Source organism: Protomyctophum parallelum, assembly GCF_964188405.1.
Source record: "Protomyctophum parallelum genome assembly, chromosome: 4".
In the NCBI taxonomy this organism is placed as follows: Eukaryota; Metazoa; Chordata; class Actinopteri; order Myctophiformes; family Myctophidae; genus Protomyctophum; species Protomyctophum parallelum.
This window is the reverse complement of record NC_139700.1, coordinates 37,626,860-37,915,217: the sequence shown is the minus strand read 5'-3', so window position 1 is coordinate 37,915,217 and position 288,358 is coordinate 37,626,860. Positions and strand designations below refer to the sequence as shown.

Below are 288,358 nucleotides of genomic sequence, written 5' to 3'. Positions count from 1 at the left end.
CACAGCTGCATTCAACTGCATACCCAGTATAGGAGGCACATTTTTTAATTGGTTCATTTTCTGTATAGCCCTGGGTGTCTTCACATCATCCTCTGCCCCTCTCCTTTGTTGAGTCCCGCAGGGCTCAATTCTTGGCCCCATCCAAGAATTTGATTTTTTTAAAGCATAGTATTCCCTTCCACTTTTATGCAGATGACTCGCAGATCTACTCCACCACCTCCCTGCAACACAATGCTAGATTGTCTGAAAGACATAAAAGCATGGATGGCCCTGAACTTTCTAAACTTTAATGAAAGTAAAACAGAGGTCATGGTGTTCAGACCCAGCACTGTCTGTGACACCTCCTCTCTGGATTTGGGCCCCCTGCAACCGTTTTTAAAACCAGTGGTCACAAACCTTCTGTTGTTAAATCGAGTTTTTATCAGTCTGCTGTAACATTTTATGAACGTCTTATACATGCTTTTATCTCAACACGCCTTGACTACTGTAATGCACTTTATGTTGGGGTTACCCAAGCCTGTCTGTCACGACTACAGTTAGTCCAAAACGCGGCCGTTCGCCTCCTAACAGGGGCACGGAGGTATGACCACATCTCCCCGATTCTCTCTGCCCTACAGCTTACACTGGCTCCCTGTGCGCTACAGGATCCAGTTTAAGATTTTAATGTTTGTGTTTAAGTCTGTAAATGGGTTGACACCATTCTACATATTGGAACTAGTAGCTCCCAAAGAATCGACAAGGGCCCTGAGGTCGACTGATCAGTCACTTCTCAAGATCCCTAAATCAAAGCTGAAATCCCGGGGGATAGGTCATTTTCCGTTGTAGCGCCCACACTGTGGAATGAACTTCCACCTCATGTCAGAGCTTCTCAAACCTTGCCTGTGTTTAAATCACATCTGAAAACTCACTTGTGCTCCTTGGCGTTTGAACATACTGATTAAGAGTTGCTGCTTCCACTGCATTATGTCATTGTGTTGCCCTGTTTATATATTGTTTGCTTTCCCTTGGTATTTATTTTGTGTACATCTTTGTTTTTCAACTCTGTTGTGTTAAATGTGCTTTATAAATAAAGTGGATTGGTGTTTACACAAACCCGGAAAGCTGGGCATTTTGATTGCCCCTCAAAAATAAAAATATATTTGCTGCCTCCTTTGGTCAGCCGAAACATCTTCGCCAGAGCAGTAAAATATTCAAATTTTATTTAGATCCATTTTTGGCATCGCTACCCCAGGTAGACACACACTGCCCATGCTCATCTGACCTTTCACCTTGGACTCATCCATGTCACCCCATTTAGTTTCCATGACCTGGTCACTATGACCTTCCATGATGAGGCAGCTGAACAAATGAGCTACTTCATTGATCTTGACATGCACCTATAATCACACAAACGCTAACTAACACTCGTGCGTGTGCGCACATGTGACACCTGCATGCAGGCGCGCGCGTGCACACACACACACACACACACACACACACACGCATGCACACACGAGCGCGCACGCACACACACACGCACACACACACACACACACACACACACACAGAGTCACACACACACACACACGCACGCGTGCACACAATGAGTCGATGATGCTGCATGTGAAGAGCACTGTAACAAAAATATTTACTCTATCTAGGGATGATGTGTCTTGCGTGGAGCATGTTGGTGATGAGAGCATACGCCAGACATTTACATAACTCGTCAACAGATTGACCAGCAGTCATTAGATGGAGTGAATCGTGTTTCAGAATCCTTGCTCTGCAAATGGAGGCCATGGATTTTGGATCCACAGTAAAATGTTATTTCAAGTATAATTTCCATTTGTTCCATTTGTACACTCTCATTGTTAACATTTCACAGTATAGGCTAACTAAAACTGTGATCATTAGGTGAAATTCTAAGAAATGAGTATGCGTCATGTTGAGAATATTAAGAATAATGCATAGCGTTTCCAAAGCTTATTCTTCCTGCCTGCATGTACTGTACAAAAGGATGAAGCTATATTCAGCATTCCATTGGCAGTGGCCTTGTGGCTCCTATCTTGGATGGAGCTACGTTATCATCCACTGAATGAGTGGTGCACTTTCACAAGTTTTATCAGTATATATATCATTTGACTATAGCCTATGACAGTCAATTGGACAATGACATTTAAAATGTGATTTATGTGTAATCACTGTAAATGTTACACGGCTAAACTACAGCTTAACTGTGTGTGTGTGTGTGTGTGTGTGCCATTTGCAGATAAACTATATTGAATGCATGAAAAAGGAGGCAGCCTTCTTGACAAGACCACCATTTCTCTCTCTTACACACAAACAAACACACGCACACTCACGCATGCACACTCACACGCACACACGAACACGCGCACGCACGCACGCACGCATGCACGCACGCACACACACACACACACACACACACACACACGCAAGCACATAATAGCCAGTCATTAATTTAAATTAAATAAATGAGGTATTATTTATACAGTATGACATGAGGATGACAGCTACTTCTAGCAGAGATTCAAGCTTACAAAGAAATACTGATGTATCACCTCAAGTGTGCATGCGTGCATGCGTGTATAAACTGGGACCATGTTTGACACCGGATACTGTATAGGTGAGGTTTCAATCATGGCACTAGCTGTGGATCAAAGTGTCTGTGGATGATCCGTCAGGAGGAGCTGACCGCTGGAAGCCGGCGACATGTGATCCCTTCTCTATTTCTGCTGTGCAGGCACTCAATGGCTCACTGCTGAGCCATTGAGTCATCTCCTCTGTATATGGTTTACTGATCAATACTCACAAAGCCTCCAAGCCTTCACCGAGCTCCCAAACACAATGAGTCATTCACCTGCTTCACACACACTGGAAACAACAGATAAGAGTTGTTTCTCGAATACCACACATTATGAGTAATCATTTGAAGAATGAATGAGCACTGATGAGTTCACTGCATGGTATCAAGGAAAACTAACCAATGTGACCAAGGCCAACACATGTACAGTTCTGTCTCCATATATCTCTCCAGCCCACTTGGGAAGTTCTGTTTCTCTCAGACTAAACTCTGACAAGAGATCTTGTACAGCCCATCTGGAAGCTTTGACCAGAGGTGGCAACTATCCAAGTAATTGGTTACTATTCAATGCATAAACATGCTGCTTAATCTAGCATTCACATGCTTTCTTGGGCAATCGTCGGCTGATTATTTGATTTTCCTTGCCAGACAGCTCCTAAATTAATGATTAATGGGGCCTGGAACAATTGAACCACCACTGCTATGCCCTATACTCCTTAATTGCATCTCTGGGGTTGACCATGATGTCACAATGTCATGTCCAACTGTGTGTACGCACTGTACTGTGCTCTGTAGCAGAAACACCTTAAACACATGTGACAAGAAATGTGCTGTGTCATCAAAATGTTTTACTGATGTAAAACTGCAGAGTAAGTTCTAGTTCTGCTTAGCATACGGTCAGCACACAGTATACTGTGTGTGTGTGTGTGTGTGTGTGTGTGTGTGTGTGTGTGTGTGTGTGCGTGCGTGCGTGCGTGCCTGCCTGCGTGCGTGCGTGCGTGCGTGCGTGCATGCGTGCGTGCGTGCGACCCGTGCGTGCGTCCATCAGACCTTTTCTGTCAGGAAAAGGTCTGATGGAATCTCTCTTTCTCTCGATGGTAATTTCACACGCACGCACGCACGCACGCACACACACACACACAGCCTGATGTCGCAGCTCTCTTTGATAGTTGCCATGGTGATTTCACAAACTGTAGGCTACAGGAGAGACAGGGGAAATAAAACCTGTAACACAGCTCACCATAACAACCCCTGTCAGTCATCGTGGTCACCATAACAATGCCCATCAACTATCCCGGTTGGCCTTGCTCAGGACAGGGGATATATTGAATTATTACCTTCGGGCAGTATATATACCACCTGTCTCCCAATAGAGGCAAATGTCTCAGTAGAAGAGCAAGTAGATCAAATACAACCACCATCACATACTCTGATTGCCATATTGATTGGTTAAAATAAAAGTTACATGATGTAGCTTTAAGTACCATCATGTGACTGTTCCAGTATGTACTTGCGTGAGAGGTGTCTAAAAGAATGCAAGGGGGAAGATAAAATATGTATTTGGGACAAACATACTGTCAATAATAGCATGCATCTGCAGACTCACAGACTGGCTCATTTAATTGTCTGCTCCGGTCGCAGCTCTATCTCTCTCTTTTTGTCCCACTCCCTAGGCGCACAATGTGCTGAAATGAGTTTTGTATTAATTTTGTAGAACTCCCATCATAGTTGGCAGCATAGTTCTACACCATCACATACAGTAGTTTTTGAACAATTTGTTCATAGAACTAATGTCTCTTATGTAGGCACCGTCATGAGACGCCAGACTTTTCATTCACACTACAGCTGTGGGAGACCATAGTGGTAACTAGTATAGACAATATAGGGAGTTGTGAGATTGGGGGATAGCGGCATTCAAAATCAAGCTCCGCCCCCGGGCCGAATGGAATTCCATACAAGATCTACAAAAGATGCCCTCAAGTCCTGGAAGAGCTATGGAAACTGATGAGGCTGATTTGGAAACAACGGAGGGTCCCGGTTGAGTGGCGTAGAGCTGTGGCCATCCTGATTCCAAAAGAACAGGATTCGTCCACCATTGGCCAATTCCGAAGCATTGCTCTCCTCAACGTAGAAGGAAAGATCTTCTTCTCTGTCATTGCCAAAAGATTGACCAAGTTCCTACTACAAAACAACTACATCGACACAAGCTGTCAAAAAGCTGGAGTCCCAGGGTTCTCAGGGTGTTCAGAACACGCAACGATAATCTGGGATCAGATCCAGTTTGCCAAGAGAGAAAAGAAGGACCTCCATTTGGTTTGGTTGGACCTGGAGAACGCATATGGGTCTGTCCCACATCAGCTGATTAGTTTTGCCCTTGACTTTTTCCATGTGCCGGTATGGGTCAAGAACATCATAGAGAGCTACTATGCAGATGTGAAGATTTGCCATTCGCTGCAGAACTATACGACTGACTGGCAGCAACTGGGAAGGGGAATAGCTATGGGGTGCGCAATCTCACCCATCCTCTTCACAGCCTCTTTTGAGGTCATCCTGATTGGAGCGAGGACAATGGTCAGAGGAGTGCGCAATAGTGCAGGCCTACGATTGCCACCACTTCGCTGCTTCATGGATGATGTCACAAGCCTACTGCAAACAGCTGCATGTACAGCACGGCTCCTCAAGAGGTTTGAAGAGTTGCTGTCCTGGGCCAGGATGAGGATAAAATCCAGTAAGTCTCGCAGCCTCTCAATCCGCAAGGGTAGGCAAATGGACTCAGTCTCTTTTCAAGTGGCAGGAGAGAGAATTCCTGTGCTTGCAGAACAACCACTCAGAAGCTTGGGCAGAGAATACACAGCTGATCTCACAGACAAGCACATGGCAGCTGCAGTCACAGACCAACTGAAAGAGGGTTTGAAAAGGATCGACCAGAGCTACCTTCCTGGCAAGTTCAAAGTCTGGTGCTATCAACACACACTCTACCAGCGTGTGATGTGGCCACTAAAGATGTGCGAGATAACAACAACAACAGTCACAAAGCTGGATGCCAAGGCCAACAACTACATCCGAAAGTGGCTTGGACTCCCAAGATGCCTCTCTGATGCTGCACTGTTTGGAACAAATGCACTACAGCTACCACTGAAGAACATCACAACGGGTTACAGGCTGGAGAAGTCCAGGCTAGTGCTGGAACTCAGACAGTCTAGTGACCACCTGGTCAGAAATGCTGGTGCTAAGATCCGGACAGGCAGAGCATGGAAGGCAGAGGAGTGTGTGGACGATGCAATCTCCAGATTGAAACACCAAGAGCTTGTCGGAAGAACACAGCAGGGAAGGCGCGGCCTTGGCTGGGGAGAGTCACAGAAGCTGTGGTCAAAAGCATCCTTGAAAGAAAGGAAAAATCTGGTGGTCACAGAGGTGACAAGGATGGAGGAAGACAGGTTCTTTGCCAAGTCCATTGGCCAATGTCAGCAAGGCCAGTGGACAAAGTGGGAGGGATTCCTACCACGGTCAGTAAAATGGTGTGACCTGTGGAGGATGCCTCAGGCAAGACTAAGTTTTCTGATCAGAGCCACGTATGACACCCTTCCTACTCCAACAAACCTGGCACGGTGGTACGGCTCTGAGGACAACTGTGGCCTCTGTGAAACAGGCAAGGGAAGCCTCCGCCATATCCTGTGTGGCTGCCAGACAGCCTTGGCCCAGGGTCGTTACAGGTGGCGTCATGACCAGGTATTAAGGAAGCTGGCGGAACACACAGAGAACATGAGAGTCCTGGCCAATGAGAAGTCAACATCCCAACAGAGGCAACTGGTTCAGTTCGTAACAGAGGGACAACCCAAGAGAAACTGCCCTAAAGCAGGCAGAACAGCGGTCCTGACTCCAGGCAAAGACTGGTCAATGAGAGCAGACCTTGACAAACAGCTACGCTTCCCCTTTGACATCACCATCACCACACTGAGACCCGACATCGTCCTGTGGTCATCAACCGAGAAGCGAGTCCTGTTAGTCGAGTTGACAGTCCCTTGGGAGCAGAACATTCAGGAAGCGTACGAGAGGAAAAAGGCCCGGTATGCAGATCTAGTGGCAGAATGCCAAGAGAAAGGCTGGAGAGCAACAACCTATCCAGTGGAAGTCGGATGCCGCGGCTATGCCGGCCTCTCAACAAACCGCTTCTTGAGGGATATCGGCTTCACGGCAGCAAAGGCCAAGAAGGTCCTAAAGGATCTCTCGGAGGAAGCGGAAAAGGGAAGTTTCTGGCTCTGGCTGAGAAGAAAGGACAGGAGTTGGGGGAAACGAGATGCCACACAGTGAAAAACCTGATTATCGTAATCCAGCTGCAGGGAGCGGCGGGGAGACGTCCCTGACCGCTGCCCCACCATCCTGAGATGTTCTGGTGTTTAATGGGGCGAAACATCAGTGAAGGATGGCTCCCAGCTGATGACCCTGCAGCTGGTACTTAGGCACTGGCTGAAGTGGGCCTGACGGAAGCGGCCCGTGAGGTTCCAACAGCAACCTACGCTTCCAAACCATCAGGTATGCGGTCAGGTGAAAGCCTGGCTCAGGGAGGAGGGCGTCCCTGCCATGCAGAGTCTAGGGTCACTACCTGTGAGCAAGGGGCAAGGCCAGGATGGCTCTCATCTGAAACCCTACAGCTGGCGCTTAGGCACCGTCGGAGGTGCGTCAGGCAGAAATGCCCTGCAGGTACCAACAACTGCCTGTCATGTAAAATTTACACCATCACATACAGTAGTTTTTACGAAGCAATTATTTTTCACAATTTGTTCATAGAACTAATGTCTCTTATGTAGGCACCGTCATGAGACGCCAGACTTTTCATTCACACTACAGCTGTGGGAGACCATAGTGGTAACTAGTATAGACAATATAGGGAGTTGTGAGATTGGGGGATAGCGGCATTCAAAATCAGCACCTATTCCCATAGGACGCCAAATACCAGTGGATTAGTGATTGGGAAAGGGCTCAATAAGTAATTCAGTGTACATCAACAAATAATGGCGTGTGCATGTGTGCGTGTGTGCGTGCGTGTGTGCGAGCGTGTGTCCATGTGCGTGCGTGAGTGCGTGAGTGTGTGCGTGCACGCGTGTTGCTGGTCATTGAACATTCATTGTTTTTCATTATGGACTGACCTCTGACCTCGGTGGAGAAGTGTGCGGAGTGTCGTGTTATGAACAACTGTAGTTCCTGGTCCAGGTCACATGACCTGAGGTCCACGTCCCAGGAACGAATCCCTGCACGAGGATGGAGAAAAGATAAGAAAAATGTTATATATATATATATATATATTTTTTAAGTATTTAGATTCTCAAATATAAACTCAAATATAAACTAAATATAAAGCTGACACCATCTCCATCAACCTAGGAATAATTGTTAATTGTTATCTTACTATCTATCAAGTGGGAGAAGTCGTACTGTAATAACAACCTATAGAATCCATTATACAGAGTCAGTCAGTCAGCAACTAGTTTCATGTAGACTGACAACTATTCCACTATCTCTGAATGCTATATGGAGTCTGGAACTACACCTCCCGAAGGAAGCTGCCTCTGATCTGTTCTTCATTCCGTTCACGAACATATATTCGAAACGATTTTCTTTTTTCTGCATTTGCATGACTGTAAAGACGAACGGAAGCATCTTCACATTTTTTAAACGCACGTACGTAAGCACACACACACACACACACACACACACACACACACACACACACACACACACACACACACACACACACACACACACACACACACACACACACACACACACACACACACACATCCACACAACACATTTTTCGACATTATTCTGAAATCCTGTGCTGCACGTATATCTCTCCTGTCCTTCAGAAGAGCCTGTTGGACTGCAGGCTGTCTACTTAGCCTTGCTGAGTCACAGGCCAGATTCATGTAGGTGTTTAACGTTTAACCATACAAAACCATAACAATTTCAATTCATACATGGTGGGATGATTGTACAATGAGCATAAAATTCATATCAGATATTTGGGCAGAGACATATGGAAAAATAAAGTCAATTGTAAATTCATTCATACAATGGAGGGTATGCATAAAATGAGTGTCAAAGTGAGTTCAATGTCGTTTAACGTTTAATGCAATCAGATTGAAGAACACTTTTCTGTTTGGATGTATGGTCAAGGCCAGAAAGTAGTTTTTTGCCACTCGTTTCCGCATAACGTCCAGGCATGATGTCACGCGCATACCCACATAGAGGTAAATTCTTGTTATTTTCAATAATACAGTAGGCTACAGTAAATGTAAAAAGGTAAATCATTGTTATTCTTCTTATAACTATTATGTTCTTAATCTTAGTTGTATTCATGCTGAAGGAAGTCAAGGACATCAAGTATGCTATAGGCTCATGGGTCAACTCAACCGAGCAAGACCTGAAAGTGAGGAAGGCACTTGCATGGAGGGCCCTGAATGGCATGACCAGTGTATGGAACTCCAATCTCCCCCGTCCAAAAAAACCTCAGCTTCTTCTACGCAACGGTGGACCTATACGGCAGTATACAGTGAATGCTGGACCCTGAAGCCAACCGTGCAGAAGCAAGAGTGTACAAGGGTGAGCCAGAAAATAGCAGCCAGGAGAATGAGACTATAGCAGGACACTGCCAAAGACATCAAGAACTGCCAGTCAGCAAACTGGTGCTCTGCATGGGAACCAACACACGGGCATCGATCACAAGGACGTCCCAGGAGCGCAAAGTACCAAAGAACTGGCCAGATATATGGAGAACTGGGATGACTGTAAGCAACGATGTAGGGCTCGTCTGAGGACAACATAGAGAGATTCATAACTCAGATGTATGGCATTGCGCCCAGATTTGCGTTACTTTAAGAAAATGAAGGAACCAACTTTATTAAAAAAACAAGCAAAAACAATAAAAAGATGAGTGCTAGATTAAAACCGATAAAAGGTTAAGCGTGCTGAAGATCTTAAACCTCAGCTGAGAAAAGCTATACCCGGAAGCGGGCAATATTCTTGAGGTGAAAAGGGGGCAATTTTGGTCGATTCTGACATCAATCTACGAGAGTCTAATGGCTTCGGCACCTGGTGCCTCCGAATAGCTCTGAACATGTACAAATGCAATATCTAAGGTGCTTACCCTGCTGCTGCAACTGTTTGATTTCTTTGTGGAAAGCGTTTGAAACCTGTAGGTCTGTAGTTTTCAATAAGAGTGTTTTTAATCCATTCTGTCTCTGAATCTCTATTATTTTTCCTGTTTTCAACTGCGAAACAGCATCCCCTTTGGCTGTCTGTCTATTAGCTTAAACGGTGGAAGAGAAAATGTGCATTTTTTAATGAATGAATGAAAAACGTAAATGCGTATTAGAAGGACACTATCAGTCACCAGATCCAAGGACGGGTGTTTTCGATTAATCTAACATGGGTAAAATGGAGTTTGAAGTTACAATGGGTTGGTAACTTGGTATAGGAAGGGGGCGGGGCAGCTAAAATGAATATCAAATAGAGCACCAAAGTCTGACGTCAATATCGCTAGAGGGCGCTAATTCCACGGGTTTGTGTATGTATTATAATCCCCATAGTGGCTCTTAGATCGCCTCATATAAGAACTGTGTTTGAACAATAAACAAATCATCCCGGCAGTTTCATGAAGAATCAACTGACTGCGAGAAAACGCTAATGTTACTGCTGCCGAATTAGTTGCATTTTCGCTAAAATGTATGTAAACGATACAGAGACACCTCCCCGACAATATCGCTGAGACAGGTTGTTTATTTTTGGACCACAATTCTTATTATGAGATGATTCTAAGATGACACAAAGTTACTTCTCCATAGAGAAATGACTTCCGCAAACCAGGGGATGAGCGATGAGCATCAGGACTTTGATGCTCTATATCTAAATACTGAATGGAGCTTAAAAACTGTCTGGGGTGTTCACATAAATCTGAGTAGATGATAAAATGGGAAGAGCAATTGGTATTTCAGAGTCAAAATGACACTGTAATAAAGTTATAAAACAGAAACCAGTAGTATTTTGGTTTTGGTATTAAAATAGCTGGTGCAACAATATGTGTGTCAACAGGAGGTGCATGTTTGGGTTTGGCTCAGAGAAGCAAGGCTGGCATCATGACTCTATACTGCTGACCAGCACAACTGCTGCCTCCACAAAACATTAACACTGTCACACAGCTCAGACTCTGAGCAAGCACAGTAGCTCTGAAACTGATGGAGGGAGGGGGGGGACTTTTAATGTTAGAAGAATAGGCTGAGAATGAGAGTTTACTCTCATATCACATCAACAAGAAACCATGAGGCTATACTACAAGAGATTCATTGGGCAAAATGCCATTGTTGTTTTCTAATGTAGGCTAATTGTTTTCTTCTGTGGCTTGTTGACACACACACACACACACACACACACACACACACACACACACACACACACACACACACACACACACACACGTGTGCATCGGAGCTTGCAGACACATGTTATAGCCTAGCCCTATAGCCTATAGTCTAACTTCTCTTTAGGCATATAAGGAAAATAAACCGTGTGACTTTAACAGTGAACTTGATGGCCTCGACCACCCTATACACGTCCAATGCGGCAAAACTCTCTCCTCAGATAACCCGGGCCGGTGGTCTGTGTTTCAAAATAAATGCACGTGACTTAATTGGTATTGGTTTCCTACATCAATATAGCGTGCAGGCTAAATCTTAAAAACATGGACAAACAATAATAATAATAATAATAATAATAAATAAATAAAGTTATGCTGTTGTGTTAACTCGTCAGTCGACAACACGCACTTCTGTCCGGTAAAGGTAATTACCCTTCTCCAGCGGTCAGCTAGTGTTCAATAGTCACAGAAATCATCAATAAAAAGAGTATAGTTTTGTCCGGTATAACGATCAGTTTGGTCCTGTGTGAAAGTCACTCACGACTCGGACTCACCCCTCTCTATGTGCTGCTTGGCGGCGTGCAGCTGGTGCTCTGTGGCGATCTCTCCGATCACCACCAGCATGTAGCAGCTCTTCTGGCTGAACGGTGGCGGCGGCCCGTGCAGGCTCGTCCTGGGCCGGCGAGGGAACGGGAGCTCTCCGCGGTGCTGAAGGGGGAACTCTTCCTCCGACCCCTCGTCCTCTGCCACCGCCGCCAGCGCACCTCCGCGGACGGGCATCTCCATCTCCATGGCAACAGTCCCGGCACGGGCTACGGCGAACGACGACGACGTCGGGGCTGACGATTTCAGCATCGCCATGACAACTTCCAGGTGTGTGCGTGTGCGGGCGAGGTGGGGGTACGGTGGTGGTGCGGTGGTACCATGGATGGAGTGGAGGTGTGAAATAGGCACAGCAGAGGTGGTGGTGGTGGTGGTGGTGGTGGGGGGGGGGGGTTCTTTCAGCTTGTTCTCTGGGATGTCATAGCCCCCCGCCCCCCCCCCCCCCCCCCTGAGTCCTGCACGTCACGTTACACGTGCACGTATATCAGTAGGTCTGGTCTTCAAGTTTTGGAAATTGTGCCAATGACAATTAATCCAACTGTTTTGTTTGTTTGTTTGTGTTTTTTTCCGAACCCTTTTAAGTCTTATATAGTAGTCTATCACCAGCCAAAAGCAAATGTGTGCACTATGTGCACCAACATTTTTTTTTTTTTTTAAGATTTTTTTTTTTGCGGCTTACGCCTTTTATTGATTTTTGAAGGGATAGAAAGTAGGCTGACAGGAAACGGGAGAGAGATGGGGGGATGACATGCGGTAAAGGCCGTGTCGGGTCCGGGAGTCGAACCCGCGGCACACCGCGACTGGATCACCAGTCCGGTGCCCAGACCGTTACGCTACGGCCTGGGCCGTGCACCAACATTTTAACTAAAATACCTTTTAACATTACTGTTATATATACACTATGTATGCTATACCTATATACTCAGTCTCTCAACCTCATTGCTTATCTCTTATCTGCATAATGGGGGCCAACAAGATCTGTCTCCTTGAATATCATATCCAAGGATCTGTGTCAATTAGTAGCCTATTGTTGGTGAGTGGTGACACAGTTGGTTTAATATTATTTATGGCCCCCATCAGCCAATAACACATTTAAATTGCATATTCAAACTAATGTTCTAATTCCAATGTATGCACACTAAAATCCTACTCACAAACATTATTATAAAGCATCCCCCTGTGGCAGTTCACCCTGCCACTGAGACTGAAGTTCACAAACAGGGTTTGAATTATTTGTTGCCGAGAAATAGATTTGTTTGACTTCATATATTGTGTGTTGATTGATTGACTGATTGTTGACTCCATTGTAGGGAGCAACTAAACTGGGTGTGGTAGGGAACATGCCAACTTTGGATTTGTGTAACATGGGAAAGTGAATACTAATTATTATGTTTTATGTGGATATTTTTGATGAATAATGCGTGACACTAAAATGTGTATTGAGAAATGTATTGTCTCTGGACAATGAACTGGTGTAATTGTGGATTCAGTTAGGATTTGGTATGGTCCAGTCCAGTGGGAGGGGCTTAGCCTATAAGTATAGGGAGATCTGCCACTGCCAGGTATCAGTCAAGGGAGGTCTGTGAAGGTGTGAGACCGAGGCCAATCGTGCCAGTTCATGCTGTAAATACTTTTGGTTTGTTTTGATCCTTGGATGTATGCTTGTAAAAGGTGAATAAAGCAACCACCTGTCGTTGTAGCAAGAACTCTCTGGCCATCTTCAATCATTTTCCAGTGTTTTTTTTACTGTTTTCATCATTTTCCAGTGTTTTTACTGTTTTCATCAGTGCCTTCCGGCCTAACATACTACCCACACTAGGCAAAGTGTGACACCCCCTCAGCCCAGAATACAGTGAGTGTACTATTCCAGCTTACTGCGAAACAGCGAGTGAAGCAGTTTGATGAGCTGTGTGTAAACTGAAAACTATCTGACACACTGGAAAGTGGCAACACAAAAGCAGAGTAAACTAGAATGCTATCTGGCCCTAAACAGAGAATACACAGTGGCAGAATACCTGAGCACTGTGACCGACCCAAAACAAAGAAAAATCTTAACTAGGTACAGACTCAGTGAGAACAGTCTCGGGATCGAGAAAGGCCGTCATAGGCAGACCTGTATCCCGAGGGAAGACAGACTATGCACCCACTGCGCACTAAATGAAGTGGAAACCGAGCTACACTTCCTAACCATCTGTCCATTGTACCAAGACATCAGAGACACATACTTCCCACAGATTACAACCACACACGGAGATTTTGAAAACATGACCAATGACAAAAAACTCCCATATCTGCTGGGCGAAGTACAACAATGTGCAAACACAGCAGCAAGATTTGTGAGTTGCTGTGATAGGAGAAGGATATCAAATGGAACACAACCACCGTAAAGACTAATCATTGTGTATATGCCTGCACTATACCTGCATCGAGTGATCTTGGTACATAGAAGTTGATCTATTGAAGAATCTGACAAAGTACATAATTTTTGTTTTTGTTTTGATTGTATTGCTGTATTGTTGTACTGTTCTTTCTGCTTTGGCAATGTAAACGTATGTTTTCTCATGCCAATAAAGCCCTTTGAATTGAATTGAATTGAATTGTGTAAACATAAGCACTGTTGAATAGGCACACTCGTGGACAGTTTTATAAAAAAATTAAATGGAGCTATTTGAGTGGGGCAGAAAAAACAAAAAGGCATGGAGGAAAGTAATAATCAACTTCAGGTCAGGCAAACGAAATCTTAAAGACAATTGACAGATCATATATTTTATTCATTGTGTTTACTGACAGTGGATGGTGCCTGCCCTTATGTTGTCTTCTTTGTTAAACGTATACTGTGTGAGATAAAAATAGAGGATCACTCAATTATAAAATGGAGGAAACAGCCTTTATTAAAAGAAAGCAGACGTCAATATGTTGCAACCTCAAGCGGTCTTCATCGGGGGGAAATGAATACAAACAGACATAGGCTACTATCATTCAATAGTGCTGGAACAAGTCCTCCCTTTACAATTGAGTGCCCAGATCCTCTGTTTTTATCTCATGGTAGATCCAGGAGCACATTTGATATTTTTAACTATTTTTAACCACTTGTGTCTCCGGTGAGCATCTGCGGTTGTATCGTTTTCTCTGAGTGCATATACTGTATTCCTATTCTTTATAAATAGAGCAGTGGTTTTCTGCCTTGACCCCCCAGAGTTGGGGCAATACATTTAGTCGGTTCTACAGATAAATATTGTGAAATAGACGGTCTACAAGCTCACAACACCTCGCAATGCAATGCTCTGAGCTCTTTCTTAAATTATTTAATAATTGGCCAATAATTTGGCCAATATTTCACTAGTTTTTGAGGGGCGCTAGCCCCTCCTATATTCAGCTATAGTGTAGATTTTTGTCCTAACACAAACATTAAATGCCATTGACAATAATTGAATGACTATTTTGTCCCTTCACCAAAGATTAAATTCCCATCGACAATGAATGGATGATGTACGATGATAAGAGTGCCCCTCACTTCACAGAGGTGTGATTTTTATATATTGTTTGTTGATTACCTTTGATGCAGTAATGGTATTTTTTATTTTTTATTTGAAGGTATTGAAAAGATCTTAAAACGTCTTTAAAATTACACACTCCCACCCTCGCGTGGCCAGACTATATATAATCTTTTTTGTTTTTTTTGCATCAGCAGATATTTTCTTTCTTTCTCCATTGCTCTGTAAAGCACTTTGAGCTGCAATTCATGTCATGAAAAAGTTGTATTATTATTATTATATTTATTATTATTATTATTACTTGCACAAGCAGAGTGCGCAAGTACTAGTTTCGCCCGGGACTCGTATGCACCGTCCCAGCCGTCCCGCCACTTTTGATGCATATGCACCGTCCCAGCAAATTGTGCCTGATACGGCAGTGGTGCCAGATTACATGGTGTGTATATGTATAACTAGCTCTCAATGATGACGTAAAAAATATGTGGATTAAAGGACCCAATGCCAGAGTGTAATTGGTTTTCGATGGTGACGTAATGACGATATGTTTTAGTGTTGGGAGGATTAAAGGTAATGCTCCTATGTATACATGTATGTAATCTGGCACCACTGCCGTATCAGGCAAAAGTAGTCATTACTGAGATTTGACAGTTTGTAGCGGTCGAAAGTACTTGCGCGCTCTGCTTGCGCACTAGTAGGCCATTTATGGCCTACTAGTGTGCAACAAGCAAGTATGCACTCGACAGAGTGCAGTTCTAGTTACTTGCACAAGCAGAGCGCGCAAGTAATGTTTTCGCCCGGTCTCTTCCGCCGTGACAGCTGTCCCGCCATTCGATGTTTATGCAGAAAAACATCAAATCTGTGCCTGTTTTGCTGGGACCAAATGACCACAAATGACCATATTTCTTACGTCATCATTTAGAGCTAGTCATACGTATACTATATACATAATCAGTAAAAATAAAATAGCAAATTGTGCCTGATCTGCTGGGACCAGAGTACGTGGTGTGTATATGTATGACTAGCTCTTAATGATGACGTAAGAAATATGGTCATTTGTGGTCATTTGGTCCCAGCAAACCAGGCACAGATTTGCTGTTTTCTTGCATAAACATCAAATGGCGGGACAGCTGTCACGGTTTTTGGCGCAAAGTAACCACAGTATACCGCTAATCAACTTACAACTACACACTTTATACAGTATATAGAGTATAGAGTATATATGTATACGTATATAGTATATGCCTATATACTATATATATACTATATATATTTCTTACGTCATCATTTAGAGCTAGTCATACGTATACTATATACATAATCAGTAAAAATAAAATAGCTAATTGTGCCTGATCTGCTGGGACCAGAGTACGTGGTGTGTATATGTATGACTAGCTCTTAATGATGACGTAAGAAATATGGTCATTTGTGGTCGTTTGGTCCCAGCAAACCAGGCACAGATTTGCTGTTTTCTTGCATAAACATCAAATGGCGGGACAGCTGTCACAGTTTTTGGCGCAAAGTAACCACAGTATACCGCTAATCAACTTACAACTACACACTCTATATAGTATATATGTATACGTATATAGTATATGCCTATATACTATATATATACTATATATATTTCTTACGTCATCATTTACAGCTAGTCATACGTATACTATATACATAATCAGTAAAAATAAAATAGCAAGTTGTGCCAGATCTGCTGGGACCAGAGTACGTGGTGTGTATATGTATGACTAGCTCTTCACCCAAACTTATATAGATAGAAACTTGAATCATACTTAATAATACTAGGTGTTTATATGCATAAAGTAGGTAGGTAGCAAATAGTTACATCTAAAAATTATACATTTCAAACGTTCCTTCACAGAGATACTGAGATTTGACAGTTTACAGCGGTCGAAAGGACTTGCGCGCTCTGCTTGCACACTAGTTGGCCATTTATGGCCATTTCAGATGTCAATGTGCGCCCCACCCACCCATCACCTTCCGGCACCCCCACTTGGGTTCCCAACCCATAGTTTGAGAACCTCTGCTTTAAAAGGATACACGTTCAGAAAAGAAGCATTAAAGAGTTTTTTTTCCTCCTTCCCTGTAGATAACAGTCTCAAAGAGACTGGTTGGACTCAGGCTAAGCAACATGAAGCTAACAGCCCTCTTGTTTTATCCCACCACAGTTACAAGACAGCTGGGGTCTGAGAGGTGAGTCAGACCTCTGCACAGTGACTCATTCACAATTATCTGGGGGAAATTGAAGAGCAATTCTCCTCAGAGAGAGAGAGAGATACAGAGTGAATGAGAGGGAATGAGGTTAAGTAATACAGGGGTCGCTGACAGAGTCGGAGAGAAGAAAGGAGCAAGTCTGAAGAGAGTCGTCCTTTGTGAACTCATGCATCTTTCCTGCCGGCTAACCTTGATGTTTGAAACATTGGAGCAGTCACAGAAAGGCTCGACTCAGCAGCACCAGCCACCCATGAGCGATCAGCCTCACACTGGGAGGATAATGAGAGGTTAACACACATAGAATAGTCCTCAGAGTCAATATATCTCAGACTCAGAGTGACATAAATGGACCATAATGAGTCCATTTTTAAACTCAAGTCATTTTGGATTGAAATGTATCAGAAAACTCTTTAGAACAGTGGTTTAGAACAGTGCATGGTTCTCAAACATAGCATATACAAGCTCACAACTTATCTCACAGCTCACTTCACACAAGTGTTTTTATTTTTACACTTTTGAAAAGATTTGAAAGTTTTTAATATTTTAGGTTTTTGAGGGGTGCTAGCCCCTCCTATGCACAGCTTTGTGTGTTTGTAGCACGGAATGTGATGATTTGATTGGCTGATGATAAGAACGGAGAACGCTCCTCACTTCAAACGAGGGTGATTATTTCTTTCTTTTTTTTTACATAAAAAAACAGTTTGAGAACTAATTTACAAGGCATTTTGTAGAATCTGCTTCAGGTCTTGATGGGTTAAATTGTCAGTGAGGATGTTGCTGCGTGGGCCCAGTACAGATCAGCTATATTCAGCGTCGGCATCACAACTGCTTCATGCTGACCTCCATTCTGACATGGTTTGGACACATGCTGTAGCTTATTATAGCCTGTGTGTACATCAGCATTTGAAAGATACAGGAGAGGAAGGTAAAAAGGCAGTGAGAAGCAGAGGTGTAAAGTACTTACTCAAGTACTGTATACTTAACACAAAGTAGACAGCCATTTTGGGGTCAACATGACTTGATCTCAAGGGGCCCTGTGGGGAATACTGGACAACTCACCCCGGTGCTTGCCCGTTTTTCATCCCGGAATTTTCACCAGTGAGGGGGATAACTTTGTAATATGCTATTGGCTGTTTGTATTCTTTTTGGAAAAATCTAAAAAGATACTCCTGTGGAAAGGCTATATTATTTTACTTATATTGACCCTATAAACAATTTAGTATTATTTAGTATATGTAAGGTTTTGCCCACTCAAATGGTACCTCGTCAGATAATCCCCACTTATCCTACAACAACTTCTGTTAACAGACTTCACTGTAGTAGCTTTTCATAAATTATATTTGTACTTATAGGCTGTCTGCTGTCATGAAAGTTTATGGTTAGAGAAATTCAAAGTCCAGCCGTCTGCTGTCCAGCCCCTCCCACCCCTCACTGGGGAAAATTCTGGGAGGAAAACAGAAACGGGGTGAGTTGTCTTGTTACCCTGTGGGTGCTATATGAAATTCCCCGTCAAGTATACTTAAAGTACAATTTCGAGGTATTGTTTTTTACTTTACTGGACTATTTCCAATTTTCAGTACTTTTACTCCACTACATACCAGAGGCAAAGATTATACTTTTACTCCACTACAATTATTTGAACATAACTTACTTTGTAGATTTGGACTCTTATTACAAAACATAGCCTACATTAAACACTTCAGCCCTATACCGTATATACATTACTATTTGAAAATAGTCGATCTACAGCTTGTAAATCGACTATTTTCAAAAGATTTGAATACTTTTTGTATATGCTACCTTCTACCTTCTTTTTGTACATTCTGCATAGTGAGCACTTTCTATTTTTGGTACTTTAAGCACATTTTGATAGCAATGATTTTGTACTTTGACTTTATCTAGCATAGGCTACTATTTCTACATTGTGTGATACTTTTACTTAAAAAAAAACATGAGTACTTTTCCGACCACTGGAGAGAAGCAAAAAAAGAGCAAGGGGAAGTGGGAATTTTATTCAATACTGAATAACTGTCTCATTTGAGTGTGTGTGTGTGTGTGTGTGTGTGTGTGTGTGTGTGTGTGTGTGTGTGTGTGTGTGTGTGTGGGTGTGGGTGTGGGTGTGGGTGTGAATACACTGTCAGGCGTGAAGGCGTCAGTTGGACGTCGCGTCAGGTCTCACTTTAAATCCTTTGCTTTTGGGCGGTTCCTAGAGGAGACGCACACGGAAGCCTATTTAAAGGCCTGTAGTCCTCTATTTCTTGGTGGGCGTGAGAGGGACGTTTGAGTGACAAGATGTTGACACAGACAAAGGCGCATTCTAATGTAGGCTATAAGTTGCTCTGTTGCTACTTCGCTATTGAGTCATGGCTGTTTAGTCGACTGGTTAACGTACGTGCCTTTGGAACGGGGGACCCGGGTACGCCTCCCGGCCGAGGAGTTTTAAAACTAGTTTTGTTTTCGCCGACGACTTGCGCGACGGCCAGCTTACATCTGACGCTGTCCTCCGCGTCAGATGTAAGCTGCCGACAAGCATAAAAATGAAGTGTGTCACCCGGCGGTGAGAAGGAGATTTTTGATTGATTGATTTAAATATTTATTAACAGTTTGCAGAATTACAATACATTTCAAGCACAAACTCAATACAAAGACTGTTAACTGTGAGTGGACGACCCAATTAAGCATTACACTTGTTTACAACAGGGTCCACATTGTTCAATTCATCAAAACATTAAAGACGTACAAATAGACACTTCTATATAGTTAAAGAACAGAACAGGAATTCATCATAAACAGTGTTCCCTGACCGGGAATCGAACCCAGGCCGTGGCGGTGAGAGCGCCGCACCCTAACCACTAGACTACCACGGAGATGATGATGATGTTGATGAGAAGGGCTGTGGAGGCTGAAGAGAACGGGCTATTTTATAAAGTATAAAGTTATTTTCAATGTCATCATGGATCAGGGTTACAGTAAATGACAATATAATTCAGCCAGGGGTGCCATGGATGAAAATATTACAGGGGTGATCTGAAGCAAACATGAGAACCAATGCTTTACTTTATTTCTTCAGACGATTTTTCAATGTTTTGTTAACAATTTGGACATAATGTTACTTCGAGGTGCCCAATGCCCAGTCTGCCTGTATTCCTCGACATGGCTTTACAAATCCCTCCCAGGGGCGTTTGTTTGGGTCTGTGAAGAAGAAAACTACAAGTGAATAACCGCCCAGTGGATGGGCTGCAGGCTGCATCTGTTCCATTGGCTAGTGCCTATCACTGCCGGGTGACGCGCTTCATTTTCACGCTTGTGCGCGGCTTCCATTTGAGTCTGTCCGTCGCGTCCATTTGAGTCTGTCCGTCGCGTCCGTCGGGCGCGGAGGTGGAGCTTATTTTCCATCCACCAGCTGTCTAAAAACCCCACGAAGAAGAAAACTTCAGCTTCAACTTCACGCTCCTGACGCTTAGATGTGCTCACAGGGTGTGTGTGTGTGTGTGTGTGTGTGTGTGTGTGTGTGTGTCCGTGCACACTGCAGGGCTCATTCCACACAGCAGTGAGTCAGCACTTCAATAGCGATTACTGCCATTATGCCCTCTAGTGGTTCTTATGTAACTCAAAATATCTAAATAGAACTAACAAGAGTCTATAATAACCAGTGATCAATCATTTAATTTAAATCAATAAGATCAATAATCTATCTCTTCATAACAATTTTTTCATACATAACAGAAAAATACACAGAAACATATCTGAACTCATTCAGAATCATGATGTATAGGACTAGTACAATGCCAACGTTTGTGCTATTGCCATTGAGAATGCATTGGGCGTTTAAGTTAAATAACTCAGAAACTACAAAAAGTAAAAAGGTTCATCTTTCTGTTTGCCTGAAAAGGAATCTTTGAAATGTTTCATAGTTTTAGAAATATAGTGCTTTCAAATTTGAGAAATGTATAATGGCAGATAGTGGCACGTCAAAAATCACTTTCACCTAGAAACTAGAAACTCCATTCACACTTTGTATAATTCAGCTTCCTGTGGAGACACATGCTGGAACTTTTTACTTTGAAATCTTTTGTAGTTTCTGAGTTCTTTAACTTAAACGCCCAATGCATTCTCAATGGCAATAGCACAAAAAATGTGTAAAAAGTTCCAGCATGTGTCTCCACAGTAAGCTGAATTATAAAAAGTGTGAATGGAGTTTCTAGGTGAAAGTGATTTTTTAACCTGCCACTATCTGCCATTGAGCCCCATTATACATTTCTCAAATTTGAAAGCACTGTGGAGTAGGAAACAACGAGACAGGAAACCCAAATTGCGTAGAGTTGTTTACTGATGTTCCACATAAATATAATACAGATACTCTATAGTGAGAATAACAACAACAACACATTAACCCGGAACCTGAAGCACTGAGTCCTCCATCTTTTCTCCGTGCTCTTAAAGGCACAATACCCCTGGGGTGAATGTCTCTCACAGTCTCCAGATGTGGGTCACCACACAGGCCCCCCCAGAATTCACCCACATAAAAGTGCACAGAACAGCATAAAGCCACACCCAAAAACAATCGCTCCCAGTCCGTGAACAGTCCAAAAGAGAACAGTCAACGCGGTGGGGGACGGATTAACCGCCCAAAATGGCTGCGCCTCGCAGGAGGGGGATCAATATCAGGAGGAGGGGGCAGGGCCGGTTTGGGGCGCACAATCGGGGGATGCCCACGACGCGGCGGTACGGCCAACTGGACCGGCACCTCAGCATCCAAGTGAGCAGGCTTAAGACGGTCTATAGCAACCCGCTCAGGCCTGCCTCCCATGTCCACCACAAAGTTCTTCGCACCGTGCTCCAGAACCCGGTAGGGCCCGTCGTAGGGGGGCTGCAGCGGAGTCCGATGTCCATCGTGTCGGATGAACACGTATCTGGCCGCTGGTAGGTCCCTAGGGACATAGGACTGGGGGAGGCAGTGGTGAGACGTTGGGATGGGAATATGGGTGTCGGCCACGCCCTTGGACACAGTCCGATGAGCGGCCGCCGACCAGGGGGCTGTGGCGTCTGGAAGAAACTCCCCCGGGACACGCAGCGGCTGGCCATAGACCAGCTCGGCGGATGAGGCCTGAACTGGGGACCCCGGTCACTGGTGATGTCCCCTGGCGTTCCGAAGCGGGCCACCCAGCACCCGATGAAAGCCCTGGCCACCTCCGCTGCTGTAGTGGAGGACAGAGGAACCGCCTCCGGCCACCTGGTGGTCCTGTCCACCATGGTGAGGAGGTGCGTATATCCCCGGGAGGCGGGCAGGGGGCCCACAAGGTCCACATTCACGTGGTCGAAACGCCTCTCTGGCACTTTAAACGGTGCCAAGGGGGCCTTGGTATGCCGGTGGACCTTGGCACGCTGGCACGCCACACACGAGCCCGCCCAGGCCTTAACGTCTCTGCAGGCCAAACAAACTTGGCCCCCACCAGCTTGGTAGAGGCCTTCACACCCGGGTGGGAAAGTCAGTGGATGGTTTCGAACACCCGGCGCCGCCAGGCAGCAGGCACCATGGGCCGTGGTTGACCGGTGGAAACGTCGCAGAGGAGAGTGGCGTCGGCTGCGTCGAACACCACGTCCTCCAGCCGCAGCGCAGTAGGAGCCGACCGGTAGTCCTGAAGCTCTTTGTCTGCGGCCTGATCCACCGCCATTGCGGCATAGTCAACTCCCAAGTGGACGGACGCCGCCACTGCCCGAGAGAGGCAGTTATCCTTGCCTGCTACATGCTGGATATCTGTGGTGAACTCGGAGATCGCCGAGAGATGACGCTGCTGATGCCCAGACCACGGCTCCGACGTCTTCGCCATGGAGAAGGTCAGCGGCTTTTGGTCCACGAAGGCTGTGAACTGGCGCCCCTCCAACAGGAACCTGAAGTGCCTGGTGGCGAGGAACAGACCCAGCAGTTCCCTGTCGAAGGTCCTGTATTTGCGCTCTGCGTCACGGAGCTGCCTGCTGAAGAACGCCAGCGGCTGCCAGGCACCGCCCACCCACTGTTCGCACACTGCCCCAACCGCGTAGTCCGATGCGTCCGTTGTAAGTGCGACCGGGGCAGAAGGAGACGGGTGCGCGAGCAGAGCTGCGTTGGCCAGTGTGGTCTTTGCAGCCTCGAAAGCTGTGCTCCTCTCTGGGGAGTGGGGACCAGTCCAAGTTGTCCTTGGGCGCTTTGCCCCTCAGGGCCTCATACAAGGGACGCATTAGGCGGGCAGCATGGGGCAGGAAACGGTTGTAGAAATTCACCATCCCTAAAAACTCTTGTAGCGCCTGCACCGTGCGGGGACGAGGAAAACGGGCGACGGCCTCCACCCTGGCGGGCAGAGGGGCAGCTCCTCGTGGAGTGACGTAGTGTCCCAGGAAGGTGATTTATGACTGCCCGAACTGGCATTTGGCCGGGTTGATGATGAGGCCGTGCTCACTGAGCCGTTCGAACAGCTGGCGGAGGTGGTTCATGTGCTCGTCGACGGAAGTGCTGGCTATGAGGATGTCATCGAGAAAAACAAACAAAAACGGCATGTCGCGGAGCACAGAGTCCATAAGACGTTGAAACGTCTGCGCCGCCCCCCTAAGGCCAAAGGGCATTCGCAAGAATTCAAAAAGGCCAAAGGGGGTGATGACCGCCGTCTTTGGTACATCCTGTGGATGCACTGGCACCTGGTGATATCCGCGCACCAGGTCCACTTTGGAGAAAACGACAGCCCCCGCCAGGTGAGCAGAGAAGTCCTGAATGTGCGGGACAGGGTACCGGTCAGGGGTCGTGGCGTCATTCAGGCGACGGAAATCGCCAGAGGGGCGCCAACCCCCGCCAGCCTTCGTAACCATATGCAGGGGAGAAGCCCACGGGCTGTCCGAGCGGCGCACTATACCGAGGCGCTCCATAGTCGAGAACTCCTCTCTGGCAATGGCGAGCTTGGCTGAGTCAAGGCGCCGGGCCCGGGCGTAGACTGGCGGGCCCACGGTGGTCATATGGTGTTCCACACCATGCTTAGCCACCGCGGACGAGAACGTTTTCCTGTCGAGCAAATGTTCACACTTTTTATTATTCAGCTTACTGTGGAGATGTTTTACTTTTAAATGTTTTGTAGTTTCTGAGTTATTTAACTTAAACGCCCAATGCATTCTCTATGGCAATAGCACAAACTTTGGCATACTACTAGTCCTACATACTTACACCTAGCAACTCCATTCTAGCCTACTTAGGTTCATCTTACGGTGGACATGTTTGCCTGAAAAGGAATCTTTGAAATGTTTCATAGTTTTAGAAATATAGAAATATAAAATTTGAGAATTTTAACCAAAAAATAAATATCTAAAATTCAAAAAACGATGGGCTATAACCCATCGTTTTTTTCATTTTTTCATTTTTTTCAAATCCTCAAAAATGATGAAAAACAGCGTGTTATAGTATGCCGTACGATATGGGCTATAGCCCATGGTCCAAAATGATGGGGAAAAAAAGGATATATATATTTTCTTTAATAAAAAAAACATGGGCTATAACCCATCGTTTTTTCCATTTTTTTTTTTTTTCAAATCCTCAAAAATGATGAAAAACGGCGTGCTATAGTATGCCGTACGATATGGGCTACAGCCCATGGTCCAAAATGATGAAAAACAAGGATACATTTTTTTTTCAAAAATTCAAAAAACATGGGCTATAAGCCATCGTTTTTTTCATTTTTTCATATTTTTCAAATCCTCAAAAATGATGAAAAACGGCGTGCTATAGTATGCCGTACGATATGGGCTATAGCCCATGGACCAAAATTATGGAAAACGAGGATAAAAATAATTCTAAAATTCAAAAAACATGGGCTATAACCCATCGTTTAAAAAAAAAAATCAAATCCTCAAAAATGATGAAAAACGGCGTGCTATAGTATGCCGTACGATATGCGCTATAACCCATGCTCCAAAATGATGAAAAACGAGGATATTTTTTTTCTTCCAAAAATTCAAAAAACATGGGCCCATCGTTTTTTTAATTTTTAATTTTTTTTCAAATCCTCAAAAATTATGAAAAACTGCGTGCTATAGTATGCCGTACGATATGGGCTATAGCCCATGGTCCAAAATGATGAAAAACGAGGATAAAAAAAAAAAGAAAAAGAAAAAACATGGGCTATAACCCATCGTTTTTTTCATTTTTTCATTTTTTTCAAATCCTCAAAAATGATGAAAAACGGCGTGCTAGAGTATTATAGTGTTATAGTATGCCGTACGATATGGGCTATAACCCATGGTCCAAAATGATGAAAAACGAGGATAAAAATAATAATAATAAAAAAAACATGGGCTATAACCCATCGTTTTTTTTTCATTTTTTCATTTTTTTTAAATCCTCAAAAATGATGAAAAACGGCGTGCTATAGTATGCCGTACGATATGGGCTATAGCCCATGGTCCAAAATGATGAAAAACGAGGATAAAAAAAAAATTCAAAAATTCAAAAAACATGGGCTATAACCCATCGTTTTTTTTTATTTTTTTATTTTTTTCAAATCCTCAAAAATGATGAAAAACGGCGTGCTATAGTATGCCGTACGATATGGGCTATAGCCCATGGACCAAAATGATGAAAAACGAGGATAAAAAAAAAATCAACATTTCAAAAAACATGGGCTATAACCCATCGTTTTTTTTCATTTTTTCATTTTTTTCAAATCCTCAAAAATGATGAAAAACGGCGTGCTATAGTATGCCGTACGATATGGGCTATAGCCCATGGACCAAAATGATGAAAAACGAGGATAAAAAAAAATCAAAATTTCAAAAAACATGGGCTATAACCCATCGTTTTTTTTTCATTTTTTCATTTTTCCCAAATCCTCAAAAATGATGAAAAACGGCGTGTTATAGTATGCCGTACGATATGGGCTATAGCCCATGGTCCAAAATTATGAAAAACGAGGATAAAAAAAAATCAAGAATTCAAAAAACATGGGCTATAACCCATCGTTTTTTTCATTTTTTCATTTTTTTAAAATCCTCAAAAATTATGAAAAACGGCATGTTATAGTATGCCGTACGATATGGGCTATAGCCCATGGTCCAAAATGATGAAAAACAAGGATAATTTTTTTTTTCAAAAATTCAAAAAACATGGGCTATAAGCCATCGTTTTTTTCATTTTTTTAAATCCTCAAAAATGATGAAAAACGGCGTGCTATAGTATGCCGTACGATATGGGCTATAGCCCATGGTCCAAAATGATGAAAAACGAGGATTAATTTTTTTTTCAAAATTTCAAAAAACATGGGCTATAAATGGTCCAAAATGATGGAAAGAAAAGGATAAAAAAATTAATTAAAATAAAAAAAACATGGGCTATAACCCATCGTTGTTTTCATTTTTTCATTTTTTTCAAATCCTCAAAAATGATGAAAAACGGCGTGTTATAGTATGCCGTACGATATGGGCTATAGCCCATGGTCCAAAATTATGAAAAACGAGGATAAAAAAAAATCAAGAATTCAAAAAACATGGGCTATAACCCATCGATTTTTTCATTTTTTCATTTTTTAAAAATCCTCAAAAATGATGAAAAACGGCGTGTTATAGTATGCCGTACGATATGGGCTATAGCCCATGGTCCAAAATGATGGGAAAAAAGGGATAAAAAAAAAAAAAAAAAAAAAAAAAACATGGGCTATAACCCATCGTTGTTTTCATTTTTTTATTTTTTTCAAATCCTCAAAAATGATGAAAAACGGCGTGCTATAGTATGCCGTACGATATGGGCTATAGCCCATGTTCCAAAATGATGAAAAACGAGGATATTTTTTTTTTCAAAAATTCAAATAACATGGGCTATAACCCATCGTTTTTTTCATTTTTTCATTTTTTTCAAATCCTCAAAAATTATGAAAAACGGCATGTTATAGTATGCCGTACGATATGGGCTATAGCCCATGGTCCAAAATGATGAAAAACGAGGATAAAAAAAGAATTCAAAAATTCAAAAAACATGGGCTATAAGCCATCGTTTTTTTCATTTTTTCAAATCCTCAAAAATGATGAAAAACGGCGTGCTATAGTATGCCGTACGATATGGGCTATAGCCCATGTTCCAAAATGATGAAAAACGAGGATATTTTTTTTTTCAAAAATTCAAATAACATGGGCTATAACCCATCGTTTTTTTCATTTTTTCATTTTTTTCAAATCCTCAAAAATTATGAAAAACGGCATGTTATAGTATGCCGTACGATATGGGCTATAGCCCATGGTCCAAAATGATGAAAAACGAGGATAAAAAAAGAATTCAAAAATTCAAAAAACATGGGCTATAAGCCATCGTTTTTTTCATTTTTTCAAATCCTCAAAAATGATGAAAAACGGCGTGCTATAGTATGCCGTACGATATGGGCTATAGCCCATGGTCCAAAATGATGAAAAACGAGGATAAAAAAAAATCAAGAATTCAAAAAACATGGGCTATAACCCATCGTTTTTTTCATTTTTTCATTTTTTTCAAATCCTCAAAAATGATGAAAAACGGCGTGCTATAGTATGCCGTACGATATGGGCTATAGCCCATGGTCCAAAATGATGAAAAACGAGGATAATTTTTTTTCAAAAATTCAAAAAACATGGGCTATAACCCATCGTTTTTTTTTTTTTTTCATTTTTTTCAAATCCTCAAAAATTATGAAAAACGGCATGCTATAGTATGCCGTACGATATGGGCTATAGCCCATGGTCCAAAATGATGAAAAACGAGGATAAAAAAAAATCTAAAATTCAAAAAACATGGGCTATAACCCATCGTTTTTTTCATTTCTTCATTTTTTTCAAATCCTCAAAAATTATGAAAAACGGCATGCTATAGTATGCCGTACGATATGGGCTATAGCCCATGGTCCAAAATGATGAAAAACGAGGATTAAAAAAAATTCAAAAAACATGGGCTATAACCCATCGTTTTTTTCATTTTTTCATTTTTTTCAAATCCTCAAAAATTATGAAAAACGGCATGCTATAGTATGCCGTACGATATGGGCTATAGCCCATGGTCCAAAATGATGAAAAACGAGGAAAAAAAAAAATCAAAAATTCAAAAAACATGGGCTATAACCCATCGTTTTTTTTCATTTTTTCATTTTTTTCAAATCCTCAAAAATGATGAAAAACGGCGTGCTATAGTATGCCGTACGATATGGGCTATAGCCCATGGACCAAAATGATGAAAAACGAGGATAAAAAAAAAATCAAAATTTCAAAAAACATGGGCTATAACCCATCGTTTTTTTTTTCATTTTTTCATTTTTCCCAAATCCTCAAAAATGATGAAAAACGGCGTGTTATAGTATGCCGTACGATATGGGCTATAGCCCATGGTCCAAAATTATGAAAAACGAGGATAAAAAAAAATCAAGAATTCAAAAAACATGGGCTATAACCCATCGTTTTTTTCATTTTTTCATTTTTTTAAAATCCTCAAAAATTATGAAAAACGGCATGTTATAGTATGCCGTACGATATGGGCTATAGCCCATGGTCCAAAATGATGAAAAACAAGGATAATTTTTTTTTTCAAAAATTCAAAAAACATGGGCTATAAGCCATCGTTTTTTTCATTTTTTTAAATCCTCAAAAATGATGAAAAACGGCGTGCTATAGTATGCCGTACGATATGGGCTATAGCCCATGGTCCAAAATGATGAAAAACGAGGATTAATTTTTTTTTCAAAATTTCAAAAAACATGGGCTATAAATGGTCCAAAATGATGGAAAGAAAAGGATAAAAAAATTAATTAAAATAAAAAAAACATGGGCTATAACCCATCGTTGTTTTCATTTTTTCATTTTTTTCAAATCCTCAAAAATGATGAAAAACGGCGTGTTATAGTATGCCGTACGATATGGGCTATAGCCCATGGTCCAAAATTATGAAAAACGAGGATAAAAAAAAATCAAGAATTCAAAAAACATGGGCTATAACCCATCGATTTTTTCATTTTTTCATTTTTTTAAAATCCTCAAAAATGATGAAAAACGGCGTGTTATAGTATGCCGTACGATATGGGCTATAGCCCATGGTCCAAAATGATGGGAAAAAAGGGATAAAAAAAATTAAAAAAAATAAAAAAACATGGGCTATAACCCATCGTTGTTTTCATTTTTTTATTTTTTTCAAATCCTCAAAAATGATGAAAAACGGCGTGCTATAGTATGCCGTACGATATGGGCTATAGCCCATGTTCCAAAATGATGAAAAACGAGGATATTTTTTTTTTCAAAAATTCAAATAACATGGGCTATAACCCATAGTTTTTTTCATTTTTTCATTTTTTTCAAATCCTCAAAAATTATGAAAAACGGCATGTTATAGTATGCCGTACGATATGGGCTATAGCCCATGGTCCAAAATGATGAAAAACGAGGATAAAAAAAAAATTCAAAAATTCAAAAAACATGGGCTATAAGCCATCGTTTTTTTCATTTTTTCAAATCCTCAAAAATGATGAAAAACGGCGTGCTATAGTATGCCGTACGATATGGGCTATAGCCCATGGTCCAAAATGATGAAAAACGAGGATAAAAAAAAATCAAGAATTCAAAAAACATGGGCTATAACCCATCGTTTTTTTCATTTTTTCATTTTTTTCAAATCCTCAAAAATGATGAAAAACGGCGTGCTATAGTATGCCGTACGATATGGGCTATAGCCCATGGTCCAAAATGATGAAAAACGAGGATAATTTTTTTTTCAAAAATTCAAAAAACATGGGCTATAACCCATCGTTTTTTTTTTTTTTTCATTTTTTTCAAATCCTCAAAAATTATGAAAAACGGCATGCTATAGTATGCCGTACGATATGGGCTATAGCCCATGGTCCAAAATGATGAAAAACGAGGATAAAAAAAAATCTAAAATTCAAAAAACATGGGCTATAACCCATCGTTTTTTTCATTTCTTCATTTTTTTCAAATCCTCAAAAATTATGAAAAACGGCATGCTATAGTATGCCGTACGATATGGGCTATAGCCCATGGTCCAAAATGATGAAAAACGAGGATTAAAAAAAATTCAAAAAACATGGGCTATAACCCATCGTTTTTTTCATTTTTTCATTTTTTTCAAATCCTCAAAAATTATGAAAAACGGCATGCTATAGTATGCCGTACGATATGGGCTATAGCCCATGGTCCAAAATGATGAAAAACGAGGAAAAAAAAAAATTCAAAAAACATGGGCTATAAGCCATCGTTTTTTTCATTTTTTCATATTTTTCAAATCCTCAAAAATGATGAAAAACGGCGTGCTATAGTATGCCGTACGATATGGGCTATAGCCCATGGTCCAAAATGATGAAAAACGAGGATAAAACAAAATCAAGAATTCAAAAAACATGGGCTATAACCCATCGTTTTTTTTCATTTTTTTATTTTTTTCAAATCCTCAAAAATGATGAAAAACGGCGTGCTATAGTATGCCGTACGATATGGGCTATAGCCCATGTTCCAAAATGATGAAAAACGAGGATAATTTTTTTTTCAAAAATTCAAAAAACATGGGCTATAACCCATCGTTTTTTTTTTTTTTTCATTTTTTTCAAATCCTCAAAAATTATGAAAAACGGCATGCTATAGTATGCCGTACGATATGGGCTATAGCCCATGGTCCAAAATGATGAAAAACGAGGATAAAAAAAAATCTAAAATTCAAAAAACATGGGCTATAACCCATCGTTTTTTTCATTTCTTCATTTTTTTCAAATCCTCAAAAATTATGAAAAACGGCATGCTATAGTATGCCGTACGATATGGGCTATAGCCCATGGTCCAAAATGATGAAAAACGAGGATTAAAAAAAATTCAAAAAACATGGGCTATAACCCATCGTTTTTTTCATTTTTTCATTTTTTTCAAATCCTCAAAAATTATGAAAAACGGCATGCTATAGTATGCCGTACGATATGGGCTATAGCCCATGGTCCAAAATGATGAAAAACGAGGAAAAAAAAAAAATCAAAAATTCAAAAAACATGGGCTATAAGCCATCGTTTTTTTCATTTTTTCATATTTTTCAAATCCTCAAAAATGATGAAAAACGGCGTGCTATAGTATGCCGTACGATATGGGCTATAGCCCATGGTCCAAAATGATGAAAAACGAGGATAAAACAAAATCAAGAATTCAAAAAACATGGGCTATAACCCATCGTTTTTTTCATTTTTTTATTTTTTTCAAATCCTCAAAAATGATGAAAAACGGCGTGCTATAGTATGCCGTACGATATGGGCTATAGCCCATGTTCCAAAATGATGAAAAACGAGGATAATTTTTTTTTCAAAAATTCAAAAAACATGGGCTATAACCCATCGTTTTTTTAATTTTTTTTTAAATCCTCAAAAATGATGAAAAACGGCGTGCTATAGTATGCCGTACGATATGGGCTATAACCCATGGTCCAAAATGATGAAAAACGAGGATTAAAAAAAATCAAAAATTCAAAAAACATGGGCTATAACCCATCGTTTTTTTCATTTTTTCATTTTTTTCAAATCCTCAAAAATTATGAAAAACGGCATGCTATAGTATGCCGTACGATATGGGCTATAGCCCATGGTCCAAAATGATGAAAAACGAGGATAATTTTTTTTTTTTTAATTCAAAAAACATGGGCTATAACCCATCGTTTTTTTCATTTTTTCATTTTTTTCAAATCCTCAAAAATTATGAAAAACGGCATGCTATAGTATGCCGTACGATATGGGCTATAGCCCATGGTCCAAAATGATTAAAAACGAGGATAAAAAAAAATCAAGAATTCAAAAAACATGGGCTATAACCCATCGTTTTTTTCATTTTTTCATTTTTTTCAAATCCTCAAAAATTATGAAAAACGGCATGCTATAGTATGCCGTACGATATGGGCTATAGCCCATGGTCCAAAATGATGAAAAACGAGGATAATTTTTTTTTTTTTATTCAAAAAACATGGGCTATAACCCATCGTTTTTTTCATTTTTTCATTTTTTTCAAATCCTCAAAAATTATGAAAAACGGCATGCTATAGTATGCCGTACGATATGGGCTATAGCCCATGGTCCAAAATGATGAAAAACGAGGATAATTTTTTTTTTTTATTCAAAAAACATGGGCTATAACCCATCGTTTTTTTCATTTTTTCATTTTTTTCAAATCCTCAAAAATTATGAAAAACGGCATGCTATAGTATGCCGTACGATATGGGCTATAGCCCATGGTCCAAAATGATGAAAAACGAGGATAAAAAAAAATCAAGAAATCAAAAAACATGGGCTATAACCCATCGTTTTTTTTATTTTTTCATTTTTTTCAAATCCTCAAAAATGATGAAAAACGGCGTGCTATAGTATGCCGCACGATATGGGCTATAACCCATGTTCCAAAATGATGAAAAACAAGGATATTTATTTTCTTCCAAAAATTCAAAAAACATGGGCTATAACCCATCGTTGTTTTCATTTTTTCATTTTTTTCAAATCCTCAAAAATGATGAAAAACGGCGTGTTATAGTATGCCGTACGATATGGGCTATAGCCCATGGTCCAAAATGATGGGAAAAAAAGGATAACAAAAAACAAAACAAAAACAAAAAACATGGGCTATAACCCATCGTTGTTTTCATTTTTTAATTTTTTTCAAATCCTCAAAAATAATGAAAAACGGCGTGCTATAGTATGCCGTACGATATGGGCTATAGCCCATGGTCCAAAATGATGAAAAACGAGGATAAAAAAAAATCAAGAATTCAAAAAACATGGGCTATAACCCATCGTTTTTTTCATTTTTTCATTTTTTTCAAATCCTCAAAAATGATGAAAAACGGCATGCTATAGTATGCCGTACGATATGGGCTATAGCCCATGGTCCAAAATGATGAAAAACGAGGATAATTTTTTTTTTTTTAATTCAAAAAACATGGGCTATAACCCATCGTTTTTTTCATTTTTTCATTTTTTTCAAATCCTCAAAAATTATGAAAAACGGCATGCTATAGTATGCCGTACGATATGGGCTATAGCCCATGGTCCAAAATGATGAAAAACGAGGATAATTTTTTTTTTATTATTCAAAAAACATGGGCTATAACCCATCGTTTTTTTCATTTTTTCATTTTTTTCAAATCCTCAAAAATTATGAAAAACGGCATGCTATAGTATGCCGTACGATATGGGCTATAGCCCATGGTACAAAATGATGAAAAACGAGGATAAAAAAAAATCAAGAATTCAAAAAACATGGGCTATAACCCATCGTTTTTTTCATTTTTTCATTTTTTTCAAATCCTCAAAAATGATGAAAAACGGCGTGCTATAGTATGCCGCACGATATGGGCTATAACCCATGTTCCAAAATGATGAAAAACAAGGATATTTATTTTCTTCCAAAAATTCAAAAAACATGGGCTATAACCCATCGTTGTTTTCATTTTTTCATTTTTTTCAAATCCTCAAAAATGATGAAAAACGGCGTGTTATAGTATGCCGTACGATATGGGCTATAGCCCATGGTCCAAAATGATGGGAAAAAAAGGATAAAAAAAAACAAACAAAAAAAAAAACATGGGCTATAACCCATCGTTGTTTTAATTTTTTAATTTTTTTCAAATCCTCAAAAATGATGAAAAACGGCGTGCTATAGTATGCCGTACGATATGGGCTATAGCCCATGGTCCAAAATAATGAAAAACGACGATAAAAAAAAATCAAGAATTCAAAAAACATGGGCTATAACCCATCGTTTTTTTTATTTTTTCATTTTTTTCAAATCCTCAAAAATGATGAAAAACGGCGTGCTATAGTATGCCGTACGATATGGGCTATAGCCCATGGTCCAAAATGATGAAAAACAAGGATAATTTTTTTTTCAAAAATTCAAAAAACATGGGCTATAACCCATCGTTTTTTTCATTTTTTCATTTTTTTCAAATCCTCAAAAATTATGAAAAACGGCATGCTATAGTATGCCGTACGATATGGGCTATAGCCCATGGTCCAAAATGATGAAAAACGAGGATAAAAAAAAATCTAAAATTCAAAAAACATGGGCTATAACCCATCGTTTTTTTCATTTCTTAATTTTTTTCAAATCCTCAAAAATTATGAAAAACGGCATGCTATAGTATGCCGTACGATATGGGCTATAGCCCATGGTCCAAAATGATGGAAAAAATTAAATAATAAAAAAATAAAAAAACATGGGCTATAACCCATCGTTGTTTTCATTTTTTCATTTTTTTCAAATCTTCAAAAATGATGAAAAACGGCGTGCTATAGTATGCCGTACGATATGGGCTATAGCCCATGGTCCAAAATGATGAAAAACGAGGATAAAAAAAAATTCAAAAAACATGGGCTATAACCCATCGTTTTTTTCATTTTTTCATTTTTTTCAAATCCTCAAAAATTATGAAAAACGGCATGCTATAGTATGCCGTACGATATGGGCTATAGCCCATGGTCCAAAATGATGAAAAACGAGGAAAAAAAAATAATCAAAAATTCAAAAAACATGGGCTATAAGCCATCGTTTTTTTTATTTTTTCATATTTTTCAAATCCTCAAAAATGATGAAAAACGGCGTGCTATAGTATGCCGTACGATATGGGCTATAGCCCATGGTCCAAAATGATGAAAAACGAGGATAAAACAAAATCAAGAATTCAAAAAACATGGGCTATAACCCATCGTTTTTTTCATTTTTTTATTTTTTTCAAATCCTCAAAAATGATGAAAAACGGCGTGCTATAGTATGCCGTACGATATGGGCTATAGCCCATGTTCCAAAATGATGAAAAACGAGGATAATTTTTTTTTCAAAAATTCAAAAAACATGGGCTATAACCCATCGTTTTTTTCATTTTTTTTAAATCCTCAAAAATGATGAAAAACGGCGTGCTATAGTATGCCGTACGATATGGGCTATAACCCATGGTCCAAAATGATGAAAAACGAGGATTAAAAAAAATCAAAAATTCAAAAAACATGGGCTATAACCCATCGTTTTTTTCATTTTTTCATTTTTTTCAAATCCTCAAAAATTATGAAAAACGGCATGCTATAGTATGCCGTACGATATGGGCTATAGCCCATGGTCCAAAATGATGAAAAACGAGGATAATTTTTTTTTTTTTATTCAAAAAACATGGGCTATAACCCATCGTTTTTTTCATTTTTTCATTTTTTTCAAATCCTCAAAACTTATGAAAAACGGCATGCTATAGTATGCCGTACGATATGGGCTATAGCCCATGGTCCAAAATGATGAAAAACGAGGATATTTTTTTTTTTTAATTCAAAAAACATGGGCTATAACCCATCGTTTTTTTCATTTTTTCATTTTTTTCAAATCCTCAAAAATTATAAAAAACGGCATGCTATAGTATGCCGTACGATATGGGCTATAGCCCATGGTCCAAAATGATGAAAAACGAGGATAAAAAAAATCAAGAATTCAAAAAACATGGGCTATAACCCATCGTTTTTTTCATTTTTTCATTTTTTTCAAATCCTCAAAAATGATGAAAAACGGCGTGCTATAGTATGCCGCACGATATGGGCTATAACCCATGTTCCAAAATGATGAAAAACAAGGATATTTATTTTCTTCCAAAAATTCAAAAAACATGGGCTATAACCCATCGTTGTTTTCATTTTTTCATTTTTTTCAAATCCTCAAAAATGATGAAAAACGGCGTGTTATAGTATGCCGTACGATATGGGCTATAGCCCATGGTCCAAAATGATGGGAAAAAAAGGATAACAAAAAACAAAACAAAAACAAAAAACATGGGCTATAACCCATCGTTGTTTTCATTTTTTAATTTTTTTCAAATCCTCAAAAATAATGAAAAACGGCGTGCTATAGTATGCCATACGATATGGGCTATAGCCCATGGTCCAAAATGATGAAAAACGAGGATAAAAAAAAATCAAGAATTCAAAAAACATGGGCTATAACCCATCGTTTTTTTCATTTTTTCATTTTTTTCAAATCCTCAAAAATTATGAAAAACGGCATGTTATAGTATGCCGTACGATATGGGCTATAGCCCATGGTCCAAAATGATGAAAAACGAGGATAAAAAAAAAATTCAAAAATTCAAAAAACATGGGCTATAAGCCATCGTTTTTTTCATTTTTTCAAATCCTCAAAAATGATGAAAAACGGCGTGCTATAGTATGCCGTACGATATGGGCTATAGCCCATGGTCCAAAATGATGAAAAACGAGGATAAAAAAAAATCAAGAATTCAAAAAACATGGGCTATAACCCATCGTTTTTTTCATTTTTTCATTTTTTTCAAATCCTCAAAAATGATGAAAAACGGCGTGCTATAGTATGCCGTACGATATGGGCTATAGCCCATGGTCCAAAATGATGAAAAACGAGGATAATTTTTTTTTCAAAAATTCAAAAAACATGGGCTATAACCCATCGTTTTTTTTTTTTTTTCATTTTTTTCAAATCCTCAAAAATTATGAAAAACGGCATGCTATAGTATGCCGTACGATATGGGCTATAGCCCATGGTCCAAAATGATGAAAAACGAGGATAAAATAAAATCTAAAATTCAAAAAACATGGGCTATAACCCATCGTTTTTTTCATTTCTTCATTTTTTTCAAATCCTCAAAAATTATGAAAAACGGCATGCTATAGTATGCCGTACGATATGGGCTATAGCCCATGGTCCAAAATGATGAAAAACGAGGATTAAAAAAAATTCAAAAAACATGGGCTATAACCCATCGTTTTTTTCATTTTTTCATTTTTTTCAAATCCTCAAAAATTATGAAAAACGGCATGCTATAGTATGCCGTACGATATGGGCTATAGCCCATGGTCCAAAATGATGAAAAACGAGGAAAAAAAAAAATCAAAAATTCAAAAAACATGGGCTATAAGCCATCGTTTTTTTCATTTTTTCATATTTTTCAAATCCTCAAAAATGATGAAAAACGGCGTGCTATAGTATGCCGTACGATATGGGCTATAGCCCATGGTCCAAAATGATGAAAAACGAGGATAAAACAAAATCAAGAATTCAAAAAACATGGGCTATAACCCATCGTTTTTTTCATTTTTTTATTTTTTTCAAATCCTCAAAAATGATGAAAAACGGCGTGCTATAGTATGCCGTACGATATGGGCTATAGCCCATGTTCCAAAATGATGAAAAACGAGGATAATTTTTTTTTCAAAAATTCAAAAAACATGGGCTATAACCCATCGTTTTTTTCATTTTTTTTTAAATCCTCAAAAATGATGAAAAACGGCGTGCTATAGTATGCCGTACGATATGGGCTATAACCCATGGTCCAAAATGATGAAAAACGAGGATTAAAAAAAATCAAAAATTCAAAAAACATGGGCTATAACCCATCGTTTTTTTCATTTTTTCATTTTTTTCAAATCCTCAAAAATTATGAAAAACGGCATGCTATAGTATGCCGTACGATATGGGCTATAGCCCATGGTCCAAAATGATGAAAAACGAGGATAATTTTTTTTTTTTAATTAAAAAAACATGGGCTATAACCCATCGTTTTTTTCATTTTTTCATTTTTTTCAAATCCTCAAAAATTATGAAAAACGGCATGCTATCGTATGCCGTACGATATGGGCTATAGCCCATGGTCCAAAATGATGAAAAACGAGGATAATTTTTTTTTTTATTCAAAAAACATGGGCTATAACCCATCGTTTTTTTCATTTTTTCATTTTTTTCAAATCCTCAAAAATTATGAAAAACGGCATGCTATAGTATGCCGTACGATATGGGCTATAGCCCATGGTCCAAAATGATTAAAAACGAGGATAAAAAAAAATCAAGAATTCAAAAAACATGGGCTATAACCCATCGTTTTTTTCATTTTTTCATTTTTTTCAAATCCTCAAAAATTATGAAAAACGGCATGCTATAGTATGCCGTACGATATGGGCTATAGCCCATGGTCCAAAATGATGAAAAACGAGGAAAAAAAAAAATCAAAAATTCAAAAAACATGGGCTATAAGCCATCGTTTTTTTCATTTTTTCATATTTTTCAAATCCTCAAAAATGATGAAAAACGGCGTGCTATAGTATGCCGTACGATATGGGCTATAGCCCATGGTCCAAAATGATGAAAAACGAGGATAAAACAAAATCAAGAATTCAAAAAACATGGGCTATAACCCATCGTTTTTTTCATTTTTTTATTTTTTTCAAATCCTCAAAAATGATGAAAAACGGCGTGCTATAGTATGCCGTACGATATGGGCTATAGCCCATGTTCCAAAATGATGAAAAACGAGGATAATTTTTTTTTCAAAAATTCAAAAAACATGGGCTATAACCCATCGTTTTTTTCATTTTTTTTTAAATCCTCAAAAATGATGAAAAACGGCGTGCTATAGTATGCCGTACGATATGGGCTATAACCCATGGTCCAAAATGATGAAAAACGAGGATTAAAAAAAATCAAAAATTCAAAAAACATGGGCTATAACCCATCGTTTTTTTCATTTTTTCATTTTTTTCAAATCCTCAAAAATTATGAAAAACGGCATGCTATAGTATGCCGTACGATATGGGCTATAGCCCATGGTCCAAAATGATGAAAAACGAGGATAATTTTTTTTTTTTAATTAAAAAAACATGGGCTATAACCCATCGTTTTTTTCATTTTTTCATTTTTTTCAAATCCTCAAAAATTATGAAAAACGGCATGCTATCGTATGCCGTACGATATGGGCTATAGCCCATGGTCCAAAATGATGAAAAACGAGGATAATTTTTTTTTTTTATTCAAAAAACATGGGCTATAACCCATCGTTTTTTTCATTTTTTCATTTTTTTCAAATCCTCAAAAATTATGAAAAACGGCATGCTATAGTATGCCGTACGATATGGGCTATAGCCCATGGTCCAAAATGATTAAAAACGAGGATAAAAAAAAATCAAGAATTCAAAAAACATGGGCTATAACCCATCGTTTTTTTCATTTTTTCATTTTTTTCAAATCCTCAAAAATTATGAAAAACGGCATGCTATAGTATGCCGTACGATATGGGCTATAGCCCATGGTCCAAAATGATGAAAAACGAGGATAATTTTTTTTTTTTTATTCAAAAAACATGGGCTATAACCCATCGTTTTTTTCATTTTTTCATTTTTTTCAAATCCTCAAAAATTATGAAAAACGGCATGCTATAGTATGCCGTACGATATGGGCTATAGCCCATGGTCCAAAATGATGAAAAACGAGGATAATTTTTTTTTTTAATTCAAAAAACATGGGCTATAACCCATCGTTTTTTTCATTTTTTCATTTTTTTCAAATCCTCAAAAATTATGAAAAACGGCATGCTATAGTATGCCGTACGATATGGGCTATAGCCCATGGTCCAAAATGATGAAAAACGAGGATAAAAAAAAATCAAGAATTCAAAAAACATGGGCTATAACCCATCGTTTTTTTCATTTTTTCATTTTTTTCAAATCCTCAAAAATGATGAAAAACGGCGTGCTATAGTATGCCGCACGATATGGGCTATAACCCATGTTCCAAAATGATGAAAAACAAGGATATTTATTTTCTTCCAAAAATTCAAAAAACATGGGCTATAACCCATCGTTGTTTTCATTTTTTAATTTTTTTCAAATCCTCAAAAATGATGAAAAACGGCGTGTTATAGTATGCCGTACGATATGGGCTATAGCCCATGGTCCAAAATGATGGGAAAAAAAGGATAACAAAAAACAAAACAAAAACAAAAAACATGGGCTATAACCCATCGTTGTTTTCATTTTTTAATTTTTTTCAAATCCTCAAAAATAATGAAAAACGGCGTGCTATAGTATGCCGTACGATATGGGCTATAGCCCATGGTCCAAAATGATGAAAAACGAGGATAAAAAAAAATCAAGAATTCAAAAAACATGGGCTATAACCCATCGTTTTTTTCATTTTTTCATTTTTTTCAAATCCTCAAAAATGATGAAAAACCGCGTGCTATAGTATGCCGTACGATATGGGCTATAGCCCATGGTCCAAAATGATGAAAAACGAGGATAAAAAAAAATCTAAAATTCAAAAAACATGGGCTATAACCCATCGTTTTTTTCATTTCTTAATTTTTTTCAAATCCTCAAAAATTATGAAAAACGGCATGCTATAGTATGCCGTACGATATGGGCTATAGCCCATGGTCCAAAATGATGGAAAAAATTAAATAATAAAAAAATAAAAAAACATGGGCTATAACCCATCGTTGTTTTCATTTTTTCATTTTTTTCAAATCTTCAAAAATGATGAAAAACGGCGTGCTATAGTATGCCGTACGATATGGGCTATAGCCCATGGTCCAAAATGATGAAAAACGAGGAAAAAAAAAAATCAAAAATTCAAAAAACATGGGCTATAAGCCATCGTTTTTTTCATTTTTTCATATTTTTCAAATCCTCAAAAATGATGAAAAACGGCGTGCTATAGTATGCCGTACGATATGGGCTATAGCCCATGGTCCAAAATGATGAAAAACGAGGATAAAACAAAATCAAGAATTCAAAAAACATGGGCTATAACCCATCGTTTTTTTCATTTTTTTATTTTTTTCAAATCCTCAAAAATGATGAAAAACGGCGTGCTATAGTATGCCGTACGATATGGGCTATAGCCCATGTTCCAAAATGATGAAAAACGAGGATAATTTTTTTTTCAAAAATTCAAAAAACATGGGCTATAACCCATCGTTTTTTTCATTTTTTTTAAATCCTCAAAAATGATGAAAAACGGCGTGCTATAGTATGCCGTACGATATGGGCTATAACCCATGGTCCAAAATGATGAAAAACGAGGATTAAAAAAAATCAAAAATTCAAAAAACATGGGCTATAACCCATCGTTTTTTTCATTTTTTCATTTTTTTCAAATCCTCAAAAATGATGAAAAACGGCATGCTATAGTATGCCGTACGATATGGGCTATAGCCCATGGTCCAAAATGATGAAAAACGAGGATAATTTTTTTTTTTAATTAAAAAAACATGGGCTATAACCCATCGTTTTTTTCATTTTTTCATTTTTTTCAAATCCTCAAAAATTATGAAAAACGGCATGCTATAGTATGCCGTACAATATGGGCTATAGCCCATGGTCCAAAATGATGAAAAACGAGGATAAAAAAAAATCAAGAATTCAAAAAACATGGGCTATAACCCATCGTTTTTTTCATTTTTTCATTTTTTTCAAATCCTCAAAAATTATGAAAAACGGCATGCTATAGTATGCCGTATGATATGGGCTATAGCCCATGGTCCAAAATGATGAAAAACGAGGATAATTTTTTTTTTTTTATTCAAAAAACATGGGCTATAACCCATCGTTTTTTTCATTTTTTCATTTTTTTCAAATCCTCAAAAATTATGAAAAACGGCATGCTATAGTATGCCGTACGATATGGGCTATAGCCCATGGTCCAAAATGATGAAAAACGAGGATAATTTTTTTTTTTAATTCAAAAAACATGGGCTATAACCCATCGTTTTTTTCATTTTTTCATTTTTTTCAAATCCTCAAAAATTATGAAAAACGGCATGCTATAGTATGCCGTACGATATGGGCTATAGCCCATGGTCCAAAATGATGAAAAACGAGGATAAAAAAAAATCAAGAATTCAAAAAACATGGGCTATAACCCATCGTTTTTTTCATTTTTTCATTTTTTTCAAATCCTCAAAAATGATGAAAAACGGCGTGCTATAGTATGCCGCACGATATGGGCTATAACCCATGTTCCAAAATGATGAAAAACAAGGATATTTATTTTCTTCCAAAAATTCAAAAAACATGGGCTATAACCCATCGTTGTTTTCATTTTTTCATTTTTTTCAAATCCTCAAAAATGATGAAAAACGGCGTGTTATAGTATGCCGTACGATATGGGCTATAGCCCATGGTCCAAAATGATGGGAAAAAAAGGATAACAAAAAACAAAACAAAAACAAAAAACATGGGCTATAACCCATCGTTGTTTTCATTTTTTAATTTTTTTCAAATCCTCAAAAATAATGAAAAACGGCGTGCTATAGTATGCCGTACGATATGGGCTATAGCCCATGGTCCAAAATGATGAAAAACGAGGATAAAAAAAAATCAAGAATTCAAAAAACATGGGCTATAACCCATCGTTTTTTTCATTTTTTCATTTTTTTCAAATCCTCAAAAATGATGAAAAACGGCATGCTATAGTATGCCGTACGATATGGGCTATAGCCCATGGTCCAAAATGATGAAAAACGAGGATAATTTTTTTTTTTTTAATTCAAAAAACATGGGCTATAACCCATCGTTTTTTTCATTTTTTCATTTTTTTCAAATCCTCAAAAATTATGAAAAACGGCATGCTATAGTATGCCGTACGATATGGGCTATAGCCCATGGTCCAAAATGATGAAAAACGAGGATAATTTTTTTTTTTTTTTCAAAAAACATGGGCTATAACCCATCGTTGTTTTAATTTTTTAATTTTTTTCAAATCCTCAAAAATGATGAAAAACGGCGTGCTATAGTATGCCGTACGATATGGGCTATAGCCCATGGTCCAAAATGATGAAAAACGAGGATAAAAAAAAATCAAGAATTCAAAAAACATGGGCTATAACCCATCGTTTTTTTTATTTTTTCATTTTTTTCAAATCCTCAAAAATGATGAAAAATGGCGTGCTATAGTATGCCGTACGATATGGGCTATAGCCCATGGTCCAAAATGATGAAAAACAAGGATAATTTTTTTTTCAAAAATTAAAAAAACATGGGCTATAACCCATCGTTTTTTTCATTTTTTCATTTTTTTCAAATCCTCAAAAATTATGAAAAACGGCATGCTATAGTATGCCGTACGATATGGGCTATAGCCCATGGTCCAAAATGATGAAAAACGAGGATAAAAAAAAATCTAAAATTCAAAAAACATGGGCTATAACCCATCGTTTTTTTCATTTCTTAATTTTTTTCAAATCCTCAAAAATTATGAAAAACGGCATGCTATAGTATGCCGTACGATATGGGCTATAGCCCATGGTCCAAAATGATGAAAAACGAGGAAAAAAAAATAATCAAAAATTCAAAAAACATGGGCTATAAGCCATCGTTTTTTTCATTTTTTCATTTTTTTCAAATCCTCAAAAATTATGAAAAACGGCATGCTATAGTATGCCGTACGATATGGGCTATAGCCCATGGTCCAAAATGATGAAAAACGAGGAAAAAAAAAAATTCAAAAAACATGGGCTATAACCCATCGTTTTTTTCATTTTTTCATTTTTTTTAAATCCTCAAAAATTATGAAAAACGGCATGCTATAGTATGCCGTACGATATGGGCTATAGCCCATGGTCCAAAATGATGAAAAACGAGGAAAAAAAAATAATCAAAAATTCAAAAAACATGGGCTATAAGCCATCGTTTTTTTAATTTTTTCATATTTTTCAAATCCTCAAAAATGATGAAAAACGGCGTGCTATAGTATGCCGTACGATATGGGCTATAGCCCATGGTCCAAAATGATGAAAAACGAGGATAAAACAAAATCAAGAATTCAAAAAACATGGGCTATAACCCATCGTTTTTTTCATTTTTTTATTTTTTTCAAATCCTCAAAAATGATGAAAAACGGCGTGCTATAGTATGCCGTACGATATGGGCTATAGCCCATGTTCCAAAATGATGAAAAACGAGGATAATTTTTTTTTCAAAAATTCAAAAAACATGGGCTATAACCCATCGTTTTTTTCATTTTTTTTAAATCCTCAAAAATGATGAAAAACGGCGTGCTATAGTATGCCGTACGATATGGGCTATAACCCATGGTCCAAAATGATGAAAAACGAGGATTAAAAAAAATCAAAAATTCAAAAAACATGGGCTATAACCCATCGTTTTTTTCATTTTTTCATTTTTTTCAAATCCTCAAAAATTATGAAAAACGGCATGCTATAGTATGCCGTACGATATGGGCTATAGCCCATGGTCCAAAATGATGAAAAACGAGGATAATTTTTTTTTTTTTAATTCAAAAAACATGGGCTATAACCCATCGCTTTTTTCATTTTTTCATTTTTTTCAAATCCTCAAAAATTATGAAAAACGGCATGCTATAGTATGCCGTACGATATGGGCTATAGCCCATGGTCCAAAATGATGAAAAACGAGGATAATTTTTTTTTTTTAATTCAAAAAACATGGGCTATAACCCATCGTTTTTTTTCATTTTTTCATTTTTTTCAAATCCTCAAAAATTATGAAAAACGGCATGCTATAGTATGCCGTACGATATGGGCTATAGCCCATGGTCCAAAATGATGAAAAACGAGGATAAAAAAAAATCAAGAATTCAAAAAACATGGGCTATAACCCATCGTTTTTTTCATTTTTTCATTTTTTTCAAATCCTCAAAAATGATGAAAAACGGCGTGCTATAGTATGCCGCACGATATGGGCTATAACCCATGTTCCAAAATGATGAAAAACAAGGATATTTATTTTCTTCCAAAAATTCAAAAAACATGGGCTATAACCCATCATTGTTTTCATTTTTTCATTTTTTTCAAATCCTCAAAAATGATGAAAAACGGAGTGTTATAGTATGCCGTACGATATGGGCTATAGCCCATGGTCCAAAATGATGGGAAAAAAAGGATAACAAAAAACAAAACAAAAACAAAAAACATGGGCTATAACCCATCGTTGTTTTAATTTTTTAATTTTTTTCAAATCCTCAAAAATAATGAAAAACGGCGTGCTATAGTATGCCGTACGATATGGGCTATAGCCCATGGTCCAAAATGATGAAAAACGAGGATAAAAAAAAATTCAAAAATTCAAAAAACATGGGCTATAACCCATCGTTTTTTTCATTTTTTCATTTTTTTCAAATCCTCAAAAATTATGAAAAACGGTATGCTATAGTATGCCGCACGATATGGGCTATAGCCGATGGACCAAAATGATGAAAAAAAAAAAAAAAAAAAAAAAAAAACATGGGCTATAACCCATCGTTGTTTTCATTTTTCCATTTTTTTCAAATCCTCAAAAATGATGAAAAACGGCGTGCTATAGTATGCCGTACGATATGGGCTATAGCCCATGGTCCAAAATGATGAAAAACGAGGATAAAAAAAAAATCAAAAATTCAAAAAACATGGGCTATAACCCATCGTTTTTTTCATTTTTTCATTTTTTTCAAATCGTCAAAAATGATGAAAAACGGCGTGCTATAGTATGCCGTACGATATGGGCTATAGCCCATGGTCCAAAATGATGAAAAACGAGGATAAAAAAAAAATCAAAAATTAAAAAAACATAAAACATAAGCCATCGTTTTTTTCATTTTTTCATTTTTTTCAAATCCTCAAAAATGATGAAAAACGGAGTGTTATAGTATGCCGTACGATATGGGCTATAGCCCATGGTCCAAAATGATGAAAAACGAGGATAAAAAAAAAATCAAAAATTCAAAAAACATGGGCTATAACCCATCGTTTTTTTCATTTTTTCATTTTTTTCAAATCGTCAAAAATGATGAAAAACGGCGTGCTATAGTATGCCGTACGATATGGGCTATAGCCCATGGTCCAAAATGATGAAAAACGAGGATAAAAAAAAAATCAAAAATTAAAAAAACATAAAACATAAGCCATCGTTTTTTTCATTTTTTCATTTTTTTCAAATCCTCAAAAATGATGGAAAACGGCGTGCTATAGTATGCCGTACGATATGGGCTATAGCCCATGGTCCAAAATGATGAAAAACGAGGATAAAAAAAAATCAAGAATTCAAAAAACATGGGCTATAACCCATCGTTTTTTTCATTTTTTCATTTTTTTCAAATCGTCAAAAATGATGAAAAACGGCGTGCTATAGTATGCCGTACGATATGGGCTATAGCCCATGGTCCAAAATGATGAAAAACGAGGATAAAAAAAAAATCAAAAATTAAAAAAACATAAAACATAAGCCATCGTTTTTTTCATTTTTTCATTTTTTTCAAATCCTCAAAAATGATGAAAAACGGAGTGTTATAGTATGCCGTACGATATGGGCTATAGCCCATGGTCCAAAATGATGAAAAACGAGGATAAAAAAAAAATCAAAAATTCAAAAAACATGGGCTATAACCCATCGTTTTTTTCATTTTTTCATTTTTTTCAAATCGTCAAAAATGATGAAAAACGGCGTGCTATAGTATGCCGTACGATATGGGCTATAGCCCATGGTCCAAAATGATGAAAAACGAGGATAAAAAAAAAATCAAAAATTAAAAAAACATAAAACATAAGCCATCGTTTTTTTCATTTTTTCATTTTTTTCAAATCCTCAAAAATGATGGAAAACGGCGTGCTATAGTATGCCGTACGATATGGGCTATAGCCCATGGTCCAAAATGATGAAAAACGAGGATAAAAAAAAATCAAGAATTCAAAAAACATGGGCTATAACCCATCGTTTTTTTCATTTTTTCATTTTTTTCAAATCCTCAAAAATTATGAAAAACGGCATGCTATAGTATGCCGCACGATATGGGCTATAGCCCATGGACCAAAATGATGGAAAAAAAAATAATAATAACAAAAAAAAAAACATGGGCTATAACCCATCGTTGTTTTCATTTTTTCATTTTTTTCAAATCCTCAAAAATGATGAAAAACCGCGTGCTATAGTATGCCGTACGATATGGGCTATAGCCCATGGTCCAAAATGATGAAAAACGAGGATAAAAAAAAATCTAAAATTCAAAAAACATGGGCTATAACCCATCGTTTTTTTCATTTCTTAATTTTTTTCAAATCCTCAAAAATTATGAAAAACGGCATGCTATAGTATGCCGTACGATATGGGCTATAGCCCATGGTCCAAAATGATGGAAAAAATTAAATAATAAAAAAATAATAAAACATGGGCTATAACCCATCGTTGTTTTCATTTTTTCATTTTTTTCAAATCTTCAAAAATGATGAAAAACGGCGTGCTATAGTATGCCGTACGATATGGGCTATAGCCCATGGTCCAAAATGATGAAAAACGAGGATAAAAAAAAATTCAAAAAACATGAGCTATAACCCATCGTTTTTTTCATTTTTTCATTTTTTTCAAATCCTCAAAAATTATGAAAAACGGCATGCTATAGTATGCCGTACGATATGGGCTATAGCCCATAGTCCAAAATGATGAAAAACGAGGAAAAAAAAAAATCAAAATTTCAAAAAACATGGGCTATAAGCCATCGTTTTTTTAATTTTTTCATATTTTTCAAATCCTCAAAAATGATGAAAAACGGCGTGCTATAGTATGCCGTACGATATGGGCTATAGCCCATGGTCCAAAATGATGAAAAACGAGGATAAAACAAAATCAAGAATTCAAAAAACATGGGCTATAACCAATCGTTTTTTTCATTTTTTAATTTTTTTCAAATCCTCAAAAATGATGAAAAACGGCGTGCTATAGTATGCCGTACGATATGGGCTATAGCCCATGTTCCAAAATGATGAAAAACAAGGATAATTTTTTTTTCAAAAATTCAAAAAACATGGGCTATAACCCATCGTTTTTTTCATTTTTTTTAAATCCTCAAAAATGATGAAAAACGGCGTGCTATAGTATGCCGTACGATATGGGCTATAGCCCATGGTCCAAAATGATGAAAAACGAGGATAAAAAAAAATCAAGAATTCAAAAAACATGGGCTATAACCCATCGTTTTTTTCATTTTTTCATTTTTTTCAAATCCTCAAAAATTATGAAAAACGGCATGCTATAGTATGCCGCACGATATGGGCTATAGCCCATGGACCAAAATGATGGAAAAAAAAAAAAATAATAACAAAAAAAAAACATGGGCTATAACCCATCGTTGTTTTCATTTTTTCATTTTTTTCAAATCCTCAAAAATGATGAAAAACCGCGTGCTATAGTATGCCGTACGATATGGGCTATAGCCCATGGTCCAAAATGATGAAAAACGAGGATAAAAAAAAATCTAAAATTCAAAAAACATGGGCTATAACCCATCGTTTTTTTCATTTCTTAATTTTTTTCAAATCCTCAAAAATTATGAAAAACGGCATGCTATAGTATGCCGTACGATATGGGCTATAGCCCATGGTCCAAAATGATGGAAAAAATTAAATAATAAAAAAATAAAAAAACATGGGCTATAACCCATCGTTGTTTTCATTTTTTCATTTTTTTCAAATCTTCAAAAATGATGAAAAACGGCGTGCTATAGTATGCCGTACGATATGGGCTATAGCCCATGGTCCAAAATGATGAAAAACGAGGATAAAAAAAATTTCAAAAAACATGAGCTATAACCCATCGTTTTTTTCATTTTTTCATTTTTTTCAAATCCTCAAAAATTATGAAAAACGGCATGCTATAGTATGCCGTACGATATGGGCTATAGCCCATAGTCCAAAATGATGAAAAACGAGGAAAAAAAAATAATCAAAATTTCAAAAAACATGGGCTATAAGCCATCGTTTTTTTAATTTTTTCATATTTTTCAAATCCTCAAAAATGATGAAAAACGGCGTGCTATAGTATGCCGTACGATATGGGCTATAGCCCATGGTCCAAAATGATGAAAAACGAGGATAAAACAAAATCAAGAATTCAAAAAACATGGGCTATAACCCATCGTTTTTTTCATTTTTTTATTTTTTTCAAATCCTCAAAAATGATGAAAAACGGCGTGCTATAGTATGCCGTACGATATGGGCTATAGCCCATGTTCCAAAATGATGAAAAACAAGGATAATTTTTTTTTCAAAAATTCAAAAAACATGGGCTATAACCCATCGTTTTTTTCATTTTTTTTAAATCCTCAAAAATGATGAAAAACGGCGTGCTATAGTATGCCGTACGATATGGGCTATAACCCATGGTCCAAAATGATGAAAAACGAGGATTAAAAAAAATCAAAAATTCAAAAAACATGGGCTATAACCCATCGTTTTTTTCATTTTTTCATTTTTTTCAAATCCTCAAAAATTATGAAAAACGGCATGCTATAGTATGCCGTACGATATTATGGGCTATAGCCCATGGTCCAAAATGATGAAAAACGAGGATAATTTTTTTTTTTAATTCAAAAAACATGGGCTATAACCCATCGTTTTTTTTCATTTTTTCATTTTTTTCAAATCCTCAAAAATTATGAAAAACGGCATGCCGTACGATATGGGCTATAGCCCATGGTCCAAAATGATGAAAAACGAGGATAAAAAAAAATCAAGAATTCAAAAAACATGGGCTATAACCCATCGTTTTTTTCATTTTTTCATTTTTTTCAAATCCTCAAAAATGATGAAAAACGGCGTGCTATAGTATGCCGCACGATATGGGCTATAACCCATGTTCCAAAATGATGAAAAACAAGGATATTTATTTTCTTCCAAAAATTCAAAAAAACATGGGCTATAACCCATCGTTGTTTTCATTTTTTCATTTTTTTCAAATCCTCAAAAATGATGAAAAACGGCGTGTTATAGTATGCCGTACGATATGGGCTATAGCCCATGGTCCAAAATGATGGGAAAAAAAGGATGACAAAAAACAAAACAAAAACAAAAAACATGGGCTATAACCCATCGTTGTTTTCATTTTTTAATTTTTTTCAAATCCTCAAAAATAATGAAAAACGGCGTGCTATAGTATGCCGTACGATATGGGCTATAGCCCATGGTCCAAAATGATGAAAAACGAGGATAAAAAAAAATTCAAAAATTCAAAAAACATGGGCTATAACCCATCGTTTTTTTCATTTTTTCATTTTTTTCAAATCCTCAAAAATTATGAAAAATGGCGTGCTATAGTATGCCGTACGATATGGGCTATAGCCCATGGTCCAAAATGATGAAAAACGAGGATAAAAAAATAAAAAAAAATTCAAAAAACATGAGCTATAACCCATCGTTTTTTTCATTTTTTCATTTTTTTCAAATCGTCAAAAATGATGAAAAACGGCGTGCTATAGTATGCCGTACGATATGGGCTATAGCCCATGGTCCAAAATGATGAAAAACGAGGATAAAAAAAAAATCAAAAATTCAAAAAACATAAAACATAAGCCATCGTTTTTTTCATTTTTTCATTTTTTTCAAATCCTCAAAAATGATGGAAAACGGCGTGCTATAGTATGCCGTACGATATGGGCTATAGCCCATGGTCCAAAATGATGAAAAACGAGGATAAAAAAAAATCAAGAATTCAAAAAACATGGGCTATAACCCATCGTTTTTTTCATTTTTTCATTTTTTTCAAATCCTCAAAAATTATGAAAAACGGCATGCTATAGTATGCCGCACGATATGGGCTATAGCCCATGGACCAAAATGATGGAAAAAAAAAAAACATGGGCTATAACCCATCGTTGTTTTCATTTTTTCATTTTTTTCAAATCCTCAAAAATGATGAAAAACGGCGTGCTATAGTATGCCGTACGATATGGGCTATAACCCATGGTCCAAAATGATGAAAAACGAGGATAAAAGAAAATCTAAAATTCAAAAAACATGGGCCCATCGTTGGTTTCATTTTTTCATTTTTTTCAAATCCTCAAAAATGATGAAAAACGGCGTGTTATAGTATGCCGTACGATATGGGCTATAGCCCATGGTCAAAAATTAGGAAAAACCAGGATAAAAAAATCTAAAATTCTAAAATCCCATTTTTAGACGCTCGTCTAATAGCCCATATCGTACGGCATACTGTAGCACGCCGTTTTTCATCATTTTTTAGGATTTGAAAAGAATGAAAAAAAAAAAAAACGATGGGTTATAGCCCATCATTTTTAGATTTTTAGATTTTTTTTTTGAATCCTCGTTTTTCATCATTTTTGACCATCCCACAAAGCAATAGCCGGCTATTAGACTTGCGTCTAAAAATGGGATAAAAAAACGTGTAAAAATAGACATCTAAAAAAAGTCTAAAAATAGACGTCTAAAACACGTCTATTTTTAGACGTGTTTTAGACGTCTATTTTTAGACGTTTTTTATCCCATTTTTAGACGCTCGTCTAATAGCCCATATCGTACGGCATACTGTAGCACGCCGTTTTTCATCATTTTTTAGGATTTGAAAAGAATGAAAAAAAAAAAAACGATGGGTTATAGCCCATCATTTTTAGATTTTTTTTTTAATCCTCGTTTTTCATCATTTTTGACCATCCCACAAAGCAATAGCCGGCTATTAGACTTGCGTCTAAAAATGGGATAAAAAAACGTGTAAAAATAGACGTCTAAAAAAAGTCTAAAAATAGACGTCTAAAACACGTCTATTTTTAGACGTGTTTTAGACGTCTATTTTTAGACGTTTTTTATCCCATTTTTAGACGCTCGTCTAATAGCCCATATCGTACGGCATACTGTAGCACGCCGTTTTTCATCATTTTTTAGGATTTGAAAAGAATGAAAAAAAAAAAACGATGGGTTATAGCCCATCATTTTTAGATTTTTAGATTTTTTTTTGAATCCTCGTTTTTCATCATTTTTGACCATCCCACAAAGCAATAGCCGGCTATTAGACTTGCGTCTAAAAATGGGATAAAAAAACCTGTAAAAATAGACGTCTAAAAAAAGTCTAAAAATAGACGTCTAAAACACGTCTATTTTTAGACGTGTTTTAGACGTCTATTTTTAGACGTTTTTTATCCCATTTTTAGACGCTCGTCTAATAGCCCATATCGTACGGCATACTGTAGCACGCCGTTTTTCATCATTTTTTAGGATTTGAAAAGAATGAAAAAAAAAAAAAGATGGGTTATAGCCCATCATTTTTAGATTTTTTTTTGAATCCTCGTTTTTCATCATTTTTGACCATTAAAGCAATAGCCGGCTATTAGACTTGCGTCTAAAAATGGGATAAAAAAACGTGTAAAAATAGACGTCTAAAAAACGTCTAAAAATAGACGTCTAAAACACGTCTAAAAATAGACGTGTTTTAGACGTCTATTTTTAGCTATAACCCATCGTTTTTATTTTTTTCATTCTTTTCAAATCCTAAAAAATGATGAAAAACGGCGTGCTACAGTATGCCGTACGATATGGGCTATTAGACGAGCGTCTAAAAATGGGATAAAAAACGTGTAAAAATAGACGTCTAAAACACGTCTAAAAATAGACGTGTTTTAGACGTCTATTTTTAGACTTTTTTTAGACGTCTATTTTTACACGTTTTTTTATCCCATTTTTAGACGCAAGTCTAATAGCCGGCTATTGCTCAGTGGGATGGTCAAAAATGATGAAAAACGAGGATTAAAAAAAAAAATCTAAAAATCTAAAAATGATGGGCTATAACCCATCGTTTTTTTTTTTTTCATTTTTTTTAAATCCTCAAAAATGATGAAAAACGGCGTGCTATAGTATGCCGTACGATATGGGCTATAACCCATGGTCCAAAATGATGAAAAACGAGGATATTTCTTTTTTCAAAAATTCAAAAAACATGGGCTATAACCCATCGTTTTTTTCATTTTTTTTTAATCCTCAAAAATGATGAAAAACGGCGTGCTATAGTATGCCGTACGATATGGGCTATAACCCATGGTCCAAAATGATGAAAAACGAGGATAAAAGAAAATCAAAAATTCAAAAAACATGGGCTATAACCCATCGTTTTTTTTTTCATTTTTTCATTTTTTTCAAATCCTCAAAAATTATGAAAAACGGCGTGCTATAGTATGCCGTACGATATGGGCTATAGCCCATGGTCCAAAATGATGAAAAACGAGGATAAAAAAAAATCAAGAATTCAAAAAACATGGGCTATAACGCATCGTTTTTTTCATTTTTTCATTTTTTTCAAATCCTCAAAAATGATGAAAAACGGCGTGCTATAGTATGCCGCACGATATGGGCTATAACCCATGTTCCAAAATGATGAAAAACGAGGATATTTATTTTCTTCCAAAAATTCAAAAAACATGGGCTATAACCCATCGGTTTTTTTTTTTAAATTTTTTTCAAATCCTCAAAAATGATGAAAAACGGCGTGCTATAGTATGCCGTACGATATGGGCTATAACCCATGGTCCAAAATGATGAAAAACAAGGATAAAAAAAAGAATTAAAAAACATGGGCTACAACCCATCGTTTTTTTCATTTTTTCATTTTTTTCAAATCCTCAAAAATGATGAAAAACGGCGTGCTATAGTATGCCGTACGATATGGGCTATAGCCCATGTTCCAAAATGATGAAAAACGAGGATATTTTTTTTTTCAAAAATTCAAAAAACATGGGCTATAACCCATCGTTTTTTTCTTTTTTTTTAAATCCTCAAAAATGATGAAAAACGGCGTGCTATAGTATGCCGTACGATATGGGCTATAACCCATGGTCCAAAATGATGAAAAACGAGGATAAAAGAAAATCAAAAATTCAAAAAACATGGGCTATAACCCATCGTTTTTTTTTCATTTTTTCATTTTTTTCAAATCCTCAAAAATTATGAAAAACGGCGTGCTATAGTATGCCGTACGATATGGGCTATAGCCCATGGTCCAAAATGATGAAAAACGAGGATAAAAAAAAATCAAGAATTCAAAAAACATGGGCTATAACGCATCGTTTTTTTCATTTTTTCATTTTTTTCAAATCCTCAAAAATGATGAAAAACGGCGTGCTATAGTATGCCGCACGATATGGGCTATAACCCATGTTCCAAAATGATGAAAAACGAGGATATTTATTTTCTTCCAAAAATTCAAAAAACATGGGCTATAACCCATCGTTGTTTTCATTTTTTTAAATCCTCAAAAATGATGAAAAACGGCGTGCTATAGTATGCCGTACGATATGGGCTATAGCCCATGGTCCAAAATGATGAAAAACGAGGATAAAAAAAAATCAAGAATTCAAAAAACATGGGCTATAACCCATCGTTTTTTTCATTTTTTCATTTTTTTCAAATCCTCAAAAATGATGAAAAACGGCGTGCTATAGTATGCCGCACGATATGGGCTATAACCCATGTTCCAAAATGATGAAAAACGAGGATATTTATTTTCTTCCAAAAATTCAAAAAACATGGGCTATAACCCATCGTTGTTTTCATTTTTTTAAATCCTCAAAAATGATGAAAAACGGCGTGCTATAGTATGCCGTACGATATGGGCTATAGCCCATGGTCCAAAATGATGAAAAACGAGGATAAAAAAAAATCAAGAATTCAAAAAACATGGCCTATAACCCATCGTTTTTTTCATTTTTTCATTTTTTTCAAATCCTCAAAAATGATGAAAAACGGCGTGCTATAGTATGCCGTACGATATGGGCTATAGCCCATGGTCCAAAATGATGGGAAAAAAGGGATAAAAAAAATAAAAAGAAATAAAAAAACATGGGCTAAAACCCACCGTTGTTTTCATTTTTTTATTTTTTTCAAATCCTCAAAAATGATGAAAAACGGCGTGCTATAGTATGCCGTACGATATGGGCTATAGCCCATGGTCCAAAATTATGAAAAACGAGGATAAAAAAAAATCAAAATTTCAAAAAACATGGGCTATAACCCATCGTTTTTTTTTTCATTTTTTCATTTTTTTCAAATCCTCAAAAATGATGAAAAACGGCGTGCTATAGTATGCCGTACGATATGGGCTATAGCCCATGGTCCAAAATGATGAAAAACGAGGATTAATTTTTTTTTCAAAATTTCAAAAAACATGGGCTATAAATGGTCCAAAATGATGGAAAAAAAAGGATAAAAAAATTAATTAAAATAAAAAAAACATGGGCTATAACCCATCGTTGTTTTCATTTTTTCATTTTTTTCAAATCCTCAAAAATGATGAAAAACGGCGTGTTATAGTATGCCGTACGATATGGGCTATAGCCCATGGTCCAAAATTATGAAAAACGAGGATAAAAAAAAATCAAGAATTCAAAAAACATGGGCTATAACCCATCGTTTTTTTCATTTTTTCATTTTTTTAAAATCCTCAAAAATTATGAAAAACGGCATGTTATAGTATGCCGTACGATATGGGCTATAGCCCATGGTCCAAAATGATGAAAAACAAGGATAATTTTTTTTTTCAAAAATTCAAAAAACATGGGCTATAAGCTATCGTTTTTTTCATTTTTTTAAATCCTCAAAAATGATGAAAAACGGCGTGCTATAGTATGCCGTACGATATGGGCTATAGCCCATGGTCCAAAATGATGAAAAACGAGGATAAAAAAAAATCAAGAATTCAAAAAACATGGCCTATAACCCATCGTTTTTTTCATTTTTTCATTTTTTTCAAATCCTCAAAAATGATGAAAAACGGCGTGCTATAGTATGCCGTACGATATGGGCTATAGCCCATGGTCCAAAATGATGGGAAAAAAGGGATAAAAAAAATAAAAAGAAATAAAAAAACATGGGCTAAAACCCACCGTTGTTTTCATTTTTTTATTTTTTTCAAATCCTCAAAAATGATGAAAAACGGCGTGCTATAGTATGCCGTACGATATGGGCTATAGCCCATGGTCCAAAATTATGAAAAACGAGGATAAAAAAAAATCAAAATTTCAAAAAACATGGGCTATAACCCATCGTTTTTTTTTTCATTTTTTCATTTTTTTCAAATCCTCAAAAATGATGAAAAACGGCGTGCTATAGTATGCCGTACGATATGGGCTATAGCCCATGGTCCAAAATGATGAAAAACGAGGATTAATTTTTTTTTCAAAATTTCAAAAAACATGGGCTATAAATGGTCCAAAATGATGGAAAAAAAAGGATAAAAAAATTAATTAAAATAAAAAAAACATGGGCTATAACCCATCGTTGTTTTCATTTTTTCATTTTTTTCAAATCCTCAAAAATGATGAAAAACGGCGTGTTATAGTATGCCGTACGATATGGGCTATAGCCCATGGTCCAAAATTATGAAAAACGAGGATAAAAAAAAATCAAGAATTCAAAAAACATGGGCTATAACCCATCGTTTTTTTCATTTTTTCATTTTTTTAAAATCCTCAAAAATTATGAAAAACGGCATGTTATAGTATGCCGTACGATATGGGCTATAGCCCATGGTCCAAAATGATGAAAAACAAGGATAATTTTTTTTTTCAAAAATTCAAAAAACATGGGCTATAAGCTATCGTTTTTTTCATTTTTTTAAATCCTCAAAAATGATGAAAAACGGCGTGCTATAGTATGCCGTACGATATGGGCTATAGCCCATGGTCCAAAATGATGAAAAACGAGGATAAAAAAAAATCAAGAATTCAAAAAACATGGGCTATAACGCATCGTTTTTTTCATTTTTTCATTTTTTTCAAATCCTCAAAAATGATGAAAAACGGCGTGCTATAGTATGCCGCACGATATGGGCTATAACCCATGTTCCAAAATGATGAAAAACGAGGATATTTATTTTCTTCCAAAAATTCAAAAAACATGGGCTATAACCCATCGTTGTTTTCATTTTTTTAAATCCTCAAAAATGATGAAAAACGGCGTGCTATAGTATGCCGTACGATATGGGCTATAGCCCATGGTCCAAAATGATGAAAAACGAGGATAAAAAAAAATCAAGAATTCAAAAAACATGGCCTATAACCCATCGTTTTTTTCATTTTTTCATTTTTTTCAAATCCTCAAAAATGATGAAAAACGGCGTGCTATAGTATGCCGTACGATATGGGCTATAGCCCATGGTCCAAAATGATGGGAAAAAAGGGATAAAAAAAATAAAAATAAATAAAAAAACATGGGCTAAAACCCACCGTTGTTTTCATTTTTTTATTTTTTTCAAATCCTCAAAAATGATGAAAAACGGCGTGCTATAGTATGCCGCACGATATGGGCTATAACCCATGTTCCAAAATGATGAAAAACGAGGATATTTATTTTCTTCCAAAAATTCAAAAAACATGGGCTATAACCCATCGTTGTTTTCATTTTTTTAAATCCTCAAAAATGATGAAAAACGGCGTGCTATAGTATGCCGTACGATATGGGCTATAGCCCATGGTCCAAAATGATGAAAAACGAGGATAAAAAAAAATCAAGAATTCAAAAAACATGGGCTATAACCCATCGTTTTTTTCATTTTTTCATTTTTTTCAAATCCTCAAAAATGATGAAAAACGGCGTGCTATAGTATGCCGCACGATATGGGCTATAACCCATGTTCCAAAATGATGAAAAACGAGGATATTTATTTTCTTCCAAAAATTCAAAAAACATGGGCTATAACCCATCGTTGTTTTCATTTTTTTAAATCCTCAAAAATGATGAAAAACGGCGTGCTATAGTATGCCGTACGATATGGGCTATAGCCCATGGTCCAAAATGATGAAAAACGAGGATAAAAAAAAATCAAGAATTCAAAAAACATGGCCTATAACCCATCGTTTTTTTCATTTTTTCATTTTTTTCAAATCCTCAAAAATGATGAAAAACGGCGTGCTATAGTATGCCGTACGATATGGGCTATAGCCCATGGTCCAAAATGATGGGAAAAAAGGGATAAAAAAAAATAAAAATAAATAAAAAAACATGGGCTAAAACCCACCGTTGTTTTCATTTTTTTATTTTTTTCAAATCCTCAAAAATGATGAAAAACGGCGTGCTATAGTATGCCGTACGATATGGGCTATAGCCCATGGTCCAAAATTATGAAAAACGAGGATAAAAAAAAATCAAAATTTCAAAAAACATGGGCTATAACCCATCGTTTTTTTTTTCATTTTTTCATTTTTTTCAAATCCTCAAAAATGATGAAAAACGGCGTGCTATAGTATGCCGTACGATATGGGCTATAGCCCATGGTCCAAAATGATGAAAAACGAGGATTAATTTTTTTTTCAAAATTTCAAAAAACATGGGCTATAAATGGTCCAAAATGATGGAAAAAAAAGGATAAAAAAATTAATTAAAATAAAAAAAACATGGGCTATAACCCATCGTTGTTTTCATTTTTTCATTTTTTTCAAATCCTCAAAAATGATGAAAAACGGCGTGTTATAGTATGCCGTACGATATGGGCTATAGCCCATGGTCCAAAATTATGAAAAACGAGGATAAAAAAAAATCAAGAATTCAAAAAACATGGGCTATAACCCATCGTTTTTTTCATTTTTTCATTTTTTTAAAATCCTCAAAAATTATGAAAAACGGCATGTTATAGTATGCCGTACGATATGGGCTATAGCCCATGGTCCAAAATGATGAAAAACAAGGATAATTTTTTTTTTCAAAAATTCAAAAAACATGGGCTATAAGCTATCGTTTTTTTCATTTTTTTAAATCCTCAAAAATGATGAAAAACGGCGTGCTATAGTATGCCGTACGATATGGGCTATAGCCCATGGTCCAAAATGATGAAAAACGAGGATAAAAAAAAATCAAGAATTCAAAAAACATGGGCTATAACGCATCGTTTTTTTCATTTTTTCATTTTTTTCAAATCCTCAAAAATGATGAAAAACGGCGTGCTATAGTATGCCGCACGATATGGGCTATAACCCATGTTCCAAAATGATGAAAAACGAGGATATTTATTTTCTTCCAAAAATTCAAAAAACATGGGCTATAACCCATCGTTGTTTTCATTTTTTTAAATCCTCAAAAATGATGAAAAACGGCGTGCTATAGTATGCCGTACGATATGGGCTATAGCCCATGGTCCAAAATGATGAAAAACGAGGATAAAAAAAAATCAAGAATTCAAAAAACATGGCCTATAACCCATCGTTTTTTTCATTTTTTCATTTTTTTCAAATCCTCAAAAATGATGAAAAACGGCGTGCTATAGTATGCCGTACGATATGGGCTATAGCCCATGGTCCAAAATGATGGGAAAAAAGGGATAAAAAAAAAAAATAAAAATAAAAAAACATGGGCTAAAACCCACCGTTGTTTTCATTTTTTTATTTTTTTCAAATCCTCAAAAATGATGAAAAACGGCGTGCTATAGTATGCCGTACGATATGGGCTATAGCCCATGGTCCAAAATTATGAAAAACGAGGATAAAAAAAAATCAAAATTTCAAAAAACATGGGCTATAACCCATCGTTTTTTTTTCTTCATTTTTTCATTTTTTTCAAATCCTCAAAAATGATGAAAAACGGCGTGCTATAGTATGCCGTACGATATGGGCTATAGCCCATGGTCCAAAATGATGAAAAACGAGGATTAATTTTTTTTTCAAAATTTCAAAAAACATGGGCTATAAATGGTCCAAAATGATGGAAAAAAAAGGATAAAAAAATTAATTAAAATAAAAAAAACATGGGCTATAACCCATCGTTGTTTTCATTTTTTTATTTTTTTCAAATCCTCAAAAATGATGAAAAACGGCGTGTTATAGTATGCCGTACGATATGGGCTATAGCCCATGGTCCAAAATTATGAAAAACGAGGATAAAAAAAAATCAAGAATTCAAAAAACATGGGCTATAACCCATCGTTTTTTTCATTTTTTCATTTTTTTCAAATCCTCAAAAATGATGAAAAACGGCGTGCTATAGTATGCCGTACGATATGGGCTATAGCCCATGGTCCAAAATGATGGGAAAAAAGGGATAAAAAAAATAAAAAAAAATAAAAAAACATGGGCTAAAACCCACCGTTGTTTTCATTTTTTTATTTTTTTCAAATCCTCAAAAATGATGAAAAACGGCGTGCTATAGTATGCCGTACGATATGGGCTATAGCCCATGGTCCAAAATTATGAAAAACGAGGATAAAAAAAAATCAAAATTTCAAAAAACATGGGCTATAACCCATCGTTTTTTTTTTTCATTTTTTCATTTTTTTCAAATCCTCAAAAATGATGAAAAACGGCGTGCTATAGTATGCCGTACGATATGGGCTATAGCCCATGGTCCAAAATGATGAAAAACGAGGATTAATTTTTTTTTCAAAATTTCAAAAAACATGGGCTATAAATGGTCCAAAATGATGGAAAAAAAAGGATAAAAAAATTAATTAAAATAAAAAAAACATGGGCTATAACCCATCGTTGTTTTCATTTTTTTATTTTTTTCAAATCCTCAAAAATGATGAAAAACGGCGTGTTATAGTATGCCGTACGATATGGGCTATAGCCCATGGTCCAAAATTATGAAAAACGAGGATAAAAAAAAATCAAGAATTCAAAAAACATGGGCTATAACCCATCGTTTTTTTCATTTTTTCATTTTTTTAAAATCCTCAAAAATTATGAAAAACGGCATGTTATAGTATGCCGTACGATATGGGCTATAGCCCATGGTCCAAAATGATGAAAAACAAGGATAATTTTTTTTTCCAAAAATTCAAAAAACATGGGCTATAAGCTATCGTTTTTTTCATTTTTTTAAATCCTCAAAAATGATGAAAAACGGCGTGCTATAGTATGCCGTACGATATGGGCTATAGCCCATGGTCCAAAATGATGAAAAACGAGGATTAATTTTTTTTTCAAAATTTCAAAAAACATGGGCTATAAATGGTCCAAAATGATGGAAAGAAAAGGATAAAAAAATTAATTAAAATAAAAAAAATGGGCTATAGCCCATGGTCCAAAATTATGAAAAACGAGGATAAAAAAAAATCAAGAATTCAAAAAACATGGGCTATAACCCATCGATTTTTTCATTTTTTCATTTTTTTAAAATCCTCAAAAATGATGAAAAACGGCGTGTTATAGTATGCCGTACGATATGGGCTATAGCCCATGGTCCAAAATTATGAAAAACGAGGATAAAAAAAAATCAAAATTTCAAAAAACATGGGCTATAACCCATCGTTTTTTTTTTCATTTTTTCATTTTTTTCAAATCCTCAAAAATGATGAAAAACGGCGTGCTATAGTATGCCGTACGATATGGGCTATAGCCCATGGTCCAAAATGATGAAAAACGAGGATTAATTTTTTTTTCAAAATTTCAAAAAACATGGGCTATAAATGGTCCAAAATGATGGAAAAAAAAGGATAAAAAATTTAATTAAAATAAAAAAAACATGGGCTATAACCCATCGTTGTTTTCATTTTTTCATTTTTTTCAAATCCTCAAAAATGATGAAAAACGGCGTGTTATAGTATGCCGTACGATATGGGCTATAGCCCATGGTCCAAAATTATGAAAAACGAGGATAAAAAAAAATCAAGAATTCAAAAAACATGGGCTATAACCCATCGTTTTTTTCATTTTTTCATTTTTTTAAAATCCTCAAAAATTATGAAAAACGGCATGTTATAGTATGCCGTACGATATGGGCTATAGCCCATGGTCCAAAATGATGAAAAACAAGGATATTTTTTTTTTTCAAAAATTCAAAAAACATGGGCTATAAGCTATCGTTTTTTTCATTTTTTTAAATCCTCAAAAATGATGAAAAACGGCGTGCTATAGTATGCCGTACGATATGGGCTATAGCCCATGGTCCAAAATGATGAAAAACGAGGATTAATTTTTTTTTCAAAATTTCAAAAAACATGGGCTATAAATGGTCCAAAATGATGGAAAGAAAAGGATAAAAAAATTAATTAAAATAAAAAAAATGGGCTATAGCCCATGGTCCAAAATTATGAAAAACGAGGATAAAAAAAAATCAAGAATTCAAAAAACATGGGCTATAACCCATCGATTTTTTCATTTTTTCATTTTTTTAAAATCCTCAAAAATGATGAAAAACGGCGTGTTATAGTATGCCGTACGATATGGGCTATAGCCCATGGTCCAAAATGATGGGAAAAAAGGGATAAAAAAAATAAAAAAAAATAAAAAAAACATGGGCTATAACCCATCGTTGTTTTCATTTTTTTATTTTTTTCAAATCCTCAAAAATGATGAAAAACGGCGTGCTATAGTATGCCGTACGATATGGGCTATAGCCCATGTTCCAAAATGATGAAAAACGAGGATATTCTTTTTTTTCAAAAATTCAAATAACATGGGCTATAACCCATCGTTTTTTGTATTTTTTCATTTTTTTCAAATCCTCAAAAATTATGAAAAACGGCATGTTATAGTATGCCGTACGATATGGGCTATAGCCCATGGTCCAAAATGATGAAAAACGAGGATAAAAAAAAAATTCAAAAATTCAAAAAACATGGGCTATAAGCCATCGTTTTTTTCATTTTTTCAAATCCTCAAAAATGATGAAAAACGGCGTGCTATAGTATGCCGTACGATATGGGCTATAGCCCATGGTCCAAAATGATGAAAAACGAGGATAAAAAAATCAAGAATTCAAAAAACATGGGCTATAACCCATCGTTTTTTTCATTTTTTCATTTTTTTCAAATCCTCAAAAATGATGAAAAACGGCGTGCTATAGTATGCCGTACGATATGGGCTATAGCCCATGGTCCAAAATGATGAAAAACGAGGATAATCTTTTTTTCAAAAATTCAAAAAACATGGGCTATAACCCATCGTTTTTTTTATTTTTTCATTTTTTTCAAATCCTCAAAAATTATGAAAAACGGCATGCTATAGTATGCCGTACGATATGGGCTATAGCCCATGGTCCAAAATGATGAAAAACGAGGATAAAAAAAAATCTAAAATTCAAAAAACATGGGCTATAACCCATCGTTTTTTTCATTTCTTCATTTTTTTCAAATCCTCAAAAATTATGAAAAACGGCATGCTATAGTATGCCGTACGATATGGGCTATAGCCCATGGTCCAAAATGATGGAAAAAATTAAATAATAAAAAAATAAAAAAACATGGGCTATAACCCATCGTTGTTTTCATTTTTTCATTTTTTTCAAATCTTCAAAAATGATGAAAAACGGCGTGCTATAGTATGCCGTACGATATGGGCTATAGCCCATGGTCCAAAATGATGAAAAACGAGGATAAAAAAAAATCTAAAATTCAAAAAACATGGGCTATAACCCATCGTTTTTTTCATTTCTTCATTTTTTTCAAATCCTCAAAAATTATGAAAAACGGCATGCTATAGTATGCCGTACGATATGGGCTATAGCCCATGGTCCAAAATGATGGAAAAAATTAAATAATAAAAAAATAAAAAAACATGGGCTATAACCCATCGTTGTTTTCATTTTTTCATTTTTTTCAAATCTTCAAAAATGATGAAAAACGGCGTGCTATAGTATGCCGTACGATATGGGCTATAGCCCATGGTCCAAAATGATGAAAAACGAGGATAAAAAAAATTTAAAAAAACATGGGCTATAACCCATCGTTTTTTTCATTTTTTCATTTTTTTCAAATCCTCAAAAATTATGAAAAACGGCATGCTATAGTATGCCGTACGATATGGGCTATAGCCCATGGTCCAAAATGATGAAAAACGAGGGGAAAAAAAATCAAAAATTCAAAAAACATGGGCTATAAGCCATCGTTTTTTTCCTTTTTTCATATTTTTCAAATCCTCAAAAATGATGAAAAACGGCGTGCTATAGTATGCCGTACGATATGGGCTATAGCCCATGGTCCAAAATGATGAAAAACGAGGATAAAACAAAATCAAGAATTCAAAAAACATGGGCTATAACCCATCGTTTTTTTCATTTTTTTCAAATCCTCAAAAATGATGAAAAACGGCGTGCTATAGTATGCCGTACGATATGGGCTATAGCCCATGTTCCAAAATGATGAAAAACGAGGATAATTTTTTTTTCAAAAATTCAAAAAACATGGGCTATAACCCATCGTTTTTTTCATTTTTTTTAAATCCTCAAAAATGATGAAAAACGAGGATTAAAAAAAATCAAAAATTCAAAAAACATGGGCTATAACCCATCGTTTTTTTTATTTTTTCATTTTTTTCAAATCCTCAAAAATTATGAAAAACGGCATGCTATAGTATGCCGTACGATATGGGCTATAGCCCATGGTCCAAAATGATGGAAAAAAATAATAATAAAAAAACATGGGCTATAACCCATCGTTGTTTTCATTTTTTCATTTTTTTCAAATCCTCAAAAATGATGAAAAACGGCATGCTATAGTATGCCGTACGATATGGGCTATAGCCCATGGTCCAAAATGATGAAAAACGAGGATAATTTATTTTTTTTAATTCAAAAAACATGGGCTATAACCCATCGTTTTTTTCATTTTTTCATTTTTTTCAAATCCTCAAAAATTATGAAAAACGGCATGCTATAGTATGCCGTACGATATGGGCTATAGCCCATGGTCCAAAATGATGAAAAACGAGGATAAAAAAAAATCAAGAATTCAAAAAACATGGGCTATAACCCATCGTTTTTTTCATTTTTTCATTTTTTTCAAATCCTCAAAAATGATGAAAAACGGCGTGCTATAGTATGCCGCACGATATGGGCTATAACCCATGTTCCAAAATGATGAAAAACAAGGATATTTATTTTCTTCCAAAAATTCAAAAAACATGGGCTATAACCCATCGTTGTTTTCATTTTTTCATTTTTTTCAAATCCTCAAAAATGATGAAAAACGGCATGCTATAGTATGCCGTACGATATGGGCTATAGCCCATGGTCCAAAATGATGAAAAACGAGGATAAAAAAAAATCTAAAATTCAAAAAACATGGGCTATAACCCATCGTTTTTTTCATTTCTTCATTTTTTTCAAATCCTCAAAAATTATGAAAAACGGCATGCTATAGTATGCCGTACGATATGGGCTATAGCCCATGGTCCAAAATGATGGAAAAAATTAAATAATAAAAAAATAAAAAAACATGGGCTATAACCCATCGTTGTTTTCATTTTTTCATTTTTTTCAAATCTTCAAAAATGATGAAAAACGGCGTGCTATAGTATGCCGTACGATATGGGCTATAGCCCATGGTCCAAAATGATGAAAAACGAGGATAAAAAAAAATTCAAAAAACATGGGCTATAACCCATCGTTTTTTTCATTTTTTCATTTTTTTCAAATCCTCAAAAATTATGAAAAACGGCATGCTATAGTATGCCGTACGATATGGGCTATAGCCCATGGTCCAAAATGATGAAAAATGAGGGAAAAAAAAAAAAAAAAAAATCAAAAAACATGGGCTATAAGCCATCGTTTTTTTCATTTTTTCATATTTTTCAAATCCTCAAAAATGATGAAAAACGGCGTGCTATAGTATGCCGTACGATATGGGCTATAGCCCATGGTCCAAAATGATGAAAAACGAGGATAAAACAAAATCAAGAATTCAAAAAACATGGGCTATAACCCATCGTTTTTTTCATTTTTTTATTTTTTTCAAATCCTCAAAAATGATGAAAAACGGCGTGCTATAGTATGCCGTACGATATGGGCTATAGCCCATGTTCCAAAATGATGAAAAACGAGGATAATCTTTTTTTCTAAAATTCAAAAAACATGGGCTATAACCCATCGTTTTTTTCATTTTTTTTAAATCCTCAAAAATGATGAAAAACGGCGTGCTATAGTATGCCGTACGATATGGGCTATAACCCATGGTCCAAAATGATGAAAAACGAGGATTAAAAAAAATCAAAAATTCAAAAAACATGGGCTATAACCCATCGTTTTTTTCATTTTTTCATTTTTTTCAAATCCTCAAAAATTATGAAAAACGGCATGCTATAGTATGCCGTACGATATGGGCTATAGCCCATGGTCCAAAATGATGGAAAAAAATAATAATAAAAAAACATGGGCTATAACCCATCGTTGTTTTCATTTTTTCATTTTTTTCAAATCCTCAAAAATGATGAAAAACGGCATGCTATAGTATGCCGTACGATATGGGCTATAGCCCATGGTCCAAAATGATGAAAAACGAGGATAATTTTTTTTTTTTTTTTCAAAAAACATGGGCTATAACCCATCGTTTTTTTCATTTTTTCATTTTTTTCAAATCCTCAAAAATTATGAAAAACGGCATGCTATAGTATGCCGTACGATATGGGCTATAGCCCATGGTCCAAAATGATGAAAAACGAGGATAAAAAAAAATCAAGAATTCAAAAAACATGGGCTATAACCCATCGTTTTTTTCATTTTTTCATTTTTTTCAAATCCTCAAAAATGATGAAAAACGGCGTGCTATAGTATGCCGCACGATATGGGCTATAACCCATGTTCCAAAATGATGAAAAACAAGGATATTTATTTTCTTCCAAAAATTAAAAAAACATGGGCTATAACCCATCGTTGTTTTCATTTTTTCATTTTTTTCAAATCCTCAAAAATGATGAAAAACGGCGTGTTATAGTATGCCGTACGATATGGGCTATAGCCCATGGTCCAAAATGATGGGAAAAAAAGGATAACAAAAAACAAAACAAAAACAAAAAACATGGGCTATAACCCATCGTTTTTTTCATTTTTTCATTTTTTTCAAATCCTCAAAAATTATGAAAAATGGCGTGCTATAGTATGCCGTACGATATGGGCTATAGCCCATGGTCCAAAATGATGAAAAACGAGGATAAAAAAAAATCAAAAATTCAAAAAACATGGGCTATAACCCATCGTTTTTTTTATTTTTTCATTTTTTTCAAATCCTCAAAAATTATGAAAAACGGTATGCTATAGTATGCCGCACGATATGGGCTATAGCCCATGGACCAAAATGATAAAAAAAAAACAAAAAAAACATGGGCTATAACCCATCGTTGTTTTCATTTTTCCATTTTTTTCAAATCCTCAAAAATGATGAAAAACGGCGTGTTATAGTATGCCGTACGATATGGGCTATAGCCCATGGTCAAAAATTAGGAAAAACCAGGATAAAAAAATCTAAAATTCTAAAATCCCATTTTTAGACGCTCGTCTAATAGCCCATATCGTACGGCATACTGTAGCACGCCGTTTTTCATCATTTTTTAGGATTTGAAAAGAATGAAAAAAAAAAAAAACGATGGGTTATAGCCCATCATTTTTAGATTTTTAGATTTTTTTTTGAATCCTCGTTTTTCATCATTTTTGACCATCCCACAAAGCAATAGCCGGCTATTAGACTTGCGTCTAAAAATGGGATAAAAAAACGTGTAAAAATAGACGTCTAAAAAAAGTCTAAAAATAGACGTCTAAAACACGTCTATTTTTAGACGTGTTTTAGACGTCTATTTTTAGACGTTTTTTATCCCATTTTTAGACGCTCGTCTAATAGCCCATATCGTACGGCATACTGTAGCACGCCGTTTTTCATCATTTTTTAGGATTTGAAAAGAATGAAAAAAAAAAAAACGATGGGTTATAGCCCATCATTTTTAGATTTTTTTTTAAATCCTCGTTTTTCATCATTTTTGACCATCCCACAAAGCAATAGCCGGCTATTAGACTTGCGTCTAAAAATGGGATAAAAAAACGTGTAAAAATAGACGTCTAAAAAAAGTCTAAAAATAGACGTCTAAAACACGTCTATTTTTAGACGTGTTTTAGACGTCTATTTTTAGACGTTTTTTATCCCATTTTTAGACGCTCGTCTAATAGCCCATATCGTACGGCATACTGTAGCACGCCGTTTTTCATCATTTTTTAGGATTTGAAAAGAATGAAAAAAAAAAACGATGGGTTATAGCCCATCATTTTTAGATTTTTAGATTTTTTTTTTAATCCTCGTTTTTCATCATTTTTGACCATCCCACAAAGCAATAGCCGGCTATTAGACTTGCGTCTAAAAATGGGATAAAAAAACGTGTAAAAATAGACGTCTAAAAAAAGTCTAAAAATAGACGTCTAAAACACGTCTATTTTTAGACGTTTTTTATCCCATTTTTAGACGCTCGTCTAATAGCCCATATCGTACGGCATACTGTAGCACGCCGTTTTTCATCATTTTTTAGGATTTGAAAAGAATGAAAAAAAAAAAAAACGATGGGTTATAGCCCATCATTTTTAGATTTTTAGATTTTTTTTTTGAATCCTCGTTTTTCATCATTTTTGACCATCCCACAAAGCAATAGCCGGCTATTAGACTTGCGTCTAAAAATGGGATAAAAAAACGTGTAAAAATAGACGTCTAAAAAAAGTCTAAAAATAGACGTCTAAAACACGTCTATTTTTAGACGTGTTTTAGACGTCTATTTTTAGACGTTTTTTATCCCATTTTTAGACGCTCGTCTAATAGCCCATATCGTACGGCATACTGTAGCACGCCGTTTTTCATCATTTTTTAGGATTTGAAAAGAATGAAAAAAAAAAAAACGATGGGTTATAGCCCATCATTTTTAGATTTTTTTTTTAATCCTCGTTTTTCATCATTTTTGACCATCCCACAAAGCAATAGCCGGCTATTAGACTTGCGTCTAAAAATGGGATAAAAAAACGTGTAAAAATAGACGTCTAAAAAAAGTCTAAAAATAGACGTCTAAAACACGTCTATTTTTAGACGTGTTTTAGACGTCTATTTTTAGACGTTTTTTATCCCATTTTTTGACGCTCGTCTAATAGCCCATATCGTACGGCATACTGTAGCACGCCGTTTTTCATCATTTTTTAGGATTTGAAAAGAATGAAAAAAAAAAAAACGATGGGTTATAGCCCATCATTTTTAGATTTTTTGATTTTTTTTTTAATCCTCGTTTTTCATCATTTTTGACCATCCCACAAAGCAATAGCCGGCTATTAGACTTGCGTCTAAAAATGGGATAAAAAAACGTGTAAAAATAGACGTCTAAAAAAAGTCTAAAAATAGACGTCTAAAACACGTCTATTTTTAGACGTGTTTTAGACGTCTATTTTTAGACGTTTTTTATCCCATTTTTAGACGCTCGTCTAATAGCCCATATCGTACGGCATACTGTAGCACGCCGTTTTTCATCATTTTTTAGGATTTGAAAAGAATGAAAAAAAAAAACGATGGGTTATAGCCCATCATTTTTAGATTTTTAGATTTTTTTTTTAATCCTCGTTTTTCATCATTTTTGACCATCCCACAAAGCAATAGCCGGCTATTAGACTTGCGTCTAAAAATGGGATAAAAAAACGTGTAAAAATAGACGTCTAAAAAAAGTCTAAAAATAGACGTCTAAAACACGTCTATTTTTAGACGTTTTTTATCCCATTTTTAGACGCTCGTCTAATAGCCCATATCGTACGGCATACTGTAGCACGCCGTTTTTCATCATTTTTTAGGATTTGAAAAGAATGGAAAAAAAAAAAAACGATGGGTTATAGCCCATCATTTTTAGATTTTTAGATTTTTTTTTTGAATCCTCGTTTTTCATCATTTTTGACCATCCCACAAAGCAATAGCCGGCTATTAGACTTGCGTCTAAAAATGGGATAAAAAAACGTGTAAAAATAGACGTCTAAAAAAAGTCTAAAAATAGACGTCTAAAACACGTCTATTTTTAGACGTGTTTTAGACGTCTATTTTTAGACGTTTTTTATCCCATTTTTAGACGCTCGTCTAATAGCCCATATCGTACGGCATACTGTAGCACGCCGTTTTTCATCATTTTTTAGGATTTGAAAAGAATGAAAAAAAAAAAAACGATGGGTTATAGCCCATCATTTTTAGATTTTTTTTTTAATCCTCGTTTTTCATCATTTTTGACCATCCCACAAAGCAATAGCCGGCTATTAGACTTGCGTCTAAAAATGGGATAAAAAAACGTGTAAAAATAGACGTCTAAAAAAAGTCTAAAAATAGACGTCTAAAACACGTCTATTTTTAGACGTGTTTTAGACGTCTATTTTTAGACGTTTTTTTATCCCATTTTTTGACGCTCGTCTAATAGCCCATATCGTACGGCATACTGTAGCACGCCGTTTTTCATCATTTTTTAGGATTTGAAAAGAATGAAAAAAAAAAAACGATGGGTTATAGCCCATCATTTTTAGATTTTTTGATTTTTTTTTTAATCCTCGTTTTTCATCATTTTTGACCATCCCACAAAGCAATAGCCGGCTATTAGACTTGCGTCTAAAAATGGGATAAAAAAACGTGTAAAAATAGACGTCTAAAAAAAGTCTAAAAATAGACGTCTAAAACACGTCTATTTTTAGACGTTTTTTATCCCATTTTTAGACGCTCGTCTAATAGCCCATATCGTACGGCATACTGTAGCACGCCGTTTTTCATCATTTTTTAGGATTTGAAAAGAATGAAAAAAAAAACAACGATGGGTTATAGCCCATCATTTTTAGATTTTTAGATTTTTTTTTTGAATCCTCGTTTTTCATCATTTTTGACCATCCCACAAAGCAATAGCCGGCTATTAGACTTGCGTCTAAAAATGGGATAAAAAAACGTGTAAAAATAGACGTCTAAAAAACGTCTAAAAATAGACGTCTAAAACACGTCTATTTTTAGACGTTTTTTATCCCATTTTTAGACGCTCGTCTAATAGCCCATATCGTACGGCATACTGTAGCACGCCGTTTTTCATCATTTTTTAGGATTTGAAAAGAATGAAAAAAAAAAAAAACGATGGGTTATAGCCCATCATTTTTAGATTTTTAGATTTTTTTTTTGAATCCTCGTTTTTCATCATTTTTGACCATCCCACAAAGCAATAGCCGGCTATTAGACTTGCGTCTAAAAATGGGATAAAAAAACGTGTAAAAATAGACGTCTAAAAAAAGTCTAAAAATAGACGTCTAAAACACGTCTATTTTTAGACGTGTTTTAGACGTCTATTTTTAGACGTTTTTTATCCCATTTTTTGATGCTCGTCTAATAGCCCATATCGTACGGCATACTGTAGCACGCCGTTTTTCATCATTTTTTAGGATTTGAAAAGAATGAAAAAAAAAAAACGATGGGTTATAGCCCATCATTTTTAGATTTTTTGATTTTTTTTTTAATCCTCGTTTTTCATCATTTTTGACCATCCCACAAAGCAATAGCCGGCTATTAGACTTGCGTCTAAAAATGGGATAAAAAAACGTGTAAAAATAGACGTCTAAAAAAAGTCTAAAAATAGACGTCTAAAACACGTCTATTTTTAGACGTTTTTTATCCCATTTTTAGACGCTCGTCTAATAGCCCATATCGTACGGCATACTGTAGCACGCCGTTTTTCATCATTTTTTAGGATTTGAAAAGAATGAAAAAAAAAACAACGATGGGTTATAGCCCATCATTTTTAGATTTTTAGATTTTTTTTTTGAATCCTCGTTTTTCATCATTTTTGACCATCCCACAAAGCAATAGCCGGCTATTAGACTTGCGTCTAAAAATGGGATAAAAAAACGTGTAAAAATAGACGTCTAAAAAACGTCTAAAAATAGACGTCTAAAACACGTCTAAAAATAGACGTGTTTTAGACGTCTATTTTTAGCTATAACCCATCGTTTTTTTTTTTTTCATTCTTTTCAAATCCTAAAAAATGATGAAAAACGGCGTGCTACAGTATGCCGTACGATATGGGGTATTAGACGAGCGTCTAAAAATGGGATAAAAAACGTCTAAAAATAGACGTCTAAAACACGTCTAAAAATAGACGTGTTTTAGACGTCCATTTTTAGACTTTTTTTAGACGTCTATTTTTACACGTTTTTTTATCCCATTTTTAGACGCAAGTCTAATAGCCGACTATTGCTCAGTGGGATGGTCAAAAATGATGAAAAACGAGGATTCAAAAAACAAATCTAAAAATCTAAAAATGATGGGCTATAACCCATCGGTTTTTTTTTTTTCATTTTTTTCAAATCCTCAAAAATGATGAAAAACGGCGTGCTATAGTATGCCGTACGATATGGGCTATAGCCCATGTTCCAAAATGATGAAAAACAAGGATATTTTTTTTTTCAAAAATTCAAAAAACATGGGCTATAACCCATCGTTTTTTTCATTTTTTTTAAATCCTCAAAAATGATGAAAAACGGCGTGCTATAGTATGCCGTACGATATGGGCTATAGCCCATGGTCCAAAATGATGAAAAACGAGGATAAAAAAAAATCAAGAATTCAAAAAACATGGGCTATAACGCATCGTTTTTTTCATTTTTTCATTTTTTTCAAATCCTCAAAAATGATGAAAAACGGCGTGCTATAGTATGCCGCACGATATGGGCTATAACCCATGTTCCAAAATGATGAAAAACGAGGATATTTATTTTCTTCCAAAAATTCAAAAAACATGGGATAGGCCTATAACCCATCGTTGTTTTTTTTTTATGAAAAAAAAAAAAACGATAGGTTATAGCCCATCATTTTTAGATTTTTTTTTTGAATCCTCGTTTTTCATCATTTTTGACCATCCCACAAAGCAATAGCCGGCTATTAGACTTGCGTCTAAAAATGGGATAAAAAAACGTGTAAAAATAGACGTCTAAAAAACGTCTAAAAATAGACGTCTAAAACACGTCTAAAAATAGACGTGTTTTAGACGTCTATTTTTAGCTATAACCCATCGTTGTTTTTTTTTTCATTCTTTTCAAATCCTAAAAAATGATGAAAAACAGCGTGCTACAGTATGCCGTACGATATGGGCTATTAGACGAGCGTCTAAAAATGGGATAAAAAACGTCTAAAAATAGACGTCTAAAACACGTCCAAAAATAGACGTGTTTTAGACGTCTATTTTGAGACTTTTTTTAGACGTCTATTTTTACACGTTTTTTTATCCCATTTTTAGACGCAAGTCTAATAGCCGGCTATTGCTCAGTGGGATGGTCAAAAATGATGAAAAACGAGGATTCAAAAAAAAAATCTAAAAATCTAAAAATGATGGTCTATAACCCATCGTTTTTTTTTTTTTCATTTTTTTTAAATCCTCAAAAATGATGAAAAACGGCGTGCTATAGTATGCCGTACGATATGGGCTATAACCCATGGTCCAAAATGATGAAAAACAAGGATAAAAAAAATAATTAAAAAAACATGGGCTACAACCCATCGTTTTGTTCATTTTTTCATTTTTTTCAAATCCTCAAAAATGATGAAAAACGGCGTGCTATAGTATGCCGTACGATATGGGCTATAGCCCATGTTCCAAAATGATGAAAAACGAGGATATTCTTTTTTTCAAAAATTCAAAAAACATGGGCTATAACCCATCGTTTTTTTCATTTTTTTTAAATCCTCAAAAATGATGAAAAACGGCGTGCTATAGTATGCCGTACGATATGGGCTATAACCCATGGTCCAAAATGATGAAAAACGAGGATAAAAGAAAATCAAAAATTCAAAAAACATGGGCTATAACCCATCGTTTTTTTTTTCATTTTTTCATTTTTTTCAAATCCTCAAAAATTATGAAAAACGGCGTGCTATAGTATGCCGTACGATATGGGCTATAGCCCATGGTCCAAAATGATGAAAAACGAGGATAAAAAAAAATCAAGAATTCAAAAAACATGGGCTATAACGCATCGTTTTTTTCATTTTTTCATTTTTTTCAAATCCTCAAAAATGATGAAAAACGGCGTGCTATAGTATGCCGCACGATATGGGCTATAACCCATGTTCCAAAATGATGAAAAACGAGGATATTTATTTTCTTCCAAAAATTCAAAAAACATGGGCTATAACCCATCGTTTTTTTTTTTTTCATTTTTTTCAAATCCTCAAAAATGATGAAAAATGGCGTGCTATAGTATGCCGTACGATATGGGCTATAACCCATGGTCCAAAATGATGAAAAACAAGGATAAAAAAAAGAATTAAAAAACATGGGCTACAACCCATCGTTTTTTTCATTTTTTCATTTTTTTCAAATCCTCAAAAATGATGAAAAACGGCGTGCTATAGTATGCCGTACGATATGGGCTATAGCCCATGTTCCAAAATGATGAAAAACGAGGATATTTTTTTTTTCAAAAATTCAAAAAACATGGGCTATAACCCATCGTTTTTTTCATTTTTTTTAAATCCTCAAAAATGATGAAAAACGGCGTGCTATAGTATGCCGTACGATATGGGCTATAACCCATGGTCCAAAATGATGAAAAACGAGGATAAAAGAAAATCAAAAATTCAAAAAACATGGGCTATAACCCATCGTTTTTTTTCATTTTTTCATTTTTTTCAAATCCTCAAAAATTATGAAAAACGGCGTGCTATAGTATGCCGTACGATATGGGCTATAGCCCATGGTCCAAAATGATGAAAAACGAGGATAAAAAAAAATCAAGAATTCAAAAAACATGGGCTATAACGCATCGTTTTTTTCATTTTTTCATTTTTTTCAAATCCTCAAAAATGATGAAAAACGGCGTGCTATAGTATGCCGCACGATATGGGCTATAACCCATGTTCCAAAATGATGAAAAACGAGGATATTTATTTTCTTCCAAAAATTCAAAAAACATGGGCTATAACCCATCGTTGTTTTCATTTTTTCATTTTTTTCAAATCCTCAAAAATGATGAAAAACGGCGTGCTATAGTATGCCGTACGATATGGGCTATAACCCATGGTCCAAAATGATGAAAAACGAGGATAAAAGAAAATCAAAAATTCAAAAAACATGGGCTATAACCCATAGTTTTTTTTCATTTTTTCATTTTTTTCAAATCCTCAAAAATTATGAAAAACGGCATGCTATAGTATGCCGTACGATATGGGCTATAGCCCATGGTCCAAAATGATGAAAAACGAGGATAAAAAAAAAATTCTAAAATTCTAAAAACATAAGCCATGGTCCAAAATGATGGGAAAAAAAGGATAAATAATTAAAAAAAAAAAAAAAAACATGGGCTATAACCCATCGTTGTTTTCATTTTTTTATTTTTTTCAAATCCTCAAAAATGATGAAAAACGGCGTGCTATAGTATGCCGTACGATATGGGCTATAGCCCATGTTCCAAAATGATGAAAAACGAGGATAATTTTTTTTTTCAAAAATTCTAAAAACATGGGCTATAACCCATCGTTTTTTTTCATTTTTTCATTTTTTTCAAATCCTCAAAAATTATGAAAAACGGCATGCTATAGTATGCCGTACGATATGGGCTATAGCCCATGGTCCAAAATGATGAAAAAAAAAACAAAAAAAAAACATGGGCTATAGCCCATGGTCCAAAATGATGGGAAAAAAAGGATAAAAAGAATAAAGAAAAACATGGGCTATAACCCATCGTTTTTTTCATTTTTTCCAAATCCTCAAAAATGATGAAAAACTGCGTGCTATAGTATGCCGCACGATATGGGCTATAACCCATGTTCCAAAATGATGAAAAACGAGGATATTTATTTTCTTCCAAAAATTCAAAAAACATGGGCTATAACCCATCGTTGTTTTAATTTTTTCATTTTTTTCAAATCCTCAAAAATGATGAAAAACGGCGTGTTATAGTATGCCGTACGATATGGGCTATAGCCCATGGTCCAAAATGATGGGAAAAAAAGGATTAAAAAAATAAAATAAAATAAAAAAAACATGGGCTATAACCCATAGTTTTTTTTCATTTTTTCATTTTTTTCAAATCCTAAAAAATTATGAAAAACGGCATGCTATAGTATTCCGTACGGTATGGGCTATAGCCCATGGTCAAAAATTATGAAAAACCAGGATAAAAAAAATCTAAAATTCAAAAAACGATGGGCTATAACCCATCTTTTTTTTTCATTCTTTTCAAATCCTCAAAAATGATGAAAAACGGTGTGCTACAGTATGCCGTACGATATGGGCTATTAGACGAGCGTCTAAAAATGGGATAAAAAACGTCTAAAAATAGACGTCTAAAACACGTCTAAAAATAGACGTGTTTTAGACGTCTATTTTTAGACTTTTTTTAGACGTCTATTTTTACACGTTTTTTTATCCCATTTTTAGACGCAAGTCTAATAGCCGGCTATTGCTCAGTGGGATGGTCAAAAATGATGAAAAACGAGGATTCAAAAAATAAATCTAAAAATCTAAAAATGATGGGCTATAACCCATCGTTTTTTTTCTTTTTCATTCTTTTCAAATCCTAAAAAATGATGAAAAACGGCGTGCTACAGTATGCCGTACGATATGGGCTATTAGACGAGCGTCTAAAAATGCGATAAAAAACGTCTAAAAATAGACGTCTAAAACATGTCTAAAAATAGACGTGTTTTAGACGTCTATTTTTAGACTTTTTTTAGACGTCTATTTTTACACGTTTTTTTATCCCATTTTTAGACGGCTATTGCTCAGTGGGATGGTCAAAAATGATGAAAAACGAGGATTCCAAAAAAAAAATCTAAAAATCTAAAAATGATGGGCTATAACCCATCGTTTTTTTTTTTTTTTTTTTTAATCTTTAAAAATGTAGAAAAACGGCGTGCTATAGTATGCCGTACGATATGGGCTATAACCCATGGTCCAAAATGATGAAAAACAAGGATAAAAAAAAGAATAAAAAAAACATGGGCTACAACCCATCGTTTTTTTCATTTTTTCATTTTTTTCAAATCCTCAAAAATGATGAAAAACAGCGTGCTCTAGTATGCCGTACGATATGGGCTATAACCCATGGTCCAAAATGATGTAAAACGAGGATAATTATTTTTTCAAAAATTCAAAAAACATGGGCTATAACCCATCGTTTTTTTCATTTTTTCATTTTTTTCAAATCCTAAAAAATTATGAAAAACGGCATGCTATAATATTCCGTACGGTATGGGCTATAGCCCCATGGTCAAAAATTATGAAAAACCAGGATAAAAAAAATCTAAAATTCAAAAAACGATGGACTATAACCCATCTTTTTTTTTTTTCATTATTTTCAAATCCTCAAAAATGATGAAAAACGGTGTGCTACAGTATGCCGTACGATATGGGCTATAACCCATGGTCCAAAATGATGAAAAACGAGGATAAAAGAAAATCAAAAATTCAAAAAACATGGGCTATAAGCCATCGTTTTTTTCATTTTTTCATATTTTTCAAATCCTCAAAAATGATGAAAAACTGCGTGCTATAGTATGCCGTACGATATGGGCTATAACCCATGGTCCAAAATGATGTAAAACGAGGATAATTATTTTTTCAAAAATTAAAAAAACATGGGCTACAACCCATCGTTTTTTTCATTTTTTTCAAATCCTCAAAAATGATGAAAAACGGCATGCTATAGTATTCCGTACGGTATGGGCTATAGCCCATGGTCAAAAATTATGAAAAACCAGGATAAAAAAAATCTAAAATTCAAAAAACGATGGGCTATAACCCATCTTTTTTTTTTCATTCTTTTCAAATCCTCAAAAATGATGAAAAACGGTGTGCTACAGTATGCCGTACGATATGGGCTATTAGACGAGCGTCTAAAAATGGGATAAAAAACGTCTAAAAATAGACGTCTAAAACACGTCTAAAAATAGACGTGTTTTAGACGTCTATTTTTTGACTTTTTTAGACGTCTATTTTTACACGTTTTTTTATCCCATTTTTAGACGCAAGTCTAATAGCCGGCTATTGCTTTGTGGGATGGTCAAAAATGATGAAAAACGAGGATTCAAAAAAAAAATCTAAAAATCTAAAAATGATGGGCTATAACCCATCGTTTTTTTTTTTTCATTCTTTTCAAATCCTAAAAAATGATGAAAAACGGCGTGCTACAGTATGCCGTACGATATGGGCTATTAGACGAGCTTCTAAAAATAGACGTCTAAAACACGTCAAAAAATAGACGTCTAAAACACGTCTAAAAATAGACGTGTTTTAGACGTCTATTTTTAGACTTTTTTTAGACGTCTATTTTTACACGTTTTTTTATCCCATTTTTAGACGCAAGTCTAATAGCCGGCTATTGCTCAGTGGGATGGTCAAAAATGATGAAAAACGAGGATTCAAAAAAAAATCTAAAAATCTAAAAATGATGGGCTATAACCCATCGTTTTTTTTTTTTCATTTTTTTCAAATCCTCAAAAATGATGAAAAACGGCGTGCTATAGTATGCCGTACGATATGGGCTATAACCCATGGTCCAAAATGATGAAAAACAAGGATAAAAAAAATAATTAAAAAAACATGGGCTACAACCCATCGTTTTTTTTATTTTTTCATTTTTTTCAAATCCTCAAAAATGATGAAAAACGGCGTGCTATAGTATGCCGTACGATATGGGCTATAGCCCATGTTCCAAAATGATGAAAAACGAGGATATTTTTTTTTTCAAAAATTCAAAAAACATGGGCTATAACCCATCGTTTTTTTCATTTTTTTCAAATCCTCAAAAATGATGAAAAACGGCGTGCTATAGTATGCCGTACGATATGGGCTATAACCCATGGTCCAAAATGATGTAAAACGAGGATAATTCTTTTTTAAAAAATTCAAAAAACATGGGCTATAACCCATCGTTTTTTTTATTTTTTTATTTTTTTCAAATCCTCAAAAATGATGAAAAACGGCATGCTATAGTATTCCGTACGGTATGGGCTATAGCCCATGGTCAAAAATTATGAAAAACCAGGATAAAAAAAATCTAAAATTCAAAAAACGATGGGCTATAACCCATCTTTTTTTTTCATTCTTTTCAAATCCTCAAAAATGATGAAAAACGGTGTGCTACAGTATGCCGTACGATATGGGCTATTAGACGAGCGTCTAAAAATGGGATAAAAAACGTCTAAAAATAGACGTCTAAAACACGTCAAAAAATAGACGTGTTTTAGACGTCTATTTTTAGACTTTTTTTAGACGTCTATTTTTACACGTTTTTTTATCCCATTTTTAGACGCAAGTTTAATAGCCGGCTATTGCTCAGTGGGATGGTCAAAAATGATGAAAAACGAGGATTCAAAAAAAAAAATCTAAAAATCTAAAAATGATGGGCTATAACCCATCGTTTTTTTTTTTTCATTCTTTTCAAATCCTAAAAAATGATGAAAAACGGCGTGCTACAGTATGCCGTACGATATGGGCTATTAGACGAGCGTCTAAAAATGGGATAAAAAACGTCTAAAAATAGACGTCTAAAACACGTCTAAAAATAGACGTGTTTTAGACGTCTATTTTTAGACTTTTTTTAGACGTCTATTTTTACACGTTTTTTTATCCCACTTTTTAGACGCAAGTTTAATAGCCGGCTATTGCTCAGTGGGATGGTCAAAAATGATGAAAAACGAGGATTCAAAAAAAAAAATCTAAAAATCTAAAAATGATGGGCTATAACCCATCGTTTTTGTTTTTTTTTCATTCTTTTCAAATCCTAAAAAATTATGAAAAACGGCGTGCTACAGTATGCCGTACGATATGGGCTATTAGACGAGCGTCTAAAAATGGGATAAAAAACGTCTAAAAATAGACGTCTAAAACACGTCTAAAAATAGACGTGTTTTAGACGTCTATTTTTAGACTTTTTTTAGACGTCTATTTTTACACGTTTTTTTATCCCATTTTTAGACGCAAGTCTAATAGCCGGCTATTGCTCAGTGGGATGGTCAAAAATGATGAAAAACGAGGATTCAAAAAAAAAAATCTAAAAATCTAAAAATGATGGGCTATAACCCATCTTTTTTTTTTTTTTCATTCTTTTCAAATCCTAAAAAATGATGAAAAACGGCGTGCTATAGTATTCCGTACGGTATGGGCTAGCCCATGGTCAAAAATTATGAAAAACCAGGATAAAGAAAATCTAAAATTCAAAAAACGATGGGCTATAACCCATCGTTTTTTAAATCCTCAAAAATGATGAAAAACGTCGTGCTATAGTATGCCGTACGATATGAGCTATTAGACGAGCGTCTAAAAATGGGATAAAAAACGTCTAAAAATAGACGTCTAAAAATAGACATGTTTTAGACGTCTATTTTTCGACGTTTTACGACGTCTATTTTCGACGTTTTTTATCCCATTTTTAGACGCACGTCTATTGCTCAGTGGGATCAATGGCAGACATTGGCACGTCAAAAAAGCACTTTCACCTAGAAACTACTTTTAAATGTTTTGTAGTTTCTGAATTATTTAACTTAAACGCCCAATGCATTCTCTATGGCAATAGCACAAACTTTGGCATACTACTAGTCCTACATACTTTCACCTAGCAACTCCATTCTAGCCTACTTAGGTTCATCTTACGGTGGACATGTTTGCCTGAAAAGGAATCTTTGAAATGTTTCATAGTTTTAGAAATATAGTGCTTTCAAATTTGAGAATTTTAACATGGGGCTCAATGGCAGACATTGGCACGTCAAAAAAGCACTTTCACCTAGAAACTCCATTCACACTTTTTATTATTCAGCTTACTGTGGAGACACATGCTGGAACGTTTTACTTTGAAATGTTTTGTAGTTTCTGAGTTATTTAACTTAAACGCCCAATGCATTCTCTATGGCAATAGCACAAACTTTGGCATGCTACTAGTCCTAGAAACTTAAACCTACCAGCCCCATTCTAGCCTACTTAGGTTCATCTTACGGTGGACATGTTTGCCTGAAAAGGAATCTTTGAAAGGTGTCATAGTTTTAGAAATATAGTGCTTTCAAATTTGAGACTTTTAACATGGGGCTCAATGGCAGATTTTGGCACGTCAAAAAATCACTTTCATCTAGAAACTCCATTCACACTTTTTATTATTCAGCTTACTGTGGAGACACATGCTGGAACATTTTACTTGGAAATGTTTTGTAGTTTCTGAATATTTTAACTTAAACGCCCAATGCATTCTCTATGGCAATAGCACAAACTTTGGCATGCTACTAGTCCTACATACTTACACCTAGAAACCCCATTCTAGCCTACTTAGGTTCATCTTACGGTGGACATGTTTGCCTGAAAAGGAATCTTTGAAATGTTTCATAGTTTTAGAAATATAGTGCTTTCAAATTTGAGAATTTTACAATGGGGCTCAATGGCAGACATTGGCACGTCAAAAAAGCACTTTCACCTAGAAACTCCATTCACACTTTTTATTATTCAGCTTACTGTGGAGACACATGCTGGAACTTTTTACTTTGAAATGTTTTGTAGTTTCTGAGTTATTTAACTTAAACGCCCAATGCATTCTCTATGGCAATAGAACAAACTTTGGCACGCTACTAGTCCTACATACTTACACCTAGCAACCCCATTCTAGCCTACTTATGTTCATCTTACGGTTGACATGTTTGCCTGAAAAGGAATCTTTGAAATGTTTCATAGTTTTAGAAATATAGTGCTTTCAAATTTGAGAATTTTAACATGGGGCTCAATGGCAGACATTGGCACGTCAAAAAAGCACTTTCACCTAGAAACTCCATTCACACTTTTTATTATTCAGCTTACTGTGGAGACACATGCTGGAACGTTTTACTTTGAAATGTTTTGTAGTTTCTGAGTTATTTAACTTAAACGCCCAATGCATTCTCTATGGCAATAGCACAAACTTTGGCATGCTACTAGTCCTAGAAACTTAAACCTACCAGCCCCATTCTAGCCTACTTAGGTTCATCTTACGGTGGACATGTTTGCCTGAAAAGGAATCTTTGAAAGGTGTCATAGTTTTAGAAATATAGTGCTTTCAAATTTGAGACTTTTAACATGGGGCTCAATGGCAGATTTTGGCACGTCAAAAAATCACTTTCATCTAGAAACTCCATTCACACTTTTTATTATTCAGCTTACTGTGGAGACACATGCTGGAACATTTTACTTGGAAATGTTTTGTAGTTTCTGAATATTTTAACTTAAACGCCCAATGCATTCTCTATGGCAATAGCACAAACTTTGGCATGCTACTAGTCCTACATACTTACACCTAGCAACCCCATTCTAGCCTACTTAGGTTCATCTTACGGTGGACATGTTTGCCTGAAAAGGAATCTTTGAAATGTTTCATAGTTTTAGAAATATAGTGCTTTCAAATTTGAGAATTTTACAATGGGGCTCAATGGCAGACATTGGCACGTCAAAAAAGCACTTTCACCTAGAAACTCCATTCACACTTTTTATTATTCAGCTTACTGTGGAGACACATGCTGGAACTTTTTACTTTGAAATGTTTTGTAGTTTCTGAGTTATTTAACTTAAACGCCCAATGCATTCTCTATGGCAATAGAACAAACTTTGGCACGCTACTAGTCCTACATACTTACACCTAGCAACCCCATTCTAGCCTACTTATGTTCATCTTACGGTTGACATGTTTGCCTGAAAAGGATTTTTTTAAATGTTTCATAGTTTTAGAAATATAGTGCTTTCAAATTTGAGAAATAACTCAGAAACTACAAAACATTTCAAAGTAAAAAGTTCCAGTATGTGTCTCCACAGGAAGCTGAATTATACAAAGTGTGAATGGAGTTTCTAGGTGAAAGTGATTTTTGACGTGCCACTATCTGCCATTATAAATTTCTCAAATTTGAAAGCACTATATTTCTAAAAATATGAAACATTTCAAAGATTCCTTGTACATGTCCACCGTAAGATGAACCTAAATAGGTTTGAATGGGGTTTCTAGGTGTAAGTATGTAGGACTATTAGCATGCCAAAGTTATACATTTCTCATATTTGTGTCGGACGGCATACTATTTTTCGTGATTTTGGACTATTTGAAAAAAAAGATGAAAATCATGAAAAAAATGTATAGTTCATGGTTTCGGACGGCATACTATAGTATGTCATATTTTCATGATTTTGGGACACTATGTCAGAGCCAGGACATGAACTTGTGGCCTCCTGATTCCAAGGCAGGCTCTGTAACCAGTGAGCCACTGTGCATTACTTACTTACTTACGCCTATCGCCCAACCTTGGGCATACGTAGGCCACGAACATGAGCTCTCCAGGCATCTCGGTCCAGGTCTAGGTCACGCCGCCAGGTGTTTCTTGGTCTGCCCCTTTTCCTTTTCCCTTGTGGGTTCCAGAACAGGGCGTATCTTGTGATACTAGCTGCAGGCTTGTGAAGGGTGTTGCCAATCCATCGCCATCGTCTTTGTAGTACAGTATGTCTTCTTCCACAGGGTGTTGGCCTGATTGCTGCCACAGTTCCAGGTTGCTGATTGTGTTAGGCCAGTGGATTCGGAGGATTCTTCTCAGGCAGGTGTTTATGAAAGTCTGGATTTTCTTCATGGTATTATGATGAGCCACTGTGCATGCTGTTCTCAAAAGGCCGAATAGATAATGACGAAGAGTCAGAGACTTGTTTCCATTGTGGTTCATAAACATTCAAATGTCTAGAGATAAACAGCGAAATAAACAAATCTCCTGTTATTTTATTTTTGTATCAATGTTGTTACTCAAAGGGAGCGGCAGACTGCATTGTGGCAGGTAGCAAGTAGGTCAGTGACTTAGCACACTGGCTTCATGATCTGGAGGTTGTGGGTTCAAACCACACTCAAATTGTTACTTGCCAAAATCTGCCATTGACCCCCATTCTGAATCTCTCAAATGTAAAAGCACTATATTTCTAAAACTATGAAACATTTCAAAGATTCCACCGTAAGATGAACCTAAATAGGTTTGAATGGGGTTTCTAGGTGTAAGTATGTAGGACTAGTAGCATGCCAAAGTTTGTGCTATTGCCATTGAGAATGCATTGGGCGTTTAAGTTAAATAAATCCGAAACGACAAAACATTTCAAAGTTAAAAGTTCCAGCATTTGTCTCCACAGTAAGCTGAATTATTAAGTGTGAATGGAGTTTCTACTATCTGCCATTGAGCCCCATTATACATTTCTCAAATTTAGGTTTCTAGGTGTAAGTATGTAGGACTAGTAGCATTCCAAAGTTTGTGCTATTGCCATTGAGAATGCTTTGGGCATTTGATTCATGACTGTCTAATTTGCAAGTCATGTGGTTATTGATGGTTCATGGTGGGGTTGTGGTGTGGCATTCAACTGGTAACCCACCAGCAGAACTGCTACAGTATGTATTTTGAATGCCATTAACTGATATGTAGCCTACTGTAAAGTTGAGGTAAAAAAATTATAATGAAACGAAACAATATTGCATTTTATTTGGAGTAACTATATTCCTCTTACATTAAACATAAACAAAAAACTATAGATGTAGGCTACTTCATAAGTCTTTCATCCTAAGCTACTCCACAACAACCAGGACCAATATAATAGCCTATTCTATAGAAATTAGGCAGGCTATTTATATGCATCACACTAAAAAAGGACCAAGATAATATGCTATTTACAGAAATAAGTCATCCGTGAGGCAAATGATCTTACCATTTAAACTGTCACTTATCTCCCAAGACAGATTCTGCAGCTTTTATTTTTTTTAATATAGGTTTCCAGATTAACTGTCACTTGATAAAAATGTAGACAGTGAAAAATTGATTGAACTAAGTAAACCTCAGTTGGACCACAGTGCCACCTAGCTGCTCTGCAGTGGAATCTCAACTTCACAAGACACCAAAACTGCTTTTTCTTTAACAAAATTATAAAACCACAGAAAGCACTGAGAGTGTCATTTAATAATTGTATTAGTCAATGAATGCAAAACAGTTTTATTAGATGCCATATTAAAATTTGAAATATAAAAAGGCACTGAATTATGTTCTACCAACACAAAACATAAAACAAATGCGTGAATTAAGACAACAAAAGAAAATAAACATTTAAATAGGATTTAACTGAATTTTACATTATACCATCATTTGCAGATATGTTACATGCGTCATTACAGTACAGCAATTATTTTTGTTACATTCTAACAGACGTTTTCAAAAAACACAATATACTGTACATCCGCATGCCTGTCAATAGAAGGAAGCACAGGGCGAAAGCCAAAGCAATCAATGCAGGAAACGTGCATTGATCGAAGTGTGCAGAACTTCTCCTTTCATGTTATATACCGTTTAGGTTTTCTAGCCTTGGCCAGTCTTGATTGCAGTAGCTGTTCTTACTGCTTAAGAACAAAAAATGTCATCATATGCAAACGGTTATTGTAGAAACCCCACATAAAAAAAACAACTGTGAACCTTGGATTACCGGCACCAATATCCACAAGAACCTGCAATTTCTGGAAAATTTGAGTTGAAACTGTATTGATTTAAACTGTATCTAAATCTCTGTAATCTCCAGGGCAAAAGGTACTGTAGCCAATCAAAGTATGAATGCAGTTCATTTCAGAATTCATAGGTTCTAGTGAATCATTACAAAAAAAAAAGTTTTCATTCCAAAGCCTGCAATACAGCATATATTCACATAGCTCTGTTGTCGGGGAGAAACCACCTAACTCCAAAATGATAATTATTCAAGAAACATACATATTTGTTTTTTTTAAATATAAGCAATACTGCCTCATAAAAGTTGGTATTGTGACTTTATGTTGTCAGATGATACTTGCATGAGAGGGGGAGAGGTTATAGCTGCTTTAGCAGACAGTTTTAGGGGCCAATGGAGTTAGGTGGTTTTGTCTGAAGCACTTTTTAATACTGTGGGGGGTTACTGAAAAATTGACAATATACACAATAATAAAGACTTTAATTGATCTATACATCTATTGGCAAATCAACAAAAAAAAGCATTGGCTGTACGGTCACCAAATGAAAGACAGTTTAAATGGCATTGTTGATTATAATTTTTTTCCAATCTTCTATACTGTGTTGGTTACCTTAGGAACCAATGACCACGGTAGCATACATAAGAACAAACTCAAGGCACTTTTCAAAGTTTTGGTCAAAGCTGCATCATCAGCCACACAAGATCTACCGCCGATTCAAGAAAACCTCCACCGTTGAAGCTAAATTCATTTTCTACAATCTTTTTTCTGAATTGAGACCTTAGTTTACAGCATTTACATACAGTATATTATAGTTATTAAACCTTAACACAAAGCGTGCTCAACTCACTAATAAATCGTCTTTTTTAGTACATGGGAATACCGTATACAATAAAAGAAAAACGGCCTCGGCACATACCAGGACTCTTAATAGCTGTAATGCAGTGGTCACTGATGTTTGAATACTACAGAAGGCCATCTTGGCTGAAAGTGCATCTACTATAATATCAAGGACTTGTGGCATTCAATCTATCGAAGTTTCCTTCCTGCGTGTGTTGGCCAATTCATTTTGTATTTAGACCTTTACATACAATGACTGATGATGATAATAGTTAACGTTTGATTTTCTTTGCCAACAAAGAGAGACCAATGTTTGAAAACTGGCTATTTGAACTTTACACTACTAGGGGGTCATGTTTCTCTTGATTGAATAGAACACAAAGTATGCAGGCAGGAGATTCATGGAGAACATTCTACTAAATCCATCAATACATCTATATTTCTAGAAATAAGAGCATACTGTAAAAAAAACGAAACAATACTTAAACATGTTTGTGACAGAACAACAATACAAAATTCTATAAATGTGGCACCTTTGAAGCTGAAGCTTACGTGATTCTTCGGGTTAATAATCATAGTAACACTATGGAGACTGTGATTAACTTCATTAATTCTCTAAAATCGGGGTCTTTCCATTCCAGTTATTTATGCAATTACACACACTGCTCTACTTATAAACTTTGAACTCCCTGAGCCAACAGATTGCTTTAGAGCACCACTAGGATGCTGAAGGAAAATTCAGGTGATAAGCACAATGCCCCATCTCGTCATGCAACAGAGTAGAAATAAGCCTTTACTCTGCTTGCCATGCAATGGCGCAGGTTCATCATAAGTAGAGGAACTTCTCCTCTTCTGCACATTGAAATTAAAAGACAAAGGGCTATGAAACAAGACAAACACCATAGAGGACAGAGGAGGAACAAAACCTTCATCTTATTTATATCACACACACACACACACACACACACACACACACACACACACACACACACACACACACACACACACACACACACACACACACACACACACACACACACACACACACACACACACACACACACACACACACACACACACACACACACTTAAAAAGACATTATAAAGACATTATAAAGACAGGAACGCCTTGGAGAAAGTCCACAAAAGGTGCATCATACTGTAGAGCTTAGCCAAAAGTGCACACACAATACACCAAGCGTAGACACTTTAAAATGGCAATCACACAACATGCTTTCCTTCCCAGAATGCATTTGATGGGAGAACTTCCCTTTAACCGTCTCTTAAACTGCTGTTGGAGCTGAATTTAGCAGAGCCAGGGGACCTTGCTGTCTCTGTGGGAGACAGACTAATAGGAAACCACACTTAACATGGAGGTATAGAAGGGAAGATGCATAGATATTGAGAGTGAAATGAGGGAGCATAGTTTAACAAGGTTGAGCGCTCAGCTTGAGTTAGCTGAATGAGATTTAGCCTGTAGTCAAGCAATCACCAAGTTTAGTCTAGCCTCACCTACACAAGACTAGCCTGGATATGCCAAATTTAGCCCACATCAGACTTGCCTTGAACTGTGAAAGCAGACTAGCCAAGTTCAGCCGAGCTCAGCCTTGCCTAGCCTAGCATTAGTTGTTGCTCTGGAAGGCTCCCTGGGCAGCAGTGGAGGCTGCTGTGGTAGCAGCAGTCTGGAATGTCTTGTTGGTGAGAACTCCCTGGGAGAACTCCTGCTGAGCCTTATGGAAACTGGCTCCAGTCCGCCGATAATGACTGTGAACCTGCAGAGGGACAGACAGTGATCAGCCTAAAGATAAGCAGATCGCATCTCAAGCATGAAACACAAGGGGTGACGGAGTGAAGAGAGGCCTACTTGAGAATGATGCAACTTGGGACCCTAATAATGTCAACTTGTCATAGCACCCGTTTTAACTATCTGTCTGTGTCCCTTTAGTGCCCATACTGTATATGGAGATGTCTGTAGTATGCAATACCCGTTGTCATAGCACCCATTTTATCTGTCTGTCTGTGTCCCACATGGAGGTGCCCTGTCTTGTCTGCCTGTGGTAAATGGTAAATGGTGCATTTATATAGCGCCTTTATCCAAGGCGCTTTACAGAGATTGTGCATTACATTCACCCATTCACACACACATTCATACACCGATGGCAGCGGAAACCATGCAAGGCACCAACTAGCACATCGGGAGCAATTAGGGGTTCAGTGTCTTGCTCAAGGACACTTCGACAGTAACTCTGGGGGAGCCCGGGTTCGAACTGGCAACCTTACGGTTACCATCCAGGCACTCTACCCCTGAGCCACCGCCGCCCCTGTGTCTGAAGAGTGCAAACTGACTGAAAAGTGGACTGGTTACGTAATAAATTGGCAGGTGTGGGGTTGCCATGGCGATCAATTGGCTGAGGCAGAGGCTTGAAATTGCACAGGTGAGGGGACTTTCTGGACAACGGTGTATGCCACCGACTCGATACCGGGCACTGCACTCCCTGTGGGGGTGTGGAACGTGTGTGTCGATTTGAAGTCGGTGGGGCAAACGGTTCTCGAGTTACGTGCATTACAACCGTGCACACAGACACGCACACAGACAGACGTGGCGCATTTATAGTTGGACTAGACCTGTACGTGCCCGTTGGCCACCGGCCTACTTGGGAACGATGTAACTTGGGAACCTAATAATATCCGTTGTCATAGCATCTGTTTTAGCTATCTGTCTGTGTCCCTTTTGTGCCCATACTGTATATGGATATCTCTGTAGTATGCAATACCCATTGCCATAGCACCCATTTTAACTTTGTCGAATTTGAAGTCGGTGGGGCAAACGATTCTCGAGTTATGCGCATTTATAGTAGGATAGTTCTCCGGTTCAAAACAAATCAACAGATGTGTTTTCCACCCTCACGAATAAATACATTGGAGGGAAAGTGAGAGCTAGGGAGATGTATCGAGAGAGAGAGAGACAGAATGAGACCGATAGACGGAGACAAGACAATTCCTCACCATTTTCAGCAGGATGACAGAGAGCACAGCACAGATGGTGAAGAAACAGGCGACCAGCATCATGATGGCTCCCACCGCCGTGTTATGACCAATGGCAGTGAATGCGGAAATCCAGCCACTGAATCAGAGCAAAGAGAATGCAAGTGGTCGTAAGGCCAAAATCATACTCACAACAAGTGTAGTTATAAGAGTTACCAGGTACCCCCACCCAAAAATGGAGGAATCTAAATCAATACAATTCTATATCCTAACCATTTAACGGTCCAAAATGATTTTCCTATAAGTAAAGCATACAAGCTGCAACTGCTTTCCATTGTGTTGACAATATATTTCTTAAAGTTGACAATTATTGTGGTAAAATTAGTTTACAGGGACAATTATGTTTGGTTCATTTAAATACAGTACCAGTATTTTCAGGACAAAAAGTTTCATTATGTTGATGTGGTCTATCTCACTAATATACATAGTTTGTACTAGTAACAGTAAATATTATATTATAATAGTGTTTCCCCTAGAATGGAGTTGATGTAATTAATGTATAGAACTACAAGTTGGCATGGGAAAACAGCAGAAAACAATAAACTGGAGACTTTTAGACTGACAAGACAGCGCAGAGCAAGGTGACATGCAATACAAGTTTTGATTTATCATCATCATATCATTATCATTGCAGGCAAATCTGTTCTATGTTACATAGATAATAACTAATGTTGAGAGCCAGTGGCAAGAGATAATTTTGATCAGGAAAGGCGTATGAGTCATCATATAACATTATTTTCAAAAGATTAACTTGTGTTTGCTAAGAAGCAGTAATAAAGTACAGTAAGAAATGCACCTGCAGGCCCCTTGGACTTAACCTTTGGTAAAACGGTCAATGATCTGCATTTCTATTGCGCCTTTATCCTGTGTGTTACATTCACTCATTCAGACGCACATTCACAACGACGGTGGAAGCAGCCATGCTACGTACCACAGTCGACCACACTCATCGGGAGCAGTTAGGGATTCAGTATCTTGCTCACGAACCCTGGCACAAAGCCAAGACGAGCCGGAGATCAAACCGGAAACACTCTGGTTCTCAAATGGCCACTCCACCTCTACTTCTGAGCCATAGCTTCCTCATGATCCAAGACCATTCAGAGGTACTGTGGTTAAAGACGGGGCAGTCTAAAACGGAAGGCTGTGTGCTTCTGAACTAATCAGAGCGTTGCATCCCTTCAGGCTATGGGTCATATAGGGTATGTTTGGAAATGCGCATCGGGAGCGCACTCGCCTATTAGTTTGCATTGCACAGCGCGCTCAGTGCGCTATTTCCGAACGCGCCCATAGCATTGCGAGAAGTGCAGGACTCGACACGTCATTCATGATTTCCTTTTTCACACAGGTTATTATTATTTTAATAGTTCTTAAGAAGGTTTGCAATGAAAACAAACAGAGGCTCTATGACAGCCAGAGGTTGGTTCAAAAATGTTGTTTAAAAAAAGAAGAAGAAAAAAACCATTTCACAAAGTGGATAAATGTTTTGCATGTGAACAAATCTGTGTGAACATTTCCTTTTTTAATGTGTTGGTTTGTAAGCTTCTGCCCTTCTTGTATTATTCAGCTTAGTCAGCTGACTGGAAAACATTTTGATTTGGACAAGAGTGCAAACTTATTTATGCCTGGATTTTCTAAGCGTTTACATCGTTCCTATTCTTAATTTATGGTATATAATGCAAGTGTGGTTTTAAAAGTGCAATAGAAATAAAGGTTTAGTACCGTATTGTCATGCATACGGTATAAAGGCAAATAGGGAGTTAGTGTGGTCAGGGTAAGTAGCAGAGACTTACAGAAGTCATCAGGAAGCAGAGACAGGCAGTGAAGCATTGAAGGATGGATAGTATCTGATAGTAAAAATGGAGGCAAGACAAAGATGTAGGAGAGAGTAGTTTAGGCCTGAAACACTGGACATACAGCAGGATCATGCTACCACGTGTGCACACTGCATGCAGATGCAATTTAAGTTAATCTGTCACCTGTACCATTATAGAGGCACCCCGTCATCAGACCAGACTCTAGTTTGTAATAATATCACACAGTTTTTTGTACTTGTTGAAGGATTTATGGTTTTAACCGGTTTGTCGGACTGGGCGTGACTCACCTGTTGCCCCACTTGGGGATTCCCACCGACTGGATGATCAAGAAGGCCACTTGGCAGAAGAACACGAAGAAGAAAAAGAAGAAGCTGAATGAGCTGTCAGACCTGGAGATGAGACAGACAACGGCATCAGTCCATCAGAGTCAACACCAATATTATCAAACCCGCACAATGTACTCTACAGAAGTTATACCAATCACAACTCATGCCTCATACATGGTGTCAAGGGTGGTGTAACTCACTGAATGCAGAACTAGACCCCACAAAACAGCACTGAAGCTGAGGGTTTGTTGAATCGAAGGAACGTAGAGACTCACTTGAAAGCCTTGTAGACTGGCCTGTACCAGCAGAGGAAGGAGCAGGGAGCAAACAGAATGAGCCACAGGATGGAGAGGCCAAAGTCCACGCCATATGACGAATCGGTCGTGAAGAAGGCCAGACACGCCAACAGGTTGAGGAACAGAGTCACACAATAAACTGGGAGGGACAAAAGGGACAGATACCATTATAGAATCAACTCAACAGGAATAGAGAGAGACAGAATGGAGGGACACAGTTCGACAATGACCAGAAGACACAAGGACAGAATTGCAGGAAGAAGTAAACAGAGACCGAAACAAACAATGGAGTGCTGAAAGAGCACTGATAACACTGTATGCCTGTATTGACCAGGGACATGTTGAAATGACTAGGAGTGACATGTTTTACCATACATGGTGGCATAATAATAATAAAAGAACATAATAAAGTGTATTCTTTAAAAGGTAAATAAATGAAGTATCGAAATTGTACACATCAATATGTACAGTAATGATACTAGTACTGATACTAATGAGTATGAGTAGTATACTGTATGGTTTGTATTGTACTGTACTTACACATCCAGAGGTAGTATATCATCTTTGCTACTCTCTGGTATTCCACGGGAATCTCCTCAGAGAAGTCCTGGTAGAAGCATGGCTTGATGGGGAAGCTCTTAGGGAGAGGAGGCCAGTTGTTCACTTTACCTTCCAAAGTAAACAGCAGAAACATCAAGTTTGTACATATACTTGCAATGTACTTCAAACAATTGAGTAGATCAGGCCGGTTCCCAACCTTTCTAATACCACGGACCGTTCATAAAATGGCGACAGTTCATAAAATGTTTGTGGACTGGCATGGTGGAGTAGTGTTCGGATTTCTGGAGATTAGCAGAGCATCCAACAGGCAAACTTTTACTAAAGATTAACACACATAGACTAAACTAAACGTTCCAACACTACACATGTTATTAAAGCGCCACCTGGTGGTCACCAGTTTAGGCTCTGAGTGCCAATTCTCCCATTATAAAGAAAGAAAGAATTTGTCATTCTATTATGCATGTAATGTGCATGTCATCACCTGTACACCAGATTAGAGGAATTTTTAAAATATGGATTAAAAATAAATCCCAAGGGAGAGATGTCTTGACGCCCGTAGCATCCATTACAAAGACGTCAATTAGACGTCTTGACGTAAATGGCTACTGCACATTTATATATATATGTTTGTTTTATGGCTTTTTGCCCGGACAAAGGTTTAGATAATGTCTAAGTAAACACCTCCCCCCCCTCAAAATAAGATTGAGGAAGAAGGATCACACAACCTGTTTAGCATTTTGTTACTCAAAATGCTCAATTTGCTAATTGTGTTTGCGACAGACATTGCATTTCAACTTATTTGGTGTACTTTAACTTAGAAAGCACACAGACACCACACAGAGAAAGCAATCATTACTTCACGAAATAAATAAATTTACTTGCACTTGCTTGTAAAGTACAAATAGATGAACCAAAATACAAATCACAATTATATGCCCAGGTCAAACACACATCTTTTTGTGAGAGTGTGTGTGTGTGTGTGTGTGTGTGTGTGTGTGTGTGTGTGTGTGTGTGTGCGCTGAGACATCTGAAGCCCCCAATTGCTCCATGCTGTGCAGGAACAATGGTTGTGAGCATGTCACCTTGGCTGACTTTCTAAAAGTGCCTCTCCATTTCCACTTCGCCTTATTTTTCTTTACATCAGGATCGGAAAATGAAGGCATTTTTCTGGCCTTAGATTTGCCACCTGGCAATCCCGCGAGCATGCTATCAAGCATTTGCGTTGGCACCATGACTCTCTTTGTGAGATTGACCCACCAGGAATGGAGGCGTGAACCTCTCTTCTCCTGTGAAATCTGACAGTGCGTCTAAAAACAGCCGGTATTTCGGTCATCTTCTCTTTTGCAGGTTGACCAGCCGGAACTTTCTGCGTTTAACGTGCAGAAGCGCTCCAACTCCCCGCACTCCTCGTGGGTTGTTGGTTAAACAAAACCTGGCCTTGCTTCTCCGTGCAAGGCTGGTAGTAACGTCCTTTATGTGTACCTTCAGCACACTTTTAACCTCCCTTATGCTAATTGACAGGCATAACTATTTTGTATGCAGAGAAACCTCATAATCCTCTGTCAACACCTTCACCAAATAAATCTATTTTGTACGCAGAGAAACCCCATAATCCTCTGTCAATACCTTCACCAAATAAATCTGTCTGTCGGTTTTTTTAACCGTCCACGTCCGTTTAAACATAATTCTGTTTTAATGTGTCATGCCAGATGTCACATGAAGGAGGGAGAGATAATACAAATAGAGTGAGACAATAACATAACACCAAGGAGGGTGTGACGAAGAATTAAGTAAAATATAACAAATTGGTTTCCCTAATCACCAGTGTCCACTTGCACGATGCCTCAAAATGAAGACTGGCAATGAGAAAATACTACAAGAAGTTTGATATGTACAATGTGATTTATGATTGATTTGATTTTCATAAGTGACTCAATGTACTTTTATTCGTATGATTGACCTGATTATTAATTGTCATCATTTTAATTTTTTATCTTTTGGAATTCAATGTCTGATTACCACTAACCCTTGAATGTAGTGTTTTACAGTCCCTAATTGGTGTGCCCCTCGTACCGATAGTATTAGGTTAAAATTGCATACTTAAATTTTGTCTGGTAATTGAATTAATCATTACCAAGGAGGGCTGATGGGGGAAAGTAGTCCCTTTAAGCAGTTACCATTACTTTAAGAGTGTTCACCCGAGCTGTGCTCATGCAAGGTCACTGAGTGACAAGAAAAGATTCCTATATAGTGTCTGGAAAAGTAGAGACACGTCAGAATTCTCCAGGACAGACCAACCTCTGGCCTGTGCTTCGAGGGGCGCCCCGATCAACGGGCTGATATGATCGAATCTGATTTGTGATGTAACGGGTCGTATTTGCTTTCATATGCGTCTTTGCTGTTCATATGACCATTCAAGTTTGGATAAATATGGGCAATCATTAAATGCCTGATCTTGTGAATCCATGAGTTAAGTGTACAGCCTGTTTATTGGACTATTAGATAACCCTCTCACAGAATGGCGCATCAGTTGGGAACCTCTGGAGTAGATGATACAGATGTGTGGAGTAGCAGCAGTAGTAGAGGTCAGTATAGTAGTAGTCTAGCAGTAGAGGTCAGTATAGTTCTACCTGTGGGTCCTCTGTTCTGTAACTCCTGTTCTCTGCGATCAAGCTCCACTGCCTTCCGCTCCAGTTCTTCCTGCTGTCGCAGCAGGTTAGCCTGGGCTGCAACTACTGTTGCCTACACACACAGAACACATGGGGGAAGCAGATCCTAGGTAAGTGTTACAGTACTGTTTACACGGAATGCACGGGGGGAAGCAGATCCTAGGTCAGTGTTACAGTACTGTTTGCACGGAATGCATGGGGGAAGCACATCCTAGGTCAGTGTTACAGTACTGTTTACACGGAATGAATGGGGGGAAGCAGATCCTAGGTAAGTGTTACAGTACTGTTTGCACGGAATGCACAGGGGAAGCAGATCCTAGGTCAGTGTTACCGTACTGTTTGCACGGAATGCATGGGGGAAGCACATCCTAGGTCAGTGTTACAGTACTGTTTGCACGGAATGCATGGGGGGAAGCAGATGCTAGGTCAATGTTACAGTACTGTTTGCACGGAATGCATGGGGGAAGCAGATCCTAGGTCAGTGTTACAGTACTGTTTGCACGGAATGCATGGGGGAAGCAGATCCTAGGTCAGTGTTACAGTACTGTTTGCACGGAATGCACGGGGGAAGCAGATCCTAGGTCAGTGTTACAGTACTGTTTGCACGGAATGCATGGGGGAAGCAGATCCTAGGTCAGTGTTACAGTACTGTTTGCACGGAATGCATGGGGGAAGCAGATGCTAGGTCAATGTTACAGTACTGTTTGCACGGAATGCATGGGGGAAGCAGATCCTAGGTCAGTGTTACAGTACTGTTTGCACGGAATGCATGGGGGAAGCAGATCCTAGGTCAGTGTTACAGTACTGTTTGCACGGAATGCACGGGGGAAGCAGATCCTAGGTCAGTGTTACAGTACTGTTTGCACGGAATGCATGGGGGAAGCAGATCCTAGGTCAGTGTTACAGTACTGTTTGCACGGAATGCATGGGGGAAGCAGATCCTAGGTCAGTGTTACAGTACTGTTTGCACGGAATGCATGGGGGAAGCAGATGCTAGGTCAGTGTTACAGTACTGTTCGCACGGAATGCATGGGGGAAGCAGATCCTAGGTCAGTGTTACAGTACTGTTTGCACGGAATGCATGGGGGAAGCAGATCCTAGGTCAGTGTTACAGTACTGTTTGCACGGAATGCATGGGGGAAGCAGATCCTAGGTGCACGGAATGCATGGGGGAAGCAGATGCTAGGTCAGTGTTACAGTACTGTTTGCACGGAATGCATGGGGGAAGCAGATCCTAGGTCAGTGTTACAGTACTGTTTGCACGGAATGCATGGGGGAAGCAGATCCTAGGTGCATGGAATGCATGGGGGAAGCAGATCCTAGGTCAGTGTTACAGTACTGTTTGCACGGAATGCATGGGGGAAGCAGATCCTAGGTCAGTGTTACAGTACTGTTTGCACGGAATGCATGGGGGAAGCAGATGCTAGGTCAGTGTTACAGTACTGTTCGCACGGAATGCATGGGGGAAGCAGATCCTAGGTCAGTGTTACAGTACTGTTTGCACGGAATGCATGGGGGAAGCAGATCCTAGGTGCACGGAATGCATGGGGGAAGCAGATGCTAGGTCAGTGTTACAGTACTGTTTGCACGGAATGCATGGGGGAAGCAGATCCTAGGTCAGTGTTACAGTACTGTTTGCACGGAATGCATGGGGGAAGCAGATCCTAGGTGCATGGAATGCATGGGGGAAGCAGATCCTAGGTCAGTGTTACAGTACTGTTTGCACGGAATGCATGGAGGAAGCAGATCCTAGGTCAGTGTTACAGTACTGTTTGCACGGAATGCATGGAGGAAGCAGATCCTAGGTCAGTGCTGTGTGGAGGTGAAGTGACTGACCTGAGGGCTAGGTTCCATGGAGGGCTGCAGGACAGCTGGCTGGTACGCAGTGGTGGAGGCAGGAGTGGTGTTGATAGTTACATCATCCTGGAGGGAGGGAGGGAGGGAGGGAGGGAGGGAGGGAGGGAGGGAAGAAACATAAAATACTTTTTTAATACTGGTGCAACTTCTATTATACCTAGTGATACTACTTCTATGACTCCTTTAACAAGAGCAGCAATTCTGGTGTCTTACAGTGGGATGTGAAGGAAAAGGGTTGAACTGGTCCACAGGTTCTACAGTGGAGTTGGTCGCCTGTGTGACCGACGGGTCCTGAAACACACATAAAACATCACTGTCAACAAACACTTAACTGAAAATGTATCAAAACTGATATTTAGATTATAACCAATAAATAACAGACTGGCTCAGGTTAATCGATTAATCAAGAAGCATTTTTTTTGATATATCAATGAATCGGCACAAAATAATTTTACTATATTGATTAGTCAGATGAACCACTTAAACCTGTGTTATACAATGTCTTTTTTTATTTTATTTTTGTATTATTATTTTTACAAATGGCCAAACTATAAGCTCTGCATTGTGAGCTTGTAGATCTGCTATTTTCATCTGTGTGTGTGTGTGTGTGTGTGTGTGTGTGTGTGTGTGTGTGCGTGCGCGTGTGCGTGTGTGTGTGTTGCTTGTTGTATCATGATACAACATGATATTATGCCTCGACTTGGTGGATGTATACTTGCTGCATCGTAATATTTGAGTGTACATACATACACATAAATACATTGTTAAAATGTGTGTGTGAGTGCTACTGTACGATGACAACACAACTTTATTACATATAACATATTCTTGTTCAACTAGGGGCAGCCAGTGTTCATTTAACAGCTGTGTAACAAGCAGCAGAGTGACCTTCAAACATTGTTTAGATAACCTCATTCAATCATTACCTCCTACTGTGTACAGACATCACTAATACACAGCACATGGTGAAGAAAGCAACATCTGTCAAAAAACGCTACTGCTACAATGATGACTTTCATTTAGTTATTTAGATTTAGCACTTTTAATTGTGTTAAGAGTACAAGATTATATACTCTTAACACTGATTTAAACTTCAGCCCGAGCGTCCGTCATAAAACGTATACATTAAGCAGTAGCATTTATTTTCTGTTGAATTATACCTCATTTCAATAATGCTTTTATTTCTACATCCTTGTGTCAGAGTGTTTATCTACTTTACTGTGCTCTGTTTGTTTGTAAACTATGAATTATGTATGTATTGTTGTTATTTTTGCATGTCATTATAGACATAGTTCATAGGTACATAATTAAAAAAGAATCAGGTCAACTGATCTTAGAACAGTTTATAGCCGATAGAAGAGGCCAGAAGAGACAAGACTGTGGTACATGTCTAGTCAGAAAAGCATTAACTGGCCTAATGTATGTCTCTGTAATACAGTATGCATGAGAACCAAACTAACACACATGGCCAGCAAGACCTCACTCACATAAAATAGATGAACTTACTCATTAAATAGAAAACCAGCAATAGCGATGGATGGGATGATATGAAAATTCCATGTGAAGTAAAATGGCAAGTAATGCTATTATCACTACAAAAAAAATCAAACTTCTTAAAATGACTACTTGCACCCCAGCAATCCATATTCAGGGGGGGTTTGGGGGGAATATTAGCCAAAAATAGCAGATCTACAAGCTCAATACGCATGGCGAGCTTGTAGATCAACTATTTTTGGTGAAGAAAGAGATTAGGTGTAGACAGAAAAAGCACGTAACATATAAATCCAACACCGTTTCCTGGCTCATAGAGTATTAAACACATACAGTCACATTAGCCAAAATTGCCACACCTAGTATTACATTAAACATAATAGTCTGTTTACTTAATCCATTGCCTACAGCAGATTGCAGGCCCTTCCCAAGGATCACACAGACTGTGTGCTCATATAGGACTAAGAAGGCTGCATTCCATCAAACAGTACCAAGTTCAGTAAAACATTTGCCAAATCCCCCTTAGTCAAGAGCAACACTCTACAGGGCAGTTAGAAAGAAAGGCCTGGTCAGGCCCCATGTTGCAGCTGCTAGCTGAAGGCCATTTAATGTATTCAGCCACACCCAGCAGACAGCAAACAGTGATGTCATCTTATTGTGCAGTGTGCACCTGACAGGTCTAGTGACTGCAGCGCTGTAAACAAATGGCTTATCTTGCATTGTAAAATTGGTCATAATAGGACATTATTGGCAAGTTTGATAACTTGCAGTATGATAAATATTGAAAATTGACTAGGGGTGCTATCATCCTACTTTGACTCCCAAAACAATTGTAAGAACTTTATGAACATTAAAACTACACATTTTAACAAATGTAGGTCCTGTTTTACAGTAAGACAATGTTATGGTGAGGTAAGTGGTTAATCAAACAAATGTATTTAATCGATTTTAAAAACAATTAGACAGTTTGTGTCGATTCACTGATACTACTGATAAGGATATATATGCCTATATTTACATTTGTTTATGGGTTCTAAATATCGGTAATATTGATATATGTTTGGTTAATTGCCCAGCCATAATTGATATACACATCTTGAAAGATTCAAAATAATCAGTATAAAAAGTTTGAGGTCATTTGTCTTATTCTCATTGTCGCCTTTGTTGCTTCTCCTGTGTATCCTGTGTTATTCACAAGTCTTATTTCAGGAAATAAAGTCATAAAACATGGAGCCGCCTACAGTGCCTAGCTCTGGTACTGCTTCCGATTCTGCCCTGCAGTAAGGCTCTGCTACTTTCTCTTTTAAATCTCACATGGAACTCAGACCAGCCTCTCCTCTTTAGTGGAAATCTCAAGAACGTTTTACCTACTCACCAATACAAAGACGGGTTGCGTCATTAGAAAGCCTACTTCCCTTAGTGGACGCACTCTCTGAGCCCCCCACCACACGTATAAACGGTACTTTTTGGCCAGAAAGGGACATTGGAGTAACTAAAAGTTAAAAAACATTGGTGGAAACAAAATCCCCTTTTGGCCAAAAAGTACCGTTTATACGTGTGGTGGGGGGCTCAGAGTGCTTCCACTAAGGAAAGTAGGCTTTCTAATGACACAACCCGCCTTTGTTACGCTAAAGAGGAGAGGCTGGTCTGAGTTCCATGTGAGATTTAAAAGCGAAAGTAGCAGAACCTTACTGCAGGGCAGAATCAGAAGCAGTAAGGCTATGGACCAGAGCTAGAAGCTGCCCTACATTTATTATGTGTCCTTTAAGGAAGTTTTGAAAATAGCTGTCCTCCCAGATCTTAATCTGCACTTGTGCACATGCTGGGGGATCCCGTAATATTTGCACTGTTTTGAAATTTGTATATTGTACTATTTGTATTATGTTGTGTATTCACTTGTTACCTTCAGAGAGTCAGTCAAGACACATTCCTGTCTCTGTTGAAACGATAGTTAACTAGTCTACTGAACTTGAACTGTAGTGAATCACAATACTGAAATAATTACATTTTCCACACATCTGTGTGTTTACTTTCAGACATTAACTTTCACATACCGTAACACCGCACGACACAACCTATTATGTCCTATAAGACGGTAATAAAAATGAGAATACATGTGCCATCTCTAATAGATACCCCAATGTGTTGATAATGACATCCATCTTAAAGGCTCATTTATACTACAGTACATTGCCATTAGCTTTCGTCACGTATCGCCGTTTGAGAAAGTATTAAGGAAGGCCTATTCATACTCCAGTTTTAGGTGATATGGTGACCACCGACACAGTGGTTTAGTAAAAATAGAGAGATGTGTTTGGGTCAGTGGTGAAGCGCTTACTACCGCGGCGTGACGTCATGTTGTAGTTTTCGGTGAAGTGTAGTTTTGTATGAAACTGTATGAATAGGCCTTTAGCCTTATCATAGTTTGGATGAGCCAATGATTTATTATAATCCATCATGTTGTGCAATACATTTAGCCTGGCTGTCTGTTTCCTTTCCAACTTCCCCTAGCTGCCCGTACAGTCGTACACATGCCAAGATATCTCACATAGGTCATTATTTGAACAGTAGACACAGTAGAGTCTACTGTCTAATCATGTGTCTACTATGTAGACAAGTGGTTCTCAACCTTTTCAGGCTGCGAGTCTGTGACCCCCGAAAATAATGATATTTTCACAACATTTGCCTCTAATATTTGACAATTTGGCCAATGTCTGACCATTTTTTCCTAGTTGATTGTTTTAATGTTTTTGACGCATTAATGGTCAATGGTCTGGCCATCTGGGCCCCCCAAAAAAATATTTGGGGACCCCCCTGGGGTTGAGAACCACTGATGTGTACACAGTGGAGAAACAGCGTTAGATATAACCTGTTTCTGAACATTTCACCACTAACCATGTGTTTAATGTGTACGGGAGGTAGTTGTTGAGGTCCACATTTACAAAGTACATTTGAGCCCTGCCAGTAGCTCTTTCTATGGTATTATAGGGAATAGAGATGTGTCATTTAAATCAGGTAGTTTCATAATGCCACGATACCAAATGTTGGTTTTGGTATATTTATTTTACAATTAACTCAGGGCCCAATATATTGAATGACAATAATATATCTAGTAGATTGTACTTTTTTCCCCCCATCCACATCTCCTGGTAACATACATACCATCCGGTTAATGGTTTACACAGGGCTGAAAACCAAACCACACTGACACTAGCAACAACAAATACTTTCAGAGAAAATATTCTAGTTAGTCAGTAGAATCAATCCACTAAACAATAAGGGGAAACTGACATAGGCGTCATGTGTCAGTGTGTGAACTGTGAAGCTGTGAACCTGCAGTAGTTTGATTCTAAAAGTTTGTTGCATTTGTAACTTCCTTTGGAATCTGGTTGAAGAGCTGGCTAACCCCGCCCGCGACACAGATATGGCTCGTTGACTGGCTTAAAGTTTGTCAATCACTTGGGATTAGCCTATGACAGTCAGGAGAGCTCCGATGGTCCTACCCAGTGCATTTCCTGGCATGCAACATCATTATTACGAATGATAAGCCAGTCATCAACATTTGAGTGGGACCTTCAACTTGCTAGATACTAGTAAATGGTGTAAAAGTGGTTCTTACGTGAAAAGGGTTGTCATTCCCCGGGTCTGCGAACGGGTTGTTGTCAAATCCAGACATTTTGGACGCGGTGTAGGCTGTTTTTTGTCTTCGCCAACTTGGAGGAAATCAACAATACACTTTTCTGTCGCTTTGATATGCCTCTCCTCCTCTCAGTTCCACTTCCTCGAATAGTTTACGGCGCATGCGCAGACAACATCCTGCCAAGTGTACTACAAGTGTAGTCTAGAAAGCTGGTTGGCTGATTAACGTCTGATTTATCAATAAACTAATTCTATTGGAATTGTATCGTTTTCTTCCCACCATTTCAATTTTTTTTTTTAACTATTCTTTACAAGAAAAGATAATTGATAATATCAAAAATTCATAAAACAAATAGGTTCAAGTGTAATGCTGGTGTCGTCCACTCATGTACTGTAATTCTGCAAACTGTTAATAAATAAATCAATCAATCCTTTGTTTATCCAAAAGAACACTGGATAGAATTTGCTAAACGTGTTTAAATCAGCGAATTTATATATATATTTCTCGACTACTAGTAGTACTGAAGAGATGTGTACTCTCATCGTGACGTCACGTACGCTGTGACCAATGACCATACAGGCATACTCGGATAGATACACAGAGCAGCAATGGAGGAAGTCAGAGGTGAGAGACAATTTATCCCTTTATTATTTTATTATCTATCCTCTCGGTGCTTTACCAAAAAAAATCGTACGGTATGGTAAGAATTCATGCAATCTACGTTGAAAATAATGTCAATCTCTTTATATATGACTTAACGAGAGTCATTGATCATGTATTACGACTTGTGTAACGTTACGTTGGAATCAATAAAATACACATTCAGTCATCATCACGGTTCCGATCATTGTGGTACATAACGGTATCTAGACTGGATCAATTAAAGCCGAGTTGTTGAGCACGTTCAGTGGTTGTAACAAAGTAGCTGATGTTTTGCTTTCAAGGAACGACGCATAATCAGCTGGGGAGAGTCAGGGACCGTCGCAAAAGTGTGTTTTATTTTATTGCTGTGTGGACTGTAAATCTGCATCATGGGATATAAAGTTTTATCTTGTCTTCTGTTAGTAATACTGTAAGTAAGTCTGGTGTCGAATGTGTGATGATGAGGTATTTATATTTCTGAACTGAACCTACTAGATGTGCATGTTGTGATTATTCTCCACAGTATTTCCACTGACCTGTGCCGTGCAGAACTACGCATGGGGCAAGGTGGGGCTCAGCAGTGAAGTAGCCAAACTGGTTGTTGGTGGAGACCCCCTGGCTGTCATTGACGATGGCAAACCGTATGCAGAGGTACCTTGGCCTTGATTGTCACCATAACGCCCTTGGGCAAGACAGCTATAACCCTATTAACTGCTTATTGCAGCTGTGTTATGGGCATAGCAGTTGTGAATGCAGAGTCGGAATGTGATAACAGTAACATGGCTGAACGGTGGGTCTGAAAAACAGTAAGCATACTACCCAGTGAAATCATCCCTGGATAGAGAAAGTTTAAATTCAGGCTTAATTTGTCAAAGCCTTTATGGTTTTGCTTTTAATCAACCATAAAGGCTACCATTAATGCACCATTATTAAATGGTCAATGGTGCATTTACAATATATAGTGCCTTTATCCAAAGCACTTGAATATGCACACCATTAGATCCATTCCCATTTACACACTGACAACAGCAGAAACCTGCTCATCTGGAGCAGTTAAGGGTTCAGTGGTTTGCTCACTCCGACACTAACACAGACAGGGGGACAGAGATCGAACCGGAAACCTTCCGTTTTCCAAGTGGCCACTCACCTCCTGAGCCACTACAGATATTCAACGAATTTTGACTGCTGAATTCAAATTGGAATATTCCCAAAGCTCAAAAGTGTAGGACTATTTGAAGAAGACGAATAGAATAGCTAGCTTCACACAAACATTGTCTCACGTCAGGATCTTGACAGCTACGGTATTTTCTTGCCTGTCATGCCAGACTGCCAGTCATCTATTCTTAGCCTCAAGGGGCTCTGTCATAAAGGTCAACAAACCTAGTTTTGGCAGTGTGACCTTATCACGTACATTAACAGTGGAATAATGGTTGAGTAACATGCTGTGGTTGGTGTTATTGATTTGCATTCTTATCTGCTGCCTGGGGTTGTGATGGCACAATGGCAGCGAGTTATATGGATATGGTAGCATACCGTAAGCATATTGTTAGAATGTCTTCTCTGTGTCAACTGACAATTTCTTTTTGTAAGCTTACATGTAAGCAGTTACTAAACATAATTTACTCATATTCACACTTTGGAGCTAATGCAGTCTCTGCCAGTTGGTTTGCTACACTGAACTGAAGCAAATGACACAGTGCCTTGCTCAAGGATACTTTTTCAAGTGGAGCGGAGAGTATTACTTATTAGCTTTACTGACCCAGATTTCCCCAGCTATTCTCACTCATGGGCCTCAAAATGTGCATCCTTATAGTCACGCATCAGACCCTAATGTCAAATTTGGCAGCTATTTAGTTTAGTTTCTAATCTATAGTATAGCCTGGGGGGGTCAAATCCTTTATTTCACACACTGAATTATGAACAAAGGTTACAAATAAGGTACCATTTCAATTTACAAACTTTAATAATACATATGATTTTAATATAACCCTTTTCTAGGTACTCAAAGTCACAATACATAGAATAACTAGAAAAAGTGCCCTTCCGGGGACAGGTCTCCACCAGGTTATCCACAGATCCGTGCAGTTAGAGGTAAAAACACTTTTTGGCCAGTTATAGCGCCACCTTGAGGCTGAGTTGAAATTGTTCATGTGGCATTTCGTCCTCGGCCTAGTGGGAATGTGGGTGCACAATTTCACGGAAATCACGCGATGTGTTCATGATTTGCAGCATTTGGTTTGAAACTGAGCACTCCTGTGAACTTTGGAAGCCAATCTTAACCAATCAGGATGGAGTCTGATAAATCTGAAAGACCCGTTTCGTTGAATGGCTCTAGAGAGACTGTGTACCAATTTGCGTGATGTTTGGACAAAATCTGTAGGTGTACTGTGCAAAAACTTGTTTTGCACAAAGCGGCCTCCTGGTGGCGCTATAACAGGCCGTTCTGGAAAGTTTGGGGCAGAGGTTCATGGTTGGCATCCAGGGAGTGTGTGTGCAAAATATGGCATCGAAAAACTTGTTTTGCACAAAGCGGCCTCCTGGTGGCGCTATAACAGGCCGTTCTGGAAAGTTTGGGGCAGAGGTTCATGGTTGGCATCCAGGGAGTGTGTGTGCAAAATATGGCATCGACCGGGTTAACGGTGGCCGAGATTAGCTGTTCACGGACACACGGACACACACACACGCGGACGGACGGAGTGCAAAACATACTCTCCCCACATGCCTTCGGCCTGGTGGAGACAAAAACAACTTCATTAGGATTTATTATTTAACATCGTATTTATAATGAAACATTTTAAATGAATGTGTTTTTGTTTTGAACTACCCATTTAGAAGATTTTATCCAGATTAAAGATTGGATTTGATTTCCTGATCTGATCTTATATTTTTGGTTTTGAACTACCCAAAATCCAAATCTGATCTGATGAAACGTTGTGAACTATGTGGATGGGTGCTCACCCTAAAGGTGACCTCTCTGTCTCTCCCATAGCTTTGGATGGGTGCTCACCCTAAAGGTGATGCCGAAATCAAAGACAACAGAATATCGCAGAGGACCCTAGGAGAGTGGATTGCCCATAACCCTGCCAGTCTGGGGTCAAAGGTCAAAGACACCTTCCAGGGCCAGCTTCCCTTCCTCTTCAAGGTGCTGTCCGTCAACACAGCCCTGTCTATACAGGCACATCCCAATAGGGTGAGTACACTGTGTGCACACAAACAAATACTGCAGTGCACATGCATACATGGGTAAGACCACACCTACAGTATGCACTGTCTAATACTGGCACGTATCCATATGTACTAATGTACACGTAACACATGTGTAGTACAAAAGAACACACATGCACTCTATACAAATGGTATGCGCAGGAATTGGTTCTGGACAAGGTCCAACACGAAACAGTTTACAGGTCTAACAAGAATACAAAAGTCACACCCGTGTGAAGTGAGGGGCGCTCTTATACATCATCCATTCATTGTCAATGAAATTGAATCCATTTGCTCGTCTACATATTATGACGTAAACTCTCCATTCATTGTCAATGGGAATTTGATCTTTCTGTTGGACAAAAATACAGATTTCTCAGACACATATGATGTAAATTCTCCATTCATTGTCAATGGCATTCAATGTTTGTTAGGACAAAATCTACACTATAGCTGAAAAATGACGAAGCATTGTTGAGATTAAGGCCTGAATTATACTTAAAGTAAGTGTGCAAACGTAAATGACAGCGCTCGGCCCACATGCTGCAAAAGCACGGCCCAGTTATATAGACCAGGTCATTGTGGAGGTACTAAACAGAGTTACATTTAAAACTACAACCTACTACATTGTTAAAGAAGCAGAAGTGAACACATGTAAAAGAAGAAGCTTCATCCTGTCGCTGAACCACGCTACAACACAGGATCTTCTGCTGTTTCGGCAGGTCGTGTGCTTGTTTTGTGTAAGAGTCAGAGGTGACATAATTTAGAAGAACCAAGTCAGTTGCCTTGTGGTTAGAGTGTCAGCCGGTAGGTACCCTCACAAAAAACATGCAGTAATCCTGGTCTCTAAACTGCCTCCCCCTGGCCAGCCGGGGCGCCTGATGGAGGGGAAAGGAACTGGTTGGAATAACGTGTTCCTTCCACACGCTACGTCCAACCAGGGAAACTCCCCCCTGTCAGGTGTAAAGGAGCAACTTGGACACTAATGCATGAAGGAAGCATGAGTTCAAGTCCGTTGCTCTCCCCAGGTTGGCGGAGGGTGTGTAGAGCCCAGGATCACATTAGATAATTGACACAGGGGTGAAAAATGGGTTACAAAATCGTGGGATAAAAAAATTATAAAAAAAAAAAAGAAAAGAGTGTCAGCCGTGAGACTGGATGTATCAGTGTCATGCAGACAGCAACTGTCACCTAATTTAATATCCTTTGCGATCATTAGAGGTAGCACTATCTCTGTTCAATCACTCTCTTGTCAGTGTTGTTTGTGGGCCGGCATAAAGGAATTGTAAACAATTATTTATACTGTTCTACTGATGGTATTTGTTAATTATTAATTGAGTTTTTGAACAAGCTGCTGAGATGTGGGCATTCAGCATCACTAATCATTGTCTCGTCTTCGTCATTATGTTGTTTGGTCAGGAGCTGGCTGCCAAGCTTCATGCTCAGTTTCCGGAACATTACCCAGACAACAACCACAAGCCAGAGATGGCCATCGCTCTCACCCGCTTCCAGGGGCTCTGTGGCTTCAGGCCTGTAGAGGAGATCCTGGGCTTCCTGACATGTGAGTACCCACAATCCCTTGAGCTTCGTGGGACTGTAAAGATGGTTTGGAGTTGTTGAGATTATTATTGTCATTATTATTATTGTTGTAGAAGTGAGATGAGTGCTTTATATTTGGTGGCCGTGCATACCTATTTTAAAGTTCAACTGAACACTAAAACAAGAATTTAAAGTAAGAATATAGCTGCAAGCAGCGATAAGACAGGACCAAGCAATAAGCCCCTTTAGGCTGTATTGCAGCTGTTCGTAACCCAAACATACAGACAGAAAGATGAGGCATGAGTTATGGCTGTTCAAAGTGCCTGTTATCGCTGCTTGCAGCTATATTATTTTGTACAAATGTTCATGTAGGGATTTCAGATACATTGTGTACACGACATGTCACGCAAATTGCTCAAAACTCCCGGCAGAAAATCAGGTTCATCAAGGTTTTTCAAACCGCTCAAAATGGCGGAAACTCTGAAGGTGGAGCTTACTGGTCAAAGTGACAGATATGTTCTGCATGAGTCAAGGCACACATGTAAACAAGATCCATGGCTTTTGGCCAAACGAGGCATGAGTTGCTGACGGTCAAACATTTCATAAGCTATGCCTGTTAAACAATGAATTGCTATAGTGCCACCCTTTAGCCAAAGGTCATGGGCTTCGCATAGCCCTCTACCATATTGTCAGGTTTCGCAAAAACAGACGGCACAGTTAAGCCAGAATTGCTATTTTGTGGTGGAAGAAGAAGAAAAACAAAACAGACAAATTCTGTTCGGGCTTGGTCCCTTAAAAATGATGTGTAGGGCCAACTGATAATGCTAGCAATTGATTGTTTATTGCAATGAAGTTTGTTTGTTGCGAAGGCACAGGTCTTCCAACACAACTCACACTGACAGAAATTTGCCTTCTAGATGTTGAAAAACTTAGACAAAGCTTGTTTTAAATTGAGTTTGCACTCAATTTAAAAAGAGCATTACCTGCAGCAGTCCCAATCTGTGGCGACACGTGCTCTTTTCAATCAAATCAAGGATCAGTCAAACTGATAAACAGAGATAGGTCTGTTTTGCCACCACTTATGGACCAAAGATGGGAACTCACCAAGCCCGGAACTTCTCCAGTTCATTTGAAGGCGTGTTCAAGCAAAAACAGGGTATTAAGTTGCTCATTAATAAATTACAAAGTAAATATCAAAACAAGTTTATTAAACTGATGTAATGTATGATTGCTTGATGCCTCTCGCCAAGGATTGATCCTCAGAGAAAGTTGTTTCACTGTGTGTGTGTGTGTGTGTGTGTGTGTGTGTGTGTGTGTGTGTGTGTGTGTGTGTGTGTGCGTGCGTGTGCGTGTGCGTGTGTGTGTGTGTGTGTGTGCGCGCGCGTCAGTTGTCCCAGAGTTCCGTGCGCTGGTGGGGAACGCCGCGGCGGAGGAGCTGCAGTGCAGCGTGGGAGATGCGGTCCGTGTGGGCGGAGCCCTTAAGAAGTGCTTCACTAGGATGATGAACTGTGAGAAGAAAGTGTTTGTGGACAAACTCAACATGTTGGTGAAGAGAGTCACTGAGGAAGGTGAGGACGGTGCAAAAGTCTGAACGAATTGTTGAAGCCCTATAATTAGACTGTACTACAGTACTGTAGTAGCGAGGAGTTAACACATTGACAAATTATTTGACAAATTGTCAAATAATATAAGAAAGATGTAAAATATACATATATTTATCTGTGGCACCAAGTCAAACTAAATGTAATGCCTCAACTCCTACATTACAAAGTGCTTATCAGGGTCAGGGTGGTTATTTCGGGGGTTTATGGCCTAAAACGGTTGAGAACCACTGGTGTAATTGTTTGAATGGAAGGTGTGTGTTGTTGACCTACCTATCATTGATTGACGGATGAATGTCGCTCTCCTTCCAGCTGCCGCAGGACGCGATACATCCAGCAGCCATGGCGAGCTGTTGCTCCGCCTCCATTCCCAGTATCCCGGTGACATCGGATGTTTCTCCATCTACTTCCTGAATCACATGGTGCTAGAACCCGGCGAGGCAATGTTCCTCGGAGCCAACGAACCCCATGCTTACCTGTCTGGTGGTCAGTTTGATGATTTAGCATACCATCCTATATTATTATTATTATTATTATTTGGGGGCGGGGGGGGGGGTCAGGTCCTCCACCGCTGACCTGCTCGATGTGCCCTACAATGCCTTATAAAAACACGTTGAAGCAGCATTCTGCTTCTATGGCCCGACGGCTTGGAATAAACTCCCATTACACCTAAAGCTGCGTTCAGATGTGAAATTATGTATATTCGCCTCGTCTCCCGTTTGTACCGCGCCAGGTCGCACAATTCTCGTCTTTGCATTGACTTTGTATGTAATTGCGACACACGCGTTCCACACCCCCACAGTGTGTGCTCGGTGTCGAGTCGGTCGGACCCACGGTTGACCAGAACCGCCACAAAAGGCCTCTGCCACAAAGGGCCCCTGCTCATATTTGGGCATGCCTGACACAGAACTCCATATAAATAAAGGGACAGAAATCTCCATATATGGGCATACAAGGGACACAGGCAGATGGGTGGAACGGGTACTCTGACACAGGTATTGCATAGCCGGGTGGGGCATGGATTTTCAACTTCCATCGTTACCGACTCTAGGTCTAGTTATTTCAATGTTGTTTTATGCCTTTGCTTTTCTTTTCTTTATTGCTCTGTATACACGTTGAGCTGCATTTTCATTCTCACTTCGTACAAATAAAAGTTTTATTATTATTATTAATATTAATGCCTCCCCCACCCAACCTGTCTTGCTCAGATTGCATGGAGTGCATGGCGTGTTCAGACAACACAGTCCGAGCTGGCTTGACGCCCAAATATATTGACGTCAACACGCTGTGCGAGATGCTGAACTACAGTCCTGCTCCGGCCAGCGCCAAGATCTTCCCCTCCGCCCCAGACCCCTCTGATCCCTTTGTGACCCTCTACGACCCTCCCATACCAGACTTCACCGTCATGAAGATACAGGTAAAACAAATTGGACATTTCTTCTCGTTATCAGGCAGGGTTAATTTTGACAGCAAATTTTGATGTAGTCATATTTTTATATCATATCTGAAAGGTTTTACTTTTAGTCTTGTAGTAGTTTTAGGTGAATAAAATCTACAGTTGAGGACTTGATGGCTTTGTAATGGCTGATTTTACACTTGGTTGCATGCTGAATTTAATTTAATTTAATTTTCAGGGCGCAACACCTGAGTGCAACCAAACATAAAATGACTTGTCTTTTAGTTCTACTGGATCTCTTCCACTAGTCCCTCCCTAACTTTTTGGTCTTGTTTTTATTTGTTGACGAAATTGTCAATGTATTTAGTCTCAGTTTTTGGCGTCGTGTTTATTTAGTTTTTGTCAGTGAAAAAAGGTAGTCGACAAACATTTTTGGTCATTGTTTCTGTCGACAAAGCTAAAGCTAAACATAAGCTGCCCTAATCATCTCACCTGGTCCCTCTCAGGTTCCAGCGTCGGTAAAGCAGTACACCGTGGCCCCACTGGACTGCGCCGGGATCCTCCTGGTCGTCGAGGGTGACGCCACCGCCACCTCTCCCGCCGCCCACTCCGACATCGCTCTCTGCCGGGGCACCGTCCTCTTTGTGTCGGCCAATGAGAGCGTCTCCCTGCATGTCACGTCCAAGGCGGGTATGACCATGTACCGAGCCTGCTGCCTGCTGTAGGCATTCTGTTCTGTGAGTCTATCAACCTGCAATGTGAGAGTGGAGAAGGCACACCGTTCCCTGGGGTTTGGAAGAACTTTTATTTTGTAGTACAGAGTTGACACAGAGTTTGGGTTCTTCCTGGTTCTACACACATTTATTTATCCAGTCCTGAGTTTTACAGAGAGCTGTTGCAAAAAAAGAAATAGAAAAGAAAATAGAACCTTGTTGAAATTTGAAGAATAAACTATGCCTTAGTGATCCAGCACAAAGCCATGATGAATCCACACTTCCTGAACCAGAGAAGATGACTTCTCTGTTGTGTCATCAACCAATCACATTCTGTGGAGAACCCTGTAACCTCCATGCCAACAGGCTGTCCTGAGTCAAGTAGTTGACGAATGGATGCAGTGGTAGACAGAAGGGGTTCCCAAAGTCGGGGTCGCAAATGTATTTTTGGTCATCAAAGATATTTTACACACCTCAATTTCCTTCAATATAATGAGGGAAATACAATGTAAAAATTATTAATACATTTAACCCTAAGTGTTACAAAACCTCTACATAGCCCTAGGCTTAATACAGTACATGTGCAGATAAATGCGCAACAAATGTGCACATTTATGTGCATAAAATTACCTCCAGGTTTGGGTTTGGGTCGAGAGTCAATGGCAGCAATATTTAGGGGCCGGGGGCTGAAAAGTTAGTCTACAGGTACAACTACGACCCCCAGGTCAACATAACATGAACACACACAACCTAAGTCTGCACAAAGTGCACAATGTTGCATAATGGGTGAAGTGGAAAACCTATGTTTAATTTTTGTTTCGTTTGAATATGATCAAATGTTTTTTTTGGGGGTTTTTTTGGGGGGGGACAGCACATCATGTCACCTATTTTCTCTTTTATTTTATTAATATGATCATATGTGATCGTATTCTGTTCTGTGACATCTACTTTGAATTGACAGGCCAGAATATCCTGTTTAAGTCTGTCTCTAGCACTTTTGTTTGAAAATGTGGAAAGTTTAGTCATAGTACTCACCGTTTTCCAATCAACTGTGTAGCCCTAAAATATGTGGCCTCTGGGTTACCTTGCGACATATTCAATTAAACGTTCAGGGTCACCACTGTGGAAGTTAAGGAATTAGATGAACAAACGGAGTGTGGAGTCTCTGATCTTTACTTCCAAACATTTGCATCACCAAACACAGGTACAGTCAGCTTCCTATATCCCTTCCTAACCTCCCATTACCACCCGTCCAAACCATTCTGAGGTGAGACACCTCCATCTAGTGTCCACCACAACATAAAATAAAAATCAACAGATCCAGAGATCTGTCATTTTACTTACCACCACTGACTGAGCATGTCTGAGACATTGGGTCTCTTTTCCCATGGCCACAATGGTGAACTGGTGAGATGTCTGTCCATGTGCAGAGTCATCACATCATAGAAGTCTTCTTTATTGTTACATTATTGTTGAGTGCATAGACCATCAACATTAAAATAAGCTCTAATCCCAACAAAATACTTGGGATATCAAAAAAGGGATAACAATGCATGTGTACCATCTAACAAGTTGTATTCTTAATTTCTTAGTCATGTACATATTTAAGAACAGAAGAATGATCACTATATAGATCTGTGTCATGGATACTGTTAGCATAATGAATAATTTTTTCCATGCAGCACGGCTATGGTGAGTATGGTTTGAATGCTGCTTTGACAAATCAGATTGCTTGGCCGAAACATATATTATACGAGACTGAAATAACGGTAAGTCTACTCAAATACAATTCAGTACATAATATTGTACGGTACTGTACACCTGTGTATAGTACAACATATTTCTGTTGTAGCAAAGCCCATCACAGTATTACAAGAACAGCTTCCAGAGAGACTTTATTTTGTTTTATGCTTAACACTTTAGCGAATTGCTTTGAGAAAATGGTATGTGTTTACTGTGACCTCAACTACTGTAGTAGTAAGTACTATACGGTACAGCACAACCCTGGTGTAGTGAAAACTATGATAAATATGATACAATCCAGTATACCAAGGCCAGATAAATAATGTGTTTCTTTGTTTAACATATCCAGGGTTGTGCAACAGAACCAACTTTATGGCTGGGAAGTTGGTGTACAGTACCAACAGAAACCACTTGTCAATTTGAAGTTTTTCTTCTTAAATCGTTAAAAGGTTCTTTTTTAAGGGGTGGGCCATAGTGGATGATGACGGAAAACGTTTGTTGAAAGTCTAAATTAACCCCGTCCCATCCAAAATCCCTGGGCTGAAAGGGGCTCATAGACCACAGATTATACATTCTATTGTTTAAAAAATATTGGGGGTCCATTGTGTAATGTTCCCATAAAGGCCATAAATCTGTTACTTTCCTGCATCCTGTGTACTTAACACTACTTCCTGTATATGGGGTGCTTTGATGTTTTACTGTGTATCTCTGGTCCTGCTGTCTTCCTGATGAAGTAACAGTACCGGTACATGATGCTGGTTTGTTTGTTGCTAATATGAAGTCTATCAATTGACAAATTTACAAGTGGATTTTTAAGGATTTAACCAAGCAGGCACTTTGTTACTGAACTTATTTGCACTAAAGTGTTTTACTTTTGGATTTATTTTAATACATTTGTGCATCTTGAGAGCACACAGATCTGAAGGCTGTGGTGGTGGTATGACGCAAGGTTTAAAATAGAACTACTGTATGAGAATGTTTTCTTATATTAAAGTCTGCGATGAGGGCATGTTTTAGCATTTTGTAACAAGATGGTGTTTCCCACTGCATGGAGCAGTTGTGTGGAGAAAGTATCTTAAACTGGATTAATAAAGACCTGTTCTGTTAAGTGTTTCTCTTTGCTTGTGTCTATATCCTTCATTAATTAGTGCTTCATTGTACTTCATAGAATGCAACAGAAATACCTCATTAGAAACTGCCCCATATCATTTAACAAAAATTATGGTCTGTTAAAAGAAGCAACAGCAGCAGCCAATAATATCCTTGATAAACAGGGCTGGATCCATAGATCTCTGGTTCTAAACTCTTCAGACAAACTATTTTTATATTCCGATTCATTTACATCCGTTCTCTGGCCTACCTAATGACATTACCAAAAGCTTTCAACTCATGAAAATGTCATGTAACTAACGCCAGTATCTAAATTATGACCATAACATACCGGTACACACATAATGTACAGGTTTATCTCTGTACAACTCAACCCATAATGACCACTAGCTTCCTAAAACAATGTAAATTGATTTCTGCTGAAAGTTAGAGCTCATCTCTCGACTCCCAGTCTCTGAAGGCTAAGTCAATCCAGAAATAATATTGGAATAATTATGGATTCAATTCAAGATTAATGAATTGAATAGCGACATGAAGTCAATTTCATATATTACTATTGTCATCTTAAAAATACAGAAAGAATGAGATGATCCACGACCATGTCCAAATAAGACTTAGGTCTCCCCAGTTAATCAAGTATAAAATAAAGCTATGCACATTTTCTCATAAACACCAAGTACAGTACTTTCTCTATACATAGTCTAGGTTTAGATAGTTGGATATGCTTTATAAAATGTTGAAAGTACAAATTCATTTCCCAATAACTACTTTTGCCAATATAGTTACATAATGGACTATTATTTCCTATGGATATTTCCGTGTAACTATATTTGATTACATCTGCTTTCCTAGTAAATAACTGGAGATCAGGGGACTGTAAAATAAAGGGTTACCAAAAGTTCACTTTACACACGTTTCTTTATGTATAATGAGGTGAATTTTAAAGTGTGCATTGCTCATTCTGATGGAGGACTGACATGCACTATAATGCTCCCATTGTATCTGTATGAGAAGAAAATACACGCCGACCTATATCTCTCTAAATCCCCATCTCATGTTATTATGTAAAGCACGTTGAATTAGCCTTTTGTGTATATAAAATCTGCCATAAAAATAAACTTGGCTTGGTGTACCAGGTTACCAATTAGACAACTAAAATGAAAACGAGCAGAACGAACACACACGGATCACACATGGCCTTGGCCTTTTTTTTCCTGTTCCAGTGTGTGTTCAACTCACACCACCCATTTTTAACAAGCAAATATACACAACATACATGCATACCGGTTACCAGTACAAATACAGCGAGCGAAATGTAAAATTCAAGACATTTATTAGCAAAACCATCACACCTTATAAGAATTAAGTGCATTAAATACAATTATCTTAGATCATTATTATAAGTCACAATTAAATGTATTTGGTTGATCACACACACAAATGGACATCAGCCAATCGGAAAGCAGCTTAGCAGACTCAGTTGACATCACTGTCCTGTGTCTTTCAACTGGTATAAAAGAATCGATGAACAAGTTAAATGTGAACTGCGAAAGTAACGAGGATTGACTAACCCCTTCAGCAACAGCAGCCATTGAAACAGCCTTAAAGGAGAAGTTCACCCTTTATAAATTACACACCCCATGAAGCCTTGAATTCATGGAGATTTATTTGTTTTTGTCGCATTCCTAAGCCAATAATTTGACGACCAGCTGTCAAATTATTGGCTCAGGTATGAGACAAAACAAAGAAGATCTGTGAATTCATGGCTTCATGCGGTGTGTGTAATTGATTGTAAGTGAACTACTACTTTTTAAGTAATCCATCCGTGTAATAATCAGCGTCAGTGTACTATACTGTTCATTGGCCACAAATAGAAGAAAGTGGTTGTGCCGGGCAGGTCAAACTGTTCAGAAGACCCCTTTCACAGCAGTTATTTTGGCATAAAGAACTGCTGCAGAGAAAGCCCCGGGGGAAGGTAATAACATTCATTGAGGCCACATGGTGTGTTAGCTGGTACTGTGTGCCAGCATGGATGGATGGATGCTGGCACATGGAAATATGAAGCACACCCACAATTTAACATTACTTATTGTTCAGGTAATGAGCGAGAGGCCACAGATGCACCAGATGTGGGCTGCTGCTTTGATCCCGTCCGTTTCACAGATTCCATAGAGAAAGCATGTTTGTGCATGAGTGTCAAGTCGGGCTGAAGTCCCCGTCCGTAGAGCATCTGCAGGGCACGCACGTCCTCCAAAGCATCGTGGGCCTTGTACTCCATCCCCAACACCTCCCTGAGCAGATTCACCTGTCGGAAACTGCTGAGGCCGCGGTCTTTGAGCACGTCGCGAGCCAGAGGCAGGGTGTCCAGGCAGCCCGAGACCGAAGACTCGAACTCGGCTCTGAGCGTCAGTTCGTCGAGCGCCCTAGCCAAGACCGGGCAGTCGAAACGTTTGATGTTGTGGCCAACAAGCAGCGGCTGCCCCAGCATGCGGAGGAAAGCGATGAAAGCCACCAGAAGCTCCTGGAGGGAGTTGGTGGCCACGGGCTGGCGGTGGAGGTAGAGCCGGTGTCTGCGCACCCTGAAGCCGGTGACTCTGGCAGCGCCGCGCTGCATGGGACAGCGCGGTACGGTGTAAAGGTTGAGAGAGTGACCGCCACTCACCGCCGCCAGCTGGATGATTTCACAGCTGTCTCCTGGACGGGATGACGAACATGTGACATGGGGTGAAGCGATTATTAATCAACAACAGTCACAGGAACTTCATTTATTTACGTATTTAGTAATCGTTTTAGTGATGCATCTTGTAAATATTTCTCATATGTGATTGTAACCTAAATTATTTATTATTATTATTATTATGTCTTTGTTTCATATAAGAAAATAATTTACATTTGTAAACTACAACTGCATATGTCTGTGTCCCTGACCTAGACCTAAAGCCCCAACCACACCGGCAGGGGCTCCTTGGGACAAAACCGTTTTAAGGTCAACCACACCAATGCAACTCATTGCAATCCAGTCATGAGTTGCATTGGTGTGGTTGACCTTAAAAACTGTCTCGTCCCAACCTTTCTACATTCTATGGTCCCAACCTGACCCTTTGGTTAGCCGCAATTTGCAACTCTAGATTTTTTTACAATGGGTTGAATCTAGAGTTGCAACAAGCTCCATCCACTTCCTATTCATCATTTTTGGTTTGTGATCTGCTTGTCTTAAATGACGTTAAACTCACCAACATTGCAGCTGCAGTCCAAGCTTGAATTATCCTCTTTCAATCTGCCGAGCTTGTTTTTCATAAAAATCCACCGTAGAGATGTTATGAGCTACTTTCTGTCAAGACATCCTCTGCAAATGATTATTTTTTTAAGTGTTGTAGTTTGGAAGCACTCGTTTCTGTTAACGGGTCGCGCTGCTGCCTCCTGCATTATGTGCAAATTCGAAACAGGTTGAGCGCAGGGCCGTTCAGTGACGTACGACGAGTGCTTCCAAACTCCAGCACTTAGAAAAAGAATCACTTGCAGAGGATGTCTTGACAGAAAGTAGCTCATAACATCTCTACGGTGGATTTTTATGAAAAACAAGCTCGGCAGATTGAAAGAGGATAATTCAAGCTTGGACTACAGCTGCAATGTTGGTGAGTTTAACGTCGTTTAAGACAAGCAGATCGCAAACCAAAAATGATGAATAGGAAGTGGATGGAGCTTGTTGCAACTCTAGATTCAACCCATTGTAAAAAAATCTAGAGTTGCAAATTGCGGCTACCCTTTGGTGTGGTTTTGGTCCATATTATTATACCATTTAATTTCAAATCATAGCCAGGACGGCAGGACGCTTGTGCCAAATATCTTCCTGTTTGTTATATATTTTTTATTATTATTTCTAGCTTTTAAGACTTTGTAAAATAATTACAAAGTGCGGTTAAGTGCTTGTAAAATAAAAATGTGACCGTTTTGGTATGAAAACGATTAATTTACTGAGAAGTACAGCCAGGGGGCGACATTTCCAGTGTGTTACATGGCAGACTGGGGTTCCACTTCCATGTTGCACTGACGGACGCTACTTCACAGCAGCAACAAATAAATATAAAGAGCGCGCAAGCATTGTGCTAATGTGCTAGTCAAGTTACTAGTAGACCTTCTCTCTACCCCCTATGAAACAGGGACACCAGAAAACACGAGACACACACTCAACTTCTGGGTATTATAATCACCTCACCGAGTCCAGTTGTCTCCAAGTCAAAGAAAACCAGCGGTTGACAAGGATCTAAATTAGTCTTCATCACGCTTTAGGACGACGGATTTTTCTGCTCCTAAACTAGCCGACGGCTGACCGGTGAATCGGTGGTCTTCATAGATAATGAATACCAGAGTTATTATGGATAGTGTTGGTAATACTATTAGGCTACTGAGTAGTGAGTGAAGTTTCCGAGACAACAATGCTACTCGACTACTTCTCGAATCCCACCTCCCGTATTCAAAAACAGATTGACGGCTGACGCTGTCGGCTCAGACGCTGCGACGCATGCGCATTATTCTCAACGGTCGAAACAACTCTATGGATCCGATCAAATGCATTGTTTTTTTTTATGATAACTTAATTATTACCAGGTCCAGGCAGTGACTCACACTCTGGTGAAATCTGGATCAGGTTTGGACATCAGTTTTACTACCCAACAGTTTTCGCCTTTTTTTGGTCTTGTTTTTCTTCAGTATACTGTTGCGTGCTGCCACTTGCCAGAGCCATATAGTTAAGACAGTTACGACAACTCCGTTCACTTCATGGGGCCTTTTATTGGCGAATAGGGACACCGGAAGTTGGGCTCGCGCGAGTTAAGTACATGAACCACGTGACGGGGCTGGTTTCTGCCCCCTCATTGTCGCAACTCTGTCTATACAGTATACACTATACTCTATGGCAGTTGTAACGTGTTAGTGTTATATTTAATCCTGTAGACTTTATATCAGTGTAATTCATAATTATTCAAATATATGAATTATAAGTTAAAAAATTAAGAGTCAAAATCAATCTGAATTATAGAAGGGGCACCAGTGAAATGAGCTTAGGAATAAGCACCAGATTGATTTGTATTTAACCCTTAAGTTAAACCACTAATAAAACAATTAAAAGATTATAAAATAATCAATTATTGTTTTATCTTAATACATCTATGGAATCTGAAGGTAAGAGATCTTTTCCATTACATAGCCTTTCTTACTTTGCATGTGTCAAAAACCAGTAAGTTCAACTTCTTGAGCAAATAATAGACTTGTTTAAAAATGAATCAATTTATTTTCACACCTAAGCTAATAGACAAACTCAGTAGAACAATAATCAAATTAATTCTTAAACAGTTCTCTTTGTTGGGCTCAGTTACCATGTATGTCACTCTCTTTGCAAGATGGAGACATTGAGATGTCTTGTCTTGTGACATTCCCAGACGTTGTCAACATGTTGCTGTCATTATGCCACATGGGCAGGATTTGAGACCATTCTTGAGGGTCAAAAGGTCAGCAGACCCCTCTGCAGGGCTATAACTGTCCGGCTCCTTTACTTACATGTACTGCATGTACATGTGACGTCAGTATGGGAGAGAGAAATCACTTCAACATGTTCATTAGATATCATCCAATGCTGTATGTGGTATAGCTGGATGCGATAGCTTAATTGTGCCTTTATACCCCTTGTCTACTTACTACACAGTGGTTTTCAACCAGTGGTCCTTGAGGAGGGTTCCAGGTGGTCCCCAGCTAAATGATGGAGAGCAGGTAAACAAATGGACCCCTATAGATCTTTAACTATTGACAGTTTAAAATTAAATGGACCCGCAAGTGTCCATTTGGTTCAATAGTTCAATTTCTGTTAAACATCTGCATTACTTAATTGACAAGAAGTCTACAATTGTTATTTTGATCAACGTTTGCTGTTATCTCTCCTAATGGTGCCAACATCAATACAACAAAATCTTATCCAACGACAGCAAAACAATTTTAGTTTGGGGTCCGAGAGGCTAAATGTCATCAAATGGTGGTCCGTGGCTCACATGCCGAATAAATATGGGCCTTGTTTTGAAAAAGGTTGAAAACCACTGCTCTATGGCTCTGACTGTTGCTACATTTCGCATAACCATGCATAGATGTCAAGGACAAGGTCAGCTAAATATCAGCTCATGGTTAGGTGACCAATAGCATGCATACTGAAATTCTTGAGATATCTGATGTTGACCTAGGCCTGTTTATGCAAACACAGTATCCTTTGAGTCTTAACCTTTGAAATCTTGACAGAATCTAGCAGTACTGGTACTGTAGGTTTAAGTGTTGTTTATGAGAGCGCAGGCAACGTGCATAGATAAAGATCTTTTCAGGTTGCTCCGTTCCGATTCCAGTGAAGGGGGCCCGCGCGTCCTGCCATAGCCATAGAGGGGACAGGAAACTTCCACCTCCCACCCCCACCTCTTGGCCTCCGTCTCACCTTCCAGCTCACTGAGACCTAACGAACTTTAAACCACAGAAATTGTACATTTTGTCAATCTTATGTATTTCTCAGAAATACCCATGTGACATACGACCACTGGGCGGGGGGTTGTACCTCTCTAGAGATTTTGTATATAATGCACAGAAAATGTAATAAACATCAGTGTCATTATTTGAACCACTTCATCGTGTGGCCTTGATTCAAATGGTGTCCTCAGGCGCGTCACTTTACTCTCTCATCTATCCTAACTGCTGCTGAGACTGGTCAACAATTTATATTCTCTATTGGTCGGCTTCCACTCATACCACAGCCAGGTGACATCTGACCAGGCTGAGATTGACAGTTTAAATACTGCTATATTGATTAAAAATAAATCAGCTTTAATACATGTGAAAAGAAAGAACCTGCTAAAGCAAAGAAAACATTGGAAAGGCAGCATGGTCTCAACCACTCTTAAAAAAACCTATAGGCCTAACTTTCTTTTGCATGTTGTCAGTCATGTATACAGCATTACAGCCTATGTTTTATTTTTGTGAAACTTATTTTTAGTTGTAGCCATATTAGTGGAACCAACGGTCCGGAACGGGAAGATGGGTTTGAGGAAGGGGTGAGAGGACAGCTCTGTGTTGAAGAAAAAGAAAGGGAGAGATAAGTGACAGGATGTGTAGGTGGGGGATTGTGTACACCTTAACATGTTTGTCCTATGGGGACATTGTTGTGTGGGTTGCTCTCAATGTAAAATAAAAAATGAATAAAAACGTGGTCACAAAAAACCTTTATTAATCAGGAAGTGTACTTATACCTACTTATAAGTCTACAGCATACACACAGTACACTACACAGCTTCACTGCCTTCACACAGTTCCACACACATCCCAGAGCTACAGCAATCTGAGATCCCATCAGCAAAAAAATTAAGGAAAAACAGCACCCTCTTTAGCTACAGTGACTACCATAGGCCACTGGGCTGCTCCACTAGAGCAGTGGTTTTCAGCATGTAGGTCGGGACCCCCAGGGGGGTCCTCACATGACTTTACAGGAGTCCCAAATTACAGTGAGGTCACAAGTTACTTTTAAGACATTTGTTATACCAAAAAGAATATATGAAATTAAAAAGGACCATTACTGCATCAAACTATAGGCTACTATAGGCTTATAAAAATAGATCAAACATTGGCCAAATTGTCAAATAATATAATAGGCAAAAAAGAAAATAGCCAAGCTTATAGATCTGCTATTTTCACAATATCTATAGAACTGTGTCAAACTAAATGTAACGCCTCAACTCCTACAATAATTCCAAGTGCTTGCTTATGAGCGTGGGGGTCTCCAGTTCAAATAGGATTATGTTCAGGGGTCACGGCCTGGAAAGGTTGAGAACCACTATTTGGTTTTGAGTCATTTGCTCAAAGGCACATTGTCAGGAAGCTGTTGCAGGAGCAGAGAGCATTGGGCAAATTGCATTATCTTTGCTTACCTGAAGAAAAAATAATTAACTAATCATGTGTGGAACAAAACCAAAATAATAAAAAAAAAATGCTGGCTTTAAAACAACATATACGCTATATTGTTAATACAAAGGCATTTATACATTTATTTTTGTCAACATGTTAAACATGTTGAGACTTTAACCGAAACCAAAATCACAAGCTAATAACACTAAATAGAAATGGGTTTCCAAAAACTAAAATTGGCCAGCTACAAACTGAAATATGAAAGAAAACTGTAAATAGACCAGAAACAAACATTAATCAAAGAAAGTGCAAGAATTTACAGCGTACGTGAACTGCAACTCATCTATTTCCCACATTCTCCAGTGCTTGTACAGCTCCTGCAGAACCCTGACATCTTCCTCTGCATCATGTGCGTTGTAGGACACGTTAAGGAATAAGCTCACCAGATCCTTCAGCTTGTGGCTGCTAACAGACCACAGCTCCCTGCTGAGCTTGAGTGTGTCCAGAAACCCACCATTGGCCACATCTAGGAATTCTTCTACCAGGGAGCACCTTTGCAGACTATTGATCAACACCCTATGGTCGAAGCCCTCAGCGTTGTGGGCTGCCAGCACCAGAGGAGCCTCGAAGGAGCTCAGGAAGTCGATGAAGTCAGAGAGGGCATGCATGAGAGGGATGGTGGCTACGGGCTGTCCATGGAGCCGGAGTGAGCGCCGGTGAAAGCCACGCCGTCTGTGGGTAGTGAAGCCGTTGACGAGAGAGGCATCGGCATCGATGTCACGGCACGGGGAGATGAACACGTTAAACTCTCTGTCACCACTGATGGCAGCCAGCTGCAAAATGTGACACCGTGCCTTGTCTGAGGTAGGGCAGAGAAACACGAGAGAGAGAGATAACAATTTAAGTATGTGCATGGAGTGAGAGTGAGGTGAAGAACAATTCAACCTTCATTTGAAACGGACAACAGAGAACTGCATACACCACTGAAACTGAGCAGTCTTTACTTATTGCTTATCAGTTTATGATACAACCTTGAGCAGACATTAACAAACAGGATCAACTGTTATTATCATCAACAGCATAATAACATATCACATGCAGCTATAGCTCTGGTCCATAGCCCTCTACTGCTTCTATGATTCTGCCCTGTGCAGTATAAGGCTATGGGACTTTCAGTTTTAAATCTCAAATCGAAATCAGACCAGCCTCTCCTCTTTAGTGTAAATAAAAATAACGTTTTTTGCTACTCACCAAAACAAAGGCGGGTTGTGTCATTAGAAAGCCTACTTTCCTTAGTGGACGCACTCTGAGCCCCCACTCTTGGCCAGAAAGGGATTTCTTTTCACCGGGGCAATATCGGTAGAGGGCGCATTGGAGTAACTAAACGTTTTTTTTCCCCGGTGGAAACAAAATCCCCTTTTGGCCAAAAAGTACCGTTTATACGTGTGGTGGGGGGCTCAGAGTGCTTTCTAATGACACAACCCGCCTTATACTGCGCAGGGCAGAATCGCAGAAGCAGTAGAAGGCTATGGACCAGAGCTAATGCAGCTAATATAATTATAAAGAAAGAAATTCCTCTGCTGAAAATAATTTAGACTTGCGTTACCTAAGCCTGTTGTCTCCATGTCAAAGAACACAACAACGAAGTCATCAATCATCTCAGGCTCAGCTTCAGGATCAAACTGCAAAGACATACCTCCATTATTCACAAACTAGTCATTTACTGATGTCACAATCATTAAACATGTAGAACATGCATTATTTGTCAATGGGACCCGGCAACTACCGGTACTGGCGATAGCAGGCGAACAGGCGATGGTCGAAAAGTGGGCGGAGGAACGTCGGCCGAAAATATAAAAATAATTCATCTTTGGGCGACGTCACCCGGCGATACTGGGCGATTGGTCGATAGCCAATGAAATTCAAGCAATGCTCGCCGTTGGTCTCCCGCTGTAAAACGTACTGCAAGGTGTCCGATAAGAAATAAAAACAAACTCACTTTGTTTCTATGATTTATGTCTTTTTAACTATGTAGCACTCTGGGGTTCCTTGTGAATGAAAAGCGCGAAACAAATTTATTATTGGCTCCATCCAGGCCGAAGGCATGGGGAGAGAGTATGTTTTGCACTCCGTCAGTGTGTGTGTGTCCGTGTGTGACTGTGTCCGTCCGTCCGTCTGTGTACAACTAATCTTCGGCACCATTAACCCGATCAATGCCAAATTTTGCACACACACTCCCTATATGCCAACGATGAACCTCTGCTCCAAATTTTCCAGAACGGCCTGTTATAGCGCCACCAGGAGGCCGACCTTTGAAAAACTCAAATCTCTATAGTCATGTGTTCAAGCCGGATCTATTGCAGGATTGGCCTGTTTTGAACAAAAAGCAGCGTGCAATTTACGTGAAATCTTTCACAGACTTTCCTACTAGGCTGAGGAATATATCCCACCCTTTTCACATTGGCCTGTTATAGCGCCACCAACAGGTGGATTTTTGCAAAACACATTTATGGAACAAAATGCCTCAAATCATCCAATTGCCATCCAAGGCGTATTAAAGAAGAAATGGCACCCCTTGGCCTATTATAGCGCCACCAGGAGGCCACAACCTGACCTGCCCTTGTGGAGACCTGTGCCTGACCTGTGGGGCACTTTATCTAGTTCCCCTCGTAAAAAAAACAAGAATGTACTGTGGAATCTCAGAACCATACCCCCCCCCACACCCACACACACACACACACACACACACACACAGAGAACATAATATACAATTTACTCCTCCGCATATTTCACACGCACGTCACAAGCACGCGAAGACCACTATAGGCCTTCCCTAATATGTATAATTTTGGGCCAACGCAGACTGTTGGGTATCTTGTTTGAACGCACACACCACTGGGGTACATACACACACTGGGGGTACGTGCACATACTGTACATTTACCCTTTTCCCCCCCGATCCTTTCTCCTGTAACACACTGCCCTTTCCCTATTCCTCCATGTATTCAATTCTACAATAAATGTACCTATGTTAAGCTTGAACCTTGTGTCGGACTGTATTGAGTCTCCCAGTTCATTCCGGCTGTACATTTCCTGTCATTTCCCTGGACACGACAGTACATTTCATGTTCAATAAGAAAGAATCAGATCCCTTTCTGTGCCATTGGGTGGATAATGCACTCACATCACGAAGGTCACTGGAGGCCTTGTGGACATTATTCGGAGGAGAGAGCAAGGTCAATACCATACACAAAAAGCTGTCCAACAAGAAAACTGGTGATGACTTTGGTTATGTTGATGTTTATGTGGAAAGTGGGGTGTTGATGGCCATTAATATTATCTCCCATCTTCCATGAAGGAGACCAAATGGAAAAGATGGCCCTCACTTATCATGTGGAAGACAGGACACCTATGGGAAATTGTCAGGAAAAATAAGTTCCTATCAAGTACCAGCACCAAATATGAGCTGAAAGTTTATCAGCAAACCCTCCAACACTTTCAAGGGAAAACCCAGGTTTTTATGGTAACAGCTAAGCATGTAACGATGCAAAAGTAGCATTAGGGTGGTTGCACACCGGCCGCGTTTTTCGTAAAACCGATGGAGAAACGCAGCTAAAAATCTGAATTCGCATCCGATTCGCGCCCGGTGTGTGGAGACCTTTACTTTTCATGTAAAATTACTTAATTTCTGTGCAACAACTGTAAACAAGCTTTCTTGTTTAAACCTAGCTGAACTGATGTGGCATCTTAGGATAGATGTAGACCTATTTGACAGTGCAGAAACATAATTGCCTTCCTTGATGTATTAATGAGCTTCAATTAACGACCATCACCACCTGGGCACAGTCAGTCAGACACGTACAGCTCCCCTCTGCAGGCCTCTACTACTGAAAGTGACTGCATGGAGTATCATTTCTCTCCAAAAGCATGTGAATATGATGGAATATGATTACAGCTCAAATTTCATATCACACACTAGCCCCGCCTTTTAATAAATCGATACATATCGTCGGGATATAATATTGATATATTGCGCTATACGATATATCGTTACATGCCTAGTAACAGCACAGCAAGGCAAGATATCCACTGAAATTGTATCTCAACAGCATGTCAAGAGACTGACATGGATATTACTGCACAGCCTGGATGCTGTCGGAAGTGGTACAAAACTCTAGCTCAAGTCCACTGATTGCAACCGTTACAGGTCGCAGATTATTATGAATACCTACAAAACCCTTCCGTCGCTCCATCAGTCACGCCTCCATATATGATTGTCAGTCCATCACGCCTTGTGACATCACACCATCATATATGGCCGTCAGTCCCTCACACCTCATGACACGTGATACGTCACGCCAACATATATGGCCGTCAGGTCTTGTGACACGCTCCATATATGGCCGTGTATATATTTATATATATATATATATGGAGCCTCAAACACTCAGATCTCCATATGGAGCTGACCTGATATCTACCGACTACCTGTCCATTCAATCTCTAGACGGTCCGCTTTAAAGTTATTAGTGCAGCAGTGCCCAGCAGCCGGCGAAAACTAGAGTTCTCAACAGGAATGAAAATTAAGGCCCTCATCAAACCCTGGGCCTGTACACTCAAGACACGCTCCATATATGGCCAGACCTCATCAAACCCTAAAGACTCAAGACACTGCCCCCGCTGCCACCCTTTAGATCTATATGGAGCTGACCCATTCTGACATTCCATTATATTTATCTGACCTCATCAATCCATGTACACTCAATACACGCTCCATGTATGGCCAGTAGCCTACAGAATGTATTCCATATGTTGAGCTGACCCCCCATGCCCCTGCAATCTGAAATTCATAGTCAACTGATATGGATGACATATCTTATTCTTAGGAAGATGAAGTGAAACTGATTGATCATGTGGTGATAATGATGAAGACGATGAATATTGATATGACAGTGATGATTATGATGATGATCATTGATTAAAGTGAGTGAAAGACCGATCATTCTTCATTTTTTCCTCTGTAGCCTATAAAACATTTCATTCTGTGAATCTATGGTTGGCGTCTTTGAAGGCTGATAACTGCAACTAAGCTAGCCACCACTTGGGAAGGGCTATCATGTTGAAATATTACCCGGGATATAGACCTTTTATTGGTCCTTAAATTAAGTGTCCCTGATTAGTGAAAATTCTGGTCTGGGCCTGGCGAACATTAAAATAATAGCAGTAGGCCTGTCAGGACATGATTAACAACAAGGATTTTAAAAGCTCAACTAAAAGCAAGGGTTAGTAATATTAGGTCTTGAGCTGTGCTTTAAAAATGTCTAGGCTAGTAGGCCTACCTATGTCGAAGGTATAGTGGGAGTTTGTTCCACGCCGAGTCGCCGACGCCTCGTGTTGCAAAAAAGTTGAGCCTTTACATTCAATTAGTATTATTAATCAAAGCAACGTTTAGAATAGTAACAGTTTAACTATAACATTTTATGAACAATTGTCTTACCATGGCCATTACGACGTGGTCAGCAAATCCCTGAGAAGGTTAGAGTAGCTCAGTAGCTGTGAACCGTCCGTGTTCAAAGAGCGTCTGAGGCAGCGGACAACAGAGTTCAGATGCAGATTGCAGACGCAGGAACTGGAAGGGGGCGGTTAGAGACTAGATAGTGCATGGCACATGGCATTGCTGTTGATATAATAGTCTATGAAACTTCAAACATGCGTTTCACTTCAAACGGGGAAGAAATACACAAACCTAGACAAACATTGCTATTGACCACATCATTATGTGCTATTTACTATCTTTGCATTGGTTTTTTTGTGTGTGGGGAGATTATTATTATTATTATTAATTAATATTGTTATTATTATCATGGATGCATGCATGTTGCATTTTGTCAAAGGAGAAAGTCAAATAAACCCTTTGATTTGAAATAAAACACTGATTATTTAAGGTTTTTGTGGAAAATTGGTCAGGTAGCTTTTGCACCTTGTGAATTTGCATGTTGAATCTGTTGTTGTAGCGCCACCTATTGGTGGATTGTGGATTGCAGGGCCTGTGCAGAAGCCCTTGGTGCAAGAACCCAGCAATTTTCATTGAAATTGGACAAGTAGTTTGTGAATAGTCATGAATTTTAGTCGAAATGTGTGGGGTCTTCTAGAGCACATCATACACTCCTGGACCAAATTTGGTCTAAATCGGCCTGGCAGAGGAGAAATTACACAAATACAGACAGACACAAAATATTGCTACACATAGCCATGTATTGCCATGGTGATAAAATATTGTTTTTTTGTGTCCTCTAGGGTCCATAGAAGAAAAAACATGGTTTACAAGAATCTTCACGAAACGTTCATTAAAGTGGATTCTGCTACATAACTACATACACTAAGAGTAGACCTATACCCACTTTATTTGGTACTGGCTGCTAATAGTTTATTATATTGTTTTTAAGTGGTGCAACCACTACATTAACAACAACTGGGTAACAAGCCATTGAAGTACCGGTTGAAACTAGTCGCTTGACTGGCCCATTGATAGATGTATAGCAATGTCGCGACCTTATCAAGGTAAACCCTGAGAAAGTAAGGGAGTTGCTGAGTGAGGAATTATTTACACCCAGCATCTATGCCCGTACTTCTCAAAAGGCCTCTTGACATTGTTTCCTTGACAAAGGTGCTCTATAGAGACCTATCAGTTATTAGCATTGGAATTTGAGAACATGTTAAACAGATTAAAAGGTGAAAAAATAAAGGGAATTGTATCTCTGTCATTTCTCGACCGTTTCGGACGCTGGGCAGCTAGCCGGAACAAGGCCGGCACCCTGGGCGCGTTCTGGGTCTGGACGTTCCAGGGACCCCCACGTGGAGTTGCACCACTTACTTCATACGGGTGTGATTTATATTTTTCATTTGATTCTCATCCTAATTGCCACCAAGTGACTTTGACTTTGTGTAAAATCTGGTGGATTGGATTGGTTGGACATATATTATTAGTATTATCTTTATTATTATTATTATTATTATTATTATTATTGGCATCTTCTTTGACTCCATTGTCTGGAAGCACCCTGTCTGGAAGTAGTGTAACACTGTTTCCACACCTAGGCGTCTAGGCGCGGCAGAAATCCGCTCGTGGCAAGCATCTCTTCCTGGTTTTTAGACAGCTGGTGGATGGAAATTAAGCTCCACCCACGCGGCAGAATGGCGTGTCGGCCAGATTCCCGGAAACACTTGCCCCCGTCCCGCAAGCTTCATTTTCCATCCACCAGCTGTCTAAAAACCAGGAAGAGACGCCTGCCGCACCTAGACGCCTAAGTGTGGAGTGGATAAGTGTGTCTGTATGAGCACGGAAGTACCACATGTCGGCAAGCCTGATACATTTGTATCAGGGGGACTATTCAAAGTTGTCGACAGGCCGGCAGTATGTTGTGAAGTTGGCTGGGATCAAGGGTCAGGGGCCGGTGATTTATCAGGGCAATCCTCATTTAAGGAGGGGCCGCCCCCAGCAGATGACGCAGTCTTCAAAGTATGAGGAAAAGGTCCTCAGAATGCGGACCGGGCGGCCCCAGAAGAATGAATATGGGCATTGGGGTCGCAAGAGATATAATGTTTACCCAAGGCGTTATGAGTTTCTTTCAAGAGAGCATGTCCAGAAGATTGAATATGGGCATGTTTACATTCAAGAGAGCATGTGCAGAACAATGACGTTCTGGCCAGGGACACAGATCTGATAGCTGACCACATGTCAAAACGACCAGTACTTCACCCCAGGAGAAGATCCGAAGGCGGCGAAGCCAGGGTGGACTGCAGGAATCGCCAAAGTGTTTTTGTACTATAAATATATTGTAAAGTTTGTATGGTCAAGTTTATATGGGTACTGTGAGAAGATATTTTATACCCCATAGGATAAAAAGAAAGGAAGCAGCTGACTTGCATGTTGTCCTCCTTATCAGGAGTTTAGAGAACTGTCTGGCTGACCTAGTGACCTCCCCTGGTTTCCCTCTAAGTCTCTAGGAGAGATTTACACCCCCCACCCCTAGTTTCACCCCATGTTGGCAGACACTATGAGTTCATTTTATTGTGTGTTGTTTTTGTTTTCACCTCCGAAACTGATATAATGATTATTAACTGTTTTTTTTTAAATAGTTTACAAGTTGAATTGAAAAAAGGGATGTTTGTTTTCGCCTCCCTATTAACTAAGTAGAAGTTTGATTCCAGGTTGCTCATGTGTTCATATGACAACATATGGTGAAAACCTAAGCAGGTTAAGTAAAAATACAAGTTTTAATATAAAATAGGGAAGATGTTATTTTAGCCTCCCTGGATTCTTACAGACAGTATTGTGTTTTGAATTAGTTTTAATGCTAAAATGTAATGTTTGTAGGAGGTGTGTTTGTAGAGGACAGGGTAAAAGGTCCTTAGATCTCTTTAGTTGATAAGTAAAGGTCCATAAATAAATAGGAGTTGGCATAAAAATGTGTGTCTGTTTTCCCCTCACTAAGCCATAGTGAGTTATTGGCCTTCTTCAAAAAATATCAAAGCATGGTAAAAAAAAACAAAAAACAAACAAAGGTTACCTCCCCCTCAGGGACATACAATATAAAGCCCCTCAGGGCAGAGGGTTTTGGGTTCCAGTCTTCAGTCCGGAGGGGAGAGGAGAGGTACCAGATCACAGAGGATGCTCTAAGCTTCAGAAAGAGTGACCGACCGAACTTGAACCTACAAAAGGGGGCAGGAGTGTCAAGTACACTCAGACTGTCTAACAAAAGTATAGGCGGAATTAGCCCTAGTCAGTGTTGTAGTGTTACTTTTAGAAGTGGGGGGACATTAAATAATGTGAAAGCTTCAAAAGCAAGATGGAAAGGCAGCATTATGGTCTCTCTCTCTTTAAAAAAAACATTATTAATCGGGAAGGTATAAATGATCACACAGGTATAAATGATCACACACATACTACAGCTTAATTAGAGTTCACACACTCACAACCCAGAGCTCTATGGTGACAGTCTTCTAATCTACTGTAGGCCACTTGGGCTGCTCCACTAGACTAGACGCTAGACAGCACTGGTCACATGACTTTGGGGGGGATACCAGGTGACAGCAAATTGACAAAAAACTTTCAAGACATTTTTAATACCAAAAAGAAAAATAAATTCAATTAAAAAGGACCATTTCTGCATCAAACGTGATCAACAAACTATAGGCTACTATAAAAACTGATCAAACAGAGGCAAAATTGTGAAAATAGCCAAGCTTATAGATCTGCTATTTTCACAATATGTCTGGAACAATGAATGAACTAAATGCAATGCCTCAACTCCACAATAATTAATAAAAAACGTACTCAGGGTGGGTCCCCAGTTCAAATAGGATGGTCAAACTAAATGTAATAATGCCTCAACTCCACAATAATTCCAAGTACTCAGGGTGGGTCCCCAGTTCAAATAGGATGGTCAAACTAAATGTAATAATGCCTCAACTCCACAATAATTCCAAGTACTCAGGGTGGGTCCCCAGTTCAAATGGTTGCAACATTATCATGTTGCAACCATTTAGCATGCAGAGTAGTGTGGGATGACAAAGGAAGCAGTTGAATGAGTCATCATTCTTTACCTGATTTTAAAATTAAAACTAATCATGTGTGTGAAACAAAACTGAAATAAAACAAATAGTTTTTAAAACACAACAGAAATATTAATACAAAGGCAAAATTGCATTTGTTTAAAAAAAACTTAAATTTCTTCTCTTTTTTTCACTTAACTCTTGTGCCACAATGGTCCAATGCCCAATAAATGGTAATGTTCTGATGATTTCTGATTACAGTAAGTGGCTTAAGGCATGATTTTACAAAAATAATGTAAAAAAATGTATACATACTGTATATGTGCGTGCGTGCGTGTGCGTGCATGCGTCTTTTCGTCAATGATCATTAACACTAAAATCACAAACTAATTACACTATAAAATACAAAAATTGGCCAGTTACAAACTGAAATATGAAAGAAAACTGGAAATAGACCAGAAATAAAAACTGATAAAAAATGTCTTAACGGCCTGGACTAAAAGTGCAACTCTGTACAACGGCCTGGTTTGGCCTCCACCTCACGTACAGCTCCTGCAGAACCCTGACATCTTCCTGGGCATCATGTGCGTTGAAGGGCATGTCAAGAAAGTGGCTCACCAGATCCTTCAGCTTGTGGCTTTTTAAAGAACACAGCTCCCTGCTGAGCTGGAGAGTGTCCAGAAACCAACCCCCACTGGACACTTCCAGGAATCTCGGCACGAGGGAGCACCGTTGCAGACTCCTGGTCAACACCACCTGGTCGAAAACCCTGGCGTTGTGGGCTGCCAGCAGCAGAGGAGCCTGGAAGGAGCTCAGGAAGTCGATGAAGTCAGCGAGGGCACGCATGAGGGGCACGGCGTCCACGGACTGTCCATGGAGCCGGAGTGAGCGTGGGTCAGAGCCGTGGCCATGGGTAGTGAAGCCGTTGACGCGAGAGGCACCTTCATCGATGTCACGGCACGGGGAGATGAACACGTTAAACCTTCTGGCATCACTGATAGCAGCCAGCTGCAAAATTTCACACTGTGACGTGTCTGATTGGGTAGGATGGAGAAACAAGAAAGAGACAGAGACAGAGACAGAGAGAGAGAGAGAGAGAGAGAGAGAGAGAGAGAGAGCACATTAGGAACATGGGATGAGAGGTAGGTGCACAATTCACCAGTTTGATCCTTAAAGCAATTGGCTTGGCAAACAATGAACATACAGAGATTAAAGATTTGTGGGCTTCAATTGAACAGACAATACAGAACTGCATACACCACTGAAATGGATCAAAATGGATGAACCACTAATTAAAATCCAAGACTAATGTAATCCAGTATAAACTAATGACAAGAAAGTATTAAACAAATTTGATTCCATGTCCTCTGTGTCTGTGTATTTCAAAATTAGACATCCAATTGGCAGAAAAAATATTTTTTCATCTCTAGTATATAAAATTCACACCCGTGTGAGGTGAGGGGAGCTCTTATCAATGAGTTCAATCAATGAGGCGATGTTCAAGATTCAAGATTCAATAATTTATTTGCCATGTCAACAAGTTGATAGGAATTTGTCTTGGTTCATACTCATATACAGAAAACCATAGATACACAAACAAGAAGGACAATACAATACAAAAACCAGCAGCATAGGAAATTACTGTGTGCTATAAAGTGCTATATGCATATTTCTACGAGTTCAGACGTCTAATGGCTACGGGATAAGTGCTATCTCTGAAGCGAGATGTTGAGCTCTTGATGCTTCTATATCTCCTGCCTGATGGGAGGAGATTGAAGAGGTGATGTGCAGGATGGGAGTTGCCTTCCTAATTATTCTGATGGAATAGAGTGAGGAAAGTGTAGGGAGGCTACATCCAATGTTTTTTGATGCGCGACGTACTACTCTTTACAGCTTTGATTTGTCTTGAGAGGTTGTGTGACCAAACCAGACAAGCATGGAGAAGGTAAGAAGTACTAAGAACACTTTCAATAGTGGCCCTATAGAAGTGAGTCATGGCTGCTTGGCTGACATTAAACTTCTTAAGCTGCCGCAGGAAATAGAGACGCTGGTGTGATTTACTTATTATGAGACTGGTGTTAAGATCCCATGATAAGGATTCATGGATGGTGGTCCCGACTCCCGAGGAACCACCATGTATGAGGATGTAGGAGTGGAGCCATCAAGTCACCCGGTACTTGAAACCCTAACAGTACTGCCAGACTGTCAAAAGAGCTGCGGACGTCCTCGGCTGTCCGCAGCCGAAAAACCGGGTTTTTAAACAGCTGGTGGATGGGAAAAAAGCTCCACTTCCGCAGACGACTTGCGCGACGGCTTGCGGACGACCGCGGCCGACTTGCGCTGAGGAGAGCGCAAGATGTCCGCGGAGGTGGAGCTTAATTCCCATCCACCAGCTGTCTAAAAACAGCTGCGCACACGCCGTCACAGTTTATTCTGTCCGCAGCGCAAAACCGTTTTCAACTTAGGTCTGGAAACAGGGTGTGGAACCTAGTGTGTGTGTGTGTGTGTGTGTGTGTGTGTGTGTGCGTGCGTGCGTGCGTGCGTGCGTGCGTTTGTCTCTCCCTTGTATGCGTTAGAGAGGAGTGAGGACGAGGATGATGTGAACGAAAATAAGGGTATAGAGTCACAACCTGAACTTCACTAAATGTGTAATGTATTGAGAAACCAATCCCTTGTACCTCCTTGATTTGTGTTGATTATGCAGGTTTGAATTATCAACAAACATTTTTTTATTTCTTGTATGACTGTTGCGACTGTGGTCGTATTTGTTATTTGTTGTATTATTATTTGGTCCTGGAAGGAGTGCCAGATATAGATGATGATTCCTCCTCCCCCACCACTCCTGTTATTGTCTGTTATTTATGAGTTATAGTTACTTTGCTATTCTGTTGATTTAAGAGACACATACAGGTGAATAAGGTAAAAAAAAAGTTAACTAATAGACATCACAATGAAACTTCTCCAGTTGATTACTTACATTAATTACAACTAAGAATATTTGTATTCGTTTTCTGAAATGATATGTTTAAAGGTATATTCAGTGATTTCACTCAAAAAACCTTAGGTTTCGTTTTTGACTGGGACCTAAGCCTTTCATCCAATCAGGATAGAGAGTCAAAAACGAAACCTAAGGTTTTTTGACCCGCAGGGGTTAACTGGGGACAGGGAGGAACTCCTTATATGGTCAGCACACTCTATAGTAGAGAGGATTATCACAACAAAACAAAAAAATAAGTGATATTTGAATTAAGTGAAATCACTGAATATACCTTTAAATATGCAAATTAGGGTATTTTATACCCTAATTTGTGCTAATTTGCATACATTTTGGGACGATAAATCTGAAGATCGGATAAATCCAGGGTATTTTAGATAGCTCTAATTATCATTCCATAAATCAGAAAATACTGCCAACAGCCATAACAGCCATTTTCATGTGTCTCAGGCCCCCAAGCCTCACACACTGGCCTGTGAGGAAATGCAGATTCACCGTCTACTTTTCCACTGCCTGCATGTGGCCGGCAGCGGCTACTTTAGTACTTCAGTACTTTATTTGTACAATGTACAAATACAATAGTTACAAATCCATACAAACAGAATAAACTGTGTTATCAACACGGTGGACCCTGTCATAAACAAGTGTATGCTTTATCATGGTGTTGTCCACATTTAACTTTTTTTTTTTTTGAGTTGTGCTTTCGTTGAAATGTACCTGCATGCTGTTAATAAATAAATCAATCAAACACCAACAGCATAATCAAATATATAATATAATTGTATTAAGCAATTCCTATGCTGAAATCCTTTGCCACAATAAATGAGAGATTCAATTTCAAACACACGTTACCTAAGCCAGTTGTCTCCAAGTCAAAGAACACAACAACACGATCCATCTGTAGAGAAAGAGGACAAAACATGTAATGCCATAGGCATCTTAGTTATCACATAGTCGACTGTTTCACAAACTGGCCATTTGCTGGTGCCATGCATGCAATCATTAAATCTGTAGAACAGCTGTTTAAGAGAGCTTATAAGCTATACGGTGTTTGATAAAAAATAAAATAAAATGTTGAGCTTTTAAAGGTGTTTGTTTACAAATGTTGCACTAAAGGCCCTAACCGTATACTCCACTGCGCAATATAGCCCGCATTTTAATGACAATTGAAACAGTGGTTGAAAAATAACCAGACTTGCAATCACTTATAGTTTTATAGCCAATTCTAAATGAGGTTTTCTTATAACTGTTATTTATATTATGAATGTATGCCTCTTTGTTGGGTGTTGTTAACACAAATTCAAGCTTTATTATGACGCTATGTTTTTGGGGACTACAGGCCTATACAGATGCATTCGCCATGTTTGTTCTAACGAAATCTGTCTTCCTTTTTATAGCCTATCCTACAGTAAATTATTATTAATAATCACAGCAAAGTTAGGAATAGTATTAGTTTAAGTTAAACAATTTAAGTTATACTGCATGGTTTACCATTATAAGCAATTTTCTTACCATGGCCATTACGACGTGGTCAGTCAGAGAATCCCTGAGGGCTGAGGAGGTTTTAGAGTATAATGTCTCAAACCAGATTCAGAGCTAAAAGAAATGGACCGATGGCCGGGTTCCAATTTCCCAATGTTCGCAGATTGGAGTTAGATCAGCTCTTCAGCTGTGAATAATGGGCGTTCCGGTTTACCATGTGTTCAAAGATCAAAGCGCATCTGCGGATATAGACTGATGATGATGAAGCTTCAATCTCTAAATGAATTAGTCAGAACGAAACTTAATTAGTCCCTCCCTACGATATTTAACAGAAAGCAGAATAGAAACTATAAACAGGAAGGAGTGTGTGGCTGATATTATGAGTGAGCAAAGTTCTGGCGTTAAAGAAGATTAGGCCTATATTCTCTCACCGTTATACAAAAGATTTTTATGTCAAAGGTCGAACGTTCCTCACGCTTCGGCCAGGTTCTCTTTTGTCTCTGTCGGATAGAAACAGCACCTTTCTATGTTTTGTAAACGTTCCTTTAGAAGCGTCATCGGTCATCCTCTTTTCACATTTTACTGCATGTTTAAATGTGTTGGTCACTTATATGCGGCAATTTATGCATTATAAACATACTGATTAACACCATACAATTACAGTTATATGAAACTCATAACAATAATCATAACACATAACACAAACAGCATATGGTTAATGACTTATAATAAGGTTAAGTATTAATGCATTGTATATGCTTATGCTTATTGCTTAAAAAACACTGGTTTGGAATATGGTTAGGTTTATCATGCTATAGCCCTGAATGTCTCTGACTGTTGTTACATACAGTTGGTAGGCTACAGTATTCCACATACAACAAGAGCCATAGATCGGTTGCACCCGCTCCTGGAAAAAACAAACAAACATGCGCAGCATAAATGTGATAAATGTTTTATCTTATGCTTCGTTTGTACTCACACATTAAATAATTCCAAAGACGTGAAGTGAAATATTGTCCTCTATAGTTTCATATCCATGTGAGCTGCACACAGTCACAGATGACTTTCTCTCCAGGCGAGAGGCCCGGAATGACAGCTGGACTGAAAGACCTTGCCTCTCTTTCCAAAAAGAGTACGTGGGTTGTATGGGGAAATATATTTGTATAACTTGTATAACCCTTTTAAATCTAATAACTCAGATGCTTAATGTTCCATACGTCATGACTATGCACATGTGAGAGTCTGAGACCCAATGGAAACAGACAGGATATACTGTTCATTCATTCATTGTAAGAACAAGGACTAAATTACCATGAAGCTTATCCCTTCAGAGTCCACAGACTATGGGGGAGTATTAGGCACCATGCAGGAACGTCTCAAGGTTGTTTCTGACAGTCTCACTTTTTATCTGCAAGAATTGTAGCATGCTTCACTATGGGGCATGTATTTCCACCCATTTAACTTTTTGTTCATGCAACAGAAAATAATAAGTGTTGGTTTAATAATTGTTGTGTATGCTGTAGCCTACTTGATTGCCCTTTTAACCCTCTGTCTAATCACTGCACTGAACATGAATGTTCCACTCAACTCTAACTCAGTCTGACCTTTGTACACTGTATGTCACTGGGAGAATAGCCTCGGAAACCCAGACGTTTTTATTTCCAGGGAGCATAACACATGTTAAATGCCTAAATGGAATAATAGTAATTCTACAATAATCACAGAACTCAACCTTATTTGGCTCCAGTTTCTCTTTTTTTAATAAGCAGATGATTTCCCCCATAAATTCTTTTTTTTCTCTCATCTTAAAAAAAGAAAGAAAACAAATATTACACAAATTGCACCTTTACATACTGTGTCCAGACCGAGGCACAGACAAAACAAGACGACACTCAAATTGAGTTTTTGACTTAAAGCACAGCCACGACAGACCAGTCTCTGACCCGTCAAAAAAACACATTTTCATGATTAACAGGAGATAATTGCGTCGTACACAGGATAATATATCCTTTTATAACAGGCTTGTTTCCCATCCGCTGTATTGTTGGTCATAAATAGTACATAATACACTGTAGAAAATATCAACAGAAACGAAAGCACGGCATGCTTTCCAGTGATCGGTACATTCACTCTTTCTTTTGCAGAATGTCATATCGGTTGATCCAGAAACAAGTAAGCACTGTAATACCATCATCTTTAATAAACGCTTGCAAGTATTTGGACGTGAATATTTGCCTCCTATATTTTAGATAGGAATTGACTGTTAAACATATACCTGCAAAATGTAGTCTATTTCCAGTGTCCAATTTCTTTCCTTTTGTTCAGTTTTCAATATTTTAAAACATTGCTGCTCTTAAGTAAATGTGAAATGTATTTTTGACTGACCAGCTGTCTACTAATCTAACCAGGTGGATAACAATGGTGCAGTAGCTGTTGGTGAAGTACGGGTAGTTTTTCTATTCTTTTCTTTTTAAGGCTTACAGCAAGCTTATACGCTAAAGCAATCTGATCACCACATTATAATATTATACTGACAGTAAGCAGTGTTTCTAAACTTCTGGCTCGGGATCCAAAAGCGGGCTGCAAGGTATATTCTGACAGGGCCATGGGCTTGAAGCAGCTTAGATAGAGGAATATAGTGTTACAGTAGCGCTGTTCTGTGTACCTCAAGTAGAGGTTAAAATGTGGACATGAACTCAAGATAGCCGAGAACCACCAGACTAAATACTGAGAGATGCAGTCAAATGAATGTTATAGTGTAGGGATACTAGAGACCGCTGATATAATGTGGAAATGTAAACTTGATTAATATTCGTGACATGCCATGGTGCTACTGCTACAGGTAGGTAGGTAGAATGCTACTTTTCACAGCCAGGGTCTGAGAAGAAAAGAGAGTGGAAGGAATACTGCACTGTTCAACACAGTCAGTGTTAAGTAGAAAGAGATAAAGAGCTGCAGAAGAAACCAGCAAATCTGGACGGCTCAGTGGACAGTATGGGAGAGATGGATGGAGTTGGAGTGTGCTGTTTTTCTCCATACGTTGGACGTGACTTCACATGCACTGAGTGGGTGCAGAGACAAGAATCAAGGCTCACACACAGGCTTGTGAGTCACTTGCGTGTGCGCGCGCTCTCACACACACACACACACACACACACACACACACACACACACACACACACACACACACACACACACACACACACACACACACACACACACACACACACACACACACACACACACACACACACACACACACACACACACACACACACACACACACACACACACACACAGAGGAGGGGGATGGGGGAATGGCTTTCATTACAAGAAAAATAAGCCATTACCATTAGTGGTAATGACAATATCGACACAAATGGTAAAACAAGTCAGCAACAACTATAATACACCAATAAAAAAAAACATATATATATGATATAATAAATTCAAGTCCTGACTTTGTAACACTGGTGTCTGAATAAAAACTGAAGAATGTTGCTGGAAGGAGCGACGCATGCAGGAAAATGATGTTTAAAGACATTTGTTTTATGGCCGACAGACATTGTTGCGCTACAAAGACAAACAGCAGTGAACACCTGTTGTGTCCGAGTATATATAAATTAAAATGTAGATCTTTGATTTTTATATCATCAAATATTAAATGTTAACATTAAATGTCATTAAATAATATTACAACAACCGCCTCTAGAAATAAACTTTAATGTGTAGAATGTCTTGTTGTTGCATTGTTCCACTATATTACTGCTGTTTGGCTTCATGGGGCTTTAGTTTGACACCTTGTGTCAAGCATTCAGGGTCTCCACGGTGACAGTATCCGTGTCGACAGTAGGCTTTCTGTGATGACAGATCATCAGCTGATCATATAGTGACATCTCTTCACTGTAATAGATTTTCCCCCCATATAAATAACATGGCACACATAAGAAATAAAATAACAAAACAACAAAAATAGAAGCTGAATTCCACACTTCACTTCACTTTGCAAAATACTTCTGACAAAAAGTGAGGAAAAAAAACAGAGAAAGATTATAACATGTATGAACATTGAACGACCCATCAGCACTGGAGCGAGCTCATTTCTATGTACACTGGTTTTCAATTATAATAGTCATATTACATGTATTTATAACATATTACAGTACAGTCTTTTTAAACAGGACGTAAGAAAAATCTATCATGGAGAAGCATGCTGCCTCTTTGCCGGTCTGTCCTCTGTAAACATGAAAAGAAACGGGATTTGCTTTGAGTTAGCTTGGCGCTGGTTGCAAAAAAAAAAAAAAGTTCACCAGACCAGTCAGTATGGCTAACATGTCTTTCTGGGATCCACATGCAAAAAAAAAAGAAAAAGAAAAAAGAAAGACAAAAAAGAAAAGAAAAAGTGGGGTCTTAAAGTTGTCTTGGCAAGGTCTGAACGTTGCAGTCTGTGTTCCACACAGCTTTGCTAGCTGCTACTGCCCTGTGGCTGATTGAAACTAGCAGACTTTTAACTGCATCATTAATCGTGCTGTTACAGTGGCGACATACAATTAACAACCATGCTAGTAAGTGACTGAATGCTGATAGGTGAAGCTTAATTTCATTCATACTCTATGGCACGATGGTGTCGGAAATAACACATTTTAAAGCGAATTCGTACTACAGAGTATAAATTGTGCTTAATTTACACTTAGTTGCATCATGACACGTCACACCGGCATGCAACCAAGTATGAATCAACCTTTAGACTTGACCCCCCACACACACCATGCCAGGCAACGAGGCAGCAATTGTCTCCGTTCCAGCATGTCACTCATTAAGTCAATCTCTGAAGCAGCAGCTTTTCTCATATGCCATCCTGGGATTTGTCCTGTCTGAAGCCATGGGACTATTCTGTTTGATGGTTGCTTTCCTTATCCTGTTCGCTATGTAAAGCTGTCATCATATAGAACACTTTAATTACAGATGTGACTACATATTTTCCTCGATGGCGATGCAGACGTCAAGAAGCCAGTTCAACGTCTAACAAGATGGTCGCCTCACAGTATTCACACTTCATATGTCAGTTTACCTTTATCTACTGTAAGCTCTTCAGGCTCCTCTATTCCTCACGGCTTCTCGTTCTTTTCTCGCCCTCTCGCTTTTCACCCCCTGCCTCCCTTTGACGGCAACCCTGTTCTCTGTGTGTGCGCGTGCGTGTTTGTGTCTCTCACGCACACACGCATGCAGGCAGGCACCCACACCATCTTCACACCATGAACTCTTTGTTTCCGTAGAGAACCATCGGCTGTGGCGCCGAGCCAAACTCGGGCTCCCTCCGGTGGCCGTTGGTGGGATCGCGCGGCGAGCTGCGGCTCAGCCGGAGCCGCTGCCGCCCTTTGACCCCGACCCCCTGACTCCCCTGGGCGAGTGGCCCTTCCGTTCCCCCCAACACACAGGACGAGGAGGCGAGCAGGGGTCCGGAGGACGCAGAGCGAAACCGAGGGTGAGGGAGGGAGGGCGAGGCGGGGTGATAGGAGCAAGACAGAGAGGAGGAGAGAGAGGCGGAGGAGTCAGCAGAGTCCTGGGAGTCGTTCTGTCGGCAGAGAGCACGGCGGCTCTGGTTGCTGGACTTCCTGCATCGATATGCTCCTCCTCCTCCTCGCTCTGCTGCTGAGACACAGACACAAACGTTTAGCTCTCATACCAACACTACTACATCAGCAACATATGTGAAAAACACAACTGGGGTCGGTTGACCAAAAAAATAATTATTTTATATCAAATACATGCCCCATGAAGACTTGAATTCGTGGAGATTTGTTTTTCATCAAATTATTAGCTTAGGAATGCGAAAAAAACATGAATGAATTCAAGGCTCCATGGAGTGAGTAATGGATAGAATAAAAGTCATTTTGGGCGTGGACTATCCCTTTAACTTGCCATTTTAAGTCCGACCTACACTAATAGTTAATAATAAAGCTGTTAATGGGGATGGTTACAGTGTCCTAACGTGTCCTTTGTATGGGGACGGTTACAGTATCCTAACATTCCTTTGTATGGGGACGGTTACAGTATCCTAACAGTCCTTTGTATGGGGACGGTTACAATGTCCCACGTGTCCTTTGTATGGCAGGGCTTGACATTAAGTTTTTGAGGCACTTCGGACAAGTACATTTCCCATTCACTTGTCCGGACACAAAAGTCACTTGTCCGGAGCACGAGCACACACAAATACATTTTAAATCAACTAACTGTATGTTAGTTTGGTGAATAAATGTTTGAATTAGGGCGGTCAAATCATTACACATTTTAATCAGATTAATGAATTAAAATGAATTAATCATGATTAATCACCATTCGAACTATGTCCAAAATATGCCATGTTCTTCTGAATATTGTTGTGGGAATGGAATGATCTTACATACATTTCATCATATATTCCAAATGACCTAGACATATTCATTTTAAGTTCTGGCAGAAAATGTGTATTTAGTAAAATATCTCACACACACACCTTTTCTGACAGAACTTTCAAATGATTATGAAACTAGAGGACAATATCTGACTCCAAGTCTTAGGAATGAATTATTGGGTGAGTACACATGCAGTGCTACAAGTTTAAATGCCCTACGTGGTCAGTCTGCTAAGCATGCGTGGATAGGACTGATCTATGGCTGTGTATTTGAAATACATTTAATGTATGCAAGATCGCAGACATTAGGGCTATGAACAATATTTGATAGGGAATTTTCAATATACTGACAGTGTGCCTGCAAAGTCATTTTAGTGTTATGAAACTTATAATCTGTAACCCCTCTTCCATTTATGCCGTCTATATGTAAGAGTGAACACTGGACAATTGCAGTTGTCAAGTAATGTTTGTATAAGACTTTATGGGTGCCTAGCGGTGCCTAGCTGTATCAGTTGCTGAAGCTCATGCACCTCTGAGGCCTCAAGGTCACGCACTGCCTGTGCCAGAAACTAGCAACTAGCAGTTCCTCTTTTTGACGTTCAAACTCTCTTTGTCTGTACCAGCCCCTCCCTTTGGGAGTTCCTAAAACGCTGATAAATACTCTGTGTTGTTTCTCTTTCTGTGTGTTACTTGCAACAGATTTATACCGCGTGCAACCTTCATCATTTGTGTGCGCACATTTCTGTGTATTAAAACCACAAAGACAGCTTTGCTTCGATTATTTTCTTTTATCAAGGTTTCTAGTATTTATATCAAAGACTGCCTCCGCAGAGTGTCACAGAAAAAGTGAAACCAAGAGTCACTTGTCCAACGGACAAGTAAAATTGTAATGCACTTGTCCGGAAAGATTTATTACTTGTCCCGGACAAGCGGACAAGCCTTAATGTCAAGCCCTGTATGGGGACGGTTACATTGTCCTAACATGTCCTTTGTATTGGGGACGGTTACAGCTAGTGTCTTAACGTGCTGTGGTATTATAGTTAATAATAAAGCTGCTAACAGTACTTTGTATGGGGACGGTTACAGTGTCCTAACATGCTGTGGTATTATAGTTAGTAATAAAGCTGCTAACATGTACTTTGTATGGGGTCGGTTACAGTGTCCTAACATGCTGTGGTATTTCTGGGCAGCTCAATTAAGAACACTAACGTTCTACTTCACAGAAGAGAACTCTCCGGCATGGACAGATATAGAGTCAAGCTCCTTGTTATCATTTCATTCTAATATTTATTGAGATACTCATACAAACCTAAAAAGAAATACACATAATCCTATAGTTAAAACTATGATTGGTGTCAGGCACAAGGTCAATAAGTATCTTGGTGAACTCTCCCACCTCTCCTGTTTAAGCCCAGTTTGGGGTAATAACCAATGTGTGCCAGGAAGGGCTGATGGGCATTTTAAATTTGGACTGATAAGTGGGTGGGTTACTTGAGGGATGTTTTTGGAAGTCACAATGGGAATATGCTTTAGTTTGAGGATCTTGTCATTAAATATGATATCCCTCGTAAACATTTTCTTAAATACCTGAAACTGAGGAGTTTTATTGGAGCTAATCAGGATCATTCCATGCTGGGCCCTCCCCTATCTGTGTTGGAGAAAGTTTAGGTTAAAACCCCCTTTGGAAATTCTGGTCTTAACAAAGACCGATTTATCAGTTAGAATTAGGCTTTAGTAAAGAACAGTTGGTGCAACTGTTTCTGAGGAAGAAGTTCAACGATGATCCTTCAGGGGGAGACAAAGACCACACAGGTAAAACCACAATGAAGGAAGCATGAATAAAAGTCAAGACCCTTACACATGCATTCTAACACAATAAGACATGAATAAAAGACACTTACACATGCATTCTAACACAATAACACATGAATAAAATACACTTACACATGCATTCTAACATATGGCAAACATGGAAGCATGAACACACACACACTGACCCATTAATAAAAGACACTTACACATGCAATCTAACATATGATATGACAAACACTGTGCGCGCACACACAGTCGCACACGCACACACAGTCGCACACGCACACGCACACGCGCACACACACACACACAGTGAATACAAGACACTTACACATGCATTCTAACACATGACAAACAACACACACACACACACACACACACACACACACACACACACACACACACACACACACACACACACACACAAACTCTAACACTTGACAAACACACACACTGACCAGCTAGGTCAGGAGTGGCTCCATCCCTTTCCATGGCGAGGTTTTCAGAGCTGTCAGCGGTGCCAAAGGATGCTTCAGACTCTGGCGTCTCGTCGTCTGAAGTCCGAGGCTCCAAGACCAGCATCTCATAGGTCAACTCCTCCCTGTATACACCATGGGACCAGACAGCCACATTTAACCATTAACCATGTGTAGCCAACATTGGCTATGTTAATATTTAGGCAAGTTCTATATCGTTTTAACCAAGGATTATGAAATTATGACCGATATCCGATCTCCGATTATTTGCAGGGTCATATCTGCCGATAACGATTCTGACCGATTCCGATACATGGATAATGCTGCCTTCAAACATTAGAAATACACAACACAAAATACACAACACAACGACAGAGACATGATTATTGCCTCATCAATATCTCTGAAAATAACAAGTGTGGAGACAAATGTAAACAAACACAACAAACAATTGTGGGAGGACTTCACGGCCGAAATGGTGACAGCCAACCAGATTATTCTGGAACCAGGCTATAACCAACCAGGGCCCGGTATTCAAATATGGGGCAGGAGAGAGGGACGAGACTAATATCCACACAGTGATATTAGTGTCGCTATGTGAGGCTGCATTAAAGCTATGTAACTTTTTTAAATAAATATAAAAATTTGTCCAATCTGTATGGTACTGTTACTATATAACGTATACAAATAGGGGTGGTTGTATTTTGTCTCCCTGCTCTATTGTGATGTTTAGATTGTGTCAAAGGGTAAAGCTTTGGCTTCAGCCTACACCTTTTTGGTGCTAAACCTGCACGATCATGTAACACAACTGTCTTTTAACATGAAAATGTAAGTACCGAAATAAACTATTCATTAAAGGTCATGTTCTCGGACAGTAGACACAGGATCTGACACCAATCTTTACCTGATGGTCGATATTAAATGTATCCCCTGAGCAAGCAGGAAGACTATTAGCGTAATGGTAAAAAATCACCACTTGCAGAGGAAAATAGGTTAAAAACCAGCATAATAGAGAAAGGTTATATAGTGCAGCTTTAAATACTCAGTCATGTCATTGTCTAAAAAATAGACAAATGTATTCAGCATTATGAAAAAACATTGAGTAACATCTTTTGATAAAGGCATAACATCATACTTCTCTTTTTGCAGACTCTCTATCTGTTCAGTGAGGACTCTCTCTTCCTGCTGCATCACCAGCTGCTGCTGATCACTAAGCCCCACCTCCGCCACGCCCTCTTCTCCTCCGACTCCAACCCCTGCACCTTCTGTGTCAGCCACTGGGAGGAGCGCCTTGGGGCTCAGAGGAGGGGAGGGTGTGTGGCTGCCACTCTGACGAACACGTCCCGTACTCTGTGGATAGACACACACACACACATACCACGTATGCGCATGAACACACGCACAGAAAACACACACACACACACACACACACACACACACACACACACACACACACACACACACACACACACACACACACACACACACACACACACACACACACACACACACACACACACACACACACACACACACACACACACACACAGGGTGGTCAGACATCACATAATATACATCCACAAAGAGAGAGAGAGAGAAAGGTGTGTGTGGGGGTGAGCTAGTTAGTTAAAACTAACACTGACAGTAAACACTACAGGATGTTCTACAATGATGGAGTTTGTCAGAGAGATACATGGTTTCCAAAAGTACGGCTGTGGGACACAAACGCTTTGATGACTACAGACGGCTAGGACACTGAGCGGCTATCAACACGCACGCACGCACGCATCACACACCACACACACACACACACACACACACACACACACACACACACACACACACACACACACACACACACACACACACACACACACACACACACACACACACACACACACACACACACACACACACACACACACACCTAACATCCACACAGTTACAGTATGTTACCTTTAGCTTTGCTGTGTTAGGCTGCGTGTTAATAAAGTTGTAAGACACACAAACAGAGCATAAGCGATTATACTAACTGACATAGACTCAAACAACATACACGCAAAGTCTTCCATTCTGACAGTGAGGACGAGGCTCTGCCGCAATATAAAAAAAAGGTTTTGCCACTTTTCATAAAAGTGTTGTTATTTCCCTGTGCTATTCACAATAGTCACAACATAAATGTTATTATTGTTTTAATACCTCCAAACTGTCTACACTTAGCAGTGTTAGCATTCCTCAAGGCAGCCGACGGTGCCATTCATTGGCCACAAACTACTTTACTGGAAAATGATACAATACTGAAAGGTTTCAATGACTAATATTATCAATGGTCTCAATATTTTACCAGTACTTGAGTTCCATATGAGTTATTCTGTGTTTCCCTGTGATTACATTGAACAGTAGGACAAAACTCATTCAATACAATTACACTTTGATATCTACATTTTAAGTGAAAACCGCTACAGACAGACAGCTAGAAGAGCATCGGTCTACAGACTGACAGGGACTGTGACGGGAACAACTGTGACAGACATCAAGTGTGGGCAGTGCCGGCGACGTGCTAACGGACAGCTCTATGGACGAATGGGCTGACAGACACACAGGACAGGCAATGGTGATAGTGGTGGTGGTAGTGGGCGGGGCAACACAGAGCAGTGGGAGGGGCATACATACCGGGGTGGCAGTGCGGGTTTTGCTCATAGTCATAAACCTAACAGCAATTAGTACTGGTTTCTGGAAGGAGGGGTGGGATAGAAGAGGGTTAGGGGGGCATGGGATAGAACAGTGGTTCTCAAACGCTTTCAGGTCAAGGAACCCCCAAATTGTATTTTGGCCACGGACGGACATGGATTACGTTGGTAAATGTTTTGAAAATAGCAGATCTACAAGCTCATGTTATGAACTTGCAGTCCGCAACTCTGCATGCCCTACTTTGAGAACCACTGGAATAGAAAACCTTCATATATCTTGAACACAGGAGGGCTGTGGATAAAACACATGGCTAGAGTGAGTAGAGTTCACCTTAAAAATGACTTATTTACTATCAATTACACACCCCATGTAACCTTGAATTCATGGAGATTCTTTAGTTTTTGTTGCATTCCTGAGCCAATAATGTGTTCATCGGTCAGTAGGAGACGCCCCCGGTCATCAAACTATTGGCTTAGTAATTAGACAAAAACAAAAATATCTCCATGAATTCAAGGCCTGTGTAATTGATAGAAAATAAGTTGTTTTTTGGGTGAACTACTCCTTTATGCTAGCTAGGGATCTGTTCCAGCTCTGTTGGACTACCTCGATTCTGACTCGTGTGTGGATGTTGCTATTTAATGAAAAACAGAGTCATTTGACTGACTTTTGACAGAATCTTTCCAGAATCTATTATATCTCTGCGATCTACAGTGAACTCTGTATGAGAAGGAGATGAGGATGTTTCCATCATGACCCGTGGTCGGCCATGACAGCCCCCTAGAGGGTGGATGTGACATGACATTTCAACGTCTGGCATACAGAGTGAAACAGGAAGTATACACTGGAATGGGTTGGCCATTGGTATAAATACATACATATTATGTACACACATTCAGGAAATGGAAGAAAACACTTTCAAACTGTCCCTGAGAAGCGGACTGCTTTGTTGTGCTACTGTGCTATATACAAATATCTCTGCTCATATCCTGCGGTCTGTTGGTCTTACCAGAGACTTTCTGATATGAGTCAGTCGAATCTTGGCTTTGCTCTCGGCGAACTCCAGGCTGCTGATGTCTCGGAGGCGAGCTCTGTATTTACTCATCTGCTCATTGACAATCAGCTCCACACACCTGCAGAGGACAGAGAACAGATTGACAGATAGAATGGAACTGAGGGGAACATAATGGAATATAATATAATAGAAAAACACAAAGCAGAGTAGGACCAGACAGACTACAACAGTTAATAGAATATAGAACACAACAAAAACAGACGAGTAGAACAGAAGAACCAAATAGAACAGTGGAGTCGTACGCGGTGGTTTTGCTGATGTCCTGGACACTCTGAAGGGGGTCTGTGGTGTCCGGGCAACGCAGGATGCAGGGAGCGAAGACGATGGCCAGAGCGTTGGCCGACATCCTGTTGGTGTCCTCCTGAAGACAGATCCTACAAAACCACAACACACCAGAGGATGGTGGTTACTGTAGTTCTTCTGACTCTTATTATTGATCATCACAGATTCAGATGCATGAGTATACTGTAGTACATCCATGTACAAGCAGTAGTAGCAGTGGTGCAGTACTGACCTGACCAGGTGGAAGATGAGGCGTTCCAGTGTGTAGAGGTGAGTTCTACTCAGCTGGTCAATCACAGAATACACACCTCTAAGCACCTCCCTCCTGTCTGGCTGACCTGCACACGCACACGCGCACGCACACACACAAGACAGGGTTAGAACATAAAGGCTAATTCTGACCGCAGCCATTTTACTGTGCAACATTCTAGTGCTGCCCAGTCGTACGTCCTGTTGTGAACTTGTTGGTCTGCTATTTCCGTACGCGGCCGTACGATGAAGTACATGTGTTTGTACCACAAACACATGTTGTATGGAACAAAATGCCAAGAAAGGTTGACGAAGTTAGACGTCCTTGTTTCTTTTTGCCATTTAAAAAATATGTTTTAGCTGACCTGGAAGAAGGCATATGTACAGTACTTACTTGGCGTAATATTTGGTTTTAATGAATTGAAACCTTCTTACCTACCGTCTTTTATTATATGTATGTGTACCTTGTTGTCCATCATGTCTGTAAAATCATTTTCAATTGAAAAAGAGATCAGATTTCCCTGAAATAAAGGTCAATCAATCAAATGACGCTAATCGTTGGTCTGACCTAGGCTTAAGAGCACACATAATTTTGAACCTTCTCCAGAGTGGAGACCTATCACTATAGCAGCTAGAGAGACAGGTCTGAGCAGTGCATCATCTTACCCATGGCCCTGAGGAACTCCTTGTACAGTTCAAAGGTCATAAGAGGGTTGGGAAGGTCGCGGAGCCACTGTTTGAGCACGCTGGCGATGACATGAATGTTGTAGTCATCCAGGCTCACACAGTTCACATCTGGAAACAGAGAGAGGGGTGTTACACTGAGCTCCATCTGCTCAAAACATATCTGCATGGAGTTGATTGATTGATTGAAGTATTTATTAACAGTTTGCAGAATTACAGTACATTTGAAGCACAACTCCATACAAAAACATTAAAGCTAAATACAATGTATCAGAACATACAATGTATGTTTTATGCTTTATTTGTTTGTTTCTACATTGTTGCAAATATCTTTGCTGTATTTGATTAGTAGGAGTTTTGCTCCCTCAGCCACCGCAGCATTAAACAAACTGCTGCGTCGATAGGATGGTTCTACACTCTACAGGTACACTGTGGGGACCTCATGTTTTTTTTGTATTGTCTTGGTGTTATGTGCTCTGTGTTGTTTTTGATGTGGGTGTTTGAACAGACTGTGAAGACGAATTAAATTGAATTGTTCTTATCAACAGAGAGAAATCACATCTGAAAAATAATAAATAAATAATGAATAATTTGTAAAAAAAAAAAAGAAAAAAAAGAAAGAAAGAACGAAAGAAAGAACGAAAGAAAAAAAGAAAGAAAGAAAGAAAGACAGACATTTAATGAAATATGTCATTATCCTCCCCTCATTATTATTTGTAATTGGACCGGACCACCAGTCAATCCCCACCTGTGTCCAGACCCTGCCGGAGTTCTTTGCTCTTATTGGTCGAGCCAGACTTCCTGTAGATGCCCTCCGAGTACAGGCCGTGCATCTCTATGTAGTTGATGAGTTTCTCCACTAGGTGGGGCACCGTCCGCTCCTCGCTGGTCAGACGGGACAGCTCCACTCCAAACTGCCTGGAGGACAGCTCAGGATCGTACTGGAACACAAGGCAGCAGGACAGGACTGCATCACATTTATCCTCCATTTACACTGAGAGCAGCGTTGCCAGGTCTGCTTATTATAAGCCACTTTTCTGCTTGTTTTTCTGTAAACTTGCTTGTAAATATTTGTAGTTGCGGCAAATCACTGAATATAGCTTGAATTTTATCAGACTTCCTATGTAACTTTAAACTCCATTTTAACCATAGATTCCACGAAAACACCCGCCCTTATATCTGGTGACTCATACTGCCCTCCTAATACGTGAGGGGATCGTTTTATTACTTTGTTCATATATTTTCTTTATTCTTTTTCCCCAAAATAATCATTAAAAATAAATTGAAAAGTAAATGAAAAAAATACTCATGTATTAGAAGGGCAATATGAGTCAACAGAACGAAGAACGGGTGTTTTCGATGAATCCAACATGGTTAAAACGAGTTTGAAGATACAATGGGTTTGTATAGGAACATACTGAATTAAGCAACTTAAAAACTGTCCGGGGTGTTCACAAAAGCCTGAGTTTCTGAAAAACGTATCAGTGGTGTTCAAAATATTTTCATGTCAAGGACCCCCAAATTCTCTCCGTGTGCTGCATAGGCGGCGGGTGCGTTTTACCTTTGGGTAGGCTATAGAATTGCGTTGGGGGGGGATTCTCGCGGCCGAGCGGAGCGAGGCCGCCGCCGCGGATTTATTTATTTATTTATTTCCCAGATGGTCTAAAAATGAGTTATTTAGCATACTTTTACCAATGAATTAGCCTATACACAGACAACGACTTTTGGACGTCTTTTTCTCAAGTCTCGAGTCAGTCAGTCAGTGACAGTGTAGATTACCCGGCGGTGTTGGCGTGTTGCTGCCCCTCCGGGAGTCGCGGCTCATGGCTCTCCACAGACGGCACAGAGACAGCAGTCACTCCACTGAACGTGCCAGTGTTGCTGCAGTGGTGTGAACTGTGAACCGTGCGGGCACTGGCGCTGCTGAGTTCTGACACCTTCTATAATGCTGCGCACATATATTATATATATAAAAAAAATACCCAGCATAATTTTTGGGAAGGCTAAGCCTTCCCTAGCCTTATGCACCCGCCGCCTATGGTGTGCTGCTACCTTTCCGTGGTGGGGAGGCTTGCGAGCCTCCGTGACTCAGAAGGCTATACCGGAGGGGGTTCATAGTACCCTCAGCAGGTTCAATCAATGCCGGGCAGGTTTCTAGAGTAGAGGCCGGACGAAAAGCAGCACCTGGCCCTCTAGGTTGGGGGTTGGGCGTGGTGGGGCTAACAACCTCACCCCGTAAATCAATCCCTTGTTACAGAAACTACGACAACTGCTTTATTGCTAAAGTAGCCTTAAGACGGACCCCTAACTGGAAAGAGGAAACAAGGGAGGCCAAAAATAACCTGGCGGAGAACTGTGACCTCAAAATTGAAAATGGCAAATCTGACATGGGGCACAACATGCTGCACAGGATAGGACCAGATGGAAGCAGATAGTCACAGCCTTATGTTCCACCACTGGGACCGAAGAGGATTAAGTAAATAAGTACCCCCAAATTATACGTATTTGGTCGTGGAACCCCATCTAAAGAAATGTGGTTCCAGGGACCCCCAGAAGCAAAGATTTGAATTAAAAATGTATTTACATTCAAAGACTTGCACCAATTTTCAAGATTTTTCAAAAATAGCCACCTACCTTCTTGCTACATTTGGTGGTCATCTTGGAACAGCACTTCCTGTGGCAGGCGTAGCGACACACTACACAAGAAGAAGACAAAACCAACATCCACATTAACCTCTACAGTATGTCCCTGCAACCCCAAGATATAGAACAAAGTACAAGAGCAGCAACTACAATCGCCCCAAAATACTGAAGGTAGTTCTCTGAACGCTGCAGCTTTCCTCTCTGTGGCGAGAGATGAAGATGACGCACTACACAGCATCGTTATTCATTTAGTCAACCACGCGGTTGCCGTGAGAGCTTCATCCACGCACAGAGAGGAGGATGCATGGCCCAGGGTGGGGACCATAACCAGATCTAGAACATCGTGATCAGATTCTATGACAGGGCTGAGAGATTGTAATCCGATTACTACAGTTTAACACTTAAGAGACTCGTGAGTGTGTGCGTGCGTGTGTACGCGCACGCACATGCGTGCTTGTGAGAGTGTGGTATGAGAATGACAACGCGAGAAAAACAATAAGATATAAAGATATGTGTCCGAGAGAGAGAGAAAGAGAGTTACGTGGAGAGAGATCCTATATAAATTGGCATTATACTCATGTGACAAGAAACACTCTCCAGATAAGGGTGAACGAGTGCAAGTGTGTGCGTGTGGCTTTGAGCGATGCGTGCATGCATGCGTGATGTTGCGCGTGCGTCCCCTTACATTTGCACACACAGGCCCGGTCCATCATCCAGATGAGAGAGGAACAGTATTCACAGTATGTAGGGATGCTGTACTGGGTGGACTTGAAGATGTGCCCGTCGTGTTCATCAACCTACAGAGGAACACGGGTGAGTAGATGGACACACAGATACAATGTATATATATTCACACATTATTTGAACAAAAACAACCTGTTTTAGAGATTACTTTACAACAAGTTACAACAACAAGTCAAAAGACAGGCAGGGGATTTGAGCAGTTGCATATGAACTCATTTAGGAGCCTACAGGATATCCTCCCAGGCTTTTATTTGAAACGTAGTGATGGCAAACATTAACAAATTATTTCCTCCATATGCCTCGGATTAGAATACAACATGTTTCGTCAGCGTGACGAACTTAGTGATGGCGTCATAATTAGCACTTTGGTGAGAGAGAATGCAATAAAAGGAGAGAGAGAAAAGGACCACAATGGAAACAAGTCCCCAGTTCTATTTTGTGTTATCCTTTTAGGCTAAATATCCGACCTTGTGCTGTTTACATTTCGGACTAATAAAGTATTCACATCGATCAACCAATCAATCAATCAAAACTTACTATGTCTGTTTCCTTCTTCCTCCCCTTCTTACGTTCAGGTTTAGGCACCTGAAAGGTCATAAAAACAGAAAATTACATTATTTTAAACAGGATTCCTGCATTTCACAGTTCATAAATACAGGAAACGAGGATTTGTCTCTTTATTTATTTGCACATTTGAAATTGCACATTTGAAATATCAAATGCAATGAGCAAATAAGTGACTTAAAACTCATTGTATCTGATTTATTTAATATTTTAATATTTTTTAAATATTATTATAGTGAAGTACTGCGAAATGCCAGAAGGCTTATAACTTATTTTTTAAATATATTTTTTTATCCCACGATTTTGTAACCCATTTTTCACCCCTGTGTCAATCATCTAATCATGTGATCCTGGGCTCTACACGCCCTCCGCCAACCTGGGGAGAACTCATGCTTCCTTCATGCTTGAGTGTCCAAGTTGCTCCTTTACACCTGACAGGGGGGAGTTTCCCTGGTTGGACGTAGCGCGTGGAAGGAACACGTTATTCCAACCAGTTCCTATCCCCTCCATCAGGCGCCCCGGCTGGCCAGGGGGAGGCAGTTTAGAGACCAGGATTACTGCATGTTTTTGTGAGGGTACCTACCCTAGGGGATACGGGGAGAACATGCAAACTCCACACAGAAAGGCCCTTTCGCCAACCCCGCCTTCGGGTATGGGCACTGATGACGCGGAGGAGGAAACACGCCGCCAGCACCCACAGCGCCCCGAGCGGGAATCGAACCCAGGACCTTCTAGCTGTGAGGCGTATAACTTGATAAGTTATACATTGCGTAGACTGTCACCACAGCAGACATGCACATCAGCAGCCAGAGATTATAGTATAGTGCAGGTGCACCACTTCGGTTCAGATGGTACTGTACTTCTTCAAAGGTTTGTTCTAAGAGGTAATGCGTTGAGACCTTGATTTAATAAGGGTTTATAACCTTTATACTCATGACAGCCTTTTTTCATTGCTCTATATCTATCACATTGTGCTCTATATATTTAGGGTAACTATATTAAGTTTTGCCAGTGCTTACCTGTATGTTTATACTATATTACAGTGAAACATTTTTTTATTTATATAAAATATTTCTGATATCTTTGCTATTTGTCGTATGACAAAATATATAGGGCTAACTCACCCTGCCCAGGGTTCCCTCCGTGGGCTTGTACTCAGTCATGAACTCATCCAGAAACACCTTGAACGTGTTGACCCAGACTCTGACGGGAGACTCACTCCAGTCTCTCTCCTCCACACGCATACTCTTCTCCAGGATGTGTTCAAACAGCGCATACAGGTCCTTATAACGAATACTCCTACCATCATCCATCTGGGGCAGGAGAGGAGAGGAGAGGAGAGGAGAGGAGAGGAGAGGAGAGGAGAGGAGAGGAGAGGAGAGGAGAGGAGAGGAGAGGAGAGGAGAGGAGAGGAGAGGAGAGGAGAGGAGAGGAGAGGAGAGGAGAGGAGAGGAGAGGAGAGGAGAGGAGAGGAGAGGAGAGGAGAGGAGAGGAGAGGAGAGGAGAGGAGAGGAACATTTACAGTAAGTCATTGTTCTGCTGCAAGGAACAAAACTTGTTTAAATAGTAGTTCACCCAAAAAATTACAAATTTTCTATCAATTGCACAGCCCATGAAGCCTTGAATTCATGGAGTTTTTGTCGCATTCCTGAGTGAATAATTTGATGTCTGATAATTATCAGTCAATGGGAGACTAAGCGGGAGAGACTTATATTGAGTCTCTCTTCTTTTTTGGGGGGGAAAACACAAGTAAAAATCAAGTAACGTCTACCTACTAGTACCTACTAGAAAATGCTCCCATAAACATTTATAAATACACCAGCATGTGACGTTTTGAGATGATGTTGTGTTAGTGTATTCTCAGATGGTTACTGGAGCATTTATTTATTTAATTATTGGAGACTTTCTTTCTTTCTTTTTCTAGCTACAAGAAACCCAGCCCCTCCCAAGCACTTTAAAACAAACTATTCATGAATGTCTCTAGAGGAAAGCGTTGGTTGCGTGTGCATGTGTGTGTGCACTAGGGATGGAGCTCGAAAAACCAAGATAACAAGAATATTGAGTACCCGTTATCAATAAGCTTTGGGCTTATCAAGCCTGTAATTGAGCATAGCGGCCCATGACGTCATGTTTAAACAATCAAGACAGATCACAGATGTGATCAAGAAATAAATCTAATCACCCATGCTGGCACAAACATGTTGTTCTAAAAGTGTATTCATGGCTGCCAACTAGCGCTGCTCGGGGAAACAAAATTACGCTTTTAAAGTGACGGTACACACATTCATCGGCCCTTCTTTCATTGTCGTCTCCTGTCTTTCCAAAAATAATAGAACATGCTCGATCGTGGGCTCGATAAGAATCTGGCTCGATTATCAATCAAAATGAACGGGCTCCATCCCATGTGTGCACATTATGTGTGTGTGTGTGTGTGTGTGTGTGTGTGTGTGGGTGTGTGTGAGCGCGTGCGTGCGTGTGTGTGTGTGTGTGTGTGTGTGTGTGTGTGCGTGCGTGCGTGTGTGTGTGTGTGTGTACATACAGCCAGAGCAGTGGAGTAAGAATTGAAGATGTTGATCCTGAATTCTCTCAAAGCTTTCTTAAAGACAACATCCACCATGGTGTCCTTCTTACTGTCCTCACACTCCAGGTCCCCGATCTGGACAAACACAACGCAGCTGTGATTTAGTGACAGCTTAATTGGACAGAGACAGTGGGCAGACATATGAAACAGGAGACAGACACAGGTCAACATTTTGGACATCATACCACTTGATTTAGTGGACACATGTCTAACACAGTGGTGTAAAGTACTTGTACAATATTGAGGTATTTTTTACTTTACTGGAGTATTTCCAATTTCCAGTACTTTTACTTCTACTCCACTACATCTCAGAGGCAAATATTGTACTCCACAACAATTATTTGCAAACTTTAGTTACAGGTTACTTTGTAGATTTAGATTATTATTACAAAACATACATTAACCACTTCAGCCATATATACATTTTGACCATTTGAAAATAGCAGATCTACAAGCTCACAATGTGTCACGATGTGACTCATTGTGAGCTTGTAGATCTGAAAAACTTGATGGGCGTCGTAATGCCTGATTTATATTTAGCTGCGTGCCGAAATTAGCCGATCTACAAGCTCACAACGCGTCACAAAACGATTTTTAGATAACATAACTGAACTCAATACAACCCCCCACCCCCCCTTCTCCCTCCCTCCCATCCCTTCCCAACCCTCCCTCCCCCCATCATCCTATTCACAAAATAATCAACCCACAACACCTCCACTACATCACCGGGTCAATAGGTCTAGTAGTTTATAGGTTATCGTTTTTATTTTGTTTCCGTCAGTGAAAGAAAGGTAGTCAATTAACAATTTTCATCATAGGGGTGTGTGTGTGTGTGTGGTCTAACCTTCTTCAACAAGAAGTCGTTCATGCAGCGATAGTCATGTGCTGACGTCAGGATCTCCAGGCTGTCGTTGTGCCAGTGAGCGTTCTCCAACGACCCGGTGCTGATCTTCACACTCCTCCGTCTCCTCCGCGGAGGAGACGCTGGCTGCCTGTTCTCCTTCCATTCCCTGGGAGCCCCGGTACCCTGAGGAGCTGCACACGGCTCTGGACTGTGAGGTGGAGACGTACCGTCTGGAAGGAGTAGAGAGGACGACAGAGAACTGGTATTATATACGTCTGGAATGAGTAGAGAGGAGGACAGAGAACTGGTATTATATACGTCTGGAATGAATAGAGAGGAGGACAGAGAACTGTGAGGAGGAGAGGTGCTGTCTGGAAGGAGAAGAGAGGAGGACAGAGAACTGTAGGGGGAGAGGTGCTGTCTGGAAGAAGTAGAGAGGAAGACAGAGAACTGTAGGGGAGAGGTAGTGTCTGGAAGGAGTAGAGAGGAGGACAGAGAACTGTAGGGGGAGAGGTGCTGTCTGGAAGGAGTAGAGAGGAGGACAGAGAACTGTAGAGGAGAGGTAGTGTCTGGAAGGAGTAGAGAGGAGGACAGAGAACTGTAGGGGGAGAGGTAGTGTCTGGAAGGAGTAGAGAGGAGGACAGAGAACTGTAGGGGGAGAGGTAGTGTCTGGAAGGAGTAGAGAGGAAGACAGAGAACTGTAGGGGGAGAGGTGCTGTCTGGAAGGAGTAGAGAGGAAGACAGAGAACTGTAGGGGGAGAGGTGCTGTCTGGAAGGAGTAGAGAGGAGGACAGAGAACTGTAGGGGGAGAGGTAGTGTCTGGAAGGAGAAGAGAGGAGGACAGAGAACTGTAGGGGGAGAGGTAGTGTCTGGAAGGAGAAGAGAGGAGGACAGAGAACTGTAGGGGGAGAGGTAGTGTCTGGAAGGAGAAGAGAGGAGGACAGAGAACAGTAGGGGGAGAGGTAGTGTCTGGAAGGAGAAGAGAGGAGGACAGAGAACTGTAGGGGGAGAGGTAGTGTCTGGAAGGAATAGAGAGGAGGACAGAGAACTGCTGTTATATACGTCTGGAAGGAGTAGAGAGGAGGACAGAGAAGTGTAGGGGGAGAGGTATTGTGTGGAAGGAGTAGAGAGGAGGACAGAGAAGTGTAGGGGGAGAGGTATTGTGTGGAAGGAGTAGAGAGGAGGACAGAGAAGTGTAGGGGGAGAGGTATTGTGTGGAAGGAGTAGAGAGGAGGACAGAGAAGTGTAGGGGGAGAGGTATTGTGTGGAAGGAGTAGAGAGGAGGACAGAGAACTGTAGGGGAGAGGTAGTGTCTGGAAGGAATAGAGAGGAGGACAGAGAACTGTAGGGGGAGAGGTAGTGTCTGGAAGGAGTAGAGAGGAGGACAGAGAACTGTAGGGGGAGAGGTGCTGTCTGGAAGGAGTAGAGAGGAGGACAGAGAACTGTAGGGGGAGAGGTAGTGTCTGGAAGGAGTAGAGAGGAGGACAGAGAACTGTAGGGGAGAGGTAGTGTCTGGAAGGAGAAGAGAGGAGGACAGAGAACAGTAGGGGGAGAGGTAGTGTCTGGAAGGAGAAGAGAGGAGGACAGAGAACTGTAGGGGAGAGGTAGTGTCTGGAAGGAGAAGAGAGGAGGACAGAGAACTGTAGGGGGAGAGGTAGTGTCTGGAAGGAGAAGAGAGGAGGACAGAGAACTGTGAGGAGGAGAGGTAGCGTCTGGAAGGAGAAGAGAGGAGGACAGAGAACTGTAGGGGGAGAGGTGCTGTCTGGAAGGAGAAGAGAGGAGGACAGAGAACTGTGAGGAGGAGAGGTAGCGTCTGGAAGGAGTAGAGAGGAGGACAGAGAACTGTAGGGGGAGAGGTAGTGTCTGGAAGGAGAAGAGAGGAGGACAGAGAACTGCTGTTATATACAGTACGTCTGGAAGGAGTAGAGAGGAGGACAGAGAAGTGTGAGGAGAGGTAGCATCTTTCTGGAAGGAGCAGTTCTTGTTTTATCTCGATGGATAGCTAACCCATTTAGGTACATACTGTACATTGTTCCTATGTACAGTATTTAGTAAAATCATATATATTTTTTCTTTCTTTTTTTTCTTCTTTTTTGAATAAATTTTTCAGAAAACATCTGCCTCAGGTATAAATGGGTTAAAGAGGGGCAAGGCCCTGTTATGTGATCTTACCATGTGTGCTGGCCTGCTTTTCTCTGGACACCTTCTTGTCTGCGTGTTTGCTCTTGCTCCAGAAACGCATCTTCCCTTTCACCCTGCTGCTGAAACACATGCACACGCATCACATCTCTCCCAGAACATCCTCGTTCTGACAACGCACACAGCTGCCAGACAGAGCTGATGGCAGGATGTGTTGCATACACTCATGCTTCTTGGGGTCTGTGCAGTCTTGAGTGTGCAGACCTGCCTCCCTGACCATCTCTACGAACATCAGGTCGTTTCACAGTTATCGTGGTCAGAGTCCTGGCGCGCAACTATAACGGGGCTAATATTAAAAGTGACAGAAGTATGTCCAGCGTCATATTATCCACATGTAAAACGATCAGGTATGATTTTATATGTTGTGATGTGTTTCTGATGACTACATAAAATACTATCACATTACATGGTTATATAACTACTATATAAGCAAAACTTCTATTTGTTTGTGACTAACTCTCGGTTTGTGCTTGAAAGTGTGCTTTCTACTGACTGACAGAGTGGCTTAAACTATCTGCATCAGCTTCAAAAAACTCATTGTGAACCACAAAAGTAGTATCTGCACCAATTTACAATTTAGACATATAGCAGACGTTCTTATCTAAAGATAGTGTTTATTGAATTCAAGTCAATAAAAGTAAATAATCACATAAAAAGAACTGTAGGGCCTCAAAGGGACTATAGGACAAAAATACGCCTAGAAAAGGAAGCTATAACTTGGCATTCATCTAAACAACATGCTAAAATGCTCCATCATCTCCATGTCAAACAGTTTACAGTGTCACATTATGCTGTCAGACTCATCATGCAAAACAAAACATTTTGACATAGATAAGTGTTCTGAACCATGGTTCATAAGGACTCGTATGTGTAAAAACAAGCAAAGAAACTATCTTTTAGGTCCAGACTCAAGCAATCGGGCCAAAGCAGGAAAACCTCCTATTTGTGTGGTCGTAAAAAGCGAGGCTGGAGGAGGAGGGCGGCGGCCTACCTTCCATCCTGGGTGGTGGAGCTCTTTCTGAGAGCCTCCACCTTGCCGAGGTCCCCCGAAGACATGGTCTTATGGAGCTTCTTCTGCTCTTTGTGAGACGACGACTGGACAGAGCAGAGAGATGGTGGTGAACAAATGGACTGCATTTATATAAAGCGCTTTTCTGAAAAGCGCTTTACATTTTACTTCTCATTCACCGATTCACGCACACATTCACACACTGATGGCTGAATAAACCATGCAAGACGGCAACCTGCTCCTCGGGAGTAATTAGGGGTTTGTTGTCTTGCTCAAGGACACTTTGACACTCAGCCAGGAGGAGCAGCCGGGAATCGAACATGGGCACTCCAAGACGTTCCAAGACGGCCGCTCTACCTCCTGAGCCCCTGCCATTCCAACACTTAACACTAACCACATGGTTCTTTCTGAGCTATGGTGGCTAATACCAACAGGTGTACACTGTGATTCCCGTACAATGATTAATACTAACATATCGTTGCTGTCGGGTGGAAACCTTGCATGTCCAAAACATTTTAAAATAGTGAAAATAGTTGATCTGCAAGAACACGGTGAGCTTAGAGCGCTGCTATTTACAAGATGTATTACAGGTTTTGGCATGACAGCAACAATATGTAGACTAACTTTAATAGTTAATAATAGTTAATACAGATAAAGTTAATACAGATGTACATGGCACTTCTTGTTCTTTAACCCAGGATCTGTCCATGTACATAGCTATATTGTTGAGATATTAACAATATTGACAATAACAATATTGACATTTTTTGTCGCATTCTTTGCCGCTAGGGGGCACTGTAGGTTTGACAGAACAAGGCTGTCAACTGTGAAGACGGTAGAAATATTAATAGTAGTACCCATATTAGAGATGTACCGATACCATTTATTCCTTCCCAATACCGATTCAGATGTCCATAACTTGCGTATCAGTCGTTACAGTGTATCCATCCAATACCAGTGTGACATTTAAAAACACTCTACAGGACAGTGGTTCTCAAAGTGGGGTCCCGGAGCTCAGCGTTCCTTGAGGGGGTTCCAAATTGACCCTACTCTCTCTCTCTCTCTCTCTCTCTCTCTGTCATCTACAGGTCTGTAACTCTGAGAGTGTACAAACGGAACCAATCCATTTGAACATGCACTCTCAGAGTTACGGGGGTCCTTGAAATGTGATCTAGGAATAAAAAAAATAAAGAAAAAAGTAATTGATGACTGTAAATTACATATCGTTATATGATAAATGACGTGGTTTGGGATTGGCATAGACTGGCATACTGGTTTGGGCAACACTGGTTTCATAGACTGGCATACTGGTTTAGGCAACACTGGTTTCATAGACTGGCATACTGGTTTAGGCAACACTGGTTTCGGTATCGGAACAACTCTAACTCATATTAGTTATCGATAAAATTGATATGAGACGGGCTGAGACAGAGTGCATGCTGGGAAGACCCTGTTACGAGAGGAAGGGAGTTAGACCAGAGGAGAAGAGTTACTATGGCAACAAGTTTAGCTCCTGCATGCATGTGGAACGGCTGGCATCCAAGGTGGAAGTAAACCTGAGCGTTGGTGCTCTTAGGAGTAGGATTCCACCTCGGGCCAACAGGTGTATGCATTGGTTAGAGAGAGACGGTCCCGTACTGTATAGCTACAATATTACAGGTTCAAGTCCCACAACAGACAAGGTGTCCTTGAGCAATAAAATACTGTACACTGATAATTGTATTATTGTCAATGTAGAGGTTTCTGTCCACAAAATCAGACTGTTGGTGAGGGCAAATACAATGTTGATGTCGCTCACTGAAAATAGCTGATCTACAACCTGCGTCAAGTTGTGAGCGTGGCTATTTCCGGCAAACAATACGGTCTTATAGCAATTATAAATCAGCCTTCATTGTTCTGAGTGTCCAGACTGAGACATCTTTAGAAAGATGTTGTCTGACATTTGTGCTTGACATTTGAATCAAATGTCAAACCGCCTACGAATCAGTCATCTCTTGTCTTGATGAGAGAGACCAGCGTGGAGGGCAGCCTGGAATACAGAGTGACCAGCGGTTTCACCTTCTAATCTAACCCATGAGATCACAGGTCGTTTGAATGCAACGCGGCCGTCTAGCGCAGCCAAGACAAGTGGTTCTTTGAGTGATATTTCTCTGCTGATGAGTATAACAGCACTGTGGAACGACAGACAAAGGATGTCACGCAGCATGGGTCATGATCCAGCACTTGAACCCATGGTTCTTCTCTGTGTGTGTGTGTGTGTGTGTGTGTGTGTGTGTGTGTGTGTGTGTGTGTGTGTGTGTGTGTGTGTGTGTGTGTGTGTGTGTGTGTGTGTGTGTGTGTGTGTGTGCGCGCGTGTGCGTGTGTGTGTGTGGGGTGACATCGGCTGAGTCAGCAGGACCTCTTTGTGTGAAAGGTTACAGCATGGTTGTTTTCCACCTTCAGAACACGATGGTGAGAAGACTGGCCGTTATACAGTCAGAGAAACGGTTCTCACATCTACCCTACAGCACAGCGGCGGGGTTAGCAGCAGCAGTGTTAAAAGTTTCTTCTGGCCCCCAAGAAAACAGCCAGAGAGGAGCGTGGAGGGTCTTGTCAGTATAGGAAGGTGTTGAAGATTATCGGTCGGTCAGCCGGAGGGGTTACCAGGGACTGACAGAGTAGGGCTGCATGACACGCACACACAAACAAATATTCTACCTGTAATTATGTACTGTGAGCTGCTTCTTACGTGTAGCTTTTACTCTATACGTTCTTTCTGACTGTGCAGAAAAGGTTTAAATAAAATTTGACACCGTACTTTCCTCATATAAAACAATTGTCTCAGAATTAGCTACAGAGCTAAATAAAATCTGTAGTTCCGGGACAGGGAAAAGTAGTAATAATTGCACTCTTGAGATTTTGGAAGTCAGATTAAGTCAATTCTGTTTCTGTTCCGTTTCCGCTATTCTTCTAAGAAAACAGCTGTAGCCGTTTGTGATTTGTGTGATTGTGTTTCGTGATTGCTTCCTGAGCTCAAACTGGCATTAAATAAGTGTTTATTTATTTGTACCTCCTCCTGCGTGAAGTGAAGCTGTTCATGTTTTCTCTGTATTGATTTCCCCACACAGACTACAAGCTGAAAGTCCTTCTGACGTGCCTGGGTAGTTATTTGTAAAAAAAGCAGCTGTGTGCGTCTTTGTGCCCGTTGTCCACAACATTGACCCTGTCCTCAACGACTGTCATTTTCTGTGTGACTCATCGTGCAGCCCTACTTTTCAGCAGTCCACGAGGCATTGTGTCGCTTTATTTACCATCTCAGAGTCACTGTGGAAGTCACCTCCGTCAGAGGAAACATGTGTCGGGGGGGAGAGGGGAAGGGGCAGCGTGCGGGATGAGGAGGGGACGACGGGGGTGTAGAACACGTCGTCATCGTCGTCGGACTGGGTGGCGCCCTCAGAGTTGCAGCGCGTCAGGAAGTCGGAGCGCGTCCTGGACATGCGCGGTTTCTTTTTTTTAGGACCTGGACGACCCAGCAACTGCTGCTGCCAGGCAACCAACCACATGGGGAGGTTATCATCAAGGTTAGAGATTGTGTGTGCGTGTGTGTGTGTGTGTGTGTGTGTGTGTGTGTGTGTGTGTGTGTGTGTGTGTGTGTGTGTGCGCGCAATATACTGTACCTCTCGGTTTCTGGATGCTGCTGTACTTTTACCATCATCTCTGAACAGGGTCAGAGACCTCTCCTGGTTCACCAGATCCTTATCAGACCTAACCAACGAAGAACAATTTGTAATCAATAACCACGACAAATAACCTTTGACAAATAATATCACCTCAATCAACAATGGCATTCAATATTGTGCCGTGGAACGGGGTGAACTCACTTAGAGAAGGGCAGTTTTCGTCTGGGCGGAGAAAACACAGAGCTCGATGGCTTCTCCATCATGAACACAGAGCTCGATGGCTTCTCCATCATGTTTACTATAACCTTCTGGGCCGAGCTCTTCTTCTGGGCCTTTGGTGGCTTGGTGTCGAGGTTGGGGCTGGGCGCGTCCTGGACGGGCCTAGCCGGCCTCTTGTCCTCCTGGCTGGGCAGAGCATCAGGACCCGGAGCCCTGGGCTCCATGACAATCTGGATGTCCACCTCCGATGAGCACGCTCCCGCTTGTTCCTGAGGAGCCACGTGAGCGTTGGCAGGCAAAGAGGACCTGTCCTTCCCAGACGAGTCTCTCTTTGCCTGGGCGGCAGTCTGTAGTGCCTGGGCGGCAGTCTGTGGAGGCTGTCCGTTCTCCAATGCCACCTCCAACCCCACAATGGAGGCCTTGGGGGAAGCTGTCTTGGGGGAAGCGGCCGAGGCTACGCTTGTACGAGAGGCTCTTCCCTGGGCTTTGGCTGCCTGCAGCTCTCCTTCGTCCGCAGGGCTTTCCTTCTGCATGCTGATCACCACCACCACCGGCCGTCGAGGGGTGGACTCTCTCCTGTCTTTGCAAGGTCTGCTGGGGCTTTCAATTTTGGGCTCCGGGACGGGGCTTTGGTCAGCGGCGATATAAAACGTTGCACGTGGAGGAGTGTCTTCTTTGAGCCACGGCTCCACAACCGTTGCTTTTTCATGAAAGTTTGAATCTCTAAGCCCCTCGTCGAACGGTACAATCTCAGGATGGGACGACTCCAAGCTGAGGTCGAGAGGGCTGACAGTTGATTGGCCACCGAGGTAACTAGAAGCCTCGGTTTCCATTCCGTTCACACTCAGAAGTTCAAAGCTCCCGTGGCTCAGCGGGGACCCTTGGGGTGAGTGTTGCTGGTCGTGGTGGGGTTGGTCCTCCGACTCACACGGGGCGGTCCTGTCTGGGGCGGAGGCGTCTTCAGGGAGAGGACTTCCTCCCCTGTCTGTGTTCCTTACCTTGAGCAGCTCCAAGCTGAACTGGGCCTGCTCCAGTTCTCTCATCCGCCTGCTCTCGCGCTTGGACCGCGTCGTCCTGTGGCTCGTCTCGTCGACGTTCCTGTTTGGAGCCTCGGAGTCCTCTTCCTTGTCGGCCTCGAACATGTCTGTCGACTCTGGCTTGGAGGCCGGGTGTTCCACAGAGACGTTCTGGATGTCGTCTCCGGAAACGGCGAGGTCCACCGTGGCTTGAGAATCCTCTACCTCCTCTACTTCTGCTTCTAGTCTCTTCTGCTCATTCAGTAGCTGTCTGTCATGTAATCGCTGCACCTTCAGTTCCATGAACCTGAAAGATCATCATCAACCATCAGTGGATATACATAAAAAATGCTGTTTCATTAGTCACCACCAACTGTTGGAAAGGTACTATTTCCAACAATCCACATAGATAATATTTAACCCATTAAGACAAACAATTTGTAATTCAAAATTATTATTCAAAAATAGCAGATGTACAAGCTTGTGCTGTGACATGCTGTGAGCTTGTGGATCTGCCATTTTTCAATAGCCAACGCTAAACTCAAAAATGACACAGAGGCTCACAAACTAGACAACATGGTACGTTCGAGACAGCAGCAAAATGACCAAAACATGCTTTGGACATACAGTAAACAGACATACAGTACATATTGCATTTTATTGCACTCTCTCATCAACTCACCTGCGACGCGCCAGGTACCCTAAGCCCAGGGCCTGCAGTCCCGTCACTGCCCTGTGGACGCTACAGTAGCGGCTCCTGTCTCGGTACCCCCGCCAGGCCGTCTGGACCGTGACGGCCGCGAGCGTCCAGCGGCGGCGGCGGTAGTGTCTCCAGCTCCTCTGGAGCACCACGACGGAGTCTCTGCACTGCAGAAACCTCCGGCGCTCGCGGTAGCCCCTCCAGGCCGCCTGCAGGCACACCGCTGCCCCCTCCTGGAAGGAGGCGGAGTGATCCAGTGACGACTCCCGAGACTGCTTGAAGAGGCAGCTGCGCCACCATCGCTGTGGAAAGCACACAAAGACGTACATTGAGACGGAGGTACAATAAGACCTGAATGATGTGATAATAGGACAATGGGTCGTTATTGATGTCTCCCGTCGTACTGTACTTTGGCATTATTTGCCACTTACAATATGGGTACTTTGGGTAGCAATATCACCTGTGCAGCACCTAATCTCTTACTAAAAGGACCTTTCCACACATCAATATAGAGTAGAAACATTTGTTTTGTTACATCTATAGCGATAAAAGCACATAATCTGTGTTTGTGCGTGTGTCTGTGTGTATTTATTTTCCTGAAACAATTATTTTTACAAAGGTCGCAATCATTAAAAATATACTGTTTATTCTTGTCCATCTGTCTCTCATTGACTTCAATGCATTCCATCAAACTTCCGGCTCCGATTTGGCTCCCAGGCAGCCAGGCACAGAACGCTTCCATTCCTGCTTTACTTGGCCTTTGCTATTACAGCAAGTTCAGAAGAGTAAATCCGTTAAAATGGCTGCCATTAAGGTTTGGGATTGGGATCTGGGAGTGTAATGACATTTCACCTCTATGGTTCACTCTCTCCGTTACTGTTACAGACCTGCACTCCCAACAACTGAAAGACTCAAACACTGCAACAAATCTCACCCAGGAAGGCGTTTATCCCACCCACAAGAACATTTGTGGTTTTTTAAAGACATTTCTGGGGGCTTTTTGCCTTTATCGATAGGTTTTACAGTAGTTTGACAGGAAAGGGGGGAGAGAGAGATGGGGGGAAGACACGCAGCTATGGTAGTCGGGTTCATGACTCTAACCCGCAACATGGCGTCAGGCTGGATTACCAGCCTGGGTGCCTGGACCGCGCGGCCGGCCCAGACCAGAACATTTGTGTTTTTTTCATTATCCAAGCCCTGATCCATAGTTTGACAACCAATGGAACGAACGAATGAGTACCAGAAGCTATTGGAACCTAACATCCCATCTATTTCATAACAGTGTGCTTTGCGTAACGATGAGGAACTAATACAGATGTTCTTTATCACAGAGTACACAACTCTGTGTCACATCATGATCGTTAAGAGACTCTATACTGAACGTCATCTCAGCTTCTGCGGAAACAGACACACACACACCATCCATGACAGAAGTGCACTCGCTGCATTTGTGAGACACGGATGAAACCGTAAACCATTACCCACATTCCCCACGCGGTTTATTTATTCAAGGAACTACGACTTTGAAGAGAGATGGAATCTACAATGTTAATAATATTTAAAACATTTTTAACATTTCTTGTTTAGTTCCCAGTTCATATGCAATCATCCGCTTAAGTCCATTCCTGTTCTTCTTCTGCCAGCAGACGCTCAGTGGCCGTGATTGGGTTTGTTTTCCTTCAGTCTGACAACGATCTGGACGTCTCTACTCTCGACCTCGTCCTCTTCCAGCAAAAACATGCCGTCCGAGTTCTGGATGTGCCATTATCCCTCACTCTGTTGTTCACCCTCCTCTTTCTCTCTCTCTCTCTGTCTGTATCACTCTCTCCCTCCCTCTTCCCCTATCTCCCATCCTTCACCCATCCCCTTTAATGATCTGCTCAGTTTCAATTACTTTTCTTTGCACCCTCTCTCCCTCTGCTCTTTGTTTTTTTACGGGGCACTGGTGATGAATGATGGCCTCATGGGGTGACCCTCTCCGGACACAGAAAGGTCACGGGTTTGATCCCCATAAGCACAGGGACATGTTCCTGGAGCTGAAACTGAAACACTATACACGCTGGCCTGTTTCAAGTTGCTCCAGTGTCAGCGAACTGCCTGAAACTTAACACCGTCTTTCTCTAATGTATCTCTTGTCTCATCGCACTTTCCTCTCTGTATTTTACTTCTGTTACTCTCACCCCCTTCAGTCCCTTGTTCTTTCATGTCTCTCTTTCCCCTCTGGTGAGAACAAAGTGCTAGATGAGTCAGTTGAGTTCAGAAGTGTTCTTTTTCCATGCTTTCCGTCTCTATTTGGACTATTAAGTGTAGTCTAAACACCAAACCCGTTCGTCTTCATCCCCCTAATCACTGATAGAAAGATTAAACGGGTAAGTGGAGGCACACACACACTGTGTAGTGTGAATTATGGTCCATCATTAAAAACGATTCATGAATATTAAAGTTTAACATCTCTTATAGTAATATTGATTTTGGAGGTGGTATAAAAACAAAAACATAATTACTGTATAATTTAGTGTAAAATGTTAGTAAGCCAAATTTTCATACTAACATGGCTTTTTTGAGAGAGACAAACCAGGAGAAAATCTACTTTACTTTCTCTAGTCCAACAACACACTTTCGCGAGAGTTGGGAAGATATCTGAAACTCCGTCTGCAGTCTGAGCCTCTACTGGCTCCAACTGGGATGGACTATATTCCTAAAACACTGGTTTTGAACCAGTGGTCCGGGGACCACCAGTGGTTCTTGAGGGGGTTCCAGGTGGTCCCCAGCTAATTGATGGGAGTGTTGATGGAGAGTTGAGTCCAAATGGACCCTCGTAGTTAACTCTTGAGAGTGTAAAATGAAACCAAGTGGGCCCGTTTTATTTTAAGTTATAGGCTACTTAGTTTAGAAGAGGTATGCACAATTAGAGAATGTAGAAGAATTGTTATTTTTGATCAACTTTGCCTGTTATCTCTCCAACATCAATACAGCATGGAATTGTGGACAAAATCTTGGGTCTGAGAGGCTAAATGTCATCAAATTGTGGTCCGTGGCAACCAACGCTGCATAAAACAATGGACCTTGAAAAGGTCGAAAACCACCGTCCCAAGTGAACAACCTCCGCCGGGGCCTGATCAGTCTCACCTGCACAACACTGGCAGCCTTCCTCATGCTGACAAAGTGCTTCCTCTCCAGGACGGCCCGGAAGCGGCGCTGCAGCGACACGATCCTCCTCAGGACCTCCGTGTGGAGGAGGGTCTGGAGACGCTGCCGCTCCGCCTCCCGCAGGAACACCTGTGGAGAGACAGGGAGGGTTAGCCACGCCCACCCATGTAGAATAGAGGCGTAGACAAGCCCACGTCTCTCGTTGCTCGCTGCTGGACCTTTCCCGATTCTTCTACAAATGTCTCTGAATAGATCATGAAATCAATCCGAGAGTAAAAAAAGGATGTTTACATGTGCAATGTTAGCTTTGACTCTCTATCATCCGCTTTTAGTTTTATTTTACTGGGTTTTGTATCCTGTTCCCTCCTGCTATATAAGCGGACCGGCTTCCTCGACAGGATCAATAAAGTTTATCTTTATCACAGGGGGAAAATGATCTGCTTCGGTATAGACTGATGCTTGTACAGTGCACCCGCCCTTCTGCAGAATACCGCAATTTAGACACACCCACTGAACCACCTGAACCCTGGTGTTCCCATTCCGGGGGAAACAATTTGAGGGATATAACAGATCTACAAGCTCGTAACGATTCACGATGCAAAGCGCTGTGAGCTTTTAGATCGGTTATTATCAGTAGGGCTTAGGCTTAATTACCTAATTTCAACCAAAGTTGAATTTGCGGGGAAAAAAACACAAGATACCTGCTGTTTGTTGCGAATATAACTCTGGAGCATTCAAAAGTGAGTTGCGAGGCCTTGCTTTGTTTTCATGGTTCTGTTCTTAACCCATTTTGGGCGGGAACCCCTTTTGGTGTTAGCATTACGTTATGCTTTAGCTATTGAAAAATAGCAGATCTACAAGCTCATACTACTACGCTACAAGCTTGTAGGTCTGCTATTTTTTGAAAAATCGAAGAAACATAGCTTTTTCAGAAAACTGTCATTTTCAAAAAGACATTTTTAGAATCTGATCTCAGGTCAGAATGGGTGAAGGTTTGCAGGATCATACCATAGTGTTTCCCACTTGGTAGCCTGCTGGCTGCAGGTGGACCTGCCTGAAGAACTCTCTGATCCCAGACTTGGTTGGAGACGTACCCCGCGGCAGGAGAATGTGGAAGTGACGCACAAAGTCCTGGAAAAATGGGTTGTTGGTTGGTAAAACACATCGTATATAATACGTGACGCATACATACAGAGATCAGACATAATCTTTAGAGCAGGTGTCTGCAATTAAGTTTGGCCAATCTTTTCTAGATGAAGGGCCAGAACCTAATCAGTGGCTAATTTAAGAACTGGAACTTGCGACAGACCTCCTTATATAGGCTAACTATATTCATTCCTATAAAAGGTTAATAAGTAAAGGTTTGTGTGTTATTATAATTTCATTAATTTAGCTTTTTACTCCTCTTCTCCCCCATTTAGCCAATTAATTTCTCTCCACGCACATTTCATGAGGAAACGTCCGACCTGCATCAACTATCAGTAAGGGGATTCACAGCGTTCTGACCGTGACGTTTTGACCCACCCTTTCTTTGATTTGCAGAGGGGAACATTAACTGCCTTGTTATTGTGCTCCGTGCTTGAACATTCATTGCGTGCGTCATATCTATTGAACATTCATTGCGTGCGACATATCTATTGAACATTCATTGCGTGCGTCATATCTATTGAACATTCATTGCGTGCGTCATATCTATTGAACATTCATTGCGTGCGTCATATCTATTGAACATTCATTGCGTGCGTCATATCTATTGAACATTCATTATCTATTGAACATTGTTTGACCACTGAGTGAAGTTCTTGGACTGTACATTGTCTGCGGGAAAACGTATGAACATATATTTGGGGCATGTAATACACTGCTGGGAACCGAAGTGTTTGTGTGTTGTGTGTGTGCGTGCGTGCGTGCGTGCGTGTGAATTTACTTTATGGTTTTGCATGGTATTGTGTGTTTATTGTTTGTTGCAGGGCATGTATGGTTGTTGGTGCTATTATTATTTAACCCTTTGTGTCAGACCGGCATTTGACCCGACAAACCGATACACCGCGTTGGACCACGGTGGAGCGCCCCAATACAGACAGGTATGTGTGTAGTCTAACACACTGAAAACCTGCATCTCCCGTCCGTCAATCACCCACACCTCCATGTACTGTATGGTCACGCCTCGTGACATCACGTCTCCATAATATATGGTCATGCCTCGTGACATCACGTCTCCATATATGGTCATGCCCCGTGACATCACGTCTCCATATATTATGGTCACGCCTCGTGACAACATGTGACATCATGGAGACCCTCAGATCTCCATACTGTATATGGTTGTCAGTCCATTATGCCTCGTGACATCACGCCTCATGACACGCTCCATGTCAATCTGACATCATCAAACCCTCTACACTCAAGACACGCCTATATATGGCCATGAATCCTGGCCATACCCGTTTTTCATTGTGCATTTTTTGGTCAAAGGTGATCCCATGCCAAAGCGACAGCACTCGACCAGCAGTCTGCCGTCACCCATGCCGCGCGGATGCGCCGATCTGCCCCAACAGTGCAAATTCCACACTCTCACGGAGGTAGACTGCCGACGTCAATATATGACCATTATTGTGACAGTCTCATGATAACCAGTGTGGTTGCCGCAACGCAAGTCACACTTGCAAACCATATATGAAGATCACGACACTGACCTGATCAAACCCTGGATAGCCATACATGGTTTGTTGTACTAGATCTGCATATATGAGCTGGCAAGCAACTCTACATCTGACCTCACTGACTCCAGATTAATAGTTTAACTCCTGCTTCTCAACTGTGCCGTATTAAGAAGTTCTGTTGTTTCAGCGCGACCGTTGCTTCTCGCCCTCAGGTCATCTTACTGGTATAATGCTGTGTATAATCAAATTGAACAGGTGTAAATACTAATGCTTGAGTAATCATATTGTGAATAGGTCACATATTTGAATGTTGTACATAGAGGACATTTAGTTCATTCATATTTAGACAACTTAAGCATGCTCCTTTGCAAACAGAGATTCACTCTGAACATTGATAAAAAGCATTCATCAGGTGGGGTAGATTCTCTATTTGGACATTGTAGTTCATATGTTGGACAGTCTAAATGAAGACCTGGCCCTACCTGGGCCCTCATCAAACCTTGTACAAGACAGCTGACCAGTTCTGACATTCCATAAGTTGATCTGACCACATCAAACCCTGTACACTCAAGCCACACTCCATATATGGCCAGTACAGAATTCATACCATATGTTGGTATGAATATGGTATATGGTATATATATATTATTCTTATTATTATAATTATAATTATTATTTTCACAGCCGTTACACCGATAAATAATGAACACAGAAAATGTCAGTAGAAACCAAACAGGGAGGTGATGCACAGAGCATGACATGTTGAGGGCTAACAGGGAGGTGATGCACAGAGCATGACATGTGGAGGGCTAACAGGGAGGTGATGCACAGAGCATGACATGTGGAGGGCTAACAGGGAGGTGATGCACAGAGCATGACATGTGGAGGGCTAACAGGGAGGTGATGCACAGAGCATGACATGTGGAGGGCTAACAGGGAGGTGATGCACAGAGCATGACATGTGGAGGGCTAACAGGGAGGTGATGCACAGAGCATGACATGTTGAGGGCTAACAGGGAGGTGATGCACAGAGCATGACATGTGGAGGGCTAACAGGGAGGTGATGCACATAGCATGACATGTTGAGGTTCTAACCTGGAAGGTGTACTTGATGCTGTATCCTGACTGGCGGATGCGGACCGTCTCCAGCATACCCGTGTACCTGAGCTGCCTCAGGACCAGACTGTCACTGAACCTCAACGGCAGCTGAGAGAGAGAGAGAGAGAGAGAGAGAGAGAGAGAGAGAGAGAGAGAGAGAGAGAGAGAGAGAGAGAGAGAGAACAATAAGGAAAGATGAGGAAAGTGATCTTACTGTAGTAAGGAACCGTACCGAATGGTGGCTTCATTGAACTCATAAAGGTCTGCCCGCTTCACTCACCTTCTCAGCATTGGAGCGGATACACTTGACAAAGTAAGGCTCTGATTGGCCCAGAGTCTCCATCAGCTTGTTCAGAGAAGCCTGAACACACAAATCAACATGTTGTAAATGTAATGTATCTTTACATTTATTAGACCACCAGCATTAACATTAATGCTTCATCTGGGTTTCTCTTTGACTGTCATACTAATCTTAATTGCATTGACAAGCACAGCACAATTAATCAGTCAACATCTGTATATATAAATAATATATATTTTTTAAATATTAATACAAAAATGAAATGACTGCGTTATGCCTCCTCATATATTACAAATATAGTATTGTTGTGAGGAAGAGAGGAGGTCATTGGGCATTGTTCAAAATACAATATAAGATACTTGTAGATAAGGCCTTCATATTGATCCTTTGAGGGAAACCAGTCTCCACTATGCAAGTGTCCCAGAGCTGTAGAACATTTACTACAATGTGATGTACGGGGCTAGAGAACTGACCTGGAACTGGGCACTGATACTGGGCGGTTTCTTCTTCTTGTGCAGGTGGAGGAGGGATTTGGTGATGCGGTCGTGGAGTGTCACACTGCTCAGGTAACGCAACGACTTCACATCCAGCAGATGCTGGTTGAAGACAGACAGACAGACAGGTAAGCAGACTGCCAGATAGAGAGGGAGACAGACAGAAGGACAGGCAGGCAGGCCCAATCTCAATGTAGTCTCTAGTTCCCTACTCGGGAATAATGCAAGATTCACCGTGATGTAAAATTGCATCAACGGCGGCGAATGTGTTAACATGTTAATGTTAATTAAAGTGTGTGAGTGTTCAGTGCTCAGAGCGCTGGGTGGATTGAGATTGAGCCACAGAGAGACAGGAGTTATATATATGAATATTGATCAATAATAATTGGCTGTTTGGTCCAGGTCATTCAGGTAGTAATCATCACGGTTACCTTGGGCAGACTGAGTTTAGGTTTGTAGTTCTTATTTCTCCTGGAGGAAGAAAACAGATAGTTTACAGTTAGTCAGATGGACAATAGAAACAACAGAGACCAGGAACAGGAAATAGAAAGTAAACGGAGTGTGTGTGTGTGTGTGTGTGTGTCTATCCATTAGTCAGTGTAACTCACAGTAGTATTCCCTGGGCTCTCTCTAGCAGTTTGCTATTGGTGGAGTTGATGAAGATTCCATCCTCTTCCAGAGTCGGACCCCCTGCTTGGGACAGACGAGACATCCTGGAGTTGCGACCGTTACACCCAACCACAGGACCGTCCCTGGAGAGAGAGAGAGAAAGAGAGGAGAGAGGAGAGAGGAGAGAGGAGAGAGAGAGAGAGAGAGAGAGAGAGAGAGAGAGAGAGAGAGAGAGAGAGAGAGAGAGAAATTCAGGTCAGGTGTGGAATAAGCCAGAGAGGGAAGTGGAGGGATGAAAATGCCATGGCATGAGAGAGAGAGATTATACATGGAATGAGACGAGAGGGAGAAGGGTGGAATGAGGCAGACATTTCATACGCTTCAAAACATACAAAGTGACCAAAGAATATAGTCTGGAAATTAAATCTGAAACAGAAACACCAAAACTGATGTGTTTACCTACCAGTTGGACTTGTCGTTGAAGGTATTAGCTCCTTGAAGGTCAGACAGGGGCGTTCGAGGGTTCCTTCTGCCAACGCCTGCACGACACAAGTCTCATTTTATTATGTTTCAGCATGCAGTTTGAAGTTTCATTGAACAGTTAGCTTATAGTAAGTTTAGTGTACTGCAGCAATTCCTAGATCTGTATGTGCAGGGTCGTGCAGAGAGCACTGGGGGTGCAGGGGCTCAAACTCCAGAAAAGGGAACATGTGTGCGCGCCAATTTTTGGGGGTAGTCTTTTTGTGGAGTCTTTCCCTTGTACCATTTCATGTCATTGGACAGTAAATTAAGCAATATGTTCTCATTAGTCTGAAACTAAAACTGACTGATGGCAGATTAAAAGATAATTCATTATGATAGTGGAATTTATCATTACTTGTCAAATGTTCGTCTTGAAGGGCCAATGGCACTTATTGGCCTTATGGGTCCCCCCACACAATCCCTTATTTGCCCCCCACAAGCCCTCGAGGTTCGATCCCCGGCCGGGTCATACCAAAGAAAACGGGACCCAATGGCTCCCTGGCCAGCATCAAGGGTTGGACTGGGGTAAGACCCTGCACTATACTAGCGTCATGTCCAGGGGATGTATTGCACATCAATCTGCCTCACACTACAGAAACAGGAGATAGCCTCCTGCCCCTATGGGCCTCATGGCTCGGCAAGGCTTACTTACTTACTGCAGATAAATGCGAATACATTTCATACTGTATATTTTGGACAAAAGTGACTCCAAACTGTAGTTTAAACAGTTGTTAAAGTAAAGGTGTACAAAGTATTCAATGCTCAGCCTTGGAGAAAAAGAAACACACACTATTTCCCTACAGTTTCATTAGAAATAAGGCTCCTCACTGGAGCCTACACAGCTGGTAGAGCTCTGATGATTACAGAGGACTGGCTCATAGTAACATGGAATCAGATGGAACATTTTCAGCTTAGTTTATTTGAGTTCCAATCATGTTTTAACGTTAGCGATCACCATGACCTTTTACAGCCATGCCAGTACAAGCAAGTACACTTCTGCTGCTGGCCAACAATTCCATACTGTAATTCATTGTATCCCTTTCGTCTTACTGTATTTCTCGTCCTTGCACCTCTGCAGAATCTCCAGGCTTCGCTGGTGAACAGGGTGATGAAGGAAGCTAAAACTCTGCACTGCCTTCGGTGCGGAACAGGACACAGCAGAATCATTACCTGACGATGGGACGGACGGGTCGGAAAAGAGAGAGAAATGCATTTAAAGATTCACTAGTAAACAAAGTTCAGCATGTTTACCTACCTGAGAACCACCGCATTTGGGTATCAGGTAGTGTTGTTGGTTAATTCACTTCTAAATCCTGACATTTTAATGCAGCCCCATCAGGCCGATGGTCTGGACTTTTTCATGGTCTGGACTGGAGGCTTGTTTAAAATTTCATACAAATAGTTTATATATTCTTTTTTGTATATTTGTGCGTGCGTGCGTGCGAGAGAGTGTGAGTGTGAGCGCGAGCGCGTGCGCGTGCGACTGTGTGTGTATGTGCGGCCTCACCAGTTTTTTTATCTGTGTGTCTGCGCCCAGCCTCTCTGAAAGCGACCAGGGCTCTGAAGTAAGCTCTGAGCACAGCCCAGCGGAACGTGGCCACGGGGTCGATTCCCATGAGCCCGCAGATGAAGGCGTTCTTACTGCTCTTCAACAGAGCCACGATGTCCGGACGCATGTGGTCCGTGTTCTTCTCCCTGAAGTCCTGAAGTCGCAGGGACAGAGAGAGAGATGGGGAATTTGCATTTTAGAAACGTGGCCACTGTCAGAGTGCAGTGCAGAATAATGCCTGTATTGCTTCAATCTCAATAATAAGCAAAAATTGCTCAAATAAAGACAAAACAAACTAGTGTTATAAAGTAACTTGTAAATGAACATACCTTGACTCCGTATTTGACCTTTCCAGCATAGTGTCGTATGATGAAGGCAGGCTCCATGACAGCAGGAAACTCCATGTAGCTGTTTCCTTCATGTTGACGCTTAAACTTGTCCAACAACGTCTGGTTAGTGGCCTGTGGAAAACTAACAAACACGGTGCCAATCAAATAAACTGGACGTCATTAACGGAGGACAGGTATTGCATGCAGTACAGACTGATTCAGTAAATAGCTAAGTAACTGAGCCTGACACCAACGCAACTAAGTATAAACGAGGCTTTATTCTGCAACTTTTGCAGAAGGTGCACCAACTGAGAGTATCCTGACTCAAAACATGAGACCCTATACATAACAGAGGATGGCAAAAACATCACCCAGAACTCAGATGGCAGCCTGCAGGCAGGACCTCTATACCCAGAGGAGTAGGATGAAGGAAGGCCCAGAGGCCCATAAAAGACCCTACTAACCCCATCAATGGAATATTAACTCTGCTACTGCCTGGCAGATCTCAGTCCAACAGAGCAGGCTCAGGGACAGCTACTATCCCAGACTTAAAGGACAACTTTAGTTTTTTTCAACCAAGGTTCATGTTTTAGGTTGTTATTAGAGAAACTAAAAGATGAGTGTTAATCTTTTTTCATTTGCTGCTTTCTTTCGTTTTAGGGATTTTAGCTCTTTTTGACAGGGGGGCGGGGGCATTCGAGCATGGGGCTAAATATGTATTTTTTTTACAAAATCTTATGGTGATTTATCTTTGTATTATTTACTATAGTCCTAATAAACCCCAGGAAATTACATCTGGCCACAGAAGATCACAGGATCTACTGAATGTGAAGGTAGCCTACTGGGGGAAGGCTTATACTGTGTGTATAGGCTCAATATGTCAGTTTGTCACATTCAGTAGATCCTGTGATCTTTTGTGGCCAGATGTAATTTCTTGGGGTTTATTAGGACTATAGTAAATAATAAAAAAATAAATCGCCATAATATTTTGTAAAAAAAATACATATTTAGCCCCATGCTCGAATGACCCCTGTGAAAAACTGCTAAAATCCCAAAAACAAAAGAAAGCAGCAAATGAAAGAAAATTAACACTCACCTTTTAGTTTCTCTAATAACAACCTAAAACATGAACCTTGGTTGAAAAAAACTAAAGTTGTCCTTTAAGACTTTTGAAGTGAAAAGGTGAACTGCAATAGGAATACTGTGCAGATTGCGTTCATATCTTGTTTGGACATTTCTATGTACACTGTACACTATTCTTCACCATTATATTGCATTTAGAATGTACACTTTATTGCCACCACTGACGCCGTGTAAGTCTCATTTATACTGCTTAGTTAAGACAACGCCTGTGAGCCAGATTGTTTGACTTCATGTAATGCGGAATGTCTCAGAGGCTGTGAGCCACTTGGCTCATACCTTCTGAAAAATGTTGCAGCTCACACTGTTGTCATTAATGTCTCAGAGCTGTGATTGGTGGACCAGCTGGGGGTGTGGAGCATTCTGTGTTGCTCAAGGAGTGACTGTCTATAAATGCCAATAACCACATGAGGCAAAGCTTTTTCTTATACGCATGCACACACGCACACTTTTTCAACCTTCAATCTTGATCCTCAAACCTTATGGTTAAGGTTAGGCATGTATACTTTTAATGAAGTATCTTATGAGGAGGTACTGATGAAGCTCAAGGCCCTTAAAACTCCTAAAGACACTGGTCACGACAAATCATCACGTGCTGAACTCCAGTAAATCAGCACTTGGTTATCAGACGACACACTCAATACTATTTAGGTCAAACACAGAAATTGACAGCAGCACTTGCAGCTCCTGGCAGTGGCACTTGTCCAACGTCATTTTGATTATGCATGCACATCCTGGTACAATAGCATAAGAGCCTAAAAAAAGAAACTGCAGACCTCCCAAAATAAATTAGTTAGGTTGATCCTCAATCCCCATCCACTTCTACTCCCTACTCACTTTATCATCCTTGAGCGGCTTAGAGTGGAGGAGTCTCTCTCAATATAATATAATGTACGGTTCACAGGAATATACACAATATTGTTCCCACATATTTATGCAGCTACTTTTGTATTCTGCAGCTTTCATTACGGTAAGCAATGAAATACTTAGTCTTGATGTATTATTTCTAAGATGTAGTGCTACTAGCACACACACACACACACACACACACACACACACACACACAAAGACGTACTTGCACTCCTCATCCAGCAGGTGGAACAGTGCTGTGGGTTTCTTGCTGATCAGGTTGATGCAGCCGCTGTTGTCAATGTAGTCGATGTTGAGCCAACTGATCCCTTCTGCCCTGTACTCCTCCTACACACACACACACACACACACACACACACACACACACACACACACACACACACACACACACACACACACACACACACACACACACACACACACACACACACACACACACACACACACACACACACACACACACACACACACACACACACACACACCTTGGGGTCAGAACTCAGAAGAACCCTCAAGTCGTTAGATAACAAGTGGTGAATTTGGGTCGTGTTGAGGGTGTCTGTCCACATCTCCTGGTTTAGCCACACTGCATCATGGGTAAGGCATTCATAACATGTGGAACACTGTTTTATTCACAGAGAAGTGAAAACAGAGAGTGTGTGTGTGTGTGTGTGTGTGTGTGTGTGTGTGTGTGTGTGTGTGTAAAGTAGACAGACAGATTTACAGCAGACTAAACAGGGAGAACAGGCAGTAGAGAGAGAGAGACAGGCACAGCTGACATATTTTGGTGTGTGCTTGTGTGTGTCTGCGCGTGTGCACTCTGTGTCGTGCGTGCGTACATGCGTACATGCGTGCGTGCGTTTGTGCAGTTGAATGACTCACTGCAGTGACATCAGGCCTTACAGCTGGTCATGGAACAGCTGTAAACATCTGTGTCTCTGCTTCCAGAACCACATGTAACGTTATAGCCCTAACTGACCTCAGATACCATTACAAAAAGTAACAAAAACAACAAAACAAAATATACAAACCCACCCACAAAAAACAGTGTTTTCATCCATTGGAGTGGAGTGGGTTCCCTGCTGTTAGCTTTGGCTGCAGCTCAAAGCAGTCTCAGTACAGGGCAATCCAATCCAAGTGCTGTTTGACCAATTTTAATATAATTTATATATTTACTTTTAGTGATTAGTGAATGAATCTGTGGCACGTTCATTTTGTGCTGATGCCTGATGTCGCGTTCAATTTAGTTGAGTGTAGCTGCTACACTAAAAATTATTAAATTAAATGAAAGGTTGCAGACTGTAATTGTGCAATGTGATGGGCTTAATTCAGTGGTTCAAATCAAGGTCAATTATTTATTCTGCATTTGAGCACCACCAGGACCACCATTTCTTTGATGAGATTTAACCTCTCAGACCCAAGACTTAGAATATTTTGTTGTCTTTGGATAGGATTGTGTGTAAAATGAAACGAACGCTACATAATTCAGCTGGGGACCACCGGGAACACCCTCAAGGAGGTCCCCGGACTACTGGTTGAGAACCACTGGTTTAATTGATCAAGTCTGTTGCAATCCATCACCATGGAGATTCAGACTAGAGTACTGTTTTGATTGCTGTACCATATCTCCTAAACGGTTTAGCTTTCCCCCTCTACTCCACAATGTAGTCATGTTGATAATAGCCCCCATCTTTAAATATAAATGATTTGTCTACCTCTCTCTTCTGTTCTCAATCAACCCCACGATCCCCGCCATCTCTGTTTTCCATTTATCCCTGGCTTTTCCACCAGCCCCAATTATAACGGCATCAGATCCACTGACGATAAAGTGTTTTGTTTTGTTCTGATGTGGATAAATTAACAGATAATAGATCTGACATGGGGTCAGGGCTGTTGGAGAGACAATTGTCTGAATGAGGAATTGAGGAATAGAGGAATAGAGGAGAGGAGAGGAGAGGAGAGGAGAGGAGAGGAGAGGAGAGGAGAGGAGAGGAGAGGAGAGGAGAGGAGAGGAGAGGAGAGGAGAGGAGAGGAGAGGAGAGGAGAGGAGAGGAGAGGAGAGGAGAGGAGAGGAGAGGAGAGGAGAGGAGAGGACCTGTTCCAGTTTGAAGATGTGTTGGTTAAAGTAGTGCTGAAGTCTCTCGTTGGCAAAGTTGATGCAGAACTGTTCGAAGCTGTTGTTCTCGTAGTCCTCAAAGCCAAAGATGTCCAGCACGCCGATGGACAGCAGCTGTTCAAAGAGGACAGAGTCACAGTTCAACAACATCCTGAACACCTGCAGCACAATGCATGCACATCTAGAATGAATACAGACTCGGAGCAGATTAAAACATCATGATGGGATGATGATGATTTGAAAACAAATGTGACATAATGTGTAAAAAGGTATCAAAAAAATATATTGAGAAAAGGATTTAGAAGGCATATGCCATATTCTGTGGGGCAGAAACCTCTTATCTTTTTCATAAATTGACACCCTACTTGATCATACCACAGCGTCATACAAAAGTACCTAAAGTGGTATGTATGAGCTCGAGAGCTTGTACATCTGCTATTTTTTAATTTGAATTCTGAAAACAGTTTTGGTTTCCCAACAAAAGGTTTGAGATTTCCACCCAAGGTCTAAATGGATTATGAAACAGACAGAGACAGAGATGGACAGACAGACAGAACATGTATGATGTCAATGCCAAAGGGAAAGACACGCGCGCGCGCGCACACACACACACACACACACACACACACACACACACACACAGTGCACCATAGAGGGTAAACTGAGCTGAGATGAACATGATGCCATCTGGCCCAGAGTTCGCTCGCACACGCACGCTCGCATGCACACGCACGCATGCACGCGCACACACACACACACACACACACACACACACACACACACACACACACACACACACACACACACACACACACACACACACGAGCACACGCACACCGCGAGAGAGGGAAGGGCTGAGAATGGTGTGTGATCTAATCCCTTGGATGCCCACTGGGTGCAGCCTGCCAGCTGCTACACACACACACACACACACACACACACACACACACATCCTCACACCTATTCACTTCAGTCACACATGAGAGACAGCCTTCAACGCAATACAGAGAGAGTAGAGAGAGAGCGTGCGTGCGTGCACATGCGTGTGTGTGTTACCTTAGCCTTCTCGTCCAGGTCCTTGGTGTTCAGCAGGGCATGGTTGATTCTGAACACGATCCAGTCAAACAGAGCGCTGTACAGAGACTTGGACATGGAGTCCCTCACTGTGCCCGCCTGATGCACACACACGCACACACACACACACACACACACACACACACACACACACACACACACACACACACACACACACACACACACACACACACACACACACACACACACACACACACACACACACACACACACACACACACACAGCGCCAATATTAACAGTTGATCCCTGAGAACCTTGAACTGATTTGCCATCAGAATCAGAATGATCTTTACAGCTGTAAATGGTCACGTTGTCTACAGAAGTGGGTGAAATTCGTTTTTGCGCAAGCTTTGTTTGTTTGTTTTGAGTAAGAGAAAAGTAAAAGAAGAAGGGGAGGGGGGGGGCAGGGAGAGTACAGGATAAAAATATATAGAAAAACAGAGAAAGGAAATCTGTACATGTACATTTATTATCATTATTAGAAGATGTGACTCTAATTGCTAGCTACTCATCATTGATTGGATAAACTGGCAGCCAGGATGCTAACAGCAGCACATGCTATCACCAGACTGCTGTCATAAATAATGTATAGGGCGCCAGCGAGCTACTGTAATCTCAATGAGATCCTCAAAGAGAAGGATCTTTGTTTGATCAGCATCAAGGCCCCCCGAGGTCTGCATCCGTCAGTGACATTGTACCTCACAGCTGGCAGGTGTCACGACGCTAACAGCAACAACCAGTGTCAGGTTGCTGCGATTAATATCGCAATGAAAGGAAAAAGCTATAACAATGACAGATAGCGATGTACAGTAGTCCCAAATTAAACAGACATTAAAGCTTCCAACAGGGCTTATGGTGTGACAGAAGACAGAGTGTTGGAGAAGAAACAGAGGAAACCAGAAGTGCAGGGCAGTTCAAGGCATTCATGCGGTGTTGATTTTCACCGCAAATTTTGAATTAGTCTTAGTCATAGTCTTTTGAATAAATTCCATTTAGTCATATTTTGTGATAGTGGTAACGAGTAATGGCAATAATTTGACAAGCACACTTGTCTCGGGCCGAGCCGCACATTTTGATGTATATAATCAATTGCTTGGCTTGTGTAAACCGTGCGGCCGGTATTAACAGATGAACTTTGCGGAAAATAAATATTATAATATTATTAAGTAGGGAGGAATATGTCGGAATCGAAGCCGTGTTTTGCTATTGCATGGCAGGCACACAGACCAGTACAACCAGTACTGTACAACAGACAAATACTTCACCCAAATTCTTGTTAATTCTTGTTGACAGGTTGTCTAAACCATACCGTTGACATGTGACCTTTACAGTACACAGTAATAGCAGCCAGGCAGTTGTTTAACGGCGTTGTTGCATGATGGAGGTGTACTGTAACACTTTAGGTGTTCTGACAGCAGTGCCAGAGCTTTAAGTGCCTCCAGACGTCAGTCGGACGCCTGATAGATCCATAAACCAACAGGGCTACATTATGCCGCCTACGACTAGCCGCTCTGTTTACCGATAATGAAAGGCACGCTATAAGCTAACGTAAGCGCACTAAAATGGGAGACTAGAGATCTCATCTTGGCAGCTATTAAGTGTTATTAAGAGAGAATGAACAGCAGAATATAAGAGACATCCAAAGACAGAAGTGTATTGTTTCGTTTTACGTAATAGAGTAGATTTGCTGGCTCATGGCAGGCATTAGGAATGTATGACAGCAATTTGGATGGTCTGAGATCAGTAGGGTTGGGTTAAAATGATCTTTTTGTTTTGTTGTTGTGATGGATTACATGTTCATTTCATCTGGTCTGTTTTTAATTTGACCATGACGTCAATAGGCAAATATGCACTGGATAAAAAAAAACATTTCAATTCTATTCTGGACTGTATGTTTGGGTCAAAGTGGCATTGAAAAAAAATCATAATAATAACTAGAAAAAGTGCCCTTCTGGGCACAGGTCTCCACCAGGATAGGAATGTAGGACATGGCATGACTATGGAGATCATGTGTACCGATTTGCGTGAAATTTGGATAAAATCTGATGGAGTAATAATAGAAAATGTGTTTTACATATGTCGGCCTCCTGGTGGCGCTATAAAGAGCAGATGTGAAAAATTCCAGGCAAAGGTTTTTCCTTGGCCTCTAGGGAGTTGGCATACAAAGTTATCCACAGATCCGTGCAGATAGAGGTAAAAACACTTTTCGGCCAGTTATAGCGCCACCTTGAGGCTGAGTTGAAATTGTTCATGTGGCATTTCGTCCTCGGCCTAGTGGGAATGTGGGTGCACAATTTCACGGAAATCACGCGATGTGTTCATTATTTGCAGCATTTTGTTTGAAAGTGAGCATTCCTGTGAACTTTGGAAGCCAATCTTAACCAATCAGGATGGAGTCTGAGAAATGTGAAAGACCGGTTTCGTTGAATGGCTCTAGAGAGACTGTGTACCAATTTGCGTGATGTTTGGACAAAATCTGTAGGTGTACTGTGCAAAAACTTGTTTTGCACAAAGCGGCCTCCTGGTGGCGCTATAACAGGCCGTTCTGGAAAGTTTGGGGCAGAGGTTCATCGTTGGCATCCAGGGAGTGTGTGTGGAAAATTTGGCATCGACCGGGTTAACGGTGGCCGAGATTAGCTGCTCACGGACGGACGGACACACACACACACACGGACGGACGGACGGACGGAGTGCAAAACATACTCTCTCCCCATGCCTTCGGCCTGGTGGAGACAATAATTCATATAATATCCTATTATTGATTTCAAGTCTACTGAAATTATTTAAATATCGCTCGTGTCTTCTCTCTCTCTCTCTCTCCTTGCATTATTGATGGTTTGATGTATTTTTAGCATCATCGCTGTTCCCAGTGGTTATGCAAGCCGCTGTGAATAATTCACCTACGGTAAGAGGTTTCACGAATCCTGGAAAACCTTGGAAAACCTTGGAGAACTAGCATCGCTCCCACTCCTGAATCCCAGGCTAGGAGAGCCCTTGAATGTCCAGGAACAGAAAAGCAGTAGTGACAACATCTGAGAGCCGGTGAGGCTGTGTGTGTTGGGATGTGTCACGAACCCTATACTGTAGCATCCCTATTCTGCCAAAATAGCAGATCTTCGAGCTCTCAGTGAGCAAAGAAAGAAACCAAAGACATTCGGTGCAGAGAGGTGGGACAAAAACTGTATGTACTGTATGTCTCCTCCGCCTTCCTGTCATTCTTCACTAGAATTCATCACAAATTCCATAAGAGTCTGTAACAAAAGAGGAGAAAATACAGTATAGACGTGTGTGTGTGTGTGTGTGTGTGTGTGTGTTCTCAGCACTTTGCATGTGTTTGTCTTGACAGGAAACAGGAAGTCACGCAGGAAGTGGACCCCTGATGAAAAGTGTCCCACATACAGACAAACACACTGGTGTTCGAGTGCATTACCTCAGCCATCCTGTAGGGGACAATCAGTCTCTCTCCCACTGTCATAGTCTTCCTGGTAGTCAACGCTTCCAGCAGCATCTCCTCTTTAACCTGCGCACGCACATGCATGCACGCACGCACACACGCACACACACACACACACACACACACACACACACACACACACACACACACACACACACACACACACACACACACACACACACACACACACACACACACACACACACACACACACACACACACACACACACACACACACACACACACACACACACACACACACACACACACACACAAAGTAGGGCTAATTAGACATTCAGTTTTACCAGAGATTATCGTGTTTTCTCAGAGCACAACAATGTCCCATAAATCATAAAATATAGATCTATTTTGAGGCTCCAAAAATAGATATGGACACAGCTGGAGCGTGCAACGCGTGCTCCTTGGCACTGCTGTTTACAGCACGTTATCATTCCTCAGCGTGGATGCTCGCGTCATTATCGTTATCATTCTTGATGTGGACTGGCCCGTAATAGTGCTATTATGTCAATTGGTGTGCAGCCATGCATTAGGCAGAACCGTACTGATGTTCAGTCCCTGTCATTCTGTGGCCATAGCCGAATGGTTAGAGAGTTGAATTGAACGCAGACGGTCCCAGGTTCAATTCCAGGCCTCAGCAATGTGTCGAAGTGTCCCCGAGCAAGACACTTAACCCGTAACTACTCCCTGGGTGACACAACAACTGCTCCCAGCATGGGTCCAAAGCAGAGGACGAACCTCACCTAGAGTATGTGCAAATATACAGTGACAGAAGACACCACAAGGAGTGTGTATCTAAATGATTAATTCATGAATTATTATTAAATAAAACACAGCAGCAAGATTTGTGATAAAAGAAGGTTAGCCAAAGCTAATGGAATACAATCTGTACCGGGTAGACCTCTAGACCTACTACAGATCAACAGAGCTGCTACCTTTTAAACGCATTTTAAATCTGAGGCATTTTTTAATACAATATAAATAGTATTTAAATAGTTTTGACAAAAAATGATATTTGTCCCAAAGTGACGTCAAAAGATTGCTGCTAATTGTTTAAAAAAGCTTTATATCCTATATATATGTATATATATATATATATATATATAACAACGCAATGTGACATAACTCTGTTGACAAAATGCTGTACCCCCCCCCCCCCCCAATAGTAATGTATTTAATTGACACTTGGTTTGGCAATGGAAATGTATGTTTTCTCATGTCAATAAAGCTCTTTTGAATTGCATTGAATAGTTTACTATTACGTTGATATGCTAAGATATCACACGTCTTCTTGACGTGAGCAAGGAGTCAAAGACACATTAAAGGACTTATAGGAATGCATGACTCGGAACAACTCCGTGCCCAAATATGGTGTCAGCTAGTGGCAGCACTGCGGCCACTGAGGGTGGTCCACCTTCCACTTGACGTTTTCATTGAGCATCGAGCTTTTGTTTCCCCCCCGCCTCGTCCTCCTGACATCTTTATATGTCTTTCAGCATTGTGCAGCCATTCTGGTGATGCCAGAAGATGTACGTAGGACACTTTAACTGTTTACCTCCTCCCACGTCTGTTTCACGTCAGCTTTGTTGATGATTCATGCACGAGCAGATCCGTTTCCTCAGCAAAACAATAAATAAAAAGCACACCCGTGTGAAATGTGAGGGCCGCTCTTATCATCGTACATGTCGATGTTATGTTACATAACATGTCGATTTGCTCGTCCACATATGACGTACATTAGCATTCATTGTCAATGTTGGATATTTTATGTTTGTGTAACCCTAACCCTAACCCTAAAATTCTACACTAATAGCTGAATGCAGGAGTGGCTAGCGCCCCTCAAAAAAATCCACCAACTTTCCAAATCCCTCATTAAAATAAAAAGGTGCACAAAAGTGAAATTCTCTCAGGCTTAAGTTAAACAACAGACCTTTGTTTTCTGCATAAATCTGAATCGCTTTGGGGAAGAGCACAGCCACTGATGGTGGTCCACCTCCTGTTTCCACTTGATGTTTCACGGTGAGATTTTGGTGATTGTTCTCTCCATAACATACTGTAGATATCACCATCTCTCTCCTCTAAACAGCAATGCATTGCGGTAACTGGGTGCGTCGGTGTGTCTAGCACACACACACATACTAGGAGATCCGATAGGTCACTCACATGCACACCGATGCCGTCGGGTGGAAACCTCATATCTGTATGTTTCAAATGTTCACGTTTATTTGTAAATTTATGCCTGCCCTACTTCATCATACAAAAGTAGTGAAAATAGTACATTTACAAATCAATGTCCATAATTTTAGAATAACAAAAAGGAAGGGTTTTGGACATACAAGGTTTCCTTGACAGTGGCGACATCCTAAACCCAGCAGAATAGAGCACCAAAGTCTGACGTCAATATCGGTAGAGGGCGCAAATCCACGGGTTCATGTACTTTTTATTTGCATTGTAATCCCCTTAGGGGGATTGCTGAACGCACGCTGCGTCGCTGCCCAAGTGACGTCACTCATGCGACTCCACCATGTCTCTCGCTCTGTCTTGCTGTCACTCAAGTGAATAATGGCCAATCACAGCGCGTCTTTTCCGGGACTTATGTTACGCACACGGAAGCTGCTCATTGCAGGCAAATGCTTTGCAAGGAATCTCGGGAAAATTGTGCCTTCAATTGTGACACACGCCTCAGAGCCGGAAAGGGCGTCTACGTTTATATGTCTACGTGTCGGCCCTCCATCCTGCCCTGCCAACTTCCTACTCCGCCCACACGGGAAACAGGATGTCCCAGCCACTCTCGTTCCCATTCACACGTCAGTCGACACCTGGGCCAATCAGTTTGTCCCTGGCTGGGAAGTACCTCACATGACGCCAGTGTGTTGTTGTTGTAGTAGTAGTAGTAGTAGTAGTAGTAGTAGTAGTGGTGATAGTTGCATTACATTCACACAGTGTGAGAATGTGTTCTTTATTAGCTCATATACTCCAATATGATGACAATGTTTTGCTTCTCTAGCGAGTGCACAGGGCTTGAAGTGTGCATTCACACCTGACGTGATACCAATAATCATAGCGCTTGAAGCGTGGGAATTTGCTCCGTTGCATTCACACCCAACGTGACATTTACACTTGTTTGGGGCAATATTTGTCCCACACACAGACACACAGATTTTGATCCGCCGCCATCCTTCTGAAGTAAAGACTGTTAGGCAAAAACATCAGTGGCAGCAGGTTAGAGAGGACAACTTTATGGCTTTCTAATCTAAATGACTCATTGGTAACTAAACTAAAGTTAGAAAATCTCAACCAATTTTTATTTATTTTGCATTTAGCTGACTTTCCTATCAAGGACAGCAACATACAGTAGAGGTCATAGATGAGCAATCAGAAATGATGCGTATGAGAGTAATGTGTGTGTGTGTGTGTCCGCTACAATAACACACTTCATAGCACACTTTTATCCTTCTTCTTCCACTAAACGCTAAACATCGTTTATCTCTCTCTCTCTCACACACACACACACACACACACACACACACACACACACACAAGTCTCTACAGGACACAGAATTGTTCTTGTAAGAATGCATCCGAGGACAGCACTGGAAGCACAATGTGCACATGGACTGTGTGTTGCATCATGCCAGACAAGGTGTTTAACGATATTCTTTGTTGTATTTTTCTCAACATATGGAATGAATTCTGTACTGGCCGTATATGGAGCGTGTCTTGAGTGTACAGGGTTTGATGAGGTCAGATCTTAGAGTATATATTAATAGAAATGGCACCGGAATTCTCCTCCCATCCACTTGCATTAAGTTGCTCAAAAGCGCATGAGGCAATTTCAGTCCTCCTTCCGGGTAGGAACAGAGTGCATTCTGGGATGGATTGGGCCAAATCGTGAACGCTCTGCCGATGACTATCATTGCGCAATTTGCGTATGAAACATAGCGTTCACGAGTCATTGGCCCAATAACATGAACGTGCGCAATGATAGTCATGTATTAATTAATTAATTTAGAATTACTGGGAAGTCTGAGGTTAAGAAATTCCACAGAAAAGAATGGTTAAGTGTACCAGCTTGCCTAATTGAGTCATTATTATTATGAAATGTGCCCATATAATCATGTCATGTGCTATAGCTTGCAAGTATTTGCCATTTTTACTATATATATATTACTATTATTACTATTATTATAGTAATAGTTCAAATAGCCGATCTACAAGCTCATAATGTGTGGATGTAGATCGGCTAGTTGAGTTGGTCAACTCAAGGTGGAGTTCCTCCTCCTGCAGAGGGAATCTTGAAAAAACAAGAAAGTGGCCGCACACGCCAATAGAGTTCCTCCTCCTGACTCATTTAAAACAGGTCCAGGTTCAGATTCCGGCTCTTTTGTTGGAAAACAGGTCGGTCACAAAGTTATTTATGGAGCAACGAAAACCATAAATACACATGAAAACAACAGACATTCCACCCGCGGTCTGTTGGAATGGATGCATGTCTGTTGGAATGTATTGTTATCAAAATGTACAATTAAGTACAAAAAGTAGAAAGTATTCATTATGCAGAATGTCCCATTTCAGTAGATCACCGGCCATTTTCAAATGTCCGAAATTTACATAGGGCTGAAGTGGTTAGTGTGTGTTTAGTTACTTAGTTACGTTACACCACTGCAACTGCAGTATAGAAAACCATGTTTCCAAACAAGAAAAGCCCTCAGACGTACAACAGATGGTATTCTTTTTCTCTAGTTGTTTTCCTTTCAACAAGCCCTCTGAAATGTTTTAACGACAAGCATTTACAGACAAAATGTATGTTCCAAAAACAATGATGACCATGGTCACGGAGAATACTCAATTCTAATTGGCCAGAGGGTATGAATTATTTTTATGATGGTATATATCACTTGTCAAGTTGTCTGTGTGCGTGTGTCCGTCCGCCCGTCTGCGAGACAGAGACACGTGACTATAGTCAGCAGTCTGACACAGTTGGTACTCGCCTCTAGGTCAGAACTACAGCCTCTTCCACTTGCTGGAAAAGTAAGGCAACGTTTACTCCAAGGTTGATCAAGATTGCCCCATTATGACTAAACACTCTTTATATTTTAATTGTAGTGCAATGGTATGAGCGGGATAATCAACTCTGAGCCATGTGGTTATCAAAAAATGATGCACTCTGCAGAGGAAATTGGATGCATGATCATCACATGCACTGCAATGTCATTGATGATCTTGCATAGAAATAAACATAATGTTTATAGCAATATCAAATAATTTCTCATGAGGAGTCAATCCTGCATTAGTCTTGTGTAGCCAGACAACTATTCCACAATCTCTTGAATGCTAGAGTCTGGAATTAAACAAAATATATAGATCTGCAAATAACTGCAAAGACGAACTGGAGTCGGGGGGGGGAGGCAGGTTTTCAGAACTTGATGGAAGCATTTGAACATTGTGGGAGTCAGCAGTCCGTCTGGAGAGACTTAATGGTGCACAGCAGCATACCTCCAGCAGCTCGGAGACGATGGGCAGGACCTCTGGGTTGCAGATGTCGATGGAGTCGTCTCTGTACGTCTTCTTCTTGTAGCGGATGTTCCCCAGGTGCAGGATGGCCGACAGCAGGGAGAAGATCCTGCAGGAAGAGAAGAGACATCCCAGATGTTCTCTACGAGCCCACTGTAGATGGTCTATTTGTGGATGTTTCCCCACCAGATTTGTTTTTATGTCCTTTGAAATTAATTGGTGTAAACATCTATTTCTCCACAAGCAGATGATGCTACGTTTTGCAATGCCTCCCTCATTCCCTCTCATCTCAGTCCATGTATTCTCTCTCTCTCTCTCTCTCTCTCTCTCTCTCTCATGCCATGGCCCCTCCTTCCATTTGCATCCCCTCCACTTCCCTCTCTGGCTTATTCCACACCTGACCTGAATCTCTCCCCTCTCTCTAGTCTAAGGTCACACGCTACAGAGAAAGGTGCACAACAACAACCACGATTTGGTCTATGTGTGGGTTACTTTGAAATGCACAATAAATTAAATGTTACAGCGTGTGTGTGTGTGTGTGTGTGCTTATCTTACTGTTTCCGTGTTGCAGGGAGGAAGCCCACCATCTCCATTGCCAGCTGTAGACGTTCAAAGTCATGTTTGAGATCCTCTCCTTCTACTGCAAAACAATCCTATGCACACACACACACACACACACACACACACACAGAGAGAGAGAGAGAGAGAGAGAGAAAGTAATCCGCATTAACACTAGCAGTATCAACACACTTGAACACAACACAATGACCTCTTCTTACCTCTCTGCTGAACACACCAACACACTGACCTCTGTGCGCTGAACACAGTTCTCAGTAAAGTCCAGTTCATACATTGTCGCGCACAATGAGAAAAGCCGACCTACTGTAGAACTCATCATTCTAATAGCAAAACAAAGTGTTGCACACGGTTTAGATTATTTTCTAAAACTATTGTTTTCCTAAATGAAACAATTCAACACTTTACATGTCCACTTGTTTGGGTCTTTTTGGGGAGCAAAGAGCAAAGATTAAACAAAATGTTTCACTGGCTGAACATGTATCACTTACTGTATGATTCTAACTAAAAGAGAGAGTGAGAGTACGAATGGAACCAAATATGGTTGCATTTGACTGATTGGTGAATGATTGATTGAATACTTTACTAGTCAGAAATGTAAACAGCACATGGTACAGTAAGACAATAAGGCTAAAAGGATAACACCAACAAATCCTCAGAGTTCAACTAACGATTGTAGATGTGTCCCAGAGAAACAAATGGCATCAAATGGTTGAGAATCACTGCTACATTAATGCGTACATGTTACATGTTAGCGACGCAAAAATATGAACAGGAGTCACTATGTTTTCTATGTGTTGTGAACATCAAAGTGACTCGAGTTCAAATTGTATGTCAATAAACATCACACCACTGTGTTACTCTCACCACTACCATGGAGATGAACCTTCCAACTTTTCAGTTAACTTTTCTCAGTCTGGCTTCACATACAGAAGTGATGTACCTCTTTTTTTAGCCTCTATGGCATGCACGCACACACACTTCCATTCTAAACTCAGCTTCTAAAGTACATTGCAGAGGTTACTAGACTGTAGACATTGGTGGTTGTCTGAAAACAGGGCTGTGGTGGTGCAGAAGCATGTTGTTCTAAGTCGATGGATGGTCATGTATTTTTTTTTCTTTTTTTCTTCTTTTTTAAATATCTATAAATTGTCATTGTATTATTTTTTCATTAACGGGTATCAGGGGTCTCTACGTCTCTAAAATACATATACAGCTGGGTTGCCAAATTCAGCAAATCAGGAGAGTTTTGTTATTCGGCATACCAATTTTATCCAATCAGGATAGAGAACTCAGACAAGACATCTGTGATTAAACAAGTGAAATTGTAAGTGATGACACAGTGAAAATGGCAGGCAGAATTGGAACTGGAACACTATGCAAATAAGCTCAATAATTGGGTGAAATCTTGCAAGCCACCTGAAAATGTATTTTCCGTTTAGAGCTGGAGGGACAGGGAGATCCCTGTTACTGAACAAACACTCTACTCTATAGCAATGAGTACTAGAATATAGTGCTTGAACCTTTTAACCAAAAGCCTAGTGTACACTTATGATTCATCTTTATGTGAAAACATAAAAATTCAATAATTTGTATTTATTTCCAAAGCCTAGTGTACCCTGTCCACAACTGCATCTAACCCGAGAGGCTCAACGTGACTCCACAGGGGGAAGCAGCGAGGATGAAGACATCAGTGTTGGCTGGTAGTCAGTCGCTTATAATAATAATCATTCTTGCTTATTATAAGCGACTTTGGACTTGTTTTCTTTCCTGTAAAGTCGCTTGTAAATATTGGTAGTGGCGGGTTGCAGTATTTTGGGCTCATTTCTAAAGTGTGGTTGTTTATTTATTTGGGCTTGCAGTCTCTTGTTTAGACCAGTGGTTCTCAAACATCTTAATGTCAAAGACCTCCAAATGAATATGCATCTGTCCCCCCATACAAGATTTGTGTATTTAAAATGTAATATTTTCTTTTCTTTTCAAGATGTTCTGAAAATACCGTATATACGCATACGGTTGTATATAGGGTATACGTGGTCAACTGGGAACCACCAGTGTGTGTGTGCGTTTGTGTGTGTGTGTGTGTGTGTGTGTGTGTGTGTGTGATCATGCGACCTAATCAGGCTTGTGTTGATAGACCTGGCCGCTTGTTTCTCTGACAAAGTTTGGCAACACTGGCTGGTATAGTAGAGGAACGCTTTTCCCCTCCATGCTGATACAGTAGGACAAAGTTACAAGGCTGATTTGTGGCATTTAAGGAGGAATCTGTTCTTTTAAACCCATTTCAAACAAAGGGTGATTATTTTTCTAACTCAAGTTTTCACGTCCTGTGGTCGTAACTCTAGTCCTGTTGGAAATGTACACTTCAGAATGTGGTGGGAGTTATGGAGGCTGCCTGTCTGTGTGTGTGTGTGTGTGTGTGTGTGTGTGTGTGTGTGTGTGTGTGTGTGTGTGTGTGTGTGTGTGTGTCACTGTGTGTGTGTGTGCGTGCTGCATCTCTATATCCTTCAATTTCAGTTCATCTGATGAATCAGCACTTTGAAACACGCAGAAGTTTTTAAACAACTTCTTGCCAGATCGTTGATTTTAGCACAATCTCATACAAGTAATGTTTACTGTCGACGGCGCTACACATATACTGTAACAGTGGTTCTCAAATATTCTTGGCTCAGGTCACCCCTGTAAAAAACCTTTTCATCCGCGGCACCCCTGAAATATTATAGTTACTATATAGCACCTTATGTCATATTAATGGTAAATAACTATCTAAATCTTTCCCCCAAAGATATAGTATGTCACAAGGAAAACATCAGTTTCCATTATAGGACAGACATAATTGTTATACTTGGTGTTTAACCACTTAAACCCCAGCATCCATATTCTGGGGGGGGGGGGGGGGGGGGGACATTCACATTCAAATTGCAGATCTGCTATATTTGGTGAAGAGACTTGGGGCTATATCGGGGCTTTATCCCTAAACTTATTTGCCATGTTTTACTATTTTCAAAAACCTTTTAAAATAGTTAAAATAGCTGATTGACGTGCCGATGATTGGCTAGTTGAACTATTTTCAAAAAAGTAAAAAAGAAAAAGGCAAATAGGTTTAGGGATAAGGGGTAAGGGGTGGCGCAAGATAGGGCCCTTGGTGTACTTTAGACTGAAAAGAATCCACCAAGTAAAGTGCAACTGACATTGATAAATAACAAATATTACCAAAGTATTCTGAGACACCCCTGGACTTGCGTCAAGGTACCCACTTTGAGAAGCCCTGCCGTATAACGGCGGGGCTCCACCGGTTGCGTTGTGTCTCCGTTGCGTGCGTCAAAAAACGAACTGGGCAATTTTAATGCAGTCACGCAACGCGGGCAGTGGAGCCACCCTTCATTGATTAAAAAGGGAACATTCCCTGGCAGTGACGGAGACGCGACGCTGACGCGCCCGGTGGAGCCCCGGTGTAATCCTCAAGTCGTTTCCAACGGGAAGAAACCGCCATAATTATTTAACTTTTGTAAATGAACGTCGTACTTCCTCACACAGTAGTGAAATTACCAGCTCTACAAGCTCACAACACGTTGCGAGCTTGTAGATCGGCAATTTTCAATATTTAACCGTTTTTAAAAGAATACTGTTTTGGACATACAAGGTTTCTACCCGGCAGCAACGAACATCAACGAATATGTTTTATTTTCTTAGTAACTATTGTATGAAAGCAGTAAAACACTCGAGGTCAAGCTAAACTGTGGTAATCTGTACAGCTGTGTGAGGAACCGCAGAGCAGCCATGCCAATAACCACCATTTAACACACGCTGTCGTATCTTATTACCTCATTAAACATTAACATTCCCCAATACTCTATCCTTCTAAAAATAACTTTCAAACTGGCACTTCAAGGATTCAACATAACTTACCTTCATTTAATCTAGATTTTCACTGCTTCTCAACTGCTTACTTCTCAATTGCTCTGGATAAGGAGTGTCTGCTAAATGGAAATGGAATGGAATGCAGGGAAGCTGGAAGTACCCTCACTAAAAACGCCGGGACAACGCTCCACACGTCCCAAACTCTTCTCCCTTCTGGCTCCAAAATGCACTTCCCATTGCAGTCAGAACTGCAGCATCACTCCCAAAGTCCCAATCTTCCGCCGTAGTCTGAAAACCCACCTTTTCAGACTCCATCATGGCCCATAGCACTTACCCTACCCCCTTAGATAGCATTTCTGTAGACTTAGATAGCATTTGATACAGACTTATAGCATGGTATGTAGACAGCACTATAATTGCATTGTATATAGTCATAGCACGCCATAGTACATATGTATAGCATAGTAGTATATATGTATAGTTTATATGTATAGTTTCATTATATAGATATTCCACTGTTACTTTCTTAGCTTACGCATGTTTCATGATAAATGCTTTTATGTGATGTATTCCCATGCTTTTTGTTCTTGCTTAATGTAAGTCGCTCTGGATTAAGAGCGTCTGCTAAATGACTAAATTGTAAATGCCTAAATTGTAATGTTTCAGCGTGCAGGACATAAGAATTGTGGCCGAAACCAGCATGCCACCTGCAGCCACTCTGCAAATCAACAAGCACACTCAAAAGAGACACACAAAGCAAACCCGTAAACACCAGAACCGTTGAGCGACACACCCAGCACCAAGAGGGACGAGATCTCCAGAATCTCATCCCTTAACATGTAAAATGTCCCTTTAACCACTCAAAGCCTACAACATTATTCAGTTGACCCGAGTCCTCCTTTAGCTACAGTACAAGCTCCTGGAGGTGCTCCACCATTCATTTATTAACAAAGAAATAATATGGAGATGAAAGGTTTATGATTATGCAATCCGTACTGCACAGCAGCCTTTCTGGATTGTTACTGTTGATGAGTGGTGCAACCACTCCTACATCCAGCAATGTCCGTGTACCTGTGTGTGTACCTGTATGTATGTATGTATCCGTGAGCACGAGTGGTGTGCGCATGCGTGAAACCAACAATGGCCAGCAATGTCCGCGCGTGTGTGTACAATGCGCGTGCCATGCTGCGTGCGCTGCGTGCGTGCGGTATTGCACGTGTGTGTGTGTAGTCGCACGTGTGTGTGTGTAGTGTTTTATTAACGGTTCCCCAAACGGTTCTCATCAGTCGTCATTTAGCTCCGCTGTGTCTGTGCAATGTGCATGCATGCAAGCAGAGCCTGAGGTGACGTCACCCCACCTAAAGGAGTGTGTGGGGTCGGGGAGGATACGCCCACTGTTCTGTGCATTCAGCGACCGCTCATCACGCCAAATCAATTTGTCTGCACTTATTTTTTACAACTTATAAGCAACTCAACTGCTTTTGATTTGGCTCTAAATTAATCGCGTGACTGTTGAGAGCCCAGCGTTTAGGTGCATATACCTCCATAGATTGATTAGCCTACTTTATAAACAGTTTGCAGAAAAAAGCACAGGAACGTAGCCTACAGTTCAATACAAGGTCTGCTAAAAGGATTTCATAATCCATCCAATTTGTTTCCATTAGGGTAAGGGGTCCTTCATATTAAATTAATCTGAACATTAACTGTACTGTACGTACAGAAAAACTTTTTCATGTTTTTTGTGAACTTTCTGAAACTTAAAAGGAGAATTCCATACTAAAAGGCTTTCTTACCTTTCTTTGTAGTTGTTACGTCCCCACCAAAGAGGTCCAGGTGTTATTTTGTGTAAAAGCTCCTTATTGGCTATTTCCCCTACCATAAGCCCTAAATGAATTGCATTGAATTGAATGGGAATTGAATGGGGCTATGGGGTGTTGTGCTAATTCGCTTATTTCCATCGCTCAAAATTATAATATCTTTGTATATATCCTCTCTTCATAATGTAAATAATATCCCAAGCGGCACACTTTACTACTTCTTTCGATGGAAATAAGCGAACTAGCATAACACCCCATAGCCCCATTCAATTCCCATTCAATGCAATGCAATTCATTGAGGGCCTATGGTAGGGAAAATAGCCAATAAGGAGCTTTTGCACAAAAAAACACCTGGACCTCTTTGGTGGGGACGTAACAACTACAAAGAAAGGTAAGAAAGAAAGCATTCTAGCATGGAATTCTCCTTTAATCTAAAACAAAATGTAGGAAACAAAACTAAAGGGGTATTTACTCGCAACCCATAAAGTTTTACCTACTGGGAAACTGCCGTGTTCACACCAGCAGATACAAAGCTACAGTACAGTCTACCATGCGTTTTCAATGGAAACCAACGACAAAGCTACACCCAATGTTTGTAGCTGCTACAAAATCTATAAAGCTACTATCCAAGTTGAACTGGCTTCAACTACAGATACAAAGCTACAAAATGTACAAAAGCTACAAAAGTGTTGTTTAAACATTTCCACTCCACCTCCTCTCACCACACAACTCCTGCTTGTAGAAAACCAATTATTTCTGTCTGCTAGTTCCATGTTCTTTTTTTAGCCCCAGGCTTTATTTTCCTTAATATTTGTCGTGCTTGTCTGACGACCGACGCGCTGCTTGATGACGTCAACAAGCTCATTCAGTTAAACCAAATGGCGACTCGGTAACATACAGTATGTATGCTGCTTTGTTCTGTAGCTTTGTATGTTTTGTTATCTGCCAGAGTGAACGCAGCTGCTACTGACGGTGCTAGCTACACTGTAAATTTACATTTATTGAGATTTATTTAGACTGTTTTTGGTTACCTTACATAGTTTCATCATGTGTGTCCGAGGACAGTCTCCCCTGATGGCCCTGTGTGTATTGGCTGGATCCAGGGGTCAAAGGTTAAGTGGGCCCAAGGGGGTTGGTCAGTTGTTGAGACAGCTGTCATGGGTTTTTGCATGGGGAGGTTTTGTGTGTGCATGTGTTTGTGAGTGTGGGTGTGTGTGTGTGCGTGCGTGCGGGTGTGTGAGTGCGGATGTGTGTGTGCGCGTATGTCAGACAGTCTGTGCAGACAGTGATATCACCTCCTTGGGAGCTGGGGGTCACAGACTGATGATGTCATAGCGAGGGTGACCGCTGAGATTCACAGCATGATAGCAACATCATCGCCGTCAGGCAGAGAACTCCTATCTCCATATTTCACATTTTTATGGTGTTTTTTTTCCCCATAGATGAATACTCTACTTTACAAAAGTGTCACACAAAAGTAGTGATAATAGCAGAAATGCAAACTCGCAACGCGTCGGGAGAGCTTGTAGATGAACTATTTTCACGGTTTACGGTTTTGGACATACAAGGTTACCAACTGACAGCAGGCACATACTGTGCTGCTAAAGGGAAAGTTGAGGGGGGAATGAATGACGCATAGACAGTAAAATTGGGAGTGTCCATTTAACTCCATATTGACCCGTGACAGTGTCTTGCTAGAGTCATCTAAACAAGATATTGTCACTGCTGTATGTCCAAAACCGTTCCTATGACTTTAAAAAATTGTGAATTGCGAGATGATGCTGAGATGCTTGTAGATCGGCTATTTTCACTACTTGTGTGTGACAATCTTGTATGATTTCATTTATGGAAAATTAAAAACATAACAATTTGAAATATGGTGATACAAGGTTTCTGTCCGACAGCAACGATACCATAACACTGTAGCTGATGTTTGAAATAATCCTAATATTAATAATAATAATCTATAAATCCACCATGTTTATGTCTGTGTGTGTGTGTGTGTGTACGGCTGTAATGCATGTAACTCGAGAACCGTTCGCCCCACCGACTTCAAATACGACACACGCGTTCCACACCCCCACAGGGAGTGCCGTGCCCGGTGTCGAGTTGGTCGAACCAACGGTTGTCCACAACCGCCACAAAAGGCCTCTGCCCGGGCTCCATATATGGATCTGGCCTGTTCTACATCACAACACTCCATATTTGGGCATGCCTGACACAGAACTCCATATAGGAATAAAGGACACAGAGCGACAGATACAGAAATGTCATGGGCAATACAACGGGTATTGCATAGCCGGGCGGGGGATGGATCTCCAACTTGCATTGTTACTGACTCTGTGCTCTACAGCCGGGCACCGGTCTAGTAATAATAATAATAATGTATTTAATTAATAATGCAATTTGTTTGTGTAAATCTCAAAGTGAGCAGAACAAAATCATCACACCACTATAGTGTCACTGAAATCCACTGAATGCACCGAGAATCCCAGAAAGACACGCACGCAGACGTGCGCACACAAACACACACACACACACACACACACACACACACACACACACACACCCAAACCCAATTCCCGCCAGCATTAATTAATCCCTCGATAGCGTATTGCCAAGGTTTTAACACTTACTTTGAAGAGCCAAATATCCGTAACCACATGTTACAATGACAAAATGCTGTGTGTGTTGCCGTGACCGGTCGTTGTTCTTTCGGTCGGTGGTGAACAATCCCGACCGCGAGTATCACAGCGCCCTGCTACAGGCCGTTGAAAAACCTTGTCTTCCCCAGAAACTAATGAATGTCGTTTCTGAGATAGAGGGCTTTGAATGCAGTCCATACAATGCAAGATTTTTAGATCTCTCTGAAGACGTTCAACACAGAGACTCAGTCTCCTGTTAGCGTGAGTTGAACAGAGATTGAAACAGCTTCACTCAACATCCAATGCAGTGAACAATTTGTTACTTTGAAATGGATGCACAGTTAAGAAAAAACGGTTCAATCCCTCCTGACCCGAAATTCTAACAGCAGGGTGCAAAAAACAAACCAGTTCCAGAAAAGCCCAAGAGTTTTTGATTGAAAGATTTCAGACTTCTGGCTTGATGTCAACACTATTATTCTTCTGTACATATTGTACTTCTTTGCCCTCTATCTGTAACTTTTACTGCTGTGCTGTCACTGAATTTCCAAAACAATATTTTTTATGGAAAGCGATCAGATAGATGGAACTGGAGCTAAGCATTACAAGTTCCAAAAGTCAACATATTCCTTAACCCATTAAAATAGGGAAAGCTTTGGTGTCATTTTAGATTTTAGTGTTGGCTATTCAAAAATAGCAGATATACAGTACATACTGTAAAGCTCACAGTCACAGCACTGCGAGCATACATCTGCTATCTGAATTATTTTTGAAAAGTCTTGAAAATGTGAGAACTACTCATTTAGAAGGCATTTGTAGAATCGGCCTCTGGTCTTAATGCGTTTGACTGGTTTAACCTGGTTTCAGTTGTGGATAAATCACATCGACATCAACCCAGAATGCCTCCATCTTTCAGTTCCAGGCCGGTCCGGCTGAGAGAAGTGTGTGTTGATTGGTTGTGGTTGTGAACACATGACAACACAGTGACCCAAACACCGAAAGCACTGAGAGCCAGCGAAAACAACACACAAGTAACGATACACGCAAGCAAGCACACACTCACACAGAGCTCATCAGCCACAGAATACTGACCAGCTCGATGTCATAGTAATTGTCCCAGGGGTGTTTGTGTGGTTTCTTTGTCATCTGGAAGCGAAGTAGACTGGATTAGAAAAAAGGTAACACACACACATGCGTGCGCACGCACATGCATTGCACATACACACACACGCGCACGCTCCAAACCACACACTCAATCAATAAACTACGGAAAATGATGTATGTTCTTCAGGAAATACTTGACCACACCCTGTTCCTTCATACAGACATAACTACTATTTTTAAAGCCCCCCCAGTCAATCCGGTTAGCAAACCGCATATGAATATAGTTTTACATCATGCGTCAAGTCGCTATGGGAACCAGGCAGACAAGGTTGATTGATTCTGACGAAAGGCAAAGTCAAGTGACGAGTCGACGAGTGAATAGTGATCTTAGTAAACAGACAATGACATCAGGATAAGGGGAGAGTAGTTTGCCATCCGTTTGCCATTTCTGTTCACTCAGATACATTTTAAGCCTTTAAAATATTTTTTTGAATTCCCAATTTCTGATAAGCAGCAAGCGTTGACTGTGCTTTGACTAATTTAATGCACTAAACGGAAGCGGAGAGGAGGCGGGACATTCGCTTCACATGCCTATACTTCACACAGATAAAGGAAGTAAACCGGAGAGGGGCAGGTCTTTAAATTTTTTGTCTTGGTAATAGTGTACACGCCGTGAGCCGACGTGAGCCATGTCACGCGGTTTGCGGTTTCCCCTGTATTGCCTGTTTACACAGAGACACCAGGCGGGAGCGGTCTTAAAGATTTACACTCTGGAAGGGGGTTTCACCTTTTTGCATTTTCAACCCCGAAAACACCGTTGCCGTCTAAAGTTTAGACAGCAAAATAAAATATCAGGTCTGTCTTCCGTTTAGACTCTAAACGGAAGACACAACTGATATTTTATTTTGCCGTTCTCTCTAGAGCCCTACTATGAGTTGTGTGTGTGTGTGTGTGTGTGTGTGTGTGTGTGTGTGTGTGTGTGTGTGTGTGTGTGTGTGTGTGTGTGTGTGTGTGTGTGTGTGTGTGTGTGTGTGTGTGTGTGTGTGTGTGTGTGTGTGTGTGTGTGTGAGCATCAGATGCATCATGGCATAATGGCTGGATGCCAGTAGTTTATGTTTACTTTCACACAAACACGCACGCGACCATTGGGCCCCTCGGCACAAGAGCCAGATTAACACTTGACTGATGTTACCATGGAAACAGAGCTGCATAGTAACAGGCAGTGTGTGTGTGTGTGTGTGTGTGTGTGTGTCAATGTTGTTGAGGGGATTATAAATTAAGACAAAACATCCTCAAGAGAATAACGCGCGCGAGCGATACACACAGTCACACACAGTCACACACACACACAAAACAGTGGGTGGTACATCTGAGCAGATACGTTATTCCACGTATTTCCATGCAGACACTGTGGGGTCAGGGATGAACACCTGCTGCTAATTGCAGTAGATATTCATGTAGATTCGTACTGTGTCTTACGACAGTGTCGCACAACGAAAAAAGCACATCTGCAAGCTCTCAATGCAGCGCAGATGCATCGCATTGTGAGCTTGTAGATCTGCTATTTTCTGTCTGTGATATTACTGATGAATAAGGACTTGAAGACGTATACTATGTCAGTTCCATTGATCAAAGCTGGAACACAATCAATTGACTGATCATTTAAAACAAACATGATTTGAATATGCATAAGACCCACCCATCCAGATAGGGGGCCGCAAATGCGTTGTTTGGACATTTTCAAGTCGGCCCTGATCCATAAAAGGTTGAGAACCCTACAGTATATGTACTTTGTTGATCGGGGTCCCGCAGGGGTCCATACCATTTTTTCCCCTCTACACTAAATCTCTTTGCTGAAAATAGCCAATCTACAAGCTCACAAAGTGTCACAAGGCAATGCTCTTACGAGCTTGTAGATCTGCTAGTTTATATACTATATAACTGCAGTCACAGGCAGCTTTCAGAAAGTGGCATAATGTACCCGGAAACACATGTGAATGTGTTGAATGTTTCCGGTTCAACCTGCTGCCGAGCCAATCAAACTAAACTATGGGGAAATTAAGTGCAACAGGAAACTGGTATGACACCTTCTGAAAAGTGCAGGGTTACGCTGCAGGAAGCACTTCATCACTGTATGACCCTGTAACAGTGTGGAGTCGGACTACGACAATCACCGTATTTTGACAAGAATGCAGAGTACTGCCTTACAATGCTTTGTATCCTTCTTACATTTCTGTTAAGATAGTGAACTCCTCTTCTTCCACTGATCACGTTTGGAGTACCTCAAGGTTCTATTTTAGGTCCTATTTTCTTTTCTCTGCTCCCCCTTAACAGTTTGTCTCCATGAAACGCATTTTAATCAAATATTCTACGCTGCCGAGATTGTTTTATTACCTTTGCAGCATACGCCGAGGTATTTGGGCTTTTGATCCGTGAAAATCCGCAAGTAAACACTTCCAGCATTTATTATTGAGCTGACAAAAAAGCCACTTCCTTGATCCTGGTCACAGACCAAGATTGTCTCTCCCCCTCGTTCAATTTCCCAGAAGCCCTAGCAGCCCAGCGCATGGGTTGATTTCCGGTTTCATCACCAGTTCCGCGGCAAAGCCGGAGTTCCTTTTTAATTATTAAAATACGGCGAATTAAACACATAAAACAAAAGGCGGGTTTAGCATATTAAGCAGAGTCGATCGTTTGATTAAACAATTAGCGGCCGTCAAACTGTTAAGTTCCATTTTCTGTAAGCATATATCGTACCACTGTCGGGTTTATAATACACACTGTAAAGTGGAATCGATTCGTGTCATCTCTATCTCAGCTGCAGTCCTTTCATAAAGCAGCTCCTAGGCTCCTGACTGACTGGCACTACATCTCCCCTATACTGGCCTCTCTCCATTGGCCGCCTGTCAAATACACAATCCAATTCAAGGTTTTACCGTCTGTTTTTAAGGCATTAAATGGATTGGCCCTGAAGAAGGCAGCTCAGTCTGTCATTTTTCCTGTCTCTGTGTCCACAATAAATCACCGGAGGGTATACGTGTGGGGGTATACTTTTTTTGTCAGGCAGAAAGCTCATATCTTCATATACCGTGTACAGAATTTAAAACTGTTTACGTTTGTTTTGTTTGTAAATTAATGCCCTACTTGATCATACTACAGTTTCACACAAAATAAAACCGCATCACAATGCCAAATGTTTTGAGCTTGTAGATGAGCTATTTTTGCTATTTGCATTCTGGAAAGTCACAGTGTGAGGTTTTTTGATTGATACCTCGTTAAACAGCACGAGGTACAATCAGACATTAAGGCTAAAGGCATTAAAAAAAAATCTACCGGTATGTTCAATTCATCAGGTTTGCACCTGACAGTAACGATATACTGTTCTGACCCCTTTTTGCCCCCATTCCACCTCCGGGCCTAAAGATCCTTTGACCCCACTCTTCCTGTCTGTTCCTGCATATCATTACGTCCTGTGTTAAGACACAGGACACAGGTGTGTGTGTGTGTGTGTGTGTGTGTGTGTTATACATGCCATACCTGGTTGAGGTAGTGGTACTCCTCAGGTTTGAGGAGGTGAAAGGTCGACCTCTCTTCCTCACTGGATCCGGCCAACAGGTAATAGAACACGTGGTAGTTCCTGCACACACACACACACACACACACACACACACACACACACACACACACACACACACACACACACACACACACACACACACACACACACACACACACACACACACACACACACACACACACACACACACTTGAATTAAAATTCAAATAAAATATACTGCTCGGGGTACACTTTCTCACAACAAAAATAAGAGACACAGAATCAACAATAATAATAATCACTGTTGGGGGCAATATTAGCCAAAAACAGCAGCTCTACAAGCTCACAACACATCATAGATTTCTGGCAGAGAGATCTGGTGTAAACGAAAGGTCCAGTTTACTAAGTCTAGACGGATTAAGTGGTTACAACATGTACTATAGTAATATATATGAACTGTTTGAACTCGTCAGTTCAATTAGGGACACGTCATTTAGCATCCGAATGAGCGACCATTCCTTATTCCAAGGGACGTTTGGGTTAGGCTTTATTTCTTGTTCTTTTCCCAACGTGCTGTAGTGTCTCCCAACATGCGGTGTGTATCAGTGTTACCATGGCGTCCCGGAGGACAGTTGTGAAGATGAGGATGTTTAAAACGTGCACATTCCATCCAGGAACACTGGAAGAATGTGACCTCATGTCCCAGACCTGAACGAACTGGGGGTGTGTGTGTGTGTGTGTGTGTGTGTGTGTGTGTGTGTGTGTGTGTGTGTGTGTGTGTGTGTGTGTGTGCGCGTCAGCTTGGCCCCAACCTGAGGATATGTAACAAATATGCAACACCTTCCAACCAGAGAGCTCGTGTTTCAGTAAGACAATAGACCAGTATGCAGAGCCAATCTGCTTTGACAAGGACAGCGTGTGTGTGTGTGTGTGTATGTGTGTGCATGTGCACATGTGTGCACAACTGCACATGTGTGTGCATGTGTGTGTGTGTGTGCCCGCGACCGCGCGTGCATGCGTGCGTGCGTGTGCGCGAGCATGCGACAGATGTGATTCTGGCTTGGTTCTCGACAACCTGCAAACGCAGCAAGTTGTTGCATTGATCGCTTCAAAAGGTCCGCCCACCCTCCTGTTCTCTATTATGACAGACAGTAGGAGAGCTGAGAGGGAGACAGCATAATAGGAGACATTGGAGGAATTCTCAGAGGGGATCTGATCCTAGATCAGTGATCCTCAAAGTGGCATCTGGACCATTTCAACATTTCATATTTGTGTTGCCATATTTGAAAATCGGCCAACTACGAGCTCACAATTATGTCACAATGCCATATCTGAAAAATCTACCGTAGGCAAACACAACACTGAACCATAGCATCCCTATTCTGGGGAGCGGAACTTGGAAAAATAGCAGATCTACAAGCTCATAACGTGGCGTGTCGTGAGCTTGTAGATTGGCGATTTCTGGCAACGACATTTAGTGTCGAGCGAAAACAGGACAGTCCTAGCTGTCTGGGATGTCACGTTGTCATATCCAGTTACAAGGTCCGTCAACATGGCGTCAGGAGGGCCGGGGGCGGAGCGGTGGGGGCTGTCATCAACTGAAACAGGAGCTTAAAGAGCCAATCAGAGTGTAGGAGGGATAAGGTGGTGACCAATGGGAGCTAGCGGTTTTAGTTGGCCGGGGACTGGTGCCGCAGGAGATGAGTGATATGGAGACAAGAGGGTTTGGGTGGTGTGTGTGTGTGTGTGTGTGTGTGTGTGTGTGTGTGTGTGTGTGTGTGTGTGCGTGTGCGTGCGCGTGTGTGTAGGGTACAAAGACAGAGAGGATAAACGGTGGTATGCTGAAATAACCATCTCCGCTGAACATGAATCCACATTTCTTCAACAGTCTTTAATAAATTAGTGTATTATAATACATAATTTATTGATTTAACTAAATTGGGGAGAGTGGAGGGTTTTAATGAAACGTGATGAGTTTGGTTATAGTCTACTACTGAGGAAATGAGAGCCATTAAGTGTCTGGTTTCCAAAAGGACAAAGGACATAGAAACGTGAGATTTGGCCTGGATGGAACAGAACAGTGTTGTATTTAAACCCCCTACTGTATATACTGTACTTGTTAACCTGGACATGAGTTGCCTCTATACTTGGCACGCTCTTTTTCCCTCCACACCAAATCTCTCTATCGCTACATCGAGATGTTCGGGTTCAAGTAGCCTGGGATCAATACCATTTTCTGGGTTTCTGTCACTGGTTGTAGTCATCGGGCCGGAACCACCAAACCAGAACCAGAATTACCCATTTAGGGCCTACCCAATAAAACCCTTGATAGTTTAGCTTATAGGAATAGATTGTTTGGTATATCCATCTTCTATTCCAACTCGTAGTGAATGGTGAGACTACCGGTATACTAGTTATACTTGATTCAGTATTTAAATGGGGATTGGAGGACCAAAACAAAGCAGCGCTGAAAAAAAACGGTACCAGCAAACCGGAAACCCTTTTTTCTTCCCTCGAGTATCCGTGGTCTAGACCGGATTAGCCTGGCTAAAAAGTCAGACCGAATCAGCTGTTGGCAAAAACAAAATTGCCTGCCGGTTGTGTGATATTAGTCTGGCTTGTTAGCCAGGCTAAGACCGGATCACACGGGCCAGTTTGGAATGAATACCAGCCAGGCTTTCCTCCGGGGTGGAAAGTCTGGTAAGGATCAAGTGGTCAAGCTTGATGCGAGGTCGTGAGCTTAGTAGATGTGCTGTTTTCAGCACGCGACAACCGGCATGCAACAAAGTCTACGTAAAGTAAGCATTACAAGAACTACTGAAGTGATTAGACTTGATTGACATAAGAAATGCATTACATGAAAACTGTTATTGAGTTATGATGTCACCCAGATTATATATTCATTTAAATGAACAATTGAATTCATAGTTTGATCAGGGAATAATACAAATTAAGAATAACAATATATTTTTTTATATATACAAATAGGCATGAAACAATAAGGTTTCTGGACTGGTTCAGTACCCACTAGTTATGTGTCCTTGAACAAAACATTGATCTACAGTGTATTCTATAGAGTCAAACAATATTAGTCAGATTCTTCACATTCCGATCCAATTGAATTTCTTTGGCCTGTTTGGCAAAAAGAATGCCACAAACCATGAACGTAGCATCCGGCCTGGCTGAGGTCTGCGCCCCGGGGAGCAGTGTTCTTAGATATTTCATGTATTCACCCAGTAGGAGATTTATGTTGTGTTTGGAGCAAACTATATGAGATGTGACCCGACAGGTCACTGAGGTACAGGAGATGTCAGGACGTGACATCGCTGACCTGGCTTGGTCTCTAGAGGCCTCAACAGACTGTATAAGTCAGCTGGTCAGTCTATCTAATTCACTCTGTCTGCCTGTGCATCAGTCAGAGGTGTGCATCAGAACTATAATGCCCCTTTACTGCATCCATGCTGAATCGTGCCGGATGCAATGGTGAATGGATTATTTTTGACACCACTAGTAGCAGACACTCTTGCCTTGTGTCGTCAGTCAGTCAGTCAGTCAGACTCACCTCTCGTTGTGCTCCTGGTAGACCAGGCGAGACTTCTCCAGCAAGTACTTCTCGACATAGGCCCTGTACACACACACACACACACACACACACACACACACACACACACACACACACACACACACACACACACACACACACACACACACACACACACACACACACACACACACACACACACACACACACACACACACACACACACACACACACACACACACGCACACACACACACACACACACCTGCTTAGAGGTAGAAGACAATATTCCATTTCTCTCAGGACAAACATGTTATGAAGTGTATACAGCAGTCCATGTGTGTATGTGCATGGATGTGTGTGTTCATGGTGTGTGTGAGTGTGAGTGTGTGTGTATGTGTGTGTGTGTGTGTGTGTGTGTGTGTGTGTGTGTGTGTGTCTCACCCTCTAACTGTACCCGTCTCTCTGTAGTTCACCTGGATGAACTTGCCGAAGCGACTGGAGTTGTTATTGTGGGCCGTCTTAGCGTTCCCAAAGGCCTGTGGACCAATCAGAGGACAGCAATGTTAGACTGGCAGGTCAAATAGACAGACTGACCTCTGGAGGTCAAACTATTGATCAAAACAGGAACACAATGGATTGATGAAGAAACATGCTCTGGGAACATGTGGGCCCTGATCCAGAAACATGCTCTGGGAACATGTGGGCCCTGATCCAGAAACATGCTCTGGGAACATGTGGGCCCTGATCCAGAAACATGCTCTGGGAACATGTGGGCCCTGATCCAGAAACATGCTCTGGGAACATGTGGGCCCTGATCCAGAAACCTGCTCTGGGAACATGTGGGCCCTGATCCAGAAACATGCTCTGGGAACATGTGGGCCCTGATCCAGAAACATGCTCTGGGAACATGTGGGCCCTGATCCAGAAACATGCTCTGGGAACATGTGGGCCCTGATCCAGAAACCACTGAGGAGGAAAGACACGTTGTACCCAGAGATGTTGTAGTTGTTTCTGGAACTACATTGAACCCCGCTGGTCTGGGATAATATCATATGTGCATGGACGTTCTCCCTCTCTCTCTGGGTGTCTCTCTCTCTCTGGGTGTCTCTCTCTCTCTCTCTGTTTCTCTCTCTCTCCCTCCCTCTCTCCCTCCCCCCCCTCTCCCTCGGCCAATGGGATCTAGCGAACTAACTTATTAGGGGCCATGATTAGAGGCCCTGAAGGATCCATTAAGGCTCTCATTAGTGAGACAGACGAGGAGTCAGAAAGTCTAGATGTTCATTCTAAATTCACACTGAAACAGCTTACGGCCATGGCCACTCACGCACACGTGCGCACACACGACTACTAATATGACTGACCTATCCGATCGACTCTTCTGCTCAATGACATGAATCACCTTGTGTGCGACGTGCATGCGTGCGTGCGTGTGTGTGTGTGTGTGTGTGTGTGTGTGTGTATGTGCACGCGCGTGTGCACGGATTCATTATTAGTAATATGCTATTGTTATTTTACGTTCTAGAACTAGCTATAGCTCATTCTACCCGGAGGTATATCTTCCACTGTCACATTGTGTTAGCCAGCTAGCATGACTCACGCGGCCTCCTTCCCAGCATGAGAGGCAGCACATGGCCCTAACGCTGCCTTAAACACAGCGTTTAGTGGCTTCACTGTCTGACAGCAGCGTGTGTACTAGCCTGCTAATTAGCGTGTCATGTGTCGAGAGGTCCTCCCTCAACGGCTAGCACTGAAATGCTAATGTCAAATCTGTACTGAACTGGGTTTCTGGCAGCCTTTCAAACTGACACACACACACACACCAAGCCGAAGCCACAGGCATCGTAGGACAGACTAACCACGTTTGCTGCCTCATTTAACAACTATAGCGTGGTATGAACGACCTGACACATTATAGCCTACTACTGATGGCTAAAATAACAGACACACGCACGCACGTGCGACCCACATGACGTCACACAAAGACGTCACATGATGTTATTTTGCCATTGAATTTGGCCATACTCACTCAAGGGGCAAAAATATGAGATATGTGAAGTACAATGCTCTTTGCTGCTCAGCTGGGAACTCAGCATAACACAGGCACACAGGTGTGTCTGTGTGTCCGTGTGTCCGTGCGTGCGTCCATATACAGTGTGAATTATGTGCACAATTAACTCATGATGTGAACTAGATTTTTTTTATTTGTTTTGCTTCTTCATCCATTTTCTCCTGAATGACATGGCCAAAGGAATTATCACTTCTCCCCTACAGACTGCTGTTTTATACTCTGATATCCCCCCTGCCCCCTTTCCTACTATGTACATATAGTGTTTTATATTTATTTGTGATGATATGTATGTATTTTTGTTATGTTGATGAATACATACAGTAGGAGGACCTCAATGTCAACATGTCCGCAAGGACTTCTTTTTTGTTGTTATCAAGTTGTTAGCAAGTTTATAACTGTACTGGTGCTGTTTGCATTTCTGTCTAAAAAAATCAATCAATGAATCAATCAATCAAAACCGAACAGAACAGAACACATTAGCCTACATATCTCTCTCTTTCTCCTATTCACTCCTTTCTCTTTCACATAACACTCCTCACTCCCTCTTTCCTGGCACCCACGCGCTGCTCCCTTCTGCCTTTTCCGGACATTTTATCAGTCTTCTTCTTGTACCTTAATTTATTGTTTGCCAGTTATCTTTTCTATTCTCCCCTCTCATCTTTTCTGTTCTCCTCTCCTACCTCAGTTCTATCCTTCTGACAATGGCTCTGGTGTGCCTTACTGAACACGCCACATCAAAGCCTCTGGGATGAGCCCCAGCGTTGCCAGATTTTGCGAGAGAAACAAGCAACTAGGTCTACAAAAATAAGCCCAACTGAAGCGTCTCTATAGGCCTCACGAGCACTTTAATCCTACTGTATATACCTGGACTGTTTGAAAAAAGTTTACACATTGTAACGGGAGTTGCCGACGAGCTTCCGCTACGGAGCTCTGAATCCGCCTCGAGAGATTACAGAACAAGCCCAAAGTCAAAGGCTTATAATAAACGGACATGGCAACACTAGATAAGCCCACACTCTCTTCTAGGAAAAGGAGGAAGGGAAGGAAAGAGCAGGGGGTGTCAGCCTCAGGAGGAGTAGAGTTACATCATTATGGGAGGTCAAACTATAGAGGCCTCTTCTTGACAAAGCCAGCCTGTATAAGGTTCAGTATGTCGGCACTAATATGACCTGTCAATGACGCTAACCTTATAGTTTATTTTATCGTACTGAAGTTCAGTCTAGTCCAGTCTAGTTAATATGACGAAAGCAGACAGTAGAAAATAAATAGACCTACACAAGCTTGGGAAACAATTAAGGACAATTTGTTGTGGTGAGATGAAGGGAACCCTTGAGGGCTTCTTATAAACATTTCATGCTTCAAGGTTCAGTATGTGTTCAGGTCGTGTCAAGTGTGCACGTTATATAGTATTCTGCACTCCCATGTATACAGCTTTCTTGTGGTGCACATACAAGAAAGGTAGCATGCAGAGACATAAAGTGGCCTACAATGATGCCCCTACTTAAGGTCCCTCGATGTCAGTCACTTGTTTGTAACGTGTGGAAACCACACATGCGAGGCTCTCTTCAGACACTATGTATGGATTCATGTCAGGCCTGGATAAGCGCCGGAACAGTATTATTGAGGATATAGTCAATCCTGGGAAGAGCCGTCTCCGGTACTCGTCCAGGCTGAGTGTCAGCCTCTATTTATGATTTTATGTTTGTATTTTATTTCATTCCTTTTTTTCACTCATAAACCAACACTACTGCAGACACTGTACCAGCCTTCACTCATAAACCTACTGCAGACACTGTACCAGCTTTCACTCATAGACTGGCTCAGATGCAATTTCTCCTGTTGAGAAATTGCAACCACTTAGTTGGTTTATGAGTTAAGTACAGTAGCATAGACAGACAAACAGACAGACGGTTTATTACTTAAGTTATTTTCAAAGCTGACCCACTGCCTTAAGCAAGGGCAGTTTCCAGAGGAAGCGCACCTGCCTTTTCTTCCTTTAACTGTACCAGCCTTCGTTAGCTCTGCATCCACATCTGTGAGCTCTGCTCAACATCTAAACACTGTCTAAAACATAAACAGTGCAGTACAACAATGATATCACTTAATTTCCCGCAGTACCATGACGTTCAAAATCAGTAATACATAAACAACTAGAAAAAGTGCCCTTCTGGGCACAGGTCTCCACCAGGAGGATAGGAATATTTAGGAGTAATATAAACATGTTTTTTGTTTGTTTGTTCCAATCTTTGCCAATCAGGATGGAATATGGGAAATGGTGCAGATCCGTGTTGATGGCACGCATGCACAATCCACCTGTTGGTGGCGCTATAACAGGGCAATGTGAAATGGGTGGGCTATATTCCTCAGCCTAGTAGGAAAGTGCGTGAAAGATTTCACGTGAAATTGCACGCTGCGTTCATGATTTGAGGTTTTTTGTTCAAAACAGGCCAATCCTGCAAAATTTGAAAGCCAATGTTAGCCAATTAGGATGGAATATGAAATATCAGACACATCCGTCTTGAGCACATGACTATGGAGATACTGTGTAACGATTTGTGGGATTTTTGGACAAAATCTGTAGGTGTACTGTGCAAAAACTTGTTTTGCACAAAGCGGCCTCCTGCTGGCGCTATAACAGGCCGTTCTGGAAATCTTGGGGCAGAGGTTCATCGTTGGCATCCAGGGAGTGTGTGTGCAAAATGTGGCATCGACCGGGTTAACGGTGGCCGAGATTAGCTTGTCACGGACGGACACACGGACACACGGACGGACGGACGGAGTGCAAAACATACTCTCTCCCCATGCCTTCGGCCTGGTGGAGACAATTACTGTATGTTCATTGTTCACCCCTGAGAGAATGTAAGACAAAAGATAAGCAAGTGTTTGGTTCGGAAAGAATCACTGGGAGGCTTGGAATCGGAAGGTCAAGCTCACAGCGTGCCATTCCGTGCTGCGCTGCTTGCGTCCTTGTACATCTGCTATTTTTGATAATTTTAGAAAAATCTTGAAAGTTACTCATTTAGATGGCATTTTTTGTAGAAACGGCATAGGGTTGACCCCTAATATGGCTGCTCCTGGTCAACGCAGATTGCTGCGTCGTATGGTTGCCTCGCCTTGTGAATGATGGGTGAATGTAATGCATATCGTAAGTGCTCTGCAGTCTGGATGAAGGCACCGCATGGCACTATATTTGTCCGTTTTACTATAATGACTATAACAGATCAGAGATCAGAAATACACCAGGGAATTAAGACATAGAAAACATTAACACTAACGTAACACTACTAAACATATCCATCCTGCTGTCTTCCAGAACATGTGGCTGTAGTTAGCAGCTAATGGGCTCCTTCTATTAGGTCACACTCTGTAACAGGGGCCTCCCTTTCATGTGGTTAGCCTAGCGGTTAGCATTGCGGGCTAATGACCATTTCTCAACATGAAGAGAACGGAGACAGGAGTCGTAAAGTTAAACCTACGCACGATGACTATCATACAGCTGAATTACAGCCCAGTATTTATTGGTGAATTTGTACCGCAAAACGGGACTTTTAAGAGCTAGGCGATGAGATGATTGGGCTGTAGAAATCACTTGGAGAACGGCAGTGAGAAGCCAACGGGCTACATTTGTGAATATGAGCAGTGGGTTTTATAATGGATGCCAGTAGTTTACAATGTAATACTCCACTGCAGTTAATATGAACGAGGAGGTAGAGAGAAAATGAGGCCCAAGTGTTGTAGTCAAATAAGGGAGTAGTGATGGAAGAAGTACTCAAAGTATTGATACTGCAATGTATACTCTTTTACAAGTAGTCCCATCTCAAAATGTACTTGAGTAAAAGTACAAAAGTATCAGCATCAAAATATACTTTTTTTTCTTAAAGATATTTTTGGGGCTTTTTTGCCTTTATTGATAGATATACAGTAGCTCGACACACTGTTATGCTGGATTACCAGCCAAGGCGCCAGTTCAAAAATGTGTGCAAAATATTTAGAAAATAGCCGATCTACAAGAACGTAATGCGTCACATCGTGACACATTGTGAGCTTGTAGATCTGCTATCTTCAAATAATCAAAATCTACAAAGAAACTAGTAGCTAGTAAAATTGCACTTGAAACTTGTAGTAAAAAGTACTTGAGTACATGTACTTGGTTACTTTACAACCCTGGAGAGAACCATGGAATGGGGAAATCCCACATTTAGTCCCAGGATAAACATAGTCCATGACAAAACAATACGAAAAATGTGCGTTTGCTCACGCTCAGAGGACCAAACTGCTTCATTTGTTATGACAGACAATGAAACCACAGCATGAAAAATAACAAAGACAGAAAATGAGCCGTAATAAAAGATGGTAAACTCCGTTTACAACACAGAAACAGCGATTGGCCAGGAGACCCATAGAGCGTAAGAGACATAAATACACCATGAAGTCAGTCACACAGACGTTAGCTAACAGGCAAGCAGAGCGCCAAGCTCATTAGCTAAAACAGCAGAATCTATGTGTATAATGTATTAGCTACCCGTGCTACAGCGTAATTCTGTATTCTAGCTGTCTCCTTGACTTAGGCTTGTTTAGAAATGTCCCCAATTTTGCCCTATTAGCCTTGTGGGAAATGCTGAGGCCAAGCAGAGCATGGAAATGTGACTCCATGGCTGTCAGTATAGAGAAACTGAGCTAGCACAAACTAACGTTTTTGATGAGGGGTATATGTATGCTGGTGGCAGACAGACAGGAGAGTGTCAACCACATAATCCTAACATCCGTGCCTTGATTCCAGCTTTCCCCCTCCAGTCCTGCCCTCGCTCAACGTCCTATCTCTACACTGCCCTGATACAGATGTGCACTACACTGTACTACATCTGTATCAGGGCAGTGTAGGGCAGTGTAGAAACAGTGCTGTAGTGACTACAGCACTGTTTCTACACTGCCCTGATACAGATGTGCACTACAGCACTGTTTCTACACTGCCCTGATACAGATGTGCACTACAGCAGTTTCCTGTGGTTGTGGACCCATTTTTATGGGTCCCTTTATTTGTATTTTTGTTTCCTACATTTGTTTTTAATATTATTTCAAAACATTAAAAATAAATAAAAGAAAAAGTAAACATTTTCATGATTATAAACAAAATTTGATCTTTTTTTAAGTGATTTCATGAAGAAATCAAATAAAAATCTAAGACATACAATAAATTAGAAAACAAATGTTTATGAAGTAGTGAAAATAGCCGATCTACAAGCTCACAATGCGAAACAACACGAAGCAATGCTTCGCGTTGTGAGCTTGTAGATCAGCTATTTTCACTAGTCTGGATCCCGGGCAAACGTCTAATTTCTCTTTTGGGTCGCGAGCTAAAACTTTACCACTACAGAATGTTCAGTGCACATCTATCCTTTCCCCATTTTGAATTCCCATAGCCTTTTTTTTCTCCATATCATGTCAAATAAGAACTGTGTTTATTTAATTGCTTTTAAATAGCATTTAGATCAGCTATTTTCAAATAGCTGATGTACTGTATACTACGTTTAAGTGGTTAAACTGGGGACCCCTGGAATTTGGTCAAGGACCCCAGGGGTTCACCGGACCTCACTTTCCTACGTGGATGTTATGTCACCACAGAGCTTCACATCTGGATCCCATCGCTGGAACGACGATAAAACCAAACTTACTGTCAACACACACTGGAGAGAGAGAGAGAGAGAGAGAGAGAGAGACAGAGAGACAGAGAGACAGAGAGACAGAGATGGAGAGAGAGAGAGAGAGAGAGAGACAGAGAGACAGAGAGACAGAGAGACAGAGAGACAGAGAGACAGAGAGACAGAGACAAAGACAGAGAGAGAGAGAGAGAGTACTGTTTCATCCTGAGGTGAAGTTTATAACCCAGCTGTCTCTGAAACAACGCCTGCTTCTACAATACACTCGAATGAATCACTGGCACTGTGTGTGTGTGTGTGTGTGTGTGTGTGTGTGTGTGTGTGTGTGTGTGTGTGTGTGTGTGTGTGTGTGTGTGTGTGTGTGTGTGTGTGTGCTCGCCAGTCTATTCAGTAAAACCACTTTTGAGATATTAAAGCCACCTTTCACCGAACGCTTAGAGGCCACGTCAACTGAGATCCACCTCTGCTATAATCCATATGCACACACACACACACACACACACACACACACACACACACACACACACACACACACACACACACACACACACACACACACACACACACACACACACACACACACACTTCGTGTTCCACTTACAATGAGTGGAACAGTTGAATAAGATCAAATTCCCAAATTGGAGACAAATAAGGAGACAGGAGAGAGAGAGAGAGAGAGAGAGAGAGAGAGAGAGAGAGAGAGAGGGGAAAAGGTGAGAGTATGCGTGGTAAGGAAGAACAGATAGATAAAAACATGATAAAATCCCTGTGACTCATTTATTTGGTGATTATTTCAATTTCTGCAGTGCTGCTCCATGCTGGGTTATTCTTTTCAATTTGTAAAAGTTAATCCACATCGAAGCACAGTGTGTGTGTGTGTGTGTGTGTGTGTGTGGTGTGAGTGTGAGTGTGAGTGTGAGTGTGAGTGTGAGTGAGTGTGAGTGTGAGTGTGAGTGTGTGTGTGTGTGTGTGTGTGTGTAATGTGATTGACAGAGAATGTGAGTGAGAGCGCAAGGAGTTGTGGGAAAATCCCACAGTGTTAATCCCTGGAGACTGGGCCGGTATGTGCTAATGTGTGTGTGTTAATGTGCTAATGTGTGTGTGTGTGCGTGCGTGCGTGCATGCGTGCGTGCGTGCGTGCGTGCGTTTAATTTGTATGTGTCATGTGTGTTGTGCATGAATCCCTGGAGAGCTGAGTTGTTAAACTGCGATTGTCAAGTTATGATATGCATGCTTGTGTATTGTACATGATGCTTGGTTGTGTAGTTTGTGTGTATATTGTGTGTAGATTAAGTGTGCATTTGCGTAGAGCGCATGTGTGTGCAATTAACTAATGTGTGTCTCTGTTTGTTTCATAGTATTCTCACCTCCAGGTCTCCATTAGATTATTTTGATTAACAGAGGCTCTCTCTATATTTAAAGGGACATTTCACCACTGGAAGAAACTGCAGTCACTCAATGCTAATAGTATAGTATAGAATAGATAACAGTAGCACAATTTGACATTTGCACCCTATGGCCAGAAAAATAATGAAGTCTGTGTGTTTGACTGGATTGCTGAATTCCTACAATGCCCATAATGCTTTAGTGCACTTCCCCTCCTTGTGGAGAGGGGGGAAGGTACATGGTGGTGTGACTTTGTAGTTCAGGAAGGAAGTGAGACCACATTTTCACAACAGGTTTTTGGTCATGAACATGGCCGTCATGACTAAAATATCTAAAGAACCATATTAGAGACAAAAACCCCAGGAATGTGGTTTCTTCTGTCCTAAAATTCATTAAAATAACCTCTGGTTGCAAAAGGGGTGAAGTGGCCCTTATAGTTTCTTAAAGGAAATGGTAAATTGGTCTGCATTTCTACAGCGGCCTTTATCCAAATCACTTTACAATGTGCATTACGTTCAGCCATTCACACCGACCGGGAAGGCACCAACCTGCTCTTTGTAAAACAGTTAGGGCAGGGTTCAGTGTCTTGCTCAAGGGCAGTTCTACAACAAGCCAGAAGAAAAAAAAGACGCCGCTCTACAGTACCTCCTGAGCTCATGGTGTCCTGTTTGGTGTTATTTTAGGCTGCTATCGTCTAGATTAGACTAGAGCGTGGTTATACCAATGCTGCCTGCAAGTCCTATGACGAGTTGTTCACTATAGGGATAAGTCCTATGACGAGTTGTTCACTATAGGGATAAGTCCTATGACGAGTTGTTCACTATAGGGATAAGTCCTATGACGAGTTGTTCACTATAGGGATAAGTCCTATGACGAGTTGTTCACTATAGGGATAAAGGGAGGAAGCCTATTTCATAGTTCATACTACTGTGACAAAAGGAATGCCAAAGGATGCACGTGTATGGAATCAATCACTCCATTTCACTAAGATGTGTTGTGACAGCACAACTTCCCTGCTTTCCACCAGGGTACATTGAAAATGTTTGGTATTGGTAATTATAACATTGTTTTACTGCACATGCTCATCTTGTAATTAGCATATTTCCAACAAAGCACGGCCAGACAATAGTATGGGCGTTCATGTTGAAACAGGATGTTTGTTAGACTGCCTGCATGCAACAGATCATAATCTATCTCATTTCCATTTAAATTTTTCATACGCCTTGCTTGCAGCCCCCCCCCCCCCCCCCCCCCCCCCCCCATCATTCAGTGAGGATTGAAGAGTAGTGATGGAGGGAGGTTGCATGGAGCATTACTAAACAATAGAGGGTATGCGCCTCAGCCTGACATCACCATCATACCGGAAGTTATGAGGGAACGCCTACTGAGTTTTGGAGTGGTTGCACCACTCCAAAACAGAAAAGTCCTATCTGATTGCATTAAACAATGTTAAACTCACTATTCCATATCTAGGACAGTGAATGAGAGCAATTGTGCACAAGAGAGACAGAGGTTGTGTGTGTGTGTGTGTGTGTGTGTGTGTGTGTGTGTGTGTGTGTGTGTGTGTGTGTGTGTGTGTGTGTGTGTGTGCGGCTGTGCGCATGTGCGGGCGTGTGTGCGTGAGTCATTTCAATACTTTATGATTAGCTTAACTAACTGATTTATTCATGCGAATATGTGAGATGACATGTATGCTTGAGTTGGCAAACGTGACTGTCATTCCACTGCTTGCACTGTTCCTGCCAGCAGTATTGTGTGTGTGTGTGTGTGTGTGTGTGTGTGTGTGTGTGTGTGTGTGTGTGCGTGCGTGCGTGCGTGTGTGTGTGCACGTGCATGCGTGCGTGGACATGTGAGCACAGTATATGTGCACATGTTTTATAGTTCAAAGCAGCAGCTGAGTCAGCTGGAATATGAATAAAACAGACAGATAGATTCAGTGTGTGTGTGTGTGTGTGTGTGTGTGTGTGTGTGTGCGCACACACGCATGTGCCTGCATGCGTTTGTCAAAGAACTGTACTTGAACATGGTAATAATCTTGTCTTCGATCTCTCCCTCCGGCCTAGAATTGGCAGAAACTGTAATCATCTTTATGTGTTGTTGTCGGTAGTGTGGTGTAAAACATTTAAGCTTGCTTACTTTTAAGACTTTTTGACATTTTGAGCAGGCGAGCTTGATACAGCAGGCTTAATGTCAGAAAACATTACCCTTTGATGTGTAGGTTATTGATAGGGTAAACACAATCTTCCCTCTCATTGTGTCACCCATTGCTTTCAAGTAATGTAATCTTTGGGGGGCCATTAGAGTTGGGGCATCCACTCACAACGCATGAGGCATCTCGATTACCTTCTACCACGACAACCCCACAAGAAAAACACACGAACCAACTGACAGACTGGAATACATGATCGTATCTCCAATCAAATCAGACTATTAGCCTACATGAGACTACGGTATTACCGGGAACAAACAGGTAATGTGGGGGGAATATATATATATATATTAGAGATGTCCCGATACTGTATCGTGTCGTAAAAGTAGCGGTATCAGCCCTTTTTGGACACATGGAGTCATATCGGTATCGGCAATTATGCCAGTCCAACTACCGATCCGACACAGGGGTAAGGGGTTGACACTACGGCAGGTAAATAAAATGTTGGGGATGTGGAGTTTGCTTTCGAGTTGCCCAAACTGCAAGTGCACATTTAATTTTCATTTATTTATTATAATAAATATTATTCTACATTTTTGGGTGACTTTAAATCATCAAACCCTTGTTATAAAATATTGCGAGATTGTAGATTGGCTATTTATGCACAATAACGTTGTAAGACAAAGTATTATGTAAAACAGGGCTTAAGTGGTTAATCAGACTCATTGATTTGGTCAATTACAAATAATTTGATTTTTGAGTGGTGCAACCACTCCAAGGAACAGCAATGTCCGTGTTAACCGTGTGTGTGGCTATGAGTACCAGTAGGGGCAAAAGTGGCGCTGTTGTGCCAGAAACAGAGAGAGAGAGATAGTGTTGCACTGTTGCCCTAGGCCCTAGTGCTAATTAGAGAGAGAGAGAGAGAGAGAGAGAGAGAGAGAGGGAGGGGGGGGGGGGGGTGCAGGGGGAGATGGGGGAGGGGGAGGGGAGTTGCAACACTCAGTTCACACAGGTGTGATTTTTATTTGAATTATGAAAAAACGTTTAAAAAAATTTGATAGAATAATCATCTACAGGCTTCATATAATAATCAAAAACTCGACAGAAGATGACACAGATTTAGTTTGAGAGAGAGAGAGGGGGGGGGGGGGGTCAGGACACAATAGTGCTATAAATAGTGTGGCACTGAAATGAGAGTAACTATTTAATTAATGATCTCTTAACTGTACAGCTACAGGTATCTGTCTGAGCAGGAGGTTTCAGAGACAGAGGTTAGCTTTGGCTAATGGAAGCTCCACTAGTCCACCAAGTCATATCGTTCAAAATATATAGAAATTGGCCGAGAATACTGCATATACTGAGTGGTAAAACTATCTCAAATATATTTTCCATAATACAGTATACCCTGAGAGGAGGCCTATGAACAATTAGGTTTGCTAAAGGTCCGTCTTCATGCTCTTACAGCCTCTGGTCAGTATGTCTGCTTCTGGTCTAAAAACAAGAGAAAACAATACAAAGGAGACCACAACTGGACCACCCAGCAATTGATTGATGATAGACTGGTTAATAGTTTAAGTGAGCATCACGGTCACTAATGCATCTCTGACTCACTGACTCCCATGTTGGTCCAGATGGGCCACTGTCCACTTTAAGAGCCTTAATGTGTTTAGTCTGATTGGCCAGATGCCACATCAGGCAGGCTCTGATTGGATCAGATCCATTTGGACTTGTCGGCTTCCCGTCACACGGACCTGCCAATCACCCAGCAGTGAATGCAGCGGTGAGGGGAGATGTTCTTTTGAGGAATGGATACCACCACCAATAAACACTTATCAAAGTCAATTTATATATTTTTGAAAATAATGATTACAACATTTAAGTTGACTATTAATTGTCACAACATTTTTGTGATTAATGATTTAATTGTGTTTTTGGCATTGAACAATGGAAAAAATATATTTCTGTTTGCCTTTTAGGCAGATATGACAAATAGCTTAAATATACAAAGAAATTAGAAAAAGAGATGTTAAATCATTTTATACTTAAAATAAAACGTAGAAAATCTATAAGCCAACAATGTGTCACAAAGTAACTAATTTCAACATGGGAACAATTATGACAAAATAATTGCGTTTAGATGATTATGTAAAATAATTGTGACACGCCTAAACCTCAAAATGTCAGAATAATGGCTTCAATAATGAATGCCAAAAAGATTTTAGATTAAAAAAATGTAGTAGGATTATGCTACTCAGAGTAAATACCATGTGTTAATCTAATCTAATCTAATCTATGCTTTTAGCTTACATTTTTTTTACATGTTTTATTAGGTTCCATGTGGCAGTTTTTTATATTAGGGGAAATTGTCTTATTCTTGTTTGAGTAACTTTTCCTATCTTCTCGAGGTTAAAGCGTTAGTGCAGAATAAAATGTAGTTCAAATACAAGGTAATGAACCTGTAACCAACCACAAACTCAATGACCTCTCCTTTGACATAGAAAATGCACAAAAACATATTAAACTTGCATTGCTGATGCAGCCAGAAACAATGTGATAGACTGCACAACGCACATGCCAGCAGTTCCTTGTGCCATGAATAATCCTCTCCTCACTTCAGCAAAGCCTTAATGACACAACACAGCCCTGTGTAGTATATTGGATGTAGTACATGTACAGTATGTGTAGTGCATTGTATAGCATGTAGGTTGTACCGTGCATGTATATAATACTGCAGTGCTTCCCAAACTGGGGGATGATTAGCTGACAACCGGTCGTTTCGAGGAATCGATCTTATTGGTTAAACCAGCGCAAAGGAACGCCTAATTAAAACAAATAAATCAGCCGCTCTGTTCTCCCAGAGCGCAGCAGACTTGGTGGCTAGGCTATAGCTAGTTTCCTGGGGTAGCCCGAAAATATTTGGGAACCCCTGATCTAAACTAATGTTAAGTATGTTTCCTACTGTGTGAGCTGTACATTAACCACTTAGGCCATATTTTAAATAATTTTGGCATAAAAAGCCAATCTGCAAGCTCAGAACAATTAAGGCACTCTGACCTCATCTGATAGTTTTGAAAAAAAAAGAAAAAAATCCTCAAGTACATGCGGATATACTCAAGTTTCTAATTCAAATTCTGGCTACAGGGTCTACATTTGGACATATTTCACCAAAACCGCGTCCAACAAAACCTAACAATGAACAATGCAGACGCAATAAAACAAATATATGACCAACAAATGGTGGGGAAATCATTCTTCAGCCGCTGTGGAGAGCCGGAGGAGAGGAAAACATTGGCAGTTGATAATGCGTTAAACCTGCTCCAGCACAACTGACACACAACTCTGTCTCGGTACACAGTGTACAGCTGTGCAGACGCACCCACACACACACACACACACGTTTGTATTAGTATACTTGTGAGAACGTCAATATTTTAGGATGGCAATTTTGTTTTTACATTTTTAGAATTACATTTTTTGTTTCAACCCCAACGCTGAAGCCTGAGTTATACTGAGTTACGTGCCGGTGTTGCACACCGAAAATAGCAGCTCCCAAGCTCGTAGAGCGGCTATTTTCTGTGCGCAACACCTAACCTTACTCCAACCCCAACTCCTAAATCCAACCTCCAGGTGCCTAATCTTAAAGCATCTTAATCTGAATATTTTCGTAATAAGCCTAACTCTAACAATCTTTTATTTTAACCATGCAACGCAACAGTTTCTCTTGAGGGGATCAGTAATTCTCAAATTCAACTATACTTGTGGAGACATTTGGCCCTCACAAGTATTAGTACGGTAATACAAGTACACCGCACGCACACGCACACGCGCACACACGCACACGCGCACACACGCACACACACACACACACACACACACACACACACACACACACACACACACACACACACACACACACACACACACACACACACACACACACACACACACACAGTCCAGAGTGTAAGCAGAGAAAGTGTGAATGTGGCAGAGAAAAGGAACAGCAGGATGAGAGCATAATCCAGAGAACAGATGTTGGCGAGAGAAGAGCGCCCCGAGGACATGGATTATATCGGTGCTGTCGGGTGGAAATCTTGTATCTCCAACACCGTTACGTTTTTAGCAAATAGGAAAAAGAAATAAACGTTCCAATAGATCCAATGTAGGCATTTCGTCACAAGCTCTTACAGTAGCCTACATACTCTTGCATACTTTTCACTGATTAACCCATTCTGACCTGAGATCAGAATCTAAAAATGTCTTCTACATCCTGACAGTTTTCTGAAAAAGCTGTTTCTATGTCAGTCGTTCTTCGATTTTTCAAAAATAGCAGACCTACAAGCTCGTAGAGCTCCTATGAGCTTGTAGATCTGCTATTTTTCAATAGCTAAAGCATACCAAAAGGGGTTCCCACCCAAAATTGATTAAATAATAAAAAAAAAACACAGACAGACTTGCCCACTTTCAAACATTTTCAATTGCGGAAATAGGAGATCTATAGAGTACAAGCTCATGGCTCGTTGAGACTCGGCGATGCGACGCCATGCGATGCTTTGTGAATGTGTACATCTGCTATTCCTGTATGATTCGTGTATGATGATGTACGTAATATGACATTAATATATGACAAGGGGCAATTAAAAGGAAATGTGGGAGATACAAGGTTTCTTCCCAACAGCAACAGTACATATCATGATAAGTTTTGCCAATCGTAATCCAATTCACTTCGCAAGCTCCCTGCTTATCACCTTATTTTAACAAGATGGCCGAAGGCTAAGCCGCCTAGAATGTGGTTTTCTGTAGGCCCTACACATGCATCAAAAGCAAAACAATCACAGCCACGACTGTAAATGCAAGATGTTATGAAACAGAAGACATTCTTTGTGAAGTAGAAACTCACAAAAAGCCTGGAAGTCAGTCCTAGAGTTGAAAATCTACAGTATGCATGCCAGAAAAGAACATATTTTCAGGGAATCTAGCAGTAGTTACACTTTTTATGGGGAGCAGGTTTGGTGCTGTCTTTGATATATTTTGATTCTCACCTGCACAAATAAATCCTCCAGCCACAGTCTGTTTGAGTGAAAGTCTCTAACTCATTAACTTATATAACTTTGTGCACACACCTGCTACGTTACAGCAGTTATTCATTGGCTACGGTACGGGCTCACTGTATATCTCTATTCTCTAGATATGACCGACCGCCAGCTAATGAGAGGGATTTAATCTTATTTAAGATTTGACCTCACTGCGAGCGAATATCTGGAGCGGTAAGCACAGCGGATGAATGCCTGACGTGTGGTGTAATGTAGACTGAATGTAGCATCTGCTACGAATGGATTCGTAGTTAATGTGAGCATTCACTCACAAAGCAGTCTCCGGGGCATAGTGTGCATTGGGAAGGCTGGGGTAATAAACCTTCAGCAGCCTGCTGCTGCTGCTGCTGCGAGGGACCTGGCCTGTTGTTACCCAGAGAGCTGTGGACGCTCACTCTGTGATTTAGGGAGCAAGGACACGTTGAATAACAGAGAGAGACAGAGGCAGCCCTGCTGCTACTACAGCGAGCACTGCTGCTCGCTGACACAGTGTGACAGGTACTGGGGGCGGGGTGACACACTGTGCAGAATCAAATGAAAACGCGTGATCACACAGACGCACATATCCAGCGGTGAACACACGTACTGTCATGCGCCACTTGCACAACACTTGCATTACGAAACACACACAGAATAATGTAATGAACTGCTTGCTCACGCACATGCACGGCCGCACGCACACACGCACAAAATGTATCGTCACGTCATAGAATTACAAAGTAAGAGTGAGTGAAAGTCTTCTTTGTGCGATCTACACTATCAACATTGCAGTTAAAGTAAGACTTAAAAATAGGATAGGATAGAGAGGACAGAATAGAGAGGAAGGAACTCATAAAAATGCATAAAAAATAGCACAAACACACACACACACACACACACACACACAACTTCATTACTTAACTAGTTTCATGTGCTATGATGCTCCTAGCCTACACACATGCACACAAGCACACAAGCACACACACACACACACACCCTACCTTGGGTCATCCATCCGACCCCCGGGGCAGACTGGCAGAGGCAGTTCTGGTCTCTTTGGGGCCCTCCTTAGGAGCAGGGGACACATCTGCATTGAAACCATCTGGTCTAGGGGCCTCACTAAGGCCTCTACTGCGGCCTCTGAAGCCCAAGCTCACAAATCAGGGTCCCTGGGGCCAGTGGGGGGCCTCAGAGGAACTCCTATACTTTACATTAACGTTTATGGCATTTAGCCGATTTCCCCTTTCTAGATAGCAACCGCAGAAGAAGCTGCAGTTCTTTGATCACCAGCAATACAGACGCCAACCAACCAGAAGAAAAAAAGACAGGACAAGAGGAAGCTGGACGGAAGCCGTCTAAAGTCAGGATTAATTTACTTGACTAAAACTATGACGGAAAATGTTGGTTGACTACGAAAACTAAATAAAAAAGAAAACTAAGCTATGATGACGAAAATTGGTCAATATTTGACAATATTGTCAACAAAAAATAAAACTACACTCAAATGTCAGGGAGAGACTAGTGGAGAAGCGATCCAGTAGAACTAAAAGTTTGGTTGTGTTCGGTTGTTGCGCTCTGAAAATAGCAGATCTACAAGCTCACAGCGCGTCGTGCTGTGACACATTATGAGCTTGTAGATGGGATATTTTCAGCATGCAACCACTTGTAAAATCAGGCATTACGAGTTACGACGGAATCAAGGGCCGCCAAAAAAGAAAAGAATTGGCGACAAAATGTAGATGTAGTCAACTAAATCTAGACTGACTAAACTGACTAAAACTAAATAACATTTCATTCAAAAGACTATGACTAGCCTAATCAAAAAATGTTGTCAAAATCAACACCATCCGAAGTCGACAGAAGTCTTCCTTCCGTAATATATCGCAGCAGTTTAGTCGAATGACATAAAGCGAAGAGGAAATTAGCATTTATGGGGCGATGCGTACGCGTGCAATATATTTTTAAGTCCTCCAAACCACATGCAGCAGTTTCTTCCCACCAGGGAGCCTGCAGCATTTCCCATCAGCACCCTCCTCTCTGCTCCGCTGCGCTGTCATCTCTCTGCTGTCGCCTCATCTCACATTACCCTCGCATCTCATGCACTTCCTGCCACTCTGGCTGTGGCGGAGGGCCTTCTCAAGTTCACGTTCGCAACTTTATTGTCCCAGAGAAAGGGAACATCTGGTTCGCGTCAAGCCGCCCGAAACACAATGCGCACTCCCACAGGAGATAAGAGCCCCTTTGAAACATACGAGATGTCCTTATAGAGGCTCGTCGAGTTCACGTTCGAAACTTCATTGTCTCCCCCCCCAAAAAAAGCGGGTCATTTGGTTTGCAGCAAGGCATGAAACATTACACACGCTCGACAAGCTGTTTCATATTTTCTGTGCTGTCCTCGTGTGCACTGTTGCTTGTACTACGCTGTGTGACCCCGAGCAAAATGGCTTTCATCTCACTGCATACAGCACAGAGAGAAGAACGGTTTGGAGTGTTATGGCCTTACTGAAGAGCTGCGTGGAATCTAAAGAGCTCTCACTCATAATGGTGGCTCTGCATCACCAAGCTCTTCAAACGGGTCATCCCCGCGATGGTGTCAGAACAACGTCTTCTACAGATCATAGTTGGGCCATTAAGTTCAATTGCCTCCGGATAAACATCCACAAATAGAAGACATGGCGTGTTTGTGTGCGTGTGTGTGTGTGTGTGTGTGTGTGTGTGTGTGTGTGTGTTTCTAGGTCAGTGGACAAACTGTGTCCTTGACAGAGAGCAGAGTACAATCCGTTACAGAACTCCACTGTTGTGGTCCAACTGAACCTGGGGACAAACTATTAAGTGTGTGTGTGTGTGTGTGTGTGTGTGTGTGTGTGTGCGCGCGTATGTGCGTGTGAATGTGTGTGTGTGTGTGTGTGTGTGTGTGTGTGCGCGTATGTGCGTGCAAATGTGTGTGTGAATGTGTGTGTGTGTGTGTGTGTGTGTGTGTGTGTCTGTGTGTGTGTGTGTGTGTGTGTGTGTGTGTGTGTGTGTGTGTGTGTGTGTGTGTGTGTGTGTGTGTGTGTGTGTGCGCGTATGTGCGTGCAAATGTGTGTGTGAATGTGTGTGTGTGTGTGTGTGTGTCAGTGATAATGCAGACTCTGGAGAAACAGAGCATGAGAGAGATGAGTATGTAGAGAGAGGAGAGATGATGGGGAAATAGAGGTAAACTAGATAAAGTGTCTCCACCAGGCCAGGCCAGGTCAGGTTGTGGCCTCCTGGTGGCGCTATAATAGGCCAATGTGAAAAGGGTGCCATTTCTTCTTACGCCTTGGATGACAATTGGATGATATGAGGCATTTTGTTCCAAAAATCTGTTTTAAAACAAATGCACCTGTTGGTGGCGCTATAACAGGCCAATGTGAAAAGGGTGGGATATATTCCTCCGCCTAGAAGGAAAGTCTGTGAAAGATTTCACGTAAATTGCATGCTGCGTTCATGATTTGAGTCTTTTTGTTCAAAACGAGCCAATCCTGCCAATGTTAGCCAATTAGGATGGAATATGAAATATCGGACCGATCCAGCTTGAACACATGACTATAGAGATAGTGTGTAACGATTTGCGGGATTTTTGGAGAGAAACTGGAAGAGTAATATCCAAAAATGTGTTTTTCAAAAGTGGGCCTCCTGGCATCGACCCGGTTAACAGTGCCGGAGATTAGCTGTACACAGACAGACGGACGGATGGACACACGGACGGAGTGCAAAACATACTCTCTCCCCATGCCATCGGCGTGTGTGTGTGTGTGTGTGTGTCTGAATGGTGCACACAAGCAACCCTCTCAGATGTACAAATGCAAAGAACCAGGGAGAGGAGAGAGAGAGAGAGAGAGAGAGAGAGAGGTTATTTCCCCCGTGCAGGCGTGCAATAACCTGGCCAAAGCTGGGAACCAGAAACTGAACAGTGAACATGTTGACTGACACTACAGTATAAGCGATCGGTCAATAAACCCAGCAACACTGGGCAAGCTGATAACCTGCTTGTATTATACTGAATATTTCTACAGTATGTTATTATCAACACACGTCGAGTCAAACCTGCTGTTTGACTTCAAATATTGACATACAATATTTGTGGGTGAATGTGACCTCTTGGGGGTGAGATCATGTTGGACCTGTCCTGAACAGGTGTCTGAAGATAGATGCCATCTTTTCCATCTGGGATCGGGAACGGAGAATGTTTAAGGTGTGACTGATGGTTTGTTGGGGATTAGACCACGTGAGCCTCTGGCTGTAGCAAAGCCATATTTTACATGGCAGGCCTCTCTCTTCCACACATGGAGACCAGCTGCTCCTTTTAGATGTGACATCATCCATCGTCCACACCACAGACGCGTGATTATGAAACCCACCGACGTTATGGGATAGACCCGCCTTTACCAGTGTCTGATTGGCTCCCTGGCAGCCATTGAGGTTAGGTTTAGGCATAAATGACGTTAGGGTTAGGTATAGTTTTACTGAGGTTAGGTTTAAACTTTGAGACCCACTTTGAGAACCACTGGGATAGATAACTTGCAATTGAGGAGTGCGAAGTTGCTTGCAAAGCGGCCCAAAATCTAGACGTTGGAGGGGCTAGAGCCCCTACAGATTTAAAATAAATTCCTGATGTTATATACATAGCAATTTCTAAGACGAGTAGACACAGATGCTTTCCCGGTTTTAAAAGCTATAACAACGTAATGGCTTTCGTGGTCTTAATGGGTATGCCATGGTGGAAGAGATTTGAGTTTTGCAATCATTTTTTAACCAAGGTTTTCTTTACTTGTCTTTTTTATACAAAAGTGCAAAACATGCTGTGAGGAAATGTTTATTGCAGGCAAAATGGATGAAAGTACTGTCATGGACAGATGTAAACAGCTAGTTTTAACCATTTACCAGTATCTGTCTTTATATTGGTCTGTGAGGGGCACGGTGGCACAGTTGGTAGTGCTGGCGCCTCACAGCTAGAAGGTCCTGGGTTCGATTCCTGCTCGGGGCGCTGTGGGTGCTGGTGGCGTGTTTCCTCCTCCGCGTCATCAGTGCCCATACCCGAAGGCGGGGTTTGCAAAAGGGCCTTTCTGTGTGGAGTTTGCATGTTCTCCCCGTGTCCCCTAGGGTAGGTACCCTCACAAAAACATGCAGTAATCCTGGTCTCTAAACTGCCTCCCCCTGGCCAGCCGGGACGCCTGATGGAGGGGAAAGGAACTGGTTGGAATAACGTGTTCCTTCCACGCGCTACGTCCAACCAGGGAAACTCCCCCCTGTCAGGTGTAAAGGAGCAAGTTGGACACTCAAGCATGAAGGAAGCATGAGTTAAGTCCGTTGCTCTCCCTAGGTTGGCGGAGGGTGTGTAGAGCCCAGGATCACATCACAGGATGATTGACACAGGGGTGAAAAATGGGTTACAAAATCGTGGGACAAAAAATCTATGTTTTAAAAATTATGTTGGTCTGTGGAAAAGATGACTTGCTCAATTAAGGAAAAACAGGAGACCCATACACTGGGTCAGTGGAGTAAATCTGAAGAGGATTGACAAGCCTGTTTGCTTTGTGCAGGATGAAACACTGTCACGGGGCGCAGATAGCAGAGTAGCCAAGGCGCCGATTTCTGAGTATCTAAGGCGCGTAACCGCTTAGGCTTTGATGGCTGACAGCGCGTCCCTGGTTCGATTACCGAGCCTGGCAGCGGATTTGGTGCTAGTCACACCCTGATTCTTTCCACTGTACCATCGAAAAAAAGGCAGAAAAGCCCCAAAGATAGCCTGGGCCGGCCTATAGCGGTCTGGGCACCCAGGCTCCTCCTAATGCAGCCTGACAGCTCATCGCGGGTTCGAGTCCCGTTCCTGACAAACTCTGCTGTATGTCACTGCCTGTCTCTCTCCTCGTTTCCTGACTGTCTCCACTTACTCTATCAATAAAAATGCAAAAATCCCCAAAAAAGAAAAGAAACTCATTGTTTTTGTAAGGACATTTGGTTGTGTTGCATTTTAATATCAATTGTGACGGTCTATTGTCTTTGTGTGTGAAAATAAATTCAGAAATGGTTTATTAAAAAGAAGATGAAAGACTCACACTATGTGTGAGGCGGGTAGCCTGCCCTCTGGCAGACCTTGACCAGAATTCCCAATGAAATTCTATAATCCATAATAATCCAACATTGATTCATAATCCTGGACTGGATTAGTCAACACTCCATTAGGTCCCCCCCATCTCCCCCAACGACCCCCCCCCCCCAGATAAAAACCCCAAAGATTGAACACATTGTGTCAAGGCCCATTTCTGGGTCAACTAGGCCTACATTACACGTGTCACGTGCGAAAAGGATAAATATAGGATTCTGTACGCCGAGGACGGTATTTCCACTTCCAGCTAAAATCACATTTCTATAAACCCTTTCATGGCTGGTCTGAAAGGCTGGCATTCTAGAAGTCAGGGAATGGCATGCTGCCAGCAGTGTTGCCAGATTTCGTAAGAGAAACAGGCAAACAGGTCTAGGAAAACAAGCCCAAAAGAAGCGACTATACATGACATGAGCACTTTAAACCTACTAGATCTGCTATTTTCAACAAATACAATCTTGAAATGAAATGTGGAATATTAAAATATAAAATGGAAGAAAGCTCTACACTTTAGAAACAAGCCCAAAAAAATGCAACCCACAACTACCAATATTTGCAAGGAAAAGAAGCCCATGCAAAGTCGTTTATAATAAGCAGACATATGGCAACACTGGCTGCCAGCATTCACACTGGTGTTTGTCACTTCCTCTTCAGTAAGAACACATGGCCAACACACTGGCTGCCTTCAGCGCATGAACTTCTAGTAGAATAATCATTACCACGTTGATAATACAATATAGTTGGTGCTCTCCAGATTCAAACTGTTGGTGTTTTTTCATAAATGAATGCCCTACGGGCTACGGCGTTCTAGGAAAAAACACGTAGGCGTAGGACCTACGCCTACGCGCTCACACTAGAGCCACACTAGAGCCACGTATCAAAAGTATCAGATCCGCAAGCTTGTCGATCTGCTACTTTTGCCGTTTTATTTGTATCCTGAAAAGTAAAAAATAAATAAGCTATACAAATGCAAATGTCCACAGCCTGGAGCAATCTATTTTGCTTGGATACGATAACTAACATAAAAGAACAAAGGCCCCATGGATTGATAACTTCCTCTTCTGTGTTTGACACAGAAGCATGGCATTTCCATGAATTGATATGTCTGTTCTGTACTTTTTATTGTTATGGTTTTACTTCAGAATTCAGAGGATATGCTGTGCCGCCTCTGGGCGACTGATTTCCCCCCCGGGATAATAAAGGTATCTATCTATCTATCTAGACACTCGCTGTAAGATGCACTAGTTCAATCTTGAGCTCAATGACACAATCAGTTATCCTACATAACCACAGTGTAACTATGTTACAACAGCAGGAGAACGTGGGAAAAACTGGGCTTAAAACTAACTTAGTTAGTTGCAGTAAAATGTTTTGGTCCTTGTAAGTATCTGGTGTCCTGGTGTGGTTTCAGAAATAAGGTGGGTTTTTTAACCATAAATATTTGTTACCTTTCCATGCTGAACAAACTGGTCTTTGAAACAGAACCTTATGAACAACGTATGAGCGCGGGCACAAATACGCACAAAGAAGCGGCAAGAGAGCGCCTAGTCCAGGCGTCTCTTTCTGTTTTTTAAACAGCTGGTGGATGGACATAAAATCGGTTCAGGAGTCGTCCCACGACCCGATTTTATTCTGGCACGAAAAGTTAAGTCCTTAACAAATGAGCACATTTTTCTTTTTTTTAAAAGATATTTTTTGGGGGGGGGGGTTTGCCTTTATTGATAGATATACACTTATACAGTAGCTTGACAGGACAAATGAGCACCACCAATATTTACAAGCGACTTTACAGAAAAATAAGCGCAACATAGCTTATAATAAGCATACATGGCAACACTGGCTGCTTTTGTTTCACCTATAGCCTCATGGTAGCACGCGCACAACTGCATATGACGCTAATGTTTCTAAATAACACGAATACAATAGATCTGTCCATGATGCTAATGTTTCTATGTACACACCTGCATGATGCTAATGTTCTAAACATCATGTATGTTGTATGCAATCACATGCACATCATTCTGTATATCATTACCGTTTTATTTAACCTGTCTCTATGCCTTTCTTCTCCTTTGCTCTCACTCTACCCGTCCTGGTGATCCTGCACCAAAGCGTGTGGTGTCGTGTGAAACAACCAGTGCACCCCTGGCTATGATAGAAACCAATAAAACACAACAATCAATGCTTAGTGCGATTCAATATAATGGCTGAAATATGTACCGTCTCTTGGCTTAAACAACCTAATATTTAATAGAGAATGTCTAATTTCACCAATTTTGACAATGGCATCTATTTTCTACCATAGTACAGCCAAGCTGAGTTTCTTAAAGCCACGCTTCTCTGATGTCCTGACCTAAATTATCCATAATCGTCGTGTTTGATCTAATATTTCTGCCAAAGACCCAACGGAAATTATCCTAAGGAATTATCTCAACATTCTTTGTTGCTCGCCCTGTATAATCTGGAATATTCTGCTGGAATGTAACTGCGGAGGATTATTTTCATTACTGGAAACATTGCTGAGTATGATTTTTCCCGACCACTTTGAAAGAAAACCGCCGTGTGTGTTGATACTGGTCTGTCTTCTGACTGAACTAGTTGTGGTTTTGTCTTGGACTGGTAGTGTTCATGATTACAGTCATTCTATACGGTAACGCTAAAAAAACATCCAACTCGAATATGGGATCACCGGGTTCACCGGATAATCAGCAAAGACCTCCGAACATCGCACATTTTATCAAAACCATGGAGAGCTCCGTAGATTTAGAGTTATTCAGCTTTTTAGTCCGGCTGTATACAAGAAGTATGCGGATGCGCAAAACCAGCCTAGAATCGCTGAAGAAGGAAAAGCCAAGCAAAAATCAGCGATCTGGTTTGATATCAATAATGCAGTTTATCTGACGTAACGTTTCGCCAATAGCGGTTGCCGGTTGGATTCTAATTGGCGGAACGTTCCGTCACAAGCAGTTAATTTGTTAATTTAACTCTGTGTACAAATGTTACATTTGTACCCTCTCAGAGTTACAGACCCATAAGGTTCCGTTTGGTTCCTAACTTTCATTTAGCTGGGGACCCCCTGGAACTCCCTCAAGGACCCCACTTTGGGCACCGCTAAACCACCGATACTTAGTAAACTGGACCTTTCACTATGTACTTAGTCTGTTCTTTTTTCCTTCTACACTAAACTTCTTTGCCGAAAATAGCAGATCTACAAGCTCACAATGCGTATGCATGTTATAGATCTGCTATTTTTAGCTAACGTTCTCCTCATAGGAATGCTAGGGTTCAAAAAGATCCTCCACATATGTCTTTGTGTTGCTCAATGCGACCGCCAGGCATGGACCTGCAGTAGCTCCCACCCAGGAAGAACAATACTATTCTATTCGCTATAAAACACACACTACCCACAAAACACATAGCCACAGATACACAAATAGCTACACATACATAGCAACACAAGTAGCTAAGTAAAATAGACAGAATTGTATATTTTTAAGAGGGATGACATTATATTTTTGTAGCCAAGCTAATTAGTTAGCGTTGGCAATATACACAATGAAAGGAAATATCCTGCCGGGAATTTGAGCACATTTTGTGGTCCTTCAAATTCTGCAAGACTGATGAGGATATCCTGCAGCCAGGCCTGAACTAGTTCAACAACTCTTACCTCAAAGGTATTAATCACTACTCACTATAAAATAATAATTGTATTAGAATTTTTTATAATTCATAATTCACGACGACTTGATGTGGTCACCGTAGTCCATCGAGGCAAAACACTGAACGAGTGAAAGCCTGGCTGCAATCATGACGTATTCCAACCATACTGTTTGATTTGGACCGGCTGCTGAGATGCGGACATCAGACAACAAGAAAGGCAGAAAGAAAACGTTCTACTTGGCATGGCAACCTGAGAACAATGCATCGGAAGATGACACTTTTTGCTCTGCCGTGTTCCAGAAGTATCCTCTCACAAATGCATCGATCTAAGGGCCGATTCATACTCCTATTTTACCGCTGTTTCGGCGCTGTAGTGCCGAAATGATTTCGGCTCGTCAGAAATTTTCAGTAGCACCGAAGAGCCGACTTTAGGACGGTACCCGCCCCCCCCCCGAACCTCAAATGACGTCAAATTGTAGGCTTTACAGCGCCGAACCGACTTTTATTCGGCTCTAAAATAGGAGTATGAATCGGCCCTTACCCTAACCCTCTCACACACATTCATACTTCTTTCTCTAACTCTAGCCCTCAGACAGATTCATACATCTAACCTTAACCCTCTCACTCAACTTGTTCACAAGTCTCACTCTAACTCCAACAACACCCACACAGTCACAAAGTATGAACCTCAGATCACATGACGTCCACAACCTTATCAGCACACATTCAAAACGCACGATTAAAAACGAGGCCGGCTTTAGCTCACCTCCAGCACGGGCCCAGCCCCCAGGATGATCTGCTCCACCCCGCTGGCGAACCCCTTCTGGCTGAGGGCGGTCAGGTGGTGGATGAGGAAGTTGGTGCTCTGGGTCTTGCCCGAGCCGCTCTCCCCGGAGATGACGATGCACTGGTTGCTGCGGCGCTGCAGCATGGCGTGGTAGGCCACGTCGGCCACGGCGTAGATGTGCGGCTCCAGCTTGCCCAGCGTGTGGTTGTCGTACACCTTGACGTACTTGGGGTTGTAGAGGGGCAGGAACTGGAAGGGGTTGACCACGATGAGGATGCTGCCCACGTACGTGTAGATCTTCTCCTGGCGGAAGCGCGCGCGCAGGCTCTCCAGCAGGGCGCGCTCCGTCAGCTCGGGCAGGCAGCACAGGTCGTCCGGCTGGCCGCCGGCGCCCGGCGGCGGCTGGGGCAGGAAGCCGCGCTCCACCATCAACCTTTCGTGGAGGGAGGTTATTATTATTCAAGTATTTTTATTTAAAAATGTTTTTAACATAAGACAGGACAGACAACAGATACATGACAGATACAGGACAAACCAACAACAACACCAGTACTCAACATTCATGTAAAAAATATAAAAGTCTGAAATACAATGTAAAAAAAACAATCAACAATAACTGAAATAAAATATATAGAAAAAAAATACAAAACAAGTTCGTGGAGGGAGGTTAATGGAATGGTTTACCGGAGGTTGTCCAACATTGCAAAAATATAATACACTATATATATATATATTTTTTTAAACAGTTCAAGACATGATCATTTCATTGAACCATCAACATAAATGTCGACTCACCGTAAAACCCACGTTTAACCCTTTAAGACCTGAGGCCGATTCTACAAATGCCTTCTAAGTCAGTAGCTCTCACACTTTAAAGACTTTCAAAAATGTTCAAAAATAGTAGATGTAGATGTACAAGCCGCAGCTTGTACATTGTATTATGGAAAATACAAATGATATAAAGTATATAATTATACTAATTATATAGTGTGTGTGCTTGGATGTACAGTATAAGAATGAAATCTTGAACGTAAAAACTGACTATTTGTGTGTTCATTCACTATGAACTTTTATAAATGTAAATAAAGTAAACAGACAATGTATAAAGGATAGGCATAAATAAGCGTTGGGCTTCAGACTAAGCCTTTTCGATCAACCCAAAAGAAATGTTGGGTGTAATGTATACGTCTTGTCATGTACTGCTACTCGAAATAAACTAAAGTAAACTAACCTCCGCTCCTCTGTGACGCGGAGCCACATCTGCAGGCTCCCTCCGTAGTGGATGGAGCCGTCCAGGTTCTTCTCTCTCAGCAGGAAGCGGTAGTCCTCCTCGTCGCCGCTCTCACAACTAGCGATGGGAACGTATGAAAATGACATGTGGCAAAAAATTATTGCGGTTAACAATGTTATCGCGATAATCAAAATATGCTTAAAAGTTGAAATTACACTTTTCTTAACCACTAGGACCCCCAGCATCTCTATTCTGGGGAGCGTTCGCCAAAAATAGCCGATCTACAAGCTTACAACACGTGAGCATGTGGTACTGACTTTGCAAGCGAATTCATCCTATATGTGTATGACGGAGGACAATTTCACGATAAATAAAAAAAACTCTGTGATGCGATTATTGTGAACGTCTTTCCATCGCGATAAACGATAATAATAAAGATTATTGTCCCCATCCTTACTCGGAGCGTCCTGACCCGCCGCGCGGCCGGTTCTGGTTCTCCAGGGCGCTGCGCGGCCACAGCATCATCCTCTGGACGGGGCAGTCGCTGGGGTTCAGGATCCACTCCTCGCCGCCGAACTCCTTCACCTCGGCCAGCACGTAGCACGAGTCTCTCTCCAGGTGCAGCCGCTCGATGAGCCGCTCGATGGCCTCGGCTGCCGTGGTGTTCTTGCGGGCCGAGATCGGGCAGTACACCGTGCCCTCGGCCAGCGTGCCGGGGTACACGCGCAGCGTGAACTCCTGCTCCTCCATCAGCCGCCGGCGGATGGTGCTGACGCCGCTGCCCACGTTGGCGCCATAGCAGCTGTCGTTGGCGTAGCCGCCGTAGCTGCCTCCGTCCTGGAGGCTCATGGTGGTGAAGTCCTGCTCCTCCGTGGTGGTGGTGGTGGTGGTGAGCCGCCGCCGCATGCTAGCACTGCCGCTGGCGTTGGCGGCGGCGGCGGTGGATACGCTGGCATAGCCGCCGCCATCTTGAAGGCTCATGGTGGAGCTGTAGCAACGGCAGCAGCAACAGCAGCAGGGCCCATCAGCTCGACTTTATGGCTTAACCGGACGGACTGACTCAGGACATGGCAACTGGAGAATGAGAGAGAGAGAGAGAGAGAGAGAAAGAGATGGTCATTGCAACTTACAATTTAAAACATTTAGTTCTTATCCACTTACAGAGTGCAAGATTTAGAGTAAATAAAATGAACCTTAGTCAATAAAGACGTCAAGTAAAAAGTAAAGTGCAAAGAAAACAAAGGCAGTCCAACCAAAAATGTAACTACCGGTAGCATCTGTCTAAACAATATGTGATCTAAATATTAATAACATACTTAGCATTTGTGGAAATTGGAAAAGCAAAAAGAATATGTGTGTCTTTTTCCACAGCCTGGGAGCCAGGAGGGAGAAGAGTCTAGGTCGTGTGGAGTGTTGACCAGGGTGTTGTAGGGGAATTAGCGACGGACAGACACCCTGTGCTACGTGTGTGGGAAGGGCTGTAGGGATGGATCAATCAAGGGGGTAAATGGGGCCCCCCTTGATCGCCTTCTAGGAATAGATCATCATCACTGTTTTGAATTGGAGCTGGCAGACCAGCAAGGAAGGAACTGGACAGACTCCTTGGGTCTGATTCTTCATGTTGTTGTCGTCAAGTTATCACTGCAATGTGTGCCTGTTACCTCTATCCACAAATACCAGAAATAAAAAAAAACATGATAATGACATACAGTAGATTTTGCATAATCATTTAAATGTTCCTGTTTTTTAGGGGCAGTAAGGTGGGTTAGACACCCATATGTCGCCCTGTCACGGTAACCTTGAGCAAGGCATGACACCACCAATCATATTCTAATCAGCTAAAAATTTAATTAACGATCAATTAACGTAAACAAATTATATTTTTTTATCTCAGTTGAGATGGACGGAGGGCATGCACTGTGCAGGGACAGAAAGGCAGCCCTACAAAGGGACAAATTGAGACAGAGAGACAGAAACGGTTGAAACGGCTCACAGCAGACAGTTGAGATATCAAGCAGGACAGAGGTCAGAGTGATGTCATCTATCTCGTGACACCAGCTCTGCTTGAATAAAAAGGACTGTTCCGGGCAGAGGAAAGACACACTATAGCATCACAGCTAAGGCCTGGAGCCGCTACAAAGGAACAGTGAGAGATAGACAGAGATGGAACCCTGAACCACAGTGGAGGGAGCTTATCAGAAGACACAGAGCCTATCTGTGTGTGTGTGTGTGCGCGCATATGTTGTCTATGTGTGTGCGTGCGCATGTGTGTGTGTGTGTGTGTGTGTGTGTGTGTGTGTGTGTGTGTGTGTGTGTGTTCTTCTCACTGATAATCGGCGTGTCGTGTGCCAAGATTAACAGCTGCCTGTGTGTACACAAAGAAGTAGCTGTAATGACACTACAATGGTGTAATTCACCACCTCTCTCTCACACGCTCTCTCACACACACACACGCTCAAACACACACATACACACGCTCTCACACGCTCACACACACGCTCTCTCACACACACACACACACACACGCTCTCTCACACACACACACACACACACACACACACACACACACACACACACACACACACACACACACACACACACAGAGAATAGACTCCAGTGAGAGAGGGGACTGGATGACTGTCACAGAGATATACTGCCACAAAGGGAGTGTGTGGTAGAGAGATGGACATGCAGCACACACATGTATGCATGCACGCACGTGCGTGAGCATCTCTCTCTCTCTCTCTCTCTCTCTATTTTATCTTTACCCTCCACACAAGCTCCCTTAGCTCCACTCCTGATAAGATAAGACAGATAAACAGACAGACTTCCCGAAGCCAGAACATCTTTTACATGCAACTCTTCTCCACACCACAGTTGGTCTGCTTCAACAGTCACATTCACAATGTCCAACACACATGATAGGAAAGCTGATAGGGAGACATTGTAGGATAGAAGCACAGGAACAATGAGAGGGAGACAGTGTATAGGACAGACAGAGAAAGAGGTAGGAGAGGGAGGAGGAGACAGTGTAGGAGAGACAGAGACAGTGTAGGAGAGACAGAGACAGTGTCATGAGAGACAGACGAGGAGGAAATCTGTGAGGGAGAAAAGTGTATGAGAGACAGACAGGATGAAAGCCGAGACTGAGAGAGTCAGTGTGGGATCTGATCCCAGAACAGCATGTGGGTCTTACTCTTAGACCACAGTGTACAGAAAGATGAATAGAGAGATGGCTGGAGAGATGGAGAGAAAACACAGAGAGAACGATCAGAGAGAGAGAGAAATCAAAGAGAGAGAGAGAGAGAGTTCCACTTCTGCTTTGGCAATGTAAATGTACGTTTTCTCATGCCAATAAAGCTCCTTTGAATTGAATTGAATTGAATTGAATTGAATTGAATTGAGAGAGAGAGAGAGAGAGAGAGAGAGAGAGAGAGAGAGTGTGTGTGTGTGTGTGTGTGAGAGAGAGTGAGAGAGAGAGAGAAGGCGGTGTTTCTATTCAATAAAGCTCCTTAAATTGAATTGAACTAAGATTAATTGGGTTGAGAGTGAGAGAGAACAAGATGGAGCGACAGAGATCTAGTGTGTTCGTGTGTGCAGACTCCATTAGGGTTGCAGCATATATGTGCCATCTGTCTTGGTATGTCCATAGCCTGTGTACTAGTCACACCCCAGCGGTCAATACTGTACAGAGAGGAGTGTGTGTGTGTGTGTGTGTGTGTGTGTGTGTGTGTGTGTGTGTATGTGTGTGTATGTGTGTGTATGTGTGTGTATGTGTGTGTATGTGTGTGTGTATATGCGTGCGTGCGTGCGTGCATGCGTGCGTGCGTGCGTGCGTGCGTTCGTGCATGTGTGTGCGTGTACGCGTGCATGTGTGAGCGTGAGTAACTGTGTGTCTGCCAGGCGGCTGAAATGATGTAATCTCCTCAGAGAAAGGGCGTTGGGGGGCATCAAGTGACACTACCCCCCCCCCCCCCCCCCCCAACACACACACACACACACACACACACACACACACTCTCTCTCTCTTTCGTCTCATGCTCTCTAATTGTGTGTCTCCGTCTGTCTGTCAGACAGAGACAAACAAAGCACCGAAGTCCAAACATTTTCCTCAGAATCCACATGCCTTTCTATAGGGACCATCTCCCACTCAGCCTTCCTGTCTCTCCTACAACGTCACCCTGACAGCTATCCTGCCTATCCCTCCCACATGGTCGTGTTTCTCCTAAACTGGCTCCCTGTCAGCTATCCTCCTTACTCTATACACACACACACCAAAAGCAACAAGTGACAAAGTTGCTTTTGGTGTGAGGGCAGGGAGTTATACTGTCCGTCTCTCCTACACTGTCTCCCTGTCAGCACAGTCTCTATAATGTATTTTCCTACTGTCTAGCAGACATTGTCAATATCACATCAGTGTTATAAACGACCTGCTACATTCAGAAGCCGTTTTCAAACCACAGTTTGGTTTGTGGAACAGAAACAGCGGTCGCAGTGCCAGTCGTGCCAAGTTCTGCTTCAGTGTGATCGCTGCTAACAAAAGCATGAATCTCATTTATTCCATTTTTGCTCAACAAAGCTAAATCGCAGTAACAACGGGAGCAGTGAAACAGAGAAAAGTGAGTGTGTAAAACAATGTTTTTGTTGATACAGATGTGGATAGTGTATCAAAAATTGTGTTGTAACACTTACTGGTGCAAGAGTTATGAAATTCTAAACCATAATTATGAGCTTTGAAATACTAATAATGTAAATGCTGTTGCATTGCAGGATTCTCTCCGTCCGCAACCTCCTATGTCACTGTCCACAGGGGCAACTTGTGCGTGTGTGAGTGCGTGCGTGTAACCACTAGCTAGTTACCTACAAGTTAATAACGTCAAAATAGTGAACGACTAGATAACTATAAGTTTCTCAGCTACTGGCTAGTTATGAAGAGACACAGAGCGTTGTTATGTCTGACTCAACGACACCACATGAGAGTCAACCACCAAGATCAAACCTCTGACCTTTCGGTTACAAGTCCTTCTCTGTGTCTCGACGCGGTAAAACAGGGCCACATTTGAGCAGTCAGATAGTGCTGTCGTGAGGCCTGTGACCTCTCATTTACGAGTCATTTCTCATGGAACATTCTGAAGTATAGTCAGAGACTCAGAGCAGATGGTGGAACAGGGAACATTCCTCTGGTATTGAAACTAGCCAGCAGTGTGGAAAGAGAACTCGCAACCAAAAACCTAGAACCCAGATCAGCTCTGTGAAAAGACCCGAGAAACGACCAGTCAACCAATTCAAACCGGGAAAGCATCCGTGTGTCATATTAGATTTTTAGATATACAAGCTCAGAGCACGTCACTTTGTGCCACGCTGCGAGCTTGTACATCTGCTATTTTTTTTTTACATTTTTGAAAGTCTTGAAAGGGTGAGAGCTACTGATTTAGAAGGCATTCGTAGAATCGGCCTCAGGTCTCAATGGGTTAAACATGGGTTTTACGGTGAGTTTACATTTATGGCAGGAGACGAGAGGTTAAGACCTTTCAGTCTGCGACTGAAAGGTTGATAGTTCAAATCCCAAAAAGCCTGTAGAAGATGCGACTAAGTCGAACTCTCCTAAACACCTACTTGAACAGACCAATACCAAGGCACTTCAATCCCAAATTGCTGCAAAGAGTGGTACTCTACTCACTACTACTCAGTGGCCAACAACAGTAGAAGACTGTGGTTGCCGTTGTACTAGTGCTGTATTCAAGATCACCTATAAAGCATTGGTCTCCAAACGTTTTGAGCTCAGTTGCACAACATTTTGTCATCCACGGTGCTCCTAAATGACACTGGCTACGTTTACATGAGCAGTTAAATCCCCTTATCATTCCGAATAGAAGTTCAATCCTATTAAACGTTATGTAAACACCTACAAAAACTTACATCCGAATGAAAACGCTCAATGCGATGTAAAAACCATTCCGATGTCACTGGCCGGATTACTCCGATGTACAATGCGATTGAAAGAAACTTGGACTCATGTATACACTAATTGTCTCCACCAGGCCGAAGGCATGGGGAGAGAGTATGTTTTGCACTCCGTCCGTCCGTCCGTCCGTCCGTCCGTCCGTCCGTGTGTGTGTGTGTGTGTGTGTGTGTCCGTCCGTGACCAGCTAATCTCGGCCACCGTTAACCCGGTCGATGCCAAATTTTGCACACACACTCCCTGGATGCCAACGATGAACCTCTGCCCCAAACTTTCCAGAACGGCCTGTTATAGCGCCACCAGGAGGCCGCTTTGTGCAAAACAAGTTTTTGCACAGCACACCTACAGATTTTGTCCAAACATCACGCAAATTGGTACACAGTCTCTCTAGAGCCATTCAACGAAACCGGTCTTTCAGATTTCTCAGACTCCATCCTGATTGGTTAAGATTGGCTTGCAAATTTCACAGGAGTGCTCAGTTTCAAACAAAATGCTGCAAATCATGAACACATCGCGTGATTTCCGTGAAATTGTGCACCCACATTCCCACTAGGCCGAGGACGAAATGCCACATGAACAATTTCAACTCAGCCTCAAGGTGGCGCTATAACTGGCCGAAAAGTGTTTTTACCTCTAACTGCACGGATCTGTGGATAACCTGGTGGATCTACCCACTTGTATCATTATTACTATTATTATTACTCAGTGAGTCTCACCTAAAGAGAGTCCAAAGTCAGACTCATAACCAAGAACAAGAGGGGGTCTCTGAAAATGATGTGAACTTATCAAAACCCCCAACCATTAAAACACACACCGTTGTTGAAAAGTGAGAACCAGCCAAATGGTATCACTTTCAAGGATTCATTCTTCATCATCTTCCTTGACCAGAACAGGAGGGCAGCTGGCAGACATTTAGTCTTTTAGAACTATAAAACAGACTGGACCACAGCAGTATGGAAAATGAGAGAGTAGAACTTAATGGAACAGACAGAAACAATAGAATGAAACACACACACACGCCAGGACTCCTGATTGAACCCATAATAAAAGTCAACGCATTAAACCACAACCACAGCACTGACTCCATATACACTCATTGACACCAACACCCACTCTGACATATGCTAAATTTGTTTAACCCATTAAGACCTGAGGCTTATTCTAGAAAATGTATAGTTTCCTGAAAAACATGTGTGCATACTGTATATCAGTGGTTCTCAAACTGTTTCATGCCATGGACAAAACATTATTTGGCCGCTGACCCCCATCTCAAAATATTTAGTTCAAGGGACCTCGAGAAGCAAAGGTTTCAGCTAAAAATGTCTGCTTTATAAATATATAGGGTTATACAGTATATATATTTATTACTGGTCAATCGCTGAATTCAGCAGTGAGTTATTTCTTGATGACGACCGCTCCGCTCTATAACAGACCGCTGCCTAATAAAACCCTCTGAGCATCAAACCCAGCTGCGCGGCTGCGCCCCGCTTGATTTACTGCTGTTTCCAACATGACAGCCATGTAAACACACACACACACACACACACACACACACACACACACACATTAGTGACACACAAACACAATGTCATTTACATGCTCTCAAAAATGTTTTTGAAAACATTTGAGCTAGAAATAGACAAAGCAGTACCCGAAAATGGATTCTATCTCTTCCTTGTTTTCCAACAGTGCTCCAGCCCTGCAGCTGTGCAGACGCAGCAAGCGTTAAAGTTAAATAGTTAATTTCATTAGTATTCATCTCTCTCCTGCGGCCTACCGTTACTGAAGTTTGACTTGAGAAGTTCAGCAATTTCCCAACTTCCACACCCAAAACATCATCATGGAAACCTTCCCCACTCCGGGGGCTTGCTGTGTCATAATGCCTCCAACATCGACCGTCCATTTTCCTCCTGAGCCTCACATGTCGGACTGATGTCATATTATGTAGAAAACCAATCAATAATAGCACTCATCTTCTCCCTCTACTGACTTTCAATCCCTGTAGCGTCCAGTCACGTGACATGAAGCTCTGATCAAATATTATGCATTACAAATACGAGAGTGCATGTGTGTGCGCGCACGTACGTGTGTGTGTGTGTGTGTGTGTGTGTGTGTGTGTGTGTGTGTGTGTGCAGGTGCGTTTGTGTGTGTGCAGTTGCACGCACCCCTATCTGTCCATCTGTCTGTCTGTGTTTACTGGCATGTCAGACATCCTTCTATTCCAATACAAGCCACACAGGGAGATGAGAGGACAGGACTGTTTCTACATAGAGAGTGACATGTGGTCCAATCAGAGTCAATCTCTCCGTGTGACCGTTTCATTTGTTTATCAATCTCTCTCTCTCTCTCTCTCTCTCTGATCCCATCAGAGCCTTCACTCTCTCATCTTTCCTACTCTCTCTCCTACATCGAATCCCTCTCAGCTTCCCTACTATTCTATTACTTGTCTTGTCCTAGAAAACTATCTTATGTGATCTCTCCGTGATCACGGTAAAATCGTCTCTCCAATTTAGTCTCCTTATTATATCCTCATAGCAGACTGTAATGTTGCTGATCTATAGGATCTGAAGCTTGGATAGTGTCTAAACTTATTTATTAGCTCAAGACCCAAATGGGAAACCAGATGTTTGCCCGGGAACCAAACTAGTGAAAACAGCAGATGAACAACTCTCAACGCATCACTTTGCGCCACGTTGCGACCTTGTAATAATAATAATAATAATAAAACTTTATTTGTATAGCACCTTTCATGACATGAAATGCAGCTCAAAGTGCTTTACAGAACAATGGAGAATAAAAGAAAAGCAAGGCAACGACAAAAAACAAGCAGTAATGCAATACAGTGAGGACATGAATAACAAAAAATTATAATACAAAATAAATAAAAGATCAATTAAAAGCAATGTTGTAGAAGTGGGTCTTGAGCTGAGCTTTAAAAATGTCTACAGAGGCTGCCTGACGAAGGTACAGTGGGAGCTTGTTCCATGCCGACGGCCCGTAGAAGCAAAAAGCTGCTTCCCCGTACCTCTTAGTTGCCATTTTTGTAGGCAAAGCGAGCAGGCCAGCAGTGGAAGACCTTAGGGGGCGGTTTGGGACATATTTAGGCAGGCAGTCATGTAGGTAGGAAGGTGCGAGACCATTGAGAGCTTTATAGACATGTAAAATAATTTTAAAATCAATCCTAAAAACAACCGGAAGCCAGTGCAGTGATGCCAAAACTGGAGTAATATGTTCTCTCATCTTAGTTCTAGTTAAAACTCTGGCTGCTGCATTTTGGACACGTTGTAATCTGTCAGTTGTTTTCTTAGGCAGTCCTGAAAAAAGTGCATTGCAGTAATCATGCCGAGAAAAAACAAAGGCGTGGATTAGCGTTTTTGCATCGTCCAAGGACACATAGGCTCTGATTCGTGCAATATTGCTAAGGTGAAAAAAGGCAATCATGGTAACATGATTAATGTGTGAATTAAAATTCAATTCAGAATCAATAATAACCCCCAGGTTCTTTACTGTACTGTTACTTTCTACAGTCAGGTTGCCAAGTCTGCTTAATATTGATTCTTTCTGTTCACTAGAACCGATTATGAGAACTTCTGTCTTATCCTCATTTAGCTTGAGAAAGTTCTCACTCATCCAACATTTGATGCTAGACAGACAGGTAACCAGCGGGTCTAAAGCACAGGGATCATCTGGAGCCACAGAAAGATATAGTTGGGTATCATCAGCATAGAAATGAAAATTGACTCTGTGATTGGCAATGAGTTCGCCCAATGGCAGTATGTACAAGGAGAAAAGCAGAGGGCCAAGAATCGAGCCCTGTGGAATACCAGAACTGATGTCGTGTTTGTCTGAGTCAAACTCGGCTAGATTGACAAAGTAACTTCTATTTGATAGGTAGGAGGAAAACCAGGACAGGGCCGTACCAGACAGGCCTATCCAGTGCTCCAGACGCTGTATTAAAATTGAATGATCAATCGTGTCAAATGCAGCCGTTAGATCTAGAAGTAAGAGAACGGATACATGTTTCTTGTCAGCAGACACCCTAAGATCATTCATTACTTTTACAAGTGCTGTTTCTGTACTGTGACCTTTCCTAAAGCCAGATTGGAATTTGTTGTGCACATTATTGTTCTGTAGAAACACATCCAATTGATGAAAGATGCATTTTTCTAAAACCTTGCCCAGAAAGGGTAGATTTGAAATGGGTCGATAGTTACCCAAAACAGAGGGACCAAGATTGTGTTTCTTGAGAAGGGGCTTAACTACAGCAGTCTTCAGTGAGTCTGGGAAGACGCCTGATTGTAGCGAGCTGTTTACAATTTTTAGGATATCTCCAATCACACTGTCTAAGACCTCTTTGAGAAAGGTGGTGGGAATTGTATCCAATGAACAGGTGGATGATGTCATTTGTGATATGGTTTTGCGGAGTTCGTCTTCATCAATTGCGCAGAACGATAATAGGCTCCCCCTGGAGAGATCTACCCTGGGACCATTAGCTGCTGTTTGAAGGTTTGCGCTAGCAGCAGCACCATTCATAATATCAGCTCTAATGTAAAAAATAATGTTGTCAAAAAAGCATGCAAACTCATTACACTTAGCTTTAGAGGCCGGGAATGATTGCTTGTAGGACTGGGGGGGGGGGGGGGTAAAAGTCGTTCAATGGTAGAGAATAGGACTCTGGCATTTTTCTTGTTCTCATTAATAATGCCAGAGAAATATGCCTGCCTTGCTAGACGCAAGGCTTTGTTATAGGCGACTGTTGACTTTTTAAGAATCTCTAGGTGGATGGTGAGTTTGTAGATCAGCTATTTTCACTACTTCTTAAATATTAGTTTTCTAATTTATGGTTTTATAACTCTAAACTAAAGCATACAAACCCAATAGGCAGGTCTCTATGATCCGCCACCACTCCGCCCACCCATATTAGACAAACTGTCTTGACTACTGTATCTCTGCTGTTGACTTGCATTGGAATATTGAAAGATCTTCTACATAGCATAATCAATGATTTTTGGAGCCAGGCCGAGCTCCAAAATATCTTAGGCCCCATTAAGACTGCAGTCACATCATCCAGTCAAATCCAATTCAAATCTGATTTATTTCTCAAATCTGATCTTTTAGCCCAACAGTTCACACGCAATTTTCAAGTGACATTACATTGTGCATGACATTACTATTTCAGCAAACCAAATACAGGCAAATATTTATCAGTCCCAAGAAAGAGGGATCTGTAGCATCTAATATCAATCAGCTATGAAACCTGAAACGGTCCGTCCATTTGTTTAGAGGCAATGGACTCAACCATTACCGTTTAGATGCTACACCAGTGCTACTCAACCCGTGGGCCGCATGTGGCCCTGCTTAATGTATCTGCGGCCTGTTATGGCCATACCAATAAAAAATGAATTAGTTATTTTCATTGTTTTGAACGAGATTGTAGGTATTATATTGTTTGTTCCAAGATAAAGTGATATGGCCTGATGTCAGCTAACCACTTATTTATTCACCTGAGATAATCTGTTCATCATATGAAGCCTCATTTTGTAACCCTGAAGCGCTTATTACAAATACATGGCTACCCAACATAAATTCATAAATTGACCCAAAACACAACAAAAAAAGTATTCCATAAGTTCGCACTTGCTGCGTCTTGCCCAGCTGCAGGGCTGGAGCACGGTCGGAAAACAAGGTACTGCTTTGTCTATTTCTCGCTCAAATGTTTTCAATCACAGTGTTTTTGTTCATTGAGCTTTGGCCTTATAGATGGAAATGTGACTTTTTACTGTGTTTCCTTATTTTTTTGAGAAGCGTGTAGTCTGCTCCAAAATAAATTTGTAAACGTTTCAAAATAATACTGACATTTTTAGCTTGCGGCCCTGGACTTTTGGATTTTTTCTGAGTGGCACCTGAGCCGTCTTAAGTCAAGTAGCCCTGTGCCACACTGTCACAATGAAGTCCACTGGTTAAGCACGAGTGCTGTGCTCCTAGCCTCCAACCTTACTTCCAATTATGTGTGGAAATTGGACTATTCATGAATGAGAAAAGGTAATTGCAGGAAGCAGGCCTGACTAACAGAAATGTGGTGCAGCTGTCTACTCTAGCCTAAATTTACAGTTTATTTTGTTGGGGCGAATTGTGCGTGCTAAAATTTGATTTCAAATGGTTTATTATTGGAAAGGTTCCCAAAGCTATCTTAGCAAGGAAAATGGAAAACTGGCAGGTTTTTGTTGTATCTCTAATCACGTCTCTCTTGTGGCTTACAGTAGGATAATCCTATAAGATAACACTGATTACAAAGGTGAGACTTGATTATCAATCTTATTCATGAGATGAAACGAAATGCACACAGGTTAACAAAAGGTAATCCAACCTGCATTAAGACATCATTATTTGTTATACCAATCCTACCCATTACCTAAAGCCAGATATAATTGACTGTTAGATGGTTACGTGAAAAGGGGAACTAGTACTTTAACGGAAGGATCACATGAGCGATCCAACAATGACATACATCAAAAAGAAACTTATCAGAATCAGAATTAAAACAAGGAAACTGATTTGGCTATATATCACTTGATGAGATTGCGTGTGTGTGTGTGTGTGTGTGTGTGTGTGTGTGTGTGTGTGTGTGTGTGTGTGTGTGTGTGTGTGTGTGTGTGTGTGTGTTCGTTCGTTCCAGATCCTGAGCTCACCAGACAAACACAACAGGAATGTGCTCTGTCCAGATGCGTGTTCTCGAACAGGCAGTGTTTACAGCGCCTGTAAACACTCCTCTCCTCAAAGGCCTGGACAGAACACCTCCTGATGATGCTCAGCACACCACCTGACCTTTGACTTTGATTTCAACAACACCAAAGGACCTGTATAACACTCAACTCGGTATATATCACTCAAATTCAAGCGGTGTCTTAAGTGAAGTGTGTCATCCTCATCCTCCAACACAGGGGTGGGTAACCCCTTTTCGAACCATCAAACGTGAGCGTGATTGAACCAATGGGTGTTTTTGTCTTGAGTTTTCAAACGTCTCAAAGATGAACCAAACAGCCCCTCAGGAGCGACCGGCGACCGGTCATTCTTGAAAGGACATACCGTAGTTGGCCACCCCTGCTCTAGCAAGTAAAACTGATCTGTATCTAATGTCCTACCAACATACACACACATGGGTCTACTGTTATCCAGTGGAACAATGAGTCAGGAATTTGAGTGGAGGTGAAAGTTGAGTCACGGTTCTCTTTTCTCTCTCTCTGCTGTGACGATATGACATGCACAGAAGAAGAAATAGACCCTCTACTCCTCCTCACTTTCACTTCCTCCTCAGAGTCGTTTCCTCAGTGTAGTTTCACTTAAACCACTTCCTATAAATACAGACATAAAAGAAAACATCACGGTCACTACAGCCACAGACAACAAGAAATACTTTTTATGTGTTTTAAAAGACTAAAAAGTCAAGACTGAGGTTTAGATTTCCTGTCAACAAGTTTGTGATTCTTCCGATTCTATTTACAGCATGAATACAGTCCACTGTATGGCTGTAGCAACTAAGTCCGTCCAGAGAATCATCCCTTGCACTGCTGAAGTACTGCACAACAGCCACATGCACAGATAGTACCCCATGGTGGGTCTTGAGCCCCTGCCTCTTTGCCCTGTGAGCTCTAAAGTGCCCTTTTGAATGATATTCGTTCCATTCAAAAGGGCACAGCAGCCTTGACCATGACTCAACGTCAGGCTGTAAATGACCGGCCACAGCATATATTTTGGGTGCACACATCCCCGGATATGGACAAGTATAAACAAACACGCATGACCACTAGGGCTAATGATTACAGTTCCTTAATGATCCCCTCTTAACGGTCCAATTAGGCAGTTCCAAAATGGACCCTTGCAGGTCTGAACTCAGAGTGTACAAATGAAACCATTGCGTGTCCATTTGTTTCCATTCGTACTCTCTCAGAGTTATGGTGGTCCTTGAAATTAAAAGGTTTGAGAAATGAGAACCAGCAGTATTGTAATCATATACTGTAGCAGAGTAAGGAGACGTGAAGTCCACATACCAGCTCTGACAGTGTGATAAACCGGTTCCAGATCCCAACCCCTAGTCCAAAGTAAACTGGCACTTTTGCTTGCACAGTTTCTCTGGATAAGATAATCTAATAAATGCCTAAACAGTTAAATTAAAAAAGGAAAAAAAAGGGAAAATAGTTGGTTCCTTTCCCGCCGCTATGTCCGTTCATGGCTCTGACACTCAATGAGGAAACAGTAGAGGATTCAATGTGTTGCACAACTTGGGACGCTGACAGGATGCACACACGGTTGACTCACACCGTCACAACTGAAGTCTTCTAAAAAACTGAACTCACAGCGTATAAATGACCCGAAGCTGTTCTGAACATCAAAACTTGTGTTTCAGTCATTTATCTCTTAAGTGAGCGGGTAGTGACTCAGCACCTGACAGCAAGTATGCATTCCAAACCTGTGCTCTTTCAATTAGAGGACAGCCTCTCTAGTAGTCGGTAGTTATGTCACCGTGCTGTCTAAATTCACTTAATGCAGGACCTTGAAGTGCACACACACACACACACACACACACACACACACACACACGCACACACACACACACACACACAGTGTTGCCAGTAACAGCGCCTCATTGGACACTAAGGGAGTAAGGGTGTGAACTCGATGTCTCGAGTGTAAAAACCTGTAATGAGGGGTTTTTAACAGAAAGCCTGTCATTATGCGAGTGTAGATGACAAACGTCAGACTGACAGCAGATCACACCACAGATGTACTGTAGAAATAAGACACGTTGTAACTCTGTCCTAGGCTGTCCTGTCACTCTCATCTAGTATCTATTGCTATTGTAGTGGTTCAACCCTTCACCTCACAACCACTAAAAGCCCATCACAGTTGTCCTTCTGTGTCCCCCACACTCTCCCTCTCCATCTCTCTCTCTCAGTCTGTCTAATTTAAGAACAAATAATATGAGAGGAAGGAAGACTTACTAAACACAGCTTAGTGAAACTATACAAACGAGCGTGGCCTAAGACAGCTGAAACACATACAGGTTTCAAATCATGAGTCAACATTCACAATTAAGTATGTCATTGAGAGCAGCAGAGACCTAAAGGTTAGATGAACGTGCTTGTATATCCGGAAGGCGCCGTATTTGACCCCCCAGACCGGCAGGAAAAATCAGGGAGAGGATGTGAATAAGAAACAATCACCCCGTCACTGAGCAGTATGGGTGGGAGGGAGGGTTTTCTTTCTTTGCGTTTTTTTTTCTTTCCTCTTTTTTGTCATAATGTTTAACCAGGTCTCAATAAAAACCTATTTGACAACACTCACCCCTCCCTCTATACCCAACGTGAGCAAGTCACTTAAAGTTACTGCCAACTGGAGAGGCTAAGTGGCCGACCGTATAAGACTATGGTTGTACAGTTGTGCAACTTTAAGAGTGTAAAGCAGGACATCGCTGAAGAAGAGCACTCAACGAACAAATCTGGATTACATTACACAATGATGTAACATCTTGGAGAATCAGTTACAGGCAGGGCCAAAATACAGCTTAGATGAATGATGGATGAACTGCTCTTTCAAAGAAAAGGAAATCAGAGTCTACAGGAGCCAAAACTCTATGCTATGGTTTTGAAAGAACCCCCCCCCCCCCCCCCCCCAGGGCGTAGAAAACCAATGCTCCAGACTTCCTCTGTCTGCTGGTTATGCATGACTGTCCTCATGACCCACTATGTAAAACACTGATTGTATGTTCTTATGAGACCTGATGAGTGTCTGTATTCATACAGTGACATGTTGGTTGTCAGTTGTCACAGCACCATGTGACCTTGTATGAAACCCATTCTTGGTAATAGTGTGTTTGTGGATGACCTCTGCATGTCACTGACTTTTCCCTCTTGCTTATTTTTTCCAAGTGCTTAATAGGGTGGGGGTTCCCCAGTTCAAATATGATAATTTTGGGGGTCACAGCCTGATTTCAAAGGTTGAGAACCACTGCTGTATGTATGTAGATGCGTTGGGTAACATCTTGCTCAAAGGCGATTTGAGGACAGATGCTGTTGCAGGGTTCATATAGCCAGGGCCTGACATTTTTCAAAATGGGGGAAACTTCCCCCCCTTACGGATATAAATTCCTCTTCTTTGTCAGCTAATTCCCATCAGGGGTAGCCACAGTGGATCATCTGTTTCCATCCGTTTCTGGTTTCTGTATCTTCCTCTGTCACTCCGGCCACCTGCATGTCCTCTCTAACCTCATTCACAGATCCATCTTCAACATCCTTCTCCCCGGATACCCCTCTTCCTTCCACTGCACGTCCAAACCATCTCAACCTCGCCTCTCTTGCTTTAACCCCAAACCTTGGAACCTGGGCTTGCCAAAGTGGCCATTGTAGTCATTATGGTACCATTTTGGTCTACTCAATCTGTGTATCAGAGGAGGGCTGTGCCGCTGTGGACAGTTCAGTAACACCCATATTAAGCTAAATATAGTAACATTGTCCGTTTCAGATTGTACTTTGTCGCTCTGCTCCAATATAAGGGATGTGTGTGTGCTTTTGTGTCTGACTGAGAGTGAAAGAGAGAGGGACAGAAACTGTAGTATCCTACAGCATTAATATTGATTTTGAAGAGCAATAGAATTAGGTAGGTTAGGTTTGAGGTCAAGCATCAGTCTGAAGGTTGTTAGTTGTCACAGACAAACGATACGAAAATGCAATCTGATTATTATTATTATCAAACTATTCATATGGTGGTGCCTCATTTCTACAGCTGGTGATTTTACTCGCAGTGAAAAGACAAGCTCACATCAAAGTAAAATAAGTCTTAAAGCTTGTAAGTGATGTACTGGTTTTTATGATCTATATACTGTATTGTTTGATTTCATTCATCTTGTGTTGCATTTTAATCTAGAATCTATCTGTACCTAAGCAATTTATTCATACCCATGATCTGTGATGCCCTATTTTCTTCCAGGGATTAACAAAGCTGATCTTGTCTATTGATACAGAAACAGACAGCGTCACATGCACCTGTGTGTGTGTGTGTGTGTGTGTGTGTGTGTGTGTGTGTGTGTGTGTGTGTGTGTGTGTGTGTGTGTGTGTGTGTGTGTGTGTGTGTGTGTGTGTGTGTGTGTGTGTGAGAGAGACTTGCAGGCTTCCTATTCTGTACAGAGTCCCTGACATTCAAATCAATCTTTCCTTTTATTCAAAGTCAGCAACTCCTTTTGTTTTAAAAATCCTACAACTTGACACCACAATGTTTCTATCTATCTATCTATCTATCTATCTATCTATCTATCTATCTATCTATCTACCTACCACCTCACACTAACATCAATGACATTTTGTGATTCAGGGAGTTGACCCTCCAACTATTAAGAAGAGCCCAAGGTGTTCTCCACAAAGCATGCCATTTCATCAGGTCAACCACAGGTCAGTCCACAATTATCCCATCATTCGATTCCTAAAACCTATAGGTCCATTAACCAATCAATAGCCTCCGTGGATGGATGTAACCATGGCGACTGACCTTGGCCAGGCACCCTTCTCTCGGAGCATCATAACGTAGGACAATTACACACGTCACGATTATTGTGGCAGAAATAATTGCCGTTAATATTATCGTGATAATCAAAATATGCTTAAAACATAAAATGCCACTTTTGTTAACCACTTCAACCCGCTGCAAAAATAGCTGATCTACTAGAGCAGAGGTTCTCAACGCTTTTGGCTGGGGACCCCCGGAAACACCTCAAACCTCAAACCCTTAGATCTACATATATGGAGCTGACCTGTTCTGACACTCCATGCTCCTTCCCCATCCATCCTTCCTCTTCGATGTCTCCCTTTTGACTGATACCTGTCCATTTAAACTGTAGACGGGCCTTCCCCAAAGTTATTTAGTGCAGCCACACCCGGCAGACAGTGAAAACTAGAGTTCTCAACAGGCCCGAAAATTAAGATCTTACCCCCCCATGCCAAAGCGCCAGCGCTCACCCAGCAGTCTGCTGTCACCCAGGCAGATGCGTGCACGCGACCTCGCCCTCAGGTGTCTTACTGGTAATAATAATCATCATCATCATCATAGCGATATGATTATTGTGACCTTCATAATGTCATGACGAGTAATTCCTGCCATTCCTGCATCCTTTGTTGTACATAAATTCTCAACATGCATAGTTTGTCATGAATCAGCTAGCATTAAAATATGGAGGATAAAATGGAATGGAAGAAAATTAAAAAGCACGGAGGATTTGTGGTTTATAGAGCTACATTCTGTTCTAGGATTAAATCTAAAAGGGAACTCTCTCTCTCTCTCTCAAACTGTCCATCTCTGCTAAAATGTTTCCCTCAGCTTTTCTACGTTCTGTCTCTCCTAAACTGTGTCCCTCTTTGCTTTCCTATGAAGCATATAAGATATAAGCATATAAGATATAAGCATATAAGATATGTCTATCTTAAAACTTCCCTCTCTCTCTCTATCTCCTACTTTGTCTCCCTTTAAGCTTTATACTGCCTGTGTCTCCAACACTATCTAAGCCCACAGCTTTCATACCGCCACCCTCAATTAAGAAAACATTTCAGTAATTCAATCGTAGCCGTCCTTTGAAAAAGGAGAATCATTTGTCAGCTGAGACAAACGAGGGAACATGGAAGAGCTGCTCCATGTAGCCAGAGACCCTAGAGGATGATGTCAGATAAACGTGCTGTGGCTTGTAATGTCATAATGTCATAATGAGACTACATTACCCAGCAGCCATTCCCCTCGGGCCATGAAACTGGTACTGTAGCCATTTCCCTATCAGACAGTAGCATTTAAATCCATTACAGAAGCAGGGTGACATTTAAAAGAGCACAGACAGGACGGCCTGCTATAAAAACACACAGCACACAGTTCTGAGAGCAGATATGAGATGTGTCTGCCGCGCGTGTGTGTGTGTGTGTGTGTGAGTATATGTGTGTGTGTGTGCGTGTGTCATATCAGTGTCAAGGATTATCTTCAGTCCATTTAGTTGTAAGAATGCAGCCATTAGTCCAAACACTTCTCACAGCAGAGACCTGCAGCCTGAGGGCAACAGCAACACACACACACACACACACACACACACACACACACACACACACACAGTCAATACAAACTATGAATAATACAATGGTGTGCATAAATCCTTGATGTGCACAAAAAAGGAGATTACATCATTAACAATTGATGTTGAGGAAGCACACCATCTTATCTCACACGTGCACACAAGCATGCACACACACAGGCTGTCAAAACAGACAACTGGCACGGTGGCACAGTCGGTAGTGCTGTCGCCTCACAGTCGGTAGTGCTGTCGCCTCACAGTCGGTAGTGCTGATCCTCGCCAGGATCACATTAGATAATTGACACAGGGGTGAACAATGGGTTACAAAATCATGGGATAAAAAAACAAGACAAAAAAAACAGATAGTTTTGCACCCAGTTAGGTGACAGTAAAATAATGTAATAACAACAACGGTTATTATGACCCACATTCCAACCCCAAATGGAAAATGTATGTATTCAGCATGAGTGTTTTTATATAGCCCATTTAAACAACAAGGCAACTCATTGACATTGTACTTTAAATAAAACATTAGACTGCCTAAATAAATTAAAAACTTAATCTGTGAAGCAGTGAGCTCAAGATGTAGTAACCAGCCTACACAGATTGACCTGTCTTCAGCTGCTGGCTGCTTGTAAGATTGTCTACTAGACTACTACACACTGTAGATATTTTGATTAAAGAAGGTGAACATGTCATAGTGTTCAGGCGGGTGAGCATAAGGTTCTCTGCAGAGAACAGGCGCTCTGAGGGCACAGACGGACGTCCCCGGCACAAACAGATCTAGCATCTAGCCAGCTAATGCAGCCAGTCTGGGTAAACAGAGGCCCTTCTACCATTCTAAATGGAATAATTTCTTTCCAGAGCTGTTGAATGATCTCCGACGGGTGGCTGAAGTTCAGTCACGCGAGAGAGGCTTGGTCGCTGTTTCTACGCTTGGAAAGGAGACAGCTTAGGTGGTTCAGGCATCTGGTTAGGATGCCACACTGGGGCAGACCAAGGATCAGATGAAGGGATTATATCTCCAAACTGGCCTTGGAACGCCTCGGGATCCCCCAGGAGGAAGTTACTAATGTTGCTCTGGAGAGGGAAGCCTGGAACTCTCTGGTGGAGCTGTTACCCCCGAGGACCAAACTACAGATAAGCGGTTGAATATGGATGGATGGATGGATGAAGTAATGTAGTTATTATGAAGCACCACATGGGCCACTCAGCAATTGGTCACCCTACAAGGAACATAAAAAAAAAAAAAAAAAAGTAAAGCCCTCTGCAGATCAGTCTGCACTAGGTTGTGATTGGATTTTGCTGCCCGGAGTTGCGGGCACCAATCAGGGCCCTGCAGTATGCAAATATGGGGATGGTTTATCAACATGGGAATGCAGGTTGCACACAGACATTTCAGACTATCTGATGTTAGTCTGGCCATGCCAGGCCATTTTACACAGTATATCTTTATTTTTATTTTTCTCTTCGCCAGGCTGAAGAGTAAGACTGGGTCAGAGATTATGTCTATGTTTCTGAACAGAATCGATGAGATTGTCAACTAGCTCTTTGAGATCGTCAACCAGCTGGTACAGTCTCGCGTAGCCAGGCGACCAGAGATGTCTGGTGACGTCTACATTTAGAGCAAGGGCTAAACTGCATGGAAATGATTTGGAAATTAGAAAGAATAACGGCAATGACTTTCATATTATGATGATATGTATCACTATTGGTTTTCATAGCAGTGGGCATAGCGTTGGGATTTCCCACTGCAGGTGTACTAATTAGTAATTACCCTTCAACATACTCTACCAAGCAGATTGGTTAATCACGTGAAAGCTACGTAGCGTCCCAAATTCTGGGCATGTCATAATAGGCGAACATTCAACGAAAATGGCAGATCTAATACAAACTCACCTATTGTAGATCAGTGAAGAGATTTGGTGCAGAGGGAACGACAGGGGGAGGCCAAGTACAGAACCCTAGCAGACTCATATAGACGAAACCACGGAGCAGTGCTCTGTAGAGAAGGTATAGCTAATCAGCGCTGAGGTTGTTGTAAAGTTGCGCTTAATGTTACACTTCAGTGGATTCGTTATAGGGTTTAAGTGGTTAAATTACATTTTATTGATTACAATAGGGAGCTTTACATCAGCGAATAAAATGTAAAAGACCTGAATTGGTTTGTGTATTTTGCTCACAGTTCTTACTATATGATATCTCAGTATTGTGAGTTATTTTTTTCTCACACAAATGTGACAAGAAATCAACTCTGAATGCTGTTATGAAGTCGTAACTGTGAGCATAAACAGCCCTCACAATTCAGGCTTCAATTTTATTCAGTAGCAGACGTGGAGTTATAGAGGTGTGTGTGTGTGTGTGTGTGTGTGTGTGTGTGTGTGTGTGTGTGTGTGTGTGTGTGTGTGTGTGTGTGTGTGTGTGTGTGTGCGTGTCTGCCTGCAGAGACTGCCGGTTTCTGACCACAGCTGCTCTTCTGCACTCCTCTAATCAAGCTGTCACTTATCCTCTGGTAGGCGGGGCCAAGTCAAGACTAGGCCACTGAGAGTCTGGGACAGAAACACAAAGGATTTATATCTGCTTTCTAATGAAGATTTGGGGAAGGGCTCATATGACTAGAAAGTGTATGGCGGGGGGGTCAAATCTCTCTCTGGCGCCTATATATTCCATGCATACCAAACAGTATGTGTAATATTGCACGCTTGTTTGCTTGCAGTACAGGAAAGGTAATATAAATTCATTAAAATAAAATGCCTATGATGCAAGCTGCCACTCATTGGCACCAGGCTATATCATGCATTAAATATATTAACCCTGGTGTGCCTATTCTGGGCACACCAGGTTCAAATCATTTGTATTTAAAAAAAAAATGGGAAAACGAGACGCATCGTGAGCTTGTATTGTAGATCGGCTATTCTCACTATTCGTCATTATGACAATAGTTTACTGTACAGCATGACACACACACACACACACGCACACACACACACACACACACACACACACAGACAGATGTGAACATAAAACAGGCGTGCATTCACGCACACACGAACGCACACGCACGCACACACACCACATCAGTAGATTGAAGGCGTACTGTAGCATTTGATTTTTTTTATTTTTCCTCTCCAGACAGTGTTACTGTGTGGTGAGGTGAAATTCCCCCTTTTTTTCCCTCTTTGCCAAAAATGGCTAATTAAGCTTTGTTAGGATTCCTCATTGGAGTGGCTAGCGCTGTTCTCTGGGTTCAGTGAAATGAGTCAACACACTGCAGGTTAGCTATTGTAGGGAAGCTGACGTACAAACAAAGCAACTTCACCACAAGACAACAATATCTCATGGAGAGACAACTAGTTAACGTGTCATGCATATATTGTTGTGTGTGTGTGTGTGTGTGTGTGTGTGTGTGTGTGTGTGTGTGTGTGTGTGTGTGTGTGTGTGTGTGTGTGTGTGTGTGTGTGTGTGTGTGTGTGTGTGTGTGTGTGTGTGTGTGTGTGTGTGTGTGTGTTTGTGTGTGTGTGTGTGTGTGTGTGTGACTGTGTGTGTGGCCCATAGCACTTACCCCACCCCCTTAGATAGCATTTCTGTAGCCTTAGATAGCATTTGATACAGACTTATAGCATATTATGTAGACAGCACTATAATTGCATTGTATGTAGTCATAGCACGTCATAGTACATATGTATAGCATAGTAGTATAGGTGTATAGTTTATATGTATAGCTTCATTATATAGATATTCCACTGTTACTTTCTTAGCTTACGCATGTTTCTTGATAAATGTTTTTATGTGATGTATTCCCATGCTTTTTTTGTTCTTGCTTAATGTAAGTCGCTCTGGATTAAGAGCGTCTGCTAAATGCCTAAATTGTAAATTGTGTGTGTGTGACTGTGTGTGTGTGTGTGTGTGTGTGTGTGCGTGGGTTGCATGCATAGCAGGGTGTTTTAATTAGCTCAGATTTAAATCATGCTACATTCACCTTGAACTACACTACACTCAATATCTATAGGACACAATAAACAGTGAGGCGCGTGCGCCCACACACACACACACACACACACACGTGCCCCCTGTTCTCTCTCTCTTTCTCTGGCTCGGCCGTGAGCCGTTTCAGCACCGTGACGACAGCCAACCACATCCTCAGAAACCACCAGCTCCTCAGAAACCACCGGCCAATCGCAGCCGTCCCTTTTCTCCACACAGGCCAATCAGAGGGCGGTGTGTGAGCAAGGCAGACAAAGCATCGTTCAACAGCGTTCCACATCAACACTCCACGCTGTCAGAAGATATCACACACATTATTTTCAAACATAACATTTCAACTCGTTTCGTGGTTTATAATGCGGGGCTATAGCGATTTCTCCTATACACGATTACTCCTATTTTTGTTACCCGTCTGTTTAAGGATTGATTAAAAAACATTAAGATTGAATTTATTACGAGGCACTTCATGACCTGGCTCCTGATTACATTTCTGTTGCCGTCATGAACCCCATCTGAGCCCATGAGCATGAGTTGTTCCCGAGTCGAGGCTGAAGACAAAGGCTGACCGTCAGTGGCCGTGCGTTTGCTGTCAGAGCTCCTCGACTCTGGAACAACTTGCCTGGGGAGACCAAGCTTGATCAGTGACGTACTGCTGCACAGCTTGGCTCTGCAGGAACATATGTTTTATGCTTTATGAAATATTTTACTTAATCATGGAGGTCAATGGGACTCTGATCAGGCTGAAACCGCAGATTATATTACCACACGCAATTGCACATCATCGCGTTTGCATTATGCTGCCGATTTCTTTCTTCTATTTTATGTAAAGGACTTTGAAACTTGGTTTTGATTATGCTTTATACGTTTATTATTACACATACAGAGAGTTGATTAGGGTTAGGGACCTAATAGGTTTAGATAATATTAATACAAAAACCTGGTCTGACCGCAAGGAATGTTTTTTGTGTTATCCTTTTAGACCAAGTGCTTGACTGTACTCTGTACAGCTGTTTGCATTTCTGTCTAATAAAGAATTTAATCAAAAACCGTCTCCAAGGCTTTCCTACTGTCCGTCTCTAGATTAAATTCTGATCACTCTCATCATGCATGTTGGATTTGACAGCAGCACGTGCCAGAACACTGTAGCTATATTTGTATTGCAGTGTTCCAGTTCCAACTAGGACAGACTGCACACACAGCTAGCTACCTGCAAGCATCCAACCTTGAGTGAATGACTAAGCTTTTATGGGGGGGCACATATGGGGGGAGAGAGACACAGACAGACAGACAGACAGACAGACAGACAGACAGACAGACAGACAGACAGACAGACAGACAGACAGACAGACAGACAGACAGACCTCATTGTTAAGTAAAACTTGTTCAGCTTCCTTAAATATAGAGTGATTTGCAAAAACACCAGTCAGACAGAGAGAAAGGGACAGAAAGACAGACTGGAAGTCACAGAGAAAGTGAGAGAGAGAGACACACAGACAGACAGAGAGAGAGAGAGTCCAGCTATTATTGAGTTCCTAGTATGCCACACCCAGCCTGCTTTGTTCTGCTCTGGACACGCACGTACGCACGTACATATTTCAATTGTTATGTATTATGCCTTTATAAATATAGAATACACTATTATTTATAGGTATAATACATGTTATATACATTTATGAATATACTGTCTACAAAACAAAGACCCACACATGCTAAGACATGAACTTACAGCACACAAACATGGAGTCAAACATGGCCCCTGTGTGTGTGTGTGTGTGTGTGTGTGTGTGTGTGTGTGTGTGTGTGTGTGTGTGTGTGTGTGTGTGTGTGTGTGTGTGTGTGTGTGTGCGTGTGTGTGTGTGTGTGTGCGAGTGTGAGAGAGACTACTTATTAAAGCTCACTAACTCAGTGACAGCAGCCCTCTCCCTGTCACAATGTGTCCCGTTCAAACCGCCGACGCACGCCAGACGTGACATTATGGCCACCTCCCAACCAACCCGTAATAACACCATGCTACTGAGTTGTTTAAGACAGTTACATGACAATTTGATCACAGCGGGTAACGTTAACAGTAGACTAGTAGTAGACTGATCCCAGATCAGCAATACTATGATCAATATATCACCCTATATAATACTAATGCTGTGTGTTTCGTGGGCCCAAAATATATTGCGGGCAATTATATTGCCCAAAATATACATATATACAATTCTTGTATATTGAGATATGTATGTTTTAGGTATCATTGTATAAATTAATGACATTGATGTGTGCCTGTGTGTGAGGTGTGTGGCACATTTAATTAACCCATTAAAACCCGGGAAAGTATCTGTGTCATTGTAGGTTGGCTATTCAAAAATAGCAGAAACAAGAAACAAGCTCACAGAGCATCACCAACTTATACACCTGCTATTTTTCCAATTAAATAAAAAAAACTAAACGGGTTTAGAAGGTATTTGTAGAATCAGCCTCGAGGTCTTAATGTGTTAATATTAATAACTTTATACTTAAGAAAAAAAAGTGATTAGCTATAGCTGCAGTCATGATAAATGTGTTTCCACCGCTGTGGGGGTGAACAGAGAGCATGTGTTCAGTGTACTCCTGGTTTATACCTCTCACAGGCATTTTAGAAGCACAGAGCTGCGAGCTGCACCTGATCCGTCAATCCAAACAACAGCTCCATCAATCTCACCAGTCTGACACAGTGAAAAGACTAAGAGCAATGCTAGCGTCAGCCAGCCAGCCAGCTAAAACCCCTGACCATTTCAGTTGAGAGCATGGAGGATATTGGAGAGGAGGGTGGGGGGGGCGAATGGAGACCGGTGCATGTCTTTGATCCGACGTACTAACAGTCCGACACGCAGCAGTCCGACGTATGCGTCCCACCAACACATCATGCACTGAAGCTAATTAAATCGGACGTCAAGTCGTTTCAGTTTATTCACCCTGAACCAAGGGTAATAATAATAATAACAATAATGTGTGTTTTGAAAGGTCATGAGTCATGACCTCTGGCCTCCAGAGTGACCCACATACAGTAGCAGATCCCCTGCTGGTCTGGGATCAGAGCCATCTGTGTATCCCCTTCACACAGACTCCATCTCACCTTCCTAAAGCAGACCCATTAAGACCCGTCTCCTGAGCGAGGCAGATTCTACAAATACCTTCTAAATCACTAGTTCTCAAACTTGTTCGTGTCAAGGAGGACCCTCAAATTGATATGGACCACCAATCTGAAAAGGGTTTGTACCAGGGACCCCCAGAAGAGAACATTTGTGTTAAATTGCATTAAATTATTTAACTTTTTTTTTTTAACACATTTTTCAAAAATAGTAGATGTACAAGCTTGCAGCACGGCACAAAGTGACTCACTGGCTCTGCGAGCTTGTAGATCTGATTTCGATTTTTTTTAATAACCAACGCAAAAAAATTAAATGACACAGATTCTTTCACGGTTTTAATGGGTTAAGATTACAGTGCGACAAGTCATGATGACCTTGTACATCTGCTATTTCCCCAGTATGTGACATCTGCGTGCGGCGCATCTAAGTATAACTCAGGCTGTAGTTCCAAACATTCATACCTGGGAGCCTCCCAGTGACCTCCATGGTTCACCATTCAGCACTTACAGTACACACACTTACAGTACACAGTTACAGTACAGTACAGTGTTGCTCAAGAGGCCGTTTGGCAGTTGTTAGTGATGGAATGCAGGTATGAGAGAGGGTGCTCTCATTCACTTGCGGTTGCCTTCCGAAATTCAAACTACCAACATTAAAGCTGCTTCATAAATAATACCTTTATCCTCGCCATAGCCTCGTTCCCAGCCTTAACTCATCTCCAAGGAGAAAAGCCTGGCCACCACGACCGAATGCAGAGAATGCCTAGTGTAGACTAATCCACAGAGGGGTGCCCTGGGCACACAGCCATTACTGAGGTGTACCATTAAAGACTAGTGAAATGAAAAATACGTTTTTCACACTTTTAGACCATATACGGAGTCGCCATATGGGCGCCGCAATGGATGCCAAAACCAGATGTAACAAGTAATCAGCCATACAGGGCAAACAAAACCCAGATGGTTGATGCCAGGGTACTGAACTGTGATCAGATGTTAGCAGACTCCACCAATCCAAACCAGGCCAACAGCTCATTATCTCACCGTCAGACACATTCACTTGTAGATCGGCTACTTCCGCTACTACTCACACCAACGTTGCACCGGCGATCTGACAATATATCGGTCAGTCCTTTTATGTCCAAATATGGAGGTCCCTGTATCTGTCAGTCCAAAAGCACAAACTGCCGTTAATTGCAATTATTTGTATTTGTAGGACAATTCATCGTCAAGTAAAATGTCATGAGATTCGTCTCAGCCCTATACTGCCAATACGCTACCAATCTGTATGGCCTTTGAAGAGAGCTCCAGAATGGGAGGAGGAGCGGGGGAGGAGATACTGTAACACGGTTGGACAGCCGAGATCAGAGGAACTGTGGGATTCGCTGTCTTTATCCATTCCGTTTAGTGAGGAACTGTGGGATTCACCGTGTTATCCATTCTGTCTAGTGACAGTGATGTTTTAAAATTAGTACTATGCTGGAAGAGAAGGAGCCGATCGAGGAGCTGATTAAAGCACTTTGCTTTTGTGAAATTAAATACATTTTAAAAATTGAAAAGTTATTTTTTATGAAATAAAATACACAAATTTACAAATTAAAACGAATATATATTTTTTTTCTTCCAAAAATAGGGATGCCACGGTTAATGTAGTTAGCTCATCATCCATTAGCATCAACAGTCACTACATACAGCCTTTATGAAAGCACCTGGGGACCACTAAGGGACTTTAACTGGGTTCCATAAGGTCAGTGTAAATGAGCGAGAGCGAGAGAGAGAGAGAGAGAGAGAGAGAGAGAGAGAGTAAATGGATATTGATTTTGCCAGTGGATCCTTAGATCCTGCACATTCATTGTACCTTGTCTATCAGAGGTTAGAACACACAGAGAGGGGCATTTCTACTGTCTGTCAGAGGTTAGAACACAGAGAGGGGCATTTCTACTGTCTGTCAGAGGTTAGAACACACAGGGAGGGGCATTTCTACTGTCTGTCAAAGGTTAGAACACAGAGGAGGGGCATTTCTACTGTCTGTCAGAGGTTAGAACACACATGGAGGGGCATTTCTACTGTCTGTCAGAGGTTAGAACACAGAGGAGGGGCGTTTCTACTGTCTGTCAGAGGTTAGAACACACATGGAGGGGCATTTCTACTGTCTGTCAAAGGTTAGAACACAGAGGAGGGGCATTTCTACTGTCTGTCAGAGGTTAGAACACACATGGAGGGGCATTTCTACTGTCTGTCAGAGGTTAGAACACAGAGGAGGGGCGTTTCTACTGTCTGTCAGAGGTTAGAACACACATGGAGGGGCGTTTCTACTGTCTGTCAGAGGTTAGAACACAGAGGGAGGGGCGTTTCTACTGTCTGTCAGAGGTTAGAACACAGAGGGAGGGGCGTTTCTACTGTCTGTCAGAGGTTAGAACACACAGGGAGGGGCGTTTCTACTGTCTGTCAGAGGTTAGAACACAGAGGGAGGGGCATTTCTACTTCCAAACCCAATGAAAGAAGACACAGAGAAGCAAGTGATTAGGGGGCGGCGGTGGCTCAGGGGTAGAGTGGCTGGATGCCTGGTAACCGCAAGGTTGCCTGTTCGAACCCGGGCTCCCCCCAGAGTTAGTGTCGAAGTAGCCTGAGCTAACGTGTTAGGTTTCTGGTCTAGAGGGGCGGGTCGCGGCTGAGATTTGCGCACGCCCTGATTGGATCTCATCGATCTGTCCGTCACCCCCGGCCCCTCCTCTCCCCCCTAGTGCAGCGCTACGTCACATCATTTGGAGCGACGCCCACCCGGAAGGATTGACTCCCACTTTTAGACCAGAGCGGCCAATGCGTTCCTCCAGGCTTTCAATTTTTGCACCAACAAAAATGAAAGCCTGGTACCGAGGCTAGTGTCGAAGTGTCCTTGAGCAAGACACTGAAATTGCTCCTGATGTGCTGGTTGGTGCCTTGCATGGTTTCTGCCGCCATCGTATGAATGTGTGTGTGTGAATGGGTGAATTGATGCACAATCTATGCTATATAAATGCACCATTTACCATTTATTAGAGTTTTGACTTGTGGTCAATATTAGACAACTGTAATCCACTATGCACATGGGCATGATGTTTTCCAGCTGCAACCAATATAGTTATTGCACTTAGTAGGAAAAATGGCACGATTCAGCAGTGATATTACTGTTTTGTAAGTTGTATAATACAGTGGTTTCAACCTGTGGTGGGTTAGGACCACCAGGGGGGTCGCCACATGATTTTTCCCCCCAGATGAGAATAATCAAGGAGGACTTTTTTTAAGACCTTTTTAATACCTTAAAAAAGACCATTACAGTACTGTATCAAAAGTAATCAACAAACTATTCAAAACCGGTCAAATATTGACCAACAAATTCAAATAACATATTGAAAGGGGAAACCATTTTGAACATAGCTGATCTACAAGCTTACAGTGGATCGTTCGTGTTGCGTAATTTTCACAATATTTATGTAAAACCGAGTCAAACTAAACATAATGCCTCAACTCCTACAGTTCTAAGTGCTTGTCAGGGTGTGGGGGGGGGGGGGGGTCGCCAGTTCAAATGTTATTATTTGGGGGGGGTTGCAGCCTGAAAAGGTTGAGATTACCACTGGTAAAACAGCCTGTGGTCACTGGTGGTCACCTTGTCATGTGAACGTTTGGAGCTTCCTTGCTGTCCTCGTACGTTAGGACAACCCAGTGTCTTCACTTGTGGCCGTCCCTGGGTCACACTCTGTGCCACTGAAGATGAGGTCATTCCACTCTGACGTTGAACCCACTCACAAGACGGCAATCCGTCAGAACGCCAACAAGGTCAGACTGTCACATCGTGACAGATCACCCCAGAACGCTGGGCCTGGGGGGTTGGGGGGGGGGGGGGGACTTCCTGTCACATGAGCATCACAGAGCAACCAGCTGCGCTGGCATACTGGGTGAGGTCAGAGAGGTCACTGGGGGGACAGTTAGAGAGACATCAGCTAGTCTCATCAAACCCCGTCAGAACAGAACATTAACTGTCACTGCATTCATATTCTAGGGATTTCATTAGGTACAATATGTCACTGCATTTATATTCTACGTATTTCGCTGACATGTTCTTCTTCTTCCCCCCCCCCCCCCCCCCCCCCCCCACAGCCCTCTAGCCTCATTAAGATCAATGACTAGTTGAGGCCCGCTCAGCAAAAAACAGAAATCATATTGTACTTCTGACAACAACAACCTAATTAACATTTACAGTATTCAGAGCAAACAGCAGCTTATAAGAAGGTAGCAGGTGTCTTTTCTTAGGCCCATTAAAACTGGGGGACAGCATCCGTGACGTGTCATTTTAGATTTTTGCGTTGGCTATTCAAAACTAGCAGGCATACAAGCTACCAGCTCAAGCTCCGACTGATACACAGCAGGTCACTTCGTACCATGCTACGAGCTTGTAAATCTGCAATTTTTTTAACCGTTTTGAAAAATGTGTGAGAGTGTGAGAACTACTGATCTAGAAGGCATTTGTAGAATCGGCCTCAGGTCTTAATGTGTTAAAAGAAGCAGTGATGATAACAAGCCGTCCTTCTACCAACAGCAGTCTATGTGTCATGTCAGAAGGACCATCAGACACCTCGCTGCTTCTCAGCCAAAGTGTCAATAAGGAATGGAAAAATACAACATGGAGGAGACGCCTCCGCTCCGTCTAAAGCCGGAGAACACATATCAAACGCTCTGTATAACTTGCGCTGCATGCCTCTCTCTCTCTCTCTCTCTCTCCCCTCAGCTATATCCGGACAAAGACACCCTATTTAAGATGTCCCCCGGCCCGCTCCATTGTGGACGCATCTAAAAATACACCTCGGCTCTGAAATACATTCAGCCAGAGCTGACATGGAATGTGAAAGGCTGATCTCATCCTGGTATTGTCTTACATGACACTGAGTGACACGCAGCAGGTCTGTAGGCAAGATTTGTCCCCCGCTAAGACAGAGACTTCACAGGGACTCACAGAAGCTATCATCAAAGGACACACTGGGATTGGCAGCACAGATAATTAGTGCACCATCTCATGACATCAAGTCACCAGTGTTAATTTAGTCGTTTTAGAAAAAATGTCCGTCAACGAAAAACGAAGTAAAAACTAAGCTATGATGACTAAAACTAAGACGTTATACCTTATTTATACATTGACAATTTTGTCAACAAAAAAACTAGACTAAAATGTTAGGGAGGAGAGATCTAGTAGAACTAAAAGACGGCCCCGGACGGCTGGAGTAGACGCCCGGGCACCTAGGCTGATAATCCAGCCTGACAGCATGTCACGGGTTCGAGTCCCGGTCCCAACGACCTTTGCTGCGGGTCACCCATCTCTCTCTCTCTCTATCCAGTTCCTGTCAGTCTACTGTACACTATCAAATAAAAGGCAGAAAAAGACCCAAAATATTGTATAAATAAATAAAAGACAAGTCAGCATTTGGTTGTGCTCGGGTGTTGCGCTCGGGAAATATCCGATCTGCCATCAGCCATTATGACGCCATCAAGGCCCGCCAAAATGAATTTTGTAGACACAATCAACAAAATATTATGTTTAGTAAAATATGACTAAATAAACTAAATTACATTTTATTCAAAAGACTGACTAAAACTAAATCAAAATGTAACACTGCAGGTCACCAACTCTCTCTGCCAAGTCTCTCCTACTTACCCATTATCCTTTATTAAAGTACAATAATTTCTTAATTAGTTCCTAAAAATACATAACAGTTACCGATCTACTTTTGGGAGATACCCTACATAATATTAAATATATAATTAAGTATAGTACATGTCAGAGGGTTGAGAGGATATGATATCATTTGGGTGTAGAGGGGTGTGATGCTGGACTATATTTAACAAAACCATTTGCTGCATACCGTCAGCTGGAACAGCAGACAAAACAGAAACGTGAGCCAAGGGCTTTGTGGAAGCGACTCAAACACTTTTCAACAGCTTGGAGTTCATCCTGAGTTTCTTGTGCAACCCTTTGCCTATATGGCTGCTTTGGTCATTTTGTTTTGAACTTTATGGCAGTTTAACTGTCCCAATGATGTACACTGAAGGAGCAGTTGCAAGGTCATGGCAATTGCTTTAATTAGCTTAAGCTGTGGTACCATGAACCATAGTCTTCTACTGTTGGCCACTGGAAGCTGGCCAGTACTCTCTCATTCATGTTACCGTTAGCTCCCTAGTACAAAGTCTAGTATTTGTCACTGGGAGTTGACCAGTCTGCTACGGTCGGCCATTGGGAGGAAGCTGCCAGGTACAACCACAGTCTTATACTGTTATAGTATAAAAGACGATACATACTGTAGCCCAGTATAAAGAACAGTTGGCAGTTGGGAGAAGCTGCACAGAGTGTGCATACTAATTACTGCATGGGTTGGATTGTGTCACGTGGGAGTGAAATTAAGTCGACTGTCACCCCTGCCACTCTTTTTCGCAGCCAGTCTGTGGATTCAAACGGGCAACTTTCCAGCCACCGTCGGTTTCTCTAAACTGTAGCCTATATTGGCAGCCCACAGCTCAGTGCTTGCTGTGGTAGAACCGTTAGTCAGTGCTGGGTTTTAATGACTACATATCCACTATGGCCAACACACAAACAGTGAGAGATGAATGGGTTTCAAATTTTACCTCCTGCCTAAAGCGCCATTACAGTGTGAAGGTAAAGTGTTGTGGGCGGCGGTGGCTCAGGGGTAGAGTGCCTGGATGGAAACCGTAAGGTTGCCAGTTCGAACCCGGGCTCCCACAGAGTTACTGTCGAAGTGTCCTTGAGCAAGACACTGAACCCCAAATTGCTCCCGATGTGCTAGTTGGTGCCTTGCATGGTTTCCGCTGCCATCGGTGTATGAATGTGTGTGTGAATGGGTGAATGTAATGCACAATCTCTGTAAAGCGCCTTGGATAAAGGCGCTATATAAAATGCACCATTTACCATTTTGTGTATGACATGTCCATCTGTTCTAAATGATACATTCTAGTCATTTTGCATCTGTTTCTCTGTGCAGTAACACCACATCACCAGGAGGACATACCCAAACAATCAACTCTAGAGGGAAGATAAATGAGTTTATAGTTTAGAGGGCATTATTTGCGAGATTACAAAGCAGAATAAACACTGTACGCTCTTATTTGGTGAATTGGCTCACAGAAAATTAGAAGATGGAGAGCAGGAGAGTTGATGTCGCACTCCCATGCCATAGTTTCAAAACAACAGCGTGCAGTTCTTTACCCTGCAGCCTTTAAGTGCTGTTTTCTCCTCAGCTCTGCTAGGCTGTCAGGGTGATGTCTCACTGGGGTTCTCTCAGGGGGCTTCATGTTCACACTTACATAATCAACCATAATAACCAGGAAGCCTGACAGAGCAGCAAGAGGAATTATGCTTCCAATGGAACGGAACGGAACACCACACATCATATCTGATTAACAAACATGACCAGTGACCACAAACATCAGGTCATCAAACATGATCGGACCACTGTTTAAAAAGAGGAAAAAAAGAAGCGCTGCAGGGATCAGTCAGTGGCTCTAATAGATACTCTTTGGTGAATACAGGTAGGAACATAGATTAACAAAAAAGAAGAAGTACTGCTTAACTCCTAAAATGGTGTAGACTGTGGACTGCAGACTTGCAAAGAAAATAATTCCAAGGCACTCCGTCCTTGATGAGAAAATATTAAGGATTTATTTTGAGCAATGCAACAATATGACCAAGTGACCAACGCATATCAAACTAGGAGGTCTTCATCAGGGTCTGTGTTAAGCCCTAACCACACCAAAGGGTCGCCATGCAACTCCTTGGGTCCAAACGGTTGCAAGGAGTTAACGCTAAAACCGTCTTGACCCTTGTGTGTGTGGTTTGGGCCATTGAATTCCATGCGTTGAATCACTAGACTATATCACTATACATACTACTACAGTATAGTCAAGTGAAACTGCTCACAGTGCAAAGCAATGGAGACGAAACTCAACAGACAGCACATTATAGAATACCAACATGCAAATGGTGCAACAAGATTAACAGGTAATGTACACACACACACGGTTAGGTAACTCCCAGCCGCACACACACACAAAGACAGTAAAACACATGCGTGCCACACACACACTCACACACTCACACACTCTCCCCTGGCAGATGTGACATCAGCGTTGGTATTTTGTGAGAAGCGCCCGAGGCAGACAACGGCTCATGATGTGACATGTGACCTTAATGCTCCTCTTGTGCTGTTTGTTCAGGGTATATGCCACCTCTCAAAGACAAACAACAGGGAGATTGAGTATAGTGAGACTCCTAATTAACTTGTCAACATCAAGGTACTCAGTAGAGTCAGAGAAGCCAACAGTGGCACTGGTCTGTTCAGCACTACAAAGCTCAACCGTGTGCATAGTAAACAAGAACTAATGCACGTCATGTCTTATGTCTTATTAAAAGGCATTTCTCAAGAGTCAGACGACATACCGTCATACCGCTTGCAAGTCAACTTTTTCATAGTGTTATGAAACCTAAACCCTCCTCAATGTGATCTTTGACCTGCAAATACACATCACAACTAAACAAGTTGCTACAGTTTCCTGTGCTGATCAGGGCTGCCAACACCCCTCATGGGTCTCCCGCATTGTCATTTGGATTTCTCCTGGATTTGGTATCAAAGTCCCCAAATTCACCAGAACACAGGAACTTACATCTACTATGCATAATGTTTCCCTCCCTTGGCGGGTCTGGGCAGTGCATGCGATCATACAGAGATGTTCACTTAAATAATGAATGAATGAATGAATGAATGAATGAATGAAATGAATGAATGGTTATTATTAAAGATGGGTATTACATTTCTTCAGTCATCAAATCAATTTCTGTAGGCCTAGATTTTGCATCTTAATGGTGTGAAATTGTACCCATTATTTTCTAAGCAAGCCTGATAAAAGTATCAAACTCCCAGAATTCACAAGAACACATGAAATTACATCTACTTTGTTAAAAAAAAGTTGCCGGGGGAGGACCCCTTGGGGAGGACCCCCCCCCCACACACACACACACACACACACACAGGATTCTCACAGTCCAATGTTGGCAGCCCTGGTGGCGATGCTGTAAAGAACATAAAAGCATGGGTCTGCCTGTAAACAACTTCTCCAGTAGCGGAGATATAATAGTGGACTGTCTGGGACACTGGGAGCTTAGACCAGTGGTCTGACTGAGCTCAGCCAGGCCTGTATCAACATGCCTGACACTCTCTACATTACAACAGTTGCTGTAGACGGTAGACCAGTGCTTCCCAGCCTAGGCCAGTGCTTCTCAAACTTTTTTCTCTCAGGTGACTCCTGGTCCTGTAAATAACTTTTTCATTGCATTGTTACTTTATAGCACCTTATGTCATATTAACGACACGTAAATATGTAAATCTTTCCCTCTAAGAGATATATATATATGGCCGTATTTTCGTCAGTGCCTTACCCCTTATCCGGAAACTTCTTTGTCTTTTTTTTTTTACTATTTTGGAAAACATTTTAAAATTGTCAAAGTCAACGAAGTTTAGGGATAAGGGGTAAGGCACTGGCAACAATAGGGCCCATAGTATGTAACAAGGAAAACTTGAGAGAATATCTGTTTCCATTAGGATAGATTGAAAATAACTTGGCGTTAGACATCCCTATTCTGGGAGGAACATTCACCAAAAGCAGATCTACAAGCACACAACGTGATGCACGGAACACTGTTCTAGGCCCTTCGTTGGGGGAGGGCGATCACCACAGGGGGCCTTACATTTTTAACATGACGCACAAAATCATAACTGGTTTTCATCCACTGTCTGTTCTCAATTTGATATTAGTCCAACTTGTCATACAAAATCTATTATACTGTAACTTTAACCTAGCTAACAACTGCCACATGTGACAGCATTGTGAAGCACAGTAAGTATAACGAAATGTTTCAAAAAGAGTGATATAGCATGTTGTGAGCTTGTGGATTGGCTATACATCATAAGAGACGGGCTTAAGTGGTTGAAAGTGGTCTGAAAAACAAAAGTGGAAGTTGGAACTCAAATTTTGACAGCTGTAGGTTAAGTAAAGTAAAGAGGGGTAACAACTCCTACAAGGAAATGTACCTGATGGATACCTAATGAAGGTCGTTTAGACCGAAACATTGTAATAAACTACTGCTGTAAGTGAAACAATGTGAGCGACTTCCCTTTTTTTTTTTAAGCCCAAGTAATAATTTGCACAACGGTGTCAGTTGACAGATAAGGGTTTAAAGCAAAGATCTGGTATTTTCAATAATGTTCACTTCAACTTCAAGAATGTACTGGCAGGCCCAGGCCGTAGCGTAACGGTCTGGGCACCGGACTGGTGATCCAGTCGCGGTGTGCCGCGGGTTCGACTCCCGAACCCGACACGGCCTTTACCGCATGTCATCCCCCCATCTCTCTCCCGTTTCCTGTCAGCCTACTATCTGTCCCTTAAAAAATCAATAAAAGGCGTAAGCCGCAAAAAAAAAAAAAAAAAAAAAAAAAAAGAATGTACTGGCATAACAATCAGTGACTACTAGGAATTGGTTTTGGGGCAATAGAATAGAAACCACATGTGACAAACATTAGTACAATTATCATCGATACAATTATCAATATTCTATGCAATACTGCTTGCTTTTACTGTACAAGTAAAAGTACGAGTAAAAGTAGTGACAGAATGAACTTCAGTTCCTGCATTCAGATGCATTAACAGAAACCAGTTGTGAAGGGGGTTCACAGCCACAGCGCCCAGAAAAACAGATGTGACAAATATCCTGAACAGAGTCATGATGACATCACATTGAACTTATTAATCCAAAATGTAAGTGGATGAGACAGTCTGGTCCAATTGGACCAGATTCTAGGGCTTTTAGCTGACGCCCTAACCCTCATTCACAGAGTCAACCAGCCACCACACAGAATGACTTCAATTCGTACATCATCATCATAACAGCACAGTACAAGCCAAGGATCAGACCGTGACAACATCCATGAAAAGTTTCCACTTGAAAAGAAAACCGAGCATCCTCCTCAAACATCCCACTCTAACCTAACCATCACCAATGTCAGGCATCAGTAATACATGCAGCAGACCATTAAATAATACCAAACACTATAGTGCTAAGTGCTCCAAAGACACAGCCATTGCATTGCAATACACGTGAAAGGGCCCACAATGACGTTTCTCTCTCTCTCACACACACACACACACACACACACACACACACACACTGCACACACTTTATGTCCACTTAAGTACACACTGGGACAGAAAAAGAAATACACTAGTCACTATACGTGAAAGGGCCCACAATGAATTGTCATACATTACAGATACATACTCTCTCCACTCACACACACACACACACACTGACACACACCCCTCCCTCCTGCGACATGGAATGCCAATGGTCTCCGGTATCCAAAGAACCTAATGCGTCACGTTTACTGCTGCTGCTCGCCTTCTACCCCCCCCCCCCCCGACCCCCCCCTCTGCATAGAACGTGTGATACGGTCCATATGTTGAAACTGTGCACATCTGCAGGAGGCAGCGTCAGTCAGTCATACAAACATCTGTAACTTACGCCATGATTCTCTCTCGCTCGCATTATGTAGCCTCATGAAACGGCACGATGATGACACGCACGGCACGGGGGTTGAACTGGGTGGGGGGTGGAGAGCCCTTGGCCGCATAGGGTGCTGTAGGTTGCATTCTGTCTTTATTTTTGATCACATACATACAGGAGGCACAGCAGCACGACTGAACACAACACACACTGCCTTTTGATGTGTCGACAATCACAGACTGTACAGTAATTGTACCGATCTGCAGCTGCTCAAACGTACAATGATTCACTCAGTCCTGCTGTCAGTGTTGAAAATAAGACTATATTGTGCGAAAAAACAGCTACCGTAAAGACTGCAAAGAAGACAGCGGTCTGCATTCTGAAGGGGTTTGACATTCCCTCCTCTATCATGGAAGGAACACCGAGAATAAAGGCTGCAGTCTGTGCTGCTACTGCTGCAGAAAGGAATCACGTTAATATTAGCCTACACGAGCTGTCATTGAGTGATTGTTGGAACAAAACAAACGGTGTGTTATTTACCTCCCCAACAGTTGCTTGCTTGTATATCCACTCCTCTCCACGCCAGCTCTCTCCCTCTCTCCTTCTCTCTCCACTGTGTGTACCGTTTCTCCTTCAACCAAACAACTATACTCCTTATTTATGTCTTATTATAAAAAAGAACTACGCGTCTTAGCGTCCCGTAGCCATGATATCCACAGTTCCGTACGTTGTCCTCAACCCTGATAGTAGAATATTCTCTCATCCGTGGCACGGTGAATATAATCCAGTTCTTTCTCCAGGGTTCTGTGTGTTTTTCAGTGCTCGCAGCTCCCTCCGTCACCTCCTCTCTCCGACAGCAGCACAGTTTCTCGAGCGTTTTTTCCTCTCTCTTCATTCGCTGTAATCGGTGATCTTCGGTGAACGCGCGCGGCGCGCTCTCGTGGGGTGAGCGATGGCGATTACGCGCGCGTGTGTGTGTATGTGACTGTGTCTGTGTGTGTGTGGGGCCGGGGGGGACGTTGCTTATAATTAATTAGTAGTGTCAGTTGAATTAATCATTTACATATTTTCAAAATAGAGCACAATCAGGAACAGTTTATTGGCAGAATGTTCATTTTCACATTCTACACAAATATCACAAAATAATCAACATAACCTTGGGGGGAAATGTAGAAGGATCCTTTGTTTTAAGGTTAAATGATTTGAGTGTCTTGTTTTGAGCACAATAAAATAGGTTATACTAGAAATTAGAAAAACAATTGAACAGGAAGATCAATTTGCATAAATATGACTGCATACAAATCAGATTCTATTTTTCAATTTTGAAGCATATGAAATGTCAATGTTGTCAATGTCAATGTTGTTATCATCAATGTAGGCCTAACTCAGAGTAAATTGTGCAGCTATATATAGCTGCACAATTTACTCTGATTTCGCACTTCTCTGGAAAAGAAGTCTGCTATATGTTATGCATGCATATTCCATAAACCCCATATACTGTAGGCCTATATAACACATTATGCAAGAATATCTGCTGGATCCTAAATTGATGAGTATAACAAAAACAAATGCAGTGTCTCTGTTCAGCACACATACATGTCTGTCTGATGTAATCTGCTGCAAACTAGCAGAATTAAATAAATAAAAGAGGCACGTGTAAAAGTATTGCCTTATCCCACACTTCAGGTTAGACCAGATGGTCTGTAGAGTGCTGCGTTTTACTGGTACACACATCATTTTGACATTTAATTTAACTGGAATGGGGGTGCCTGTCATAATAATAATAATAATAATGATTAATTACAGCGGTGGAAAGTAAGTAGGCCTAAGTAAGCTACATTTAATTAAAGGAACTACAACATGCATTTTACAGTTTTTAATATCATATTGTTTATGTCCCTCAAACGTATTTCTAATGGTTTGAGCCTAAATCACCACTTTGATATAACCAGTCCATGTAATTTCTGTCTGGCTTCTAAAGCAGTGATAGCTGCAGTACCACAATGTCCTGATGTGGTGGGGGGCGCTGTGCATGAAAATTATTTTCTCTGCCACACCCTCATCCCAGCTACTCCCCTCCCACTTCTTTGACTCATCATAATAAGGCCCACCCCCCTCCCCGGAGGCCCCTCCCACAGTCTCCAAAGACAGAATGCAAATTTGGAACTGAAGAGAGGCAGGGATTATACAAAGTAGGGAGATCATGTACCTGTCATGACATCACGAGTAGCACGAAAGCAGTTGGCCTGTTGTGAGACCACTGTAGGCCTACATCATGTATTTCATTTAAAATCTACAAGCTCACAATGCACTGGATCGCTTTTTATACATTTGAAATTTTGAAATGGGACATTCTGCAAAATGAGTACTTACTACTTTTACCTTCAGTAGGCCTACTTTAAGTATATTTTTGAGTGGTGCAACCACTCCAAAGAACAGCAATGTCCGTGTTCACCTATGTGTGGTTCACCTATGTGACGTTAATGAGCACCAGTATGAGTACCAGTAGGGGCGCTGTTGTGCCAGAAACAGAGAGAGGGGGGGGGGGGGGAGTTGCACCACTCGGTTCACACAGGTGCGATTTTTGATTTATGAGTACATATTGAATCCCAGACTTTTACTTGTAACAGAGTATACATTTACTTAAGTAAAACATGTGAGTACTTTTTCCATCACTGATTAATTTTCTCTGCGGTTTGCAGAGTTGAGACACAATTACCACGATGAATGAATGAAAAACAGGTTCTGTGGCAAGACATGTGTTGACAGGAAGGAATTGTGTAAAGATTCCCAACTCAAAACACACTAACGAGTCAGACACATGTCTGTTCTTAAGTAAGGCTTCTGTTTTTCCGGTTTCACGTGTCTCCGCCAGGCCGGATGGCTGAATGTTTTCGCCCCCAGTCCGTCCTTTTGTCCATTTGTTTATTTGTTTGTCTGTGAGCTTGACAGATGGGCTTGACACTTTGCAATTTACACTGCCAGTAGGCCAAGGATGAACTCCAAATTCTGTTTGGGTTCAGTGTCACATAATTTGGTCAGCAATTCTTGAAGCGTAGGTTGTACAATAAAAATCACACCTGTGTGAAGTGAGTGTCGATCTTATCATTGTACTGTACATCACATCATCATACATCATCTCATTCCGGCCAATCAGAATTTGCGTCCTCGCCTTCATCTTCAATGTTTGTTTTGCGCAATGTTTGTGTTTACACGAACACTCAAAATTGTCCATTCATTGTCAATGGGATTTAATGTTTGTGTAGGACAAAGTTTGTGTTAGCACATACACCAAAAGCTGGACATAGGAGGGGCTATGACCCTTCTAAATCCCTTGGATCATGATACAACTCAACTTGTAGGCCCTGGCCATTTGTGCCAGACTAGATTTTAGCCATTTAGTATTTTATTCAAAACACTGTTTTTGATAGTACTACTACAAAGTTTGTCGAAAACTTCGATCAACACTTTTTGGTGCCCGCGGTGCTACGACCAGGTTCGGTGCCCCTAGACAGACAGGATTTAAAATTCTCCATAGCGTTTTGAGGAGAGCTTGGTGCCAGCCAGGGCTGCAGCCCTTAAAGCCTCTGCCCTGCCTGTCTGGAGTCATGATCAAGATGTAGCAGTCAGATGTCTGAGTGGTGCAACCACTCCATTGCGGAGATATGTGTGTCTCTGGCTCGGTCCCTGGACGGCTGGCTGTGTCCGAGCATGAAAATAGCGTTTGGTTGGTTTTCACCACCAACTGTCACTGTTGCGCAGCCTAACACACACACACACACGCACACGCACACACACACGCACGCACACACACACACACACACACACACACACACACACACACACACACACACACACACACACACACACACACACACACACACTGGGTGTGACAGTACAGTGACAGTACAGTACAGTAGAGGGACCCCCTGGGGACCCCCCCCCCCCCCCACATGGTAACTCTGTCATTTCTCAACCATTTCCACTCAGTTCACAGTCCAAGGGTGTGATTTTCATATTATTTTGATTAGCAAAGCAATGACTGACTTCTAAAGTTTGCGGGCCCTGGGGAGGCAACCCGGCCTGGCAGAGACCCGCGCACTTTTTTAGTTTTAAATTAAAATTTGGATTCCATCCTTTTCTGTTGGAGCTTGTGTACATGACGTCAGGGGTCCAGGAGTGGCCTGATGACTCAGACAGTTGATGAGCTGACAAAAGAACTGCACAGTCCTGGGTTTGTTTCTATGAGTTACCTGTCATGTTTCCTACTTTCTCCTGTCTGTCATCTCTGTAAAAGCTTAAACCGTAGCCTGCAACACCATATCTCCTGATATTTTCCCATTATGTAATAAACCTCAATCTTGATATTGACCTTGATCTTTGACCTTTGACTCTGCACATGCCTTGAGAACTCAGCCACTGATACCATGGTGGGCCAGCCCAGATACCTATACAGGCCATGTCCAATGATCCTGATACCATGGTGGGCCAGCCCAGATACCTATACAGGCCATGTCCAATGATCCTGATACCATGGTGGGCCAGCCCAGATACCTATACAGGCCATGTCCAATGATCCTGATACCATGGTGGGCCAGCCCAGATACCTATACAGGCCATGTCCAATGATCCTGTTGAATGATTTGCAATTTTTCACACATCTGCAGCAGGGACGTGCACACATAGACATCAAAGGGGGCTTCAGCCCCTGCCCTTTTACTCGACTGAACAACTGCCCTCAACTAGACCATGAATGCATGCATTTACTATGGTGAAGCAAATGCACATGCCCTCCTCTCCTTTCCATGCCAAACCCTGAAGGAAGCATTCAGGAGAATTGCTTTTTTCCCCTCCGAAGTCTCCTGAACTTGAACGCAGCATTTTGCGTTGAACAAATTTGTTTTCTCCACTAGCTAAAGAGTGTTGGGTTGCGCCCCAAAAATAGCTGATCTACAAGCTCTCAACGTGAGCTTGTAGATCAGCTATTTTCGGTATTTTTGTCCAAAAGTGCCCTCTTTACGGGATTTCAGTCCCTGCCTCTCTAACACTCTCTACACGTCCCTGATCTGCAGTATGTATTGTAATGTTGCCATTGCTGTAATGTAATGTAATGTAATGTAATGTATAGAGGGAAATGGGTCGCACACAGTAGCAAGAGTGAGTTTATCTTTTTTTATTCCTTTCCAGTTTCAATGAGACGAACGTTTCGTCAGTGTGTGGAATTAGAACTGAGCTAAGAACTGATCCAGGCTGTAAATGTAAGTCAAATTAAGGATGATTGCAGTCCAATGAATGCAGTGAAAGCATGCTGTGCAGCAGGTCTCTCCTCTAAGGCCTGGGAATTCCCACCTGTGGGGTGTCAGTTTTGGTGACATATTTACCAGACGGATGCTTTGAGAAGGCTCTTTAACTCTCACACTGGCCAGTACAAGGACTCTTCTATTGGTTACTGGCAGCCGGGCCAATGCGACCAGCCTCCTACTGTTTGTTACTGGAAGCTATAACCAGTACAACCAGTCCAATACTGTTGGCCACTGCTAAGGAAGCGTTGCTCCACCCAAATAATAACTGGCATTACATGACTGTATCTTATTGTGTAACTGCTGTTATTTCAGTGAGATGACACACTGTCTGGTCAAGTCATACATTCTAATTCTACATTCTCTCTCTCTACATTTGGAAATCAATGTTTCTCTTTGTTTCAGGTTCTGCAGACATGTGACATGCACACAAACAATACAAAATGTACATGTTGGAAAATTTAACTATAGCTGACAGGTCCTCAGAGCCATGTAACCTCAAGGCTTAAAGATTGTATATTTTACCAAACAAATCAGTGAAACCTAGGACTGTCTATTCTTGACACATGTACTAACCAGCATTAATTTACCACAGGGCGCAGGGAGGGGGTAAAGATGGATAGGGTGATTGAGCCATAACATTGACATGTCAACGGAATAATCAGTCACGGTGAATGACCTTGATGAGGAAGGAACTCAACATGTCAAACATGAACTGTTCAACTGTTGAATGTATGGCTGTGTACTGACAGCAGCTTGACAGCAGCAGCACCTGCAACATTCTCAGCCAACTCCCTCCCCACACATTTTATATGTGTGTTTATGAATATATAAGGCTGGATGAGTATCAGCCAGCGTTCAGTTCTGAACCTCAGTCAATTACAAGTATTCATGTAGATCGGCCATTTTTACAATTTTTATGTAGTTAGTGTAGTTACAGTATATGACAGGCAAGGGCATTCATTTACAAATATCACACATGTGTGAAGTGAGGAGTGGCTACTGTATTTATATCAGCCACATGAGGTCTAAGGCCCAAACTGCACCAATCCAACTCCTTCCAACTACTTGCAACAAAACAGTTTTAGGGACATGTCACACACACACAACTCCTTGCACCTGCCATTGGGGATAATGTGTCATGCAACTAACCCACTATGCAACTACTCGCAACCGTTTAGTTGCAAGGATTTGCATAGCGAATCATTGGTGCGGTTTGGACCTTATGTCGTCCTTTAGTGCCCTAAAGAAACATTAAAGTCCATAGACTTGGCTGGAAAACAATTTATGTCATAAGTGCTCTAAACAAACATTAAAAAATCCATAGACTTGGCTGCCAGCCTGCCACATGATGTAATCTTCAAAAGCCATGCATTGGAGGGGTGGAAAAAAGTAGAGAAGGAGGGGGTGGGGGGTAGAGCGTGGCGGCCGGCAGGGGTATGTCCAGGGCGGCCTTAGGAATCTGGAGGCCCGTTTCAAGACCAAATATGAGGCCCCCCATATACCTATGACATAATTATTTTGTTGATACAGCCGTATTGATACAAATAGTTTGACAGTTTAATATCACGAGCAGGCATTACTCTCAACAATTAGCAACAACAACACCTCTCCTCATCCCTTCACAATTAAAATAAAATAGGTGTAACTTAACATTGTGGGAGAGAGCAAGGCAGTGAGTGAGCGAGATAGAGAGGGCCAAGAGTGGCGGGGTTGATTGGCGCCTGATGTTCAGTTGGAGCTTGGAGGCCCCCCTGAGGGCGGAGGCCCGTTTCAATTGAAACTGGTGAAACATAGTTATGGGTATATCAAAAATGGGGGGAAATTATTATGGAGAATGGAGAATGAAGACACGTTTCTGCCCGACAGCAATGATATACTGTCTCCTATTTTGTGTGTCTTTGTGTCTTAACCCATTCTGGGCGGGAACCCCTTTTGGTGATTTAAGCATTATGTTATACTTTAGCTATTAAAAAAGAGCAGATCTACAAGCTCAGAGCGCGGCACCGAGTGCCGTGCTACGAGGTTGTAGATCTGCTATTTTTTTAAACTCGTGAAAATGTGTCACAAACCTTTGAATGCAAACGTTTTTTACTCAAATCCTTGCTTCTGGGGGGGTCCCAGGAACAACATATTTTCAGATGGGGGTCGGCGGCCAATTACATACTGTATATTCTTGGGGGTCCTTGACATGAAAATGTTTTAGAAGACATTTGTATAATTGTTCTCAGGTCTAAATGGATTAAATCTATTCTTACACCTGTACCATTATATCTCACTCCAATATCTATCTGTGGCCTTGTCTCCCATGCAGGCTCCTGGCAGCCATTCCCCTGGAGCCATGCCACCCTCCTCAGGGTGATGGGTGGTCAGCCTCACCAGGCTCAAGTATTTCACCATGCATGCTGGGACACATTAAAGCCTTTATAGAGCCAATAAAACGACTGTGTAGAGATAAACTACTGTTACAACATAAACCCCTTCAATGATACCAAACAATGAGGGGCCCTGGTGACCAGCATCCATCACTCACACTGTGAGCCTGTGGCTTTAAACAATGGCTCTGTTTATTGAGAAAGAATTAGTTCTCAAATATAATGGGACAGTGCCTTGCCATGGCGTAGCGGTTAAGACGTATTGGCCCGTGGAGCCAAACATACCCCTGCCGACCGCCTCTATACCCCCACCCCATCCCTACTTTCCTAATTTCATCTCCCCAGCGTTTCTACATCCATTCTACAGTCACTGCCTCTAAAAAGACACGGTATATAGTCAACCAATGATACAGAAAAGAGTGTGCGGCTTGTTCTCCTTTTTTGGGAGAGGAATTTGAATGGAATGGACGGGATGGTTTCAACCAATCGCTGACGGATTGTTTTCAGGGAACAGTATCACACGACCACAAATACACATAAATTTGTCTTGGTGTGTAGGGGTATGTTAGCAGCTTATATATACATACCGATGCCTGTGGTGGAACTCCAAGAACAACAAACCTAGTGCAAATTATGCAACGATGAAAACAACGCTTTATACAACATTCATAATCATGAGAAACCATTGAGGAATGACCCTCATTACTTGCGCAAGCAGAGCGTGCAAGTACTGCGATCGGCTGGGTATATACGTACGTATGTCAGGGTATGTAATGTATGTCTGTGTCAGGGTGGTGGTTTTCAAGCAGGACCCAAATGCAAGGAAGTCGGGATCTTAGAAGTCTTTATTCAAACAAAGACCTAGTATAGCAGTATAGCAGTAACACTAGCAAACAAAACATAGACTTGGAACTCAGGTGACAATACAATAATCCAACAGGGAACACAACCAAACACAGGGCTTAAATAGGCACAAGATTAACAGGACACAGGTGAACTCAAATCAAATCAACACAAGGATTGGCTGGGGAAAAACAAGACACAGGTGAAACAAAGAACCAAAAATCAGGGAAGGTGAGACAAGGCAGGAAACTACTACAAGGTAGGACAGGAAACACAAAGCATCACTTCAAAATAAGAATCAGGAACACCAAACAAAACCCACAGAAGGCAGATCCTGACAATACCCCCCTTCAAAGGGGCGGATCCCCAGACGCACCAAAAAAACAACAAACAGGAGGGACCAGGGCACTGCACTGAGGGACAGGACTGAACTGGAGGGACAGGGCAAGACAGAGGGGGCAGGGCGTAAACAGAACTGGACTATAGCAAAGGGCCAGGGGCTGGGGACTAAGGCAGGGTGGAGAGGGGCTGGGGAAGACTGACCAATACAGAACAGAGAGAAGGATAGAGGACACTGGCAAGGAAAAGGTGACGAGAAACGGGCAGAAAATAGACAAGACCGAGTAGGAATCACACACACAAGCAATCAAGAAGACGCACACAAGGGCAAAGACATCCAAACAGGCAACACACAACTAGGTGAAAAGCTGACAAACTACCAGAACCAGGAAAACACTGCAGGCTACAGACATTCCACACTCCACAGGACAGACAAAGAGAGACAGCGGAACGCACAACCATACAACCGGAATCACATTGAAGTGGGCAAACACACTGACAGACATGCAGATAGGCACATAGACAAGCAGACAGGCATCAACTCAGACAGACCAACAGACAAACAGATTAACTGACACACAGGCAGGCAAGCGGACAAACAGGTGATCTCACACAACATCAGGCGGGAACGAAAGTCAGAGGGTAGACAGGAGGACTGGGGGGTAGACAGACGGACTAAAAGACTAGCAGACAAACTAGCAGACACACAGAGAGGGAGACAGGCAGACACACAGAAAGTGAGAGCAGTAGGCAGACCAAGCGAACCCTCCACCAAAGGGCAGGACATTTCAGAACGGAACAGAGGAGGCTGGGAAGAGGAAGTAGCTTGGGGAACAAAGGGGCTGGCATACTGGGACACAGGGGAGAAAGGCTGCAAAACTGGGGAAGAAAGGTGGCCAGGGACAGGGCTAGAAATGGGACTATGATGAGCAGTGCTGGGTCTAGGGCAAAGAGGCTGAAGAGGGCTGGGACATAATGGCTCTGTAGAGCATGGGGACAAAGGCTCAGGAGGACATGGAGACAGGGACTGGGGTAGTGGACACTGAGACAGGGGCATAGGGGGAGAAGAACATTGGTCAGGTGGTCGAAGGGGTACTGGGAGAACACAACAGGCCTCACAAGGCTGGGGAAACACTGGGAGGACAGAACACTGTGGGGACACTAGGAGCACAGAATAGGAGTCTGGTGGCTGAGGGAACACTGGGAGCACAGAACAGGGTTCCGGTGTCAGTGGGGACACTGGGAGGACAGAACAAGGGTCTGGTGGCTGGGAGGACACTGAAATGGCAGAACAAGGGTCTGGTGGCTGTGGGAACACTGAAATGGCAGAACAAGGGTCTGGTGGCTGGGAGGACACTGAAATGGCAGAACAAGGGTCTGGTGGCTGGGAGGACACTGACATGGCAGAACAAGGGTCTGGTGGCTGGGAGGACACTGAAATGGCAGAACAAGGGTCTGGTGGCTGGGAGGACACTGAAATGGCAGAACAAGGGTTTGGTGGCTGTGGAAACAGTGAAATGGCAGAACAAGGGTCTGGTGGCTGGGAGGACACTGACATGGCAGAACAAGGGTCTGGAGGCTGTGGGGAGACTGGGTTGGGTACAACAGCGACAACCAGAGGCAGTTCAGAATGTTCAACAGGGGTGTCAGCAGGGAAAAGGGACAGGGTTCCTGGCAAACTGTCAACAGACGAGGACACAGACTTACAGGTGGGGACAGACAGGATGTTGGCAGGACCAGCCAACACAATCTTAGGCAAAACTGGGGGCAGAGTCACTGTAGCGCTGGGCAGCAGTGGAGCCTCTTGAACACTGGGCAGTGACACACACTGGGCACTGGATAGCAAGGACTCCAAGGCGCTGGGCAGCGAAGCATCCAGGACGCTGGGCAACAGGGAACGTTGGCGGTATCGGGAGCCATGGCGCTCACGCCCCCTTCTGGAGGTCCCACGGATTCCCCTGAACACGACCAAACGAGACCCCTCAAATGGGTCTTGGGCTGGAGTCGGCTCAGGGTAGACGGGTACCGAGTCATTACAGACAGGATCTGGGAACTTTACGGAACAGGCAGATGTAGGGAGGGCCAATGAAGTGCAAGGCTGCAGAGTGTCAGCGGCACTGGACACAGTGAAGCTGGGCAGCTCGGTGAAGCTGGGCAGCTCGGTGACGCTGGGCAGCTCGGTGGTGCTGGGCAGCTCGGTGACGCTGGGCAGCTCGGTGACGCTGGGCAGCTCGGTGGCGCTGGGCAGCTCGGTGGCGCTGGGCAGCTCGGTGACGCTGGGCAGCTCGGTGACGCTGGGCAGCTCGGTGACGCTGGGCAGCTCGGTGACGCTGGGCAGCTCGGTGACGCTGGGCAGCTCGGTGAAGCTGGGCAGCTCGGTGACGCTGGGCAGCTCGGTGGTGCTGGGCAGCACAGGCTTGATGGTGCTGGGCAGCACGGGCTCGGGTACACTGGACACTGGAGAACCAAAAACTCTTCTCAGCTCTGTTGTGAAAGAGGAGTAGCTGGAGCAAAACCTTTGTTCCTCCTCCCATGCATCAATAGCCCAGGATAGGGCCTCTCCTGTGAGCATGTATCTCACATAAGCCAGGCGGGAATGTTCAGTGGAGAAGGCACGTGCCTGGTCCTCAAAAACTGCCCAACACTGGGCAAGGAAAGAGTCACATGTCTCAGGATTACCTCCATAACGCTCAGGGTGAGGAGCGTGGAGCCCCTGGGTGGGCAAGGCATGGGCAGGAGTCAGAGATGGCAGAGTACAGGCATGTGTCACAGGTGTGAGCACTGACAGACCTGGGCATAGTGGCTTGCTCCAAACTGCTGGCATCTTGAAGAATAAAAAATCTTCCCGCTGGGTCCGACGTGGTTGGATTATTCTGTCAGGGTGGTGGTTTTCAAGCAGGACCCAAATGCAAGGAAGTCGGGATCTTAGAAGTCTTTATTCAAACAAAGACCTAGTATAGCAGTATAGCAGTAACACTAGCAAACAAAACATAGACTTGGAACTCAGGTGACAATACAATAATCCAACAGGGAACACAACCAAACACAGGGCTTAAATAGGCACAAGATTAACAGGACACAGGTGAACTCAAATCAAATCAACACAAGGATTGGCTGGGGAAAAACAAGACACAGGTGAAACAAAGAACCAAAAATCAGGGAAGGTGAGACAAGGCAGGAAACTACTACAAGGTAGGACAGGAAACACAAAGCATCACTTCAAAATAAGAATCAGGAACACCAAACAAAACCCACAGAAGGCAGATCCTGACAGTCTGTTGGTATGTCGGTGTCCTCCAACTGCCAATAAGGGACCACCATTCTTGGCGATGTAACTAAGGTATGTTTCAAGGTTGGTATAAGGTCAATAACGGGTCTAAAGGATTTAGAATAGCCGAGAGCTCTAGGACTCAGAGCAGCAGTCGTACACAGACAGACAGCAGAGAGCTCTAGGACTCAGAGCAGCAGTCGTACACAGACAGACAGCAGAGAGCTCTAGGACTCAGAGCAGCATTCGAACCTGCAGACAGAGAGCTCTATAGGGACTCAGAGCAGCAGGCGTACACAGACAGACAGCAGAGAGCTCTAGGACTCAGAGCAACAGTAGTAGGCTACACAGACAGACAGCAGAGAGAAAGATCACACTCGTGTTAAGTGCGCCCATTGTTTTGGGGGCATTTTGATGTTCTCTGTGAAAAATGAAATGAATGTGTAAGATGTATTTATATCAACGAGATGACGTCTTGCGTTGTCGTTATTCTTGGCTGGCCTATGACGTAATTTCAGAAAGTTTCAAAAAAGTAATTTTAATTTTTGAGGGGCACCCTCCTATATTCAGCTATTGTAGATTTTCGTCTTACACAAACATTAAATTCCCATTGACAATGAACGGAGAATTTACGTATATGTGTCAAATCGGCTATTTTCGTCATACACAAATTAAATTCCCATTGACAATGAATGGAGAATTTTACATCATGAGCAAATCGACATGTTACGTCATGATGATGTACGATGATAAGAGTGTCCCTCACTTCACACGGGTGTGAGTTTTAAAAGACTGATTGATAACAAAGATAATCATCACACACAATCTCACACCAAGAGGCTAAAAACTGTTATAATGAATTTTTCCTAGCTCTGTCTGAAATCTGCTGTGTTTCAAGAGTGCACAGAATTTCAAGAAAGTTTTTTCCCTCCATTTCAGTTCTAATATAAGTGGAACATGGAGCATAAGCCTAACAGTAACAAGACTGTTACTTTTATCATGGATTAAAAGGGATGAGATACAGGACATAATATGTATCTTCAGTAAAGTTTTGGAAATGAAGAAATACAATGATGTTAGTTTCTAAGACATCAAATATACTTGGGCCTTGGGGGAGTCTATCACATCAGCTACAAATACTGTTGTGTTCTGCACACAGTCCCCCCCCCCCCCCCCCCCCCCACCCCACCCCACCCCACCCCACCCACACACACGTCTCCCAAAACCACAACTTCTACAACTTCTGGTCTTGTGATTAATTTGTGTTGATCTGTAATGAGGCTAAATAGTTAAGACTTTGCTGTCTCAGTGATCAACAGGAGGTCAGTGTATAATAATACACTAAGCTACTGCTGGGAACATTCATAAATCAACTGACTATGCAGGCTGTGATTTGGCCTTTTTGTAGCAATTCAAATCACAACAAAACATTACAGCCAAACAGGCCCGTGTGTCTTTTGTGCAGCAACAGATCACAGAGAATCAACACTGAAGACGGGTCCAAAACACAGCCCAGATGCATTGTGGGCGAAATGTGATCTAAGCCAACATTTTAACAGACAACTGACCCAGCAATTCAAATCTAAATCCCATCCACCGCTGGCTGTCAGAGGAGTGGACATTGTGGGATCAGCAGCAGTTTGTTTATTGAGTTAGTAGGGCAGAAACCCTCCTGCTGCTCTGAGCCAATCCCACAGAACAATGTGAGGATGAGATTATTGCTGATAATCCTGAGGTTAGCCTCCCAGTGTATGGCAACTTGCTTTATGTAACTGAAATAAAATAGAAAAAATCTAAAGATGTTTCTGCTGTGGACATGCAAAATCCCAAACCACGTTACTTTCCCGAACCCTTGCCGCGTTAACACCCTTACCTTAAAATGATCATAGTTTACTACCTCATCATAAACCTATTCCTTGCCTTAAATGCAAGGACCAGGAGTCAAGTGACTCCTGGTCCTCACAACTTGGATATATATGCATGGAGCCTGCACACAGATTCATTTCTTGTCATTCCAACCATGAATTATCTGCCAAAATAGCACTTATTCTGTTAAAACAGAGTGTAATTTAATGATAAAGTATTACCCACTGAAGGTATTGTGGTGCCTGGACTGACATGAACCATATGGCCTAGAATCTAGGCCTTAATTGGTTCATGTGAGTGCAGGCACCACAATACCTTCAGGATCTCTGTGGGTTTTAAGGGATTCTAAGAGCTTCTTAGCTCTCTTTTGCAATGTACTGCAGGCTACTGTAGGTGTGTTTGTGATTGAACTCTGGGTGGATATGTTCACTTGTAGAAGATTTTTGTTAGGGGTCTTAATAATGAAAGAATGTACACTCATAGCTGCCAATGCCAAAAGTTTTAATGTGAACACAGAGATGAGACCAACGTTTCGGACAGTTACAGGTGCAACAGTTTAAACTAAGGAAGCGATTTAAATTGTTTTTAATAATTATATTTCTTGCCGTTACACAAGACAAACATGTCTCTCTATTTTCTTTCTTTCCTAGTAAACTAGATCAATTTGGCTTGTAAAGTATTCAATAGGCCTATAGGCCCTTAAAATAAAGAGGGAAAGAAAACTGCAAAAAAGGAACTGGGATCTGTCTGCACTTAACCTTAATGCAGACACACAATAAATGCAAATACTATGGCGCCCTCTAATGGGTGAAAAAAGATAGGCCTACATGCTTTGTAAATCAACTTCAACTATCTCATCACATTTACACCAGGTATATATATATATATATATATATATATATATATAAGGACTAAAAGTAATGGGTGAAAATTCATATGCATAAAATATAATGTAAACTATACAAGGCACAAGATTGCTACTGTGATATTAACATGATCATATAGTGTGGGCACTTTGGGGTGGAGAAGAGTGCATGGGCACTAAAGGGAAATCTGCACGCTTCCCAGTCTTCACAAAGATATGGTGCCCCAATTTCCCTAGTGAACATCTTTCCTTTATTCGATATGAATATCA

General features: G+C 41.1%; 6 protein-coding genes across 9 annotated transcripts; 1 reads left to right on the top strand and 5 right to left on the bottom strand.

The window, feature by feature from the left end:
- Positions 1–85,505: 85,505 nt before the first annotated feature.
- On the bottom strand, positions 85,506–101,706 carry scamp2 (secretory carrier membrane protein 2). The gene is made up of 9 exons (XM_083763141.1): positions 101,559–101,706; positions 96,662–96,739; positions 96,428–96,514; positions 94,553–94,664; positions 91,902–92,030; positions 91,341–91,500; positions 91,027–91,128; positions 88,887–89,004; positions 85,506–87,652 (listed from the first exon to the last, which is right to left on the bottom strand). Exons 1-9 carry the CDS (start codon positions 101,613–101,615, stop codon positions 87,503–87,505), a joined length of 993 nt encoding a protein of 330 aa, XP_083619267.1. The 5' UTR covers positions 101,616–101,706; the 3' UTR covers positions 85,506–87,502.
- A 478-nt stretch (positions 101,707–102,184) lies between these two features.
- Positions 102,185–113,513, top strand: mpi (mannose phosphate isomerase). Its single transcript, XM_083762418.1, has 8 exons — positions 102,185–102,203; positions 102,745–102,872; positions 105,211–105,411; positions 106,845–106,986; positions 108,353–108,532; positions 108,878–109,051; positions 109,774–109,982; positions 110,468–113,513. The coding sequence occupies exons 1-8, from the start codon at positions 102,188–102,190 to the stop codon at positions 110,684–110,686; spliced, it is 1,269 nt and encodes a 422-aa protein (XP_083618544.1). The 5' UTR covers positions 102,185–102,187; the 3' UTR covers positions 110,687–113,513.
- Positions 113,514–114,936: 1,423 nt separating this feature from the next.
- On the bottom strand, positions 114,937–117,975 carry LOC310857010 (protein PML-like). The gene is made up of 2 exons (XM_083762603.1): positions 117,744–117,975; positions 114,937–116,221 (listed from the first exon to the last, which is right to left on the bottom strand). The coding sequence occupies exons 1-2, from the start codon at positions 117,805–117,807 to the stop codon at positions 115,614–115,616; spliced, it is 672 nt and encodes a 223-aa protein (XP_083618729.1). The 5' UTR covers positions 117,808–117,975; the 3' UTR covers positions 114,937–115,613.
- Positions 117,976–120,819: 2,844 nt separating this feature from the next.
- Positions 120,820–127,083, bottom strand: LOC310857616 (DNA polymerase III subunit epsilon-like). The gene is made up of 3 exons (XM_083763362.1): positions 126,951–127,083; positions 123,060–123,135; positions 120,820–122,312 (listed from the first exon to the last, which is right to left on the bottom strand). Exons 1-3 carry the CDS (start codon positions 126,957–126,959, stop codon positions 121,747–121,749), a joined length of 651 nt encoding a protein of 216 aa, XP_083619488.1. The 5' UTR covers positions 126,960–127,083; the 3' UTR covers positions 120,820–121,746.
- Positions 127,084–130,824: 3,741 nt separating this feature from the next.
- On the bottom strand, positions 130,825–135,639 carry LOC310857617 (DNA polymerase III subunit epsilon-like). Its single transcript, XM_083763363.1, has 3 exons — positions 135,516–135,639; positions 134,856–134,901; positions 130,825–132,042 (listed from the first exon to the last, which is right to left on the bottom strand). Exons 1-3 carry the CDS (start codon positions 135,522–135,524, stop codon positions 131,492–131,494), a joined length of 606 nt encoding a protein of 201 aa, XP_083619489.1. The 5' UTR covers positions 135,525–135,639; the 3' UTR covers positions 130,825–131,491.
- Positions 135,640–137,224: 1,585 nt separating this feature from the next.
- LOC310857310 (unconventional myosin-IXAb-like) lies at positions 137,225–274,081 on the bottom strand. 4 transcript variants are annotated; one of them, XM_083762923.1, is made up of 46 exons: positions 273,773–274,081; positions 235,937–236,553; positions 235,480–235,596; positions 234,228–234,681; positions 207,787–207,881; positions 207,365–207,427; positions 203,784–203,883; positions 200,235–200,288; positions 190,802–190,899; positions 190,229–190,355; positions 184,691–184,780; positions 181,221–181,337; positions 180,144–180,278; positions 178,254–178,375; positions 176,039–176,180; positions 175,668–175,863; positions 175,211–175,330; positions 174,102–174,177; positions 173,638–173,781; positions 173,461–173,500; positions 173,009–173,131; positions 172,515–172,595; positions 172,232–172,342; positions 169,482–169,604; positions 168,453–168,602; positions 165,306–165,625; positions 163,590–164,930; positions 163,386–163,473; positions 163,020–163,250; positions 159,712–159,815; positions 158,694–158,779; positions 156,522–156,751; positions 155,636–155,752; positions 154,221–154,409; positions 153,070–153,117; positions 152,474–152,585; positions 151,780–151,841; positions 149,894–150,086; positions 149,128–149,256; positions 148,445–148,550; positions 148,173–148,304; positions 147,865–147,988; positions 145,303–145,517; positions 144,150–144,292; positions 143,467–143,527; positions 140,996–141,134 (listed from the first exon to the last, which is right to left on the bottom strand). In XM_083762923.1, exons 2-45 carry the CDS (start codon positions 236,458–236,460, stop codon positions 143,502–143,504), a joined length of 7,398 nt encoding a protein of 2,465 aa, XP_083619049.1. In that variant the 5' UTR covers positions 236,461–236,553; positions 273,773–274,081; the 3' UTR covers positions 140,996–141,134; positions 143,467–143,501. The 4 variants fall into 4 exon arrangements, 3 of the variants coding, with proteins under 3 accessions (XP_083619048.1, XP_083619049.1, XP_083619050.1); XM_083762924.1 differs by having other exon boundaries at positions 141,026–141,137; XR_014569129.1 differs by lacking the exons at positions 143,467–143,527; positions 200,235–200,288 and adding an exon at positions 137,225–140,311 and having other exon boundaries at positions 140,461–141,134.
- Positions 274,082–288,358: the final 14,277 nt, after the last annotated feature.

Bases quoted from the DNA above. Each gene is read 5' to 3' on its own strand.
- scamp2 (XM_083763141.1), bottom strand. From the start codon at position 101,615: ATGTCTGGATTTGACAACAACCCGTTCGCAGACCCGGGGAATGACAAC. The intron at 94,665-96,427 runs GTCAGTCACTTC...CTGTGTGTGTAG, and splicing joins CCATGGAACCTAGCCCTCAG to GCAACAGTAGTTGCAGCCCA. The intron at 91,129-91,340 runs GTGAGTCTCTAC...TCTCATCTCCAG, and splicing joins CCAGTCTACAAGGCTTTCAA to GTCTGACAGCTCATTCAGCT.
- mpi (XM_083762418.1), top strand. The intron at 105,412-106,844 runs GTGAGTACACTG...TTGTTTGGTCAG, and splicing joins TACAGGCACATCCCAATAGG to GAGCTGGCTGCCAAGCTTCA. The intron at 106,987-108,352 runs GTGAGTACCCAC...CGCGCGCGTCAG, and splicing joins GATCCTGGGCTTCCTGACAT to TTGTCCCAGAGTTCCGTGCG.
- LOC310857010 (XM_083762603.1), bottom strand. From the start codon at position 117,807: ATGAAGACTAATTTAGATCCTTGTCAACCGCTGGTTTTCTTTGACTTG. The intron at 116,222-117,743 runs GTGAGGTGATTA...CATCCCGTCCAG, and splicing joins CTTGGAGACAACTGGACTCG to GAGACAGCTGTGAAATCATC.
- LOC310857616 (XM_083763362.1), bottom strand. The intron at 122,313-123,059 runs GTAACGCAAGTC...GCCCTACCTCAG, and splicing joins CATGGAGACAACAGGCTTAG to ACAAGGCACGGTGTCACATT.
- LOC310857617 (XM_083763363.1), bottom strand. The intron at 132,043-134,855 runs GTAACGTGTGTT...CTACCCAATCAG, and splicing joins CTTGGAGACAACTGGCTTAG to ACACGTCACAGTGTGAAATT.
- LOC310857310 (XM_083762922.1), bottom strand. From the start codon at position 236,460: ATGAGCCTTCAAGATGGCGGCGGCTATGCCAGCGTATCCACCGCCGCC. The intron at 159,816-163,019 runs GTAAATAAAGCG...TGCTCTGTCCAG, and splicing joins TCCACAGTGACTCTGAGATG to TCGTCGTCTCACAAAGAGCA. The intron at 153,118-154,220 runs GTGAGTTAGCCC...ATGACCTTTCAG, and splicing joins CGGAGGGAACCCTGGGCAGG to GTGCCTAAACCTGAACGTAA.